At 38.8% G+C, this 288,358-nt stretch overlaps 1 protein-coding gene across 3 annotated transcripts; it reads left to right on the forward strand.

Moving 5' to 3' along the window:
- Positions 1-78,386: 78,386 nt before the first annotated feature.
- Positions 78,387-238,520, forward strand: LOC111146796 (R-spondin 2). Of its 3 annotated transcripts, XM_022502480.1 has the most exons (6): positions 78,387-78,511; positions 78,893-79,173; positions 161,693-161,881; positions 189,078-189,221; positions 191,229-191,417; positions 237,827-238,520. In XM_022502480.1, exons 2-6 carry the CDS (start codon positions 79,080-79,082, stop codon positions 237,940-237,942), a joined length of 732 nt encoding a protein of 243 aa, XP_022358188.1. In that variant the 5' UTR covers positions 78,387-78,511; positions 78,893-79,079; the 3' UTR covers positions 237,943-238,520. The 3 variants fall into 3 exon arrangements, with proteins under 3 accessions (XP_022358188.1, XP_022358187.1, XP_022358189.1); XM_022502479.1 differs by lacking the exon at positions 78,387-78,511 and having other exon boundaries at positions 79,080-79,203; positions 237,827-237,942; XM_022502481.1 differs by lacking the exons at positions 78,387-78,511; positions 161,693-161,881 and having other exon boundaries at positions 79,080-79,173; positions 191,232-191,417; positions 237,827-237,942.
- The last annotated feature ends 49,838 nt before the right edge of the window (positions 238,521-288,358 follow it).

Genomic DNA, 288,358 nt, shown 5'->3' on the forward strand with positions numbered 1-288,358 from the left:
TAGGCTTTTTCAGTTACAGCACACTGCCCCTTCTTACATCATTATTGCCTTAAGTTGACAAAGGTTTAAGTGGTGTATGTTAAGTGGGTTGTAAAGGAGGATCTTGATCCATAAAACTATTCAAGTCTCTTGGCACCATTATCGTCAAATGAGAGTAAAAGATGTTCTATTTTTTTTCCACCAGTATAATCATTGGATACTAGTGATTCCACCAAAAAAAATCTATTTGGAACTGACAAAACTTCGATAAACATCTTTGATTTTTTTCTATTTATGGTTTACTCCGTCAGGGTTATCCATTATATGAATAATTAATGTTCACTTTTCTACCACTTTTTGCTTTTCACATATTGCTGCCCTTTGATCTTGAAAGATGATACCACTATAGATTACTAATGTATCAATGAGAAAAAAATACATAATGGCTACTTTTACACATTATCTATACTTGTTTGTTGTTAAAATGTATTCTTGAAATTTGCATGAAAACAAATTACCTCGTTCTGGAAATAATTATAACTTTAGATAACAGGTAAACTGTCCCAGTAAGATATTGAGCACAAATGACATAGTGATTCATTTTCTTTTTTGTGTTCTCTTGTTTCCATTCAAATAGACCGTTGTATGTGTCAGTAACATTTACAGGCACTGGGAACACATTGAAGAGCAAGAGCTCATGAGGCTTACATTAAGTAAATAGTTTATTGTGTATTTTTTTTAAAGTTTCTATGCATTCCCAAGCATATATGTTTATGCTTTTTAAAATATGAAATACATAAAAGAAAAACCAATGCTCATTTACCCAGTACTCCTCCTTACTACTCAAGAAATAGAATGGTCCTAGAAACTTTGACAAGCTTGTGGGCCCTTTGTTGATAGTATTGAGAAGCGACCACTACCATGACCTTTATGTTAATAATTCCTTTGCTCTTCTGTATGGTTTTGTGGACACACATATATGCTTAACATGTTTTTGACGTGTTTAATTGAAATTATGCTTAGTAATCTATTGCTTGCTTTTCCCAACACAGATTCATCCACATTGGTATATTGGCATTGGTGTGTTCAGCTATAGTTGATTCTTTTTCACTGCCTTGTGGTATTCTGTTGTCTGAATATGCCATATTTAATTCAGCCAAATATTGGCAAACACATGTGTTTCCATGTTCTCCTTTATCTAGAGTTTTTGGAACCGGTCTGACAATTGTGTTATGAATTGGTGAGTTAAATCAATTTGCTTTTATTATGATTTCTAACCTATATGAATTTATTTCTACCATCTCATTGCAAGCTTTCTGTTTATCCCACTTTGGCTTTTTTTTTTTTTTTAACCCCACCCCCTATTTCTTGACTTTCTTACGGTTTGATTTTACTCTCTTCTAGCTAGGCAACTAAATGTTCTCTTTCTATTTAATGATCATCCTAGAAATTTTAACATGTGTTTTTTAGCTTAATGTCCTAAAATTAATATCTCTGCCCCTATCTAACAATATAAGGAAAATTTTTACTGCAGTGATCTTCCCCCCCCAGTTGTGTCCATTCTGTTTTTATTGTAACATCTTAAGTTAGACATTGTACAATAATGCCTTTTTTCTTATTCATTCCTTTTGTAATGCAACGTTCCTCAGGTTCCTTTTAGGTTGCTTTTGCGATCTTTTTATTAGCGTTCTGAAGTTTCACTATGATGTATCTAAATGTGAATTTTATTTACACTGGTTAGGATTCATTTGTCTTCTGATTCTGAAAACAGCTTTTGTCTTACATTAGTTCTGGAAAGTTACCTCTTTAGATAATTCTCCCTGGTTCTTGTTTGTTTTTGAGTTGCCCCCAAAAACCTCCCTCTCTTTCATACTTTATATCTCTGCCACCTGTGCTGCATTACATTTTTGCATAATTTCTTCAGTTCTTTCTTCCAGTTTGTTAATGATCTCATAAACTGTATCTGATTTGCTCTTAAGCCTCCATGGAATTTATTTCAATGATTTCATCTTTGGTAGTTTCTTATTATTATTATTATTATTATTTTTTTTACTATTTTCCAATGCCAACTTATATTCTGTGAATTTATTATATATTCTGTGTTTTGAATCCATCTACTTCTGTGCACCATTCTTACCCAGGCTATCCATCCCTTAATGAATATAATATTTTCTAAATTACTCTCCCTATAACTATTCCTGACCCCCTGTTCCCACCTGTTTTCATGAATATTCAGTTGATGTCTGAGACAGACACACAAACATAATACTATACGGTAAGAGCTATTTTATGTGAAAACACTTAGACTTATGAAAGATACTTTTTAATAGTTAAGGTCAATTGAAGACTTGCAAAAATCATCATTAGCTACAATTTATGAAATGTTTCAAAACATCTTTCTCTTGATCTTGGCCCTTTCTTAGTACTGGTGGAAATGAAAAGAGAGACAGATACACCAATGACCTCAGATGTTTTCCTTCCTCTCTACTTCCCAGTGGTCAGGAAAATAGCTGGACAACATACAAAACTGTTGACTTTCAAATTCGCAATATTGTGAACTCAGGTTTTCCAGCCTACTGTTGATCCTCACATATGACCCCTGTTTTCTTTTCCAGCTGGTAGATGTGTGGACAAAGGATACAGGTATCCTCAAATACCCTCAAGTATCCCGAAGAAGTCACTTGGAAGCTAAGTACCACCACTAACAGGAGCAATTGAAAACCCAAATCAGATTCACCTCCACAGTAAAAAGGTCAGAAGTAAAATAGTGAACTGTAAAGACCATCAATAAGAAAAGTAATCAAGGCCAAGGTCAAACTATCTGCTAGGGTGAAATGTTTAAAATTTTCAATGAGGCTTTAATTAGATTCTTACAAAATAGCCTGCTTTAAACTGTTGTTTGTGTTTTCCGTGCATAATTTACTCTGGTGTCTTTTAAGTTCCCTTAGAGATCAAGCCATCATCTGGAAAAGTGTTAACTTTCTGGAGAGGTAGCACAAACACTGTTATGCTTTGTTAATTTTCCATCTCCTGTATTTAATAAACTGTTTGACTCTTAGAATCTGCAAGAAATAACATTAATCTGCATCTCCTATTTTGGTTCTGAAACTCTAGTTTTTGTGCTGGCTTCCATTTAGTCTGATAGGATTGGGAGAACAATGCCAGATTGATTCATTTGTTTTTAAATGTTGTGAGGACAATTGAGGGGTAAGGAGAAGTTGCTCTTTTGAACTGGGAAACAGCATGGGCACTTAGGCACAACTCCAGGTGTGTGTGTACAGTTGTGTCTGATTGCTTAAAGGTATATATCTAAAATTCCATGTTGATCAGTGCTAGAACCCAGCTGTTGGAGGATCAGAGACAAGCTTATTCAGAGCAGCACGGAGAAAAAATTGGATCACAGAAAGACAGTCCTATTTAATCAGGTCTTGAAACCTAGCAGCTCTCCTAGGAGAATAGAATACTATTGAATTACATTTATTTGTGGCCATTTTTTCTTGCCTTCTCTATTGCTCTTTAAGCACAGTAGCCATGAAATATGTTCATCTTTGTACTCCCCAAACAGTAGGCATGATAATAGATACTGTAGATATTTACTCCTTCACCACCCATTCATTCATCTTGGTACACAAGTAATGCTTGGGAAGTACTAAAGCAGCAGCCTAGTAGATGGGGCATTGCTGTGAGTCTCTCTGGTTGGTTTCCTTACGGAGTATGCAACTTTTCACTTGATTTTAAAGACAAATGATTTGTATAGAGAGGAAGCACACAATTAGCTTTGTATCTTTGTTCAGTTAGCTAATCAGGCCAGAGCTGTTGGTCCATTTGTCCATAAGCCAGTTCGTGTTTCTCCATTCTTAGCCACAGATTGCACCTTGAACCTTTGCCAGCTGTTTCCTAAGTGCATGCCATTGGATGTGAGGGAGACCTGAAAAGAGTGCAGATATATCAGCTTAAAATCATCACAGCTTTTAAAAACAAAACAAACAAAGCATAAAGCATGAATCCCATAATGGTAGATCAGAGGTTTTATCTTGGTATAGTCAAAGGTCAGTACATTGCTGCCATATGTGCTACTATCAGAGTAAACACTACGTGATAGGGACAAAACTTAAGCTGTGACAAACAAGTATTAGAACTTTTTATATCAATTTTATTAAAAAAAATAAATTTCTACTGACAGGTTAGTATAACTAGTCCTAGAAAATATCGGGTAGAATGTGGTCTCATTGATTCAGAAATCGTCCAGAACTCTACACAACCATTATGCCTTGTGTTTTAATAGATGATGTGATTAGAAAACATTCTTGGTTATCTAGTAAGAACTCCCTTGCCATGGGACTTGGGGCCTGTTCTTTGAAGATTTGTAGGACTCAAATGAAATTTCACCAACAATCAATAAAAATGCCTCTTTTTTGCTTCATATTTTCACTTTTACTTACCAATCATGCACATTATTTCAAGTGAGTTTCAAAAGGACATTGTAAGTTGAACATTATTCTTCAGGTTTACCATTTGATCATCTGGTAAACTTTTCTTATCTGACATGAGTGACTGAAGGAGCTCTGGAAAGAATAATTGACTCTAAAGCAAAAACGAAAAAAGTATAATCCCATGGTGACAAAATTATCACACTTATAAGATGCTGCATTCTCTTATCAGAAAACAGAGTGAACATTTAGGTGAATCATCACTCAACAAATTTAGAAAAAATTATTGAAATAGGTTGCTCTCTTCTAGAGCATTCAAAGGAAAAAAAGACGGGGGGAAGAACTCCCTTTGGCATCTCTGGATATTTGAATAGACAAGAACTGTAGCTTTTTTTTCTTTTTTTTAAGCTAAATTATCCTAAGAACACTCTGCCCCAACATAAGAATGCCAGTGGAATAAGAGATGGTAACACAAGATGCACCAGGAGACTCGAGGTTTTGTGTGTTTGAAACTTATATTCTACTATAATGACTAAATTGTAGAGAAGCAAAGCTAATGTGTGTGTGTGTGTTTAAATTTGCCCAGTGTTTTTTTGGTTCTGTCTTCTAGGAGCAGACAAACTTCTTTTGTTTTTTATTTGTTTGCTTGTTTGTTTTTAAAAGGTCACTCCAATTTTATAAAACAGTATAAGACAAGGAAAATTAAAAAGTTATACTACATTAGAACAATAGATTTGCTCAGAATAGAAATGCCAAAAGCTCATAAAGGTATACAGTGGTTTGCAGTGTTTTCTTTCACATAATTTATTCAGTTGAGTAGGACTTCTTTTTATATTTCAACTTTTAGTTTCACTATAAACAAAAGTGAAGTAAATACAATGATTGTTATCAACTGAATGCAAAATGAAATCTCAGTATTTGAAAGGACATAGATCTTATAAACTTGCTTTTGATTTTAATTCAGGAATAATTATGTTGGATTTTTATGTATGACTGGACAAAAAAACATGTGGTTGTGTGTTTTGGCATATGTTCTTCCAGCTTTTTCAGTGATAGTCATGATAACCAACAAAGGAAATTTAGATTGGAAGTCCTTTTTCTGTACCAGATTCTAATCATCACCATAAGAATAATTCTAACACCTATTGGTTACTTTTGCTTGAAGAACTTATGTCGATATATGCGTCGATGACTTTAAGTGGTAGAGAATAGAGACGTGGAATTCAGAGAAATAAACTTTTGAAATAGATACCTACACAATATTCTAGCCCCAATGCTGTTACCAGAAAAAGACTTGGGTAAGTCATAATGAAATAAGTTGAAATAAAATGTTTTTATAACAGATATTTTTTCCATCATTCATGTTTATAGCTTTCCCCTGAGAGCAGAATTAAATTTATAAACCATAGCTTTAACATATACCATTACCATAAAAGAAAAGAATGTGCATGTGCACACGCTCACACATGTAGAAAAGTCTAGATTTTAGTATCAAATAGAGATGTGAATGTTATGCAATCAACAAAACACTGTTGTGCAATAATTAAAGAATTTTTAAACTGAAGATTAAATTGGAATGTTGTTATAAACATAAGGGAAATGGCCAACATTTTTCTTTGTATCAAAAGAAAACTCATTTCTAAAAATAAGCACCCTCTTTGTGATGACCCTTTAAAATAGTTTTAAGTGATTCCATTCACAGATGAGCTTTTGGGTCTGTAGCACTTTGCTGTAAGTGGTTTGCTCTTTGATCCTGTAGCCTTTAATCAGGTGTGTGTCTAGAAGAAAAAAGCACTGGCATAGGAATATCACCAGCCAGATTCTCCACATCTCTCTGACAGTGAACATGGCATGACTAAAACATGCTGCTGGGTCCTGAAAGGTCTCCTTTGGTGTAAGGACTTAAGAAGATAGTGGTTAAAGCCATTCCCCATTGCTAAACTTTATTTTATCAAATTGAGGCAAACATGGACCTTTCTAAAGTTACCAAACTTAAAAAACCAACTTGATGGGGAAAAAAAGGAAAGTGTTTTTTTAATCTTTCATGTTTCATTTTACTTTCCCAGAAATCAGATTTAAGTAAAAGGAATGTTAGCTAGTCTTTTAAATGTTGTTATTGACTTTTAGTGTTTGATTCCTTTATTATGTGAAATTGATTTAGTATAATTGAAATATTCCAATTTTCTTTGCTTAGAGTATCTTGAATATTGCCTCAGAATGCAAAAACCAAAGATTTACTGTCTACTCCTTTTATTCACCTACCATCTCCACTCAAATCCATACTTCTTATCACTACTGATTCTGTCATTTAGACAACAGACCTTCGTAATTTCTTCCCTGTCCTTTGCTGCCCTATCCTAAACACTTACCCCCTTAATAATAACTTAGTGGCTAAGAACTAGGTTTGACTCCTTTGCCAGTTAATAAATTTATATGGCCTCAGGCAAGTTACTTAACTTCTCTAAAGATTGTTTCTCGTACCTATTTTGTAGGTTTATGGGATTAAGTGAAATAATTCCTGTGAAACTATTAACCCACTGAATGCATGTTAGCTACCACTCACTCTTCTCTTGGCCCTTCCTTTCCTTACCCTTCCTTGCCTCCTCTCGACATCCTCCTTTCTTCTGCTCCCCTTCCTCCCTCTGCCTGCCTTTCTTTTCTTTGAGTGAGTGCTTAGCACAGGGTTAGTTCTCAACAAAATGATAGTCTTCATTATTGTTGTCTTCATGAATCAAGCCCTCATCATTTCTCCCCTGGGAAACAATTTAGTTAACTAGTCCTCATGCCCTATTTATCTATGTCCTTCACAGTAAAGTTCTATATCCTTGATTCAAATTTGTGAAAGTATAATTTTTAATGAAATCATGCATTCAGGATTGGCAAGTGAAATACTGCAAAAACCACTCTTAATAACTATTAATCTTTTGCTTTCTGATTGTATTTTCTCTTCATTATAGATGCTTCCTATAGTCTCTGTCTTCATATAGACTTGTTTTGAAGGTTTTAAAATTTCTTTGAGAACATATATAAACTGTTTTACTTAAAGACTTTACTGTGTGCCAGGCACTGTGACTTAAGTGCTTTCATACATTATCCTATGGAATTCTCAGTAACTTATGAGATGTTTACTATTATTACTATCTATTTTACGGAGAAGGACTCAAACAGTTATGCTCAAGTCATACAGCTATCAATAGTAGAGAAGGATTTGAACCCAGATGGCCTGATTCCAAAGCCTGTACCCCTAAACACTAGTCTATACTGCCCCCTGCTTCTAGGAGTAATTAAATAATTTAGTAAAGTATGTCCTTAACTTGGAATTTTCTGAGTACTTGAGTTAAAATGAACAGTGTCTGGAAACTCAACTTTTAAGAGGGAAAATAAATTATTTTCTAATAAACAGTAATAAAATAAATAATCTGAAAATAAATCTTACCTTTGACATTTTGTCTTTTTTTTGTGGCTAGTCAGTAAGGTTTTCCCATTTGTTAATTGTCTGAAAAAAGGAAATGTGTCTGAAGGATGACATCTGAGTTGAAGAGACAAAATCATGACCTTGAAAAATAGTTGAAGAATCTGGAGATATTTAGCCTTGAGAAGACCCAGGGGGAATGAAAACTTTTCAAATATTTGAAGGGCTTGCATATGAAGGAAGGATTAGATATACTCTGTGTGGCCCAAGAGGATAGAATTAGAACCATTTGTTGGACTCAATGAGATGAGTGCTTTCTAACAATTAGAACTGTCGCGCCATGGAAAATCATGTTCTGAAAAATAATGGCAAGACTTTTACCAATCACGGTTTTAACTGTTTGTACCCAGCTTCTAACTCAGAGACCTCACACCTTCAGGGAAAGGAAAGGTAGCTCATTTTTTTGGAACAACTGGTATGTGAGACCTTTAATTGTGCTCACTTGACCTCTGAGTTGATGTGAAAAGGATGATTTTTATAAAAAGTCAGATTATAAACTTAATAGATAAAAAAATGGGATTCCATAAAACCGGGCAGCTGCTTCTAATCCCACCAGAGACAATAATTTGATGTATCAGTAACATCTAATTTTATGATTATAAAAGATTTAAATGTAGCAAGGCATAAAAGAGAAAAATATAAGTATAAAGAGAAAAATATAAAAAAAGTAAAAGACAAAAGTTAAAAAATTCTACAATTTTCTACATAATCACCATAAATTTCTACATAATCACTCCTTATATTTTGATGTATTTTTCTTCTGGCCCTTTATTTTAACATCTAGCTTAATTTATAATTTATAACAAAACTTCTACTTTACAATGTTTTATAGATCATTCTTCTCACATTGCATTGTATATGGATATTATATTTTTAATATTTCAAGTACATAGGTTTTTTTTTTTAAGATTTTTAAAATTTATTTATATGACAGAGAGAGAGAGATCACAAATAGGCTGAACAGCAGGCAGAGATAGAGGGGGAAGCAGGCTCCCCGCTGAGCAGAGAGCCCGATTCCGATTCCGATTTCGGGCTCTATCCCAGGACTCTGGGATCATGACCTGAGCCAAAGGCAGAGGCTTTAACCCACCGAGCCACCCAGGCGCCCCTCAAGTACGTAGTTTTTTGTTTTGTTTTTAAGATTTTATTTATTTATTTTAAGACAGAGATCACAAGTAGGCAGAGAGGCAGGCAAGGGGGGGGGGGGCGAGCAGGCTCCCTGCTGAGCAAAGAGCCTGATGCAGGGCTCGATCCCAGGATCCTGGGATCATGACCTGAGCCGAAGGCAGAGGCTTTAACCTACTGAGCCACCCAGGTGCCCCTCAAGTACATAGTTTTTAATGAAGATTTATGACTCCATCTTATGAATGTACCATGATATATTTGACCAATTTCCTATTATTTCCTAATAATTTTGTATGCAGTGGTTTGTTAGCAGTATGAACGAAGATGTTCACACTGAAGTGAACATCTTTATGTATTATTTATTATTTATTCAAATGCTAGCTGTGTTCTCTTTGCAACTGCTCTCTTTGCAACTGATCCTGAAGCTTGAGGTCCAGAAGGCAAGCAGGTGGGAAGACAAGATGGGGATACCATGGGAAGAGCAAGGACTAGGTGCGGCCACAATCATGAGTTGAGCCCCTTGGGCACTGAGTATTACCAGTGCCTGTTCAAATTGCCTCTGCCCTTGGTGTTGTGGTATAGATGTCTGCCTGCAGTCCCGGGGCCAAACACATATCTTTCCCAGAAGGAGTCAGAGCAGCTGAAGGAGGATTACAGGGTAAGGCGGAATGCTGCCTGCCCAGCCACTCCATCACACCGAGAGATAAAACAGGGTCAGTGACAACCTGTTTACCCTACAAAATGGCTGCTGCTTCACTTCTACTCCAAGTCTCCCCCCAAAAATCTCTCTTTTCCACTCCTGTGAGAAATAGAAAGGAAAGTTGACACATTATGAAACTACCACACGCCAATATTCTTTCCAGTTTAAGTTAACTTGGGAAGAAATGATATCTTTTCAAAATTAGTCTGTCCATTCAGGATCATGGTATGTTTCTACATTTAAAAAATCTGATTTTAGGGGCGCCTGGGTGGCTCAGTGGGTTAAAGCCTCTGCCTTCGGCTCAGGTCATGATCCCAGGTCCTGGAATCGAGCCCCGCATCGGGCTCTCTGCTCAGCAGAGAGTCTGCTTCCTCCTATCTCTCTCTGCCCTGCCTACTTGTGATCTCTGTCTGTCAAATAAATAAATAAAATCTTAAAAAATAAATAAATAAAAATTAAAAAATCTGATTTTACATAAAGAAAGTGTTACAAATTGTCATGAGAACCCTACATAATTCCTATTAGAATTATTTTAAGTTTCTTGTTCCTAGCGCAAATGGAATCATGCTTGTCAATTATTTTTTAGCTGATTGAAAAGAAAGCTACTTTAGCATATTTATTTCCTTCTCTGCTGCTTTGCTGAAAACCTACTAATTTTAGAACTTTGTAAAGTTGATTTTCGCTAGTTTTCTAAGCATGTAATTGTATTATCTACAAACAATAGCATTGACTTCTGCTAACTCAATTTTTGTTCTCTGATTTTTTCCGGAATCCCTGATTGATGCAATGTTAACCAGTAGTAATGATGTGGGTATCATTTCAGTCTCTTAATTTACTGTATCTATTTTTTGAACAGCTACTTTTAGTTTTGCTAGTTTGTTCATTTTCAAAATCAGGAAGCTGTGTGGAATGCCATTTGACATCTACTGACATGTGGTAGAATACATTAATAAATTTCTTGAAAGTGAATTATCTGCAGTCCTGGAATAAATTCTGCATTGTCCCGGGGAAAGGTTTACTTTTTAAAGTGCTGATGAAATGTATTGCTATGAATTTACTCTTTTAAAAATCTTCATTTCTAAGGAAATTGGTCCAGTTTTTTATTTGGTCTCAGTCTCAGAGTTATGCTAATTTCATAATATTAATTCAATAGCTTTACTTACAAATTCTGTTACAAAATCTGTGACAAATTTACTTACAAATTTCTCAGTTGGTATAGTCTGAGAAATATCTGGTTTTAAAAACTAGGAAAGAGGGGCACCTGGGTGGCTCAGTGGGTTAAGCCTCTGCCTTCAGCTCAGGTCATGATCTCAGGGTCATCAGGCTCTCTTCTTGCAGCGAGACTGCTTCCTCCTCTCTCTCTCTCTCTGCTCGCCTCTCTGCCTACCTGTGATCTCTCTCTGTCAAATAAATAAAATCTTTAAAAAAAAAAACAAAAAAAAAACTAGGAAAGACCTTACCAGAAAAACTGGTGCCAAGCATTTTTGTGGTCATTTTTTTAAATTAAATTTTATTTGAGGTAAATGATACATATGGTAAAGTACACAAACCTAAAGCGTATAGCCCAATGAAATTTTATGCATTTACAAACACATGCATACACATCTCTGCATTCACTACCCAAATCAAGATATAAATAGTTCCAATATCCCAAAGCTAATCACTATTTTGACTTGAAAATAATTTTTATTTCCTTTTTTTTTTCTCTTGGGAATGGTCTCAGTGAACATTTAGCCTTCTTTGGCCACTGTTTTAGTTTGCTGTGACTGCCATAACAAAACACCAAAGATGGTTTAAGCAACAGAAATTTATTTTCTCACTGCTCTGGAGGCTGGAGTCAAGATATGGGCAGTCTTAGTTTCTTTGGAGGCTTCTCTCTTGGGCTTGCAATGACTGTCTTCACATGGTCTCTCTTCCATGGGTACACAACCCTGGTGGCTCCTTGTGTGTCAAAAATCTCTTCTTCTTATAAGGAGACCAAGTCACGTTGGATTAGGGTCTGCCCTAAGGGCTTTTTTTCAACTTGGTCACTTCTTTATTTCTTTATTTTTTTATTTTTATTTAAATTCAGTTAGCCAAGGTATAGTACATCATTGCTTTTTGATATAATGTTCAGTGATTCATCAGTTGAGTATAACACTCAGTGCACATGATCACCTCTACATTCTGAAGTACTAGAAGTTAAGACTTCAACATATGAATTCTTTGGGGAGCACAGTTGAATCCCTAGAAGTCTCCTGACAATTTCTAACACCTTTCTTGTATTTGGGGGAATTTAGCACTTCTGGAGTTCACACCTTTAAATGCTAGAATCCAGAAACTCACTTGCAAACATGCACCAGAAACTCTACATACTCCTACGGTTGTGCCCTACAGTTTTGGAAGATAACATTCACATAAACTATGATGTGAATTATTCCTTGCAGAGTTTTGCTTGGTTCAACGACCAGCATATGACTTAGGTTCATTATTTCCCATCACTTTGAAACTACCGTCACAAGGAGGCAGCTGTTGCAGAAATCCATTCCAGTGCTCATGGGAACAGAACTGTGCAACTCCCAGAGACAGAATATTGTGACAATGTCCACTGCCCAGTATGACCAGCTATAGTCTCTACCCTGCTGTGGCTGCTAAAGTAGCAGCTCCACAGGGACCATCTAGCAGAATAACATGGGCATCATGTCTGTCTGCATAGTCTCCAAGTTGGGATAGTTGCTCATCTAAGAAATTCAGTGACCACATAATATAACTAACAAATTAATTTTTTGCTTGAGTTCTTTGGAGTGAATTCTTTTTTTTCCATCTAAGAGCGCTCGTGGATATTTTGACTTATTCAGAGTTTTTGCTTTTTAGAGAGAAAATGAAAGTTAAGGAAAGGAAAGTTAAGGAAGGAAGGAGGGAGAGTAGGAAGAAAAGAAAAAGAAGGAAGGATTTTTGTGTATGTGTTTGTAAAATATAGCACATATCTAAACAAGAAAAAAGTATAAAAAGATTGCAAGTGTGAAGATTTACAAGAATAATAAAACAGATTTCTATGTACTCATCACCCAGGCCAAGAAATAGACCAGATATTTCCCATGTTCCTGCTATCTGTACTTCTCCTTGTTCAGACATTTATGTTGACCCCATCCCCTTGCATTTCTTTTATGTTTTTACACCAACACGTGCACCACTAAAGAAGACACTGTTAGGTTGTTCCCTTCAGTGAAATTCATATGAATGAATCATTCCATATGCATTTTTCTATGGCTGCTTTCCTTTTTCTTGACACTATTTTTGAGATTATGTCCACATCGGTACATACAGCTTTGCCTCATTTCAGTCTCTACAGTGATCCCTTTTGTAAATATCCCACAACTTACTTGATCTCACCACTGATAGATATTTAAATTATTTTCAGGTTTTTATTATTACTACAATGTCACTATAAATATTTTTATACATGTCTTCTTGTGCTCCTTATAGGGCCTCTGGGGGGCATGTAGGCTTTGTGTATGTTCTTTTTTAGTAAGTAATACCAAAATTTCCCCTAACTGATTTTATTTATTTTTAATTCTACCAGCATTGGATGAGAGTTCCTTTTGTTCTGGATTCTCATTAGCACTTGGTATTATCAGACATTTAAATTTCTGCCAGTCTAGTATCAATACTATCTCACTGTGATTTTAGTTTGCATTTCTCCAATTTACCAATTAGATTGACATCTTCTGTTGTATGTGTATTTTCATTTCTGCTTCTGTGAAATTCATTTTTCCCCTCCATTTTCCTATTAGGTTCTTTTAAAAATTGAAGTACAATGTTCTTTATATATTATTGATATATCATTCTTTGTTGGTTATATATTTTGCAGATATCTACCTTTCACTTTCCGTATGGAGTCTTTTGATACACACAAGTTCTTAATTTTAGCCTTCCTATTAATTAATCTGTTCCTCTGATTTGTGCTTTCTGTGTTTTGTTCAAGAAATCCTTTTGTGTTATGAGATCATAAAAATATTCTTCTATACTGTTTTCTAAAAAATTTATAGTATTGCTTTTCACATGTGGCTGTGAAATCCATCTGGAATGGGTTTTGTGTATGTTGTGAGGAATGGATGTTCTGCAGCAACACCCCTATCATAGAGCAAATGACCACAGAAAGATATTTCTTTCTAAGGTCTTTATTCCCTTATCACTCTAGTATTGATTTCTAACTTACCGACATTATAGTCAGAGAAAAAGTTCCGTGAATATATAATCCTTTCAAGTTGGTTGAGAATTGTTTTATGGATGTGGTCACTCTCGGTAAATGCTTCATGTGTACCTGATGAAAAAGTGCCTTCTGCAGTTGTTGGGTGAATTTTCTAGACTAACATAAGATGAATCTTATTACTTGTGTCATTCAAATTGTCTATATCCTTAATTTTTTTTCTACTAACTCTTCCACTTACTGAAATAGTTATGTTAAAATCTTCCACTGTTATGGCAGATTTTCCTCTCTCTCCTTGAAGTCTGTTAATTGTTGCTTTGTATGTTTTGAGGCCATAATATTCGGTACATAGAAGTCTAGAACTGCTAACTTTCCGTTAATGAGCATGTAGTGAACCTCTTTATTATAATAATGTTTTAAAATTACAAAATCTATTGTGTCTGTTGTTAATACAATAATATAATGACCACAATTTTCTTTTGTTCATTATTTCCTAGTATTTTTTCCAACTTTTTCCTTTTAAACTTTTCGTAGTCATGTTTTAGATGTAGATTTTTCTTTTCTTAAATGTATTCTGATGATCTTTGTCTTTTATGGGTGTATTTAGTCCATCTAAATTTATTTTAATTACTATATGTAAATATAATTACCATAAATGTGTATATAAGTATGTATGATATATAAGTATATGTTTTATATATAAATATCTGTTCACATAAATATGTATGTTTTAAATTGCTGCACATACATATTTTGATATTTTTTCTAACATTTATTTTGTTTCCTTATTCTATTTTCCTGTTTCTTTCTCTCTTGTCCTTTCTCCCAAGTGATATTTTTCTGTTATTTTCCATTTGTCTTACTAGTAGATGCCATATCTATCAAATAATAAAAGAGGTATTATTCCAAGGATTTTCATAGAAATTGTAACATGAATGTTGCCTTATCAAGATCTAAGTTTAATAAAAAATCTTTACACCCCTCCTGAATAATACACAAACCTTAGCACAGTTGATTCCAATCACCTGCTTCCCATTTATGTCCTATTATTGTCATGCATTTTAATTCTAACTTATTCCTGCTTTTATTTCAATCCAGGAAGACATTAGTTTTGTCATTTTATACCATCAAGATTTGATTGAATTCGTCCATATAACCCTCTCCTTTTTGTACTTTAAACATTCCACCTCAGTTCCCATCCCATGTGACTAAAGGACATATTTTGGAATTTACTTAGTAATATTTTTTTCTAGTGAACTATAATTAACATACAGTGTTATATTAGTTTTGGGTGTACAATAAAATGATTTAACAATTCTATACATTTTTCATTCTCCATTATGGTAAGTGTACACTTAATCCCCTTCATCTGTTTTGCCCAGCCTCCTGCCCATTTCCCCTCTCACAACCACCAGTTCTCTGTATTTAAGAGTCTGTTTTTTGGGTTTGTCTCTTTTTTTTCTTTGTTCATATGTTTTGTTTCTTGAATTCTAAATATAAGTGAAATCATATGGTATTTGTCTTTCTCTGACTTATTTCACTTAGCCTAATATTCTCTAAGTCTATCCATGTTGTTGCAAATGACAAGATTTTATTCTTTTTTATGACTGAATAATATTCCATCACACACACACACACACACACACACACACACACCCATATACTTATATACACATTACATTATATATATATATATATATATATATATATACATATATATATAAAACATCTTCTTTATCCATTCATCTGTGGATGAACATAGGTTGCTTCTATATCTTGGCTCTTGTAAGCAATGATGCAATAAACATAGGGGTGCATATATCTTTTTGAATTAGTGTTTTTGTATTCTTTGAGCACATACCTAGTAGTGGAATTACTGGATCATATGGTAATTCTTATTATTTTTAATTTTAATTTTTAATCTTAAAATTTTTAATATTTTGAGGAACTTCCCTACTGTTTTTCCACAATGGTTGTATAAATTTGCATTCCCATCAATAGTACATGAGGGTTCCATTTTCTTTACATCCCCACCAACACTTGTTCTGCTTTGTGTTTTTAATTTCAGTTATTCTGGTATGTGTAAGGTGATAGCTCAGTGTGGTTTTGTTTTGTATTTCACTGATGATGAGTGATGTTCAACATCTTTTCATGTGTCTGTTGGCCATCTGTATGTCTTCTTTGGAAAATTGTCTATTCAGGTCCTCTGCCCATTGTTAAATTGGATTGTTTGATTTTTTGGTGTTGAGTTGTATGAGTTATTTATATATTTTGGATATTAATCCCTTATTGTATATATCATTTGCAAATATGTTCTGTCACTCAGTAGGTTGTCTTGTCGATAGTTTCCTTCACTGCACCAAAAGCTGTTTTATTTTAGTGTCATCCCAATAGCTTATTTTTACTTTTCTTTCCTTTGCCTAAAGAGACATAGATTGAAAACTATTATTATGGCTAATGTCAAAGAATTACTGCCTATGTTTTCTTCTAGGAGTTTTATGGTTTCAGCTCTCACATATAGGGCTTTAATCCAATTTGAGTTTATTTTTGTGTATGGTGTAAAAAAGTGGTCCAGTTTCATTCTTTTGTATGTAACTGTCCAGTTTTCCCAAAACCATTGTTAAAGAGACTATCTTTTCCCCATTATGCATTCTTGCCTCCTTTGTCATAGATTACTTGATCATATAAACGTGGGTTTATTTCTGGGCTCTCTATTTTATGTGCTTATTTTTGTGCCAGTTAGTAATATTTTATTGGTGGCAAACTCACTGTTTTTTTTCTTCTCTGAAGACATTTTTTATTTTACCTCCATTTTTAATGACTTTTTGGTTATAGTCTTTCTGGGTGTAGATTCTGATAGTTCCCTTCTCTTAGCAAAATTGAACACATCATTTCATAGACTTCTGGGACCCATTGTTGCTATGAAAAAGTCTACTATCAGTTTAAGTTTTGATCTTTTGAAGATCATTTTTCTTTTTCTCTTAGGCTTTCCTGGAGATGTCTTTATCTTTGATGTTCTGTAGTGTTATTATGCTGTCTAGAAGTGATTTTTTTCTTTTAAACCTACTTAAAATTCATTGAACTATTTGAGCCAATAGAATATAATAGAAGATGACATTCATCAGTATTGAAAAAATTCTCTGCCAATATCTCTGTTTTTCTCTATACATAATGTGATTTTCCCCCTAAATGTTCCTATGTTTCTGTCACACACCTATCAAAATAGTGCATTAATAACCCAATACTGTGTAATAAACCCATTACTTTATGGCTTAAAATAACAAAATCATTTATCTCTCATAGCCTCTGTAGGTCTCATTCGGAATGAGCTTAGTTACTTAGTTCTTATTCTAGGTCATTCATGAGATTAAAGTTTTATGTTGTCTGAGAGTGTAGTTATCTGAGAGCTTGCAGGGTGTTGGAGGATACATTTCCAAGGTGGCAAATTGTACTGGCTGTAGGCTAGGGACCTTCATTCTTCTCTACATGGATTACTCCACGGGCTGTTTGAGTATCCTCATGGCATGGCAGCCACATTTTTTCAGAATTGTTCTTCTTATGAAGGTATGAGGGTGGGGCACATGACTTCCAAGCTTTTTTGCATGTCAGAGCAGAGATTGGAAGTGCTGGCTGCCTTTTAAACTACTGTTTAAAATTTTTATTCTGTCTATTCTGTTTTGGATTTTAAGATCTCTTCTTTTCTTTTATCATCTGTAGTAGCATACAATAATTGTTTCCTAAGTATAGTGACTTTTCTTACCTTTCTCTTTTCCTTCTGACCAAGTTGTTTATAAGTATTTTCTTCTTTCTAAAGTTTTCTTTTACTCTTTGTCTTTCTTTTTGAAGGCTAATTTCTATTCTGGGTTTTTTAAATTTTATTTTGATTGCCATATAAAGGACAAATGAAACTTTAAGAATGGATGAAATTGCCTTGCAACAGAATGAGAACAGAGTCTAGCCTTGGGAAAGTCCAAAATTTAATAGGTGTTTATTTTTATAGCTTCTTGAATTAAAATGTTCATTTATCTCTATTCATTTTTTTTAATAGGCTTATGAAATTGCCCCTTTGGACAACTTTGACTATATCCCACAGGCTGTGATCCAAATAGGAGAAATACTGTTAATTTTGAAGTTGAAGTGTTTTTGTTTAAATTTCCATTATTTTTTGAATTGATTGCTTTGCAATTTAAAAATTAGCCTTTTATAATTTATTTTTGTAGAACTTATTTATATTTTCTTTTTGGCTTAGCAGAGGTCAGTATATTAATTTTACCTAGGTGCCTTTCAAATTATATGAAGTGTTTGTAGAGTGCAAACACTTAATCATTAATTATTTTAATCATTACTTTAATCATTAATTATTCAAATCTCTTTGTTCTTATTTGTTTTTTCTATCTGATATGTCAGAATTTATAGTAGCATGTTGAAATTTCTATGTAAAGTATATTTCCAAGTATTTCACATATACTCTAATGACTATATTTTAGAACTGGGTTATTTGATACACAGATTTTTATACAGTTGTTATGGGTTTTTATAATATATTATTGTACACATATATTTGTATTTTTTATTCCACTTAATGCTTTGGTCCTTGAATTGTCCTTTGTATGAAATTAATGTTTGACGCCTGTTTTATTTGTGTTTATGTAATACATTCTAAGGTGTCTTTTACTTTTAAACCAGTCTGTTATTTTTTAGTTGCTCCTCTTATCTGAAGTATTTGCCTTTTATTTTAACCTGATCTGACAGTTTTTATATTTAAATTGAGATAGTTTTAATGCTAGTTCTGTGTATATTTTTATGTAGTTGAATGTATACTAGATACATAATTTTTATTATACACTTCTGATTTTGCAATGTAACAAAACAGTTTTCGTTGTCAAAAATCTTTTCATAATTATTAATGTTGGTTCCATATTTCTACTGTTGGGTATTATGTTCCTTTTGTCGCAATTGTTTCAAGTAATGTTTTGATGAACTTCTCTATATTTTGATTTAGGGTAGATTCTCAGAAGTGGAATTAATGAGCCAAAGTACACAGACAGTAATAATAAGTCTTTTGATATATAATTCCCCTTTTTATTAAATTTATTCTCCAATCAGTGTCTGAGACTGAATTTAAACAAATATATGAGAGCTTATATATCCCAAAGTACCATCCTCCTTGGGGTGAACATTCTGCACAGATAATTGCTTATATAACATGCTACAAATACTGAAACTCCTCTTTATGAGTTGCTGTTAAAGCTTAAAGCATGACTTTTTAGAGGTTTTCATGTGGTAATCCTAACTTTTGAGCACAGATTTGATTTTTAGAACTAGGGTCTTTCAAATTCATGTCTCAAGACTTAGAAAGAAAAATAAACTGAATAATACTGTCTTTAATGAAAGTTTTAGTATACATCTACCTAGATAAGGTAGGACTTTAACGTCTATCTGTCTGATCTCCAAACCCATGTACTTAACCACCAGACTTAAAGTCAGCAGACAAAAGTTATTCTGGGTGCCATGCTAGGTGCCAAGAATAGAGTAAGGACCAAAACAGACATCTTTTGGTTCTTATGCCATGGAGTGTAACTTATGCTTGACTTTCTTTCAGTTATAATCCTTTAAACATATTAGTAATAGTACTTAAAAAAAAACTCTATCTTGTTATTTGATAGTGCTTATATAGACCAACTTATTATGTGTCATTTCATTAAAAGTAGAAGACATTAATTGTTTTTATTTTTAAATTGCTTTGCATTTTGTGTTGGTAAGTTAGTGCTTACTCTAATGAACATTTAATTTTATATTGATAGCTTTGACTCAAAGTCATTTTAGATAGGCTGACATTATAATTTATTATCTGAGCTGGAATATATGATTGCCCTAACTTTACATGGTGTATTAGAGAAGTAGTTTTATAGGGCAGCATGTAGATACTTTGAGAATATTTGAAATGGGATAAGAGGATAGAAAAATTAATCTGATTTTAGAGGACTTCAAGGGAAATTTCTATTTGTGAAAACTATTTTTATTAAAATAAAAAGTGAAAAATTAATAACTATTTCTTAAAATCTCCTTTATTCCACCATCTGTATTTTAGTAAGCTAGATTTTGATAATTACAGCCATCGCTTAAAATGCAGATTAATCTATATGAATCCATTACTGTGGCAGGATTGCTTTAAACATTATGGAAACAGCAGTAATTGGTCCTAGACTTATAGAAATAACTTAGCCATAAATTTTAGGGCCTCCAGAAAGAAGATGAGCATTGCACATTTTCAACTCCTTTATCTTGGCATCTGACTCTTTTTTTTTTTTTAAAGATTTTATTTATTTATTTGTCAGAGAAAGAACACAAGCAGGCAGAGTGGCAGGCAGAGGCAGAGAGAGAAGCAGGCTCCCTGCTGGACAAGGAGCCCAATGCGGGACTCGATCCCAGGACCCTGGGATTATGCCCTGAGCCGAAGGCAGCAGCTTAACCAACTGAGCCACCCAGACGTCCCTTGGCATCTGAATTTTAATAGCTTAGGTGTTTGAATCATTTCCTAAACCCTGTTTTGTTTTTCTTAAGTCAACATGAGTATATAAATCAATCATAAATTTTAAAGGACATCTGGAAAGCATATGTTATCTCCTAAAATAATTTTATTTTAAATTCAGGATCACATGAACCATAGTAACTTCTTTTGATTAAGAAAAATTGATAATTAAAATATATAATATATAAATATGATATGTCAATAACTATTTGAAACATAAAGTGAGATTTATAAAGGTTTGTTTGGGGAATATGAAAACATACGATTTACTGGTTTCAAGTGGCTATTGTGTTTTCCAGGTAAAGTTTGTTCTGATAATTAAATGGTTTTTTAAAAAATTAAATTATCAAAGTGAAATGATGTGTGAGATGATGAGATAGGTTAGAACTAGGAAAATCATAAGAGCTCTATTCAAATATAAATCTTACTTTGAGCTTGCGAAGTCTTACTAATAGTGAGTATGTTGTATGTCATAGATTGGGGTTTCTTATCGACCCATCTGTAATCATTAAGATCAGAGTCTTTGAGAATTCTTGAGAAATGCATCCAGTTTGAACACATCATTCTAATTGACTAATCTTTAGCAAAACTGACCAAGAAAAGAAAGAGAGAAAACTCAAATTACTAGTATCGAGAATGAAAGGTGGGGTATCTCTACAGACCCTAAAGAAATTAAGAGGAAAAGAATACTATGAATATCTCTCTGGTTATAAATTCTATAACAGATTAAACTGACAAATTCCTCAAAAGATACTAATTACCAAAACTCACTCAGAAAGCAATAGATAACCTAAATTGCCCTGTATCTATTAAAGAAACTAAAATTATATGTTAAATTGCCTTCCAACAAAGAAAACTGTTTCCATTAGCAAATTCTACAAAACATTTAAGAAGGAAGTCATATGACAACTTCACAAAGTGTTTTAGAAGATGGACAAGGAGAAAAACACTTCCTAACTCTTTTTATGAGGTCAGCATTATTCAGATACCAAAAGTGGACAAAGGCATATAAGAAAAAAACACAATAGACCAATATATCTCATGAACGCAATTATAAAAATCCTCAATAGCATGTTATTAGATTAAATGCAGCAACATATAAAATGATTATGTATCATGACCAAGTGAGATTATCCCAGTAATATAAGGCCAGTTCAATATCCCATAACCAATCAATATAGTTCATGATATTAACAGATCAAAGAAAAAACACACAATCATCTTAGCAGATGCAAAAAAAGCACTTGAAAAAATTCAACAATCATTTATGATAAAAATTCACAGCAAACTAGGATTGGAAGAAAATTTCCTTAACTTGATAAAAAAGTATATACAAAAAACTACAGCTAACATCATAATAGTTAAAGACATAATAGTAAAAAACAAATGCTTAGCAGCAAGTAAGGATGTCTCCTCTCATCAATCCTGTTTAACACTGCTCTGGAAGTCCTTGCCAGTGCAGTAAGATAAGAAAAATAGGTCAAATGCACACAGACTAGAAAGGAAGAAACAAATTGTTTTTATTTAAATGAATTTATCAAGGTTGCAGATACAAGTTTGATGCACAAAAATCAATTTTACTTTTATATAATAACAATGAGCCATTGGAAATTGAAGTTTTAAAAAACTGTAGATTTTACAAAAAACCCACAAAAACTACATGCTGTAGAATGACACTAAAAACAATGAAATATTTAGTTACAGACCTAGCAAAATATATGCAGGACCTGTATGCAGAATGCTACAAATTATTGGTGAAAGAAGTCAAAGAAGACCTGAATAAATGGAGATATATATATACTGTGTTTATAGATTGAAACATTCAATATTATCAAGGTGTTAATTTTTTCTAAGCTGATTTATAGCAATTTCCAGTTTAAATCCCAACAGGATATTTTGTATATATTGGCAAGTCAATTCTAAGATATATATAAAAAGGCAGAGGAGTTAGAAGAGCCGGATGCTTTTGGATGAAAAAAGAAAAGAGAGAGTAGAAGCACTGGGTGTGGTACAGAAACAATGAGTCTTGGAACACTGAAAAAATTAAAGTAAATTAAAACAAACAAACAAACAAAAAAAACAAAGTTGAAGAACTGAGACTGATTCCAAGGTTAACTTTAAAGCTACCATGATCAAGACAGTGCAGTATTCATGAAAGGACAGGTACACAGATTAATGCAACAAAATAGAGAGTCTAGAAATAGGCCCCTACATATACAGTAGAGTGATTTTTTACAAAGGTATGAAGACAACTCAATGGAGAAAGGACATTCTTTTCAAAAAATAATGCTGTAACAATTAAACATCAACACATAAAAATAATGTACCTTGACTTATACCTCAAACCTTACACCAATTTTACCTTAAAATGTATCATAGCCATAAATGTAAATGGTAACACTATAAAAATTTTGGAAGAAAACATAGAGAAATCTTTGTGACCTTGAGATAGGGCAAGAATTCTTAGATACAAATTAAAATCACAATCCATAAAAGAAAAATATTGACAAATTGGACTTCATAAAAACATTTTACTCTGCAAATGACACTGTTAAGAAAATGAAAACAGTAGCCATAGAGTTGGAGAAAATCTCACATCTGAAAAAGACCTTGCACTCAAACTATATAATGAAAACTCAAAAATAAGAAAACAATCCAATTAAGAAATAGACCAAGGATTTGAACAGACAGTTCATTAGAAAGGTTTACAGATGGGAAATATGCACATGAAAATATGCTCAATACCACTGATTATTAGGGACATACAAGTTACAGTTACCACATGATACCATTACTTATTGATTAGAATGACTAAAATCAAAGACTGACCATTCCATGTGTATAGGATTGTGTGGAACACCTGGAACTCTTGTAGTTTGCTGGTGAGAAGGCAAACTGGTACTTTGGAAAACAGTTTGGCAGTTATTACAAAGTTTAACACACACATTACAACCCTGAAACCCCACTCACAGACATTGAACTAAGTGAAATATAAAAAATTTATGTTACAAGATTAAAAAAATAAACTCAGAATAAAAAAATTTTAAATAAATAAATAAATCTTTTAAAAACAAACAAAAATTTATGTTACATAAAAACCTGTGCAAGAATGTTATAGCAGCTTGGAGAGCCTGGGTGGCTCAGTGGGTTAAAGCCTCTGCTTTCAGCTCAGGTCATGATCCCAGGGTCCCCTCTCTGCCTGCCTCTCTGCCTACCTGTGATATCTGTCTGTCAAATAAATAAATAAAATCTTAAAAAAAAAAAAAGAATGTTATAGCAGCTTTATTCCCAGTACCGAATCCTGCAAATAATCCAAATGTCCCTCAACTGGGGAATGGATAAACTATGGTACACCCATACAATGAAATGATACTTATCAATACGAAAGAATATATTATTGGTACATGCAACAACATAGTTTAATCTCAAATGCATTATGCTAACCGAAAGAAGCCAGATTCAAAGGCTATGTACCATTTGATTCCATTTAAGTGATATTCTGAAAAAGTAAAACTATAGGTAAAACTGTCAGTGGTTTTCCCCTACTAAGGTTAGGGGAAAGCTTGACTCCAGAGGTAACCCACAGGACTTGGAGGGGGAGGGGAGTTGTGGGGATAGGTATCACTATCTAACAGCGATAGAACTGTTTTGTATTTTGTTTAGGGGGATGATTACCCAACTCTGCATTTGTCAAAACTTATAGGACTGTGCACTGAAAGGAGTGAATTTTACTGCTTGTAAATTAAAGTAAGAAGAAAAAAATGCATTTTTTTAAAAGATTTTATTTATTTATTCGACAGACAGAGATCACAAGTAGGCAGAGAGGCAGGCAGAGAGAGAGAGAGGAGGAAGCAGGCTCCCCGCTGAGCAGAGAGCCCAATGCGGGGCTTGATCCCAGGACCCTGGGATCATGACCCGAGCCGAAGGCAGAGGCTTTAACCCACTGAGCCACTCAGGCGCCCTGAAAAAAATGCATTTTTTAACTTGGACCATTCCCTGGTCATTTCTGTGCGTACTAACTTTTTTAGCTTCTCTCTGGCTGATTCAGAAAGGGAGTTTCTCAAAGTCCCATCTCCCCTTTCAGTTTACAAATTGCTTTGTAGTTAAATAAGCAAAAGGAAAACTATATGCCACTTTGGGGGCCAAGATTTAGCTGCATATAGTAAGTCTTAATAAAAATACAAAGTTTGAACTGTTAATTAATCTATGTTATAAACTATAAAAATAATATAGATTTATTAAAATTTGACCTACCCTCCAACCCAGTGATTGCACTACTAGGTATTTACCCCAAAGATACAGATGTAGTGAAAAGAAGGGGCACATGCACCCCAATATTCATAGCAGCAATGTCCCCAATAGCCAAACGTGGAAGGAACTGAGATGCCCTTCAACAGATGAATGGATAAAGAAGATGTGGTCTGTATATACGATGGAATATTACTCAGCCACCAGAAAGGATGAATACTCACCATTTGCATCCACATGGACAGAACTAGAGGGGATTATGCTCAGTGAAATAAGCCAAGCAGAGAAAGACAATTATCATATGGTTTCACTCATATGAGGAACATATGAGGAACATAAGGAATAGTGTGGAGGACCACAGGGGAAGGAGGGAAAACTGAATGGGAAGAAATCAGAGAAGGAGACAAAACCATGTGAGACTCTGGACTCCAGGGAAACAAACTGAATGTTACAATAGAGAGGGGGTAGAGGAATGGGATAACCAGGTGATGGGTACTAAGGAGGGCACCTCTTGCGATGAGCGCTGGATATTATATGCAACTAATGAATCATTGAGCACCACAACAAAAACTTATGTGCTATATGCTGGCTAACTGAACATAATAAAAAAAGATTTATTATTATAATTGTATTTTCTGTACAATACTTTTAAAAGCAGTCTGTCGTGTATAGCTTTCACAAATCAGAGCCATCAATGTAGCAGAGAAGAGAGAGGGATCCAACTGGTGACGTCCATTCTCAGGAAACAAGCAAGAAGTGAATCATCCAGGAGGTTATAATGGGACAAGAGAATGTCTTGATATTCTTCAGAGTCTTACTGAGCAGGACAGATGGTCACACTCACTTTTTCTTTCTGGACTACATCCAATCACTTATGGTGAGATAGAGAGCAGAAGAGAATGTATAAAAAATATCTATGGAGTGTCCAATACTGTGACCCCAACCAGTGATGACCTCTCTTCCCTGCACACCAATGCAAGTTGAATGTTGAATTTTATGTTTTATTTCCATCACTCCCTATGGTGAGAGGCAGTAAAAAAAAATGAAAAAGAAAAAGAAATTAGGATTTAAGATGGAAAAGAATCAATGTCAAAGGCTGAGGAAAAAAATCTACAGAGAGACAGCAGGGTGTTAGGGTATATCCTAAATGTGCAGGTAAGATGTATTTAGGTTCAAATCCCAGCGAGCCACTTACGAGATATTTAGGCAAATCAGTTAACATTTATGAGCTTCAGTTTCTTTGCTTTTAAATTGGAAATATAGTACTTATCACAATAAATTATTATGAGAATTAATGAGATCATGTGGGAGCTCAATTTAGTGTTTTGCACAGTGAAGATACTAAGTAATAGCTATTACTATTTGTTGTTATTATCACGATTATACTTTTGTAAATCAGCATGGGATCACTAAACTGACTATCTTAAAGTTTCTATTATTCCTTCTATTCTAATACCCATTAGTGTATGACTTTGGGCATATTACATGATTTTTCTGGTCTTAGTTTTCTCATCTAAGAATGAGGATTAGCATAGTAGTAGCTATTTCATAGAATTGTTGTGAGGATTAAATAATTTAATACTTCCAAAACTCTTAGAACAGTGCCTTACACATAGTAGGTACACAATAAATGTTAGCTGCTACTATTATTACTACTTTATGCTGTTGTTATTATTTTTTTGTTATTTATTATATTATATTATTATTGTTATTTACCAACAGTGTTGGTAAAAGAAAATATAAGTTCTACTGAATATTAAATTGCATAGTCATGAGTCTAAATTCCTAACACTAAATACCCAAAATATTTGATTAATTAGTGAAGGTGTCCATTAGTAATTCAGTAACTAAATATGTCTGGCCTCAACATCTATGATCTGTCTGAATGTACAGTGAACTGGTGAGGAAGAATTAGAAAGAACAATATTCATATTTTGAGAGATTTAAATACATGGAGAGAAGACATGTCTCCTAGGCTGGGACAATGACATAGAGGCAGAAGTGGAGCAAGGTATACCCTTGGTAAATCAAATTTCCACCAGCAGTAGAATAGATAAAAGAAACTACAACATAGTAAAGTAATACAATGAATTAAAACACAGCAGAAATTTAACTCATTATACCTCCCTATCAATGTTTATGAATCTCACAAACAGAATATGGCATGAAATATGCCATAAATAAAAGCCACTGTTACTTGATTTATTTAAAATTTGAACACAGGCAAATCTAAATTTCCTTGTTAAGGGATAACATATGTAAGTGATGAAACTATTAATAATGGTTATCACAAAAGTTAGGACAGTGGTTATATACAGGGAAGAGAAAGGAAGGTCCCCTGAGATATTAATGTTCTATCATTTGTTAATGGGTGTGTGTGTGTGTGTGTGTGTGTGTGAGAGAGAGAGAGAGAGAGAGAGAGAGAGAATGAGGGAGCTTGGTATGTGCTTTATACAATAGATTTTTTTTGAAGTACATGCATTCTTTACATACCCTTTTTATGGATGACATATTCCAGAATAAAAAGTGAAAGTAAGAGTGAATAGAGTCAGGAAGTCAGCCAGCCCAACCAGAGGATATTGTAAGTTGTGGAATAGCAGGAATTAAAACAAATTAACTGATACTCAATCCACTTCTTTTTGAGTGCTAACCGGTATCCAGTTGGTTGCTTTTTCCCATCTGTAAGCTTAAAAATCTCACCTTCCTCAATATATCGAAACAAGTCATGGAAGTCATCAAGCAGAGTCAAGGGGTCACACCAGAGGGTATTGAAACCTCCAAGAGGAATGTTACCTCTGACACCTAGCTAGCCGGACGGGGGTATCAGGCACAAGGCAAAAGTTAGGCGTTGATAGCAAGGGGTTGTCTACCGAAATTCAGGGCTTCCTCTGCACAATTGAGGCCCTTATTCCAGTTGACAAATGACACCCCACCAAGAAAGATGATGGAATTAATTCTGTTATCAAGGGTATGACTAAAGTAGAGTCTGGTAAGTCCTCAGTAGGAAAATGGAAGAGATCAAGTGAGGATAAACCAAAGGAATGTACTTCTACTAGGAAGATCAGAAAGAGATATAGGCTAATATATGTGCAAGTTTAGACACTTGGAGTTTATCTCCCATGTCCGAAATCTGCCCCAGACATTCCATTACTCATTGCTCTTTTTCTTTTAATCCCTCTGTCAAGGAAATAAGATGCAAGCTGAGTGGGTGGGAACTAAAATCAATAAGTTTAACACGGTTTTGGAATGTCTCTAGACTTTAGCCAGCAAGGAAAAAGTCATTCCGAGACCCTTATTATCTTCTAATGGTAAGCCAGCTAAGACCTGGATATTTGAAAGTATTTCTGTGCTATTTGGGTTCAATGGAAATCTCTCTCTCTCTCTCTCTCTCTCTCAAATTATTCTAGAACAAGTTAGGTGTCCAAGGCTTAAATAAGAGGAGTACTAGGATACTGCAGCAGATAAATCTTACTTTGCTATAATAATTATTTTATTGTTATATGTAAAGTGCTAGACACTTCACATCGTTTCTCAACAACCTTGAAAAAATGGTATTTTTTCTAGATAAGATAACCGAGGCTCTGTGAGGTTAAATAATTTGACCAGGAATATAGACTGAAGCTAAGATACCAACTCAGTTCTAACTGAACATAAAGCAAAAGTGATAGGTGATTAAATTAGTTACTTAAGAAGGAAAGGACTTTAACAGGAATGTTATCAAAGCTGTTCAGAGAGGCAGGAGGGTAGTTTCTACCTGGACTGGTATATCTAGGACTGGTATATCTATATATAAGTCTTTTTAAACTAATGCAAGATCGGGAGGTGAGGCTGTTTACTAGTGAGTATAAGAGGGTGGCAGCTTCGTAAGGGAAAGGGAAAGACAGCGCCATTGTAACCAATGAGAAGGGTGACTGTGGGTCCCCAGATCAGAGACTCAGCATAGTTGAGCATACCCTCACATCAGTGAGGGTACTATTTTTGCCTCTACAATTGTCATTGAAATTTGGGCAATACTTCACCACCTGCAACATATCATAAGGTACCGAAGTTGAAAAAATGCGAAAGGATACCTAGACCCCGAATAGCCTGGTATATGGAAGGAGTGAAGATACCAGCGTCAAGCTGTATGTTTAATGTTTACATATCTTCATTTCTTTCTTCCTCTTAAGATAAAAATAAATATACATGAAAGAGCTAACGTTGTCCTTCTATACCTCGTTGGATTATCTCGGTGCCCTAACCACACATTCAAGATACCTGGAGTCCCTACGCCAGGAGATGCTTCCCAGAAGATGGCAGAGTGATTCTGAGTCTAGGGTCAGGGACATAAGCTGAATGAAACACGGGATAAGGCTGGAAAAAAGAGAGTTCCAGCTGGAGACCTCCACTTTGGCTCAAGGTCAGCCAGCTTAAACACATCAAGAAAGGAATTTAGTTAGATACGGTTTAGGGGTAGATAGTAGTTAGGAGAAGGAGATGCCATGTGGGTTCTGAACTACAGCTTGCCTCCAAAAATGCCCTCTAACTTTGAAATATAAAGAGATCTTTATTCTGTTTGACAGTGGCTTATGATGGACATCGTAAACTCAAATGCCTGAAGTGACCTCAATAAATGAAGTGAGCTTGATACACATGGACACTCAGTGTTTCTGTTTTCTCATCGTGATAAGAAATATGTTCCTACTGTAAGTAACGGCATTCAGGAAGGGATGGGACCTGTACCACTCAGTCTCCATGCAGGGCAGCAGCCGGGAGTGAGGAGGAGCCTGTGAACTGGAAAAGTCATCCAAAGCGGGCAGTGGCTTTTCGTGTCCAGCTGATCACTGTCATGTGGGATTTAGGTCCGCTGTTGCTAAATTTTTTATTTTTCAAAAGAGGTTAGAAATCAGGCATTTAAGTAAAAATCTCCTGAGATATATATATATATATATATGTTCTGAGTTTTTTGAGAACAGTATTATGGTCCCAGAATGCCTTCAGCCTAAGTCTGTGCTGCAGGTAACTGGTTTGCAATCCTAGTCCCATTCCAATGCTGGAGATCCGGGCTTGCAAATGGGTTTCCCTTCAGCCTCCAGGGACCTGACTAGCTGTGGCTTCCCTGGGGGAGCCTTCCCTGGCAGTCACGCTTTGTCTAGTCCTCTGGATAGCCCCATTCTTCCTCTCCACACCCTTTCTGTGTAATTACATGTCTGATGCTTTTCTTTCCTGCTAGTCTGTAAGTTCATGGAAGAGGGGACCATTTCTGTGTGGATCACCAGGCTGTCTGAAATCTGACTGGCTGATGGGGAGTTGTGTGAAGAAGGATGACTGGAGAGTGCTTCTGGGAGCGCCTGGTGGGCGCAGGGACAACTGTTTAGCTGGGAGAGAGATAGTAAGCAACTTTTTATAGTCATATTTAGTATATAATAAATAATTAGTCATTACTTTAACATAAAGATATGAAAATATGTGTTGATTTGAAATTATGTTTAATTCTGTGTTATTTACTTTTCTTTTATCTAAATGCTATTATTTAAACCAAAGCAACAGAACTAGTTAATGTAATTAACAACTAATGATAGGGCGAGTTGAAAAACGATTAGGTGTGAGGAAAATTTAAGAGTATTTTGATAATATTTCTTTGCCTGATACTATGATTTAATGATTATCTTATTAGATATTAAACAATTTCAGGCTATATTAGTGTGTATTTATAAGATCCATACTAATTAAACAGATGTTACCTATACCTAATAAAAAATAACAATGAGATGTTTCTTTCTGTCTCATGATCCAGTAGGGTATTTTTACTCTTTCTAGTTTCCTTTTCCAGTAATACTTCTCTGAACTGCCTGCAAGCTTTTCTTTAGGGCATTCTTTTTTAACTCTTTCATGTAGCAGCAAAAGTAAAAATAGTCAAATGTAAAATTCACTTTGACTTGCAGCTCTGTTCTTACTAAACCCACATGACATTGATTCCTGAGGTCAGTCCAACATGATGATCTAAATATTTTCAACAAAAGAATCTGAGCATTGAATACTTGGGATTTTACTCACTAGTAACACCAGGTTTTTAGACTTGTAAGAATTAGTTTCTAGCTCTCCCAAAACGTCCATTCAGTTTGAATCTACAGACATGTTTTGATAGACCAGCTGCTTATTAATCAGATAACCAGTTAGAAGTTAATCATTTGGCTGTCCATATCTAAATTGTCTATCATTTTAAAACATTCAGTCATGTCACCATAACTGAAACCTCTATTTCTCAAGGAAAATTATTTTAAAATTATAGACATAGTTTGAACTTGGGAAATAAATTTGGATTCCAAATAAGGTACAATTTTAATGAAGAAATGAGAAAGTCCTGTTTAACTTGGCTGCCATCTTCTGAGTTCTAAAGCAGTCTTATTAAAAAAAAAAAAAAAAAGAGTCCTTTTTTTTCATTGTATGAATTTCATCACAATCTACATGTAACATTGAACAATTCCTGTACCCACTTCAGTTTTTCCTAGGTTCCTTACAGCCTCTTCAAAGATTATCCAACAGTTTTGAAGGAACGGAATATACGTTTCTGATTGACTGTAGTCTTTTTTTCCATTTTCACCCTCAAAGCATTTACAAATTAGAGGACATTCTGTTAAAATGTATGTATTTATTTCTGAGAGAGAGTGTGCATGAGTGGGGGAGGGGCAGAGAAAGAGGGAGGAAGCAGATTCCTCCCTGAGTGGAACAGAGGCTGGGCTCAAACCGAGGACCCTGAGATCATGACCTGAGCCTAAACCAAGAGTCAGATGCTTAACTGACTAAGACACTCTGGTGTCCCTGGGGGACATTCTCCTTGTGCCACGCTTTGAAAATATGATTTTATGGTAAGCTAATATTTTAACATCTTATCTATGGCTGGCAATAGTGATACCTAACTTGTAGGCACATGTCTAAGGAGACAATCTTCTTCCATTTCTATAAAGTCAATAATCTCATTAAGTGCTTTCATACATTTATGTATTTTACACATTTTGTATTTTGAAAAGTGACCAATGTTTTCATTATGAAAGTCTCAATATTTCAGGTAAGCAGAACTTACTCTTTTTTTTATTAAGTCGTGTTATATGCAAGGTGTGTAGAACATTTAGCAGGTAAGATTTTCTCATGTTCTTTGATAAGTTTATAGGCTGAGTAGAATTTTTCAAAATTTACATTTGTGCAGTATATCTGCTGACTATGCAGAAGATGAGCAAAATCTAGTTCTATTTGAATAAGATATTAACAGTCTTTTGTATTTTCCTTCATTTCATTAAAATCATAGGAATCAAGAACATGGTTTGAAACTCCATTGTTTAAATCAAAATACCTAAGGGTCAGGGAGAAAATTTTTTGCTTCTTGCCATGATTCAATCTATCTTGTACTATCTTGTACTATAGAAAGTATGATCCTTGGTAAGATCTGACAGAATCTGATTGCTGGTTGCCAGAGAGGGGAGGGGTTGGGTAAAATGGGTGAAGGATAGAAAGTCAACAAACCTCCAGTTATAAAGGTCATGGGGATGTAATGTACAGCATGGTGACTATAATTAATAATACCGTATTGCATATTTGACAGATGCTGAGAGTAAATCTCAAGAGTCCTCATAACAAGAATAAAAAATTTTGTAGATATGTTTAATATGGTAACTAGACACATTGTGGTGATCCTTTCTCAGTCTGATTCAATGGCCACTATTTTCAATTACGCATTAGTATATTTGGGGGAGATGAAAAAACTATTGTTGGATTTAGAAATTGCTTCATAGCTAACTTGTGAGAGCTTCCACATGTGGTTTCACCTTCCCTTCTCCACGATGCCCCATCCCAAATTCTTTTTTGCCTCTCACACCAATATTATGCCAACAGTACTCTCTGTTTTGGTTTGGCCGTGTGTTTAGTATTAAATAAAGTGTTTCCAGCAGTACGAAGGACCAAACTGTGAGCTGTATCTAGTACTGGGAGGCTGAATCAACATTTCATCTTCAACTGCTTAATGGGGTCCATTCTCATTTTTAGAAAACTGTTCCATTTTCCTACATGCTGCATGAATAGGAAGCTGTACTACATGGGAGGCCCCAACAGCAAATTGCAGTTGAGTCCTGGGTTCACTTAGTACAGCACAATGGAAATAAATAAAAGCCACCTCCCTTCTGTTGGTCCATTTCTCCTTTTGGATGAGCAAATGGGAATCATCTTTAGGGCATTATGTTATTCACTGAGGGGCTGTGACCTTAATCCATAAAGCCCTATAGAGTTTATGCTTTGATTTTCTTAAAGCCTGCCTCCCCCTATACCGTGTCCGAGACAATCAAAATTACCCCCGCAGTGTGCTTGCTAAAGCTCACAATTTCAGTGGGCCCAAGACTGAGCCATCTGGTAAATAGGACTTGGCACAGAGATTCCCCTTAGGTGATCTGACAACACCACACAGTTTGCCTGGAAACCTCCCATCTTGCCATCAAGCGAGCCAGTTTTTAGAACTCTCCTTGGATTATTGGTGAATAGAGTAACAAAAATATAATTGTTGATCCACTGCAATTAGGTTTCCATGAAGAAGTTACATGGTATTTAGAGGTTTCTTGCTATTAGAATGAGATGAATAAAGTTTGAATTCAACTTGAGGTATAAGGGAATGAACAAAGATTTTTGGAGAACGTACCATGTACTAAGAAATAGAAGTTTTCTCATTTGACCCTCACAACTCTATGATGTTGACACCATTATTCTTATTCTACAGATGAAGAAACTAGCTTAGTGGTAGTAAGTAACCTTTTCAAAGGCTCATGGATAGTAAAGGGTAGACTTGGGATTCAAATTCAAGAGCACAGGCTCCATATTCCAGGTGTTTATACCCTATTACCCAAATAATAATCTCTTTCTGAACTTCCTACTTCTCATCCCACTTTAATTCATTTCTTCTGTATCCTCTTTACTTTTCCTATATTGTCCACCATGTTCTTGCTTGCCAAGAACATGCTTGCCAAGGACATGCTTGCCATGTTCTCCCTCATTTCTCCTTTTGATAATCTCCTTCAATTCTTCCTTTAATTATTGTGGTTTTCATTCCCTTTCTCACCTCCAACAGCATAAGTCCCTGTCCTCTTTCCTAGAGCCATGTATTAGTGTCCTAACTGGTCTCATATTTATTCTCTTTCCCTCGTAAGTCTGTGCTCCACACATGATTGTGTAAAGGAAATAATTTCCCTCCTCTGTAAAGGAAATCATTAAACTATTCCATTCAGTTGCTCAAAATCCTGTGATGGGCTCACCTCACAGCTGACAGTCAAATCCCCTCTTGATGGCTAACAGGGTGTCATGTGATTTGGCCTCCACTTTCCTCTCTCACCATGTCTCCTGTTGCTGCTCCCCAGACTCATCTCATTGGAGCGCCACTGGACTTCTTCAGGCTCTTGTATGCCAAGTTCATCCCTGCTGTTGCACTTGCCACTCCTTTTTCTTTCCTCTGGTCTTTTCTTTGTTCACTTTCTGACTTCATTCATCAAATATTCCCTGAGGAGAGAGGTCGTCCTTGACTCTATCTCTGTAATGCCCTACCCTAGAATTTATCATTCACTACCTAGACTTATGTTAGTTTTGTTGTTGTTGCTGTTGTTTATTTATTTATTTATTTATTTGATAGAGACAGAGGTCACAAGTAGGCAGAGAGGCAGGCAGATAGAGGGGAGGAAGCAGGTTCCCTGCTGAACAGAGATCCTGATGCAAGGCTCAGTCCCAGGATCCTGAGATCATGACCTGAGCTGAAGGCAGAGGCTTTAACCCACTGGGCCACCCAGGCGCCTCTTATGTTAGTTTTGAACACAAATTTATTCTCTCTCTCTCTCTTTCTCTCTCTTTTTTTATCTTTTCCCTGCCATTAAAATATAGCCTCCATGGTAACAGGGATCTTTCTGTCTTATCTATCACGGTTTTCCAGAGCCTACAGTGCCTGGTGTAGTAGACACTCAGGAAATATTTGTTGAGTGACTAAAGATATACTTTCACAAATGTCTCAGTAACATTCAAGGTGATCTCAACAAATTGATTTTCTGGTCTCTGAATTATTTCTTCACTGCTCTTATTTGTTGGATTTTTTAGCTAAAGCCCTATTCTAGCAACTGATCGCATACTGCCTTATGATGTATTTTGTATTCCTTAAATAACTTTTATACAACATTGCTATAGTTTGTAGGTTTCAGTTTTTATCTTGTGGATAAGCACCAAGGTAGCTTAAGCACAATCTATATTACTCTTAGAATTTCTCATAGCAACACTGTCCCTTAATACCACGTAGTAGGAAATCGTGGATGCTTTGTCATTTGATGATTGAATTAATGAGATATTATTAAATACCTACTAGGTACTAGACAATATTCTTGGTGCTTTGGCAATATTATTTCTTTTATCCTTATGACAACAATCTGGAGTGGGAATTCTTACTCTCATTTTACAGACAAAAGAACTATGGTTCAGACAGTAGAGGTGACTTGGTTTATTAAGGTTGTACACCTAAGAAGAGGTGAAGTAGGTCTTAAACATAGATACAGACTTTAAAACAAATGCTCTTTCCACTAGAGACCATAGTTTCATAGTAAATCTCTGTTAACATATAGATTCAATCAGAAAGTACGATGACTCTCAGATCATACTGAGCTGACTCATTTACTAAGGGGGAAGAGGAATGAGCAGAGTGGAGTGTGCTGCTTTTGATCATTATCTTTATACTCTGTGCTTGCAGGATTATGGAAAGAAGGACTGAAAAAGCCAAACGGATCTACTCAAGAGAAAGACATTTAAAAATGCAAAACAACCAGGTGCAAAGGTCAGTACAATTGTGACCTTATTCTTATTATTTGTGTCCCATATTACTTGAGACACAAACCACACGACATTGCTTTCCTTTTTCCTTCTCATGGCCATTATCCTCAGTCAGGCCTGAAGTCCAGAAAAGAGAAGCTCTAATTAGAATTGGGAAACTAAATATGGAGCCTAAGGGAAAGACAAGCAATGGCTAGCTGGCCACATTCCAGTTCCCACAGTTGTCCAAACCAGACAACACACCTGACATCTTTGCAAGCATGACGTCATACAAGGTGCCTGGCAGAACCAACGATACAGAACTCCTAAGGAGTAGGTAAGATGGGGACCCGCATACTGTAGGTATTTGGGGACTTGGTGAAGCTTGACTTTTCATGAGATCTTTACATTGCTAAACTTTCTAATTTAAGCTGAATTTTCTTAATGCTATTATAAATCACTGGCTCTCCAAGGTTTAATATGCTTAAGAATGAACAAAGTGTCCTGTGTGAAAAAGCAGATTCTAAGGTCCTCCCTGACAGAGATTCCACCTTGGGTGGGACTTGGGAGCCAGAGATTAAGACACGTACTCCGGATGATTATGATAATTATGATAACACATTATCCATGGAGATATATAAGTCCAAGACATCTTTCCCCGCCTGGTATTTTACCTTGGAAATGTGTATTATATTTCTGAACAATATATTCTTTTTCACATGAGCATGGAAGATAATTGAATATGTTATTGTGTTAATATTAGAAACACAACTCCAAGATGATCGTTGGCCAAGAGATTTCTCTTGTAATGATTTATTCAAGTCCTTTTTTTTTTCTTCTATGGCTTTTAATGCACAGTCTTTTAAATTAAACATCAGCCAAGCGTTAGCTTGCAATCTATATTACTAAGTACAAAAACCTGGCCCAGCATTCTGGCAAGAAGGAATGCGCTGTGAACAGTGAGGCCTGACAACCAAAATGGTGTGAAGTGCTCAGATCGCCTTGGGGGAACTCCTGGCACTAACGCCGATCCTCATTTCTCAGAAAGTTCCTCTAGTGTCCCACGGTGGGGAAACCCTTAGCAGACACGCTCTGAGAGGATTTTGACTGCTGCAATACACACATGCTATATCTTCTGGGGATTTTCGTATTGCTTTCGTTACACTAAATTCTCTAAGTAATTGCAGAGAAACTACATGAGACTATAGAAAATGATGTATGTCACAGACCTCACTCTGTTTAGCCCATAAGGTATGAATTGAAGCAGACATGTATGTTATTAATACGATCGACGATGAAAAGCACCACACAAAGGGTATGAACAAAGCGCTCAGACATTGTGAAGAACAGAGAAGATGACAGTTGAGCTAGGCCAGAGACTATAAGCAGCCTTTCACCAGACAGAGAAAAGAACAAAAGCCTTTCTATAGAGAAGAACTGCCTTAGGATAAAACAAAATAATGACAAATAACATTTATGGAGAACTTATTCGTGAGATACTGTTATAAGCACTAATGTTTTACTTAATTCTCGAAAAACTTTACGTGATGGATGCTGTTACTGTTCTCCACATGGAGATGAGGAGACGCAGCTGTGGGCTGATGTGCTGAGTATCCCGGGGTAGCAGGCACATGGCAGGCAGTGGCAAAGCGCGTGCTGTGACCTGAGCCAGCAGAGAAGGCATCACAGGGAGGCTGGGCCGGGTGATAAAGGACCTTCATTAGATGGTGAGGGAGTGCTGTATGTGAGGGCTTTGTTCCTGTTTCAGTTAGTGTTTCCTATCACACAAGTAATGTCTACACACACTTTTAAGATCTGCAAATGGCATACAGTGAAAAGAAAATCTGGGACCATAGATCCTCAGTTCCGCAACCCCTCTGCCAGGAAATAACCATGATCACCAACTTCTCGGTTATCTTCGTACAAAATATTCTAGTATATGTGCTGCTGAAGCGAGCATCGTAGAAATATTCTATGTCTGAGTATCTTCTTTCTTCTTCCTTTGTTGAACACACAGGGACGTAACGATACAAACTTGCGTCTTGAGATTGTCCCCTATCAGCACATTTGGCACATTCAGGTCTGTCTCATTCTTTTCTACAGCACCATGTTTTCCAATTATGTGGTTGAACCATGGTTTATTTAACCAATCCACTAATGATAGACATTCAGTGTTGTTGCCAGTCAGTACCCAGTGCTGATCTGAAGATGCTCATCTTTGGAAACGTGCAAATATTACTTACAGGAGATACCCCTTGGGGCGGCATTTCTGTGCCCCGGGGAAGGAATGTCACTGGGGGAAGGGCACAAGGAGCAAGTGGGCCTTCCAGAGCCATCAGTCTGGTGGCTTAACCGCCCCGCCCCCCCCACGTCCCTGGGCTTTCTGGTTCCCGCCACCTTCTCTTGAGCAGGTAGCAGGCACCTGTGAGCAGAAGGTGTCTGTGCCAACTTGGTCTTTGAGGGTAAAGCTCTATGCTTTTAGTATTCTTAAATGAGTAATGACAGAGGATTGAAGGAGCCAATGAGCAGCAGGGAGAAGACCCTTTTCAAAATTATTCCAAACATGACCGTCGAGTTACCTTAGTGCTCACGTGTGCTCTCCGTCCTACCGGCGGATGGTGGATGGCAATGTCTCCCTGGGTATCTTCTATTGCCCTCTTTTCTTTTTCCTTTTTTTATACCAATAAAAGCGAACTTCATACTCTCCTTTGCATTTGAGGGTAACTACCGTACCCTCATTAAGCCCTGTGACTTCTTTCATTGCTCGTCTAGTCCTAATCTTAATTACCTCTGCTTTAAAAAGCTTAACCTACTTAAAGGAGAAATAACAAACTAATCCTAGTTTGACAACACATGTACGTTGCATCTGGCATGAGGAGCAGCAGGGTTTCCGGGCATCTCTCACCACGTGGCCTGAGAGTAGAAAACGCAGGGAGGCGAAAGCTCACCGTATCTGTCCTCTTTTCTCCCTTTCTGGTGCACGGAGCCCCTTTTGGGTCTGCGTGCACTCGCTCCCAGCCTGAGTTCCAGACAGCTCCCCGGCCATGTGCCCCAGGGCCGGCAGTCTTATGTAACCCAGAAACGAAGCAGAACTGCTCCTGGTCTGGTTGCAAGTCAATTAGAATTTGAGAAACAGAAAACTGGAAGCCAAAGAGGACTGGCTGCCAGTCACACAGCGTGCTCTTCTGCCAGGGCACGCCTGCTCCCGATGATGATATGCACGCCAGTGTTTATTCTGTTCTGGAAAAAAATAATACCCCAAGTGTGCAGCTCACACCACTCTGGCTCCAAGGGGGGCCCCCCTGCGCCTCACGCGCCTGCGCAGAGCTCAGCAGACAGGTTTTGTCGACAGCCCTGCAAGACAGGAGTTCTGTTCTGTGTGTGTGTGTGTGTGTGTGTGTGTGTTGGGGGAGGGGTGTGACTTCCCCAGCTTGGCAGTCTTTGAGGCAAATGGTACTTGCAATATGCTCTGGGCCTCTTAATGTTTCCATTTTAATTACTATTGTTCTGTTTTCCTCTTGGAAGAAGCAAGAATAAGGAAAATTATGACTGGGGTCTTTCAGGTGGTAAGGCATCTTTGTTTTTCTGACTTTATTCAACACATTTCTTTTTCTTCCTGGGGACCTAGAAATTCGGAGCAGGTGAAGGAGCGGGGAAGTGAAAGAGGTAAGAAGGGGAGAAGACAGAAGATAAGGTAGGTTCTTAATTCACTTCCTGCTTACCTGCCTAGAAAACTTCCTATGGCAGAGCTTCCCAAGTCGGGTGGATTTCATGTGTGCCAAAAACGTTGATCTTTTCATCTCTTAGGTGGCGGGGCAGAGTCAGAGCGGACTTCAGCTGCATGTAGCCCAAATCACTTCCAAATATAATTCTTTTCTATATAGACCCAGATGTGAAATTTTTGAAGGCAGTAAGAGATACTGTCATATACTGTTTTCCACCCAAATTCTTTGATGGAAACAATTTTATGTTTGGCCTCATCAAACCTCTAGTTTTCTAGGTTGTGTGGATATGTGTGTGTATACACATATATACACATACATGTGTGTGTATATATATCTACATCTTTATATCTATAGAGAGAATTAGAGTTAATCAAGCATAGTGGCTAATAGTATATGCTTTGGGGTCTAGCAGATTTGGTTGGCAACTCATCTTCACCACTTTCTCACTGTGTGACCTTGAACAGATTAGTAAACCCCTCTGAACCTTAGTTTCTTGGGAGATAACTATCTACCTTTCACATCCATGACCTTGAGCAAATCACTTAAACTTTTCCCTCTACAGTGTCTCCATCTGTAAAATGGGATGATAATAATAGTTCCTACTTCATAATATTGCTGTAAGGATTTATAATTTAACTGATATCTTAGTATATCAGTTTATATATATATATATATATATATATATATATATATATATATATATATAAATGACTTAGAACTTTGCCTAGCACCTAGTAAACTATGAAACTGAGTTCTGCTCATCGTTCATCATCATCCTCATGTAAAGTGTTTAGCACGGGGACTTGGATACCTGATAGCTGTCATCACCATCATCATGACTATAGGTAGCTTTGGGAAGACGAATGGTTTCTTTTCTCACTACAGAACTGAAATGTGTGGAGCTCTGACCACGTGAGAGCAGCTGCTGAGAACGTAGGGGTAAGACCCTTGCTTGGGCAAGTCGAAAGGACCAAGTACAAGTCGTCCTCACAGTCCAGAGGATGAGCTCCAACGTGGCGTTCTTCCCTAGTCAGAAGTCTCTCCTCTTTACTCCTTTCTTCCTGGTCTCCATTCCATCCTTGTCTTTGTTAAAGCACTTATCCACTAATCCTGCCAAAAAAAAGGGGGGGGGATATTTGTGTTCTTTGGAGCCCTTACATGCCTGTTGCCAAGTCAGAGTCTGCTGCTAAGGAAGCATTGCTTGGGGGCTTGCTGGCTTTACCTGAGCGTTCCCACTCAGCTGTTCTCCACATTGGGGGTGAAAGGAGCAGTGTTCATGGGAGGGCATGTGAGCAGTCAGCAAGAGCCCAGGGGGGCTAGAGGGTTATTAGAAACAGAAGAATACTGACAAATTGAGCTTTCAGATGGGAAGTTAAAGAAGCAATCAAGACTGAGTACAGGTGGGCACCGACAGGCCTAGCAATCTTGAGGCAGAAATACTGTGTGGGAGTGTGGATAGGCACCTTGACTCTCTGTGAACCTCATGTTGCTCTCACCTGTCACCCCCTTACAGGGGTCAGTCTACACCATCTCTAGGAATCACAGCAGAGAGCTACCCCTAGGTGAGAAATAGGCAGGAATGGCTTCCTGGGTTTATGCACCTTTCTCCCTGCGCGTGCTTAATAAGCAGGTAGCTGGAAGAAGGAGGCCCCAAGTCAGAACTTGAATATTCCATCTGGAGTTCCTTCCAAAGGTTCCCAGGACAGCAGCCCTGCTCAGGAGCTGGGATGGCTACGTGGGCTTCAGATACCCCTTGAGCTGAAGTCTTGCCTCTTCTCTGCAACCAAATGACTGTGCTCAAGTCACTAATTTCTCTAACCCCCCGGACCCCGTTCTGAGAAATGGAGTTAAAGGCAGTTGCGTACTGTACCTTGTACCTGAGTGAGTTAATGTCTAGAAAGAAGTCACCACGGTGCTGCAGCACAGGTGCTTAATGAATGGGGGCAGGCGCCACTGTCACTGTTATCATTAACATCAGTGTCACGTGGACACCGTCCTTCCGTGGGTCTCCCCACTGCCGCCTCTGCGACAAAATCTTTTTCCTTTCTTCACTCACATCCGCTGGCAGCTTTCTGCCGACCTTTCCTAACTCCGTACTCTGAACACTGCAATGGATTTTTTGCATTTGATCTGGGTCTTACTTGTATATACCCATTTCTTCTTTGTGGTAGTTCCTGGACCCTGGACTCTCCTTGAGCCACTCTGATCAGGAGTGAGGTTAGGAGGGAACTCCCAGTCTCAGATCTCGTCTCCTTCCCTCATTCTTCCACGGTTTTTTCCTGCCACATCCAATATGACTGAGGAATCTTATAAACGACAGGTGCGCTCATGGGGCACTTGCTCGGGGGAGGAGAAGGGAAACAATCCCCCGCCACAGCATGATCTCTGGGAGGGAAGGTGGAAAGGAGGCTGGGTTACACAACAGGGAAAAATGCCGTGAAATCTTGCTGTCAGTAGGTTCTCAATGGCAGTTATTTTGGTTTCTGGTTTTGAAACTGCTCTGCAAAGTCAGCTACTGACAGTTTAGTTTGCTGTTTGTTGATGCAGGAGGATCCTTAGCCCAACCAAGGTTCCCCCAAATCTTCTCCGCAGGACTGTTCCAAAGAAAAATAAAGAGAAAAAATGCCATTGGTATCTGCTACCTCAGAAGCTTTGGTAGCTTCTCCAGTGATCATTTTGGAAAGGGCTCTGGCCCAGAATTACCTAAGAAGACCCAAATGAAGCACGTAAAAATAATCCTTGGTGGGCCAGGGTGAGAGAAGTCATTAGATGCTCCAGATGGAAATGCAGGCTCAGAGGAACGGAGCTTTGGGATGGACAGTACCCTCTTGATGGCTGTCCACAGGTCAGAATGAGGAAGATGTGGTTCATCCTCTTAATTAGCATGGGAAGCAGGCTTCGGGCTGGAGAGTGACTGAAACCTCAGGATTTTAAGCCTTCTAAACTTAGCAGATGTCTGTGGTAGAACGTTTGGTTTACTCTGAAAAGAAATAAAGAGGAAGAGTTTTAACTCAGGGTGAGGACTGAGTTTTGGAAGGCTGACTGAAGGAATACCGGCTTGCTCTGAGTCCGTATGTTTTAGACACCTCCCTCATTTGGCTCCGGAACCCAGTTTCGAGTGATGCCGCAAGTTTGTTGAAATGGTGACAGTATAATTATGTTTGTCTTCTTGGCCCTTCCTAAGCGATTCTCCTCCTCCCATCTCCTATGTCTAATGAGTTCTTGTCCCTCAGTTCAATTTTTGTAATTATCTAGCTCATGAAAGTCTATAAAGTTCAGTGTGTCCTGGGCATATCTAGTTAAAAAACCACAGCTACTTTCATATTTACTGTGTTGCAGAGTGGCGCTGAGGTCTGACTAGAGGGGGCAAAATGATACAATGCAAACAGATAAAGGGATTCTGTCCTCCCAAAGACAATTTCCTATTTAACATAAGCATATTAACCTTGACAACCAAACTAAGGATGCTCTGTCTTTTTCCTGTTGCTTCCCTAACAAGGGACTCATTCATTCAGTCATTCAACAAATGTTTATTGAGCATCACTATATGCCGGGGATATAGTAGTGAACAAAACCAACTTTATGCTCTTATGGAGTAATATTCTACTAGCAGGCCATAGACCAATAACCAATGACTATATTATATAACGCCAGTGGAGATAAGCGCTATGAGGTGGGGGAAAGTGGGCTATTTAGCAGAAGCCTAGTTTGGAAAGCAAACTACTTGAGTAGACAGAAAGTAGAACATTATCCTATTATTCCAGGCATCCCTTATTCTGTACAGTCTTCTACTCAAATGCCTGAGGCATTCTTAAATGATGTTAGTGGGCATTCAGCAGAAAACACAAAGGTGTTTACCTTTGTGCAGACATGGAGACAGCGGTGCACTTCATAAAGAAGGAGCCATGAATGTGTCAGGTTTGACTGCCCCGGGCAGACCAGCCCTTTCCTCAGAGTGGGGCTGGGCACAGAGAGGTAGAAGATACCAATGGCATTTTTTTCTCTTGTAGTGCTGAGCTTGATACATCCAATTCAGTTCTTCTTTTTTTTTTTTTCTTTTTTTGGCTTTAAATCTATATATTTTCTTATTGTGGTAAGGAATACATGACTTATATTTGCTTTGTTACCCTTTTAACAATTTCTAAGTGGGCAGAACAGTATTGTTAACTCAATGCCCATTGTTATACAGCAAAGCTCTAGAACTTTTTCAAAGTCTTGCCTGACTGAAACTCTATACCCATCGAAGAGCAACTTCCCACTTCCCCCTCCCCCAACCCCTCTACTTTCTCATTCTGTGAGTTTAATTATGTGGATACATCAGATGAGTGGAATCATACAGGATGTGTCCTTTTGTGACTGGCTTATTTTACTCAGTATAACATCCTCAGGTTTCATCCATACTATAGGAAATGACAGAATTTCCCTTATTTTTAAAGCTGAATAGTATTCTATCGTGTGTCTATACCACATTTTCCTTATCCATTCAGCCATCAATAGACATCCACTCCAGATGGATGCAGTCTGGTTACAGAAGGGCTGGTAACCCTCTTGTCACTGAAGAGTGTCTCCTTCCCCTTTCAGGTGTTAAGGGTGTGACACGATAGGGGGACAGACAAGGCAAGGACTACATTCACCAGTGTAGCAATTGCTGCAGTGTAGCTCAATTTGCTCTGGGGACACAGAACAAGAAGCCTTGCCCTCCGTGAAGTTGGGCACGATTTTTTTAGAGGCAGAGGGGTTGACTCCTGATGGATCCATGGGAGGACCAAATGAGCAAAAAGGTATTTAAAGCACATTCCAGGTAAAATAAAAGCCGTGTTTTCCCACATCTGTTTCGCACATTCCTACATTAAACATCTGCTGTTCAAGGGCTTTGGATGCGCTAGACCCGATTGTCAGTATCTTATGTCTTGTCTTACTGATTTCTAACAAAGCACTGAAGGGCAAGTACAATGATCCTCGTCTACAGATAAGGAAACTGAGGCCCAGAGAGGTGACGTGCGGTGCTCCAGAACACACAGCCAAGGTCCGAGGCCAGGTCGTTGGCTCCAGAGGGGCGCTCCTGACACTCTCTGAGGATAAAGAGTTGGTGAGCGGCGGGGCAGGCAAGCTCTGCGTCCCGGAAACCCCCCAGGGTGCAATCATCCAGGCAAAGGTGTGGCTTCGCTGGTCCAACTTGGCCCAGGGACTGATAAACCCGACTGGAGGACACAGCAGAAAAGGAAAGGTTAAGAAAAAGGGCACAGTAGCAAGATCTTTCTTTAAAGAGAAGAAAGGCCGGCCTCCTCCTCCCCCAGCCTGGCCGTGCGGCTCTGCGGTCCGGCCGGTGTTCAGTTGCCCTGCCGCTGCTGCTCGCCCGGTCTAAGGTTGCAGCGCCAGACTCCGTTCACCTGACACTATTGAGAAGCCGAGGAGTGAAACAGTGGCTTATCACGAGGCACCGGAGGTCTCTGTTTCTGGCTGGGCTCTACCAGGCACTTGGCATTCAGAAAGCGCTTGTAGAGGGACTGCCAAAATGCCAGATTTTTTTTTTTTTTTTAAGGCCAAGGTAGGGTCAGATTTTCTCTCCATCCACCCCTCTCTCCCTCCCCCAAGGTAGTAATCGCATCACAGGGAAACCCGAGCGCGCTTGTTTTTTGCCGCCAGCTCCTATTTGCCTGGAAAATACATTTGCTGGCAAGGACCCCGGGAGGAGCTGCATCCTGATTTATCGCTCTTTCCCTGAGAAGTTTTTGCTTCTGAGAATTCTATTGTGTTAGAACTGGGATGGTATTTAAGTCTTGCTCTAAAGGGACTGGGTCTTGGTAATGGGATTAATAAAGGGTATATTCTGGCCCTGCCAAGCACTGTGATGTGGCAGTTCATTAAAGAGAACAGAGAAGGGGGGGGATCATTGTTAAATTGCTTTGCTGGTGCACCTTTAACTACTACCCTGATCACGGTGATGGGCCAACTTTAAGGTTCCAGGCTGTCTCACGGGTCCTCCCTGGAGCTCTGGAGCACACCTCTATCTCCTAACTCCCCCAACACACACAGTGGCAAGATGCCCTTGACAAAGAGAAAGAAGAGGAATAGGTGTGTTTTATCTTCAGCGGCAAACATCCTTAGTGCTCTGCGGATGTGTGTTATATGGGCAAGCTGGGATTTGGGAGAGTTGGTGATGGTGGAGATGGGAGCAAAGGGCTGAGAGAGAGAGAGAGAACAAAGCTGGTGTCATCCCCTCCTTTGTTTTCTCCACCCCCCAAATCCTTTACAGTCCTGGTTTGCAAATGCAGATAGGATAATAGCACGCTCGTCCAGAGATGAATGATTCTTCACTGTCCAACAATTTGGAACAAAGAGAGGCCCAAAGGGGCTGCACTGCCTGGCCCGGGCAAGAGACACAGGAACCCAGCTGAAGCCCGGAATCCGGCGGACTCTCGGTTTTGTTACCTATTATCATAGTGTAGAATGTAAAGTATGCCGAAGCACGGAGGGAAAAACAACTCGGGAAAGCAAACATGTGAGGGGCAGCAGGGACCCACGTACGTAGCTATTAGCACGGGTCCTATGAGGCATTATCTAAGGGGCTGCAGTGGGTGGGGGCACTGACCTCAGCAGGCCCAGCGATCTTATCCACCATCATGGCTGTTTCCAGTATGTACTGGTTTCTTGCACCGACCCATGACGGGAATAACTGGCTTTTGCCACACTCTTGGAACTGTTGCCATTTCCGCGTGTTCCTGTTCTTCTTGTGTCTTCTACCCACAGAGGTCCTGCTCTCCCACATGTCTCTATTTTGGCTTAGGTAAATTCAAATTGGAAGGGCAGATTACGAGGGGGGTGGTTCGGGGATTGGCTGGTAGTGAGACTGTTGCGGGAGGGTCATCCTGGCTTTGGCGCCACGACATGTATGAAACACGTGGCAAGGGCCTTCAGCGCTGTGAGAAAACACAAAAGACCTATGAGAATCCGTATTTGAGGTCTAGTCCTGAAATCTAATTTTGAGGGTTGAGCCAGTGAGCCATTTGGCAGTGGACAAGCATGGCATTTTGTGCCTCTTCACGTGATTGAACTATTTGTTCATGTAATTGACCTTGAAGGTAGAGAATGTCCTGACCCAAAGGGTCGAAAGGGTGTGTTGATGTTCCCCCAGCCAGGAGACCACCACTTCCAGTGCATCCAGGCGTTGGAGGATTTCCTGATTCATTGTGGTCTGAGGGATCACTTCAGAGGTTGCATTTTGTAGGTAACTGTTCATGTGATGGGCTGTTGAACAGAATGGGAGAAAGCGACTATAGCTCTAGCAGCGGCAGTGGCCAGGGCAGGATGGGTATAATGGATGCTCAGAGAAGTGCGACAGATAATCTGCTCTTAGTGCGGGCCAGAGCGAAATAATGTGTTCTAAGGCAGAATCTCCTCCCCAAGTCCTGGCTACGTTGACCGGGATCCCTGCCTCAGCCCTCAGAGCACAAGAATATGAGTGATGTTTAGTTGGGTTGTACCGAAAGATGGGAACAAACAGGAATGTTAGGCTTAGGGTAACTTTTTTCCCGATTTGATTTTACCCCCAACCCCAGCAGATATGATGAATATTTGATATTTTACTGTCCTTATCTGACCCGTTCCTGTGAAGATGTGGTTTGTATACTATTGTGGTTGAAAAGGAATGCAGCTATTACAGGCTGTCGTGTGCATGACAGCGCAGAAAGGTAACTCTTCAGTAAGGAAGAACCAATCATGAGTGTCTATGCCATCCACTGTTATACCCAAGTTTGCCGGAGAATTTTCCACAGTCCAGAAGGGGGCAAGATGGGGGAATCCAGGTACTCCCTGTGCAGATGGCATCATTAGTGGAAATGGAAGGTTCAGTGTCCCACCCAGGAAAGGAGGTCAAAGATGGGGGTGGGGTGGGGATTCAAGATAATATGTCCAATAGGTGTGATTTCACGTGGAGATCGGGAGGAAGCCAGAGTCCCCATGACATAAACACAGGTATCTTGGACAGTTTGGAGTTAATGGTTAAAATTTGATTCGTTAACTAGGGTTTAGGGTTTTTTTTGGGGGGGGTGGTCTATATTGAGTATGCCAATTTACCTTTCTCTATTTGTAATTTTTTGGTCCCCTTCTGATCTCTATTTTCACTGAGCCTAGCTTTCCCAGGTCAGATTGAAGATCTCACAATTTAGCTGTTGCCCATCTTATTTTATGTTGATTGATTCTACCTTTGGTTATAAATGAGTTAAAGATCACTAGTGTGTTGGGGCACCTGGGTGGCTCAGTGGGTTAAGCCTCTGCCTTCGGCTTGGGCCCTGATCTCAGGGTCCTGGGATCGAGCCCCACATCGGGCTCTCAGCTCAGCAGGGAGCCTGCTTCCTCTTCTCTCTCTCTCTGCCTGCCTCTTTGCCTACTTGTGATCTCTGTCAAATAAATAAGTAAAATCTTTAAAAAATTTTAAAAAATAATAATAATAAAAAGATCACTAGTGTGTACTTATGTTCTAGCTAATTCTTTTTTTTTCTTTTTAAAAGATTTCATTTATTTATTTGACAGAGAGAGAGAATGCACACAAGCAGGGAAAGCAGCAGAGAGAGAGGAGAGAGAGAGAAGATGACCACCTCGCTGAGCAGAGAGTCTGATGCAGGGCTGGGAGCCAAGACCCCTGGATCATGACCTAAGTTGAAGGTAGAAGGCAGATGCCCAAACGACAGAGCCACTCAGGTGCCCTGTTCTGGCTAATTCTTGACATAGTGCAGGATGGCTCTAATTAGGCTGGAATTAGTCTCCCGCCTGGTTAACACGGTTCTTCTGATCACTTGCATATTCTCTTCTCTCTGTTGGCAGAACGGAGTGTCAGCATATCCTGCCTGTTTCATCTCCAACTTTATTGCCTCCCATGACACTTTAGACATCATAAGTTCCACCCAAATGGACTTCCCACTGAATTTTGTTTTAATTTCTTTATTCTTTCCCAATTTGAGGGGGTTTGCTTATGTTAAATTTTACCAGCCTCTTTAGGTGTCTATGAAGATGTTTTGGAATCTTCCAATCAGGGGTAAATATTTTAATATCTTTAAAGGTACAGATGTTATGTTGCATTATGTACTATGACATATTATGTACAGTGTGATATGTATACATGCTATAAAGACAAATTTGTCTTATTTTCCACATTTATCTTAAAATTCCTTGAAGGCAGGGTTTGTGTCATATTTATAGTTAAGGTTATTTGGGATCACTTAAAAAGCCAAATTGAATTGCTCTCTGAACCCCTATCACATAGGCTGGAGGAATGATCAGTCTCATTCCTATTGCTTCCCCTCCTATCACTGTTATTAAAGGTGTTACCATTAGGATGTCTTTATTCCACCTGGAATGGTCCTTCTACTTTTCTGAGTCTATGCCACATCTATACCACAGTTGGGTGGGGTGTGGGGACCTTAGGCACTGGGGGTTCCCAGGCCCAAGTTTCTTGGTAATTCATACAGCCAAAACTCTGAGGTCTTTGTCAACTCCCAAGTGTACTCCCCTGGGATGGGCCTAGGCCCCCTTACTTAAAATAAGCTCTTCAGTAATTTTTTCCAAAAGGCAACAACAACAACAAAACTATCTTTTCAGATGGCTTCTGAGTTCTTAGCAAAATTCTCTGTATCAAGGAATCCTATGAGCCTGGTTACCTCCTGGGAATGGTAAGGGAAGAGAAAAAATAAAAAGGATAAAAATGAATTCATATTTTTTGGGAAAAACCCTTCCACAAGCAAAAGGCTAAAAGACTACTGATGAGATATGAACCTTTATAAAAATGAAGGACATGCCTGAATCAGGATTGTAGTCAGTTGTTCAACTGACTACAGGAGCTCGACTCAGGAGACCAGACCACTCTAAGCAATGGGAAACAGGAGGAAGTAAGTACTAGCAGTTGAGCTGCTGGGGATTTGGCAATTAGCAATAGCTAGACATGTCAACAAGAAGAGAAGCGTCGGGAAGGCTTAGCAGAAGGTGGGGGCCCCTGGTACTCAGGGTTAGGACACTGGCCGTCAGGAGAACTGATGGGACCCAAGGAAGACCTCAGTTCTGGAGGGAGGAACATTGGGTCAAGCATCACAATGGAGTGTTCAACAAGAAGAAGCATGATAAGGACCTACTCATTAGAAAGGGATCCAAGGTTAACTGTGTCCCGAAGCAAGGCTGAATTCATGCTGGTTTGCTGAGTCACTGAGCTACTTGATGATGATTCCAGAATCCTCTAATAGTGGGAAGGAAGATCAGTTCCCAAGCTGGGGGTGGGGCTGAACTCCAGCCTACTGTGGAGATCTGCATTGCCAGAGGGATGGAAGAGAAGAGTGAGCCAGGCAAGCTATTAATCCAGAGTTTCGTGGCACAGTGTTTGAAAAGGACACTGGCATAAAAATTAGTTTTCACACACTTCTGTACACATGGATACTGTCAACACTTAACTTTGAACATGTTGACCAAAATAAAAATGGCCTGCTTTATTTTTGTTTTGTTTTGTTTTGTTTTTCAAATACTAACCATGGCCTGAAATTTCCCAGTCTGGTTATTTATTTATTTTTAATTTTTTTTTTAAATTCATTTGAGAGAGAGAGCTAGAGCATGATCAGGGAGAAGAGGAGAAGCAGGCTCCCGGCTGAGCAGGGAGAGGGATATGGGACTCCATCCCAGAACCCTGGAATCATGACCTGAGCTAAAGGCAGTTGCTTAACCGACTGAGCCACCCAGGTGCCCCTGGCCTGCTTTTTTATAAAAAAATCACCATTTATATTTCCTGCTCAAAAACTTGATTGCTACAGTCCAAGGCAGAGAATGTCTCATACGTTGAAAAATATTAGTGACAGTCTTGTTCCGGTAATGACTGTTAGTGAAGTCTTAAGAATGAATAGCTTTTTCTGGGAGGGTTAGCGAGCTCACTGTGGGCAATTGCCGGTTTGTGAGCCATTAGTCAGGAAGCACTTGTGTTAGGGTAACTCTAAGACCTTCCGCTGGACAACAACCATAATTGTTGCAGTGAAAGCACTTGGATGTTATTCAGTGACTTCATAAGCAAGTAGATCCAATCTCTTTCCACTTTAATCTGTACCACATTCTGCGACCACAGAAAGTTTTCTTAAACTATTAGTTAAATCATTCTTCCTCTTGCTTTAAAACTTCCAGTAGATCCTTAATATGATTCACGTTAAGTCGAAAACCTTCCTGTCAAAGATCTCCACGACTTGAATTCCTTCCACCAACCAATTCAGCCTTCTCTCATTGCTCCCAGCATAGTCTTTGCCTTAATCTGTTCACGGAATATGTCAGGCTAATCATTCAAATCTGTCTTCCACTTCTGTTCATATTATTCAAGACACTGGAGTAAACTTTTTCGGTCTTCGTATGGATACTCAGCTCCTGCTATTTTTATAGATCAAGCTCTTTTTTCATTTTCTCCATGAGATCCTTTCCAAGAATTTTTTCCCTCTTTCTACTCTCAATATTACAGAAACCAGTAGTCATCTACCAACATCTGTTCTTCCTATCTTTTTCTTTTATAGAATCCCAATCAAAATAAAATTTTTTCTCAGCAGCTTTTTTGGAGCAAGAAGTGATAATATTCTTGCCAGTCAGAAAAGAAAGAATTTCTAGAATTTTGTGATACAGATACATCATCTTTTCATCATAGGTGCTTCTTTCCTCATTTTCCCCGTTTTATTGAGATAAAATGGATATATAATTGATACATCACATCTTGCAAGTAGGTGTACAATGTGATAATTACATATATGTATTGCAAAATGATTACCACATAAGGTTACTTAACACATCCATCACCTCACATAATTATCATTGTGTGTGTGTGTGTGTGTGTGTGTGTAGTGAGAACAATTACGATCCACTTTTTTAACAACTTTCAGGTATACAATAATAGTCAAACTATAAACAGCACGCTATACATTAAATCCCCAGTGCTTATTCATTTTAGAACTGAAAGTATGTTTCTTTGACAAACATTTCCCCATCTCCCCACCTCAACCCCACTCTCGGACCACCAACAATCAATTCTCTGTTCCTGTGTGTTTGGCTTTTTTAGATTCCATATGTAAGTGTTATCATACAGTATATTTCTTTCTCTGTCTGCTTTATTTCACTTAACATGACATCATCAAGCTTCATCCATGTTGTTGCAAATGACAGAATTTACTTCTTTCTCACGGCTGAATAGTACTTCCTTGTTTATATACATGCACATCACATTTTCTCTATTCATCCTGTTGATGGACAGACACTTAGGTTGTTTCCATGTCTCAGGTGTTGTGACTAATGTGGCAATGTGCATATCTCTTCAAGATGGTAATTTCATTTTCTTCAATATACCCAGGAATGGAACTGCTGAATCATATGGTAGTTCTATTTTTAATTTGAGGAACCCTCATATTGTTTTCATAATGATTCTACCAATTTACATTTCTATCAGTAATGCACCAGTGTTCCCATACTCCAGATCCTTATCAGCACTTATCTCTTTTCATAATAGCCATTTAGACAGGGTTAAGGTGATACCTCAATGTGGTTTTGATTTGCATTTCTCTGATGATGAGTGGTGTTGAGCATCTTTTCATGTATCTGTTGGCCATCTGTGGGCTTTCTTTGGAAAAATGTCTATTCAAGTTCTTTGCCCAATTTTTAATCAGATTATTATAATTATTTTGCTATTGAGTTGTATGGATAATCTTGGTTCCCTTATAAAATATTAGTTGTATATGCATAGGTTTATTTCTGGGCTCTCCATTCTGTTTCATTGATCTATGTGTCAGTCCTTATAACTTTATAGTATAGTTTGAAATCAGAAAGTGTGATACCTCCAGCTCTGTTCTTCTTTCTCAAGATTGCTTTGGCTATGTAGGGCTTTCTGTGGTTCCAAACAAATGTAATGTAATTTAATTTTTTTTTTAAAGAGAGATCACAAGTAGGCAGAGAGGAAGGCAGAGAGAGAGGGGGAAGCAGGCTCCCTGCTGAGCAGAGAGCCCGATGCAGGGCTCAACCCCAGGGCGCTGAGACCATGACCAGGGCCTCAGGCAGAGGTTTACCCACTGAGCCATCCAGGTGCCCCTCAAACAAATTTTAGAATTGTTTTATGTATTTCTGTGAAAAACGTCATTGGGGGCACCTGGGTGGCTTAGTGGGTTAAAGCCTCTGCCCTCCGCTCAGGTCATGATCCCAGGGTGCCGGAATCGAACACTGCATTGGGCTCTCTTCTCTGCAGGGGGCCTGCTTCCTCCTCTCTCTCTCTGCCTGCCTCTCTGCCTACTTGTGATCTCTGTCTGTCAAATAAATAATAAAATCTTTAAAAAAAATTAAAAAAAAAAGAAAAACATCATTGGATTTCCATAAAGATTGCATTAAATCTATAGATGGTTTTGGATAGAATGAATATTTTAACAATATTAGTTCTTTTGATTCATAAGCATGGGAAATCTTTCCATTGATAAGTATCTTCTATTTCTTTCATCAAGATTTTACAATTTTCAGTGTACTGTCTTTCACCTCCTTGGTTAAATTTATTCCTAACCATTTTATTGTTTTTGGTGCTGTTGTAAATGGGATTGTTTTCCTTAATTCTTTTTCAGATAGTTCAGTGTTACTGTAGAGAAATGCAACTGATTTTGTATATTGACTTTATATCTATCCTGCAAATGAATTCACTTATTAGTTCTAAAAGTTTTTCCAGCTTTATTGAAGTATAATTGACAAATTATAAGATATTTAAAGTGTGCATCATGATGACTTGATACATGTATACATAGGATGTATAAATACATGTACAGTGTGAAAGGATTCCTCCAGTCAAACCCTTCTTTCTCTTCCTTTCTTCCCTTCATCCCCTCCCATCCCTTCCACCCCTTCTTCTTATCCCTTCCCTTCCCTTCCCTTCCCTTCCCCTTCCTTCCTGCCTGCCTTCTTTTCTTCCTTCTTTTTTTTTTTTTTAAGATTTTATTTATTTATTTGACAGAGATCACAAATAGGCAGAGAGGCAGGCAGAGACAGAGGGGTGGGAAGCAGGCTCTCCGCTGAGCAGAGAGCCTGATGTGGGGCTCGATCCCAGGACCCTGGGACCACAACCCGAGCCAAGGCAGAGGCTTTAACCCACTGAGCCACCGAGGTGCCCCTCTTTTCTTTCTTCTTAATGAGAACATTTAAGTTCTAATCTCTTAGAAATTCTCTTAGAAAATTTCTGTTGTACAATACAGTGTTAGAGCTCTAGTCACCAGATTGTATCTTAGATCCTCAGACCTTATTCATATTACACCTTGTAGCCTTTTACTGACACCTCCCTATATCTTCCTTATCCCCAGTTCCCTGGCCACGGCAACAGGTTTTTATAGCAGAGTCTTTTTTTTTTTTTTTAATGGTAGAATCTTTAGAATTTTCTCATAAAATTATGTTAGCTGCAGACAGAAAATTTTGCTTCTTTATTTCTGATTTGGATGCCTTTTATTTATTTTTATTGCCTAATTGCTCTGGCTAGGGCTTCCAGTTCTATGTTGAAAAGTAGTAATGAGAAAGGGCATCCGTGTCTCATTCTTGGTCTTAAAAAAAAAAAAAGTTTGCAACCTTTTACCATCAAGTATGATGTTGGCTGTGGTTTGTTAGATACGGCTTTTATTAAATTCCTTCAGTATTTAGTTTGTTGAGAATTTTATTGTGAAAGGATGTTGAATTTTGTCAAGTACTTTTTTCTGCATTTTTATATAATCCTATGAGTTTTATCTCTTTCCTCTTTCTAGAACTTGGACTAGAAGTTGCAGATGAGACAATCATCTTGTGTTTATAAAATGATCAAAGGGATGAAAGCTAAATCCAGAGCTTAAAGGAAGAAGTAGATTGTGATATTGACAACATCATGGGGCTACTGCATCAGCCCTGCACTTCCTAGATATAACCATATATTTCTGCTCTTATAGAAGAAAAACAATCCCCTCTCTAGGTAATTAAGCTAGTGATTGATGTGTGCAGATTAATAGAACCCCTACCTAAAGCCCTCATGTACTTAAAGTCAACATGCCATAAATCAGTTATTTATTCTTTCGTTTTTCATCTTTGCTATTCTTTTTTCTCCAATTAGTTATCTCCTTATAGATGGGTATGATCTTACATGTCTTTATCAATATTATCACCAAAATTCTTTTTTTTTTCTTGAAGATTTATTTGTTTATTTTAGAGAGGGAGACAAAGAGAGAAAGAGAGAGAGAAAGAGAAAGGGGTGGGGGAGAGGGAGAGAATCCTTAGGCAGACTCCCTGTCAAGCAGGGAGCCCAACAGGGGCCTCGATCCCAGGATGCTGAGATCATGACCTGAGCCAAAATCAAGAGTCAGCCACTTAACTGATTAAGCTAGTAGGTGCCCCCCCCTTTTTTTTTTTTTTTTACTATTCTTAGACACTGTTAGAAGTATCTAGTAAATAAGGGCAACTAATGTGCAAACGTTGATTGCATCAATCTGCTAATAACTATATAATAATGGAAACTACGCATCCAGCATAATAGAGACTGTAGAAGCTGGAGGAGTTTGTGTTTTGAAGTAGTTTTATTGTGATACTAGAAATCAGGTATTTGCTTATAGGTTTTTAATGTATTTGTTTTTAAAATGATCAAGATATTTTCAGTTACATTTCAGTATCTTTTTATTTTGCTAATAAAATACTTGTGCTTTCAGCACCCAGTGTTAAAATAGATATAATAACTAGGTAGTGATAGATAGAGTCAGGCAAACTTATAGGACCTATTTGAACTATCTCAGTGTAGTACTTATTAATGGGATGAATGATAAAATACCATGAAGGATACTCTTGTAACGCATTCCCAATGCAACTTAGAAGAAATTTCTTTTTTTAATGGTGGAAGAAGCCCAGAAGTCTGTTGAGGAAGTCAAAAATGAAAACACCTGGGTGTTGGATGAATTATTTACATAAAGTTAAATTCACTAAGAATGATGAAAATAAGGGATAGGAAGAGAGCCAACCAGGTACTTAAGTTACTAATGAATGAAAAAGCTTGGTCAAGAGGTAAATGACAACAAAAAGAGGAGTCAGTAAGAGATATTATTAGATTATTATGCATTGGTACCAATTATTGCTATTAAAAATATTATTTTATTACAGTTTTGATTATCACCCAAGTTATTTAGAAAAGTAATTTTAAATTTCTAAACCAGTGGTTTTCTTTTATTTGGTCTTTATTTTTCATTTTGAATTTCCACATATTTTTGGAACTATAACATGGCCTACTAAGTTCCATTTTGTGGAAAGTATTGATTTCTTTGTGGCCTAATATATGGTCAGTTTTTGTCAGGGTTTCCACAGCTATTTTGGAAAGAATGTACATTTTTGTTTTGGGGATTTGGAGTTTGATATGTAGCTCTTGAGTTTATCTTATTAATTATATTATTCAGGTGATGAGGAAATCAAATCCATAGTTTAACTCTTTTTGTGTTAAGCCAGAATAATCTGTGCATGCTGTTATATAGTTTGTTGTGTTAAAGAGAATTGGAAATGTTAGAGAATTTGAGAAATTAACCCTGTGATTCCAACTTTAAAAGATTGATACTAGATCTGTTATTTTAAGCTGAAAGTTGTTAAGAAATTTTGCCTGAATTCTAGAAGACAATTATTATTTATTTGTTCATTTATTACATCTTGGGTAAATACTGTATATTTATTACTTGCATACTTTGGAGTTTTGTTTTGTTTTGTTTTGTTTTGTTTTGAAAAGATACATTTCATTTTCTTGGCTAACTTGACTATTGAAATAATCTTTTAGGGCACCCAGGTGACTTAAAAGAATTTGAGGGCCATGTGGATGGCTTAGTCGGTTAAGCATCCAACTCTTGATTTTGGCTCAGGTCATGATTGAGCCCCATAGTGGGCTCTGCACTGGACCTGGAGCCTGCTTAAGATTCCGTCTTTCCCTCTCTCTGCCCCTCCCCGTTCATGTGTATGCTCTCTATCTCTCTCTAAAAAAAGTAAGTAAATAAAAGAATTTGAGGAAAACTAAAAATAGTTGTGTAAATGCTAGGAAGGATTTGTCTAGAAATACTATGTACCTGCCTGATCAAGCACTTAAAGGAAAAGAAAATGCACCATTTGAAATGTAGTTTACAATGCTTAGAGAACTGAATTAAGTCCATAAACTAAATGATTTAAGTAGAATTTGGTTTATTCTACATTATTTGACCAAACATTAATTAAAGATTCTCCTGAAAATTATCATTCTTATTTTACATGAAATGTACTAGATTTTTATTTATTTATTTATTTTAAAAGATTTTATTTATTTATTTGACAGACAGATCACAAGTAGGCAGAGAGGCAGGCAGAGAGAGAGAGAGGAGGAAGCAGGCTCCCTGCTGAGCAGAGAGCCTGAAGCTGGGCTTGATCCCAGGACCCTGTGATCATGACCTGAGCCGAAGGCAGAGGCTTTAACCCACTGAGCCGCCCAGGCGCTCCTGTACTAGATTTTTAGATAAAAGAATCATTCAGGTAGATTTAAAACCTTCAGGACAATTTTGGTTTTAAATTGGAAAATTTATTATATTGAATATCTAAATCTCCTGTAATTCTTTTTTTTTTTTTAAGATTTTATTTATTTAGAGAGAGAACACACTCCTAGAAGAGAGGCAGAGGGAGGGAGAGAAGCAGATTCACTGCTGAGCAGGGAACCCTATGAGGGACTGTATCCCAAGACCCTGGGATTATGACCTGAGCTGAAGGCAGATGCTCAACTGACTGAGCCACCCAGGTACCCCAAATCCCCTGTAGTTCCAAATAGTATGTTCTGGGTACAAAAGCCCTCTTTGAGCATCAAAAAACTGCAATTAATGGAAATTGATGTTTTAATTAAAATTCCCAAATGTGGAAGGTCCGTTACGTATGGCTTTGTAAGCAAGGGAACAGAAGAAATCTCAAAGGTTTTAGGGGAAAATGGTAGCATGAATACAAGTGTCATAGAATCCTCCATCCTCAACTGAAATGACCAAAGGAATAAAAGAATAAAGAAGATAGTCATAAAATTTGAATTTGTAAAAAATATTTTTTTATTTATTTGAGAGCAAGAGGAAGAGCATGAGTTGGGGGAGGGGCAGAGGGAGAAGCAGACTCCCTGCTGAGCAAGGAGCCTGCTAGGAGCCTGACCTGGGGCTAGATCCCAGGACCCTGAGATCAGGACCTGAGTTGAAGGCAGACACTTAACTGACTTAGCCACCCAGGGGCCTTAGATACACATAAAATTTTAAAGAAGACTGTATCTAACAAACTTTCATCAATTTTTTCTACAGCCATTGCAGATGGGACCAAATTAAAAGAAGATATTAAAGGGTTACAACTGTCCCTTTAAAGAAAGTAGAATGGTTTCACAAAGTAAATGGTGATACCCTGGAAAAAATGCTATCAGCATTCTCTAATTTTGAGGGTGTAGGCTGGGAGCAAAGGATGAAGGCCCTATAATGGGTCAGGGGATTATTTCATTTAGGTCTCTTTCACCATCACAGATCCACAAAGTTTGGAAGCAGGATGTCCAACACCAAGCGTAGGCACGCTAGGCAGGAAGAAGTGTGCTTCATAGTAGGGTCCTTCAGGGAGAATCCCAGACAAGAGTTCATCATGTGGCAAGATTATTCCAAATAATGCAAATCGGTGGGGATATGCTCCAGGGGAAAGAGTAAAGGAAATCTTGAATAGAAGGGTCTTTAGATCTAGTTAAAAAGCTTGAGTTGGATACTGACTCAGAGTCATAGGGAAAGCGCCAGGCTCTACTCTTGTCTTGACTTGGTTTTTTTTTTTTTTTTTTTCCTGCTGAGACTTTCACACTGAAAATTAAGGCTTAGTGATTTCTCCCCTACTTCTTTCTGTGGTTGCATCCTATCTCATTGGCGTTCTAGACTATGGACTCATGGGAAATGGGTGGGAGGGAATCCCGTCCATAGCCAACCCTCCAGTTGTCTGTAGAATCTGTGTTGGTGCAGTGCAGAACTGAGGACCTGAGAAGGTAGTATAGGCCTGGTCTCTTTGCATTCACGATCTGTCAGAGTAATGGAGCTTCCTGGGTATCAGGCATCCAGCAGAGATGTAACTGCGTCAGTACATGCACTACTTCAGTGGATGTAACCTGTGGACAGGGAGTAGGTGGGCATCCGGGCCAAGGAGGTGTATGGAGAGGCTGACCTGTACAGGGGTGTTGATGGTTGATGTTTGTAATAATCGATGACTGTTGTCTGTGTTCATTGTAAAATGGGTATGTGTTGGATTCGTGCATCTTCAGTCTTAGTGATGCCAGTGTACTCCTGCAATGAGTTACAAGAGAATTCCCATGACAAGCTCATGATTATAGTTATTACCAAGCCCTGCTTATTTTCAGGGAAAACAATTCACAGGCATTTACCCTGTGTCTTTACTGGGACCATGCAGCCTGGTTCAGAGACATTGGCCTGATAGAGCTGTCCTTGAAGTTGTTGTTTGTTCTCTGGCATTTTTACTTCTTTGGTCTAAAGATCAGGTGGCAACGAAGGGATGTAAACATGTAAAATCGTAACTGAGTGAGCAAGGATCTGCTCCGTGTCTGCTTTAAGGTAGCAGTATGGTTTAGTGGGAAGGAGCAAGGGCCCAAGGTCTTGACCACTGACTAGGGTGTGATTTTGCATAGGCTCCTTGATTTCTCCAAGTCTCTTTTCTCATCTGGAAATGTGGTAACACTATAAATTGTGAGAATTCAATTACTAAGTTAGACAGCATAAATCCTCTAATGTAGTACCTGAAACATAAAAGGTACTCAGCGAACACCAGCTATTTCTTAACTATAGCTTATAATTTATTCCAGATGATAGTAAAAACTCTTGACTTGTTGATTTTCAACTATGTAGAGACCCCAAAAGTCAGCTGTAAAGTACAGAGAAAGAATAATTCCAAGACGTCTGAAAACCCTTCTATTTTAATGCCATTCCTCAGTAATAGTATATTTGAATACCTGTCTACATTTTAGGGTTTAAGGTGGGACATCTCAATGGGCAATGAAACACGCATTGCCTTTCTAGAGAGAGATTGACTTTCATTGCATTATTTTCTAGTAGCTAGAAGTTATGCTAGGCATTTTGCTATGTTCTACCCACAGATGAGCAGTGAATACCAGGTAAGAGGAATGAGGGATAAAGGATAAGGGAAACATCAGGATGAGAAAAGAGAGAGCAACAAGAAACACTATTTCTGTTTTCAGTTGTGTTTGCTTGTTCACATGTGCCACGTGTCTGAGAAGTTGGCCTGGATAACTGACTTCCTGACATGCATGATCCTGTAGAGTCCTGGAGTTTAGTGAGCATGGGGTGGTCAGTAGACACACCCAGCTCCTTCAGCTGCACAGTAATTAGCATGTGTGACATGAAGAGTGGGTGGGTTGGAGGAGGTAGTCATGGGAGGTTGGAGGAAGATTGCATGGCACTGTGGTTTTGAGAACTGATTTTGAAAACAACCCAATGACAGTTTGTCTCTGCATTCAACAAACTCCTATACCCACGTTAACTCAGTTTATATGTCGGACTCCCTGGGTAGTTCATAAGTTCCTGGAAGGCAGATACTGTATCCTCTTTCTCTTCATATGTCCATCCCTTAGCAGAGGAACTCCATAAATGTGTGATGGATGAATGGGTAAATAAATGATTAGTCACAAAGTCAAGTAGCCTGAGGTTACTGAGCTGAATGTGTCCTGCAATCCTGAAGAGTTGAGACTGTAACTTCAGCAAAATACTTTAAGAGGTCAACTCTGTCCATTGACATGGGGGAAGAAATGCCACTCACGATCACAACGTAGAGACCCACAGTCTTAATTTAGTAAACAATGTGCTTATGCGTGTGTGTATTTAAAAAGTTAAGCTAGTTAGCTACCTGTGGAAATTGGGAAATTTGCATAGTTCTCTTGATTGAGTCTTGGCTGGTACACCATTGTTCTTGAAAAAAGAAGATTTGGCCTTCGAAGATCAAATGGTCATGTGAAAAGATATGTCCAAGAACTCGGTAGTAGTGACTGCCCTCTCTGGATGGGACATACATAATCTGTAACAGTTCCCACCTACTCACGTTACTCATTTATGTTCCCTACTTGATCCTGAAGAGCGGCTTGAGTTTGTTACCTCTGCACCAGATGATGACCTGAGTACAAAGGGGCACACAAGGAAGAAGCAGATACCTTCTCTTCTTCCAAAAATACTATGAGAAGTCTGATTGGACCTGATGGGGAGCTGTTGTGCTTGGAGTTAGAAAGAACGCACACCTACAGAGCAGCATCACTGGGGGGCAAAGCTGATACAAGGGTTTGTGCAATGGAGGGGGGGGGACACAGTGGAAGATCCCAAACTCCAGTTCATCAGCTGCAGAATGATCCTTTGTGGTCAACAAAGGTGACTCTTCCAGCAGTGAGGGGCTTACAGTGAAAGAACTTGCTTCTGAAGGAGGGAGAGCAGAATGATGAGGTAGGCTGAGATTGTCCTCAGTCCAAACTACCTCATACAGCTCTCGAGTTCTTAGAAGTCAGCCAATTCAATTTACTTACATTTGGCTTCCACTTTCAAAAATGCATACATTGGATGACACAATCTGTTATATTAGATTTACTAATATTTTACAATGATGCAGCAAAGAGCAGGCCAAGTATCTTAGACACATGAGATTTATGGCCAGTGATTAATCTTGTAAAAATAATGAATTGCCACCGAAAAGGGGGGAAGAACAGATTCTTTCCCAAACAGGAAAGGAAATCTAACCCACTCATTTGATGGATGAGTATTTTAAATAAAAAAACAACAAACAAATAGAAAACATTTGGGAACCTAAAAATATCTCTTCCTAAACACCCAACAGTCCACAACTTCCAAAACCAACTTGGTAGGTGCAGTTGGCAAGCTGAATTGGACCTCTCACCTTAAGAATATTAGCAAATTACAGTAGGTCTGCTCCAGAAGAAATTCGATATTCTCATGTTAGGGCTTTCCAGCAGGAATACAGCTTCTAGACTTGGCAGGATCTAACTGACACTCGCAAACAGGTCCAGTTTGAAAGATGAGGACTCAGATGCAGGGAACAGCATATTTTTCCTCTTATTTTTATGTGTATCTAGCCTTTTGGAAAAAAAATAGCAAAATGTTTCTGAAACTCAAAATCCAGTGACTTATAAAAGCCATCCCTTTATCTTTTCTCCAGTTTTTACTTTTTCTGTGATTTGAAAGGGGAAAATGAAATTTATTCTTTTTTTTGATGTAGAGGAAAAGCAATTTTGAATTTTTGAGGAAAGGGGCTCTATTGCAGGTTGGCTAAACCTATATGTGCTCATGTATATTCTGTATTTTGGTAGTGTGCCTGCTCATTATCATCAGCCTTTTAAATGAAAAACCCATCTTTTCTGAGGTGGTATTACCCTATAGTACATTTTTTTTAAAGATTTATATAAAAATTCAGGAGAGTCTTGCTTCACTGGTTTTTCATGAAAGAAAACATTTCCTTTGCAGATTGGAATTAAAAAATGCAACTATTGGAGTTGTTTTCCTTTTCCTTCCTCTCAAACCAAGAAACATATTTTTCTTTCTGCACTGAGACTATTACTGAACTATCAGATGACCAGTTGGGTCCTGAAACCAAGATATTTATAGTCTGTAAATATTTTTATGGTGGTAGTGGTGAAGAAAAGGGTGGTCTTCCCTATATACACAGGCTGCCTTATAATTTTTTTAAACATTTAAAAGTAAAGTCCATTTTTCCTGTATGAGAACAAAGCAATCTAAGTCTCTGCTGGGAGAATTTACAGTGATTTTCTTTTATTACATTCTCAGGCATTGTGGGTCTGTGATTATACAGATTATGGACCAATTTTGATAGCTGTCTTTCATGTACTGCATAGGTATTGAGAAATTAAAAAGGTTTATAAGCATAGACAAAATTGTATTTCAAACATGGCATTTTTTTTCTGAACGAGTTTTATCTCAGAGTATATAGTAGTGGAAACAAAGTAACTCAGGAATTTATTATAAAAAATGTTGCTGTTTGTACATTAGAGGCAATTTACTGGTGTATAAGTCAGCTCTGCTTTGGTAACAAATGATTCCTCCATCTTGGTAACTTAGGATAACAAAAGTGTCTGAGGATCTGCCGTGGCTTTGCAGCCTGTGATCCTCTTACTCCAGGATTCTGGATAAAGGAGCAGATTTTATTTGAAACATGTCATTTTCATGCCTACAGGAAAAGAGAAAGAGATACTCACCATGACTCTTAAAGCTTCTGCTTGGATGTCGCATGAGTCATACATGCTGTCGACTAAAGCAAATCACGTGGCTAAGAGTGACATCAGTGGGGCAGGGAAGTGTACTTCTTCCACAAATCACTGCAGTTTCCTTGGCAATGGGTAAGATGAATAATTACTCTAAAGGAAAGAGGAAACAAATAATTGAAAATCATAATACAGTCTACCAGGATGATCACGAAGTTCTGTAAATCTAATACCAGTGGGTCTGGGATGCCTCCAGAATCCATTCCTACTTCCATGATTCAAATCAGGACTCTTCCAGCCCTGAAGATACATCTGGATTTCTTTCTTTCTGTTGTTTGCTGTGCACTCAGGATAGTAAAAAAAATTTAATGTATTATTTGCATAAGCAGAGAAAATTTAGAAGGGTCAAAGTTCTAAAAGATAAGCATTATAATACAGCTCACAACTGGAGACTCATACAAATATTGCTCAATACTCCTAATTTCTTCTACCTTCTCTTATTCTTGTTCTCTTTTCCTTTGTCTTTCTTCTTCTTCTTCTTCTTCTTCCCTTCCTGAAATACATACATTTTATTTATTATATCTCTCACTTCTTAATTTCACTTCTCTCCTATTCCCTCTTCTCTTTTAATTTCATTAACTCATTCCATCAGTTAATTAATATTACTTCCTAAATACACTTAGGACACCAAGATAAAAACAGACATGGTCCCTACCTCAATTTATGAAATAAGAAAATTCTGTCCAAGGTACTTTATAACTCTGAAATCCTATGGCTATTTGTTTCCCAGGGTATACAGATTTGCAGGAGAGATAAAGATATGCAAAGTCAGCTACAATATAAGGTAAAATGTTCTAAGTGCCAGAGAAGGATAATTATTGTGTTATGGAAATTCAGTAGGAGAAGATTATTTTTAGGATGGGTTGGCCATAGATCAGTCTTATTACCTGAAATTTTTTTAAATTGTGTTACCATAAAATACATCATTAGCTTTTGATGTAGTGTTCCAAGATTCATTGTTTACATATGACACCCAGTGCTCCACGCAATACGTGCCCTCCGTAATACCCGCCACTAGGCTCTTTTTTTTTTTTAAGATTTTATTTATTTATTAGATACAGAGAGAGAGATCACAAGTAGGCAGAGAGGCAAGCAGAGAAAGGGGGAAGCAGGCTTCCCACTGAGCAGAGAGCCCGAAGTGGGGCTCAATCCCAGGACCCTGAGACCATGACCTGAGCTGAAGGCAGAGGCTTAACCCACTGAGCCACCCAGGTGCCTCAGGCTCATTTTTAAATCTTTTCCTCTTTAAAAAATTTCTGTTCCCCTTCATTAACTGATTCTTTTTTTCCTCTTTGAGATATTTTATTCTTGGTGACTTGACCAGGGCTCTGAATCTAGTTCTTATATACCAGGACTCTTGTTTGCAAGTAACAGAAGCCCAGCTCAAACTGGGTTGAGCTGGGAAAGGCAAAGTATTGCCCCATAAAATGTAGAAGTGTCAGGCCTCTAGGCATAGAATCTAGGTGTTCATTGATTTTTTTAAAGATTTTATTTATTTATTTGATATATAGAGAGAGATCACAAGTAGGCAGAGAGGCAGGCAGGGTGGGGTGAAGCAGGCTCCCTGCTGAGCAGAGAGCCTGATGTGGGGCTCTGATCCCAAGACCCTGAGATCATGACCTGAGCTGAAGGTAGAGGCTTAACCCACTGAGCCACCCCAAAGACACTAACCCACTAAGATGCCCTATTAAAGGATGTCATCTGGGGGTGCCCTGGGTGGCTTTGTTGGTTAAGTGGCTAACTCTTGATTTCAACTTGGGTTGTGATCTCAGGGTTGTGCGATGGAGGCCGGTGTAGGCCTCTGTGCTTAAGAGTCTCTCCCTAAACTTTCCCCTCTTCCCCACCAACCCAGCTCTTGGGCATTCTCTCTAAAGAAAAAAAAAAAGAAAAAGAAAAAGAAAAAAAAAGAAATGTCCTCTAGAATCTGTTTCTTTTCCTTGGCTTTTCTTTTCTTGCTGTTGGCTTTGTTCACAGGCGATCTCTCTCCTCCTCGTGGCTCCGAGATAGCCTCACAGACTCACAGCCTACCAGTTTCTCAACCTCAGAAGTTCCAGCAAAAGTTCTTTCACCGGTCTGCCTTGGAAAACAGTAGGGAAATGGAATGTTTCAAATGGTTGGGTAGGGGCATCATGTTACCTACCACTGAAGGTGGGCCCTCCTTGTAAATGGACAGAGCCTGTGTGTTACTAAAGAAAATTTACTTGCTCTTTGAGTGGAAAAGAGAATGGAAAATAGCCTTGCAAAAAAACAGTGATCTGCTACATAGTAGAGGTTTAACAATGCATTTGGTAAAATGATGGTGTAGTTATGGATTTTATTCATTATATAGGCATGTATGGGGGCAAAGAGAATCTGTTCTTTTCTCCCCAAAACTTTACTGTCCTTACCCTTTTCTTCCTACTTACTCACTGTCAGTCCTATACCCTACAGATACTATCAAGCTTGTTTTTTTCCTTTAACACATTAAAGCATAGCTATTTTATCATTTGTCTGATAACCATATTTGGAGTCTTTGTGGTCTCTCTATGTTTCTTGTTTCTTGTCCACAGTGACTCTTTTGGTTGTATGTGTCTGCTTCTCTTTTATTCTGTGCTGGTTATTTGAAAAATCATTTGTAAGAATAATGTGAATTTAGGATGAGGGCACTTTATTCCCAGGCAAGTTTAGAAGTTGCTTCTGCCAGCACCTGTGGGGACTATCAGCCCATGATCACCTTAATTCAAATTCAGTGCTTGAGTCTGTAGACCACCCAGTTGTGATAGAAATCTGGATGCAAGATGTGATGAGGGCTGGTTTACTGCTGAACAACCCTGACTCTGAGTGTATAGCTGGGGTACCAGGTTATTGTGAGGAGGGTCTCCTATTTAATTCCTCAGTTAATATCTACCTTCAATTTGAATTTCTATTTCTCTTTCCACAAGAAACCTGCCCTTTCCGGAGGAAATGGAAATTCACATTTTTATGTTGGGTAAATAGCCTTGGGATGAAAAGTGGTTTTTGTGCTCACTCAACATCCTGGGTTCTTTGGCCCGTTACTCCTTACTATCTTATTAGCTCTTTGTGGCTGTTGGAAAGATATTTATTATATTCAGCATTTTTTTCGTTGTTTTCTGCAGAAGGGTTGGTTCAAATAACGTAGCCTGCCGTTTGCTGGGAACTGGAAGTCTTCTCTCCGAAAACCCTGGTCTGTGCTTCATCATTCCTGATTCTTTCTGTTGTGTTCTCTCCCAGTTTTCTGTCCTATTCTTTCATTGTACTTGGCTTGTGGATAGACTGTGGTTACCAAACCTACATTTTTTGATATGATGTCATGGATCAACTTCTCATGATCTTGGATGAACATCTTTATTTCTCTGTCTTGCAGTTGATGGTATAAGGTGCTTCAGATTCCTCTCAGATACTGTCGTCTTGGTCTATTTGGACTCTGGTGTACTTTTGGGACATCTATCTTTCCAATTTTTAAATTATTTCTACCATCTGAAAGCATGATAAGAATTACAGTGATATAGGTGAGGGGTATAAAATACTCAGATAATGTTACCTGTTTAGAACTGTATTACATACATATTTACTTTACTTCCTCTCCTCCTTCGGGAACATTTACTACCCTGTTTTTAATCTTGTAATCTCCTTCCACTTGATTCCCCCCCAGCCCCGAATTTTTTCCTTGGTTTGTTCATTGGTTCTCTTCCTCTACATAGCCTAAATTTCAGTTTTCCCCCAAGGTTTTTCTCTTTGCATTTTTGCCTCCTTACCCTGGCAGACTCTTCTATTCCTTTAGTTTCAGTCATATTCTATGTTGTACCCAATAATCAAATTTCATGTCTAGCTCTGGCCTTTGTAAGGTGTTCCAGTTCCTTGTCATCACAGATCACCTGCTGGCTCTACCAAGATGTTGTCTAAGTTCTAAAAGTCTCCATTTCTAAGATTGTGTTCTTTCTCCTCCAGATTCTTTTTTGGGGTTATATTTTTTGGTAATATAGTTAACATTCACCCAGGTTTCCTAAATAGAAACTCCAGCATCATCCTTGCCTTCGACCTCTCCCTGTTCCCACATTTAACTGATCAATTCTTCTTTGCCATTTCCACCCACACTGAACTGGGCTGGTTTCATACATAGGTATGTATGTATATATGGATGATACTCGCTGTTTGTAGATTCTGTATTTGCAAATTTGCCTGCTCACTAACGTTTATTTGTAACCTCTAAATCAATATTCATGGCACTTTCACATTCATGGGTCATCTATGTGCATGTTTCCAGCTGAGGTTGAACAAGGTGATACTCTGCCTTCTTGTTGCAGCTCTCCTACTGTGAATAAGTATCTCTTTGCAATCTATTTAGTACCAAATTTTTTATATCTTGGGAATTTTCTATTGGTTATTTCACCAAGCATATAGTTGAAATGTTGTGTAGTGTTCCCCAGTGCAAGAAGGTGATGCCTTAGGAAGAAAATACATGTGTCAATTAAACCTCTTTCAAGTGTGAGTTATAGTGCTATTGCTGTGAATTTGATGTTAATGAATTAACAGTATATATTAAATTAAGTGTCTTTAAACAGAAACATAAAACAGTGTTGTGTATTGGTTGGTTGATAAAACATGAACAGAGGCTTACAAGAACTGAATACTGTATTTTTCCTAGGAACAATGATTTAGTGTTCATGGCAACTTTATAAAACAAAACAAACCATGAAAATCAGTTGTGTGTGTATAAATATATCATATGTAATATACTCATATGCCATATATGATGAAATATATATATAATAACTGTCTTCTGAACTGGTTTTCCTCCAGTGCATTTTCACTGTTGCTGAAATAATTATCTTCCTAAGGTAGAATTGAGTATGTTACATCTCCTACCTAAAAAAAAAAAAAAAATCCCCAATTCATACTACTAAAATTCCTTTTTGTTACCTACACCAACAGTCTGTCTGCAGTTCACCTTGTCCTCTCTTCATACCCTACTCCAGTAGCATGCTGGTTTACTAGACAACTATTTCCCTTATGTCTCTATTTTCTATCACTTTTGACTCAAACGCCCTTTCTTGCTTCCCTGATAAAATCCTATTCAGCCTTCAAAACCAAGATCATATATGAATCATCTCTATAAAGCCTTTCTTGATACTCACATGACAGTGTAATAGCAGTAATTGCTTTTATATTTATTTCCAGTTACATTTACCACTGTTGCAGAGCAAGTTACAAACAAGGAAAGGGGAAAGGCTAGAACAAACCGTGTGGTGTTGGATTGGAATGGGGTCTTCATAAAGAACTCACTCATGGTTTTAACTCTGATGCTGAGAAAAACTAGAAGCTAGGATACTACTTGCATTGCATACTGGCACCCAGAACTTAGCTTGAAGATATAATTCTCCACTAAATAGAACCAGGGCTTTTTGGAGAAAAGGTTCATTGCAGGGCTGGAACAGGGAAAACACAAGATAAGTCTGAAAGTTATGGCTGTGCCTGAAATCTAAAAAATACTTAAAGAATGTTGGAACATGTAAAAAGGACACAGAACCACACTTAAGATTCTCCCACAGGCCAAATCTGGGACAAATTGAGAATCAAAATAAATATAGTAATACAGTATAACAAAATAAGAATCCATGGGTCCATACTAATATTAATTGATCAGGGAGAAGAGAAGGCTTTCTCATAATAGACAAACAACTAATAAATGTAGAAGAAATAATGTATCTATAAAGTCACCATTTAGGAGTTGTCAGAGTAATTGTTGATTTGGGCAAGAACTATTAAGGGATGACAAAAATAGTGAGTGAACATTTGATGAGGGAGAAAATAGCTCTATGGTTCCAAAGCATTTTTCATAAATTAACTGTTAATGTCAAAAGGAGAAATAGTGACTTTACCTATGTAAGATCCTGACAGACAATATCTTAGCCAAGTAATGGGTAATGGGAGAGATCAGTATCCTGTTCTCTTGATATCATGGCCTACTGAGGCCACAGCATTAATTTCATAGTCTTCCTCCTAAAAAGGGCATAAGCTGAATCTAATTATGAGGAAATATCAGACAAATCCAAACTAAGGGACGTTAAAAAAATTGACTGTTCTTCAAAATATCTAGACCGTGGATGATGACAAGAAAGAAGTTTCAGGTTAGAGGACGATGAGGCATGACAGCTAAATGTAGTATGTGATCGTGGATTCCTTCTTTACCTGGGGAACAAGTAGCTGTAAAAGGCATGTTAGCTAAGAACATTTACATATGTATATGGGCTGTGAGTGAGATAATGATATTATGTCAATGCTAGCTTTCCTAATTTTGATAATGTTGAGGTTATGTAAGTGGATGTTATAGCTCTCAGGAGTATACACTGGAGTATTTAGGAATAACAGACCATATTTAAAACTTACTAAGTATTGGTCTTAAAAAATATATATATATATATAACTGTAGAGATAAAGTGAATGATAAATGCAGTGTAATTTAAATAATTGGTGATATTTGGGGAAAGGTGTTTGGGTTTTTTTTTGGAAATTGCATCAAAATTAAAAAGCACAAAAATCAAGTAAACACTCTGGTAAGCAAGGACAATCTCTTGTTTGTTTACTTACTTTTTATTGTTTATCCCTTCCCAGTAATATCTATATAACATATTTGATATAATAAAAGCATCATAAGTGTAGTGATCTTGTTTTCCTTTCTCACTACTGTATCTTCAGCATCCTTTATAGTGTGAGTATATAGGACTTCAATGATTATTTGTTGAGTGAATAAAAGAATATTTGGAAACAAATAACAGTAGAACACTTCTATATCTTAATTTTGCACTCTTCAGAAAACTTACTAAATCTAAGGTAAAATATTTTCTCTAAAAAAGGGAAAAATTCTCAAAGTAGGAGGACTGCTGCCTAACCCCCAAACTTCCATCTTGGCAGAATATGAGGGAACTTTTCTCTGGGAAACCTAGTGAGAATAACTAAATAAATTATATTTTTATTTCTTTCACAGAATGCTGTAGTTAATTTATTTATGGCCCATTTTTCCTGTATAGTAAATCTCAAGTTGACAAGCATCACCCAAATGATGTGGGGGTTTTTTAAACTCTCATTTTAAAATATAAGCAAATAGTCAAGAACGGTCAACTATCAAGAAAATCCTTAAAGATGAAAAAGACCAAAATAAACACAGAGAAAAGCAGCTGGAATAAATAAGAGTAGGTACCATAAAGAAAATTTAAAAGAAAAAAAAGAGAGTTCTTATAATTTATAAAAATGAGAAGGGTGATGGAAAATTCTTTATTATGACTTGAAGGGTAAAGTTGAGGCCATATTACAAAATGTAGAGAAAAAAGACAGAGAGATGAAAAATAGGAGAAGAAATACAGGAAAATTAAAAGACCTCTCAGACGTTCAATATTTGAACAACAGGTATTCAAAAAAAGAAAAAAGAGGGGAGCAAACGTGTGGGGGGAGAGAGATCATCCAACAAAATAACCAAAGATCAATTACAGAACTGAAGGACATGAATTTGCAGGTTTAAAGGGCCATTAAACTTCCAGCAAGAATAATGAAAAAAGATCACAATGAAGTACTGACAGTGGTATTTTAGACTTCCAAGCTTCTGGGAGGGGAGTACAGACAGGAACATAAAAAAGAATCAGTGATTAGAATGGCTTTGACCTTGTCAAAGTGATATCGGAGGGTAAAAGACAGCAGGGTAATGTCTTCAAACTACTAAAGAAAGATAATCTCAATCTATAATTTTATATTCACCCAAGTAACCAGTTGTGAGGGTAGACTAGGGACATTTTTAGATCACAAAGTCTCAAAAAAATGTCCTCCTATACAAATCTTTTCTTTCTTTTTTTTTTAAAGATTTTATTTATTTCTTTATCAGAGAGAGAGAGAGAGCAGAAGCAGGGGGATCTGCATGCAGAGGGAGAAGCAGGGTCCCTGTTGAGCAAGGAGCCCAATGCAGGAGTTGATCCCAGGATCTTAGGGTGACCTAATGCAGCTGAATGCAGATCCCAGGATCTTAGGGTGACCTGAGCTGAAGGCAGATGCTTAACCAACTGAGCCACCCAGGAGTCCCTATAAATTTTCAAGAAACTCTTGGAGAATGTTCCTCACCACAGTGAAGGACTGACTAGGAAAGAGGAAGATGTGGGACACAGGAAACAAAATCCACCAGAAGTAAGAGGGAAAGGAATTCCTAGGAAGATAGTGAGAGGACATCCCAGAATGACAACTGCGTATCTGGCCCAAAGGGTAACCAGTTCAGATGAAACATGCCAGAGCCCTCAAGAGGAACTTCAAGAAGATGAAATTGGTGGTCTACTTGGTATGAATAAACATATTCAGAGGTGATTAAGAACACCAGAAGAATGTTTGCACAGAATTTCTGGGAAGTCACAGAAAACTCTACAGAAGAGAAAACAAGGTACTGATAATTCCAGAGAAAACAAGAAGTTACAGAGGAAAGTAACTGTAGTAAAATTTACTACACGACACAGCTCTGAATAACACCAGTCATAATAATGTGACTACTCGACTGATCTAACCATAGGTGAAAGGTGGGGGTGGGGGATGGTGTATAGGGAAGAAACCAGAGAAAAGGGGAATACATTCTCATTTTTTTTTGTGGAAAATTAATAGATAATGTTGGCCATGGTTCAGTCAAGAGAACAGATTAACTGGGTGTTACAGATGGTGTTATTACAGAAGTTAGATCTCACACAATTGTGAGAGAAACTGAGGAAATAAAGATCTGGAAGGGGAATTGGAGGATCAGGGGAGTCACTAATGTGTCTGACAAGCCAAGCATGCCCAACCACCACAGTATTATGGCAAAGGAGTATTTGAGGAGAGGTCTCTGGAAATCTGTTGTCTTAGAGCCTAATTGTGTAGTCATGGTCCTGGGGTCTTTGGGTCAGCAGGGCCACCAGCAGGAAGAAGAGTAGATGGCTATAGGTAGAAAAGTGAGCTTTACGCTGGTACCCACTGTGTACCTCAGCTTCTGTCCATTATCACATCTTACAACAAAAAGACCTTCTGAAAGTCTTGACCACTGTTTTACTTCTGTCCCCTAAATCTTACAAGATTCCTCTTTTCGCCATCTCTAACTCAAAATCATTACATGACAGGGGATTTGGGAAATACTGTTCCCAACTGAACCCCAGAGACAGAGCAACCCACAAGCACCCATCCTCTTTGTAATCTGGCATCCAATACACACTTCTGTTGACCAATTTAACGTCCAGAGAAAGACAGAAGCAAATACATATTTCCACAGAAGGTGGCACACCTATCCACACAGAAACATACTGACCTTCCCAAAAGAGGATACACAAAGTCTCATATGTTCCTTGATTCATCTTGGGGTGATATTCATTCTTTTAGCTAAGTCACACTCACTATTTCATATTTTGTGGTTTAATACTGTGATAGAAGGTTGACACAACTTACACATATTAGATAGCAGAGGAATAAGAGATGACAAAATGTTGATGTTTGATATTCATATCCAATCAAGGAAGAAATGCTTCTTATCTATTTCTGCAACTAGTTATGTGATTGTAGCTGGCATTTATACCTTCATTTTTCGCTAGGATTGAAATAAATAGGCTGCCCAAGAAAGTGTTATTTGATTTGTGTAACGCAGAATCTTTAGGTCTGGCTTACAGAAATGGAACTTGAGTCACCTAATGCAGAGGTACAGCCCCTTCACCAATCCCAGACTTGAGCCAGCTCACAGCCCCAGAGCTCCATGAATGTAGAGGAGGTCAGGACTCTGGAGCAAGTATCCTCACTGTGAGTCTTTCTCTTTTCCTTCCTCAACAGGACCTGGGGCCATTTACTCAGATGACTGTGTTTTAGGGAAGTGGAAATAACCCAATTTGGGGGGACTGACATTAAATGATTAACACCTAAAATGTCAAGAGATAATGATACATGATATGTTAACTAGTTGAATTTAAACAAAATAAAATTTAAAGTAAAATATCAAGAGAAGGGGTTTATGAAGACTGGTAATGAATGGCATTTTGGCTTGGGTGTGTCTCCCAATGGGCCTAGTGCATGCCCAAATTCACACATGGATATTTCCTGTTCTGGAATAAATAGTTAAAGCAGACATACTCAACAACTAGAAGCATCCACATGTTGGTTCTCTGACCTGTGTATCTATTTTTGTATTATCATGTATATAATGTATGTATTACTATTTTTAAATTTTCTATATTGTTTCAAAGTTTAAGTGGCTTATTAAGGGGGGGGTCTGGTTGGCTCAGTTGGTTGGTTAAGCATCTGCCTTCTGCTCAGGTCATGATTGTGGGGTCCTGGGATGGAGCCCCACGTAGTTGTAGTTGGGCCCCCTGCTCAGTGGGAAGCCTGTTTCTCCCTCTCCCTCTGCCTACTGCTTCCCTTGCTTGTGCTCTCTCTGTCAAATAAGTAAATAAAGTCTTAAAGAAATAAAGTGGCTTATAAAAATGCATATAATACTATGAATTAAGTACATTAAATTGAGAAAAACACAGCAAAAGGAAAATAAGACTAGAAACATAAAATGGAGCAAGAAATGAGACTAGTACATAAAGTGCCTTCCTGTCTTATACACTGTCTGATGGTAAGCCACAAATTTGTTCTTGAACAGTAATGCATTTTGTTATAACTATAAGTTAAAGACAAACCAATTGTCTAGGAGAGGCATATCTGTTTTGGATACTTGTTCTGAAAAGAGTTCTGGGAAAGGTCTTTCCTGCTCTCAGAGATTACCTGTTCTATTGTTTATCCCAATTAGTATGGCTAATTGAGTGTCAAATAAAACATTCCCTTCATATTTATGAAACTGAGTCTAATTCTTAAAATAGCTAGGAATAATTTTGTGTCTCTAGTCATTAACCAAGTGTAGTAACACTTCATTCCAGCAACCACATTTGCACAGAAAAGAATGGAATCGACACATACTACTTTAGTTCAAAAGAGTTCAGAGCACACAAGATTAAATAAAGGAAATAATTGTAAAATGTCAGGTCAAATCTTGAGTTTTCTCTTATGAGCTGGTCTGACTTGGACTTCCTTTGAAGAGAGCCTCCTGGATCTCTTCCATGAGGATGGAGAACAAAATGAGAAAGAAGCCTTATCACATCAGTCTACAGAAGAGTTCTCAAGTGGGAGAACACAGTATTATTAACGTTTGGAGAAGTCAAATATTTACACATTTTTCAAATGTTAAATAAGTGATTATGGTGTGGCTTTTAAAAACAACAAATTAGCTTAGATAAGGACTGGTCAGTGACCTTGCTGAAGATCTTTCATATTAATTAATTTAATTATTTCATACACAGTATAATACATGAACACAGGCTATCACATACAATTAGCAAAATAAATACTCAGCTTATATTTAATAGAAAAAAATACTATCCATATCGATGCAATGGCAAAAACACCATAATTTGTTTTGAGGTAATGGATAAATTCTAGACTGGAAGGGCAGGAACAACATCAACAAATATCAACAGTGAGTAACAAAATAGTGGGAAACTTTAAATCTGAGAATATGAACATCTCATAGCATAAAAGATAAGAGAACTCTAAAGCCATTAGCTAATGAAAATGAGAGTTGGGGCCAAAGTCTACCAAATCTGTGAATATCAATAGTTAAGAAAGGTTCAGAAAAATTTAAATCCATTATAGTGTAGTCATATCATGCAGTCATAAAATCGCTAATATCTTATGGTTTTTAACATCAAAAAATGTATTAGAAAATTCCCAAATGAAAATTTAAGAAAAATGGCATGGGTAAGAGCTTTTACAAGTATGACACAAACAAGTCTATACAAGACAACAGTGACAAATTTAACTAGATAAAAATATTTTAAAATTTGCAGCACAGTAATTATACACATTAAAAACAAAGAAAAATCATGAAGTTAACAAATTATTTGCAAAAAAATCAAAATACTATGTGTGTGTGTGTGTGTGTGTGTGCACCTATGTACATATATACATATTCTGTATGTTTATATATATATATATATATATATATTCTATAAAACAATATAAAACAATAGTAAATGACCAACAACATAGAGGTAAATAATAAAAGGTAAATAATACCTTTGGAGAGTTCATGGAAAAGGAAATAGCTTGAGCATATTAAAAGCACATAATTTTATTTAAAAGAAATAAAAAAACTGAAACTGTTGAGGTATCACTGTTTGCCTAGGAGTATCAAGAATGAGAACATGTTGGCCAGTATTTAAGGAGATGGGCACTCTTTTATGCTGTGGTTTGACGAACTTATGTGGGAGGCAAGTTTTAAGAATGCACACACATGCATATCCAACTGTTTGATCCAACTTTGCTACTTTTAGGAATCTATGACACAAAAGTAAAATGAGCCATGAAAAGGTTAACTGAAGCATTGCTTATAACAGGAAAAGATGAAGACAACCTAAATGTTTTTGGTAGGGAGCTGCCTGAAAACAACCATGCAGTGAAATGATATATGATTGTGTAAAAAGAACAGCAAAGTTTTTTATGAGCTGATACCAAATGAACTTTAAGATGCATGAAAACAAAATCAAGATGCAGATTAGATTCCACTAGTTGCATAAAAGTGGGGAGAATACACACACACACACACACACACACAAACACACACACACACATATTCACACACACATTTTCTTCATAAGCACAACATATTTCCGGAAGTATATTCAAAACCTGGAAGGTTATACCCAAATAACTGGTTGTCTCAGAGGCGAATTGACTGGCTGGGGAAGAGCCTTTTCCCTGTATCTTCTTTGTTAAGGATTGAATTTTAGCTGTATCATTAAGTTACAAGTCAGGAAAGTAAAGTACACAAGTTGCCTTCCATCTATAACATCATTCCTCAACTGCCCTCACTTGACCTTCTCTATAGCCAATGAGTGGTATGAAGTCAATCTCACCAGTATGTTTCTCTGTAAACAGACACCAGGCACATCTCTATTTATAAAGCTACTTTAATGAAACCACCATCTAAACTCAGTTTGAAGAAAAAAAGCCCACTGAGTCTCCAAGATAGAGAAACTGTGAGCTGTGAGGTTCAACAACAACACATTCAGAGTTTAGAAATGAAAGGAAGCAGAAATATGGGATTAAAGTTAATGATAGTTTAGGATCTGCTTGGGTTGTATTTCTTAGTAGCAAGAACATTCCTGGGTTCTTGAAATCAGGAAAAATATTCAGTGACTGGCCAAAAAAAAAAAAAAAAAAAAAAAAAAGTCTGCATTATCAACAAAGTAGCCCGTAAGAGATTAAGAGTGAGTCTCTCAGTACCCCAAGAACTAAGTGTGACAGATTTTTGAGGTTCAGTGGTATCCTCTAAAAAGCAGAGACAGACCAGGAGCAAGCACAAGGACAAAGGAATTAAGACTCTTCTTTCTCTCAGAGCCCATTCTCATCTTAAGAGCACCAACCAATCTTCAACAGAAGTTGCACTGTTAAAATTCTTCTTCTTCTTTTTTTTAACAGGAAATTAATCTAGGAGTTCACTAAACTGAAAAGGCTCTCTGGCTTAAAAAAAATTCCAGCTGTGCAACCTAAATGATTGAAATTATGGAAAGTAATCTTTGAAGACAGAAGGTTGAAAGTGGTCTGTAATTTAACTATGATTGACATCTTTCTACACTGAAACTCTATCAATGAGTTTGTCCTCACACTAGTTAGACCCCACTGAAACAGAAACTTCTTGATAGAAATAGAAAACTGATTGCGAACCAGAGCATGGCAAGGCTAGAAGAGATCTTGTTCCAATTTTCTAAGAATACTGCCAAGGAAACCGAGATTCGGAAAATTACCAAAAGTGATCAAGGGGGTTAATGGTAGAGCTAGATCTACTTGATCTTGTGCTCGTTTTGCCCTTATATATTTTAAAATAAGTAAATAAATATTCCAAAAGACACTGATAACCACTGATCTTGAAGGGGTCTCAGCGCTGTATAGAAAGGCTGAGGGCTTATTTAGAGAAGTCTTTATGCTACCATGGACTTGACTTCTTTAGAAGTGCAATAAATTTGGTGTGTGCGTTATGTGAGTGATGTATTTATATATATATTTAAGATGATGGATATCTACTGGAATATCCAGCCATCATGCTAAATGCTAGGCCACTCCCTAAGCTGAATATTTCCAGTTGCTTCCAATTCCGTGATAAAAATCAAAGACTCTGAAAACTGAGAAACAGATCCACTGTTCCTGCAGTGTGTTTTGTCAACTCTATTTGTGCCCTGTGGGCCAGTCTCAGGGGCTGAATTTTCTTATCTACGAAATGGGACCAGTGACCTCAACTCAGATTTATCTTGGATGTTCTCAAGCATGCATAAAGGAAATAACACTGAAGTTCTTAGCACATAAATATTGTTATGTAATAGTGATGTCTGTAAAAATAGTTATGGATAGACAATAATGGAACAGTTCATAAACACTATTCTAATAGTCATATTGTTTCAACACGATTGTGTCAAGTTTCTAAATTTCTGAACATCTGAAACTGAAGACATAGAAAAGGAAATTTAAGCCATATGATATGGTAGCATATGGTCATATCTACAAACATTCATACTGTCATGGTTGGCAGTAAAAAAAAAAAAAATCTTTTGCCTAAGGAGTAAATACATTCATTCCTACAGCAGTGAGGGCAGGACAGAAGATTTCAACAGAAAGAAATTAGGTACCATCAAAAAAAAAAAAAATCAGGTAGCATCAAGTGTATGTCGTGTAACCCTTCGTTAAACAGTAGTCCCCAAACCCAGGCACCCAGAAGTTTAGGTCAGGGGTCTTTGAGGGAGGAGGGAGAGGGAAGGATTATGACTGAGAAATACTTCAGTGGAAAGTGAAATTTTCTTTAAAGAAGCAAGGTCCCAATTTCTTGAATCCTGCAAGCAAGGGACCACAAGTTTTTGCAATTTTTTTTTTTTTTTTCCAGAGAAGAAACAAAGTCAAGAAACAACCCTTGTGAGGACATGCAAAAGCTATTGGAAAACCTCGCTCACTCCCTACACGGAGGGCGCATTTTAATTTCAGCCTTGATAACATCTTCTGTATAACAAAGCCGAGACGTAAATTAACAAGTGGCTGGGGTGTATCTTTCGGGATGTAGCTCAAGTTCAAACTCAGTCCGCCAGAAGCCGCAGTGCCGGCAGGGAGCTCAGGAAGGGTGGGCTAGGACGGGTCTGGCAGATCCTCCTGGCCCGGAGGTCAGGGCAAGGGTTGGAACCCACCCGGGGAGCGCCCGAAATAGACGCCTTGCGGGTGAAGTCGGCGGGAATCCCCCTGCCAGTGCGGTCCAGGGCCACCCCCACCCCCAGCTTCCTTTTGGTTTAGCCGTGCACTCCAGGAAAGCCCGGAGGGAATTTGCCTGGGGTTGGGCTCGCTGGAAGCTGTCAGCGCTCTTTAGGACCTCAGGGAAACCGGAGAGTTTCTGGCTTTAGGACCCAGGAACTCCGAGGCAGCCTGACATTGATGCCTTGGACCACAGCACCACCTACTTATAGAAGCATCCCGAGCCTCGCCTCCGCCGGGCTGCATCTCTGTCGGAAAGTGCGCTCGCCACATCCCTGCGGCCTCGCGGGAGCGTTCTGTCTGCCATAGCTTGGAAAGGGAGAAATCCTAGCTGTGAAGTGGCTGTGGAGTAGAGCCCGGGAAACCGCACAGTTGGACAGGGACCTAGAGAGTGAGAGCCGGTGGTGCCGGTCGCCCGAGGACCGCACTCACCGGCGGGGACGCAGCATCCCCGAGGCTGCAGACGCGCCTTCCCGCCGCGCTCCTGCTTAGGCACCGCCGGCCCAGAGGACCGTGAGAGCACTGCGGACCCGCGGTGGCCGCCGGAATCCCGGACCTGCCGGGCGCTCCCGGCACCTCTCGGCAAACTTTTCCCCGGCCCACGTGCTAGCGAGGCGCCTCGCTTCCCCTGCCCGGGATGGAGCGCCGCGCCTAGGCTCGCCGCACGGTCCGAGACGTAAGTGCGACGGTAGGCGACCCACGTCCGGCCACCGCGGCCACGGCGCTGGGTAACCCCGCCGTGGGACCTGAGGGCGGAGGGGCGCTCCTTGAACTCTGCGCCCTTGGTGCCTTTGGAGCCCTTTCCTTTCCCTGGACTGGCCGCCCCACGCCCTTTCCCCCGGGTCCGAGCCTGTAGTTCGGCTGGGGTTGCTAATTCACTGATAGTAAATCACCTTTCTCTCCAAGTCGCCCGCAGCTGTGGGCTCGGGGTTAAACTGCCCCGCGGCTCGTGCCAAGCGGTGGGTTCACGCCCCGCTCCCTCCTCTTAAACTGGGACGCGCGAAGAGGCTGTCTCCCCGGGGCTCTCTCCACTCTGTTTTTCCTCCTCGTCTCTCAGGTTCAAGGTTTGAGAGATGCTGGCCGCTCCGAACTGACCAGTGCGGGAGCTCCCCCCCCCCCCGCCCCGGGCTAGTGGCCACTCGCCCTCGGCGTCTCTCCTGGCAGCGCGGTGGGCGCCGGCTCCTCGCAGGAGCTATCCGGTTCCCCGACTTTGAGAGGCGCCTCTCCCCCGCCCGACCGCCCAGATGCAGTTTCGCCTCTTCTCCTTTGCCCTCATCATCCTGAATTGTATGGATTACAGCCACTGCCAAGGCAATCGATGGAGACGCAGTAAACGAGGTGAGTCCTGCTCTGCCCGAGGGGCTTGGGGTCGGAGTGGGGGCGGGTCGCGGCGCTAGTGCCCGGGCGCCCTGGGGCTCCGCTGGGCCTGCAGTGCCCTCCACCCCGCTCGCGCGCGCCACCGCTCTGCACTTTCTGGGCCCCTGAGCTCGGCCGAACGCTCTTTTCTGTCTTCGGAAGGCGCTGCGAGCCGGAGCGAGACGTGCTGGAGAGCCGGGTGAGCCCGGCGGGCGCTCGGGGCTCAGTGGTGTGGTTTGTGCCCGGTTCGCTGCCCCGCTTCTACTCCTGAACTCCTCTCTTTCGCTCTTCCTGCTTATCGGGCATACACTGTTTCTTGTTCTTCTCTTTGTCCTTCTCTCTTTTTAGTCCTCTTAACCGTCTCCCCGGCAGCTCATCTCTGTCTACCTTCCCCATCCATGTGCGCCCCAGATAGCTTTGAACACGGCCTAGATGTGTCTATGTGTGTGTGTGTGTGTGAGAGAGAGAGAGAGAGAGAGAGAGAGAGAGAGAGAGCGCGAGAGAGCGAGCAAGCTGAGAAGGGGTACTAAGTCAAGGCGGGGGACCTACATTTACAGGGAAAGGACAAAACTGATTTCTTTTTCTGGACCCCAAGACTATGTGGGATGATTTATTGAACTTTTTGCATTGAGAAGCAACTTGTACCCGGGTTTTCTGGGGGAGTGCTGGCGTGCGGAGTGATGTTTTGGGGACAGGCCTGACTTTGCGCTCTCTATATACGTTCCTTAAAACTAGCTGGTTCTGTTCTCAATGAAATTCCCTTGCGGTTTTTAACCGCTCCCTCAATCTCCATCACTTGTGTGCGCTCCGGGGAAGACAAGTGGAAGTCTCCAGAAAGATACCAGAGAGCTAGCTTTCAGGCAGATTTACTGTGCGCCTATTTCTGAGTCCTGCTGGGGCTGCAGCTAATCCAGCTGCATTTAGGGAAAGGGCCGCTACACACAATGAAGTCTTCTAGGGGGATTTGAACACAACCCCAACACACACACACACACACACACACAACCAGTCCTTGCATTACTGGGAGCATGGAAGGTGCCCAGCAGCCCCTTAGAACTGTCTTCGTCTAGCAATTTGGACTTCTGCACCGGTAGAATTTGTCTGGAAGTTAACAGAACTTGTCCCCCCGCCCCCATATAAATGTCGCGCTCGATCTGTGATAGGGTATGTTTAGAACACATTTTATGGAATCTCCGGTCCTGCACCCAGATTTTGGAGAACGCTCTTCTCGCCCTAACTTTTCACCGCCTTTTAGGACGTCCTTAAGCTGTTGCCACTACCCGGAGGGTTGGAGGTCGGCGGGCCGGAGGGCCGAGCTCCGATGACTAGTGGTGTGCGACTTCCGTAACCTCTGCTCTCCAATTGACGCTACGGATCTGTTTTGTTTTTGTTTTTGTTTTAAAGAAAACAGTCCGTCCTGTCTCTTTTTCTCATTCCTGGCATTCGGAAAATTCTTATTTTCAGAAATCATTTCGCAGAAAAACGCTGCAGAGAAATTTCTTTCCAGAGGCCACGAAAGTTTAATGCTAATGGTCGTCCTGAAAAGGTCCCTTTCCATCATCTCCTCCACTCCTCCTCCCCGCTGGCTCCTTTCTCCGCCTGGTATTTTCTTTTGAGGTATTACTCGCAGATCTGGCAAATTTTGGTTACACCGTAGTCGAAAGTGTTTGGAAAGGCTTTATCACCTCTTACCAGCACAAGGTGCTGTCTACTTGGTTGGGGAAAAACGGAGATGCTTAAAGTTCGTGCAAATAGAGAAATTCCCAAGACGCCTTGTCAGCTGGTTCTTTATTATGACTGACCAATTCCGTGAGGTCTTTCTGATCCCCACTGCCCGTCCCATTGTGGCGGATCGAGGAGGAATCCAGCTAACCTAGTGTGGCCGGAGAACTTCACACCGCGGAGCTGTGTCGTAGAGGACATGACAGCACCCCTGCGGCCAGAAGCGGCACTGCAGGCCCTTCCCGGCAGTGCCATCTCCAGAGTTGGCCCTGGGCCTTCTTAGGTATCTGACCCAAAACCTATTCATTTCAAAGCTGCTTTGGCAAAATCTCCTAGCAATTACCCTTCACAGCCCCAAGTGCTGACACTTAGAAACCCAGTCCTAAAGTGTGCAGTAGTCACTTTTGCCAAGCCAACGTTTTGATGTAATAAAATTCAACTACTTTCGCTCTATGTAAATTGGTAAAGAAATTGTGTAAAGAAAAAATTTTTATCAAAAGTTTGCATCCCCCCACCCGCCTTTAACGGACGTCCCTTCCCAAATTCCACGTTTTGGCTAAAATAACTATGGTTTTTAAAAGTGACCACACTATCTGTGCCAACAAAGGGTGTACTGTGTTTTTAATTAAAAGTGGAACTCCTTGAAGGCCTGGCTAGACAGCAGAGGGTGATAGTAGCTTTTCTGCTTTGCAAGGAAGCTTAAGGCTTGCATTGTGAGAGTATTGAAATGAATAGAGATCTAACTCAGGTTGTGTGAATTGCCCCTCTTCACAAACTTAAGCTGGTTTTAATTGATCTCATGTCCACTGATTGGTATGCGCAACAATTGGTGTGGAATCAAACAATTGACTTTCCCAAAGGAGATTGATTTAAATTAGTTCCTTGGTGAATGCTTGACCACTAGCCAAATCATGTCAGCAGTGACCGTTGACATACTAGAGCCTATTGTGGTACCAACATTTCCCCCTTTCCCTTTGTTTTGGATAGTGGCAGTTAAATATTACTTTCTAGGGAGAAAAGTGATTAGGACCTTAAAAAAAGAGTGTTGTGGCTTCGAAGATCAGTTATTTCCTTGGCTTTGTGCTACTGTGTAGGCAGCAGTGATACCAGGATTGGTTAGGCTGATGCCTGTGAGCTGATTTTTTTTTTCTTCTATATTCCATCTGTAAATAATCAAACCTTCACTGTGGAACATTCTCAGAACTCCTTTGGCATTATGTTTAGTCTGCTCTATGATCTCAGATGCTCTATAATATCATTTTCTTAATGAAATAAAATTCTTGGCAGAGATTAGATCATTTAGTCAGTTAAAATCAATTGCATCCAGTTTGGAATAGAGAGCAAATATATCATTTAACTGTATGTTCTATATCAAAATAGAGCCAGAGGATTGAGAGAGCAGAACGTCAACCTTCCCTAATTTGGGGCAAATCTGGTATGGGGAAGACCAACCTAAACAACAACACGTACATTCTTTCTTCCCCTTCTTTAGAAAACAAAATCCTGAAATAAAAATGTATTTGAGGGGCGCCTGGTGGTTCAGTGGGTTAAGCCTCTGCCTTCGGCTCAGGTCATGATCTCAGGGTCCTGGGATCAAGCCTGGCTTCAGGCTCTCTGCTCAGCGGGGAGCCTGCTTCCTCCTCTCTCTCTCTCTCTCTGCCTGCCTCTCTGCCTATTTGTGATCTCTGTCAAATAAATAAAATCTTTAAAAAATGTATTTGGTAATAATGCTACCAAACCCTTTTAATTAATTTTTAATGAGGCACAAACACGGTAGAGAATGAAAATTGTGTAGAGAGGAGGCACATGCCAGCCTTTGGAAAAGCTGCTTGAAAACTCACATCTTGGCTACGTGGTACAGCCGTAACTCCGTGGCTCCTTCATCCTATCCTATCATTCAAAAGTATGGTCATGGGATGCCTGGGTGGTTCAGTTGGTTAAGCGTCTGTCTTCGGCTTAGGTCATGGTCCCAGGGTCCTGGAATCGAGTCCCACATTGGGCTCCCTGCTCAGCAGGGAGTCTGCTTCTCCCTCTCCCTCTGCTCCTCACCCTGATTGTTCTCTCTCAAATAAATAAAATCTTAAAAGAAAAAAGAAAAAAGCGCATGGTCATTATTAGCTACTGTTAACTCCCACTGCCTGTACTAGTCTTGGAACTACGTAGGATTTATCTGTGTGGTACACCGGGTAGATTTGCTTCATTTATTTGAATAGTTGTAAGCCACATTTCAGGTTGAATTACTGAAAGGTGGATAGACAAATCATAACTTTATTATGGTTTTTGGGATTTCTTGAGCTTGGTATGCAGTGACTTAATTTTCTATTTTCCTCCTGTTTATGTGCCTAGTCACATTTTAACCAGGGATCTCTGAAAACTTCTTGATAAAACTCCTTAAGATGCAGTAAGTCTCCCAGATACATAATTGGTGTTTCTGGTTTTGGATGGTAGGGGGCATAGTATGACAAATGTTTCCTGCCTAGCCTTTTCCATAGTAAAGTCTCAGCTTCTCCGTCTATAACCTCTCATTTTCTTTAAGATTAGATTTGGCTTCTTCCATGAAACTGAAGTGTTTATCACAAACAGTGTGGTTTGTTTCTGGTAACTGAGGTTGGTGAGAAACCCAAACGTCTTCTCTTAAATGCTATAGGGTTAAATTAAAATTTAATGCAGAGATGTGGAGGTATTTGGCTTTTTGAGTACTGTTAATGATAGCCTATTTCTCATTGGTATTCTTTCAAAAATGCAGATGATACGTCACATGGAACATATTTACCTACACTTAAATGAGAACGTTTTAAAATACATCTTGTGTATTACATTTTTTAAGTTCCAGAGCATTTCTGAAAATCTCCTCTGATGTTTAACTTTGCATGTAAATACACTCTTTTCTTCTCTTCTGTTAATAGGCTGTTTTGTCCTTCTAGCATAATTCTGAGTTTTTCTGCTTAGTATCTTACCAGCGCACAAAGGTTAAAAAACTGCTGTGTCTCAACCAACCTTTTATTAAGCTACTGAAATTTGGAAGTGATTCAGAATAGGTGATGTTCTCCCAGGCCTCCTTTTAATTCTGGTTTTATCTGCTTATAAATCCAGCTTGGAAAGAATCCAATATTTGCAGAAATCACAAGTTGGAAATGACACTTCTAATTCCTTAATGCAAAACCTTCTCTTGATTTACTAAGAGACTAACTGGTCAGTGTAGGGATTATCCAGGATACTTTTTACTTCTTTCCTTCTAACTGCCTGCCTTTTAAACCTTCTGCCCTACCCCCCACCTCTTGGGGGTAAGCACTTCTACCCCTCCTAAGTGCAGAAATTAAATGACAGATCATTTGATATAATGCTTGATAACCACTCTGCTAAAAGGGGGTGATAAGCCCTGGGATGAAAATAGTTTTAAACTTCCTATTTTTCTGCCCCAAATGTCATCATTTTTTGCATTATCTGCGGCAGTCAAGGATTGATCAAAGGTACAGTGTTGCATGTCCATATTTATACATTTTCATAATTTTAGCTGGAATAAATATGGCAGGTGCTAAAGATGAGAATTTATGGAATAAACATGGAAGGTGTTAATTAATGCTGAAGAGAACACACAATGCATATAATTAGATCTATGCTCAGGAAGGGATATATAGGTGCATGTGTATTCGTGGGTGTTGAGAGAAAGGGGTGAGGGATGGTATGACTATGCAAATCAGATCTTTGAAACTAAAAAGGATCTTCACTCCCCTTTCCCAGTCACTCTCTTGTCCTCTTTCCCAGACTGGTTGGTGGGACCAGGAAGGGGAGAGGGAATGAGTGAGGGAAGTGTGCTTTTATTTTTCCCAAGGCCTGCCCCCTACCTGTTCTGCTCTTCTCTAGGACCTCTCCATGCCAGTCCCCTGCTTTTAGAGCATACTGCTTTCCCCCAATCCTAAAATTCTTAATTTCCTTCTTTCTCACATTGCTTTCCAATCTCTTCTGTTTTTCTTCACTTGCACCCTTCCTATCGATTAACAATCCTGTTCCATTCACCCTTTAATCAGCTACAATCTGCCTTCTGCAGCCACCACTTTACTAAAGATTTTCTTAACGGTCCTCCTTATATTTACCTCCTTGGGAGGCCACCAGTGTCGAGACAGCCCTCTGGGACTCCTTCCTCTGGAGAGATCTCTCCTTTCCAAAGAAAGTCTTCCTCTGGCTAGTGACGTCATACTCTAGTTTTGCCCCCCATATTCTGCCCATTTTTATTTGGTCCCCTCATTCAGAGATATAGACTGCTGTTATTTTCCGTTATTTTTTTTCCTTCAGGGGATTTTATCCATCCCTGTATCTTCAACTGTTACTTCCATGTAAAGTCCTTCAACTCCAGCTTCAAATTAATTTTTTTTTTCTCTTTAACTTCAGATTCTCTTCCCCTCTTGACTTCTTAACTACTGCTGTATGGATAGATACTCTCTTCCCTGCACACACAAACTTGACAACTCCTTCTGTGCCCTCTCCCCAGTGTGTTCTCTGCATGTGTTTCTTATTCCATTCATGAGGTTTGTATGAGTCAAGGCTAAACATCTCTCTGTAGCTTCATCTTCCCCATTGCCTCTTTCATTGGTTCATTTGGCCTTAGTCTATCTCAGAAAGGTTTAGCTCCACCCCATCCTTTCCATTCCTAAAGGTACTTCCTTGCTCAGACCCTATGGGCTCCTCATCTCCCAGCACCATCTTCTTCACTCCTACCTTTATGATGCCACCATGTTGAAGGTTTCTCAACCTCAGATCTGATCACATGACTTGTGTTGCTAAGCCCCAACCCTCCAGGTCTCCACATTGACTGCAGAATTCATGCCAGCCTCTTTCACACAGCATTCACGGCTGTCCCCACCACCTATGGCAGCTCATTTCCAACTTTCCACCATGCTGGAAGCGCTACATGCTGAAGTTTACCTGGTTACTTCATGTCCAGGCACATCCCATTTTTTGAGGTTTTTAAGTTGTTGAGCATCTGAATGCCCAGCTGAAGTCCCTGCCTTTGGAAAACACCCCCCCCCCAAACTGGAATTTTCTGCCGTTTTTTTGAAGGCAGAGTCAGTTTTCCCCTCACAGCTATCTCAGCTTTCTGTGCGATTCTTCAGACACGCTCTTATTTTTCCCTTTATTCCAGCTATTTGCCAAATGTCTTCTCCTTCCCCTACTTCACACTCCTCTCATCTTTGTATCCCCAAAGCAGGCCTAACAGGGTGCTTCTCCATGAATGGTGGCTGAACAAAAGTCATTGACTATGAGATTTTGTTCACCCTGAAAATAATTCTGCTCAGTTCTTTGTACAAAGTTTGAATGCATTCTTAGATAATAGGTATAATCTCACTATTTGTTATTATTTAAAGAAAAAAAAACTATTGAGATATAAAAGCCTCTCCCACCCAGCTCTCACTTGAAGTCTCTTCTGACAATCTCCAGAATTTCTAGAGCACCCGAGTGCCCATCTGTGTATCTGTATGCCAGTTTATTATTGGAATGATAGAGCCCTCCACGTGGCAGGGGAGTTTGGGGCAGGGAAGGGGAAATTCTGGGGTGGGGGAATCTATATTTTAAAAGCGTTTCTTCTACAGAAAAGATCCACTGATTTTTTTTTTTTTTTTCACTCCAAACTCTTTCTCCAGAGGAATAACCATTTAGGGGAAAAGGAAAGTGGTATTTCTCTTCCTAAAAGGTAGTGATATTAATAATATACATAGTGCAGGAAACGTGTTTAACCTGCATTGCTGTTTTTGTGACTTGAGTATATCATAACTATGCAGACCAATCAGTGAGAGATGTGGGGCTGGGGGTGGGGTCGTGGTGCACGAGACAGTAAGCTCTTCTGTAGGGGTCAGTAGCCAACCTAGTTGTTTTTGTACCGTACCTTCCAGGACGGCATTGACCTTTCACTATTTGGATGAGGTGCAACGAGTTTGACAGAATTGGAAAGTGAAATTTGATTTTAAAAACTAATAGTTAAGTGTAAAGTAGCTAGAACTAGAACGCAGTTCTGAGTTCCCTGGCTTTTCCTGAACACAAGACATGTCCCCCATAAATGTTCATTTAAAAAAAAAAATCACTTTTGAACCCATTTCGGAGTGTTTTTGTTTTTGCTTTGTTTTTGTTTTTTAAAGATTTTTATTTACTTATTTGACAGAGATCATGATGTAGGCAGAGAGGCAGGCAGAGAGAGAAAGAAGAGAGCCTGATGTGGGGCTTGATCCCAGGACCCTGGGATCATGACCTGAGCCGAAGGCAGAGGCTTAACCCACTGAGCCACCCAGGCATCCCCATTGAGGAGTTTTTTGAAATGCAGACTTTTATTGAGCCTCAGAACTTCTACAACTTCCAAATCATGCTAATAAAATAATATTAAGTATCTGAAGGCTGAGTAGGGGGGTAGCTGAAGTATAGGACCACAAGGGGGATCTGGTTACAAAATTCTTTTTGCATACTCGTATTGCTCATTTTTTGATCATTCTTTGTTTTTTTTTTTAAAGATAATTATTTTTGTAAGAATTTTAGGAATCTCTTATTTCTTGTATTCCTGAATTGGAATTTTGTATTGCCAGAATAGGTGTGTCTGTAGGTGTGTGCCCATGTCCATCTGTCAACGTGTGTGTGTGTGTGTGTGTGTATTTTTTTGTGTGTACTCACATACTATACCATCTTAATAAGAATAACCAATCAAGGTTTGAGAAAAGCTATTAAATATTCCTTTACTCTGAAAATGTAGAGAAACTAATTATAGGTAGCTTTCCTTTTTACCTGGTTGCTTGGGGAAAACCCTTACAATTTATGTAAAAGCTTTCAGTTCTCCTCACTTGAAGGCTCTTGGGGGCACTTACAGAGTTTAGCTTTCTTAGCACATTTCTTTTGAGCAGGGGTTTCCTAACTTAGGGTCCAGATATGGAGCCAGGGTTTTTGTGAGCCCCCTGAAACTAGAAGCTAAAGCCCTTCTTTTTAGTGCATAGAGAGAGGATCTTAAGCTTTCTCTGAAGTCTCAAAATGGCTTTGGTTCATCAGTTTCCTTCAGTAGGTTAAGCAGCATTGGTTAAGGTAATAGGAGGTAGACCTTCTTAATTGGCCTGATGGCCAAAGGACTGCTTCAAATTGATATACACATTGGTTTTCTAAAATTTTATTTTCCAGGTGTCCGTTTCCAGCCATTTGCCCTGTATTACACAGTATGAGGGAAGAGATCAGAAGCACAATCTCAAGACTTCTCTCAGTAAATAATTACTTGGCTAATGAACCCTTGCTCGAGGACAATGGGTGCTTAATTCTCTCCACTCCTCTAAAAAGTCTGTAGAAGTACAAAATACACAGAATAATGGGTTTTTGTTAAAATCCTTTTCTCATATGGTCTAATTTTATCTTATTAATAATAGAATATAAAATTTTTAGAAATTGCTGTTGCCGTGTCCCCACTGATGACCTACGCTGGCGTTGACAGGACTCCCTTGGATCGTGCCGCTGGCTCACATTGATCAGATCCGGGCTGAACACTCCTCAGTTCAGGTCAAGGGGTCTTCTGCTAGGTGTTTGCTGCTGGGTCAGCACATCTTATACTTTTTCTACCAGGATGGCCTTCGCGTCTCACCTATTGCTGGATGCAACTTGCTAACCAGCCCTTTGGCGATTAAAACTCAGACACCGATAGAGGGCACACTTTGCATTCTTTTCCTTGTGCTTTGTTCTCATGATCTGTAGGATGTGTGCTTACTTTGCTTTGTCCTCTTGGTTCAGGTGAGAAAACTACTGCGCTTTCTCCAGTAAGAGTGGTGCTGCGATCATCTTTAAATCCACACAGGAGGAGAAAAAAGGAACAAATAAAGAGCTTTTGGCCTTACTGGGGAATTTCTGTTTTGGGCCCCTAATCTTTTTGACAAAGCCTCACGGAAAGGCAAACTTAACCAACCTCACCGTTTTAAGATCTGAGAGATAAAGTCTGTGTCCACTTATCAGTGGATTCCAGCTTCTACCTTCACTTTGGAAAATATGTTTTATGAAAAAAAGAATGTTTTCCATGAGGTGAACTCCTGAAAATTCAAACAACTGGTAAAATTTGGAGTTGTCCAGAACAACTGCAAATTGATGCTTGCCAATTGTTTGCCAAATTCTTTAATCATTATGGAGAATATCCTTTTCTTTTAATGAATCTCTCACCTTTTTGTCTGAGAATAATGAAACTTGTCTGATCTTATTTTGAAAATCCAGTTTTTTCTTAAAAGGTTCTCTTTCCTCCTCATGTAATGAGGTCTGATAGAGGATTTTAAAAAATTCTCTGGCTCCTCATTGTTCACTTTTGATCTGCTGTGTTCTAATGCCTCCCTGTAGATAAAATCTGGCTTTAAATGGTGAGGCATTTGCTAGATTATTATGACCTTGCATATTTATCACGCTTTCTCCCCCTCCCTCCCCCCGCCCCCGCCCCAGACCAGTTTTCAGTTGAGTTGAATCTTAGTAGAGTTACTATCCCTGGGACCAGGAGGTGGATCCTGTACCCATTGTGCCTCCCCTACCATAGCCTTTTGGAGTAATTATATTTTGTTTGGTTTCTTTTGTTCTTTTCTACCACCATCCCTGGTCCTTGGAGACGGCACTGAATGAAAAACACTTGGCAGCCCAGTGGGTTGAGAAGAATTACACCAGGGCTCCAAGTTTACCATCAGGAAATACAAATTAAGGCAGTTCTGGTCTTTGACTTGTCAAGCCCTCTGGGTAGTCCTTGAAGGTAGAAGAACACTTTGTTAAAATGTAAATTTTTGATACTTGAGTCTTGATGTTCTAGAGGTTTTTTTGTTTTGTTTTTTGGTATTTTTTTTGGTTTTGGAAGTGTGTGTGTGTGTGTGTGTGTGTGTGTGTGTGTGTTTAAAGATCAGGTTTATAGGGAAGTTTTGAGGAACTCTTGTGTGTTCTTGGCTCTTCTAAATAGATAAAAGGAAGTGGCAGAGAACACCTGTAGGTTGGGTGAGCAGAATGAGCAAACTAGCTTAAAATTTCCTGTTTAAGGATCTGGAGTCTTATTAACGTTTTCCGAGAAATTAGGGCTGTCCTATCCATAGCATTCCTTTACTGGTGAAAGATACCTTGTGGTCACTGTCCTTCCATCAGGTTAATATAATAGAGAAACTTTGTTAAAGTTAGGAGACAAAGTAATTTAAAAACTCAAATATTGTTTGATAATGGACGGCTGTGGTTCCCAGGAGCATGATTAGTGGCTTGAGGTTGGTTGGTTGTGGAGTTTGGGAAGCCATTTACCACAACTTCTGGTCCATAAATTATGCAGTGGCTGATATGTGACTCTTGACTGAATCCTGTCAATTATGAGTGATGTTTTTTATTCTGCCTTTAAATAATACTATTCTATAAAATGACCTAGGGCTTGGAAATTCTCCCTTGAAAATCATCCAAAATTATGAATTTGATGCAGTGTAGTTATTCCCTTATGTAGATATAAAATAGTCCTTTGCAACTGCTGCGGGTGATGAACATGATTTGGATTTGGAAATGTCTCAGTGCTAACTGTTGTAAAGTCTTTTGCAAGCTTCAAGTAGTCCTTTTAATTGAATATTGAGACCAAGTTTTGAAGAGATGGGAGAGCCTGGACTTACGGAAAGAAAGAACAGGAACAGGTCATTCCTGTTCGAGACTTGTGGCCTGGCATGTGGAAAAAAGATATGATAAATCAGATTAACTTTTGGAATTAGGGGCAAAATGAAGGAGGCTCATAGGAAAATTCCAGGTGTATATAGGAAACTAATAATAGAAGAGACCCTTGCTTGATAATCGCTAGAAATGGCCTTTTTCCAACAACAAGGTCTTTTCTTTTTTCTTGTTTTCTTTCCTTTTTTATTCTTTCTTACAAAGGGTGTTTCTTAAGAGTGTTGTAAAACCAGGGACTGTACTGACTGTAGAGGGACCTCTAAAGACCATTCACGCCACGATGAGCACATCTGTAATGCATCTGGCATCTACTAGATACTAAAATAGAAATTCTTGTTGACAACTGTTGACTCAAATTACAAGACTGGTTGTAGGCAGAATACTAAACAAAATTACCTCATTAGATTTTTGCATCATATGCCTCTGAGTCATTTTAAATGTTTGTAATAAATAATACTATAGATACTGAAGTTTAATCTGAATTCCTAACAAAGAAAAGAAGACCTATTTCTCAATTCTTACATGAGCATGTCATATAAGTCAATTTCTAGAATGCTTCATTATAAGAAAGCCAGATTTGGGGCGCTTGGGTAGCTCAGTGGGTGAAAGCCTCTGCCTTTGGCTCAGGTCATGTCATGATCCCAGGGTCCTGGGATCAAGCCCTGCATCGGGCTTTCTGCTTACCGGGGAGCCTGCTTCCCTTCCTCTCTCTGCATGCCTCTCTGCCTACTTGTGATCTCTGTCAAATAAATAAAATCTTAAAAAAAAAAAGGATAGATTTCAATGGCAGCTGTAGCCAGCATGGGTTATACTATACAAATAGTTTATACTTTTTTGAATAGGTTTACTAGACTGGAAGATAAATAAAAGCATGATGAAAATTTGTTAATAATAGCTTACACTTAGGAAAACACAATAGGCTTTAAAAATCCTATTGGGAAAGGTAGAGAAATGCAAGTATATCCTCAAATGTTACTTACGGAATTATATTTGACAGAGTGGGGAGTAATGGATTGTCTACTTTGAGGAACATCTCTGGTCTCCCATCCAAGTACTAACCAGGCCAGACCCTGCTTAGCTTCCGAGTTCAGATGAGATTGGGCGCATTCAGGGTGGTATGGCCGTAGAGGAGGAACATCTCTGGTATAGTAAAGTACTCTTCATCAGCTTTGGAACAATATTTTTTTTTCTTTCTTTTTGTTTTAAGATTTTTATTTATTTGTCAGAGCGAGAGAGAGCACGTATAAGCAAGCAGAGTAGCGGGCAGAGGCAGAGAGAGAAGCAGGCTCCCTACTGGACAAGGAGCCTCATGTGGAACTTGATTCCAGGCCCCTGGGATCATGACCTGAGCCAAAGGCAGTTCGCTTAAGGTACTGAGCCACCCAGGCATCCCTGGAACAATATTTTCTTAATGATTAGGTTGAAGATGGTTGGTTTTACCAGCCACACTTTTGATGATATGAAGTTGTACAGGACATTTAAATGTTGGTTGATGGTTTATAAAAAGATGCTGATGGCTGGGCATAACAAAATGAATTTATAAATGAAATTTTAACAGAAAATAAATGTAAGAGCTTTTCTGTTAAGATCAAAAAAACCACAATGGAGGACTAGGATGTTGGAGACAAGGGGTTATCATTGATTTTTGACTCCTCCTGAGGTTATGATGGAATAGAGTTGCAAAAAGCAATGTGCTACATTAAGAGGAATATTTACCTAGGTTGAAGAGTGAGGCAGCTGGAGGTTCCCAGCCCACACCAGTGTTCTAGATGTCATGACTTTTAAGAGTGCATTGGCAGCACACACTAGAATACTCTATTGGTTTCCTGGGGCTGCTCTAAGTACCACAAACTAGGTGGCTGCAAAGACCAGACTTTAATTTCCACACGTTTCTGGAGGTTAGAAGCCCAGCATTAAGGGGTCAGCAGCTCCATGTACCATCTGAGACTGCAGAGGGGTGAAATCCTTTCTGGCCTCTTGCATCTTCTGGAAGCCCCAGACATTGTTTAGCTGGTGGCTAACTCCAGTCTCTGTTCCATCTTCACATGGCTGTCTCCCCTCTGCTCTTACAAGAATACCAGTTGCATTGGATTCCGGCCCACTCAGATGACCTCATGTTAACTTGATTAGAGTTGCAATGGCCTTATTTCCAAATATGTCTACACTCATAGGTATTGGCGATTAAGACTTCATCTCTTCTGGTGGGGGGACACATTTCAGTCCATAGCAAGCCCTAACCTGTGCCAGACATGTAGGTTCTTAATGTGCTCATTTTCATAACAACCCTGTGGAATAAGTACTATTAATTATACCTTAATAGTATGCATGGCAACAGAAGTGTAATGATTGTGTGCGGCCATCCCGCCTCTCCTAGACCATGTCTTGTACATACAGGAGGACAGTAGTGACATCCCTGGCCTTGGGCACAAAGGGATCCTGGAGGGTGAAGCTGCTTTAGACATGGTTTATAGGGTTTGGACTAGGAAAGTTCAAATTCTTTCCCACCTCTGAAGTTCTATGAAATTGTATGAATCCAAAGAATCACTTCAGTGTGTTGCTTTTTCAAATAACCATGACTCATATTGGCTTCTTATTGTTAGGCTGAAGTTGAAGAATCTATTTTACTGATTTCCTATTGAAGTTGACTGAACTCCAAGAGCCGGGAGTGCCCGTGACAGAACATTACTACAATCTCCATATTGTCTATGGTATATTGCTTTTGGTGTTAGAGGTGTTTTAAATTAGTTCTCTTTGATTTTGATTGGCATCCAGTATTGTTTTATTCATATTCCTTTGCTGTATATAAAGGGCTAGTAGAACATTATTTTTAATATTCTTGCATTTTGTTTTATTTTAAGATTTTGAGAGCATGTGTGTGCATGAGAGCGAGAGGGCACAGAAGCAGAGCGTGAGGCAGATTCCCCGCCAAGTAGAGACCCTGACACGGGTCTCGATCCTATGACCCAGGGATCATGACCTGAGCCGAAGGCAGATGTTTAACAGACTGAGCCACCCAGTCGCCCCAAAGCGTTTCTTACAGGAAAAGCAGGCAATATGCCAAACTCTTCCCCTTGAATTGCTGGAGTTCAGAGAGAGGAGTGGGTGTGTGTTCGGCCAGTGGGTTAACATCGCTGCAAGCCAATAAAAGGCTTTGATTTGTGTCAGGCCATTGCCTGTCAGATGGAAGAGGCAAAATAGTTTCTGCCTACTGAAACATTAGTGGTCAAATGACATCAAAACAATCCTTTTGGCTTCTGCTAACAGGAATGAAATGCAAGCCTTCTGCAAACCTGAATTCTATTAGACATCTTCTGATAATGTTTTCTGTTAACAGATTTCAGAGACACTCCTGAGTGAACATACAGTAGCTTCAGCCTGGTGTAATCTGAGGCTCATTGGGTAGAAAAACAGTACTTTGTGTTACTTAAACACTCTCTGGAAGGCTTAGAAAGGGAGGAAGGAAAATATTTGAGGAGATCAGCTGGATGTTGTATTCTACAAGTAACGTCACCTGAGAAGGATTAAAGTTTCCCCAAAGCTTGACCTGAATGGCTGCTAGCCACTTTGAATGCACTCTCCAAGGCCGTCAATAAATAGTGTGTTTTTGGCTGTGTAGTCTTGAATTTGCAGGCATTATCAAGAAAGGGTCTAGAGTCTTCCGTGGGTAAGTGGCAGTAAAGTTTAAAAAAAAAATAACATTCCTACTTAGGAGCTACAGCTGGCTCTAATTATGGAATCTTTCCTATATCCATTTAAAAACTCAGCTTATTGCTACCAGTCAAGTTACCATTGGTGTCCCTTGTATACTACCCAGAAAAGGATACCTGTAATATGTACACTTAACAGTTTAGTGAAGTTGAAAATTTAATTCACACATGTCTGTGAGAAAGATTATATTAAAGAGTCTGCTAGGGGAGGTACCTGGGTGGCTCAGTGGGTTAAAGCCTCTGCCTTGGGCTCAGGTCATGATTTCAATGTCCTGGGATGGAGCCCCATATCAGGCTCTCTGCTCAGTGGGGAGCCTGCTTCCCCCTCTCTCTCTCTCTCTGCCTGACTCTCTACCTACTTGTGATCTCTTTCTGTCAAATAAATAAATAAATAAAATCTTAAAAAAAAAAAAAAGCCTGCTAGAAATCTTGAACATAAACACCTTTAATACGTGGCTCCCAAGAACAAGCCTGTTGCTGGAGAAAGAGAACACTGTAGATCCCCGCCTCTCTTCCAAGTCAAGTGCCTTTAGGGTGCTTTGAAGAGCAAGGACAGTATCGTGAGCCTACACTGCAAGCCAGGCTAACAGAACTGGAATGCACCTGCTGCTTTTACTAATGAAACATTAAGAATGATTTTTTTTTTTTTTTTTTACCCCTTCAACCTGTATGTTTTCGAGAGAACAAATGAGCCATATCTGCTCATTAGGGCTAGTAGTTCCTGTCCTTCAGACCCCATTTTTCTTTCAGTTGGTTTTGAAAGTTACTTTGGTAATAAACCCCACCTTGTTGGAACACTCAAGTGTTTTGTCCTGGAAGCAAATGGTAAAGACTTGACAGTGTAACAATCACTAACTGGGGAGGGTTTCTCTTTTATGGAGTATAATCGATACAAAATGTCCTATTAGTTTCAGGTGTCCATCATAGTGAGTAGCTATTTTTATACATCATGAAGTGATCCCCACAATAAATGCAGAATTTTTTTATGACTATAAATCCAGTGTCTGTTCATTGTTGGAAATTTGGAAAAATAGAGCAATGAAAAAACAAAATGGCCAATAATCCTTCTATTCAGTGATTAACATTTTGTTCTTTTTATCCTTCTAGAAGTTTCCTTCCCGTCTACATAAATACAACATTTAAAATCTATATCATAAGCACCTACTTATTCCTTACTATTTCAATGACCTTCTTTATAACATCTGTATTGTCAGTTGTCCACCATGAAACTTAAAACTCCATTTCTTTTGGTCAGTAAGTACTGAAAACTTTTAATGTTGAAGTGTTAACGTTGATATGAACATCCTTTACATCTTTTTCCCTTAGGAATCACATACAGAACTGGATACAATAATATACTATAATCATTACATTTATTGAGCACTTTCTTTGTGCCAAGCATAGTTCTTTTTTCTGCATGTTATTTAGTTCTTAAATGATCGTGTAAGGTAGGCTCTATTTTTTTCTAGCCCCTTTACAGAGGAAGACTCTGAGGCCTAGAGGGTAAATAACATGCACAAGGTCACAGAACTAGTAAATGTCAGAGCTAGAATTCCAGTCTAGGCATTTGGATTCCACCATGCTCTTCACCATGAGGATGGAAAGCTAAGTCTTTTTTTTTTTTTTTTTTTAAGATTTTTCTTATTTTTTTGACAGAGGTCAAAAGTAGGCAGAGAGGGAGGGCCTGGTTTCTGCTCTCCCTCCCCCCACCGCCCCCCCCCCCCCAGACCACTGGGTAGAGAGCCCGATGTGGGGCTCGATCCCAGGACCCTGGGATCATGAACTGAGCCGAACAGATGCTTTAATCCACTGAGCCACCCAGGTGCCTCGAAAGCTGTCTTTTGATGCTACTGCCAGTTCTCCAGAATATTGTACAGATGCTAACTTTTTTAGGTGGGAGATGGGATGCTTACTGCCTTGAACTTTAGATTTTGTTTTCATATATATATATATATATATGTGTGTGTGTGTGTGTGTGTGTGTGTGCGCGCGCGCATATACATATATATATACACACATGTATATATGTGTGTGTATGTAATTACACATGTGTACATAAATCAGGTCAGGATCTCAGGGTTGTGGGATCGAACCCCACATCTGGCTCTGTGATCAGCAGGGAGTGTGGCTGAGAGGCTCTCCCCTCTCTTCTGTGCCCCTCCCCGTGCTCGTATGTGTGTGCTTGTTCGCTTACTCTTTCAACTACATCTTTACAACTCCTTTGTTGGATTATTTTTAAGAAGAGAAAGAAGCCTCTCCTTTCCCCCCAAGAAGCTCACAGTTGAAATAGAATATTCTTTTCTTGGCTCCACAAAACATTAATATCCACTTGGTTGCTTAAACCTTTATTTCTCCTTTCCGTGCAATACCTTGGATTTCTCTATGCCCCTTCTGTATATTTCGAATCCCTCTTCCGAGTCTGTTGGCATTTTCTTGACCATTTTATCCCTGTCTCCCTCCCAAAACATGTCGGTAGGCTTCCAGCTGCTTTTCTTGTGGTCCCTTCTCCACTGGGAGCTCAGAGGGATTGCTTATACGACAGAAGTCAGAACTTTTTTTTTTTTTTAAAGATTTATTTATTTATTTATTTGACAGACAGAGATCACAAGTATGCAGAGAGGCAGGCAGAGAGAGATGGAGAAGCAGGTTCCCTGCTGAGCAGAGAGCCCGATGCGGGACTCGATCCCAGGACCCTGAGATCATGACCCGAGCTGAAGGCAGAGGCCTTAACCCACTGAGCCATCCAGGTGCCCCAGAAGTCAGAACTTTTGATTCTGCCTTTTGTTGATACCTGAAAGAACATCCAAACTCCTGCTCAGATCTGAAGGCTCCATGTGACCTGGTTTCTGCTTATATCTCCAACTCTCCTTTTGACATCTCAGGCCTTTTGGTCTCTTTCTGTTTCTCAAACCCTCTAACCAATTTTCCTGCCTCAGGACCTTTGCATTTGTTGCTTACTCTGTTTAGAAAGATCTTTCTCCTTCCTTTTCATAACAAGCTCCTTTTCTAGTCCCTGTATCTAAAGCAGCACATTGCCCTCTTTGTTTTCTGCAGTTAAACTGTCCCACTGGGGCCAGGAAAGGGTGAGGCAAGGCGGAGGTGGTCTGTGAGGAGCACAGATCCAAGGTGTGCTCGCCTAAGCCCGAGCAGGAGTGACTCTTTGCATTTTGCACTGCAGGACCCTCACTCATTTCCCCTAGTCCCAGCCCCCTCTATTCTATCACATCCTAGAATTTGTTCTTCTAGCAGAGAACAAAATCCATTTCAAAACCCATTTCTTTTCCCTCTTGAGCTTGTAGCTAGAGTACATTTCCCTTATACCTGGGTGTGACTCTGGGCCTGGGGTTTGTGGTGGGAAGTGTGCAGAAGTGACATATTTACTTCTAAACCCAGTCCCAGTTAGCCTCCTGTGGGAAAGTCTCTATTCTTAAGTCAGCCAGCTCTGTGCAGAGGCTCCCGCCCCACTTCTCTGCCCACCCCCCAACCCCTGCCCCAGGGGATGGCAGGACCACCAGGTAAACAAATGGCCTGCGGAAATCTCCCAGCTTCCCATCCATACCAGACTCTGAGCAAGAAACAGACTTCTTTTGTGTAAAACCTTGGAGACTTGGCCATTTGCATCAGCGGGGGTGAATCTGGAGGATATTATGCTAAGTGAAATAAGCCAGACAGAGAGAGACAAATACTGCCTAGCATCACTTATATGTGGCATCTAAAAGAAAAGTCGAATTCCGAGAATAGGGTAGAAAAGTGGTTGCCAGGGTGCTGAGGTGTAGGGTAACTAGGGAGAGTTTGGTAAAAGGTCATAAAGTTTCAGTTAAGAGTAAGAGCTAAGGATCTAATGTGGAACATGGGACTACAGTTGATAGCAAACTTCTGTTTATAAAAATAGTGTTAAGAGAGTAGAATGTGGGACGCCTGGGTGGCTCAGTTGGTTAAGCAGCTGCCTTCGGCTCAGGTCATGATCCCAGTGTCCTGGGATCGAGTCCTGCATCGGGCTCCTTGCTCATCGGGGAGCCTGCTTCTCCCTCTGCCTCTGCCTGCCGTTCTGTCTGCCTGTGCTTGCTCTCTCTCCCTCTCTCTCTCTCTCTCTGACAAATAAATAAATAAATAAATAAATAAATAAATAAATAAATAAATAAAAGAGAGTAGAATGTGTTCTCAGCCAAGCAAGAGTAGATAGGCGATGGGTGTGTTAATGAACGTGGTGGGGAGGGTCTTTTCACAATGTAGATGTCTCTCCAGTCGTGTACACTTCAGTAATATTACATATTTATCTGCCCATTACACCTCAGTAAAGCTGGGGGGAAAGCTTGCACGGCCCTCTCCAATTCTGTCCAATCTAAAGCTCCATGTGGCTTTCAGAACAGAAGGTCCAAAGCCGTGGGAGCTTTTCCACACATCGTCAGTGCTCAGTACAATGCTTAGTCTGTGGCAGTTAGGAAAGATTATTTTGAACAAATTAATATTATTGAACAAATTAGTAATATTTTGAACAAATTATTTTGATTATTATTTTGAACAAATAAATGCAGGCTATCAATAGTGGTCTGCCTAAAAATCTAAGAATGGCCAAAGAATAATGCAGATAAGAAATGTCTTCTGGGTTCAGAGGGGAAGAAGTGAATGATTATCTAGAAAAAGAGTTTATGAAAATGGGGACATTAACGCTTAAACATGAGGGCCACGTGGGGGGCTCTGTCGACTGAGCATCCCACTCCTGATTTTTGGCTCAGGTCATGATCTCAGGGTCTTGAGATTGAACCCCTTGATGGGCTCTATGCTCAGCAGGGAGTCTGCTTGAGGATTCTCTCCTTCTGCTCCTCCCCCTGCTCACAGGTTCTCTTCTCTCTCTCTCCCTTCTTTCTCATCCTTGCTCTCACTCTATCACTCTTCCTCTTGCTCTTTTGCTTTCTCTTTTTCTCTTGCTCTTCTTTCCTGCCTTTTTTTCTCTTTTTTTTTCTTTCTTTCTCTCTCCATCTCTTTCTCTCTCTCTCTTTTTTTAAGATTTTATTTATTTATTTGATAGAGACCACAAGTAGGCAGAGAGGCAGGCAGAGAGAGAGGGGGAAGCAGGCTCCCCACTGAGCAGAGAGCCCGATGCAGGGCTCGATCCCAGGACCCTGGGATCATGACCTGAGCCGAAGGCAGAGGCTTTAACCCACTGAGCCACCCAGGCACCCCTTTCTTTCTCTCTCTTTTCTCTCTCCCTCTCTCAAATAAATCTGGGGCACCTGGGTAGCTCAGTTGGTTAAATGTCTGACTCTTGACTTCAGCTCAGGTCATGATCTCATGAGTTGTGGGATAGTGTGTAGGGCTCTGCACTCAACAGGGAATCCCCTTGAAGATTCTCTCCTTCTACCCCTCCTGAGCTGTGCCCTGTGCTCTCTAAAATCTTTAAAATTTAAAAAAAAAAAAAAAAAAAAAAAAAAAAACCTGGACTACTTATAAAGTGGTCCTTACATTTCTTTTCTTTCTTTTTTTTTTTTTTTTAGACTTTATTTATTTATTTGAGAGAGACAGAGACCACAAGTAGGCAGAGAGGCAGGCAGACAAAGAGGGGTAAGAGGCTCCTGGCTGAGCAGAGAGCCCAATGCCAGGCTCGATCCCAGGACCCTGAGATTATGACCTGAGCTGAAGGCAGAGGCCTAACCCCCTGAGTCACCAGGTGCCCCGGTCCTTACATTTCTTACAAATGTTTTGAAAGCCTATACCAAAGGTAAAGCGCAGCATTTTACACTAAAATTTTATTTATTAACAGGGTGATAGGCTATATCCAATCATTTTTTTAGTTACATGATTATAACAAGAAAATACTGAAAATTTTCTTACTAATTATGCCCAATGTATTTGAACTTTTAAGAATTTATTAGTTGATGCAGAGAAGTAATGTCTGCTTTAATTACTGGTAAAGTAAAATTCCTTCACATTCACGTTTGATAGATTATTTTGCTTTCCTAGTGAAGGAAACATTAGTTTGAGGTTAGGACCTAGTGCATTCTTTCTAGAAATGTCTATAGGCCCTGAGGGGAGAGCATGGTCTGGAATTGTACTGTTGATGATGGGAAGGATTTTTGGTTAAGATGGTTAGGGATTTTTAACCCTTTGATGAGCAGGTTAATGTCTTTAATTTTTTTGGAAGTCTGGAGATTCTGGGTATGGAGGAGGATGGTAAGAGGAGAGTGCGGATTGCTGCTAGGGAAGGCCTCACTAGGCTGTGGTGAGGGTAGAGGAGTGAGCGGCTGCTAGCCTCAGTGCCCTCCCGCCTACAAGAACACGAGAACAGGAGGGACTGGAGCAGCGGCTGGTCCAGGTTCTATGATCTATCGGAGGATCCACATAGACAGGCTCAGTACCCAGTTGAGATGTAGAAAGTATAAAATCTGCATTCTCGATTCCTGCTGAGATTCTAAGTCACTGGTAAGTGACCTGACGTGTGTGCTCGTGACTGGTGAGTGTGTGTGCTCTGGCCAGAGGGGCCATGGCAGCTCTCTGCCCCGTCCCCACTGCCCCCCACCAACCCTGACAAGTAACCTTCACTGGCTCTGTGGCAAACTGTGTGAGTGTGTGCATGTGTGTGTGAGAGAGAAAGAGACACGGTGGGAGACATGTACTCACACCACACACACACACACACACACACCACACATGGAGAGAGACATGCACACCGCACATGAGAGATACTCTCACATACACACTCAGAGAGGCATTCAGGTACATGCGGACAGAGAGGCACAGACACAAACACATACAGAGGCATTCGCAGAGACAGAGCAGCACTCACCACACCCTCAGAGGGAGATACACTCAGACACACAGAGACACATATCCAGACACACACATACAGAAGCACTCAGACACAGACACACAGAGATACACAGCCAAACTCAGACTCACACACATATACAAATACACAAACACACATGGAAAGAGAGACACTCACCCAGAGAGAGAGAGACATACATACACACACACACGCAGACACGTACACACTCACCTGGGGAGAGAGAATCTCACATGCGTGTGTACACACACAGACTCTCACATACACACACAGACACAGATACACATGGGTAGAAAGACTCACACATACATTCACACACACACGTGGAGAAAGAGACTCATATGTTCTATCTCACACATATACACAGATTCACAGAGAGACTCACATAGAGAGAGAGAGAGACTCACAGAGAGACACTTGGAGAAGAGAGAGAGACTCATGCACACAGACTCACATGCACAGAGAGACACTCTCACACAGACATTCTCAGAGAGACCCTCACACAGAGGACACTCTCATGCACAGAGAAACTCACATAGAGACTTGTACACAGACTCACACGCAGAGACTCACAGACACTCAGACACTCAGAGATACACACACACACAGACTCACAGAGAGACTCACACAGAGACAGACTCAGAGACTCATGTACACACAGATACACACAGACTCACAGAGGCTCTCTCACACACACAGAGGCTCTTACACAAACATACACACACACACTCAGGCTCTCACACACACAGAGGTGCTCTCTCACTCTCTCCTTCACACACACACACACACACACACACACAGAGGCTCTCACACAGAAACAGTCACTCAGAGATCCCCCCCACAGAGACCCCCTCCACATACACACACAGAGACACAGAGAGAGAGACAGACTCAGACTCAAACTCAAAGAGCGAGAGACTCAGAGATAGACTCACAGAGAGAAACCGAGACACACACAGAAAGAGAAACAGACTCTCTCTGTCTCTGTCTCTCTCTCTCTCTCTCACACACACACACACACACACACACACACTCACACGGAGTGAGAGAATCACAGAGGGACAGAGACACAGAGATAAACATACACAGAAACACACACACAGAGACTCGCACACAGGGAGAGACTCATGGACTCACTCACTCACGGACTCACTCACTCACGGACTCACTCACGGACTCACAGGCACAGATACTCTCAAGTGCACACATAGACTCACAGAAACACAGAGTCTCACTCATACACAGGCTCACACAGACACAGAGGCTCAGAGGCTTACACATGCTTACACACATAGGCTTACACATACACAGACTCTCACACAAAGAGAGACCCATCACCCTTACATACACACACAGACTCACACAGTGACTCACAGAGAGAGACTCACATACAGAGACTCAGAGAGAGAGAGAATCACACACACACCCAGAGACTCAAACAGAAAGAGACACACAGACACACACGCACAGAGAGAGGGAGGGGGGAGAGAGACAGACTCACAGACACAGACAAGCACACATACAGACTCAGAGACTCACACACAGAGACACATACAAACACATACAGACAGACCCACACACAGAGACTCACACAGGGACACAGAGACAGAGACTTAGACACACAGAGACTCAGACACAGAGGCTCAGAAAAATGCTCCTACACAGAGACACACAGAGGCTCACACAGACTCAGAGACTTACACAGGCTTACACACATACACAGATACACATAGAGACCTACCCCCACACATAGACTTACAGACTCACACACACAGAGACTCACACAGAGACAGAGAGACACACGCAGACTCACAAAGAGAGAGACTCACATAGACACACAGATTCACATATGGAGAGAGAGACACACACACAGACTCAGAGAGCGACTCACAGAGACACACACACACCTGGAATCATACAGAGACTCTCACACACAGACACACACACACATGCACAGTGAGAGAGACTGATAGAGACTGACAGGGAGAGAGAGAGACTCACACACACAGAAACTGAAACACACAGAGAGACTCACACATAGAGACACAGAGAGAAACTCACACAGGGAGACTCAGACACACACACAGACTCACTCTCTTAACTCTCTCTCTCTCTCTCTCTCTCTCACACACACACACACACACACACACACACGTAGACTCTTTCATATACAGAGAGAGACACTTGGGCTCAGATATACACACGGACTCACACACAGACTCACACACAGACTCACACACAGACTCACACACACACAGAGACTCACAGACACATACAGACACACAGACACAGGTGGACGCAGACTCTCACACACACATGCACACACACATAGAGACACTCACACACACACACACAGATGGACAAAGCGAGAGAGAGAGAGAGAGAGAGACGGACCCATAGAGAGGGGGAGAGAGCGAGAGATGGACCCCAAGAGAGACCAAGAGTGAGCGAGAGAGAGAGATGGATCTGGAAAGAGAGACTGAGAGCGAGAGAGAGTTGGATTGAGAGAGAGAGAGAGAGAGAGAGATGGACTGAGATGGACTGAGAGGGAGAGAGAGATGGACAGAGAGGGAGGGAGATGGATACATGGGGGGAGACACAAACAGATGGGGGGTGAGGGGGGAGAGACAGATGAGGGAGGGGAGAGAGATGGAGTGAGAGAGTGAGGGATAGGGACAGGCAGGGATGGAGATGGACAGGGACAGACAGGGACAGAGGGAGATGGGCAGGGAGAGGGACAGAGGGGGGCAGGCAGGGACACAAGGATGGGCTAGGACAGGGATGGATGGGATGGAGAGGGACAAACAGAGTGAGGGACAGGGACAGAGAGGGACAGACAAGAACGGAGACAGGGGAATAGGCAGGGACAGAGGAGGATGGACAGGGATGGGGGAGGGGCAGGGAGATGGATAGGGAGAGGGATGGGGGGGGACAGGCAGGGAGAGGGGCAGAGAAAGGGACAGGGGGACAGACAAGGACAGGGACACAAGGATGGACAGGACTGGGATGGACTGGGATGGACAGGGATAGACAGAGTGAGGGACAGGGACAGACACAGGGAGAGGGACAGAGTGACAGAAATAGGGAGAGAAAGCCTATTTAAAATAAAGGGTTGGACTAGGGGCGCCTGGGTGGCTCAGTGGGTTAAGCCTCTGCCTTCCACTCAGGTCATGATCTCAGGGTCCTGGGATTGAGTCCCTCATTGGGCTCTCTGCTCAGCAGAGAGCCTGCTTCCTCCTGTCTCTCTGCCTACTTGTGAACTCTGTCTGTCAAATAAATAAAATCTTAAAAATAAATAAATAAATAAAGGGTTGGACTAAATGGCCCCAAGAATCCTTTCAATGGTAAATTCATATTTCTATTCACTTGGTCCAAACCTTTTTGCCAAAAATTCTACAGCCTCTTAATTACTCCGGAACACTGGTTAGCTCATTTCCCATCTCTGTGACTCTGTTCCACTCTGGCGTAGTGGCGGCCTTGGTGCTCACCGGCTAGGTTCTGTCATGAGACTCAGAGGCTGCGCGGCAACGCCCCCGCCCCCCTCCCCCGCCCGCCCGCCCGCCCGCCTGCCCGCCTGTACTGACCCCCACAGGCTGCGCCAGGCACCGAGGGAGCCCAGTGGCCGTTAGCCGCTGCTAATTAGATTTTCCACTGGCTTGCTCTGGATGTCTTCTTGCTCAGAGCTGCAACCACAAGCAAGCCTCTAAGAAATTGTCCATTCACGATTTTGGAAGAGTCCCTGAAATAGTGTCTTTTAAAAATGCATTCTAATTCCAGCGAGCCCTTAAGGTACTTCTGAACTACCTAGGAATTCGAGAAAACATGCGATTTTATTGATCTGGCATCATTGAGTGTGGTGCTGACGAGTACAGCTCTGGTAGAAGTTTGCTCAAAATTGTAGGTAAGTTTGAATTTCTCAAACAAAGGAGCTTTTTCCTTCAAACTAGCTGCTTGTGGGGAAGAACGGAAAATGTGTGTGCTTAGAGAAACCAGCATGCTGCTTGCAAAGGTGCAAAATGCACCTTATAGTAAAAAAGTAATGAGTTCGTGGAAACATGTTGATCTAGAACTCTGAGTCAGCATATGATCAGTTTCCTAGCTCTCTATGTTACCCAGTTTTACATAAATAGGTTTATTTCCCTGTGAAAAGGAGTTACATTAGAAATATTCCACCTGCTGAAAATCTAAAAGTTTCCTTTATAAATTACAGCATTTTTACTTTTTAAAAATTATACATCAAAAACTAATGATGTTGTATGGTGACAAAATAACGTAATAAAAATTTTTTAAAATTAAAAATAAATAAAAATTACACAAACTGCTACTTTAACATGTACATGGCTTAGTTTAGTAGAAGTTTCCAAACTTAAATTTACTTAACCCTGCTTGTACAATCTGTATGTGTTTAATGTATATGATTTGATGAATTCAGGGATATGTCTACCCCTGTGAAACCATCACCTTTGTCACGGCCACAGATCTATTCATCACCTGCACAATTTTTCTCCTGCCTTTCTTTGTTATTTATTTTGTGGTACAAAAAGTGGGCCTAAGATCTATCCTCTTAGCAAATTTTGAGTGAATTAAATTACATCTTAATTTTAATGCAGTGTTGTTAGCTATGGGCATTATGCTGCTAACAGTAGATTTCCAGAACTTTTGTGCACGTGACTTGAGTACTTAGGTGAGAATCTAGTAGAAACTGCTGACTTCTGAGGCAGGAGTCCTGGGTTCGAGATCCTTCTGGATGGGCTCCACCTCTCACTGTGACTACAGTCCTTGAAGCTTTCTAGGCCTCGTGTCAAAAGAATGAATTTGACTGTGATTTTTACTCCTCCTTCTGTCTGTCTCTGAAGAGCAAAGTCCCCATGTGATTTCATCACTTCCTAGGAGGAAATTCACCATTACTTTGTCCTGTCCTCTCAACATACTGGCCCTGATGCGCCTGGGCCCTTCTGTCCTACCCTCCAAACAGTCATGCATTTTCTCTGTGCGTAACTATTTTTACTGATGAGGCTTTTAGGCAATAGGTAGTATATGAAATACTTCTTTTTTAATCATTGGGCATTTCTTAGTACCCACATTTTTTTGTATACAGAAGCAGCAGCCCGTTTAAAAGAAAACAAATTTCTCTGTGCCTTTTTTTTTTTTTTCCTTGCTGCCGGAGCCCCCAACCCCAAACTTCAACTGTACTAAATTTAGAGTGTTGATTTCTACCCCCACAAACTGCCTCTGTGACAGTTCTCAAGTCCGCGATTGCCAGTGACACCCTGTCTAGATGATAGTCATAGACATCCTCTTTTAAGATTCAGGGGAACTTTCAAAATACTAGCTCCCAGTGTTTATTCTCTCGACGTTTCCGTGAGTCGTTCTCTGCCAAGTGTGTTATTGGTGGGATCGGGGTACAGTGAGGGGAGCAGCTTTGGCCATTGCTGAAAGCCCTGCAGCATTCTCTAGCTCTTACACACATCCTTACATGTGGTTTTGATTTTATGGTGTAAGAGGGTTCCTCACTTCTCGATTCATTTGCGGCATGTTGCTGGAGCCATCACTGTAATTCATCTCCTGGGGAGAAATCGGAAAGTTCATGCTGGCAAAGGAGAGCCCAGGAGAAAGCAAAGGAGAAACGTTTTCTTTCCCCCAAGCGATTCTGCCATTCTTGTAGGCTTCCATCCTTGTAGGTGTGGGTAACTTTTCTTCCTGTTCTCCTGAAGCATATCGCGCTGCCTTTTTTTTTTTTTTTTCTTCTTTTCCCCCAATGCAGAGGTTGTGAGCTAGGAACAGAAGATCCAGCCCAATCAGGCATCAGGTCCTGTTCACCATTTCCCAGGTAGCAGCCACTGTTTTCCCGGAGACCGGAGACCGTTTCTTGTATTCATGCTTGCACTCTGTTTCTTGGTTCATTCCAAATGGGATTTGATTAATACCACCTTGCCTTCTTTTGTTATTTAAAAATTTTTCCCCCCTTCTAATTTTGCTGAACTGGAAATAATCAGAAACATAAATATCCTAAAATAAACAGTCACATACTCACAGCTGAGAATAAAAATTTCACATTTTATGATATTTACTTCATCGGTCTGCATGTTCATGCTCTCGTTACTCATTTTTTAACAGTTAAACGATAGCTACTTAGTAGGATCCTGTGATAGGAGTGACAAATTATTCAAAATGATGAATCTTATTCTTCTGTTTAAAATGAAGCTCTGTAAAATTCAACTCTTTTTAAAATTAAGCAGTATTATAATGAAGTGATCTATATCTCAAGTTCAGAATCTTACGAAAGTTAACATTTTAGCACTTGAATATATGTGAGCAAAAAGCAGTTTGTTTTCACTTGGAAGGCTCTTCCTGGCTGTGGAAATTCTATTTGAAAATGCACTAGGTAGAAAACAAATATATCCTGGAAACACAAGTGGTTTGGACAGTGCTAATGATTTCTCAATGTTGACTGAGCATAGTGGAAAAAGTAGGTGGCCTAGTGTTTTTGTTGTTACTTGTTTTCCTGAGATTATAGAATTAGGTACAAGATAGAAAACTTCTTTCAAGTTTTGTAATTCCCAGCTTGGGCTAAAAAGAAAGAAAGAAATTAAAAAAAAAAAAAAAGGAATGGAAAGAGTTGCTTGTGTTTCCTCTAAATGTCAGGGATTTAAAGGTACAGTAAAGTTTAAGCTATCCCTAACTCTGAAAAATGAGTCCTTTTGGAAAGTCAAGATTCCAGGTAGGTGAAAATGATTGTTTGAAATGTTGGAACTTAGAAAAATATTTTCCCTGACTCTAGTAGATTTTCTAAAATTTCAGTTTCTTTGTGACTTTGATATTCCTAATTTTAACTATCAAGTTCTCATGTAGCCTCGAGGGAGATGTAAAGTTGGATATTGAAAGGGGAGATCCACTTCCCATCCCAGCCCTAGAGTTTGCTTCCTAGAAGCCCCTCAGGATTTTTTTTTTTTTTTTAAGATTTTATTTATTTATTTGACAGATAGAGATCACAAGTAGGCAGAGAGGCAGGCAGAGAGAAAGAGAGAGAGAGAGAGAGAGAGAGAGAGAGAGAGGAGGAAGCAGGCTCCCTGCGGAGCAATGAGCCTGATGTGGGGCTTGATCCCAGAACCCCAGGATCATGACCCCAGCTGAAGGTAGAGGCTTTAACCCACTGAACCATCCAGGCATCCCTCAGGACTTCTCTTATAAGTTGCCTTGAGGCACATAGAGAGAGGCAGACTGGTGAAGGGGTAGCCTCTCAGGTCTAAGCTGTATGTCCTTGGCAAGTCACTCAGCCTTTCCTGGCCTCCGTTTTCCTGTTAGGTGGATGTGAACAGTTCCTGCCTCCTTACGGTAGTTGTAGGGGTTAGAGTGTGATCCCTCAAGAATGTTTAACATAGTACTTAGCAAATAATAAGAACAAAAAAATTCTAGCTGTCCTCCTTCTGCAGAATTATTTAGCAAATACACATAAGCATGTCCCTTATATGTAGATAGTTTCTCTTTTTAATAAAGGCAAATCTTGATGGGGTCAATCCCTTAACTTGTCCCATGACTTTAGGTGAGGATTATAAATAGAGTGGACCACAGGCTTCCCCTTAAATTACATCAGCTTTACCAAGTTATTCTCTGCGAAGCAGCACATTGCCCAGCAGCCTTTCCGGAATTTTCCTTGAGGTGTTTTGAGGGGCATGTATGGTGAAGTGTGCAAATTCTCGTTTTAAGAAGATAGAACTTCTGCAACAACACATGAGATCACAGGTTGCCCTGTTTTCCCCTTAATATACTTGGCACGGCCTCTGTCAAAAGCAGGATTAAAGATTGCTATTTAAATATTTTTATTAATATTGAAAGCTTTGAATAGGGTTTTTTGGCATGTGATTAACCTCCACAATCGTTAATAATATTTTGTATCCTGGATAAGGCACACAGGTTATATTAAATGATATTGAAGGGCAGGAAGGTGATAAAAATATTTCTTTTTTGGGGGGGGGAAGATTTTATTTATTTTATTTGACAGAGGGAGAGATCATAAGTAGGCAGAGGTGGAGGGAGCAGGCTCCCCACCGAGCAGAGAGCCCAATGCGGGGCTCCATCCCAGGACCCTGAGATCATGACCTGAGCTGAAGGCAGAAGTTTTAACCCACTGAGCCACCCAGGCGCCCCGATAAAAATATTTCTAAGTGTTAGTCCTGCTCCCACAAGGTGACCATTGTCCAAGGAACAGCTTCCTGCTTCCTGTGTCCCAAACATGCATGTTTCTCTCTAGGTGCTGACTCCTGCCCTTTTCCTCTTCTTTTCTCTTTACCTGCTTTGACTTTTTTTTCTCTCTAGACACTTGGAATCAATAGTATCCTTGCAAATGACCCGGATTTTTTTTTTTTTTTTTTTAATTAAGACTGCGGACTCGGTAAAAATGTAGTGCTTTGTCTGCACACCCAAATGGTTTATTTCTAGAAAGCCTGTATATAATATAGATTGCCCTTGACAATTACATTGGAAGAGGGAATTTGTAGGGTGAATGTTTAAATTTTTGCCTGCTCCATGTGTAATTTGGCAGAACTGCATCAATGCACTGGGTCAGACTTGAATTATGGATTTGAAGTCTGAACCATTTCAGAATATGGGTGTGCCCGTGTGGTTAGTAGTGTAGTATTTCACAACAATGCTTTTGTCTCCTAGGTGCCAATTTTAACCCAAAGGAAAAGTTGACATGGCTGGATAGGAGAGAAGATTGTTCCTTCCTTAGACTAATGGTCTAAAAAATGACCCATGACCATTTTCATTGCCAGTCTGAGTTCTCTTTGTTTTTCCTCTATATATTGTATCCTGTTCACATCTTAATGGTTTTGTCTCCCACTGAATGGACAATTTTCTTCCTTTCTAATCTTCTGAACAGTCTGAAGAAGTACTTGTTAAGTGTTTCATGGTATATAGCATGAGAAAAATCTGTAATTGTTCTGGATTTGGACATTTCACAAGGCAATCAAACCCCAGATATTATAATCCAAGATAAATGATAACACATTATCTTTGTATTTGTGAAATCATATTATTCTGTTCTGCAAATGTACAAACGTTTTCTTTTGCATAAGGCCCCAGGTCGAAATTATGGCTGCTCATTAACAAATGGCTTCCATACTCCGTGAGACGTGTGTGGGCGAGTCTCCCCCAGATTGGCTGCCGCTGCTATGGCCACTGTCCGGAATAGGGGTCATTCACCCTTTAACTCTCCCTGTCTTGGCTTTTTCCCTCTTCAGGGTAAGAGGTGTTTCACCTTTTATTGAGTGTTTACTGTTGTGAACCTGAGATACAGGGGTCCTCTAGGTCGATGAATAAAGATGGCAAGGTAGGAAGGAGGTTTAAAATGGAACTGTTTTATATTACACAGTTTTATCTCCTGGGGGGCCGACTCTATGGCAATCTGAATGGAGTAAGCAGTTAGCAAATTGTTCACATATTTTCCCCCTGCAACTCACTTAGGTAGATGTAGGGAAAAAAATCTTTTACCATTTAAGATGTATATATCAGTGCGACATACACAGACAAGATGGCTATCTTTTTAATGTCTAGAAAAGGTAACTATACTTCCGCTAAGCTTGTGTGGCAGCTGTGTGTAGAACAGACATGTCTCCCCCCCACTTCATGCCTCACCCCCTAAAGTGTTAATATTTATAAGTTTCAGTATTTGCAAATAGTGAATGAACTTACTTCTTTATAAGCTTGAATGTATCATTCTATATATATAATAAAAGAAAAAAAAGGAATGAATATTCTGAGAGCATTCAGATTTTGAATCCAGGGATCTAATACATGGGCTTTGTAATCAAGAGAGAAACTTGGGTTTAATTTCTGTTTAAAAAAAAAAAATTGTGTAGGGTTTTTTGTGTGTGTGTAAAACGGGGCTTTTATATGTTCTCAAGTTGCTATTGATAATGATTCAAATGTGCTTTTATCCGTATAACATCCCTTAAGTTTTTGGTCATGACAATAATGTTTCCTACAAGTGGTTCTTTGGTTTACTTTTCTCTGGCGCTGACTCACCACGCAGAGACCCCTCTCCTCACCCCTGCATGGACAGCCCTGACCACACCCCAGCTCTCATGTTCCTCTGCTTAGTGCCTGGTTGTCACAATGAGAGCGTTCAGCCAAGTTGTCATGGTTAGCTCTTTAATTTTCTTTCATATTAAACGTGGGTTGAGAGAATGTTGGCAGGTTTCAGGGTGAGAGGTGCTAAGTCTATTCGTTGGTTGTTGTTTTTTTCCCCCCTCAAGATACTACTTTCCCCCCAAAGTACATTGGTAAAAATTCTAAGCAAACTAAAATAACCATTTCCCTGTAGTCCTTTAGCAGAAAGAACAATGCAATGTTTTAGATAGAGTTTTGAAACCATTTATTTTGTTCCTCATTAGGAACAAAATATGATGCCTTATTTGCCAGCATTAGAGAAACAAGACAGTGAAACAAGATCGTGGGGTTGTCCAAGCAAGAAACGCCACAGCGGGGCTCTGTCTACCAGCCAGCCCAGCCCCTGCCTCTCGGAGGCTTCGACGGGATCTTAGAGTGACAGAGCATTACTGTTCCGTGTAAATAGTGCAAGGATTTTAATCAAAACGAACCTCCCTCTGCAGAGTGAGTACAGATTCTTAAGGTTTGAAGGTCCCATTGATCAGACACTTGCTGCGGAGTAGTCACTCCTGTCCAACCGCCCTCCCCCCACTCCCCCATTTCCTCACCCCCATCTCCCCACCCCCTGCTTCCCTGCGCTGCCCCCGCTCTCCACAGCCTCTGTCTGAGCCGCCTCCGTGCCTCCTCGCGCCGCGGCATGCTAGCTACCGTTTATTTTTCCTGTATTTTTTGTGTACTTAGTGTGTCCCAGCCCCTGCTTGACCAGTACCCAGTCGTTCACTGCTCCTGGCATCAGCCACTTGCTATGCATTTGGAAGCTCCTAGGCAGTGCTTTAAGGGAGTAAAGGGATGAAGTCAGTCCTTAGAGCTCGCGTGTGATGGGACCAGGATCTCGAACTGGGCCTGACTCCAAGCAAAGCCCTGATGCTCCAGCTGCCCGGTTTTGTTCTGTTTCCCAGGCTGCCGATCCTTCCCTCATCTGTTACCCATCACTGTTGCCCGGGATGCAGACTAATCCTCCTTAAGAACAGGGCTCCTTACTGCCCCAGGTTTCCCACTTTGTCACTTCCATTCCCTAGGTGTCAGGAGAAAGCACGGTCAGTGGCAAAGTCACTCCTATTTCTGTACAATGACTTTTTCCATCTGTTCGCCATCCATTAACCACACATTTAAGGAACACCAGTACTGAGCCAGCAGGAAATCTGGGTTGCAGGCCATAATGCCTCTTTTCTGGAATCCTCTCCTCGTGAAGTCCTTCCTCCCTTCATTTCTCCAGATTTCCTTGGAAAAGGAAAGATTCCTTCTCCTTTCTCTGTGCTCTGTCTTCGCCATTATTTCCCACCACCATTATTGGCCCATCTCCTCCTTTGTGGTCTATGGTCACTACTTCTGCCTTCTGCATGTTGGCACCATGCATGGACCTTCAGGGCATCCCTTCACCATCCTCTGTGAGCCTCTTCTCATGGGTCACAGCATTCCTCTGGACTCAGCACCCATCGGTACCATGTTGGTGACCTTTGAGAACTTGGCTTTGGTCTCCTTATCTCTTCAGTTATTGAAATGACTCTGAACACTCTTCTCATTTTCCGTTCTCAAATTTGCATCTTCTTCTCTTGAATGTAATTTATATGGCTCAACCCTTCTTTACAATTCCTTAATTGACTTCCTTCGTTGAGCTCTTTGTAACCACGGGTCCCTACTTTTTTCTTTTTTTCCTGTCAGCATATCGTATTGGTAGACATTATGTTAGTCCATTTGGGCTCCTGTAACAGAATCTCATAGGTGGCTTATAAGCAATAGAAACTTACTTCTCACAGTTCTAGAGGCTGGAAATCTGAGATCGGTGTGCCAGCGTGGTCCTTTTCAGTGAGGATCTCCTTCCTTATGGCAGCCAGCCATTTCCGCCATGTCCTTGTAGCTTTACATGGTAGAGAGAGGGCTAGCCAGGTCAGTGGTCCCTTCTTAGAAGGGCTCCAATCCTATTCACAAGGGTTTCACTCTCATGACTTAATTACCTCCCAAAGGCCCCACCTCCAAATATTATCATATTGGGATTAGAGCATCAACATGAATTTTGGAGGGGGGTGACAAATTTGCTCCCTAAAAATCACCTTCCAGGCTGTGCTCTTTATTATCTTTTTTAAAAATTTAAATTCTATTAACATATACTGTATAATTAGTTTCAGATGTAGAGGTCAGTGATTGATCATTGTATGTAATACCCAGTGCTCATTACATCACATGCCCTCTTTAATGTCCATCACCTAATTACCCCATCCCCCCCACCCACATCCCCTCCAGCAACCTTCAGTTTGTTTCCTATGATTAAGAGTCTCATGGTTTGTCTCCCTCCCTGATGTTGTCTTATTTTATTTTTTTCTTCTCTTTCCCTATGATCCTGTTTTGTTTCTTAAATTCCACATATGAGTGAGATCATATAATTCTTTCTCTGATGGACTTATTTTGCTTAACATAATCCCCTCTAGTTCCATCCATGTCATTGCAAATGGCAAGACTTTATTTTTCAATGACTTAGTAATATTCCATTTTATATATATATATATATATATATACACATATACACACACACACGCACACCATATCTTCTTTATCCTTTCATCTGTCGATAGACATCTGGACTCTTTCCATAGTTTGCCTGTTGTGGACATTGCTGCTATAAACACTGGGGTACAGGTGCCCAGGTCTTTATTATCTTATTGCTTTCCCCTTTGACCTTTTGGTGATGCAAATCTCAAACTGCTAAGGGGTGTTGCCCACAAGTGGGATTTACTACTTTTTGGAGATCTTTCCATCATTGGTTTTGGACTCTACTGCGTCCTCCTCCCATACCTTCCATATGGTTCTCTCCTGTCTTGGTCTTTATTCCATACTCTCATCCCTCAGATGACAAGCTTGCCACATTTACTTTACCAAGAGGAACAAAGCTGTACACTTAGTGCTCACTAATCTTTTTTCATTTTAACTACACATATACTTTCCTGTTGCCATATGCTGTTCAACTTAAAAACTTCTTGGTTTAGTTACCCATTCTTTTCAATTCACTTTTTCCTACTAGTTCACATGAAATGAAGCCTGTTGTTCTTACTTGTACTTTTGGTCTCCTCTCCTAGCTTTTTTCAGATGTGATCTGTTCTGTTTTATCTTCTGCTTCTTATTCCCTGGCACTGCCCCCTTTGACTTTGAGAAGATTTTAAATATCTTCAATATTACATAGAAAATAAAACATCCTTTGACCTTGCAACCCTTAAAATACAATTTTTGTTCTTGCCATTCCTTTCATTGTCCAACTTTTTGGGAAAAAAAAAAAATCCCATCCCCACAAAGTTCTTTTTTCCATGCATTCATTCTTTAATGTCTTCTAAAATGTGGCAAAGAGAAGAAACCTGATTTCAGTTCATGTTTTGGGGCTTTCCAATATTGTTTGATAACTTTAACATCTCTCCAACAAGCCCTGTATTTTCATTTGTATGCTGGAGAGCTCCATTCTCTTGGCCAACTTGTCTTAAAAGTGAATACTCTGTACGATCTCCCCCAGCAAGAGCTAAACAGGTGGGACCCACAACTCCACACTGTTATCTTGCTCAATGCTGATTTTAATGATAACTCAATTCTCTTCCCCATGTTGAAAATTCTGACTACATCTTAAAATACTGTCTCTCTTTCAGATCCTGTATACTCTGTATTATCAACACTTGATAGTTTTTGGTTCACAATCAAATCCACCCTTTGTCGAATTTCTCCTCGCCAGTGCGCTGGCCCAGATCAATATTTTAGTTGTAATTATTGCACTGTTAAGTGATCTTTCTCGATTTATTACCCCCCTCTTTCCATTAGTTTTACACTTCAAACCAGATTAGTCTTCCTATGGTTACTCTTTGGTGCTGTCATAATGTTGCTCAGATTTTAGAAACTAATGCCTGGAGACTAGTTTTCTTAGTATGATATTTCATGCACTGTTTGATATGGACTCAACCTGCCTTTACAGCCGTCTGAGACCATCAAGTGTTTACTCTATGCTCCAACTGAACTTCAGGGTTTATGGTTCCAAAGCATTTGCTTTTGTAAGGTTTTTTCTTTATTTTGTTTTTTGTTTCCTCCCTTCTAAAATGCCTTTACTACTTACGTTCCTTTCTTTTGAAACCTAGCCCACTGGACCCAATTCAGATGCCTTCAGTGATCATACAAGTTGAGAAGTTAATGGATTAAAGCAGGAAATTTTAATTTGTATATTTTCTAATACTTACCCTGCCTGTTAGTGTAGGTGTTTTAATGCCTGTTCATACAGCCCTTCTAATTGAATTCTTTTTAAGGATGCCAGTCATGACTTCTGTTTTTCTATTTTTCAGAAGCTTCCAGCAATAGGCACTCAGTATTACTTTCTTGATTAATCCCTTATTTCTGCTATTTCATATCTGACCAACAGTGAGAAAAGGTAGATATGTTTGGCAGCTCAGTATGGCCTGGGACCCTCTTGGCTTTGAAGGCAGGAGCTGGGCCAGCCCAGTGGAGGCTAGATGGGTGAATTCAGTGCCTCTTCACCATCCAGGTCTTTGTTCTCCTCTTGAAAGGAACTATATGCTAAACCATCTTTCAAACATTTCCCCCCCTCTCAAGCACAGGGAAAACACCTATGAAGCATTATTTTATCCTAAGCACTAAAGCCAGACTGCTTGGGTTTGAATCCTGGCTTTGTCACTTAAGAGCTGAATAACGTTGGACAAGGTACCTAACCCCTCTGTGCTTCAATTTTACCCTCAGTATAACTGGAATAACAGTACCTCATAAGGTTTCATAAACATTAAGTGAGTGAATACCTGAAAAGCATATGAAACATATGCTTTGTTTATGGCATAGAGTGCCGTCTCAAATGCAAAGTTATTACTACTAAGCAATGAGGAATTGCTGCAAGAAGAGATATTAGAATTTACGATTTTTACTTTACTTGCCAGATTGTTAAAATGCTATGGTGTTAATACATGAAGTTAAGATCTAGAAGCTGTTGGAAAAAAAAAATCGAGAAACTCTTAAAATAGGAGACCTAGTGAGAGAGAAAATGAAGGAAAATGTCCCAGAAAGTTACAGAAGCTAGTCTCAAGCTTCTTTCGTTGTCATCTACACCAGTGGGCTCATCAACTGAATGAAGCCGCTCAAGGATAGAGATGGTCGGGGCGCCTGGGTGGCTCAGTGGGTTAAAGCTTCTGCCTTCTGCTCAGGTCATGATCCCGGGGTCCTGGGATTGAGCCCCATGTCTGGCTCTCTGCTCAGCGGGGAGCCTGCTTCCCTTCCTCTCTCTCTCTGCCTGCCTCTCTGCCAACTGTGATCTTTGTCAAATAAATAAATAAAATCTTTAAAAAAAAAAGAATAGAGATGGTTATTGTGATACCCAGTAGACACAGAACACAGAATTTTATCACATACTAGGTACCGGTAATTGAAAACAAAGAACACATGGTCTTGTTTGGGGGATGCTCAGATTGGTAGAATAAACTGGTAAATACAGACCAACATAAAAACCCTGTTGACCAGGTCCAGAGGCTGTGACCTGGGCCTTGCTGCCAAGGGCAGAGGAGGTATCCTAGCAGCTCCATCTGGAAATAGAGCTGGACTTTTACAGAGAAGACAGAACATCTTTTTTGCTGTGGATTTGAGCACATTTTAGTTATAAGAGGTGGATTTGTTTTGTTCGTGGCACAATCTGTGAGGACAGCAAAGCTCCAGTGGTGGTTTACTTGGTATGAAGGGACTGCTAATTGTACCAAGTTGTGTTGTGTTTTGTTTGCTTTTTTTTTTTTAATAAAAAATTTGGATTTTAATACAAATTCTTAAAGGTGCTTTTTAATGCTTGGAGGACAGTTTGTACAGATTCACAGGATACCTTTGTCTTCCAAATATATTTAACAATATCAAGAAAAATGGTCACACTAGTGAGCACATGGATAGACTTTGTGGTTCTGAAATCTGAAAATGGTGAGAATTTTCTGGGGAGCATTTAATGACATGGGAGCCTGGGCTCCAGTCTAGAGAAACTGAAACAGATTGTCTGAAGGGGGAGCTCGGATTCTGTGTCTAGGAATCCCAGGTGTGGAAGAACTGTGGAGAAACCAGTGCTTGCTGGAACTTTGGGCTGTTGATGGGGAAATGACTAACTGTCTGTGGTACCAATTAATACCCAAAGTGAGATGAAACAGCAAGAAAACACAAAGTGAGTTGAAACTCAATGGGAAGTATCCCCAAATCTTTGACTTGTACTTATCTGGTCCCTTACTTATCTGAAGAAGCAGCTATGAGAAGCAGTAATTTGAAGCTAACCTAACCATGTAACTCAGAAAAGCTCTCCAGATTAAAGTTCCCTTTCCACTGCTGGATACTCATTTGGTCTTTGTCTCCATTGTTTGTTTGGAGAAGGATCCAGTGTTCTTGTCCCTAACTCCGCTGCCCCCCCCCCCAACCCCCACTGAGTAATGGGCAAGACATGTGTGGTAGGATTGGTTGCCTGGTGGGAATCTTCAGTGGGTTTCAATTATTTAATGTAAAATGGGTAGTGTTCGTGGGGGAGTGGAGGAAGCAAAACAGCCTTTGGGGGAAAAGTTTATAATTTCAGTCAAAACATGAAGAAAATAAAACTTAGCTTCTGACTAGGAGTCTACTTTGTCCTGTCAAGGTTATCTCAAGAAAAAATGTACATATTTTCTAGACCTTATATTTAGGATGCTTTCTGGACTGATTTTCACATAGCTTTGGTCATAGTGTGGTTGCAGCAAATCTTTCTGTACTTCGATGCTGCTGTGGCCCCAATACCATCTCAGCTAGGTTACTGCAACCATTATTAGAGCTCTATGTAAAGAACATGTAGACGTTAAGAACTATTTTAGGGGCATGTGGGTGGCTCAGTCAGTTAAGTGTCTGTCTTCAGGTCATGGTCCCAGGGTCCTGGGACTGAGCCAGTTTGGGCTCTCTGCACAGTGGGGAGCATGCCTACTGCTCCCCCTGCTTGTGCTCTCTCTGTCAAATAAATTCTTTAAAACTTTTTTATTATGAAGAATTTCAAATAGAAGATCTCTCCATATCCATCACTCAGACTCAACATTTATTATGCTCCCTCTATCCTTTATCTTTCGTTCCTGCTGAAGATTTTTTTAGAGAGTGTGCCCCAGGGGGAGGGAGGGACAGAAGCTTAAGCAGGATCCAAACCCAGTGTGGAGCCCCCTGCTAGGCTCGATCTCATGACTCTGAGATCATGACCTGAGCCAAAATCAAGTGTTGCACACTTAAGTGACCACCCAGGTGCCCCCATGCTGACATATTTTAAAGCAAATCACAGATGTTCTATTTTTACCAAGTTACTTCCTTATCTATAAAATATGGTTTAGAATCACAATGCCATCAGCACATTTAACAAAATTAACAGTAATTCTTCAGCATCCTTTAATATCTATCATAACCAAATTTCTCAGATTGTCTCTAAAAACGGCTTTTAATCGTTTATTTGAATAGGGATCCTACTTTGGGAAAAGGGCATTTTTAAGGGTGGTACCAAAGATACGTTTAAGGAAACACTTTATTCCAGATATAATTAGAACAAGTGGGGAAAAAATGCAGAACCTCATGGGATTTCTTAAATATTTTGTGGAAGGAACTAACACTTTCTCTCAGTTTTCTGTCCTTGAGGAGCACCATGATCTAGCCCCTGAGAATGAACAATGTGATGCATGTTGTAAACAACGGAAACCGCAGTTTCTGGTTTAATGAGAGATTACTTTTCATATCGCATTCCATGCCCGTGCAGACACAGTGATTTCATGTGCTAAAGTTAGTCCTACAATTACCATTTTGATTGCTCTTAGAAAAATGTACACAAAGAATACAGTGACTCAGCGCAGGGTGTTGCCAGTGGGTTGTAGTTTTTAGCTTTCCGATTATAATGGAACTGCATAAAGAAAGTACAACTTGGTGTTGCCTCTCTCTGCTCCCCGTGCCTTTCCACCTACCAGCATCAAGTACACCCGCCTGTCTTTTCATCTGTTTTTTTTTTCCCCATTTAAAAAATGGCAGCTTTTTGTTACCTTACTTTTTTAAAAATTATTTTTAAAGATTAACAAGGGTCTAGAAAGCCTGGAATATAGTGAATTGCAAAACTCCATACAAGGCCTTGTTCTTAGTAAGTAAGCTTTCTGTTCCTTTGTGACTACAAAGATTCCTAAAGTTATATTTAAGGAAAATAATGCAGAAGAGGCCAGAGAAATCTAATTTTGAACATAAATTGAGATTCCTGGCACCTCAGTCTGGGGTAACTAAGTGCTTGTATTGCAAACACGTGAATGGACGCTCAGAGTTGAGTAAGACCTGGCCCCTGCGGTGGAGGCACGCAGCCATCCTCTGAGGGAGAGGGAAGTGTGGCCTGGGGAAGGTGAGTGGTTTGGAGGGGAGGAGGCTGGAGTCAGGGAAGCCACCTAGAAGTTTTCGCAGTAATCTTGGCACAGTTAATTAACAGCTGGACTAGGGTCCTCGTATTGGGAGACCAGAAGAGATGCTTGAGCAATTTAGAAGTATCCTCCCAACTAGGTGACTTACTGGATCTGGGGAATGAAAACATAGTGACCAAGAACTTGTGCTGCAGTATACAATTGAAGATACTGTGTTTTTGAAAAGAAACAGGAAAATTCATTGGGTGTGTGTGTGTGTGTGTGTGTGTGTGTGTGTGTGTGTTTTAATTTTAGTATCTTCACTTTGGAATCCTAGGCAGCCAAGGGAAAATACTCACTGAATATCTAGGATATGTGGCCAGGATACAGGGTAGAAAGGGGAACTATTGATTTGGAAGATAAAGTAATTTATTCATCTATATATAAAATACAACAACCCTAATATGCTAGAAACTACATTAAGGTGTCAGTGATTAAATTTGAGAGTGTCTGCCCTCAAGGCGTTAGTTCATGATTTAGTAGGAATGAAGATAAATGAGTAGATTTTCAGTTCACATTTGGTCCATTCCTCTACATATGTTATTACATGTTTATGATTATGTACAATTTGGCCTATATTTGGTAGAACCAATAGACTTTCCCCCCTCCGTACCTTTCTCTCCTTTCCTATTCTCATTTTCCTTTTTTTTTTTTTTTTTTTTTTTTAAGGATCTTAATTTTGGAATTAGGACAAGGGTTTGCTAGGTGTTTTACTTGAAGTTTCTTAAAGAGGCAGGGTTGGAGTGAGAACATATATTTGCCTTGTATGCGTGTGGCCTGGTTCCTGGAAGAGCACTATATCCAGTACAAGCTGTGGGTTGGTATAAGAGGTGACCACCTCCCCACTGTTCCCTCTCCTTCACTAGTCCTGCCAATCTAAGCCACCATTGTAGTTGCTGATCCACTGTTATGAGCAAAGTGTGAGAATACCAATCCTATTTTATTCTCTCTCCTTACTCTTCTTTTCTACTTGAGCCAGAGATGAGGGAAGCTACTCACTGTCTACAAAAGATTGCACATAATCTTGTCAGCTTAATGGATCTCCTAGTTCAAGGTCACTCCTGATTCAAGGTTCCTTTTCCATTTATAGGATAGAAGAAGAAGTGGAGAGGGAGAGAGCAAAGATGGAAACAAAGTCTACTTATTACCCCAAGCTTCAATTTTTAGCATTCCCACTGTCAGTACAGATTGTTTTTACATTTTCATTCATGGCTGATCTTGAATTTTGAAGATAGAAGGTTATGATCTTTCCTTCTCTGATTTATATGTCATTTCTTATTCTCACCAGGTGATACTTAATACTTGTATTCATCTTGTTCTGAAAGAGTTTTTGCAGAACCAGAATGGGTTTGGCCTCTTCTTTTAAAATGTATTGATAATCTACTCTGTAGTTTCCAAAGTGTTTTTAATAATAAGTAATAAACATAATTTTTTTAAGTTGGTAGCATAATAAGGTCATTTAGTTACACCACAAGAAAGGAAAGCTTATAATGGACTCCTTATGTTTATTCTTAGAACTTCCTGAGTCAAGTTTTCTGCACCATATAATGATGATCCATTAGTGATACAAGATCTTTGGGTTATTTTAAGTACCCTCTTTATAGCCATCATTTGAAGAGAGATTAAGCTGGTGGTAGATTCAAGCCTATAACCCCATGACTTATAAATAGACTGTTTCAAGTTATGCTTGTCCCAGTTTGAAAATGTAACTTGGATGCATATTCTGTGACATAAAAGAATAATTTAACAATGAAACTGAACTCAGTCCATAGGAGAGTAATTTTTCTCTGGTAGCATGAAAAAGCCATCTTGATCCTTAAAGAATATTGCTATGTTCATAGCAGAATGCTTACCAGTTCTTCAGGAATGACCTAAGATGATTTCAGTGAACGTTAGATACATTTGAAATATATCCCATTATTATATCTTCAGAAGGAAAACTGGATAGCTGCCAGAAATGTAAAAAAGAGAACCATTTCCTAACAAGGGATGTCTTTCCTTGTTACATTCCTAAGAACAGAACTGATCTTCCTCAGAATTCTTTCTGACTTGCCTCCACTGGTTGGTTTTGGAGCTTCTCCTCTGGTTTTCCATAGGATCTGGTACACGCTTATAGCATTTACCAAAATGTATTGGTTTTAATTTTGTGTGTATCCTTTGTAAATGGATCATATTTAAAACAGCAGAGGAATGATAAAAGGATTGTGGGTTCCACTCTGTCAATTTCTCCAGTTATTTCTGGGCATGTTACCACATGCAGTTACCCTCACATGGCTGTCCTCCCTTACTTAGCCACTAGTCAATATCTGCAGCTCATGAAGTCATTTGGGGGCACCTCATCATGGCCACTGCTCATGGCAATGCAAGCACCAGGTGAGACCAAAGTCTACCACTTCTGAAACTTCTCAAGTTACTAACCATCAGGGTATCAGAGCTAGGCTGCTTCCACGCAGAGGTAAAGGCACCCTTCCAAAGTCTACTCCGCTCTACTTGTATGAGCCAGTTCTGCTAGGGGTGTCTCCACCGTATCCTCCACCAACTCACCCAGCTCTGCTCCCTCACCTTTTGAACTTCAGGAACTGAAATCCAGTTCAAGGGGCTGGACAACATCACAATCTTCCTTGTTTCATCTTTTTATCTGTCCTAGAATCCTCCCTTGCAGAACCCTTCCTCCATCCCACCTACCAAGTAAAACAGAGTTGGAGCTGAGTAAAGGAGAGAAGGGTCTTCTTTTGAAGGGTTTGAACTTCAGCTGGGAGAGTTCAGATAACCCTGTTAAATGCATGTTTGTGTTTCTCACTGAACTCTAAACTCTACAAGGACAGTGACTGTCTCTATTTTGGATCCCTGGCACTTAACATAATGTTAAAGGAGTCATTAAGTGGAGGAAATTATTGCAGTGTCTTGATGAGACATAATAGTTTTTACAACTCCTTTCAAGCTGGAATAGCTCCCATAACTACCCTCTGTTTCTTACCCAATTGAAGAGTATTAAATATGTAAATATACTTACTCATGTTGCTTAAGTTCTACTTCAAGTTTTCTTTTAGTGGGAAAAAATGTTGAGTGTTAACCTTTATTTCTCTGGAGTCATCATCATTCTAGGGAAGACTGATGAATGTTGTCTTGTAGATATTTTGCATTGTAAGAGTTTTGTGGTAGGTAATGCTTCCTTTAAATTTATAGCAAATTAAAAATGATGATTTTTGTGGGATTTTTTTTCCACTCCAGGTGTGGAATATTTGAGTGTAGGGTAGTTGAGGTGTTAATTTTATATGTCCACAGAAATTTTCTTCTTAAAAATACTACTTTAAATATTACTATGGATTTAAATTGATAATAGCCAGAAATATGCTAGGCACTAGCAATAAATAGCATCTGATCTGTAACCCTCACAAGAATCCTTAGAAGAGACATTGGCAAATTTTGTCCATAAAGGGCCAGAGAGTTTTGGGCTTTGTGGATCCCAGGTCTCTGTAGCAACTCTACATCTGGGGGAAAAAACAAGACTCAGGTGTTAGGAGACTTACCCAAGATGATCCTGATTGTAAACACCAGCTGTAGGATTTGAACAGACTCCATTCTGTTATGATTGAACAAAATATCAATAGACTCTATTCTGTTATGATTGAAAAGAATATCAATAGTAAAATATTTGTATTTACTCACTGGATTAGGAAGCACCACATAGTGTGCTATGGGACAATACGGGTCAGTTATAGGGCCCTACAGTATAGATGGGGGTGGTAGTCAATAAATAGCATTCCTTTTATCTACCCAGGTTGTGAATGGTGACAAGAAGTCAGGATTTTTAGATGACAAATCATTTTTGTTACTGGAAAAGCTGATACTAGAGAACATGGTTTTGATCTAGAGTAAAAATGAGCTTCCTAATTTCATTCCTTGGATTCAGACTGCCTAGCCAGCCAGGCATAGACTGTGTGTGTGACCACAGGACTCTTGCTTCTGTAACACTTCAGGAATGGGAGCAGGAAACAAATCCAGACAGGAAAAGAGGGAGGAGGGTGCTGGTCTGCAATGAGGAGTTCCTTGTCCCTAAATCCTCATATAGAGAACTCCCTTCCCCTTTCCTGCAGAAGACTTAGTGAGCGGGAGGAGAATGTGCGTAGTATCATGTGAATAGATAACTCTCTGTGAAGAAGGAAATATCAGGAGTGGGGAGTAAGTATCTGTCCTCTTTCTGCCCAACAGAGAACAATTGGCATGAAAGAAAGAATAATTGAGTTGCTTTGGAATTTCCAGTGAAGAGAAATTACTTCCAGGATTGGAGAAAAGGAAATGTTCGAGCAGGTGACATTTGGACAAGTCCTTGCATAATTTTCACTTGGATATATGGACATAAAGGGGGCAGCATGAGCCAAAGAATAGGAGCATCAGAAGCACGTGCATTTGGAAGGTCAAGCAGTCAGTTAGTAGGTTACAGAGCTAGGGTTACAAAATGTCCCAGTATGCCTGAAACCATCATTAGGTTCAGTGCTGAAATTCTTGCATCCTGTGAAATCCCTCAGTCCTGGACAATCTGGATGGTTGGTTTCTTGAGTGTCAGGTGAGGAACTTGAAACAAAGTTTCAAGTTGTTTGATGGTAGACTATACAGAATGGGTCCATGTATGGCAGGTCACCAGACTTTTGCCATATATAATTATATGAGTCTATATGGAAATAGAGGGTTAAGAGGCTGTTGTAGACATTGGGAACCATTGAAGTACTTTTGAAGGATATGAGGGTTATAGTGAAACTTAGAGTATATAAATATGTAGAAAGGAGCTTGTATACTATTGAACATAAAACCAGATAAGAATATATTAGGGAGTGAATAAAAAAATCCAGGAGAAGGGCGCCTGGGTGGCTCAGTGGGTTAAGCCTCTGCCTTTGGCTCAGGTCATGATCTCAGGGTCCTGGGATCGAGCCCCGCGTCGGGCTCTCTGCTCACTGGGGAGCCTGCTTCCTCCTCTCTCTCTGCCTTGCCTCTCTGCCTACTTGTGACCTCTGTCTGTCAAATAAATAAATAAAGTCTTAAAAAAAAAATCCAGGAGGGTTTTGTTTTTGAGAAGGATAAAATCCAAAGAAATAGGATCCCTCCTTGTTTCTATTCGGCCCTGAGGACAGCTAGTTGGAATTCACTCCCCCAAAACTACGCCCATCCTGATCCATCTCTTCTAATGAGTAGTGGTCTATGTGTTGTATGGAGGTGTTAGTGATGCTATAGTGATAGTCACGTTATAATATATAAATGTATCAAATTATATACCTTAAACTTATACAATGCTTTATACCAATTATATCTCAATTTAAAAAATCCAGTGGATAGCAGCGATATAACAAATAACAAATAACAAATAAATAACTGAACTCATGGATTTTTTTTTTAAATGTAAGCTCTCTACTCTTTTTCCCCAGATAAAAATGCCTTTGTAGTGGAAGTATACTCAAAGTTTTTTGAAATTATTATTCAAGAATGGTTTTCATTACCTTGATGGTATTGAATGTTCTACCTGCATGTGGGAATCCATGCAAATTGACAAGATTGGTAATTCATTTGGCAAAGCCCATTGGGTAAAGTTTGTATGGTGGTTTTTTGTTGGCACTGAATAAACTGGATAAGCCAGATATAGATGTTATTTGTTTAACAGATAGTTTTTCGATGAAAAACATTGTCTAGATGTTTAAGTAGATGTTTTCTCTACTGAGAAATCTAAGAGGAAAATGTAGCATATTTGAGCATGTTGGTCTCTCAAGAAATCAGACTTACAAGAAATATCAGAGGTTTTCATGATTTACTTCAAAGCTCTAGAAAATATAGAAGTGACCAAAACATTTGGTTCTTTAGAAAAAATACTAGCTTCACAAAACTACTTTATTAATTGTTATAGTTTTTATAGGTAATTTTAATGTTAACTTTGCAATGGATTGGGTATTGCTTCTGCTTTAAGTTTTTATATTGTTTAACTTTTTATTTTAAAATAATTTCAGACTTACAGAAGAGTTGCAAAATAGTACAAAGAATTACATGCCTTTTACCTAGATTCCTCAAATGGTGTTATCTTACCAAATTTCACACTTGCTATATTATGATACCTATTTTTCTTGAAATTTTGTGAGTAAATTGGTGTCAGGCTTCTTAAAAATTCAACATGTACTTCCTAAGAACAAAACCTAACTTATAACTACATTCATTGAAACAAGAAAACTAACACTGATATAATACTGTTATGTTATGTAATCTATATGATTTACTCAAATGTTCTCATTAATGTGTTATGTAGTAAGAAGGAAAAATAATCTGTTTCAGATCTAATCGGTGATCATACACTGCTTTAGTTTTCATGATTCTTTATTGTCCTTTAATCTGGACCAAGTTTGCTGTCTTTGTCTTTCATGATCTTAACTTTTTTTTTTTTTAAAGTCTGGTTAGTCTGCGTATAATGTTCGCAATTTGAATTTGTCTAGTTCCTTGTATTAGATTGAAGTTTTGCGTTTTTCCTAGGAATAGGACAGAAATGTGTTTTTCTTTTGTCTTTTTTTTTTTTTCCCAGTGTATCCTATCAGGAAGCACATGATATGTTCTAGTTCTGGTGATATTACTTTCAATTATTTCTTTTTGAGATTAGTAAGTATCTTGTGGGGAAAACTTAGATACGCATTGATTTTTATGGTATATTCATTCAGTAGCTTTATCTACTGCCTGAAATGATTATCACTATGGTGATTTTCAAGAGGGAAAACTCCCAATTCCTCACTTATTCTATATTCATTAGTTGGAATTCTGCAAAGAAGTTTCTCTTTTTCATTTACTCATTTATAGCCATACAGATTCATGGTTTAGTGTTCTACGGATTATGATCTCTTACTGTTATTTATTCTGTTCAAATTGTCCCGGATTGAGCAACTGGGAGCTCTTCTGGTGTTTTTGACATGTTCCTATCATTTTTTGAAGACTTCTCTGCTTTCTGGCATAAGATGTCTCAGGCTGATTTTTTTACTTTCTCTGACCCAGTCTTGGAATTAATAATTTCACCAAGGAGACGTGGCTCCTTTTAATTGAGAATGGTGTTTAGAAAACAAAATCTGGATGCTAGATATGCTTATTGCTATTAGGATGTCATCGCTTCTAGAGTTTCTCAGCAAAGCTAGGAAATAGATGTGTGTGTGTTTGTGTGTGTGTATACATGTGTGTATATTATATACATGTGTGTATATATTAAAAATAATGTCTTCTAACCCAACACTACAGGGGTCATTCTAGTGTTCCCTCTTTCCATATTTTTAAGTCTCTTTTCTAACTACAAGAAACCTGTCATCCACAATATACTTACCCTATTTGTTCAGTTCTAAAATAGAACACTTTTAGAGAAGTTGAACCATACAACTGTGCAAAACACACATACTAAGAATAAGTATTTGTTTAGAGTTCTCTTTGTCATTACCTTAAGGATACATAGTAAAAATTTTGTGTCCACAATTTACTTGGGTTAGTTCCCCTCCCACTTCAAGGTGGTTCTTTTATTCATTTGAAATTTAGTTAGATTAATTTGTTTCTGTTTTTGGCTTTTGGAGGGGATGGTGGTGGGAGGGGGTGGTTTCCTCTTCTTTATCCTTGTTGTTTTCAACTTAATTTTTGAGTATGAAAAGAAGTGTATGTGCTTGCACACCCTGTCCTTTCTATACTGTTTATGTTCCACTAACTTTTCCATTCCATTTCACCTGTAGACTGCAGGTAACCAGTCTCACTAGTTTCTGGTTTATTCATCTTCTGTATTTTGTTGCACAAATGAGCAGACGTGTATGTTCTTATTTCTCCTTTTTTACCAAGATGTAAAACTGTTACACTTGTTTGGGAACTTGGGGATGAAGTGGAAGTGTTTCTCCTCCCCAAAGGCAAGGGTGGGAACTTCAAGAAAATCACTTCCAAATACATTAGATCTTCTTTTTGCACTTTGCTTTTTTTTTTTTTTTTTAACCTAGCAGTATATACTGGAAATCTATCAGATTAGAGATCTTCCTCATTATTGTTTATGGCTGCATTGTAGCTTGTTGTGTGGTTATATTATAATTTATTGACTTGCACTCCTGCATATTGACATTAAGGTTGCTTCCAGTATTTTGCAGGGAAAAACAGTGCTGCAAAGAATAACTCTGCGCATGTCTTCAGATTAGTATGAATTTTATTTCATCGAAGTGACTTAATCCAGGTTTTCTCCAAAGTTGGAGAAAATTCTGGAGTGGGAATTTTCTTCAAAGTGGGAGAGAATTCCCTAGTTAAGTATGTGTCGACTTGTTTTCTTCCTTCAAAAGCATCCTAAGTGTATAAAATTATTAAGTTCTCTTACTCTTAAACACAGAAACCAACCATATTGGGGCTATACACCATGAAATTTCAGTAATTTAATTCATGTTTAATGTGTGGTCAAAGAGCCCTATGCTTCCTGGCTTTTTATTATCTTGGGTAATCTGAGTAGCTTCTAACGAGAGGTTCTAAAAGAATTTGGGTAACCGGTTTTATAGCTGTAATTGAGACACAGGTCTGCATAACTCCTTCCATCCACCACTTCCTCCTCCCTGTAGAGTATACAGGCCCTCAAGACCACTTGCAGGGCCATGTGCTTTTCCAGACTCATAGTTCTTTTAATACCCGTAGTCTCCTAAACAATGTATTTTCTAAACACTTGGTTATTAACACCTACTGTCTGTGACTTTAACACAATGTCCTGTTCAGATGGAAGCACACATATTGTGGATTTACAAATAACGAGGTTTATAGGGCTGTTCTGCAACACCTTTAATGTTCCCACTCTTCTGTTCAGCTGTCACCACCTGAGAGGAAGCCAATCTTAATTTTATTTGTACATCCTTTCTCTTAAGTGTTTGCATTCTGCTGGTTTCTTAACTTTTAATCTAAAATCAAAGCATATCATTTTGGTTCAGATGTCATGTGTTGTGCTTTATCTGATCCTCATGCACTTGAACTCAGGTTTCCTTGACAAAGACTCTGTTGTTTCTGGGTTGATTGAGTTTAACCAGAAGCTGGTGTTTTCTAAGCTTCGTTTTTAGAATGGGCTCTGGGGGCAATGTGGCATGCTCCTCAGGGATGTTTATGTACTATGATGTTTTTCTCTATTCTGAATTTGCTGCATTTGATTAAAGGGATATAATTTTATTCTTTAGCACTGACCACGAAGAGAAGCTCTTCTCACTGTTTCTGAAGGATAAATTAATAAATGATAATATGAGTACCAAGACTCTGAAAACTTGATGATTGAGTCATTTCATTATAAGGGATCAGTCTACCTCTCTCACTTCCTTTCTCCATCTTTCTCTACTTTCATTCTCATTTTAGTTACACTCGTTATATTCAAATATATCTTCATGAAAGAAAAAGAAAAGCCTGTCCCCTTTCATTACTCTTTTCCAGGCACAGCCACTCTTATTTTATATCAATTTCTGATTCTTTATGTGTGTTTACACCTTCATACAAATGGTCATACTTGTTTGGGAGCTTGGGAATGAAGGGGAAGTGTTTCTCCTCCTCAAACGCAGGGGTGGGAACTTCAAGAAAATCACTTCCAAATTTTGTTGCTAAGACAGAAAGGGGAGACGGCCTTTCCTGCCATCGTGGGAAATTTGCTTAGGTAGTGCACTGCTCTCTCTGCTATCTAAAGAGAGAGGAGAAGGAGATGGAGCCCACCTCTAGAAGGCACTGAAGACAGAGCCTCTGTGTTTGATTATAGGGTGGATGAGGTTAAGGATTATGGTCTCCACAGGACTCTTGCAGCTTGGTGGCAAGGGGGCTGGCTGATGGTTGTACGGGGGATGCAGTGTGAAACCCATGTTAGCTGGAAGACGTGGTGTGATCTCTATAAGGAGCACTGAAGCCTAGGGAAGTTGATATGGGTGTTAGCCCTTGCACAACAATGTTCCTTTTGATGATAGTGATGAAGTCATCACTTTTCTTCCTGAGACCATTAGGACCAACCAAAGAAGAGGGATAGAACTGTGTCTTTTAAGTGGAAGATGTAGCCCTTTTTCCTTTGTAGCACACTAGGGAGTTAATGGATCCAACCCCAAGCTGTTGGGGAATTTTCCTGCTTGGGTGTGGGGAGGGGAGAAAAGTCTTTATATTCAGTTCAAGTTGATGTTTTAAAGAGGAATGCAAGAACTATAATAAATTTTGACGTTCATTTGTAGAATCTGTAAAGTATTCCTTAAGAGCTGATACCTAGCTAGAGAGTAGAGAGTCAGGAGTGGAAGGGGCAGGTTTGGGGAGCGATGGGAGTTTATCTACATATCCAGGTGAGTCAAGCTGTCTCAGTAAATTGGTTAATGATTTGTTTGGCAAAGGGATACAATGGATTTGCCTTCCAAACCCATGATCTATAAAACATTGTCATAAATTTGCTCAAAAAGATATAGACCAAACTTTACAGAATTTTTCTTCCCTTTAATACTTAATGTTACATTAAATTTGACATATCATAAATACACCTCTTGTTAAATTAGACTGTTTGTTTGGGAAATTAGGAACCTTATTTTCTAACAAGCCAAGTAAAAGGTATGTGGGCTACAGCTTGTTAGTTGAGAGGCACTGATTGTAGCAATATAGTCCTACCTAATAGCAAACATCTATACTAGATGTGAAGCACTGAGGTGGGCTGTGGGCACGTCAGAATGTAGAGGAGATGATACTTGCATTTGAGGAGGTTACTGGGGCAGATGCCAAAAGCTGGTTAATTTCATAATGTGACAAATACAGTAAAAGACAGTCCAGGGACATCTGGGTGACTCAGTCAGTTAAGAGTCTGTCTTTGGCTCAGGTCATGCTTCCAGGATCCTGGGACCAAATCGTGAATCTGGCTCCTTGCTCAGCAGGAAGCCTTCTTCTCCCTCTGCCTGCCCCTCCCATTGCTTGCCTACTTGCTCTCTCTCTTTTTCAAATAGATAAAATCTTAAAAGACAATCCAGCAAGTCTTGGGGGCATATTATAGTAGCCCTTAAACCTTTCAAAGTGATTAAGAGTATCAGAAACAGCTTCCTGGAGATTTCACGTTCCTTTTTAAGTCAGGGAATGATGATACGTAACAGACACAGTTTCCTATGTCCTATATAGTACAGACAGAATTCATAACTGTTTGTTGAATGAATAAATGAATGAGTGAAATAAAGTCTGAGATGAACCTTGAATTATGAATATAGAGTAACTAGAAAATAAGGTCAAATGGAGGTTGAAGGTATTCTAGGGATTAATGGTGAAGCGTGGAAGCAGAAACTCATGAGTTTAGGGTTAGTGTTTTGTGTGGGGATGAAATACCAATCAGTTGAGTTGAGATTGGGCTTGGTTTTGGAGTAGTGGAGACTAGAGTGGATTTTTAAAACAAGGGGAGTAATAATATTTTCATTGAATTTTTATATCCCTCTGGAAGTATAGTGGAGGAAGGATCAGGTGGAGGGGGACAGTTGGAAGCATGAACATGTATAGGCTTGTGGAAAGCCCAAATTCTGCAGTGAGAAAGAAGGTCATAGAAATGCAGAAGGGGGACTGAAGGGGACATAAGAGAGTGACAATTGTAGATATTGGTAACTTACTGTGATGAGGGATGGAAGTCCAGGATGGTAGGAGGAAGAAGTAAGTCCAGGAGGTAAGACATTAATCTCAGAGATATAAGCAGGAATCTCTTGGATAGGACTTCTGGAAAAGCTATTGGTTTCTTGCAAAAGATGAGAGACCCAGCTGGCATATACCCTTGTATATGGCCAACAGTGCCACACAGTGAATGCCTCCTAACTACCAGAGAGTCTGAGAAATCAGTTTTTTAGCCAAGCATATGGCCTCCTTGAAGAAGAATGGGATCCTCAAAGAAGGGTAGGCAACTAGTAAAGTCTGACACATGGTAGTAGGGTAAGTTACCTATTAGTCTTTCTACCACTAGTGTTAAAGAGCACCAAAATCTATTCTTTTTAAGAACATTTTGAGGAGCACCTGGGCGGATCAGTCAGCTAAGCATCTGCTTTTGGCTCAGGTCATGATCCTAGGGTCCTGGGATTCAGCCCTGCATCAAGATCCCTGCTCAGAGGGGAGCCTGCTTCTTCCTCTCCCTCTACTGCTCCCCTTGCTTGTGCATGCATAGCATGCTGTCTCTCTCTCAAATAAATAAAATCTTAAAAAATTTTTTTGAGAAGAACATTACATACCAATAGGGAATTAACCATGTTGTTTGCAAGAAAAATATGATTGTTCTATCCTAAACATGCACTCAATCAGCATGTACTTCAGTACTTCTAAGTACTTCAGTACTTCTAAGATGGATGCTGTCCCCATTACCGAGAATAACAAAAAATAAATAAATAAAAGGAGGTGATTGTGGTCTTTCTCACCTAGCTTGATTTGAATGAAAAATATAAGAAGTAGAAACCCTCAAAGGGAAGTTGAAAAGCAGCATGTAAACACATGACTCTAATGTGACTCAGACTAAAAGACTAAGGGAAGCCCACAAAAAGGAAGGGCTACCCTGGAGTGTGGGTCAGCTCTGCAGAAGATCCAATAAAGATGTAAGCTGGAAAGAATTGAGTTTTATTAGTAACAAGAATCAGTGTCAGGTAGTTCATTACAGCACTGTGAGTTGAATCATTTTGGTAAGCTTGAAAATATTAGTGACAGTGAGTTTCTCAGTCCAGAAATAACATAATTAATCTTCTATCAAGTTGATAGAAGTTGATACAGCTCTTGGATTTATATTTAAAATGATCTGTATTGCATTGCCTATGTGTAAATATACTACCCTAATCAGTTTTCAGAACCACTTTATTTATTTATTTATTTATTTATTTATTTAAATTTATTTATTTGACAGAGAGAGAGAGATCAAAAGTAGGCAGAGAGACAGGCAGAGAGGGGAGGGGGGAGTAGGCTTCCCTCCGAGCAGAGAGCCTGATGTGGGGCTCGATCCCAGGACCCTGGGATCATGACCTGAGCCGAAGGCAGAGGCTTAACCCACTGAGCCACCCAGATGCCCCTTTACAACCATTTTAAACACACATGTGCAATTCTTGGGCTGGCATAAAGTCTGTTTTCTTAAGTATGAATTGTTAAATATAAAAGCCAAATTCCCTAAATGATCATGTAGGCATGATATTCAAGGTACTGACACTGATACTCTGTGTCTTTGACACAGTAGCCTGACACAGGGTACTGGCACTGTAGATTCTTCATGTTTTACAGAACAAAAAATCTTCATGTTTGGTAATACATGAACTTATTGTTAATGCTTTATCTGGATTTTCTATCCTGTCCCTACCTCCTTTTCCATTCTTTTTTAAGACTTTGAGACATCTTGGCAAAGAGGAACAAAGAGATTTAATTCTTATTGAACCTGAAACTTTTCAGGCCTGGATAATGTCCGTATTTTTGCTAAGTCTGGAAAGTTGTAATGTGTCAGCCAACATTGGAACAGCTTGAGAAACTGTCGAAATCATACATGTATTGTTTTGTCTCTTATGTAGGAAAGTACTTCTGTGTGGCCTGGTTTTGCTTGATGTGGTCCTGGTTAATCTGGTTGGCTGCTTGAGGTCTCTTGTGTTGACCTAAGAGAAGTTTGGGAAGTATTGGTTAATATGCCACAGTGTGAGAAGGATTTATAACAAATGCCATGTATCATTAATACAGGCATTCTTTCCATGTAAACCCAATATTTTTTATAAGAATGCATCATGAAAACTGAGATTGATTCCCTCATTTCCCCCTCGAGGAAAATACAAGAACTCCCTAACCACGTGGTAAGGGAGTTCTTGTATTTTATGGTTCATCATAAAATAAGGTGAGCTGTGGTCTGCCTTGAGACTGATTTTCTGCTAATATATAAGCAAAGTCCCCTTTCAGTAGGAAAATATAAATATGAATTCAGAGTATGACTTTATCCACAATTAAGTAAATAAAACCATTATGGCAAATGATGTATTGTTTTTCTCTACATCAAATATGTTTTGTTCAATTGTTGAATGAAGCAAGATACTCTCAAATGAGTCTTCAAATTCTAAAGGTTTTTTGTTACTTTTCTAATTGGTAGCAATTAGAAAAAATCTGGAATTTGCATATAGTGGTATTAACTGCTGACAACCCTTGGAAAATTAACATTTGGCTGTGTATTTCTCTGCCTTTAACTTTGTAAATGCTGTGCAACAGGATCTTAAGTTTTAAATTTCTTCTAATTCATCCCATAAAAGAAAATTTCCTAAGTGTAGGTAAATCACTACAAATCCAAGAATAAGCAGATTTTTGTTTTAAATATTTTTAAATCAAAGTTATACACACCTATGGTTTAGAGTCAAAGAATTCTACCAGGCTTGTTTTGAAAAACTGTCCTTTTGAAAAACAAGGACACTCCTGCCACTTCTTTCCCAAGTGGCTTTAATCTCTTTCACTTCTTTTAATTGAAGTATGGTTGACACATAATGTTACATTAGTTTTAGGTGTAGAAGATAGTGATTCAACAATACAATACCTTAGGTTATGCTCACCATAAGTATAGCTACCAGGGGTCACTATACACCTCTGTTACAATACCATTGGCTATACTCCCTATGTTGTACCTTTTATCCCTGTGATTTACTGTATTCTAAACTTTGAACTCTTTAGAATCTTGGGGGTGTTTATGTTCATAATTCTCCATAACATGCTTTTATTACTCCTCCTCTACTTTCTAGTTTGGAGCATTATGTATTCAGTTTTCACTATGGGTGATAAGAATTTAGTCCACTTATGCTACTTTTCTTGCTCACTGCACACAGTCATACCCTGCTAACTGCCATCTTCCCAGCATAGTTAGAGTATAATTTTGGAAGGATGGATACCTCATGTTTATACTCTTAAAACTGTGCAAACACAGCTGAACTATATAGTGCTTATACATCTGTTGCATTTTCTATGCTGTATTACTTGTTTTCTCTAGAGATGGTTTTTTTTTTCTCTATATAGGCATCCCTCATTTAACTATAAACTTTCTTCAGTTTGCCTAAATCTCTTACTAGTACCTGAGAAGATACTATTTTATTAATTATATCCTTTTGAAGGAACTTCTTGGGAGAGTTTGATCTTCTCCAATCTGGACTGATTGCCTTATAGCCTCCTTCTTGGGGCTCATCCTGCCATTTCCCTTCACCATCCTCTTAGGTATTCCTTTGTCTCTTACTTGGGTTTGATGTCCTGTGTCCTGGATTCCATCTTTTATTTTTTTTCCTTCTATAATTTCCTGTTTTTGTGGAACATATCCTTTGTACTCTTTCTGAGTACAGCCATCTTATCCCTCCCAGATTTCAAACCTGAGGATGAACCTTCCCTCTAACTCTCTTAATTTCCTCTCTGGTTTTTGGGCACCCAAGTGGGTGGTGGAAGTTAGAAGAATGTGCTTCTCCAGAAGAGTACCTTCCCTTTTTGGCAGCTGCACTTCAAAAGTTATCATGGATGCTGATAGTTGGTTTGTGGTTGTCAAAGAGAACTAGAATGGGACAATAGTTATAGTTGTAAAAGCACATTGTATTCAGGAATCCCTGGAATTGAAAAGAGACTTTGGTATAGAACTGACTTCATACAACAAGGAGAAGTGGGTTTTCACAGTTGAGGATTAGGGTAGGAGAGAGGGGTAAGTGGAGACAAATTTAGTAAAAGAGAGATAAGGGTAGGGCAATATTCTTGATAACTTAAAGGATTCTTGCTGAAAGCAGCCCAAGGGGATCAGATATTAAGGGTAGAGGTTGGAGGAATGTGATCAGGTATCAAGGATTGATGAGAATTCTCTCTAAGCTGACTTAGCAGGATTCTTGCCAACACAGGTCAAAGGTCAAGGCCTACTCAAAAAGAGGGCTCAAAGGTGCCTGACTAAAGTTTGATCAAGGGAAAACCTTGGTTGTGGTTGAAGTTTTTGAGACTTTACCATATGGGTTCAGATAGTGGAGAGTAAAAAAAATTCTCAAGGTTAGTCCTTGCAACACACCAAGTAGTGTCACTTGGTTTTTTGTGTGTGACAGAATATTCGCTTTTCAGCCTCTGGGGTAAGGTCAAGTGTAGAAGTTTAGAATGTGAAACAAAGAATAGTACTAAGGACATCTAAATAACCTGCTGGGAAGAATACTTTTTTTCCTAAAGAATTTAATTAAATATGTATGTATTTCAGAAGAGGGTGATACAAGTTTATATCAAGAAACTATAATTAAAGAGTGTCTTTAGGCTGCTTCTATTGTGGTTCACAAACTAATTTAGGGGTAATGTGGGGCATTTTTCGACAAAGGAGATCTGTAGCAAGCTGGACATCCTAAAGATTTTAATCAGTTTAATTTTAAAGTAGTTTACTGTTTTGTAAGAGTATACAGGTTCTACTTTTGGCTGTTAATACTGATCTCTACCAGCTAGTAGAAGGCCAAGCCAATGGGGAGAAATTTAGGGCAAGCTCTCAAACTTACCTGAGTAAACAGACCTAGAAACAGGCAGATGAATTCATGTTCACAGTGGAGGACAAATATAAGGAAGAAGGCAAAACAAATTTAAAAAAGGTGAATTATAAGTGTGGGAAATGAAGTTTCTAGCTTATATTGAAGTTACTAGTGTTGATGAAGGTTTACAGGTTCTCCAAGAATTTTGACTGAGGTTTTAAATCATCAGGAAATGAATTTTGGAATCAAGCAGAGAGCATTCTCTTATCTTTAAACAAATTAATAGCATACCCACTCCTTGTTATAGACTGATAATCCCCCCGAAAGATCCTGATATTGGAGGAGATGCAAAAAAGATTCTGAAAAGGTCAAGATAGGTGGTGCCTGTCCATGGGGAGAAAAGAAAAACAATTGGAATCTATAGACATGAGTGCTTGAAAGAGATATGGCCATGTTTTTTGATGTTGTGGATATGATAGTATTGATAATAGGAACAATGCCTTGTTCCAAGATTGGGTGAGCAGTGGGAATAGAAACTATCACCTTACCCAACTAGTCATAAACTTATGGAACTGATTACTTTAAGAGGAAGTAGGGGTGGAAAATATAAATAACCTCAAAAATGATTTAACTAAATTTGTGGATTACAGATTCATCATAGGTTATTACAAGGAACTGGGATGTTTTGGGTATACTCCTAACCTTTGAGGTTGACATCAAAGAGCAGCCATTCTCCCCACAGCATGTTCCCTGGTGCCATCATCAGAATCCTGGACAGGAAGGATTGTGAGTCTGATCCAATGTGGCAAGACCCATTAGACGCTGATTGGTGCCAGATATGTGTGGGTTGTAAATTTAGGGTAAATTCCAATAGGAGGGTTATAAATTTCAATGAATGAAAACTTGAAAACCTTAACTTTTATATTTCCTAATCTTTGTTAATTCTCCCTTCTTTAATGTACTCCTAAAGCACATTTTTCAGCTCTTTGGAAGATCTTTTTATTATGTAGACTGTACTTGACTATGATTACCCTTTATGAACTAGTAGTTTCCGACACTGTAGGTTGAATAGGGTCAACTAATAATCCTAGGAAATAAATATTCTGGCCTTGGGATTTCTCTTGTACACCAACCCATTTTCAATTTGCAGTTTAAGATTGAGAGAATAAAATCGATTCTGCTTCAGTTACGACTTTTGGTTTTTCGATAGAAGGATATATAAAATGGGACACCTGGGTGGCTCCGCCAGTTAAACGTCTGCCTTCAGCTCAGGTCAGGGTCTTGGGGTCCCGTGATCAAGCTCCCTGTTGAGGGGGGTGGTCCCTGCTCAGGGGGAGTCTGCTTCTCCCTCTACCACTCTCCTTGCTTGTGCACATGCACATGCTCTCTCTCTCTGCCAAATAAATCTTTAAAAAATATAAAATTCCACTTTGAATAAATTTTAATCTATTTATAGGGATGCACAAAAATAATTTTAGTCTTTTCAGGTACAGAGATTTATTTTCCACATTACTTTGTGGGGGGCACATAGGGAAGTTATATTCAGAACCTTGATCTGAATGCCTTAAAGCAAATGTGTAGGAATCAACAAGGGACCTCGTTTTAATGTGGATTTGGATTCACCTAGGTGTGGAGTGAGGTCTGAGATTCTGCCACCTGGTGATAAAGCTGCTGCACATTTTGCAAACAAGCTTGAAGTATTCCTTGCTAATGTAGCACTGAAGCTCTCAAAACCAATCTTGGTTTCAGCTTTCCCTTGAAATATGTTTTTGGGAAGTTTAAGGGATAATTAAAACAAATAATTTGTGTGGATAGGAACCAAATACTCTATTTGGATGTTGAATTAATCCAGAAATACTTACTTTTTCACCTATTCCGATTTCTTCCATCTCTCTTCCTTTTCCATCTTAAATATTTCCATTCTGCTTTGAAAATGGTGACTACATGACACAAACATTTCTTGATTCCATTAAATTTAAACACACACATGCCCACACTTTCAGTTCTGTGTACTTTGCCTAATTATTGGAAATAAACTCAATGAAGGGATTTAAGGCTTACAAATGTTCTACTTGGAGGAAATTGTAATTAAGGTTATTAAGGCCTTTGGGTTCCTGTGTGTATTTTAAGCAAATTAGGATTTTATGTTTCTTTTAAAGAGACAGTAACTCCTCCCTGCCCAATTAGTTCCTCAGCATGGAGGAGCATGCGCATTCAGTGCAAGTGGTTGAAATGGTACATGTCCTTTGTTCATTTTTTTTTTTTTTGGTGTTCCAAAATTCATTGTTTATGCACCACACCCAGTGCTCCATGCAATATGTGCCCTCCTTATCCTTTGTTCTTTAATGTAAATCGCTGATCTAAGTAAGGGATTTGGTTTTTCTCAATTCACATGTGAAACTCTGGATAAATTAAAGTAAAAACTAAAATGGTGAGAAGGGGTCCATTGTAATTTGGTATCAGAATTATTTTGAAAACCAAGTTCTTTAAATTCTTTAAAAACCTTTTAAGGCAGAATAATTGCCATTAACCTTTTATTTCCAAAATAGCATCGTTTCCCCTGAAAAAGCAGTGCTGAAGTGTATAAAGAAGATGGACTTATTTTACCTATTCTTATTGACCATGTTAACATTTTAACATTTTTGTGTCTATTTTTCTTTTTTTCCCCTTTTTTAAAAAAATTAACATATAATATATTATTTGCCCCAGGGATACAGGTCTGTGAATCATCAGGCTTACACATTTCACTGCACTCACCATAGCACATACCCTCCCCAATGTCCATAACCCAACCACCCTATCCCTACCCATCCCACCCTCCGGGAACCCTCTGTTTGTGTGATTAAGAGTCTCTTATGGTTTGTCTCCCTCTGGATCCCATCTTGTTTCATTTTTTCCCTCCCTACCCCACAACACCTCCACCTTACCTCTCAAATTCCTCATATCAGAGAGATCATGTGATAATTGTCTTTCTCTGATTGACTTATTTCGCTCAGCATAATACCCTCTAGTTCTATCCGTGTCATCGCAAATGGCAAGATTTCATGTTTTTTGATGGCTGTATAGTATTCCATCGTGTGTGTGTGTGTGTGTGTGTGTGTGTGTGTGTGTGTGTAAACCACAGCTTCTTTATCCATTCATCTGTTGATGGACATCTAGGTTCTTTCCATAGTTTGGCTATTGTGGACATTGCTGCTATAAACATTCAGGTGAACACACCTTTTTGGATCACTACATTGTATCTTTAGGGTAAATACATAGTAGTGTGATTGCTGGGTCATAGGGTAGCTCTATTTTCAACTTTTTGAGGCACCTCCATACTGCTTTCCAGAGTGGCTGTAGCAGCTTGCAGTCCCACCAACAATGTGGGAGGGTTCCCCTTTCTCTGCATCCTCACCAACATCAGTCGTTTCCTGACTTGTTAATTTTAGCCATTCTGACTGGTATGAGGTGGTAACTCGTTGTGGTTTTGATTTGTATTTCCATGATGGCGAGTGATGCTGAGTACTTTTTCATGTGTCTATTGGCCATTTGGATGTCTTCTTTGCAAAAATGTCTGTTCATGTCTTCTGCCCATTTCTTGATTGGATTATTTGTTCTTTGGGTATTGAGTTTGATAAGTTCTTTATAGATTTTGGATACTGGCCCTTTATCTGATACGTCATTTGCAATATCTTCTCCCATTCTGTCAGTTGTCTTTTGGTTTTGTTAACTGTTTCCTTTGCTGTGCAAAAGCTTTTGATCTTGATGAGGTTCCAATAGTTCATTTTTGCCCTTGTTTCCCTTGCTTTTGGTGATGTTCTAGGAAGAAGTTGCTGCAGCTGAGGTTGAAGAGGTTGCTGCCTGTGTTCTCCTCAAGGATTTTAATGGATTCCTGTCTCACATTGAGGTCTTTCATCCATTTGGAGTCTATTTTTATGTGTGGTGCAAGGAAATGGTCCAGTTTCATTCTTCTGCATCTGGCTGTCTGATTTTCCCCAATACCATTTGTTAAAGAGACTGCCTTTTTTCCATTGGACATTCTTTCCTGCTTTGTCGAAGATTAGTTGGCTGTAGAGTTCAGGGTCCATTTCTGGGCTCTCTATTCTGTTCCATTAATCTCTGTGTCTGTGTTTTGTGCTAGTACCACACTGTCTCTTTCTCTCTCTTTTTTTCCCTTTGCTCATTTTTTTGTCTCTTAAATTTCACATATGAGTGAAATCATAGGGTATTTGTTTTTCTCTGATGTATTTCTCTTAGCATTGTATTCTCTAGCTCCATCTATGTCATGACAAATGTCAAAATTCATGGCACATGTCAAAATTTCATTCTTTTTTGTGGCTGAATAATAATCCATTATAGATCTACACACACACACACACACACACACACACACACACCCCTTATTTATCCATTCATCAATTGAGGGACACTTGGGTTGCTTCTGTAACTTGACTATTGTAAATATTGCACCTATGAACATAGAGGTGCATGTATCTCTTGGATAGCGTTTTATATTTGGGTAAATATCCAGTAGTTTGATTGCTGAATGATAGGGTAGTTCAGTTTTCAACTTTCTGAGGACTTTCTATACTGTTTTCCACAGTGGCTGCCCCAGCTTACATTCCCGCCAACAGTGCAGAAGTTTTCCCATTTCTCCACCTCACCAACACCTGTTGTTTCTTGTGTTGTTGAGTATAGCAGTTCTGACGGGTGTGAGGGGATATCTCATTGTAGTTCTGATTTGTATCTCCCTGATGATGAGTGATGTTGAGCATCTTTTAATGCATCTGTTGGTCATCTGTCTTTGAAGAAATGTTTTTCATGTCTTCCTATTTTTAAATTGGTTATTTTGGGTGTTGAGTAGTTTTATAAATGTTAAGTTTTTATTTAAATTCTGATTAATATACAGTGTAATATTCAGGTGTATAATGTAGTCATTCCACACTTCCCATAAAGCATCTCTGCTCCTCACAAGTACACTCCTTAATCTCCATCACCTATTTAACCCATCCCACCACTCACCTCCCCTCTGGCAACTATCAGTTTCTTCTCTGTAATTAAGAGTTTGTTTCCTGGTTTTTCTCTCTTTTTTTCCTCCTATGATCATTTGTTTTGTTTGTTAAATTGCACCAAAAAAATAGTAAGATCCAAATAAACCTAAGCAAAGAGCTGAAAGGCCTGTATTCTGAAAACTGTAAAACATAGATGAAAAAAGTTGAAGATGACACAAAGAAATGGAAAGACATTCCATGCTCATGGATTGGAAGAACAAATATTGTTAAAATGTCACATTACTACCCAAGGAAATCTACTCATTTAATGCAGTCCTTATCAAAATACCAACAGCATTTTTCACAGAACTAGAAAGAAGAATCCTAAAATTTGTGTGGAATCACAGAAGACCCCAAATAGCCAAAGCAATCTTGAAAAAGAAAAGCAAAGTTGGAGGCATCAAAATTCCAGACTTCAAGCTTTATTGCAAAACTATAGTCATCAAAACAGTATGGTACCAGCATAAAAATAGACACATAGAACAGAAAATCCAGAAATAAACCCACAACTATATGGCCAGTTAATCTTTGACAAAGCAGGAAAGAATCAAAGAATCTGCAATGGGAAAAATACCGTCTTTTCAACAAATTGTGTTGAGAAAACTGGACAGCAACATGCAAAAGAAAGAAACTTGATTGCTCTTACACCATACACAAAAATAAATTCAAAATAGACTAAATACCTAAATGTGAGACCTGAAACCATAAAAATCCTAGAAGAGAATACAGATAGTAACTTATTTGATATCAGTGAAAGCAACATTTTTCTAGATATGTCCTCTCAGGCAAGGGGGGGGAAAGGCAAAATGAAACTATTAAGATTATATCAAAATAAAGCTTCTGCATAGTGAAGGAAATTACACACACACACACACACACACACACACACACACACACACACACATATATACATGTAATGGAATATTACTCAGCCATAAAAAAAGAATGGAATCTAGCCATTTGCAATGACATGGTTGGAGCTAGAGAGTATTATGTTAAGCTAAGTCAGTCAGTCAGAGAAAGACAAATACCACCTGTCAGAATGGCTAAACTCAACACAAGAAACAACAGGTGTTGGTGAGAAAGTGGAGAAAGGGTGATGTATAGTATTGTTGAATCACTATCTTGCACTTCTGAAACAAATATAACACTGTATGTTAACTATACTGGAATTTAAAGTTAAATTAAAAAAACCTACTTTCTTTGTACACACAGAAAAAATCTTAGAAAAAGACACAAAATTTGTAAATAGGATTGTTTTAATTTCTCTTTCTGCTGCTTCATTATTGGTGTATAGAATTGCAACAGATTTCTGTATGTTGATTTTGTATCCTGTGACTTCACTGACTTTATCAGTTTTAGCAATATTTTGGGTGGTCTTTTGGGTTTGGTTTGGTTTGGTTTTCTTTTTTTTTTTTTTTTAAGATTTTATTTATTTGACAGATAGAGATCACAAATAGGCAGAGAAGCAGGCAGAGGGGTAGAGGGAAGCAGGCCTCTTGCTGAGCAGAGAGCCCAATGCAGGGCTTGATCCCAGGACTCTGGGATCATAGACCTGAGCTGAAGGCAGAGGCTTAACTCACTGAGCCACCCAGGCGCCCCTTGGGTTTTCTATATATATTATCATGTCATCTGCAAATAGTGAAAGTTAGACTTCTTCCTGGTCAATTTGGGTGCTTTTTATTTCTTTCTGTTTGGTGAGGCTGGAACTTTAAATAGTATGTTAAATAACAATGGTGAGAGTGAATATCCTTGTCTTATTCCTGACCTTGGGAGAAAAGCTCTTGGTTTTTCCCCATTGAGTCTGATGTTAGCTGTGGGTTTTTCATATATGGCCTTTGCTATGTTTCCTCTAACCCTACTTTGTTGAGTGTTTTTATCATGAGTGGATGCTGTGCTTTGTCAAATGCTTTTTCTGCATCTATTGAAATGATCATATTGTTCTTATCCTTTCTTTTATTAATGTGGTGTATCACACTGACTGGCTTGCAAATATAGAACCATCCTTGCAACCTGGGAATAAATCCCACTTCATCATGGTGAATGATTTTTTTTCAGGTATTGTTGGATTTAATCTGCTAATATTTTGTTGAGGATTTTTGCATCTACATTCATCAGAGATACTGGTCTTTAGTTCTCCTTTTTTGTAGTCTTTATTTGGTTTTGTTTTCAGGGTAATGCTGATCTCATACGATGAATTTGGAAGTTTCTGTCCTAGGTTTTGGAATAGTTCGAATAGAATAGGTATTAACTCCTTTAAATGTTTGGTAGAATTCACCTGTGGTGCCATCTGGGCCTGGACTTTTCTTTTTTGGGAGTTTATTTGATGGTAATTGGTCTGTTCATATTTTCTGTTTCTTCCTCTCAATTTTGGTAGGTTGAATGCATCTAGGAATTTACTTATCTGTTCTGGGTTGTCCAATTTGTTGGTATACAGTTCTTAATATTCTCTTATAATTGTTTGTAGTTCTGTGGTGGTCCTTATTTCTCCTTTCTCATTTGTAATTTTGAGTCCTTTCTCTCTCTCTTTTTTGAAAAATCTGGCTAGAGGTTTATCAATTTTGTTTTTGTTTTGTTTTGTTTTAACTAGTTCCTTGTTTCAATGACATATTCTATTTTTCTAGTTTCTATATCAGTTCTGCTCTAATCTTTATTTCCTTCCTTCTGCAGGTTTTACATTTTGTTTGTTCTTTTTCTAGCTCTTTTGGGAGTAAGGTTAGGTTGTTTGAGATTTTTCTTGCTTCTTGAAGTAGGCTTGTATTGCTATAAAGTTCCCTCTTAGAACAGTTGTTGCTGCATCCCAGAGGTTTTGAATAATTGTTTTTTTATTTTTATTTGTTTCCATGTATTTTCTGATTTTATTTCCTGGTTGACCCATTTGTTGTTTAGTAACATGTTATTTAACCTCCACGTATTTGTGGTCTTTCCAGAATTTTTTCCTGTGGTTGACTTGTAGTTTCATGATGTTGTGTTCAGAAAAGATGCACGGTATGACTTAGATCTTTTTGAATTTGTCAAGGCATGTTTTGTGGCCTAATATGTGATCTATTCTGGAGCATGTTCATGTGCACTTTAAAATAATGTGTATTCTGCTGTCTTAGGATGGAATGTTCTGAATATATCTGTTGAATCCATCTGGTTCTGTGTGTGAAAGCTATTGTTTCCTTGTTTTTCTGTTTTGATGATCTTTTGGTATAAGTGGGGTGTTCAAGTCCACTGCTATTATTGTATTACCAATTAGTTACTTTATGTTATTACCTGTTGTATGTATTTGGGTGCTCTCATATTGGGTCCATAAATATTTGTAATTTTTATAGCTTGTTGGATTGTCCCCATTATTATTTTATAGCGTCCTTCTTTGTTTCTTGTTATAGTCTCTTGTTTTAAAGTCTACTTTGTTGGGGTGCCTGGGTGGCTCCTTTGGTTAAGCATCAGATTCCCGATTTCAGTTTGGGTCATGATCAAGCCCAGTGTGGTGCCTGCTTAAAATTAAAATTTTCTCTCTCCCTCGCCTTCTGCCCCTGCCCCCCTCCAAAAAAAAAAAATCTACTTAGTCTGCTACTAAGTGTTGCTACCCTGGCTTTCTTTACACTTCCATTTGCCTAATAGATGTTTCTCCATCCCCTCACTTTCAATCTACAAGTGTCTTTAGTTCTCAACAGTGTTTCTTGTAGGCAACATATAGATGGGTCTTGGCTTTTTAATCCGTTCTGTCATCCTTTCTCTTTTGAATGGAGCATTTAGTTCATCTACATTAAAAGTAGTTATTAGGGGCGCCTGGGTGGCTCAGTGGGTTAAAGCCTCTGCCTTTGGCTCGGGTCATGATCCCCGGCATTGGGCTCTCTGCTCCGCAGAGGGCTTGCTTCCCCCTCTCTCTCTGCCTGCCTCCCTGCCTACTTGTGATCTCTCTCTCTCTGTCAAATGAATAAATAAAATCTTTTTAAAAATCTTTAAAATCTTTTAAAAAAAGTAGTTATTAATAGGTATATGTGTATTGCCATTTTGTTACTTGTTTTGTGGGTTTTTTTTTCGTAGCTTTTCTCTTATCCTTAAGCTTAAGTTTGAACCCATTTTTTACTCCTCTCCCCTCCACATTTTAGGTATATGGTGTCATACTTTACATCCTTTAATTTTGTGAGTCTCTTGACTGAGTTTTAGAGATATACTTATTTTTACTGGCTTTTGTGCTTCCTTCTTTTCTTTCTCTTATTGTCTTTCCCTTTCCATTCTAAGAGTCCCCTTTAACTTTTCATGTAGGGTTGGTTTAGAGGTCATGAACTCCTATAGCTTTTGTTTGTCTGAGGAACTCCTTATCTCTCCTTCTATTCTGAATGATAGCTTTACTGGATAGAGTATTCTTGGCTGCACCTATTTCCCATTCAGCACTTTGTATGTATCATGCTACTCCCTTCTGGCTTGGAAAGTTTCTGCTGAAAAATTATGTGATAGCGTTATGGGGTTTCCCACATATGTAACTGTTATTTGGCTGCTATTAATATTTCTTCTTTATCACTCTATTTTGCCATTTTAATTTTATCTTGCTGTGTATCTGCTTTGGTTGATTTTTCTGGAGATTCTCTGTGCTTCCTGCATTTGGATATGTGTTTCCTTCTTCCAAATTAGGGAAGTTTTCAACTATTATTTCTTCAAATAAATTTTCTGCCCCCTTTTCTCTCTCTCCTTCTTGGACTCCTGTAATGTGAATGTTATTATGTTTGATGGAATCACTGAGATCCTTTAAGTCTCTTTTTGTTTTGTCTAATTCTTTTTTCTCTTTCTTGTTCAGCTTGATTACTCTCCATTACTCTGTTTTCTAGGTCAATTTGTTCCTACTCTTCTTCAGCCTGCTGTTTATTCCATCAAGTGTGTTTCTCATTTTAGTTATTGAACACTTTATCTGTGCTGTGTTATTCCTTATCTGTTAAGAGTCTCACTGATGTCCTCCATCCTTTTCTCCAGCGCAGTGAGTATCTTTATGATCATCACTTTAATATCCTTATCAGGTATGTTATTTATATCTGTTTCACTTAGATCTTTGGCTGTGGCCTTGTCCTGTTCTTTCATTTGGTACAAATTCTTCTATCTTATTTTGTCTGAGTCTCTATGCCTTTTTCTCTGTGTTAGGAAAGTCAGCTGCATCTCTTATTGTTGAGAATAATGAACTTACAAAGAAGAGGTCCTGTTCCCAGAGCCCAGCACTTCAGGGAGCATCTCCAGTGTGTGCTGCATGCACTCTGCTGTTTTGTCCTGGCCACTTTATTCCTCAGGCCATATGTCTGTAGCAGCTTTCTTTGTCTGTTGTGGGCAGTGTTTGGTCCCTGGCCTGAATGTGGCAAGTTTTAACTAGGTGTGCTCTGGTCTGCTTATGAAATAAAAGCATACTTCCCCCTTTGGAATTAAGTAAACTCCTGGGCAAAATTTTTCCCAATAAACTTTCACATAATGGTGTTAGGATGGTAAAGATCCTTGCCTGAATTAAATTATTATATTAATGATGGCAAAATGGTAAATCTAATTATGTGACACAGTCATTTAAATGCAAGATTGTAAGATATTGTATGAGACAACTGGGCTAGACTCTAAAAGATCTCAATGTCTAGAAAGATGAAGACTAGTGGATGAAGTATTCCTAATTGAAAGGACTAAGGAAAGAAACCAAGTTCATGGTCTTTGGTTTCTTTCTTTCTTTTCCTTTCAAGACTTTATTTGAGAGAGCACAAAAGTGAGAGAGATCACAGAGGGAGAAGGAGAAGCAGACTGTCTGCTATGGGGGCTCGATTCCAGGACCCTGAGAACATGACCTGAGCCAAAGTCTCAGCCTTTGACTGAGCCACCTCTTTGATTAGTTTCTGGATAGAGGGGGGGAAAACAGAACAGTTTTGGAATAGCTGAGGAAATATGAATATAGACAGCATACTAGTAATATTACTTTACCCATGTTAAATTTCTGAGGTCCTACAATGGACCTATTGTATTATTGTGATTACATAAGAGAATGTTCTTATTCTCAGAAGGTGTATGCTAAATTTCATGTAAAGTATTGTTATGCTTGCAACTTACTTTCAAATAATTTATCAAAAATATGTATGTGTGCATTTCCATACTTTTTCCTCTATCCAGAGATCTTTGTATGCATAGAGGTAATGATATAATTAGGAAAGAAAGGGAAAATAATGTTTTTTTTTTAATAATGAGGTTAGTTTTGATAGGACTTACTTTTAGTGACTTATAAATACCAGCATTGATGTTTATAATAATTGTTTTAAATTGTAAGTGTTCACAACCTTTTTGTCCTAAAGACTACTCTAGAATTTGAAGATTTTGAAGTTCAGTTTTCTAATTTACTGAAAATCTAACATTTATCCGTCTCTCTTCTTTAAATTCCTATTTCAGGGGGTACCTGGGTAGCTCAGTTGGTTGAATTTTGGCTCAGGTCATGCTCTGGGTCATGAGATTGAGCCCTGTGTTGGTCTCTGCCCTGGGCATGAAGCCTGCTTATGATTCTCTCTCTTCCTCTTACTCTGTCCCTCTCCCTGCCTGCATGCTTTCTGTCTCTCTGTTTAAAAAACAAAAAAGTAAAAAAACAATATTCAGGAACCAATTTCTCAATACTTTTTTTTAAAGATTTTATTTATTTATTTGACACAGAGAGAGATCACAAGTAGGGCAGAGAGGCTGGCAGAGAGAGAGGGGGAAGCAGGCTCCCTGCTGAGCAGAGAGCCCGATGTGGGGTTTGATCCCAGGACCCTGAGATCATGACCTGAGCCGAAGGCAGAGACTTAACCCACTGAGCCATGCAGGCATCCCCACTTTCTCAACACTTAAGAATATAATAATTCATTAACCTCTTCCTGCCTGTCTTATATTTCAATATTTAAGCAATACCAGATTTTCCTTCACTTTGAAGGGCTTTAACTATTACAAAAATGAAAGAAAATAAAAATTTGTCTCTCTTTCATGTAATATTACCCATATCTTAATAGTTAGGTTAACTTGTCCTTTTTATTAATTTTGCTTTAAAAAATTTTCACAAACCCAACTTTTGCTGCCTTTACATTTCTTTTTTATTTTTTCCTTAATGTATGCATGTATCCTTTTGTACATGTTGCTTAAAATGTTTGAAATTACCAGAGAGCTTGCTATAAAACCATATTGAATTTATAGAACTTTAGTAATTTTTCCCCCCCTTTGGAGTTATATAAGTAGATTTTTATTTATTTATTTATTTTAGTAGGCTCCATGCCCACTGTGGAGCCCAATGTGGGGCTCAAACTCACGACCATAAGATCAAGACCTGAGCTGAAATTGAGTCAGATGCTTAACCAACTAAGCCACCCAGATGCCACAGTAGATTTCTCTTTTTGAAAAATACCTTCCTAACACCTATTCTAATTTAGAAAAATTGGCTGCAAATCTAAACTTGTTTCCTTTCAAACTTAAAAAACAAAAACAAACAAACAAACAAAAAACAAAAACAACCTTCTTAAAGTCTTCAATTATATTTCTAGAGTCACAGTTTCTGTATTCTGCTGTTATAAACTCCATGGTAACATCATACTTCCTGTGTTCTCCACACAATTTTCCTTGAGTCCAAGTTAAGTCCTGAGTGGCTCCTTTTGTTATTTTTGCTATTGGCTGAAAGATAAATTGTGAATAAAATAAGCCAAGATTTATCAAACCTATTAAACAGTTTTTTCCTTGCATTCCCCAACCCTGTGCATACATCTGGCACATACTCGACTTCCTCTTTTTGGGATCTCCTCCTCCGGTGTGCAAACTTCTGCTTTCTCTTTAACACCCAGCTCCTATTATCACCTGTTTTATAGCTCTTCCAGAATAAATTAATCTTCCCCTCTACCCACAAATACTTGGTGTCATGCAAATAAAATTCAATTTAAAAACCACAGCACCTTCTTGAAGAGCTCATATTGAACAGATCTAGAATAGGATGAGCATTAAATACAGTTAACAAATGATAGTCCACTGAGTAAAATCCATGATTCCCTACTGATACAAACATGCAGGCATACAACTGCAGGAGAAGGGCAAGCTCCTCCTGACAATTGAATACACCCTAATCGGTGGAGAAGGAATGACAGAATTAGAAAATCACCTTTGAGAGCCATCAGAATGGAGTTGATTTAGGCAAGAATAAAACACTGGGGGGCACCTGGATGGCTCAGTGGGTTGGGCCTCTGCCTTCGGCTCGGGTTGTGATCTTGGGGTCCTGGGATTGAGCCCTGCATCAGGCTCTCTGCTTGGTAGGGAGGCTGCTTCTCTTCCCCTGCCCCCTCTCCCGCCGCACCTGCCTCTCTACCTGTGATCTTTGTCAAATAAATAAATTTTTTTTTTAAAAATTGATACCATAACTAGTATGTCGATTTGTGATGAAAAAACAGGATATTTATCCAAGTTATTGTATTTTTTCCAAAAATTAATATAGAGGGGAAAATAGTAACTTTGCAGTGTAGAAAGCTGGGAGACACCATCTTAAGGCATCAAAGTTAATGTTGTGAGTAGTACAACCAAATTCATCAGGTACCACTTGGCATGCACAAGAAAGGACATAACACCACTTCATACATTATCCCAAGACTGTGTGGCCAATCATGAGGGAGTATCAGACAAACCCAAATAAACATTCTATAATAACTAACCTATTATTTTCCAAACGCAAGCTCATGAAAGAGGAACTGTTCCAGATTAAAGGAGGCTAAAGAGATGAAAACCTAATGTGTTGCATAAACTTGGATGGGATTCTATTCTAGGGGAAAAATAGATACAAAGGACATTATGGAATAATTGAGTATAGACTATGGATTAGAAAATAGTATTGTATTGATATGGCTGATACAAGACAATGTCTTTGCTTTTGGAAATACATACTGAATGCTGAGAAAATGTAGAGATAAAAGAGTATAATATCTGCTACTTGTACTCAAATGGTTCAGAAAATGTATATGCATATCTGTGTGTGTGTGTGTGTGTGTATAGATATATAGATATATGTATAGCCCCAGACATGAATACACACATACACACACACACACACACACACACACACACACACACACACACGTATATATATATATATGGATATATGTTTGTTATTTATTCATGTCTGGGGCTATACGTATATCTCTGTCTGTAAACACATACACATATAGTTTTGCCACCTTGAGAGTGACCAAATATTCTTTACAGTTTTCCATTAATAGACAATTTGCTTTTGGCTTTCAAGGCCTGGAGTTTTGGAGAACTGTGGTCAGAGAGCAGTGGCACATGCTCTCCAGATCCATCTAGAACAGAAGTTTCTTTTCTGTGTCAGAATGTTAGTCCATATCTCTCCACTTCAGCACATCTTTAAAGTCTAGTTTTGATCATTTGAGTGGCATCCCCAGCCTTTCTAATTACACAGGTATGCCTGCTTTGTTACTTCAAAGGCCCCCTGGCTAGGAGGGCATCTGTCTTCAAAGTCATTGAGGGGAGTGGCCCATTTGCAGGAAATTGTATGGTTTGGGTGGGTTGGTTTTTTTTTTTTTTTTTTTTTTTCCTTTGAACTTGTCAAGTAGAGATCCCTATTGAAAAAGTGCTGGCCTTTTTCTGTATGCCCAAACAAATACTTTCCATTTGTAATTCTGAAGATCCTCTAACCTCTGCCAGAAGAAACCTGTAAATCAGTTTCCCCGTTATCCTTTTCATTGTATCAACAGTGTTCCTCTGAAATGTTTCTGTAGATGACATCTTAATTTTGTTGGTTTATGAGATTTAATATGTTCTCAGATATGTTAGGAAAGAGTCCTATGTTAGGAAAGTATAGTGCTCTTAGTGACTAATCATCAAAAGAAACTTTGGTTATTTTGCTGGAGCTAAAAACAGAGCAAAGGCACAGTGAGCAATTACAAGGGTATAGCCTAATTTGAAAGAACTCTGTTTCAATCATGCTATCATGCATTTTTTTCTCCTAGGTGCTGTACATGTATCTCTTAATGGGGGAAAAAAAAAGCATGGCTTTTGAGAGAGCTGGATTCAGATTTGTCACTAACAAACTCTATGACCTTGGAAAGGTTTCTTAAACTCTCTGATCTGTTTATTCGCTTTGATAAACAGAAATTATGAGTAATAAGCATGACTTTCAAAAAGTATGAAAGCATGTAGCCTACAATTTATCATATACCGTGTTCTCTTTTCCCCCCCATTTTGACTTTCCTCTTTTTCATTGCTTGCTTCTTGTTCTGAATAGACAGAACTTTCTTAGAATGAAAGACTGGTGAACCAGATAGATTTCAAACTGGGTCTAAGGTAAGGATTGCTGTGAGGCATGTTGACAAAGTATTTTAAAATAGAGTGTTTATAAATCTTAAATGCAGACAATTTAACAATTCAGGACCATATCTTGTGTAGGTCTGGAGATTAAGTAGTGAATCATTCAGATTTTTGTTCATGAATGTGATTTTACCAAGAGTGACCTACATTGAATATAATAAAGCTTTCACTGTTTTTTTTTTTTTTTTTTGCATCACAGTGAAATCTTGAATAATTATTGCATAATGTTTGTCAACCCTAAGGGTTTGCTAGTGTGTTTTTCATTAACGCAACTTAAAAAAATTTTATTATCTTTGTTTGAAGAAACCTTTCTCCAGGACAGTGTAGCTAATAGAGTGTTCATTCTCAAATTTAAAACACAGTGGTATGACCCATGGAAGTTTCCACATCTAAAACACATGGAGTCTTTAATCTGGTTAGTTATGACACAGATTCTTCTTGAGGGCTGTGTTTATGACACCAAATGAGCCATCCAGTTTGCTTTCCAATTATTGCTTTAAATTAAAAGTGGAATAAGCAGAAGTTACCAAACTAGTTTCTATTCTAGGATGCAGAATAGTATATGAGGGATTACTCATATACGATGAGAATGGGAACATATATTGAATAGACTTCATCCTACCTCTCCTCCCCTTTTTAAAAACAATTTATGTATAGCCAGAGTGGGGGAGATTTTTCTACAGGCAATTAGGTCAGATACTATGGCACTTACAGTACTTATGAAGTATGCAAAACTATTTTGAAATAGTGTTAGTATAAGATATACTTAAGTACTTTATGGAATAAAATTCTGGCTCTGTTTGTGAGCAGTTTGTTTTTCTCTATTTAAATGATTGGATTATCTTCTTATGTAAACATGGAACCCTGTAAGAGTGGTGGTTTCACAATCTTCATAAATATATATAGTTAGATCTCTTTTTGGAGTTACCATTAGCACCAACAGTCTGTCAGCATTTCCATGGAGTTGCTTAAGTATGTCGTGAAAGCCCAAGCCAACACTTGGCACGAGTAATCTGTGCTACACAGCAGTTTCTAGCTTATAGGATCGCACACATTCTAACTTCAAGCTTGCTTTTCTTTTAGCCTGAGAATCATTTTATACAGTATGGTTTTGTTTTTTTTTTTTCCTCTCACAGATTCAAGCAGGTGGCTTATTTTATACAACATATGACTCTTCCCTTGTTTCAAAAACATCATGTATCTTTGAAAAAATGAGCAATCTCAAACCATCTTCTATTTTTCTCTGATTTCATCAACTCGTTATGTTCTTGGCGTTAGCAGTAGTGGAAGCTGAAGAGCTTGTGATTCTGGTGGGTGGTATCTGTCCACTGTTGTAGCTGAGTTTTGTGATGAGTATCTTCTGGGCCTTAATTGTACACCCCCCCCCCCATTATCTGTCAGAATTAACATCTAGTATAGGGATATACATTATGATTTTTGTGTCAGAGTTTTAGGGGGTGAAAAGGAATAGTTCTTTTTTTTTTTTTTTTAAATGATTTTATTTATTCATTTGAGAGAGAGAGAGCACACAAGCAGGGGAAGAGGAAGAGGGAAAGGGAGAAGCAGGCTCCCCAGTGAGCCAGCTGGGAGCTCCATGTTGGGCTTAATCCCAGGACCCGGAGATCATGAACTGAGCTGAAGGTGACGCCCAACCATCTGAGCCACCCAGGTTCCCTGAAAAGGAATAATTCTTATAGGCTTGGCTTCAATTATGGGAAATATTTCATTTGGGGAATTGCATATGCTAAACCGAGGGCTTATGATTTTTTTTTTTATCCAGATCTATATATACATAGCTGCCCCCCCCCCATATGTATGGCTTGTCTTTTTCCTTAGGGTATTCATGACCATTTTGGAAACATGTTTTTGGAGAATTTTTAAATTCTATTTAATTCTTTTGGAATTTTTCTGTTCTACCTGAGTAGCTCACTCCTCCGCTTTGGGCAGACTGTTTTAACTGCTAGTGATGTCTGTGGCTTGTGAAGTTCCAGATAGGTTTGTTGTGCTCTCAAACACACACATGTAAGTCTCCACATGTATTTTGCAACTGTGTCTTGGTTCATCGTCTTTCCTTGACCCACATTTACTGACTGTTCTGGGCTTCCCTGTGACTTCTTAGTTGTCCCACTTAAAGCATGCATGACACACGCCTCATAGGGGCTTTCTCCTTCCCTGCTCCATTGGGGTGGGGGGAGGGAAATTCTTGCCCAGTGAACCACACTATGGCCACAGTTAACTGTGGTAGTAAATGTACTTCTGAGGTCCCAATTTATGAGGATTGTGTCTCCAGTGGCACTGGCGAGTAATGAGATTATAACTGTGGTCATTTTCTTCATTTTTTTTCCAAGTTATTAGCACTTTATGTGTTAATATAAATCTGTGACTCCATTTAGCTCTCTCCCTCCATATTTTAAAGTCTCCTGGTAGCCTTGAGTTTTGGTACAGTGAGATACGTACTTTTGTAAGAGAAACAAGATCATCTCACTAAAGACCTTTAATCCTAACATCATTAAAATACTCGTCTCTAAAGATGATTTCCATATTTGGGTGTGGCCTTATAACTTTTTAGAAATATTATTTTCCCAAGAATTACTGATAGAGATAAAATCCTAGTGAGTCTTTCATTCTTAATTATCCTATTTTAGGTGGGTAAAATGGAATTATTAATTATCAAATAATTATCAAACTTTTAGGTAGCCAGTTAATATGGATTTCCCAAAGCTAGTAGTTCAGGAAGTTCATTTTTTAAGCCTTTTACTTAAAAATGTTGTTATCTATTGAAGTCATAAGAGACACAGATATTCTGATAAATATGGTTTAATTCTAGAAATTATAGAATTTTGGGATTTTGGGTAGAAGTTTGCCTTTTATTCTCAAATTCTTTTCTAGAATAAATTCATGTTAAGTGGACATTTTAGAAATTTATCTCTGTCTAAGCTTTATTCACATTGTTAATTTTAACATCTGTTTTCTTTCTAAGGCATGAGAACTATAATCATCTAGGGTTTAAAGTTACTTGTCTTTACATCAAAGATCAGATTACATGTTCCATGATGTTATTTTCTATGAATATTCACAACTTACCATAAAACTAAGTACCCTGAGATAGTCCTTTTTCATCTTGGTGAAATCTTCTGTAACTCCTAAATTTATGACCTTGAGTGCTTAGTTGGGTTTGAGCTTGGTATAGTACCCATGATTAAAGGATTTTTCTCCTAATGCTGCCAAGCCTCCAGTGGGAGGATCTATGCCCAGCTAGATGTGTATACAATACAACAGGCAGGTTTCTCGTTATTGGTGCCGTAAGTTTGATCAATGAAGTTGATAGTAATTGTTTATCTTTAGAAATCTTTTGAACTCTTAACCAGCAAATACGGAGTGAGACTAGGGAGCCAACAGTCCATTGTTTAGTCCCATTATTTTAAAATTCAAAATTTGTACCTTTCGTCAGGAATGGATGCCTTCACCAAGAAGGAATTTAGATTTCTTCTTGCTTGGCAAGGGCTAAATCCCAAAACAGGGGAACACTTTTTAAAAGTGTTAGGAGAATATTAGAAACAGATGGGCATTCAACACCTACATAAAAGGCACTATGGGATAAAATGTGAATAACTGGATTTAATTTAACAAAAGATCAAACTTAAAATACCAGGATTCATAAAAAACCTTGCAATTTAAGAGGAACACAAATAATTAGAATTAAGAAATAATATTTATGCTGTTTGTAATCTATATACTTGTTAGTAATATAGGTATTCTTACTTGAGTTCTGCCTGATAATTTTTCTTGTTCTCTATATCCACTTGTTCCTTTCTGTGTCAAGGAGGTATGTGTAGATTTGTGTTGATACTACTGCCAACACCTTTTTGAAGATTTTTAATGTTTTATGTGATATATTTAATCTTTAGAGTTTTGGGTGGGTCTAGATTTAGAGAAAGTGTTTTGGTTGGAATGATGAGGCTCTGGATCTCAGCAGGCTTTAGAGTTGGAAAAGTTGAAGCTTACAGAGAGAGCAAATAAACATGGTCATCAAAGCTGGGAATTAAGATCTGTTTATTCACCTGCACACTTGAATTAAATCTCATAGCAATAGGCAGAGCCATTTAACTTATTAAAATCCTAACCAAATAAATTACTATAGTCATGTTTAAAAGTCCATTTTTGCCTGGCTTTAGATACTGAGCTTGGTATAGTCATCATATAATGGATGAAGAAGTTCATGTTGAATCAAGTTATTGATTTACAACTTAGCACTAGCATAGTTGACACTGGACAGTGGTTAATTAAAAGTCTACTTGAGATTTGGGACATGAAGCTTCACATTGCAAAAAAATTACATGTGCTCTTGTCCTTCAGTGTTGACAAGAATTATTAATGGCTCGAGAAGTTTGGGGGATGGGAAGAGCTCTTAGTTTGGATGTGGCTCACATCATTTTTGCTTTAAGAGAATTCCTCATTTGTAGGGTTATAAAGATATCTGATGTGGACTAAGATAAGTATTCCCTGATTCATTTCCATTAAGCCAGTCAAGGTTCATGTAAATAAGCCCTAGCTTTTAATGATTTTAAGAAAACCTTTAAAAAAAATGTGGAGCATAATTTGTTGACTCTGAAATCTTCCTGGTCAAGATGAAAGTTAGCTTCTGATACATCAAAACAAAACAAAAAGTCTTTAACTTATGTTGATCCTCGTAGTTCTGTAATTCTCTTTTCTCCATACCTGTGACCACAGGGTGTGATTTATGGTGATAAAGAACTCTTGGTTTAACTTTGGAACTAAAATATAGTGTCAGCTTTTGCTTATGATGACAGCCTTTTTAAACCATTCTGCTATGTATGTAACTCTTCCAGATTCTGTCTTTACTGATGAAGCTAATTTGGGATTTGGATAACCTCAATAGAATTCTTCAAATCTATAGTTAAATTGAAGAGCAGAAGGCAGCCAGCCGACCCCTCATGGACCTGCTGCAGAGTGCTGCCCTGTGGGGCTCCCACCGATGCAGCCCCAACCAACAACCTCTGCCCTCACCTTTGCCCCTGGTTGCTCCTCTTTAAGACTCGCTCTTTCATGAGAGACCTCAGTTGCTTCCCAAGTATTATACCAGAGGGGCTTTGTGCTTAAGGTGGGTTACGCTCTTAGACAACCCTGAAAATATTAAAACGAGTTTTCCCTAGCCACTGCTCCTCCATGCCAAAGCCATTTTGTCCATCATACAGCTTCCAAGGACTCCAGCTCTTTTCCTCTCACCCAAGTCTTTGCATCCTACCCACCCTCTTTCCAATTTTTACCCCTTTTTTACACAGAGAAGTTGAGCTGTACCCCAGTTTTTGAAACTTACCTATTCCTTACACCCTGCTCAGGGAACCAAAAATAATGTCAGCTAGAACCTCTTTAGAAGGCAGCTGGGGCAATTATAAATAGTATAGGCTTATTTTCATCGATAATGAAAATGCTTTATAAATCAATGTTATCGTGTCAGAATAAACTGTAACCGAAGTCCTACAATGAGCATAATCTCCGTAAAATCAACCCAACACCAGAGTGTGGAGTGAAAAAGAGAGAGGTGGGTAAGGGATTGGGGGCATCATAACCGCCTTAGTGAGAAGAAATAAGGGCCTGAGTTATGAGAGGATTTAGTGGAAACCAGAAAAGTGAGAGTTAGAACTAACAGTATAGGAGGAGACATTATCATGGAAGCCAGAGGAGGAATAAAACATTCTGAAATGACCCCGGGTACAGGAGTTGTGAGGACCAGAAACCAAGAATGAGGGTTTGAATTAAGGATTAGAAAACTGGTTGTGGTCTTCAGAAAAAGTAGTGTTGAAGATAATGGAATGGGTGGTTGGAGTAAATAGAGGCAGAAGATAGAACTGACACTAAAGCTCACCACTTGACAGAAATTGGGCAAGTTATGATACATGCAAAGTATGGCCAGTTGTGAAAAATACCAATTATGTTATGTATATATGTATGTATACGTGTTTAGAAAGTGGTCTCCCAAAATTTTATTAGGAATCCTATCTGAGGAAGTATTTTTTCATCTGTATTGATTCTTTTTTTCCTTCACAGTTTCAGATTTTAGAAAATATGGTAGTAAATAAGGAACTGTTTTGGGAAGCATCAATAGGTTTGCAAGCAGGAGAATGTCCATGAAATGGATTCAGCAGGCAGGTAAAAACCATTGAACTTTTGATAGAACAGAGTCCTGGGATAGCCAGGAAGAAGTGGATCTTTTTTTTTTTTTAATATTTTTAAAATATATTTTTATTTATTTATTTGACAGACAGAGATCACAAGGAGGCAGAAAGGCAAGCAGAGAGAGAGAGGAGGAGGAGGAAGCAAGCTCCCTGCTGAGCACAGAGCCCAATGCAGGGCTTGAACTCAGGACCCTGGGATCATGTCCTGAGCTGAAAGCAGAGGCTTTAACCCACTGAACCACCCAGGTGCCACCAAGAGGTGGATCTTAAAGACCAGATCAAAGAGCAGTCTTGGCTCTAATTCCTGGGTCGGAGTGCCTTGGCGATTCTTTGTTTTAACTTTTGAAAAGGAGCCAAACTCCTGTTTTGGGATCTCCCTACAAGAAAAGGTGTAAGATCCAAGTGGGGTTTGTGGGTGGGAGCCCAGGAGAAGCAGGGAGAGCATCTTGTGGGACTAAAACCTATATAGATGTGCTACAGTAGCTGTAAATATATCGGTGGTTGAATCATTGTAAGGAAAGTTGTGGTATACAGTGTTCTTTGTTGTGTAGCTGCTAGTCTGAATACTTAGGGCTTGATACTGATTTTATATGCAGAAAAATTCTATGGAGGGCAAATAGGATGTGGCCTCAAAGCTAAGTGTTTCAATAAATTGCTGAGTTTTCTATTCTCTAATTTCTTTCTTCTGTGGGTTAGCTTAATTAAGTCCATGTGACTTAATATATGTCTTGTTATCAGTATACCAAGCAAGGTCATAAATATAACTAAAAGTTAAATGAGTTTTCATACTTTAGAAATTATATTGGTGGGACGCCTGGGTGGCTCAGTTGGTTAAGCAGCTGCCTTCGGCTCAGATCATGATCCCAGCATCCTGGGATCAAGTCCCACATCGGGCTCCTTGCTCCTCAGGGAACCTGCTTCTCCCTCTGCCTCTACCTGCCATTCTGTCTGCCTGTGCTCGCTTGTTCTCCCTCTCTCTCTCTGACAAATAAATAAATAAAATCTTAAAAAAAAAAAAAAAAGAAAAAAGAAATTATATTGGGATGTCAGATTGTATCATTAATTTTATGCCAGGGCTGGAAACAGTATTTTCTTGAAATTACTCTTTTTATCATTAGATGTAGTAAACTCCATAAGGCTCATGTATCCATTTTCAGAACCTGTTTCAACATTTACTTAGTATTATCCCACCTTGTACTTCCAATGGATATTTCTGTTATTTCAAATGAAACACAAGCCATAAGAGTAAAGCATATCATATGGTGAGCATCCAATATAATTTGTGGAATCTTCGAAAGATATGTAATTACAAGTAACAATTACATTATCCTGAAGTTAGAGTATGGCCTTCCTACCCATTTTTTTTTAATTCAGATACAATTTGCTTGTAAATTATGCAGATTACTTATTTAAGAAACACATGGCTTGATAAGTTTTGTGAATATATATATGTTGTATATATATGTTATATATCCAATATCTAGTCAAGGTTAGAGCATTTCTGTCACCTTCTAGAATGGGTTAACTGGGGTCTGCACACCCTACACCTGTTTCCATTCATGTCCACTTGGAGCCTCAGAGTATGACCTTGTTTGAAAATAGGGCTTTGCAAATGAAATTAAGGTAAGGATGGATAGGAGATCATACTGGATTAAGGTGAGCCCTAATTGCAAAGACTGTGTCTTTATGAGAGGCAGAAAGGACACACAGAGATACATAGAGAAGATGGAGTCAGATGGGAGATACATTCCCACAAGTTAAGGAATACTTGAGGCCAGAGAGAAGGTTTCTTCCCTACGGCTATCAAAGGACACATGGCTCTGCAGACACCTTGATTTCAGACTTCAGTCCACAGAACTTAGAAAATGAAATCCTGGTGTGTAAGCCACCACATTGTGGTAATTTGTTAAGGCAACAAATACACCTGCCAAAAATTCCTGCGTACCCCTTTCCAGTCAGTCCCAAACCCTCAGAGGCATTTAATGTTCTAATTTTGGTCACCACAGATAAGCTTCACACGTCCTTGACATCAATTAAATAGAATTATACAAAGTGTGTGTGTGTGTGTGTGTGTGTGGTTTCCTTTGTTCAATATAATGTCTGTAAGTTTCATTCCTTTTCAGGTATGTGCCAGTAGTTTAATTCTTTTATCATTAAAATACACCATAATTTATCCATTCTCCTAGTCAAAGACATTTGGATGTTTACCTCCTACTCCTATTTTATACATTTACTACATCTGTGGTTGTCACGGGTTTAGAAGTGATACATTACTGTTTCTGTGGTTGCTACCAAGAATTTTAACAAGTACATGTAACTTAAGGAAGTTTCATCTATATTGGTCTTCCTCACTCAAAATGTAGAAACTTTGAATTCTTTGCCTTTGTTTTCCCTCCTTGAGTCTTCCATGTTACTGCTCTTAAATATAAAATATGTATTATTTTTAAATTTTGGAAATTGATTCTTCTTAAAAACTGATAACTTTTCATAGGCATACCAACATATTTCTCATATTTGATCACTGTTGCTTATTACATTCTACTTCTTTGAGTTCCATTTTATTTTCCCTGATATATGCAGTTTATTCTTTTGGTGAATGATTAATAATTTCCTTGCCTTTATTTTGGCTGGAAATATCTTTATTTTGCCCTCTTTCTTTAGCTATCATTTAGTTACTTGTAGAATTATAGTTTGATAATTTTCCCTTAACAGGTTGCAGGTAATATTCCACCATCTGACAGACATTATTTCTGATGAGATGTCTGCTAGAGATAAAAATTCCTTTCTAGGTGATCTGTTTCTCTCTGTACTCACAGTACAAATATGCTGTGTTCAGATGCAGACTTGTTTTTACTGATCTACTCAGATCTCTGAAGTTTTCATCTAAAGAATTCATCTCTTTCTGATTAGATCTCTATTATATCTCTTCTGATATGATCTCTTTGGATATTATGTCTTATGTCTTACTCATGCTATTTTTTTTTTTACTCTGTAGCACTTAATAATCATGTATTAAAACTTTTTCATTTTTTTTTTACATGCTTCTTTTCCACATTTTCATCTTTATTGTGTTTGGTGTTACAGTTATTTAAACCTGTTTTCTAGTTAAATACCTTTCTTCTATTCAATTGTTCATAGATTTTTTTTTTCAGTTTTGGAATTTTCATTTCTTTCTAATTGCACAGTCATTAGGTGATACTGCCCTTCTTCCCTTGTGATTTCTAGTCCTTTATCTCTTTTAAGTATTCTGAAGATAATCACTTTTAAGACTCTTTCAGATTGTTCTATTATTTCTGACTCTTTAGGTGTGAGATCTGTCTCTCTAAGGCTGGTGATTCTTCCTCATGAAGGTTTGCTTTTCCCTGTGATTGGTTCATTTTGATGTGAAGGTGGCTTTCCATGTAAGTTCCACGTCTCAGGATTGTAGAACATTTCTTTAGGGTAGTTTCATATTATTTTCTTTGTGGGTTTTCATGGATTGATGTTTTTATGTTAGAATCTTGATTTAATGATTTGATTCTATACTGATACTTTGAACTTGGATCTCATACTTGGATGTATTGCAAATTTGGGTTTCTTGTGTCTCATGGATTATAATTTCTCTCTACCTGCTCATCTACCCTATGCTCCTAATCTGTGGTTGAAATCTTCATCCCTGGTAAATTGGGGTGGAGGCTTCTAGTACTCATTTCATGTGCAAACAGCCCTCACAACTCCAGTCTCCATGAAGAGACCCAAGGGTCTGGTGTTCATATGCATATTTCTTGGTCTGGATTTAAGACCCTGCCATGCCGTCTGCCTTGATCTAGTCTAACATCTCAGTGAGCCATTCGGTTTCAGCTCGAACTCTGACTTTCCTCTTTGTTTCTAAGTTTGGTTGTGTATTAACTTTATTGGGGGGTGGAGTGGGGGAATATTTAGCATTTCTATGTGATGTGAGTAGGACAAGAGACTCTTGTTTTCTCACCATGTTATATTGACCTGACATCTTGATCGTACTCCTATTTGAACATGTGTTTTGTGTTTTTCTCTTACAGCTAGTTATGTATCAAATCCCATTTGCAAGGGTTGTTTGTCTTGTTCAAAGGACAATGGGTGCAGCCGATGTCAACAGAAGTTGTTCTTCTTTCTTCGGAGAGAAGGCATGCGCCAGTATGGAGAGTGCCTGCATTCCTGTCCATCCGGGTACTATGGACACCGAGCCCCAGATATGAACAGATGTGCAAGTGAGCAGTTGATTTATGTCTATTATTTACTGTTTATGCAACTTAGGGGAACTAAGTTTCAAATTTTGAGTGGAAAAGAAGTTGTTTTTTTTTTATATATGCTACAGAAATAGTCTAAGCTTAAACTTCAATGGGGTAGGATAAGAACATTTTCATCTTTTGTCTAGAATTATATTGCACCACACTTTTAGGGGCACCTGGGTGGCTCAGTGGGTTAAGCCTCTGCCTTTGGCTTGGGTCATGATCTCAGGGTCTTGGGATGGAGCCCCGCATCGGGCTCTCTGCTCAGCAGGGATCCTTGCTTCCCCCCTCTCTCTGCCTGCCTCTCTGCCTACCTGTGATCTCTCTTTGTCAAATAAATAAATAAAATCTTTAAAAAAAAAAGTATATTGCACACACACTTTTAAAAACATTATTTAAGTGTTTTTCACATAACAAGCATCTCAAACACAGCTTGTTAGCAGAACTTTGTAAAGCATACGTAGCACCCCCCCCCAAAAAAAGATCCCCAAGGAATTTAAATATCCTTATATTGGGAACATTCTCGCTACTTCACTACAGAGTCTGTGGCCTCTGTTGCCTTATTTTTTTTTTTTTTAAATCTGAGTTTGTAATCTCTTGTTTAGTTTAATCTAGAATTTCATACATTCAGGGTTCTGTAAAGCACCATTACTAATAAAAGATGTAACTAAAATATTTAGTTTACCTTAGAGTATTTGGAATTCTAAGTTTAACAACTACAAAAAAGTTATTAAGGAAGAGCATTCTGTTCATAGGCATGCAGGGATGATTTTTATCTTTTAATCTAAAAAATCATTTCTAGAATTATTCTCAACTTGTAGGTTAACAGTCGTAATTGGAGTTTTAAAAAAAGTGAGATGCCATAGAAACATCCCTTTCTTTAAGGAGCTTAAATGTTAGGGCTTAGAGGGGATAAGGAAAAAAAAAATTGACATGGAGTGAAATGACTAATGGGTAAGAAGTTTAACCTTAATTCAGTACACTAGGCTATGTCAGCAGGCAAGCAGTGTGTTATGGGAGTAAGTTAATCATCTCCCATTACTACTGTGTACATGGTAATGAAATCACCCAAAGTCTTTAGATAAGAGGAGATTTTGAATGGAATCATCCAAAGACAATATTATTTTGGAAGGAGGTAGAATTAACAGATTCTAGAAAGAAGGAACCACACATATCTAAAAATACTGTGCTTGGGAGCAAGAAGTCTCATCTAGGCACTAATGGTATTTTGACAAGACAATTTAATCTACATTGTTGAACACTTAGGGTCCTCAGTCCTTGCCTATGAAATGTCCTTTGCACCCGCAAGTCACTGAGATAAGTAAAAATGTCTTCAAACATTTTCGAACACCTCCTAGAGGAGAAATACTATCCTTGGATGAGAACCATTGAGTCATGTGTGCTTAGTAAGAGGGGTGGTTGGAACTGAGAACTGAGAAAGGTCTTGACTGCTCGGCCAAGGAGTCTGGATAAGACCTACAGGTTTTGAGCAGGGGAGGACTGCAGAGGTTGCTTTGTTCCGGATGATTGTAGCAGCAGTGGGGGAGGTGAATTGGAGAAGGATAGGAAAGGAAAGAGAGGAAGGCTCCTATAATAACTGCAGGTTAGAAATCGTGTTCTGATAAAAGGTTTGTGGGTAATGAATTCCAGAGCTTTAAATAATAGTATCGGTGGGTCTTAGTAACTAGTTTCAGAGAGTGAAAAGAGAGCATCAGCTTTGATCCTAAGGTTTCAAGGTGAATAGTAGTTTTGCCATCAGCAGAGATAGAAATAGATAGGCTCAGAGGAAATTCAGATCTACTTGTCCTCATGGAATTGCTTGGATTAATAATTACAGAGACAGAACTCCCAACATGTATCAACAGGCTGGCTAATTTTTGCAAATACGTACCTTATCCTTAAGTTGTGTGATTTGGGAGCTATCTAGGAAAGTGTCTCCCATAATTTTTTAACTTTCTTTTTTTTTTTTTAATTAAAAAAATTTTTTTTTAAACTTTCATGGAAGGCTAGGTCTACCTTGAAATGGATTTCTATTTAGATTGCTTTAGACCACCTGGTTGAGGGGGGTGTGTTAAGGGATCTGAGTCCGTGACTCTTTGGTGCATTTTTTATTCCACACTATCTGTGCACAAGAAAGAGGAGGTTAGAGTGTAGATGGCTCCAGGCAGTTATTCCAAGTTCTAAGCCTAGCATTATACATCCTGTGTATGGATGGTAGGCTGGCTATATCATGCATTGCTCAACCCTAGGATGTTGATGAATCAAAGGGTTGGCTATTAATAACTATTCAGGGACATTGGTGTAAAACTGGGACTGTCCCAGGCAAACTGGTATGGGTAGTTGCCTCCACATTACTGCGTAGTGTCTTTGGAGATCTGTTCAGGCAAGGGTTCACAGACCCATCTTTGGCTAAGTTTACCCATTTTCTTAGAAAGGAGAGCAGTGACTGTAAATCAGCCTTGAAAAGTGACTTTACAAGTGAGAATGAATGGGTTTGCTCTGGTTATACTTACTGTAAGTGAACACAATCAATGTTGGCAGTTTACTGACCTAGAGGAAATCATGACTTCTCCGGTACAAGCAGGAAGGGCTTATTAACAAGACTCCTGTGAATCAAAGTGAAAGTGGAAAATTATTTAATTCTCAGTATGACTTTGGATGGCTGTGGTTCTTTCATACAAATGATTTGCTTCCCCCCATCCCCCTGTACTTTGTATATATTCCATTGTTTGTACTCTATTCAGAGGCAAGGAGGCAGAATTAAATTGGAAAAGCTCTCACAGACTTGGAAATTGAAATCCTACTCACTTTCTTAAGAGATTCTTGTTCTATTGTAGAGAAGAAAATTATACCTCAAGCAACAGTAGCTTGACAAAAATTCCTAGAAATGAAACTTGCTCATCTGTTTTCTAATCGTTGGAGTAATATTTCAGTTGCAAAACAACATCTTTCTTCTGAAGGAAGACTTGCTCTAGGAAGTGGCTAGGTTTGGCTTCTTGGTGCACATAGTGTGGAGCTTAAAAATCAGACAGGCTTGTGAAAACCAATTCACTAGCCATTTGAAGCATATTATGAAAAATACATACATGAATGGACAGTAAGAGCCTCCATAGTCTCTGATTCTGTTAGGTGATATTTCTCTCATATTTTTTCCTCATTTATTGACAAACTCATTTACATCATTTACATGAAAAACCTTTATTCCTTTGTTATAAATATTCCATGTAGAAAACTTGGCACATAGACCTTAAAAGCCAAAGGCAAAAATAAAAAAACACTCAAAGATTACAAAGGTTAACATTTTGGCTTCTATTCCCAACCATTTGTTTCTATATGTATTTATGTCTTTCTCCCCTTACAAATGTATCATTGTTCTGTTTTGTGACTTGCTTTAACTTACTGGATTATGAACATTTTGTTAATGTCATTAAATATGGCTGCACATATCCTACTGAATGGATATATCCTAATATATTTAATTACTCATTACAATTTTTCTTTAGTTTTCCACTAATATAAGCAATCATATGAAGAATATCCTCATACAGTCCCTCTCACATACACACATGTAGTTTTATACAGTTGTCTGATTTATTTGCATAATAAGCAAGCTTTAAACACATTACATTTTCCAGCTTTTCTGAGATAGGTTGACATGTAACCATAATACATATTTGTAAACTTTGGATATATATGTTGTTAAGTGGCCTTCTAGAAAGTTGTAACAGGTCACATCTTAACTAGTAGACCTTTTCCCTTGCATCTTACTAACAATGGGTGCTATTGACAAAAAAGTACAAAAATGCATTTTCTGTTTAATATGCTTTTCTTTTATGGGTTCATTTATTTTTCACACGAATATTTGCATGGTACAGTATTTACCAGAATTGCTGGCTTTCCCCCCCTCTATTCAAAAAACTGTCTCATTCTTATTGATTAAAAAAAAAAAACTTTAAATGAAAAATCACAAGAACTCCATGTTCAAGATGATAAATGGAGAGTTCAGTGAATTTTCTCAAAGTGGACACACACTGGCAATCACTAATACAGGTCAAGAGGACTGTTAGCCCCCTAGGAACACTTGTGTTCTCCCTTTCCAGTTACTCCCCTCTCTCCTCCTCCAACAAAACTACCATCTTGACTTGTAACCAAAACAAATATAAAAGAATATTCCTGGGGCACCTGGGTGGCTCAGTGGGTTAAGCCTCTGCCTTCAGCACAGGTCATGATCTCAGGGTCCTGAGATCGAGCCCCACATCAGGCTCTCTACTCAGTGGGGAGCCTGCTTCCCCTTCTCTCTCTCTGCCTGCCTCTCTGCCTACTCGTGATCTCTTTCTGTCCAATAAATAAATCTTAAAAAAAAAAAAAGAGTATTCATGATGACATTGCCCATATCAACTATAAATTGGAAATAACCCAAATGTCCAAATAATAGAACATTGGAAAAAGCATCATGAATTAAAAAGTGGAAATGAACTACCACAACATATAGCAACATAGATAAATCTCACAATGTAATGTTGAATGAAGGAAGCCATAAAAATATATATACTTTTACATACATTGTGAAAAGAATTAAAACTACTCTGTGGTACTAGAAGTCAGGATTGTAGCTCTTACATGCATTTAATGAACACCTACTATGTACTGGCTTTTGTACTTGATACCTGGAGATACAATAATGAGGAGTCATAGTTAGTTTCTGCCCTTGGGTTGTTTGTGGTATAGAGGAGTGATTCTCTGCCAGGCCTGATTTCTCCCTTGGGGGACATTGGGTAAAGTTTGCAGACGTTTTTGGTTATTAAAGCTTGAAGGCTGCTACCAGTATCTAGTTGATAGAGGCTATAAATACTACTAAACATTGTACAGTGCACAGAACAGCCCCCTGCAACCAAGAACTATCTGGCCCAAAATGTCGGTAGTCTTGAGGTTGAGAAGTCCTGCTCGAGTGAAGCAGACAGATAATTAACTCAGTGTAGTGTGTGATAAAGGGCACTATAATTCATTTCTATCCTGTGCCAGATCCTCTGTGAGAGATACATTTTCTCAGTTTTCAAAGAAGAGTGCAAAGTGGGTTGTGGGATTTTTATTTTATGAAGTTACCTAAGCTGGGTGATATTTAGAAGCCCATGGGTGTTTTTAGAATTTTTAGAATTTTTAGAATTATTAGGATTAAGCATTATAGGTAGGAAAAGAAAAGCCCCACGTGAAGGCGTGGAGACACAGAAACAGTCATCCGTCGTTAAGTCAAAAGCCGGGTGTTAGTCCTGTTGCACTCCTTAACCAGAAATGGCGCAGGTCCCAGTGGCGGCCACCAGGGCACAACAGACCTTACGTGCTAAGTTGAGGTGGTTCAACTTGCAGAAGCCACAAGTAGTCCAGGAAGGATGTCAAGAAAGGGAATGATAAAGTCAGGAACTACTTTCCTTTTGGTAGCACTAAAGAAGAGTTTAAGAGAAGTCAGCAGTGAAGGTGGCAAGAGGGATCAAGGTTAAAAAAAAAAAAATGAGGGGTGCCTGGGTGGCTCTGCCGTCAGCTCAGGTCATGATCCCAGAGTCCCAGAATGCAGCTCCACATCAGGCTGCCTGCTCAGCGAGGAGTCTGCTTCTCCTTCTCCCACTCCCCCTGCTCATGCTCTCTCTCTCACTCTCAAATAAATAAATAAAAATCTTTTTAAAAAAATGAAATGAGAAGAGCTTTTCCCTCATCAGACCTTCCCTGGCTGATTTGTCTAAAATGTTAACTTTCCTTATCCCACTATTTCTTTCTTTCCTTCTTTATTCCTTCTTCCTTTCCTCCTTCTCTCACTCCCTCCTTCCCTCCCTTCTTTCCTTAGCACTATGGGTAACTAATATACTGTATATTTTTCTTCTCTGTTTTATTCTTCTCTCCCACTAGAATGTAAGCTCCAAGAGGAAAGGGATTTGGGGCTGTCATCTTTAGGCTGATACTATGCAGAATAGTGTGACACTCAGTGGGGCTCAACACATATTTGTTGAATGAATGAATGGATGAATGAAGATAGTCATAGTGGAAGCAGGGAGATGGAGAGAGCGAGTGAGGAAGAATCAATAGGACTTGGTAATTTGATGTTGGATAAAGATGAAAGGAGAAATTGAGATTACTCCTACAATTTTGGCTTGGGAGCTGTGCTGTGAAATTTATCCAGGTGCAGAATACAGGAGGAGTGGCATATGTGGTGGTGAGAAAGGCTATTATGGTGGAGAATGGTTGATTTGGGGACATGTTGAGCTCAAGGTGGTATGAGATGTCCTAGGGAAGGTACCCAATGAGCAATTAGATGTAAGTGTTCAAAGATCTCAAGGGAGGTCTAATCTCAATCCTTGGCAAGAAGAAGAGGATATTAACTGAGAGGGTTGGGGAGTGCTGAGGAGTAAAGTCTGAAGAATGTTGACATTTAAGAGCAGGCAAAGAACAGCCTATGGCAGAGTCATCAGGAAAATAGAAAATCAGAGACTGATATCCCAGAAGAAAGAAGCAGGAAGGCTTGAGAACTAGCAAGGGGTCAATGTCAGAGTTGGACTGTTTAAACAATAAAACTGTTGACCTGAATGGGAGTAATTCATTGTTTCTGTTGGAGCACTATCCTGATAGCTGTGGTTGGAGGGAGCATGTGGAGTCTTAGGCAAGCAGACACTATGATTGTAGATAGTCGTCGTCTTTTCCTTCATTGATGCACTGGTTGAAAGTTTCTAATGCTAGCAAGAAGGCTCTTGGATTAGGAGATCAGCGTGTGTGTGTGTGTGTGTGTGTGTGTGTGTGTGTGTGTGTAGTTGTAGTGTTTGTGTGTGTGTGAGAGAGTGAGAGAGAGAGATGGAAGAAGACTGGATTGGAAAAGAGCTAGATGAGGTGGAGCAAGAGAGGGGCAGTTGAGGAAACAAGGTCACTGAAGAGAAGAACATAAAATCCAAAACCTAAGTGGGAAAACTAGCCTTGAACAGAATGCCTGTTGAATCAGCAACCTGTGAAGTATCATCTGGCTCCCATCAAGTCAAGGCTTCATTTATTCATTTACCAGGAGGAGGGTCAGAAAGAAGCTGAAGTGACCGAAAAAGAACCAGCTCATTTTTTATAAGAAAATAATATATACTTTTGTTGTCAGTGTATTTTCAAAAACCATTTGTAAACAAAACATTACAGAAATGAGCTCAGAATCCAGAGAATTTGCTACTTTTGTTTTTAGTTTTTTCTGCCGTATTTTATGATTCTGCTTCATTTAGGCAGTTTGTAAAAATGTGTTCTAGGCTAAGAGAATGTTGACATGTTTTTGAAATGACATAGGCTTAAAAACTAGTAATTTTGAACATATGAGAAAACTCGTAGTTAAATATAACTATCCCTTAATGTGTGAACTCCAAGACCAGTGTTTAGGTGTTTTTAAAGAATTACTACATGTTAAATTCAAGTGCTGTTAGAAACACCTGCCATTTCTGAATCATGAAGTTTAATGATGCATTTGGGAAAAGGTCTCAGTATTTAAAATTAACAAATGTTTAAAATATTTTTAATCAAATCTAAACAACTGTGAACTAAGAGAAGGAGGTGTATAATTACTCTGAGAACTATAAAGTCTGTATGATATGTGTTTAAAGATCTATACAGATGCAGACCGCCAACAAATATGTTGTTATGATATCTGTATTGGTGGGATTGTATGAGAAATAAGAATGTCTTTACTTAGAAGATGCTTATGGATGCACTGAAGACCCAATTGCATTGCAGGTGAAACTTATGAGAATCAGACCATGGATATGTTGGCTAATTGAATTTAAATAAAAAATATAGCAATAGGCATTCTAAAAAAAAATAAAATCAGACAATAGTGTTTTAAAATTACTATTACCCAAAGTACTGCTAAAGCACAAGAGACAATTAGGGTAGGTGTATTACAGATTCATAAAAGGGGTCAGAGAAGGGACATGCTAGCAGTTAGGTGAGAACAGTAATTGAAAGATTATGGAAATTGTGTAACTTAGCTTTATTTTCTCCTGTCTTCACCCCACCTGGATGGCTAGATAGCAAAAGGTTAGGGGGCATTTGGTGTTTAACACCTGTGAAAACACTGAGGGGTACCTCTTATGCCCCAAGTCTCTGATATGGTAGATCTGAGATGCTGCCCAAGAACTTACCATTTTCAACAAGTGCCCAGGTGATGCTGAGGGGATGGGTCAGAAACTCCACTTTGAGAATTGCTACAGTGTAATAATTATGTTTCTCCACCTGTTGCTGATTACCGAATAGGACACTTTGTATTTAGTAAAAGTCAAGTTTTAGTACCACCTAAGCATATGAGGATATTTTGAGGAAGTATGTGTCCTTCCCGCATCCCTCATTAATCATCAGTGTGATCAGTAATCCTGTATCTGTGTGCCCTGCTGACCTGATCACAATAGGATAGAAAACACTGGAGGCTTCCAGTAATCCTGAATCCCCCCCACCCCCAGCTCCCATCTTTGCTTTCTTTACTTTCTCGTGACTTGCTCTTCTTTGAGATTGCCATTACTTTGTGTATCCTGGCGCATTTCATATTCTAATTTACAATTGTGTCTGGTATCTTAGAGTCTAATTCTCTTTTGTTTTGACTTTGTTGATAAAGATTCTGACTGAAATATGGCTTCCACGTGAACTGAAGCTTTGTAAACCATGATCTGGGGCCATGTTTTGACAGGAAGAGCAGGGGGGTGTTTATGGGCAGGAGACAAGGGATCATGGTGACTACACAGACTGAGAAGATCCTTCAGCTTTCTCTGTCCACAGCTGGCTCCTGGGCTAGACACCAGTCAGGTGTCCTGACATACTCTGACGTTGAGTGAAGCTCATATTCTCTGAGTTACCAGTGTCCTTATCTGTAAAAAGTAAGGGAGGCTGTGAGGTCATTGCTCTAATATTCTATGATTCTACAACTGTCTCCAAAAATGACCAGCTTTTTGCTGGTCCAGACCAGCTCCTCTCCTCAAATTCCTGGTGGGAATGGCTCTTCTAATGCTCTCTCTACAACACTGTGATGTAGGTAGTCAAATTTATCACTGAAGAAACAAGCTCAGAGAGCGTCAGAAACCTACCCAAGGACACATAAGCAGACCTAAGAATGAGATCTAGGATTTTCTCTGATGCTAACACCTGTGTTTCTTTTTGTGTTTTTTTTTTTGTTTGTTTGTTTGTTTTAACCCATTTTTATTGAACTATAATTGACATATAGCACTATGGATGTTTAAGTGTATAGCATAATTATACTTACGTATTTTATGAGACAGTTACCACAGTACATTTTGTTATATCCATCATCTCATTTAAATACAAAGAATAAAAGAAATGAGATGTGAGATCTTTGGTATTTACTCTCTTAACACCTTTCAAATACACCTTTCAAATACACTGATGATAGTTCATCTTGTTGGAACTTACATCCCTAGTACTCACTTATCCTACAACTGGAGGTTTGTACGTTTTGACCACCTTCTGTCAATTCCCCCCTCACCCTACCTTCAGCCTCGGGATCACAAACCTGATCTTTTTTTTTTTTTTTTCCTGAGTTTTTTTCTTTCTTATTCTTCTTCTCTCTCTCTCTCTTTTTTTAGATGCCACATGTAAGTGAGATTATGCAATATTTGCCTTTCTCTGTCTGATTTATTTCACTTAGTTATGTTTCTTTAACCATACCATGCTGCTTCTTGTGGAAAATAAATTAACCAAACATATTATTAAACTACAGAATTTCTTTTTCGAATGGGGTGGGGGGTAGGTCCTCACTTTAATTTGACACTTTTTGAGAGGGCATTCTCTTAAGCTGGTTTCTTTCCCAAAGAGGGACATGGCCCTTGTTGTCTCAGGTATCTGTATGCTGGGAGGACATGGGGAGTTTGGAGGAAACTTTACCCTGGCCAGTGTACAGGTGCCCCTGGTGATGAGACTAGGGAATTAGAAGGATAGAAGGAAGTAGAAGGAAAGTAGGAGGATAGTAGAAAATTCTTCTGCTCAAAAGGATCTTGGGCTCTCAAATCAAGGGTTTGAGAAGGATCTTGGGCTCTCAAATCAAGCTGATCCTGGAAGTGAAGGGAAGCCACCAAGGATTTTAAAGCAGGTAAATGACATGACTAACTTGAGCCTTTGAAAGATGACAGTGGTCCTCCTGTGGCTGGAGCAGAGCCATCTTAGTTCTGATCATTGTGACCTGTAGCCCCAGTGTGATTAAGCCATCAAGGGTTTAAGAAGTAAGCCACATCAGAGATGCCACCAACAACTGTGGTAAAGGTTATTCCCCTCATCCCAGGGATGTTTGGCATGCTGGTCCATGGCAGCCACGCCAAAGCCTCTGTTGCCAACCACTCTGTGTTAATGATAGTACATAACCCTCTGGAGAAAACTAATGGGCCACACTTTCTATTTATTCTGGAAGCTAAATTCTATCAAATAGATATCCTGAGAGCTGGAATAACTATTTTCTTCTCTGTGGCAAACATGGTTTTATAATTTTCAATATTTGTAAAGGAAGATTTTTTATTTTTAATCAGGATCCTAATGGTTGAAAAGTAAGAAGTCTACTCTGCTATTTATTAATGAAGTCTTAGTTCTCAAGCTTACATTTAATTTTCTTGTGGGCTTCGTAATTTTTTTGAATGAGTCTCTTATTTCTGTCTAGACCCAAGTTTGACAGTATCCTTGTTTTAATGGCAGATGCTATCTTGTGCTGTTTTCCTTTGTGCAAATAAGTCTTCTATTTTGCACTTTCTGTTTAAAGTGCATTTGCGTCCATCCTTTCATTTGCTCCTGCTAATCTTAGGACTGAAGCAGTATTATCCCCATTTACAGAGCAGGTAACAAGTTCTGAGAAGTCCACTGATAAGCCTGAGCATTTGCTGCCAATACATAGCATGGCTGAAAATACCTACTTTTGTCATTAGGCTGGGTAAGCAGACCTAACAAAGCCATCTTCACAAACAAACAAAAAGAGTTGGCAGGTATATCAGACCATGGTGCTAGGCATAAATGTTATGCAGGTTTTAGCCAAAAGGCATTGTTTGGTAAATTTATTCTCTCTTCTTTCTCTCTAACCAACCCTTCACTGATAAGTCAATGCCACATGTAATCAAGAAACTAAAAGCTTATTAAAACAGCAAAGAATTGGTTGAGGAGTCAAGATGGCGGAGAAGTAGCAGGCTGAGACTACTTCAGGTAGCAGGAGATCAGCTAGATAGCTTATCTAAAGATTGCAAACACCTACAAATCCAACGGGAGATTGAAGAGAAGAAGAACAGCAACTCTAGAAACAGAAAATCAACCACTTTCTGAAAGGTAGGACTGGCGGAGAAGTGAATCCAAAGCGACGGGAAGATAGACTGCGGGGGGGAGGGGCCGGCTCCCGGCAAGCGGCGGAGCAACGGAGCACAAAATCGGGACTTTTAGAAGTCTGTTCCGCTGAGGGACATCGCTCCAGAGGCTTAACCGGGGTGAAGCCCACGCAGGGTCAGCGTGGCCTCAGGTCCCGCAGGGTCACAGAAGGATCGGGGGCGTCTGAGTGTCGCAGAGCTTACAGGTATTAGAACAGGGAAGCCGGCTACAGAGACAGGAGTAAGCTCACAGCTCGGGGTTACCTTGAACCGGTCGCAGGCTCGGTCAGCTCGGAGCGTGGCCGGAGGCAGGGTGACGGGAGTAAATCGGCGCTGTTCTCTGAGGGCGCACTGAGGAGTGGGGCCCCGGGCTCTCGGCTCCTCTGGGCCGGAGACCGGGAGGCCGCCATCTTCATTCCCGCCCTCCGGAACTCTACGGAAAGTGCTCAGGGAACAAAAGCTCCCGAAAGCAAACCCGAGCGGATTACTCAGCCCGGCCCCTGGTAAGGGCGGTGCAACTCCGCCCGGGGCAAAGACACTTGAGAATCACTACAACAGGCCCCTCCCCGAGAAGATCAACAAGAAGCCCAGCCAGGACCAAGTTCACCTACCAAGGAGTGCAGTTTCAATACCAAGGAGAGCAGCGGAATTCCAAAGGAGGAGAAAGCAAAGCACAGAACTCATGGCTTTCTCCCCATGATTCTTTAGCCTTGCAGTTAATTTAATTTTTTTTCTTTTTCAATTTATTTTTCTTCTTCTGCTAAATTTTTTTAACTTTTACCCTTTCCTTTTTTAACGTTTTTTAACTAGTTTATCTAATATATATATATTTTTTAACTTGTTATATTTTTTCTTTATTGGTTTTTTTTTTTTTTTTTCTTTCTTTTTTTTTTTTCTTCTTTCTGAACCTCTTTTTATCCCCTTTCTCCCCCCTCACGATTTGGGATCTCTTCTGATTTGGCTAAAGCATATTTTCCTGGGGTTGTTGCCACCCTTTTAGTATTTCACTTGCTCCTTCATATACTCTTATCTGGACAAAATGACAAGGCGGAAAAATTCACCACAAAAAAAAAGAACAAGAGGCAGTACCAAAGGCTAGGGACCTAATCAATACAGACATTGGTAATATGTCAGATCTAGAGTTCAGAATGACGATACTCAAGGTTCTAGCCGGGCTTGAAAAAGGCATGGAAGATATTAGAGAAACCCTCTCCGGAGAGATAAAAGCCCTTTCTGGAGAAATAAAAGAACTAAAATCTAACCAAGTTGAAATCAAAAAAGCTATTAATGAGGTGCAATCAAAAATGGAGGCTCTCACTGCTAGGATAAATGAGGCAGAAGAAAGAATTAGCGATATAGAAGACCAAATGACAGAGAATAAAGAAGCTGAGCAAAAGAGGGACAAACAGCTACTGGACCATGAGGGGAGAATTCGAGAGATAAGTGACACCATAAGATGAAACAACATTAGAATAATTGGGATTCCAGAAGAAGAGGAAACAGAGAGGGGAGCAGAAGGTATATTGGAGAGAATTATTGGAGAGAATTTCCCCAATATGGCAAAGGGAACAAGCATCAAAATCCAGGAGGTTCAGAGAACCCCCCCTCAAAATCAATAAGAATAGGTCCACACCCCGTCACCTAATAGTAAAATTTACAAGTCTTAGTGACAAAGAGAAGATCCTGAAAGCAGCCCGGGAAAAGAAGTCTGTAACATACAATGGTAAAAATATTAGATTGGCAGCAGACTTATCCACAGAGACCTGGCAGGCCAGAAAGAGCTGGCATGATATATTCAGAGTACTAAATGAGAAAAACATGCAGCCAAGAATACTATATCCAGCTAGGCTATCATTGAAAATAGAAGGAGAGATTAAAAGCTTCCAGGACAAACAAAAACTGAAAGAATTTGCAAATACCAAACCAGCTCTACAGGAAATATTGAAAGGGTTCCTCTAAGCAAAGAGAGACCCTAAGAGTAGTAGATCAGAAAGAAACAGAGACAATATACAATAACAGTCACCTTACAGGCAAAACAATGGCACGAAATTCATATCTCTCAATACTTACCCTGAATGTTAATGGGCTAAATGCCCCAATCAAAAGACACAGGGTATCAGAATGGATAAAAAAACAAAACCCATCTATATGTTGCCTACAAGAAACTCATCTTAAACCTGAAGACACCTCCAGATTTAAAGTGAGGGGGTGGAAAAGAATTTACCGTGCTAATGGACATCAGAAAAAAGCAGGAGTGGCAATCCTTATATCAGATCAATTAGATTTTAAGCCAAAGACTATAATAAGAGATGAGAAAGGACACTATATCATACTCAAAGGAACTGTCCAACAAGAAGATCTAACAATTTTAAATATCTATGCCCCTAACATGGGAGCAGCCAACTATATAAACCAATTAATAACAAAATCAAAGAAACACAGCGACAATAATACAATAATCGTAGGGGACTTTAACACTCCCCTCACTGAAATGGACAGATCATCCAAGCAAAAGATCAACAAGGAAATAAAGGCCTTAAATGACACACTGGACCAGATGGACATCACAGATATATTCAGAACATTTCATCCCAAAGCAACAGAATACACATTCTTCTCTAGTGCACATGGAATATTCTCCAGAATAGATCATATTCTCGGTCCTAAATCAGGTCTCAACCGTTATCAAAAGATTGGGATCATTCCCTGCATATTTTCAGACCACAATGCTCTGAAGCTAGAACTCAATCACAAGAGGAAATTTGGAAAGAACCCAAATACATGGAGACTAAACAGCATCCTTCTAAAGAATGAATGGGTCAACCAGGCGATTAAAGAAGAGTTGAAGAAATTCATGGAAACAAATGATAATGAAAACACAACGGTTCAAAATCTGTGGGACACAACAAAGGCAGTCCTGAGAGGAAAATATATAGCGGTACAAGCCTTTCTCAAGAAACAAGAAAGGTCTCAGGTACACAACCTAACCCTACACCTAAAAGAGCTAGAGAAAGAACAAGAAAGAAACCCTAAACCCAGCAGGAGAAGAGAAATCATAAAGATCAGAGCAGAACTCAATGAAATAGAAACCAAAAAAACAATAGAACAAATCAACGAAACTAGGAGCTGGTTCTTTGAAAGAATTAATAAGATCGATAAACCCCTGGCCAGACTTATCAAAAAGAAAAGAGGAAGGACCCAAATAAATAAAATCATGAATGAAAGAGGAGAGATCACAACTAACACCAAAGAAATACAGACAATTATAAGAACATACTATGAGCAACTCTACACCAACAAATTTGACAATCTGGAAGAAATGGATGCATTCCTAGAGACATATAAACTACCACAACTGAACCAGGAAGAAATAGAAAGCCTGAACAGACCCATAACCAGTAAGGAGATTGAAACAGTCATCAAAAGTCTCCAAACAAACAAAAGCCCAGGGCCAGATGGCTTCCCGGGGGAATTCTACCAAACATTTAAAGAAGAACTAATTTCTATTCTCCTGAAACTGTTCCAAAAAATAGAAATGGAAGGAAAACTTCCAAACTCATTTTATGAGGCCACCATCACCTTGATCCCAAAACCAGACAAGGATCCCATCAAAAAAGAGAACTACAGACCAATATCCTTGATGAACACAGATGCAAAAATTCTCGCCAAAATACTAGCCAATAGGATTCAACAGTACATTAAAAGCATTATTCACCACAACCAAGTGGGATTTATTCCAGGGCTGCAAGGTTGGTTCAACATCCGCAAATCAATCAATGTGATACAACACATTAATAAAAGAAAGAACAAGAACCATATGATACTCTCCATAGATGCTGAAAAAGCATTTGACAAAGTACAGCATCCCTTCCTGATCAAAACTCTTCAAAGTGTAGGGATAGAGGGCACATACCTCAATATTATCAAAGCCATCTATGAAAAACCCACCGCAAATATCATTCTCAATGGAGAAAAACTGAAAGCTTTTCCGCTAAGGTCAGGAACACGGCAGGGATGTCCGTTATCACCACTGCTATTCAACATAGTACTAGAAGTCCTAGCCTCAGCAATCAGACAACAAAAGGAAATTAAAGGCATCCAAATTGGCAAAGAAGAAGTCAAACTATCACTCTTCGCAGATGATATGATACTATATGTGGAAAACCCAAAAGACTCCACTCCAAAACTGCTAGAACTTGTACAGGAATTCAGTAAAGTGTCAGGATATAAAATCAATGCACAGAAATCAGTTGCATTTCTCTACACCAACAACAAGACAGAAGAAAGAGAAATTAAGGAGTCAATCCCATTTACAATTGCACCCAAAACTATAAGATACCTAGGAATAAACCTAACCAAAGAGACTAAGAATCTATACACAGAAAACTATAAAGTACTCAAGAAAGAAATTGAGGAAGACACAAAGAAATGGAAAAATGTTCCATGCTCCTGGATTGGAAGAATAAATATTGTGAAAATATCTATGCTACCTAAAGCAATCTACACATTTAATGCAATTCCTATCAAAATACCATCCATTTTTTTCAAAGAAATGGAACAAATAATCCTAAAATTTATATGGAACCAGAAAAGACCTCGAATAGCCAAAGCAATATTGAAAAAGAAAGCCAAAGTTGGTGGCATCACAATTCCGGACTTCAAGCTCTATTACAAAGCTGTCATCATCAAGACAGCATGGTACTGGCACAAAAACAGACACATAGATCAATGGAACAGAATAGAGAGCTCAGAAATAGACCCTCAACTCTATGGTCAACTAATCTTCGACAAAGCAGGAAAGAATATCCAATGGAAAAAAGACAGCCTCTTCAACAAATGGTGTTGGGAAAATTGGACAGCCACATGCAGAAAAATGAAATTGGATCATTTCCTTACACCACACACGAAAATAGACTCAAAATGGATGAAGGATCTCAATGTGAGAAAGGAATCCATCAAAATCCTTGAGGAGAACACAGGCAGCAACCTCTTCGACCTCAGCCGCAGCAACATCTTCCTAGGAACATCGCCAAAGGCAAGGGAAGCAAGGGCAAAAATGAACTATTGGGATTTTATCAAGATCAAAAGCTTTTGCACAGCAAAGGAAACAGTCAACAAAACCAAAAGACAACTGACAGAATGGGAGAAGATATTTGCAAATGACATATCGGATAAAGGGCTAGTGTCCAAAATCTGTAAAGAACTTAGCAAACTCAACACCCAAAGAACAAATAATCCAATCAAGAAATGGGCAGAGGACATGAACAGACATTTCTGCAAAGAAGACATCCAGATGGCCAACAGACACATGAAAAAGTGCTCCACATCACTCGGCATCAGGGAAATACAAATCAAAACCACAATGAGATACCACCTCACACCAGTCAGAATGGCTAAAATTAACAAGTCAGGAAATGACAGATGCTGGCGAGGATGCGGAGAAAGGGGAACCCTCCTACACTGTTGGTGGGAATGCAAGCTGGTGCAACCACTGTGGAAAACAGCATGGAGGTTCCTCAAAATGTTGAAAATAGAACTACCCTATGACCCAGCAATTGCACTGCTGGGTATTTACCCTAAAGATACAAACATAGTGATCCGAAGGGGCACGTGCACCCGAATGTTTATAGCAGCAATGTCTACAATAGCCAAACTATGGAAAGAACCTAGATGTCCATCAACAGACGAATGGATAAAGAAGAGGTGGTATATATACACAATGGAATACTATGCAGCCATCAAAAGAAATGAAATCTTGCCATTTGCGACGATGTGAATGGAACTAGAGGGTATCATGCTTAGTGAAGTAAGTCAATCGGAGAAAGACAACTATCATATGATCTCCCTGATATGAGGGAGAGGAGATGCAAAATGGTGGTTTAAGGGGGTAGGAGAAGAGTAAATGAAACAAGATGGGATTGGGAGGGAGACAAACCATAAGTGACTCTTAATCTCACAAAACAAACTGAGGGTTAATGGGTGGAGGGGGGTTGGGGGGGTGGGATTATGGACATTGGGGAGGGTATGTGCTATGGTGAGTGCTGTGAACTGTGTAAACCTGGTGATTCACAGACCTGTACCCCTGGGGATAAAAATATATGTTTATAAAAAATAAAATTAAAAAAAAAAACAGCAAAGAATTTTGACCTATTGACAACTCAAAAGGAGTCCTCTTTCTTGATTTATCAGTATGGTATGAGAAACATGGAACTAAAATATTCCCACATTGAGATAACTCATGTCCACATCCTCTTACTCCTTTGGTATTTGTCATCTGTGCACTGTCAGATGATGTAAATAAAACATCACTATGCCCCCCTAAGCTTAAAAGCTACCATTTGGGATTTTAAAAATGAAATCTTTTTCTTTTTTCCTTTCTCTTGCAATACGTCCCATGGCTTTGAATCATTTCCATAGCCTAGGGGTTAGCAAACCATGACCAATGGGCAAAATCCAGTGCCACCTTTTTTGTGGGGCTCTTGTAAGAATAGCTATTAGGCATTTAAGTGGTTGGGGAAAATATCAAAAGAGGAGTGATATTTTGTAGTACACAAAAGTGATACTTCAAATTTCAGTGCTCTTAAATAAAGTTTTATTGGAAAGCAGCCACACTGAATCATCTACATACTGTAGATGTAGGTCTGTTTTTGCTCTACCACAGAGTTGAATAGTTTAGTCAGAGATGGCATGGCCCACAAGACCTAAAATACTCACTACCTGGCCCTTTAGAGGAAAAGTTTGCCAGGTGGGAGTGTGAAGGGATTAAGAGATTGTTCTTGTCTTCCTTGCATGAGGGTTGAGTGCCAAGCAAGACCTGTATTAGTTTCCATATACTCTCCTGTTTCGTTGGGTGGAGAGAGGTGCATTTTCCAGTATTTGGAGAAATTCAACGAAGTCCCATGTCTGAAGTTTATTAAGCTGCTCTGGTTCTACCTTCATATGAAAGGTTGACAAGCTTCCAAAAAAAGGGAAAAGCACAAAGAGTAACCAAGATGAGCAATCTGCTGCTTGGTAGGAAAATAAAATTTGATAGGAGACATTAATTGGCTTTATGATTTTTTTTTAAACTGTTATCACATTCCTTCCCTATTTTATTTTGAGGTAATTGCCCTCCCCTCTGATCTGCTTTAAGTGGGTAAAAAAGTCCCTTTAAACACCTAGTTTTGTATTCAAGGCAAATGTGTCTATGTTTTAATTTCAGTTATCTTGAGAATGGTTTCAAATATGCATTACTTGAATATACGAAAAATGGAGCCAACATTTTTATAGTTCCTCATTGTTTGACCACATGATTTTATACACAAACCTCAGTGTTTCTTCATATTTTTGTGTGTGTGTGTGGGTGGGCAAGATATAGTTGTGGCTTTTTTTTTTTCCCTTGGCAAGATACAATTCTTAAACATTCGGTTATTACAGTGCATCTACTAACATATTTCACAAATTTGAGTTTGGGGTATTTTTAAAAAATGAACTGTTGCAACACTGTAAAATGAGTTGGGAGAAAAGAGGTATTTTTGATAGTATATGTATCTTCCAAAATTGAAATAAAGGACACTTTGACATATAAGATAGAACTCTTATAGCCACTTGAAAAACAATATGCAAATTTCTGGCTGGATTCCATTCATCCTACCTAATTGCAACTTGATTAAAATTACAACCAAGGTGAGAATTTTACTGCCCTTGTGGTCATTACCCTAATGGCTATGATAGACCATCCTAGTGCACTTCAAAAATTGAACATTTTCATTGTACTTAAAAAGGGGCACTGCACTTTTCAAGCAATATCCGGTGAATATTTTGTGATACCCAGTATAACAATATTTTGGGTGGATTTATTTAGCTTTAGGGAGCAATACAGTTTTTATGTGGTACTTTTCACCTGTTCTTTTTGTTCTCATCTTAAATTTGGTACTCCAAACAATCATCTGATATGGTTAGGTCTAGTATTTTCTCCCTCCTTTCTGTTGCTGAAGGGAGTAGGGCACAGAGAGGATGTAATTTCCCCTACTAAGATCAAAATTACATTTGGAGCTCTGTTTTGCTAAGTCCTGGTTCCTAATATTTGAAGCAGATGACTTTCTATGTAGGTAACCAATGAATAATTATATTCCATTTCTTTAGGTACATGACCTAAACAAGGCTAAAGCCATTATATTGACTACAGGTATTGGTATTTGGGTAATATCTTTCATTTGAATAGTGCACATACATAAAAATTTATTAAAATGATTATATATACATATATACCTACATATCCACTACCATGGAGTATTGTATCTTGTTTGTGCTTCCTTTCATCCACCATCTTGGACTGTCCTAGTTGGTAAATGTCTACACTCATGATAGCTCACATTCTTTGATCACTAATTACACAGTAGAAACTATATTGAAATCCTTGCTTTTGTCAACCCTTCTGAATTCTCTCAACAACTCTGAGATAGGAACTAATGTTATCTCTTCTTAGAGATGATGATACTGAGGCAGAGAGTTTTGCTGACTTGCCCACAGTCATATAATAGTAAATGAGCCAAGATTCTGACTCCAGATCTGCTAACTACTGTGCTATTTGAAAGGCCACTATATTCTCAACATAGTTCTTATTTTCTGCCTTTGGCTCCTATTCTGCACTTGACATAGTTGAATTTCACTCTCTGCTAATTCTCCTAACTAATAAGGACAATCTTGACTTAACCCCATTCCAGGAGGTTTTACAAAGATTTCTACCCTGGGTCTTCTTTTAACTTAGTAGTGCTGGTTTTCTATGTCATCCAAAAATTGTTCAGTTGTAAGTATGAAACACTGAGTCCTGAAACCTCTGAATATGTCCTTCATTATTAGTATTTTTTGGTTGAAACATAATGAAGCTTCTAAAGAGCTATGTGTAACTTAGACCATACTACAAAAAATATAATTTTAAATTTTAGGTCATAGTTTTCAACAGTCCCTAGTCTAATGGGATTGTTGCAATAGTATATATTGGAAATGCATGATTTTGGTAACATAAAGCTTAAAAACTTTAGTTAGGGATACATAAGCCATTGCAAGTTTTGAGAAGGAATGTTAAACAGCAGTATTTGAAGTTGTTAGAGAAGCCTAAAAATATTTAAACAATTAAAAACTTCCATATTAAGTTACACAGTTTAGTAGTTCCCATGTGAAAAATTGCTAACACTCTAATTTTGAATGTCTTTTGGAATAACCTGTCCCATGAATATCTGTTAAAGCTTTAGCATACACTGAGCGGAGACGCTCTAGGGTTTTCCAGGGGCTGGCTTAATGCTCTTTGATACTTACAACTCCAGTCCAGAGACCAAATACTCCTAGTGGGTGTCAGTGTCTGTTACATTCTGAATGGAATCCTGAATGGAGATACCCACTAAAGGGCAGATGGACAGTAAGCAGTCAGATTTTCATGGTGTGCTAAGGTTGCTTATACCCACCCAACAGCCCTGATTATGAAGAATAAATAGAAAAGGATGTATCTGTATGTGTCTGAGATCCTCTCTACCTCACTGATTGTTTCCCTTTCTCCAGTATTTAATCACAATATAGATTACATTATCACAATTGAGCTTAACAAAGGCTGGTTTTTCTCTACTTTTAATTTAAGGTTTAATTCTTTTGTTTCTATTATTGGCCCTTCTGAGCTATTCAGTTAACAGATGGTTCTTGTCTCCTAGATTTTGGCGGGAAGATAAAACTCTCTTTGGTGTGCCAAATCCTGGAGAGAGCAGAGGCACCAAAGGAGAAGTGGGTAACAGGATCTTTGGCTTCTCTTTGTTTTTCATCTCTTCCACACAGTTTGTCAGTTGTATTGATGGGTTGTAACTCCCTTTCCCATGACATTTACCACTTAGTGTTGAGCCTCTTGGTGGTTTTTCTTACCCCACTCTCTTCCTTCTTTCAGGAAACTTAATTTCCTGAAAGGATGCACTCCCCCGCTTACTCTGTATATACCAAAGAGTAATCACATTACTATCTCATTGCCTCCCTGTGTACTTTTGCTTCTAGTAGACCAAGATCCTGAGGTGTGGGAACCTTGCTTTTTCATCTGTGCCTCTTAGCTCCCCAGCATGATGCTTGGCCTCCTGGCACTTCTATCTGTTGAAATCAGGGAACAAACCAGGTACCATCTTAGTCATGTTTCTCTCCTGCTCAAGAATCTATGAAGAGGGGCGCCTGGGTGGCTCAGTGGGTTAAAGCCTCTGCCTTTCACTCAGGTCATGATGCCAGGGTCCTGGGATGGAGCCCTGCATCGGGCTCTCTGCTCAGTGGAGAGCCTGCTTCCTCCTCTCTCTCTGCCTGCCTCTCTGCCTACTTGTGATCTCTGTCTGTCAAATAAATAAATAAACTCTTTAAAAAAATCTATGAAGAGGAGCACCTGGGTGACTGAGGTCATGATCCCAGGTTCTTGGGATTGAGCCCCGAGTAGGGCTCTCTGCTCAGCGGGAAGCCTGCTTCCCCGCACCCCCACCCCCGGCCTACCTCTCTGCCTACTTTTGATCTCTCTCTGTCAAATAAATAAATAAAATCTTAAAAAAAAAATAATCTATAAAGACCTCTCACTGCTAGTCAGACCAGCCCTAAGCTTGAACCAATCTTCATTTTTATTAATTATTACTTAAATACTTGAAATCATACAAATTTATAATTTAACTTCCTTGTTTGAAATGAAGTAAAATAAGAAGTGGAATTCCCTATCTACAGCAGTCTACACCCAAGTAGCCATTCCCGATTCTAATCTCCCACTCACAGAAGCCCCTTTTCGTTGGGTCCATCATGTGCCCTGTGAGTTTTCTTTGTTGCGGAATTCTGAATGGAGTCACGCTGGCCAAAGCCCGACTCTTCCCACTGTCTCTCTCAAACCTGCTCAGCTGATGTTCCAACTTCTGTGACATATATTCCCAGCCATGCTTCGGTACTTACGTTCTCAATGATGATTGTTTTCAGGTGTTGCATTATTTGTTCTTCCAGTAAGATTTGCAGTCCCTTCCAGCAACCATGGCTTTTCTTTCTGTATTAAAGATATTTACAGGGTATGTGCAAGCGATCTCCTACTAGGCATCCAGGTGAATTTTTAAATATAAAGGAATTGAGTTTTTAAATGGCAACCATGTTAGTTCACATGGTAAGCATGAAAATTCCACCAAGTGTCCGGCACTATGTTAGAAATAAAGAATTTACAGACTGAAAGAAAAAAAAAACTGTAATGGCAGAACAGAAATGGGTCTGTTTTTTCTGTCTCTAATGTACACAGCACATGCCTTTAATATCTACTACACTGTGTTGCAATGCTGTGTGAGTGCCTCGTGGCCCCCTCCCTGTAGCTTTTGCTCCTCTAGCCCAGGGAGTGGGTATTATAATTTTAGGTTTTCAGGGTATGGTACAATACCTGGCACGTGCTCCATTTTTGGAGAATGTTTAGAAAGAACTGTTGAACTGAACGAACATTCAGTATAATTTGAAGAATGCTGTAATGGAACCTGTATGGATACCATGGAAAGACAGGAGAAGGATACCTACCCTATTTTGTTTCTTGGCCACAGTAAGTTCCCTTTGCCAAATGACAGCCCCATCAGATTGCATTTGGACACAGTTTCACTTGGACAGTAATTTTACTTAAACCGACATTGGCAGTGCTTGCTTGGATTACATTTTTAAGGAGGTGCTGTAATTTAGAAGCATGTAAGTTGGCTGAACCAGGGTCTTATTTCTGAATAAGGCCTTAAAGTAAAGATTTTTTACAGAGACCCATATTTAGCAAACTTTGGTATTCTTGTTTTCTGAAGCCATATAGAGTTTTCTGAAGTTCATCAGTCTACTGAATCATCCTGTTGGTGTTTGAAAACTCACTTATTGGTAAGATTAGCAGAAAGATTTTCCCAGACTGTTAATAGAATGTCTAATTCTGGAAAGCAGGCATGATGTACCATTCAGGTAAATAAGAGTATATCTGTATCTTCTGCACCTGTTTTGAATTTTTATTTATAATGAGAATGTTTCACTTTTCTATAAAGGAATTAATCAAGTTGATGTGAATCTCACTTATTTAAGGATAACAAGTTGAAGAAGTTTCTGGGAGCATGGGTACGGCTAGAGGGGAAAGCCCAGAACTGTGAGGCCATACAGAATGGTTTTCTCCAAAACAGAAGAGTTAGTTCTAGAAGTAGCTGAACAGGGCAGGGGGTTGTGCATGGGGCTGGAGCTGATGAGGAATGGCTTCTAGGAAGCCTGTCAAGGGACAGATTGTCAGGGTAGGTGGCTTATGCTGTTGTTTTAAAAAGCTTTCAGTTCAAAGGTGTTGGTGATTAGATGAGTTGTGTCCGTTTAGGCTGCTGAGTGTGTGGGCCGTCTGCACTGGTTTTGTTTGTGATCGAGTCGCTGAGACCACGAAGGTCAGCGGATGATGTTAGAACTTGGTGCCAATCAAAGCTTTTGTTTAAATGCTTTGTTGAACAAGTAATATTTAGGGATTTTCCCCCTAATGACTTGAATGAAGGAAAAGCACCCTGGAACATATAGAAACAAAGAATACTGGACCAGAGATGGTCAAACAGTTGTGTGTTTCGAAGGCTAAGATAGGTTCAGCATTATAAGGGGTATAATGTGATGCACATAATTTTTCAGAATTTCTAATTCTGAAGAAATTGGGGATAGAATACTATTCCTTGATTCATTCTTACCAGTTGGAATCAAAAGATTTTATTTCAGAACATTCATACAGCATTATTTTCTGTAAATTTAAGCAGGTCACAGCATTCATGGAAATAACTTCTGTTTTACTTTTTTTTTTTTTAAAGATTTTATTTATTTATTTAGCAGACAGAGATCACAAGTAGACAGAGAGGCAGGCAGAGAGAGAGAGATAGAGGAGGAAGCAGGCTCCCTGCTAAGCAGAGAGCCCGATGTGGGGCTCGATCCCAGGACCCTGGGATCATGACCTGAGCTGAAGGCAGAGGCTTTAACCCACTGAACCACCCAGGCGCCCCCTGTTTTACTTTTAATACATAAATGTATTACAATTACAAAAGATTCATATGATTCTGAAATAGGTAATTTTTAACCTATTTCAAAATTCCACCACCTTTCCCAAATTAATTTCTCGAAGCTCCTACACGCACACACACACACCCATGTGCGCACGCACACCCAAGCACATTTTTCTTGTACCACACTCTCTATATCTTGCAACTTGCCTTTTTCACTTAATGGTGGAACTTAGAGCTTATTCTCAGTCATTGCTCATAATTCACCTCATGCTTTTTCATGGCTGAAGTAGTCTACAATTTAAATGTGTCAGATATTTATTCTACTTAAATTTGAGGACAAATAATCAAGCTTTCTTTAAGCAGGATTTATGCCTGAAGAAGTCCTAAGAGACTTTACAGAGAATGATAGGCATTTCAGAAATTCCACATTCTATGAACTGGTATTAGGGGCATAGAATGAAATGAGGAAGGTGAGCTACAATTAACAGTTCAAAATTAGCAGAGGACCTTGTAACAGTATTTCCAAATGCTCATTGCTGCAACTTTTAGGCCAAAGAGCTTATTGGTGTAATCCGTGTTTTAAAGAAAACGCAGACTTTGTAGATAAGAGCTGATTTATGAAGTGTATAGTCCTCTTTTCTTAATGTAAATGCTTTGTTCTCTTCACCCCTCAGTTCTGTTTTATCTTCGGAATGTTTATCATTTCTTGGAAAATAATTCAGCTGATAGGAAAGGCTGCTTGCTTTTTAAAAAAGCAAGAAAACTAACAATTTGTGGACTGAAGTCCTGGGTTTTGACCATGGTTAAGAAGCTACTGGCCAGCTGTAGACCACTGTCTCATTAAAATATAAGCTACAGCATTTAAGATTACAAATGCACATTTTATGGGGTGATAAACTCTTCTTCTTTATCCACCATCCTCTGGAAAAGAGCAGTAGTGTAATTGGACTACAGACTTTCACCCACACATAGTTGGTTTTCCAACTGTAAATTTGGTAACATCTTACAGATTTGAGTTAGCTGCTTCACGGCGGTCATTTAATCCATGAAGACCTGTTAAACCCCAAATTGAGAGGTGAAGAGTTGCCATTTTCTATTTATAGGTCCAGAACCTTGTCATTATTTAAAATGCAATCTATTTCAACCAATTTTTTGTCTTTAAATTCTACTTTTTGACTTTATTTTCTTGGTTTTCAAATTATTCAGTGCTTTCCTCTTTGTTATATTTTCTATCCCATAATCTCTTTGCTTACAGGAACTGTCCATTTTAAAGTTTTTTCTGAATCTTTAAGGGACCAGATCCGGTAGTGGCATTCGGGGGCTTGTTAAGTGAGTAAACGTGATGCCATGGAGTTTTCATAGAGCTTTATGTATTGTTAATTGCCATCCATTAAGTCTGTTCTAAGTAATATGTACTATAATCTGTCAAAAATCTGAGCTTTTAATGAATCCTCCAAGCTGCTTTTCTTTCCTCTCCTTGAAGAGTCGGGTATATTTATTTTCACCTGTGCAAGCCAATTATCTCTGGTCCAGATGTCCCAGGCCTGCCAGGGAATCTGAACTAGGATACTTAGCCTATAAAGTAGTTCTTCTTTTTACGCTTTGTTGCAATGTGTGTGGGTTAGTGGGAAAACACGTGTTTCTAATCTATTGTTTCTGTGTGCAGAGCATCTATTATAAGCCAGTCGATTTGCATATGCTATTACAAATCTTTGCAACAGCCTCATAAAGTCAGTGATGTCCCTGTTTTATACAGAAGGAAATAGACAACCAGAGGCCTGTTGCTGTCCTGAGTCACAGAGCTTCTAAGAGCAGAGCTGGGATTCAAACCCAGACCTAGCAGACTTAAAACAAAAGTTCTTTTTCTTTTTCTTTTTTTTTTTTAAGATTTTATTTATTTATGACAGAAAGTGAGCGAAGGAACATAAGCAGGGGGAACTGGAGAGGGAGAAGCAGGCTACCTGCTGAGCAGGGAGCCAGATGTGGGGCTCCGATGTGGGGCTCGAGCCCAGCGTCCTGGGATCATGACCTGAGCCAAAGGCAGATGCTTAATGACTGAGCCACCCAGGTGCCCCCTAAAAAGCACTTCTTTTTCACAATCTGTAACTAGTAAAATTCTGTTAGTGCATTATAGAGAAAAGATTACAGAGTTAGAAGGCAATCAATTTGGGGGCCTCTCAGAACCAGCTCAGCCACTATTAGCTATGTGACTTCTCTTAATCTCAGGTTCCTTTTTTGCAAAATAGGATTACTACTGCCCACCTTGTAGGATTATTATAAAGACTAAAGGGAAATGTGAAGCCTTTGGCATGTTGTAGGTTTGCAAACTAGTGACCCACACTACCCTTCCAAGTTAAGATACCTTCTGCTAGAAGTAAATGCCAGCACTGACCAGCATTAAACAGAATTTTAATTTACTGTCCCAAAACAGAAGATACTGGTTAGCGTGTTCACGTTGTTTTTCACTGTAGGTCTTTTGAAGAGTAGAACAGATTTCAGTCCTAGCAGCAATGCAATTTGTAGTGGGCATGTTTTCTTTTTCTTTTCCATCCTTTGTTTTAATCTCATTTGGAGTTGCAGAATTTTCTGAAGGGTCTTATGCTGTCTAGGGCCCTAGGCTGGAATGCTGTCTTAGCCCATTGATGTGTTGAGCTGTTGGAAGAGGTAGGAGTGATTAAGAATGCGATGGCATTAGAAAACAAATGAGTTGAACACATATTTCTCTGACCACTAGAATTTCGATGGAGCTAACTGGTAAGTTTGTGAGTGTTATTTGCAAAACAGTCAATTTCACTTGACTGAAATTTTCTTTTTCTCTTTAAAATTGTTTTTTAGGATGCAGAATAGAAAACTGTGATTCTTGCTTTAGCAAAGACTTTTGTACCAAGTGCAAAGTTGGCTTTTATTTGCATAGAGGCCGCTGCTTTGATGAATGTCCAGATGGTTTTGCACCATTAGATGAATCCATGGAATGTGTGGGTGAGTAGTTTTCGTGTAACTTTTAGACTTTTAACACCTGATTCTTGAAAAATAATGCATGCTGGATATATTCAACTCAAAAACAAATTGGTTCTCTTGTTGTTAATTAGAACTGACTGTTACTTAAGGTCTTTGCTGACTTGCTGAATTTTTTAGGCATCAAGACATGGGTAGTCTCCTGCTAAATCTTACTATAAAATTTGCTAGTTGTGTGTTAGCTAGTTCAACTGTTGAAGTGCTGGTATGGTTTTATCATCTGTAACTCCTGTATTTCTTACCTTAAATTATTAATAACTGTTAGAGAAAAACATTTTGTGTAAAAGAAAAATAATTTTCAAGTAGCACCATGTAGTCATCTGTTCTGTCACTTTGGTTCTGTAGATTAATTATAGAGTTTCTTGTTTAGAAAAAAAAAATTTAAAAAAAAACTGGGAAGAAATGTTTTGTGCAAAATGGATTTTGTTGATGATTGCATGTTGCAAAAGTACATTAAAACAATGTTACTTTTACTAAATTTAGATATCTAGAATGCATAACTTAATATACACCTACACCCTGTTCATGAATAATTAGGAGTACACATTTTATAAGTTTTATACTTTCAGAGTGTTGGAAAAACACTGACATTTTTATACAGCTGATGAAAAGGTAAAGATCTATAGTGCCTACACTTTGGTGAATGCCTAATCGAGTGACTCTAATCTTCAGGTATAATGGCATTGTCCCCACACCCACTTGCACCCCCACTCGCAAATTTTATTTGACATATTATACATCTGATATGATCTATAACAGAATTATGTATTATAAGTGAGACTTTCCATCCCCTTAAAATGGAGACTTAAAAAAAAATAAGAACTTCTTTTCTGCAGAAATACTGTTGAAAGAGTCTGTAATTATATATTTGAAGGTTTGCAGAGAACACATTTAAATAACAGGTTTTTGAAGAAATGTGTACTTATGTTCCTGTTTATGTGTGGGTTCATACATTCGTACAGGTGACACACTATTAAAAAAGTCACTAGAACAGGATATTCAGAATGTTGGATTTGCTCTTGAGAGACAAGACTCACACCCGTTACACATGTTAAGTGGAAACTCTTACGAAATCCTTAAATATAAAAAATTACAAATAGAGTCCTATGCACTTCCCTAAATAAAAATCTTAAACAGCTTTGAAAAATCTCAGAGTAACCACGATGCCTGCTGAGATCTGAAATGTTAAAATACTGTGTGTGGACTCCAGGCCCGGGTCCTTAATCTGCTAGTTCGAAGGGGCATTTTAATGGTGAATTTGGTGAGGAGGTTTAACTTTACGTATTTTTATCCTTTTATCCGTCAATCCAGGGGTTTGGACAGTAGCTGACATTTCTAGTTTATGAATTTACAAAAGGGGATGCTGAAAGCTTTTACGTATAAACAAACATTTTTAAATATCTGACTGTTCCCAATTATATGAGATAGAGCACCAGTTTAGGAAGTAAGAAATACATACTGTGGTTTTTAGATACCTGTTAAAAGAATTCAGATAACCAGAAAATGCAAAATAAAATCCCTGTCCTTTTCAGAAACTACTGACTTCCCAAATAAAACTAACATACTTGCGAATTACTATGGGGGCATCCAGAATTAACATGTAATATTTTGTCTTCTGTCCTGGTTTGAAAAGAGGATCTTCTGTAGATTTTAGCTGTTGACTCTTTTAAAGAGTATGTATTTCTGTGTCTTTAGAATGAACTAATAGTTCTTCAAAAAATGAACTAAGATTCAAAGTAATAGTTTTTAAATTACTTATGTGGTAGTTGCTTCTTATAGCTGAAAGTAACCCTATGGTTCAAAAAATTGAAGCATCCAAAAGGGGAATACAGATCTTTGTGGGCCGTACAACTGAATTTATCTGAAGGGGGTTTGTGTAGAAACCAGCTATATAATTTGATGGTAGCGGAGCAAATGGATACCAAATCGTTATCTGTGTTTTTTGTTTTTTTGCTTTTTTTTCTCTATTAGAAGGATGTGAAGTTGGTCATTGGAGTGAATGGGGAACTTGTAGCAGAAATAATCGCACATGTGGATTTAAATGGGGTCTGGAAACCAGAACACGGCAAATTGTTAAAAAGCCAGCAAAGGATACGATACCGTGTCCAACCATTGCCGAATCCAGGAGGTGTAAGATGGCCCTGAGGCATTGTCCAGGAGGTGAGTTTAGAGAATTCCTGTCCTGCGTGGGCTGTGTGCTTTCTGAGTTCTCCTCCCCCCAGAGCAGCACAAAGGAAACTTGGTAATAACATCGGAGACGGGGGAAAATGTCCCACTATACTCACTTAGAAGACAAGTGCTTAAATTGTGAAGAATATAAAGTGAGTATTTCATTTCCACAATGCCTCAAAATGATTTAGAAGAGTGCGTGACAAATGAGCTTACTAAAGTGAGATTTCTAGGGGCGGGGAGGGGGAGAGAGAGAGAGTGTGTGTGTGTGTGTGTGTGTGTGTGTGTGTGTGTGTGTGTTGCTGATGGACCGTAAAAGCGGGAAAATCAGGCCTTTGCAGATGTCACTCTGAGGGAAGTGGCCAACTTTCAGCTGAGAAGAGTTTAGATTAGAAAGGTTTATGAAATCTGTAAAATCATCTGCATCGTTACTAGTTGAAGATGACAACTTAAAATAAACTTGCCCAAACACTGGGAAGAATAAATGTTGTCTTAATGTTACCATAATTAACCGGTTCCCTTTGTTTGGATAATAATTTGTAGAAAACAGCTACTGGTATGTGTGTGTTTATTCATGTCTTTGTAGTAATTGTGCTGATTTGCTGTAATTATTCTGTAATAACAGGATTCGGCCCATTTACAAATTAGGAGAAGCTTAGGTGCTGGAGGGAGCCCAGTTAGTACAGGGAAATGCAGTTTTTAGCATTGTTGCTTTGGTTCTGAGAACATAATCTCTTGTTCCCGTTTTCACACTAGCAAATGCTACATTGCCAGAGATGAAGTGGGGGTTCTTCTAGTGTGCAAAATAGAAAAGCAAAAAAGAAAGTGGTGTTTGGAAAATCGCCCTTGAAAATAATCAAAACATTTGTTTTGCCTTCATTCTCGCTGTTGGTGCATTGCTTTCCAGCTCTGGGGCTGTAGCCCAGAAAGAGAATATATATCTGCTCAAATGGGTTTTATATCCCTAGTATGCTTCCACCTAGGGATGTCTATGGCCCATGGAGGACAAAACTTTGAAGACTCGAAGACTCTGGTCGGCTTTTGAGAACTATTAGATCCAGATTCAGAAGCTACTATTAGGAAGGCAGCTTTTCCTCTTGAATTAGTTTTGCTTTTCTTTGCTGGGTCTTTGAAACAAAGTTTTTTTGGGTTTGCTTTTCACTAACAAGGATGGTTTTGTTCAGTTAAACTGAGTATTTTTCAGTCAAAATAAAAGAAAATATTTTCTTACAAAACTAATAAGCCACTTCTTGGATAGCTGAGAGCATTTAACCTGCAACCTTGTGCCTAAAAACAAACCTGATGTATTCAGGTATTGGAAAGAAAGACTTTCTTTGTTGTATATTGTTTATGTAACTACCCCCCACCATTCCTCTTCCAGCAATGTGGTCCCCCAATTGTGGTTTACGTTAATAACAAAAATTAACCTGAAAATGCTCCTATAATGAACATGCTTATGTGTAACAAGAACCAGCATGTTCCCCTCCTCTCCAAAATTATTTTGACCTAGCCCCAGTCTTGCTTGAAAATTTTGTAGATAACAGCAACATTGTTAACCTATGATGTTTATTGAATTTGTGTGTGTGTGTGTGTATTTTTTTTTTTTTTGCTTCTAGCAACAGTATACTGTCTTCACAGAATATAACCTGACACAATCAGCAGTTGAAATTATGCCAAAACAAATGTTTGTGTGTCATCTGCTAATAATGTTTTTGAAAAGTGAACCAGTAATGAACTCTGATTTAGTTCATATTTAGGTTGTACCAAATATTAGGCGAGAGAGAGCAGCTATCACTCTAATCCCTGTTTCGACATTCTCAGTTGAATAAATTGAATTTTTATATGACCTTTAAGTTTAGTAAGTTCAGAAAGTTGAATCAGAACTTGTTCTATGTTTTGTAAAAGGAAAACTAAAATAGAATTGTTGATAGAAATGGAAAGTTACTCTCCAATTAAAAAATAAAAAGCTTCTATTTACAAATGTAGGAAATGAGAAGTAAAAAAAAATTTTGCAATTTGAGCACCAGTTGATAAAATTGGCATAACTTTCAGCAGAGTATCCCACCTTGCCTCAGGTGAGAGAGGGAAAATTTCCTTTCTTCCATAGGTCATGGTGATTAATGGAAGAATGGAGAAGAAAACCACTTTATCCCATTTTACATCTTGACTTGATTTCAGTGATCTGCTTTGACAAACCATGCAAAAATGTAGTCGTAATCAGGTTGGGAATACAGGCATTTTTCAGATCTTTTCAACACATGTATGGATTTCTCTCCTGTTGGAGCCAATCTTAACCTGATTGCACACAAATGCAGCCTTAACCTCCTTCACACTAAAGCGCTGGCACATTAAAGTCAGCTGCTTTTGATTACTGGAAGGCATGAGTTAGAGGTCAGTGAAATGGAATAGTCACTAAGTGTATAAGATATTACACTGAAATCTATTAAAAATGAGACAACAAATGGCTACAAGGTAAAAACCAGTATAATCTTTTAGCTTATTTTTTTTCTTAAGTATTGCTTGCTTATCTGCTTTTCCAAAAAAGAGTATACCTGGCAATACCTTAAGTCATGGACTGATTTATACTTGAAGTCACTCTGTTCCTTCCCAGCCTTTTCTTCTGGATTTTCCTTTTCCTTTTATTTCTGATGATATACTTGTAGAGTTTTTTGGGCTTTTCTGACACTCATTCTGGTGTGGAGATCACGAGGTCTGGGTCTCTGCACCCTGTCAACTCATTAATTCTATGACCCTTGGGAAGTCACTTAACCTCTCTTGGCCTCTATTTCCTCATTCGTAAATTGAGGGTATGGGGGGGGTGAATTTCTAAGATCCAGTCAACTCTAAAATCCAATGGTTCTACGACAAATTGCCGAAAGATACTGGCAAGTTCTGTGGTTGTCACAGAAGCCCAAGAGTGTTGTTCATGACAGAAGAACTGAATGCTTTACCAGTAGCTATACCGTGCATTTGCCAAGCCTTTGCTTCTGGTAGCTTTTCACCCCTATCCTGCCTCTACTTAGGTAGTCAGCCCTTGTAGACTAATCAAGACTCCTTAAATCTGCCTGTGACCTGTGGTTTAAAGAAATTCATTCTGGAGGGACTAAATTTTCTGTTCCTATATAACCTGGAGCTTCAAATGGGAGGGATTTCTAGTTTGGACCATGTCGTACATTAGATAATCTATTAATAGAAAAATATAAACATGCCATTATATTTAAATGACAAATGGAGAACAAAAGCATTGGAGGTGAGACATGGAGTTTGTTCCCATGCAGGGGGAATAGTCATTTGGGTAACTGTAATCTTCAGGATTGGCCAATGTAACCTCAGCCTAGAATATTTTGTCCCAGGTGTATGGCATTCTTTGTCATATTTTAAGATCCCATGACAACTAATTTTAATTTATCAGATACTATGGAGCACTGCTATGTAGCAATCACTGGTCTAGGCACAAGAGTACTCAGAGTCTTTACAGAACATTTTCTGCTGGGAATCATGGCAATAAAGAAGTGGGTGGGTGAATTCACAGTTTCATGTAGAGATGGAGACTGGTGACAGACATGAAGCAGAATAATCAAGTAAACGATTGAGATAGAAGTGTATTATTTTATATAGGGTATTTAGGGAAATCGAGGGAGTCACATTTGATCAGAGATCTGAATGAAGGAGACCTTCTGCAGAGCTAAAGAAAGGATTCGTTTTTTAAGCTATTGACCCAATGGTTGGTTGTGATTCTCCCAAGTTACATTAGGGAGGAGGAAGGATCTGCAGTCTGGGGAGGTTCTGACTGGTCCAAGGCGATACATAGCAAGTTTCTAGTGGTAGGGCCAAGAGCAGAACCTGCTGCCTAGGAAACCCAAGTGTTCCTTGTTCCTATAAAATAAAAGAGAAAGCTAGAGTTGTCCATTAAAGAAGCCAACTTTAAACTGTTTCTCCCTGAAACTAGACACATCATCTTAGTTTTTCTCTACAAATACTCTTAAAAAACATGGCGCCTGTCATTACTACCCCCCTCTTAATATCTTCCAGCTTGAAAGAAGAAAACATACGCCGAAGGTCATTTCATAAACACCAAAGTATTGAACCCCTGGCTTGGCTTTGATTCAGCTGTTCCTACAAAGACCTTCTTTAACTTTAGTGTTATTGGTCATTTTGTTGTTGCGGGGGTGGGGGGTGGGAAGTGTGACTTCCAGATTATTCTTTCCATCATTATTGTTTTGGAATCACCCTCTGGGCTAGCACCTGAGACTACCTTGTGTTGAGTCATACTCAGCACTCACCTCTGCCCCCTCACTTCCCGGCCTGCACAGCCCCCCTCTGGGGGATCTGAGTCCCACCCTCACATTTTGAGCTCTGTGCCCAGCATGGCTTTTCTTTCTGACCCAGTCAAGCAGTCAGGCTGATAGTGTAATTTAGGTGATGCTTTGACATACACTCAGATAGCTTTGTCTCTCTTGCTTGTGGTTATGCCCACTCACCGTGCCATGGTTATTAGTAATACTATGATGCAATTCTTTAAGCCCTCGTCAGATTTTCTCAGAACTGTGCTGAAATTTAAACATGAAATGTGCTACTATAAACTATTTCAATTTGAAAATAACTCCTTTCTCTTATGAGGCATTACTTGACCCTCGTCTACCTTTCTTTTTTAAAGCGGCTTTTAATGTGATAGGAAACAAAAGAAGATATTATTTAGCAACTTAGAAACTTAATCTCTGCAAACATCTTTTTAAGAGGCAATATTAAAAGACCCCTCTAATCTTTGTTTTCTGTATATAAACTGACCACAATATGGGGACTAGGTATTAGATAAAAGAACTAAAGATGGTTGTGGATTGTGATGGATTGAACTGAGAGCAGGAAATAAAGCACATTTGCAGGAGGATAGGGTCAAGAAAATATGTTTTAGACATGTGTTCTTTATTTCTCTACATTTTGTTTACATTTGAGTTGCAATATATGTGGTCTGTTTTATACATGCCAACCTTAAGAGTAGTTTGGAAGGCAACGGATAAGAGAAAAACCTCTTTTGAGACTTTCAGAGCTGTCAAGAATGTGGGCACTGGGATTATTCTACGAAGAAGAGAGAATCTAAAGAGGGAATTCTTGTTGCCTCTCTGTTATGTTAAATACCTTATTTGTGTTACTCATGTTAAGCAAATCGTACTATATTTTCCAGGTACTCTGGATACATGGCAGCTGATAGTAACGTTTATGGAGATCATAAACTGGGACAGTCATGCAGAAACAGCCCCATTTTAAATGTAGATGTATACCTATATAAAATTGACATTTAACAAAGATCCACCTTACTCTAAAAGTTTCTCTTAGTAGCTACAGTGTCCAAAATTCCTGTTTCAGTGGTCTGAACCATGAGCCTTTAAGCAGTGTCTTGGGAAGTGCTCCCACCCTCTTTGCCCCCTTCCCTATCCTTTTATAATTTTTTTAATTTGTTTCCTTGAAGGTGGATGGGGTATCACCATGGGGACCTGTTGGTACTGGTGGTGGTGGTTTTGTGTTTGTTGCTTTTTAGCAGTGATTTCCTTCAGATTTACTCATTCTCACATTTCAGAGGGTAATTGTCTTAAGGCGGGGGGAGAACAGAGAAGTGGGCTTTAAAGCAGTGTGCACCAGAGAAGATGAGAATTTACGAGGGCAAAATTAATTACAGTCTTGGACATAGACCTAAAAATCTAAGGGTGCGCAAAGTACTAATGACTTGGAGTGAGGGAAGGACTAGAAGACTCGCTCCCTGCCAGTTTCATTTTGAGCCCTTCTCAGCGCCAGCCTTGCTTGCCAGAGGGGCCGGGGAGGGCCCAGGGAGCAGGCGAGAGAAAGAAGCCACACCTTTGTGCAGCTCTCTTCAGTTTCCCATCTGGGAGCTCTACTACTCTCATTTAATAAGGTCTGGAGCAACATGTCCTCATCTCTTTTATGGGTACTTGTAATAAGGATTTCTCAACTGCACATGCCACCAAAGCCCTGATGTTCTACGCGTAACAAGGCAAGGACAGGAAAATTCCAAAGGGGCCTTTCTCTTACGAATTTTACACAGCAGTAAGCTACTCTGATCTTAATGTAAAAATATATAAAGCAATTTTTACAACACTAAAATAAAAACAACGTTAATAGGACACACATGTTGTCAGTAGTTAAGTTTTCCCCCACTCCCCTTCCAGGGGACTTTTTTTTTTTTTTTTTCCGTTATGAGATAAGAAAGCCTGAAGTATAAATCCCCTAATGGTTTCTTAGAACAACTTACTTTCCTCATCAGACACCTCTCTAGAATCTTTAAATAATGTTGATAAGGAGGGCGCAGGCGGTTTACTCATGGAGATTTCCTGTAAATACTTAGCCAGCTACTAGACTGACCTAGAGCTGTAGTTGTAGATATCGTTCAGGATCAGGAGGCACAAAGAAATCTTTTAATGGAAATAATGACAGAGTTTTACTAAAATCTCAGCATGACGCATGTTGTCATCATACAGAAGTGGTTAAGATGATAAAATTACTCTGTGCAATGCAGTGGGGCAAAAAGGTTCAGGTGGCAAAAGTTATTACCATTAATTTAAACTAAAAATGTAAAGGCAGTAGGTTTTGCTTTACAACTGACCTGTTTATATAGTACTTGGACTTCCAGTTTCTGTGTGTTAGTATTATTTTCTTCTATTTGAGGATGTCGGAAACTAGGAGTAAGATATTTGAACTTGTATAGTCAGGAGACATTTAATGATTGATGTTATGCCCTCATGTCTATTAGTCAAAGGATTTAATAACAATGTAAACAGATATTTAATAACATGTTATCTTAACAAAATTTAAGCATCAGAACTAGGAAAAACTTCTAAGAGGAGCTCAGGACTGATAAAGGCAAGAGACCATATGAATATATGTTGGTTCACACAATCGAGCCAAACTTTTGACCTTGGGTTTGCTACCCAAGGCAAAGGGGAAAATAGATATGGCTCTTTCTATCTTAGTTTCAAATAAATGACTAATTATAAAATACAATATAATTTAATAATATCTCCAGGGGGAAAATCTGTATACATATATATGCATATGCACATAACATATATACATAAATGTATTAATATATACATCTACATATGACATATATGTGGATATGAACATGTACATATATCTGTACACACAAATATAAGTACTCCTTCCAATTTCCAACACATGAAAGTGTGTGCATCCATGTAGGAGGGGTGGGACTTGCATCATAGAATTAAAGAAACTAACGATTCTCACAGGAAACATTACTGTTCCGTAGAGAGACAAACACTAAAGTTTTCTCAAATGAGAAATCACACCCAGAATAATGAGCGGTACGGTGGACAGTGTCTTTACCAATATCCTCATCCCCAGCATATGTTTTCAGAAGAGAAAAGGCAGCTTGGGAGTGTTTGTTCTTCAATGGAAGCTGAAGACATAATTGCAAAAGTCGACTCTCTCCTGGCCTGGGCAATATGGAATCAGGATTTGTTGACTTACCAGTTGTATTTGAGTACAGTTGTCCTGTAGGTTCTTTTAGTAAACATTGAATACATTTAGAACTTCATGGAATTGAGAGAATCCAGAAAATGTGTATTTGTATTGAGGGTCAGTTAGCCTTTGAACTTGACAATAACTGTGGTGTCTTCTCTGTATAGTAAGATGTACTCAGTAAGATCAGGAGTTGCAGGGGCGCCTGGGTGGCTCAGTTGGTTAGGTGTCTGACTTGGTTTCGGCGAGGGTCGTCATCTTGGGTTCCTAAGATCAAACCCCAGTTCAGGCTCCTCACTCAGTGGGGAGTCTGCTTGAGATTCTCGCTTGTGTGTGCTTGCTTGCTGACTTGCTCTCCCTCTCGCTCTATATCAAAATCAATCTTAAAAAATCAGGAATTGCATATTTAGATGAGTTATTTATTTCCTGTGATTATCTCAAGGCTTGTATCAATATTTTTAATAAACTTTTGGGGTTTTGTTTCTTCAAGGCTAGCCTTCAGTTATTTTCATCTGTGAAAACTATTTGATTTGCGAGAAGCTCATAGGTTCTGAATGAATGCTTACTGAGTGTAATTAACTTTATTAAAAAGTGTTGCCAGGTGCTTTCTGATTTCTCTTCTGAGTCAACTTCCCCAGTATAATTCAGGTACTAAGTTTGGGGTTGAGTTTCTAATTAACCCATGAATTTTCCATTGCCATGTCTGTAAGTTCATCAGATCAGTTACTGAAGCATCTGTTAACTCCTATGTTCTAAAGAAATGGGCAGACTGAGTGATATAAACAAGAATTTATCGTCTCCTTAAGGAAGAAGAAAATGTGTATTATGAAATAACAAAGGAATCAAAATTGAATTTGTAAATGTAAGTATGGTTATAGGCTCTGATATTATAGAAATTATCATTTTTAGCTGTTGCAGCTATGAAATGCTTCCTGAAGAACAAAATTTACATTATATTAAGAGGGGATGGGAAACACATTTTTATTTTTTTAATTTTTATTTATTTTTTTAAAGATTTTATTTATTTGACAGACAGAGATCACAAGTAGGCAAAGAGGCAGGCAGAGAGAGAGGAGGAAGCATGCTCCCTGCTGAGCAGAAAGCCTGATGCAAGGCTCGATCCCAGGACCCTGGGATTATGACCTGAGCCGAAGGCAGAGGCTTTAACCCACTGAGACACCCAGGCGCCCCCAGAAACACATTTTTTAAAAATGGGAGGAAACAATTTTAAAAAAATATATTTTTTTTGTTTATTTGAGAGAGAGCACAGAGGGAGAGGGAAAAACAGACTCCATGCTGAGCAGGGAGCCTGAAGTGGGCTCGATTCCAGGACCTTGAGGTCATGACCTGAGCTGAAGGTAGATGCTTAATCTACTGAGCCACTGAGGTGTCCCAAGGGAGGAGATCATTTTAGACTGAGAGAACATTATGGGGAAAGACATAGATGCCAGTGTGCCTTCTGTGTCCCAGAGAGGGTAACCAGAGGAGCCTGACTGTAGCTGAGTTTGTCAGCAGCAGTTACAACAGTTCACAGAAAAAATATCAGATGCGTACTGATTGTGAAGTGCTTTCATCTTACCTGGTCCACCAACAAGAGCCATAGGGCACTTGAGCATAGAGATACTTTATCAGAATTCTGGTTGAAATGGAAGTGGCTGAGGTTGTGTTGATGGTGGAAAGAAGTAGTCTTCACATCCCAAACTTGGGGCAGGACACTCAGAAGAGTCTGAATTTGGGAGAATTATCAGAGAATGCTTATAGGTTCTGATGTTTTTGCATTTTTCTGTCCTGCTTGCTTTTCTAAAGAGTACAGGATTTTGTCTTGACTTGCAGTCCACTGTGACTCTTATATCTTTTTCCGCCAAATTTCTAAGCCAAGCTATTCCCCAGTTTGTATTAATGCAGTCTATTTTTGTAGAATCTAGGCACATTTTGCATTCACCGTAACATACTTACTTTCTGCTACTTTCATTTGCCATTTACCAAGACCCTTGGAGGTATTATTCACTATTTTCTAGCTTATGATGTTAACCTCCTCATGGATTTCCCTTACAAGCCAGCTTGAAGTGCTCTGAAAATTTAAAGTATACCCATTAAATATTATTCAAATCAAAGACAAAAATGTTCCTACGAGGCCCAACTTCAATTGTATAATCTAAGGTGGTTTTATCTAGCATGTTGTTTACTAGCTGCTGCATGGAATATTGAGAAGGATTCTGAGTTAAATTCTGGGGTCAGGGAAAACTGTATAGTTATCAGTTTATGGCATTTGCAGCGTAGAAAACAATATATCATATATTTTCTCTAATAATAATCCTTTGATGATTCCTGCTCTTGGCTTTCTCCTTTCTTCCTTCCAACCCCCAACACATACTTGGATGTCTTTGAGAAAAATTAATCTAGCTTCTGTTTTATACCTGTTGTGATGTGGAAGATTGTATATTGGTTTGGGGGGGGACAGCATACAAAAATAGAGGAAAGAGCTTTAAATTTGATACATCCTGATTTTCATCACTTACTAGTTGAATGACAGGGATTAATTTCCCAAAGCTTAGTCTTCTATGAAATGGGGATAATGTGTCGCAGGATCTTTGCAAGGAGTAAATCAGCACATACACAAATGGGTTTTATTCTACATTTTGCTGTAGTTCTGTTAATTCTTTATTTTCCAGTCTTCCCATAGCTGGATTACTCTTGCCTCTTTACTGTCCTTTGGTTTCTACCCATCTCATGACTTCAACTGTGAAATCATCTTCCCTTTGTGCCCAACCCATCAGTTTGGCTACTGATGGGCATCTTTCTCTAGATGTCTTGCCAGCGTGTCCAACCAGGCGTAGCTAAAGTGTTCTTTGCTGTCTTTCCAAAACCTAGTTTCTCCTGCAATGACTAGCCCTTCTTTTTTTTTTTTTTTTTTTTTTTTTTTTAAAGATTTTTTTTATTTATTTATTTGACAGAGAGATCACAAGCAGGCAGAGAGGCAGGCAGAGAGAGAGGAGGAAGCAGGCTCCCCTAGACAGCAGAGAGCCCGATGCGGGGCTCGATCCCAGGACTCTGAGATCATGACCTGAGCCGAAGGCAGCGGCTTAACCCACTGAGCCACCCAGGCGCCCCATGACTAGCCCTTCTAAAGGAATCTCTCGCCTCCCAGGAACCTGGGCCCTCAGCCCCATGTTTGTGCCTCCTCTTTACATTCAGACAGCTTAGTACCCAGATCTTTCTTCAACCACCTGAAAGTATGCAAACTTGAGAAATTTACTTACTCTCTCTAGGCTTTAGCATCTATATTATGGGGATAATAGCAGATGCCTGCCTCCTAGGATTGTCAGGAGGATTAAATAATATTTAAAGCAGTCAAGGCTCAGAAAATGTGGATTGTTATTTATTTTTGTTAATAACCACCCATCCGGCTCTGTTTCTCCATTGTCCATTCATCTTTATTTCTGTGGTCTCCACTCGAAGCCTTTCTATTTATGTAGAAGATTGCAATAGCCTTTCATGGGCAGAGAGAGTATAGGTTAATTTATGTTCCAGCCAACAGCTGTGACAGCACATTCTAAGCGGAACTGGTCTTCATTTATAGTCCAGTCTAGGTGGTGAGATGGAAACATTAAATTCTATAAATGGCTGGAACAGCCAATGAGTATCCTGATGAGCACAGGACCTAGTACAAAGCAAGCCCCCAGTGTTGAAAAGGATGAAGTTGGCAGGATGATTTAAGTTCCTGTTGACTGAGGAGGTGTGACTTCACAATATAGACCTGGAATCATGGGAGGATTTGAATAATTAAAAAGGAGTCAAGGGTGACAGGGGAAGATAAGATGAGGAAAAGGATAACAAGATGTGAAGTGTATAGGCTTTCATTTATATAAACACGGAGAATCTGTTGAAACATACAACACATGTATTAGGAAGCAAAGGAGAAGAATTGGGGGGAAAAGTGTAGAAATGAGAAGGAATGAGCTCAGCAGATACTTCAGAATCAGGAAGAATAGGTTGCCAAATTAAGCTTCTTGGATTGACCGGTGCCAGAAGAATCTGAGACTGAAAAATTATCACAGGCAAGAGGAAATCTCTGCCCACTTGTGGTGATTCATTTAGAAACAGCAAGTTGGGTAAGCACGTATTCAAAAAGAAATGAAAGCTTGTGTATCACATATGATACATAGTTGATAACTAGGCACCCGAGAGATAAGAAAGGAATGAGCCCAAATTTAGGAACATGGGTACAGATGTTTAACAAATTCAGTGATGTGTGTTGCCTTACTATACCTAAAGACATTTTTGCTTTGGAAATGCAATTTCTGAAACCCATTTTGAGTGTGATTTAATCTTGAGCAAGCTTCTAGAAGGGATGGAAGGGCTAGATCTAGATTCAAAAGTAGTCACACTCGGATCCTTGCAGAAGAAGTGGTGAGGGTTGACCCTTAACAATGCAGGGGTTAGGGGCGCTGACCCCAACCAGTCAGAACTCCATGTTTAACTTCAACTCCCTAAAAATGTAACTACCAGTCAGAACTCCATGTTTAACTTCGACTCCCTAAAAATGTAACTACCAGTAGCCTACTGGTGACTGGAGGCCTTACTGGTAGCATAGTTGATTAATACATATTTTGTATGTTAAATGTACTATATACTGTATTTTTACAGCAAAGTAAGCTCCAGAAAATAAAATGTTAAGAAAATTGTTAAGAATGAGAAAACACACTTACAGGGCTATACTGTACTTATTTTTAAATGTCCTCATGTAAGTGGACTAGTGCAGTTCCAGATCTGTGTTGTTCAAGTGTCAGCCATGTGTGGTGGTTTCTCACAGCTTGTACGGAGGCTCCGCAGGTCAGGGATCTGGCCTCTCAGCCCTGGTAGAATGAGAGTCGCTTTACTTTATTCTCTGTTGCATTTTGGGGGTTCAGCACGGGTTTTCTTTGAAATAGAGCACATCTTCCTGTGAAATAAAACTTGAAGACACGCTCCTTCATATCCCTTCCTTTATGCGTTTGAAGCCAAGGTGCAGAGATGCCCAGAGAATTACCCAGGCTCATGGTAAATGGCAAAGTCAAAGCTCAGTTCTTGCTTAGACGTCAAACTTAGAGCTCTTTCTCCCACACAGCCTCACTGTCTCTCAGCCCATCATAATCTCTGGGAATTCCTCAGAGGTAATATGGCTAAGATTATTCATATTACCATGTACATGTCCTCCGTGGTGACTGGCCTCACTTTTTTCAATATTTTCTCTCGGAATGGTAGTATAATAGTTAGCATGGACTGAACTCAACAACGTACCTACTGTTTTCAGGGAACTGTGCAAGGCCAGGGATTGTCCGATAAAACCAAAAAGCCTCTCTTCAATTACTTTATAATTTTTCATTTGGATTTACAAACTGTATACAGTAAAACAGGTACAGGGTGTGTAAGCACGTGGTACGCTCCAAGCACAACTTTATTGCATCTTCAGCTGCCTGTTTAACATTTTGTTCAATAGATACTCTCTTCTAGGAGAAAATTCTGGCACGTCTCACATCTTTTCTGCTCAATTTTGGTGATAAAGTTCTATGGTCACTTTAAAAAAAAAAAAGATTTTATTTATTTATTTGACAGAGATCACAAGTAGGCAGAGAGAGAGGGGGAAGCAGGCTCCCCGCTGAGTAGAGAGCCCGATGCGGGGCTCCATCCCAGGACCCCGGAATCATGACCTGAGCTGAAGGCAGAGGCTTAACCCACTGAGCCACCCAGGAGCCCCTTATGGTCAGTTCTAGTCATTGATATAGTCTTACTTAAGTTATTAGAATGTCTAGTCTGAGATAATAACCACAATTAGAAACTTGAAGTAGTAATAATTAGACTACAAATAGAAAATGTATAACAGACTTTGGCTGACATGAAGTCTCTTTTCCAAAATACCTTTGGATAGAAGAATCTATTTTCTAAACAAACGCCTTCTTTCCTGAAAATTCTAAATTAAATGATCCTCTGATGAAATGACATAGTAAAAAAACAACTAAATGCTAATCCTGGGTAGAGGTATATTAAGTCAACTTCCGCCCCTTTCTGTCTCTCTTTCTCTCTCCTTTCATTTCATGTCCGAACCTTGAGAAGGAAACCACATGCCTCTGTCTTGCGTGTATGCAAAGATTTCTTGTAGTATTCCTGTATCTTAATGTTGAGAGCGGCATTGCTAGCTTGAGTAATTTAACGTAATTTCTACCTCAAATGTCAAGTGTCTGTTGCATTTCAGATCTTCCTCTATTTCAGTATAATCGTCAACTCTGCGCTCACAGATTGACCTAATACAGTCATCAAATATGCTTCGAATTAAGAGTGATTTGGCTAGCTCCTGTAGCACTGTTTGAAGCAGCGCCCTCGATGGCTGTTACCAGTTTGCTTCTCCTTTATCAGAAACATAAGACTTGGATATCCCGAGAACCACTACGTGAAACTTTCCACCAGGTGGATGACATGTGAGCATATCTAGTTGCAGAGCTGTAACATTGCTAGTAGCCTAATTTGAACCATTCCTTTTATAATAGCTTACATTTATTAAGAACTTGCTTAAAGGAGTTCAAACAAGGGTGGTGACCTCTTAAGCACCCATATTTTAAAACTATTTTTAAAAAAGCAGACAGCCCTCCAATTGCCTATCTTTCATGTAACTTTTAGTACTTAGTAACAAATGATTCCACAATCAGTATTATGCAATGAATGCATAATTAAAGAGGATTGAAAATGTAAAATATGTGGTCATTTGTTCTCTTTATATACATTTGCGTGTGAGGGGGTGTGTGTGTGTATGTGTGTGTGTTGGGGGAAGGGGAATGAGAATTAGCAGTTTCAGCACTGCATTTAGGGAAATGTTCAATGTAGCGCTCGGCATTTTGTTTGACAGTTGTCACATTGTTTTCATTGTCTCTCCACTTTTGTTTATTTCCCTGCTTCTTAAGCAGCCTGATGAAATCTCATCAGCTAACTGAGATTGAATTTTGATGAGTGCCAAGTTGCTTTGATGAAATCTAGTGTAATTATATTAAACCCGACTTTATTTGGCTTTAATGCTGGCATTTTCCATATTGAGAAAATCAGTGCATTTGTCCGCTACTGGAGATAGAAGCCCAGTGAGAAACAAAGATAGCTCAAATCCAAAAAGCAACTACAATTTAAGTTCATTTTATACCTTTGTTTAAAAACTAGCTTGTCCATGCATTCAAACTTTTTATGTTTCAACATCTGTTCCTTTTAACAACAACAGAATCAGAATTAGCTATAAGCCCAAACTACCCTAGTTCCGTGAACTAGAAAATCTTTGGTTCTTGGTGACCAGAAAAAAAAAAAAAAAAAAACTTTTGTGTCCTATTATCTCAATTTTTCTTGGGTGGTTGGGGAGGAAGAAGGTAGGGCAAAAAAGATTTCAGTAATTTAGGTACAAAATAGTGTTTATCAACAAAGGAAAAAATTGAGTTTTTAAATTGCACTTCCTAGTGTTATCTCAGGCTACAAATTTAATACTGTACAGGAGTCAAAGAATTTTAGAATCCAAAGACTCTGAAATTTAGATCTCAATTTTTGACACTTAAGATGTAGAGGAAACTAAACTGGCTGATGTTTTACATAATTAAGTAATAATATTGTATCTCATAGGAGATCATTATGATGCCAGAATTTTAAGAAATTTGGGCAGTAGGTCAGGGTATTGCAATAGGGTTTTCAGAATGTTCCCGTAGGCTAAAATAAGACCTTGAACTGCTCAGCCAGTACATTTCCCCCTCCTAACAGGAGGCCAGCAACCTTCTGTCACCAGCGCTTCTGAAACCGGATCGGAATTCAAGAGACATCCCACTGTTATTCAGTAACCATGAAGAGCCCAACCACTCTGGATGAGTCTTGGGGAAACTGGGTTGTTCTGGGGACACTTAGAGATTATTCTCTATTTTTTGCTCTGAGTTGTTCCCTAAAGTTGCTATAGAATTCTGCCCTCTAAAGCCTGGGGCAAAACATCCCTATCCGAAAATTCTTACAGATGGTGACAGTTTAATTGAAGTCAGATAATTGGTGGCAGGTCATCGAAGGCAGTTCTGTGGCCCTGGGATAAAGTTATGTATGTTACAGTTCTTAAAAATCCCGTGTTTTGTGCCTTTAGATAACCGAATTCAAATGTCTTTTCCTTTTTGTGTTTTTCCTTGGTCAGTTTTCAGTGGACGTCATTTACCAGATTCATTAATCACTAACTCTAAAGCATTTACTTCTTTAATACATTGTTTATAGTGTGTTCAGTTAACGATTGCTTTAGAATTACAGCATTACTGAGTTCTACAAACTGTGAAACCAAGCAGGTTTCTGTGTGTGAGCAGAATGGGGGCAAAAAAATGCCAACTCCTCACTGGTTGGGTTTATTTGTGTCCTGACGCCCATATCCACTGGAAATGAACAATGTCGGAATAGTATCTATGATGATGTAAATATAAGTGTATCTTGTATTTTCACTAATCCATGAAATATCTGGCAGGGGCTATGTTAATGGATTTTATAGATGAAGCCCAAAACACAAAATATAGATGGTCTGCATTTATTATTTGTAGTGTGGAAACTACCTTTATGTAAATGACTTCAGAATCTACTTGTTATAGTGATGTGTGTGTGTGCTCACCATTAGGGTATTGGAGCTGTTAGAATATGTCATTGTTATAATCCAGACCAAAGATCTGGCAAGACTTTTTGTACACCCAAGTTCTAGACTTTTATGCAGATTGATTTAGAGTGAGGCTACCACAGAAGGTCATTTCTAGATAAAGTACGTAGGAGAGTAGCTTCCAGCAGCTCTGTTCTCAGCTTCCTTTTTAGATTCTGACCGTGACCTCTGTCACAACCCCAGATGAATTGCAGATTCCAGGGTCTGGTTATAATTGCTGTCTTCTTGGTCTAAGGAATCCCTGACCCACAGTCCTGAAAGGGACTCCTAAAATTCACATTTTCTGCATGGCTTTTCATTATAATAGGTATTTTACAAACCATGATGCCATGATGATGAAATGACTCAAGATTTGAAAAAGTTCAAAAGCCACTGAAATTAAAGCCAGAATTAAATGCCAAAGGCAGGGAACACAGACGCCATAAAAAAAGCGTTGATGCCAGTTGCTCAAGACGTTAATCAAGATGTATATTAAGGCTTAAAAAACAACTTTCTCAGAAAGGAGTTTTAATTTGTTTCATCAATGGCTGACACAGTTCAGTGCATTTGATTCTGTCTCATTTCATCTCTTTGTCAAAACTTTTCAAATTGCTTTTTCTATACAATGAATTTTTTTTTTTTTTAATTGTGCTGGTTTCTTCAGCTTTCGGAGTCCTGTAATTTTTTAATTTTTTTTTTTAACTTTTGAGTGTGGCTGACACATGGTGTTCTAGTAGTTTTAGGTATACAACATAGTGGTGGACAACTCTGTGCATTATGCTTTGCTTCTCACAGGCGTAGCGACCAGCTGTCACCAAACGATGCTGGTAGATGCTGTTACAATAGCATTGACTATATTCCTTATGCCGTGCCCTTTATTCCTGTGACTTACTCATTTGGTAACTGGGAGCCTGTATTTTTTTAAATAAAAATTGCACCTCCTTAAGGTGTATAGGCTCCTTTTAATTTGGTATCCTGCTCTCCATTGCTCACTAGACCCTACTTCAGAAAGGGGTTGTGGAGGCCAATCCTGAATGGCTTTGGGCCAAGATGCTGTGAGCCAAAGCCTCCAATGTGCAGACACTGAGAGTTAAAGCTTTTCTAAGAGAAACAGACCATCTGACTTTTTAATTAGAAAACCGCTCAAATCCACACCTCAGTGTCATCTCCTGAGGCTCCTAAACCAGAATCTAGGGTATCTTTATTAATGTTTTTCTTTTTTTAAAAACATGCAATAAAGTGTCGAACCATAGCCAGGGGAGAGATGAAAGGGTAAGGGGGTGTGTCTCAAGGGATTGATAACAGGATTAGAACTTTGTAGAAATCATTTGCATTTCTGGCTAGCATCAGTTACAAAACACATGTACTTAACTTAGATGGAGCTATGAAACCTGGTGTGTTCTATTTCAGGTTCCTTTTAGGCAAAATCCAATACTTTATCTGCTAAGCAGAAATGACCATCTCTGTTAAAATTTAAGAACCAGCCCCAAATGCAGGAAGGAGTAGACTAGCCTGGGATGAAGTCCATGCAAGACAAGGCCCTCTCTAGTCCCTTCAGTGGCAAAAAGGCAGGCCTTCTGTCAGTTGTTTGTAGATGACATTGAAGATGATGTTACAAAGTGAAATTAAAAGGTTCTCAGGTGACTACAAACTAAAACACTGAGGAAGCTGTGTTCTCTGCTGACTTATAGGATGCCAGTTTGGATCTGTTGGCAGGAGAGCTCTCAAAGTTGGCTCTGGTTCGATGAGAGTAAGCAATTACCATTTTTTAGGACAGATACGATTTAGGGGAAAGCACATAAAATCAGCATTTTGTTTATAAAACAGCCACAGAAAAATCAAGGATTGATTTTACTAACAACCTGGTAGCAAGCATTGCACACTGAGATTCTAGATGGTTTTGATTTTTTTTTTTTTTTTGGCTATGTTAATAGAATGTGGACAAAATACTTGGCCATTAACTTCATTGGCATCTTTTGCTGCATGTTTGTGTAGGACTGGGCAGTTCCTTCACGGGGATCAGTAACACAAAGATTACAATAAGTTTCGAAAGGCTCCCTTTAACGTTTCAGGCAATGCTCTTGCAAACGTTCTCCCTTTTGAGTGACTGAACAGCAAAACAGAGGCAAAGGTACAGCGACAGCCTCACCATGATTGTTAATTTAATTAGAATTGCTCTTCTGTATAACTCTCCCATAATGAATTTCTTAATCATTGTGGCATTTGGTCTAGTAACTTCTTCAGCCCCATCCCCCTCCCCACAGTTTGTGATGGATCAGCTGTACAACCAGGCCATCAAATGTATTCAATTTTGGAAGCAAACACTTCATGGTTGTTTAAAAATCCAGAGTATTCACGTGGGGAAAGTGTGGGAGGTTTCAAGTTTCTGAAACATTCTGCAGAAAATGAAGTGATAACAATTCCTGCCGGTGGCCATATGACTCAATCATAACTGGAAGAAAAAAAAAATGTTTGTTTAGGCTTGGCCAGAGTTAATAATAAGCCAGAATTACAATCTTATTTTTGCTTGCAAACATGTTTCTTTTCTCCGTGACCCCTTTCCTTATCTCCTGTAGACACACTGGGCTTTCCTGAGACCTGCCTTCACTCTTGGAGTGATGTTCAAATATGTATTTTGTGCTGGTTCAAGGCTTTGTCCCCCCATCCCCTGATCATTAAGAACATAATATCGGCATAATCTCAACTCTGTGGCCACAGTCCAGTGTCAGCCTGCATGGTGGCAAAATGTGGGCAGTGTCTGAGGTGTAGGCAGAGGTAGATGCTGGAAGTCGCTCATTTCAATTCTACGACTTACTGCCTCAGTTCATCAAAATTCTTTACCCCCAAGGATTGTAGGCTCCATTTGGCACCAGCATGTGCTCATATGAGCCTTTGTGGTGTTTAAATTCCTTTGCAGCTTGGCTGGCCAGATCTTTATTTTATTTTGGTCTGTAGACACATCTGTCACCTGTCTTTTCAGAGGTTATGTGCCTCTGGGGAAGGACTCCTTTTTCCTGAACCCATGCTTTGTGCTTAGCTTCCAAATACTTTTCACATTTCTATAGCCACAATCAGATGAGCCACCCAATTTTTAATCCATTGGGTTGAGGGGCTTGGGAGTTATGGACTGTTTTATTGTATTTATTTATTTTTACTAAGTGGGTGGGATATTGTAGCTTTAATAAATGACCTTTTGTGCTGATAGTGTTGTGGGCAGAGAGACTGTGTATTTTGAAAAGAAAACCTTTCATTTCAATATGTTAGGTAATTCTGCAGGAATTTATAAATGAAAAGTTTAAGATAATATATTTTAAGGAAGCATTTGCCTAGGAAAAATGGGGGATAGTTGTAAACTGTCATAAGAATGAACTTATTTGAACATTTATGGGTTAAACTAATTTCTTAGTTTCTAAGCTCTGAATTCATAAAGGCTTTACTATAAACCAAAGCAAAAAATTTGAATTAGTAAACATCCCAAGAAATGTAGCCAAACCAAAATTTTTAATCTGTGACAATAAAACTCCTGAGCCTGTTAAATGTTTTTTCTCTTCTAACTTGAAATTTAAACGATAAATGACACTAAATTTAATGTTATAAGAATGTGTTTGGTATATCACTATAGTGCAGTTTCATTTCAAGTATCCTGGATTCTAAGTGGGCACAAGAAATACCGGTCTTCACATACCTCAGTCATATTCCCTCTGTATACATGCGTATGACCATAATATATGTTTTCTTAACTGACCTGATGACTATACGGAGGAGGCGTGCTCCATGTGATATGGATCAAATCCATTTGGTGAAATAACGAGTTGCTAAAAGGCTTGGTGAGAATAACGTTGCAGAAAGGTTACAGTGTAGAATTGCCAAGTTTAGGTATCTAGGGGTAAATATTTTGGTGTCTCGCATGTGGATTGCCTTTAGTTCCTGGATGACTTGGCATCTCCTGTTGATGTCAACCTGTTCCAACCTGGATGCCACCACAGCCTGGGACACAATAGCTGGCCACCTGTTCCGTCTGTTTCCATTTTTCTCAGCCCTCAAATGATGGCAGGCAGAATAGCAAGAGTAAAGAGAGCCAGCGCTTCCCAGTTGGACAGTCCTGAGATGATCTTTGCAAGGCTGCTACTCATTAAGTATTGGCTCTTATACACGTCTCTGATACAGTTCTTCCTTTCTGTGAAGTGAGGCAAATGACAGACTCGACCTTGCAGGCGTGTGGGGCTTGGAGTGTGAGGGTGCCAACAGCTTCAGCTGACCCTGGGAGGCTTGCTAGGACACTGGAGCTCTTCAGGTTCACAAGGTGGTAGAATTGTTCCAGATTCCTAGCTCTTTCTGTTAAACAGATAATCCTAGGTTCTTTATTCATGAGGTGCAAAGGGCACCCATTCTGATTCAGTAGAGCGTTACTCTCTGGAGCTGGTATATCAGTCCCATGCCTTTCTGTCTTCTGATTCTTGCCACTTGCTTGTGTTACTGCTTGCACTTGCTTGGGCATTTGTCTCTAAGTGCCATTTCTGGAGACCTGGTCATGGTTTCCCACAAATCTTGATAATCCTCCCAGGGGTAGGACTTTTCACGAATTCAGGACCCAATAGGAAGCCATGAGATTGTAAAACTTAAAAGGTGAATGTTTAGAGTACATCCACTTTGAGCTTATCTGACAATGGGTATCTTTTGTATTATTAATGTATATTTTTTTCTGAAATAAGCATTAAAAAATGATTAGCTTAAAGATTTACCATAGTATATAATTTTTGTATATCTGAACATTTTTAGGCATAGTCAAGTCTGAGTATTGTATAAAATATGTATTAAATTATATACATGTAATCTTTCATATATATATATTACACATGTATGTATATGTTATGTAAATATATATATATTATGTGTATAACCATTTTATAGAAATGAGAAGATGCCTTGCATGTAATAAGCCTATGGCCTTTTTTTTTTTTAACCATGCCTAAATTATAAAGTTGAGCACTTAAGGTTTTTCTGCATTTGAGGAGTTGTTTCTTTTTCTCAGTAAGTCTCCTGAGCAAAAAAGGATCACGTTGGAAAAAATCAATAGCACTCCTAGTCGTAAGTATCAGCCAGCTAAAAAATGTGGTAAATGTATTAAACAGGAAAATAAACTGGAAATCATCAAGATTTTAAGAGTCGTTGTTTCCTGGTGGTGGAATTAAGGTTTCTGACAGGAAGGACTATCACACTGACTGTTTAGTCTTCAGTGTTTAATAGTTCCTTCCATGGAACTAGGTAGTTGGTATCTGAATGAATGTGGATGTATGAAAATATGCTTCTTTTGTAAATTTTTAAATTTTGTGTGGTATAATAAGGAAAAAATTCTGAAGTTATTTTGTAAGAAAATATTTTTGTGATTATCATTATAATTATAATCTGTATTTTGGATTATTTTCTTAGGATAGGTTGAGTAGAATTACTGTATAAAAAACCATGAATTTTTTGGCCAAAAGTTACATTGCCAAATGGCTTTCCAAAGGATTTGTATGTGTCCTTCGGTATCAGCAAAGTGTCTCAGCCTTACCACACTTTTCCAGGACTATGTTTTATATTTTAAAGCATAATTTTATTACATTTTTAAAAATATTTCATCTGTTTTCCGTTATATTTACTTGTTTATTAATGAGGGGTTCCCTCTTCCATTTCTTTGCCAGTGTCCTTTCCTCTTTTCTGAAATGTCTTTGTAACCTTTGCTTATGATAGGCAAAGAGTATGTGAATTACTTTAAAAGCTTAGAAAAAAGGAATATAAAAATTATGTGGTAATTTTATTTTTTAAGATGAGGGTCCAAGAATTTCACAATGGCAGAGTTTTGAAACTATCACGGTTGGATACTTACAACTACATTATCAGGTCTAAGTATAAGGTCTTTAATTTTTAGATGGATTGAAATGAGTACAAAGTTGCACTAAAAATGCTGAATTTATAACCTGTTGCATTGTACAATGATAGTTTTAGCTTCTGTTCTAAACTGTCTGAGTCTTAAGTGGCGCCAGCTAAGACAAATAGAATTAAGGACAAGTTAGCTTTTTTTTTGAAAAAATGTTTTATGAAAACGAATTTAAAATATCCCTTTGAGGTAAAACTTGGCATATGTGTTCCTCCAGAAAGCTGTTCATGGGATTCAACATTTTTTTAAAGAGTTGTTAATGTGGTAGTACTTAAATTTTTTACATAAATATGTATCTTTTACATGGGTGATAAATTTGAGAACAGCATTTTTATGAGCATGGAAGTAAATGAAAGAGAATGAATAAGTTAAATACCTGTATATTTCGTATAAGTATATATGCAATTTCTTTGGCCAGTGCTTTTCAAAATTTGATTATTTTATGTGAGCCTATATTTACTTTTATAGCAGGCCCAACATGTGTATGGAGTAGGTTGTAATACAGGAAAAACTATGCTGTTTGATTTTTCATATTGATAGTGACAAGATTCATATAAACTCTGCATCAGCTCAGAACTGCGTGTACCTCTAAGTGAAGACGCCATTAGGCCGTGTTCACGAGGCAGTTGCTTCATGACTGTTTGTCTTTCTCTGACTGAATGACATACAAGGCTTTGGAAGAGAGGCTGCAACTCAGCCCCTCATCTCCAACCTGCTTCCCTCTCGGGTTGAAGAAATCACAGACCGTGGGGACAGGTGTCATCATCATCGTAGCTAATTCCCCAGCCTAGCTTCAGGATCCCATTACCTCTCTCTCATTTGGCACAGCTGGTATCCCTAACCTTGACTGTTCTTCCCAGAAGAGAATGTCTCCTTGTGGCTTACAGCTGAGGTGACTGCCTCACCTTTCTTCCTGCCTGTTTATCTTCAGACCCTGTACCTACTTTACTCGTATTTTCTCATGGCAAGAACACATCTCTTTCTCTCAAGGTGACACCAGTATTCCTGACTTGTACCACGTTTCCAGGAGGACTTTATTGATCTCTTATTACTTTTTCTTTATTATGTTTTCCTCCCTATCTACGCCCTCTCAGCTGCCTTTAGGATCCAGCCCCAGACCGACCTTCCTACTTCCAGCTGGTTTTCCCACATGTCCTCCAAATTAAGGACACCAGAAATGACCCCTAATTCTCTTCTCAAACAGGCTTTCCCACCTGCTGTGCCCTATTTCAGAGGCTGGCATCACGTCCCTGCTCATTTTAGCCACAACCTACAAATCATTGCAAAGTCTTTTATTCTTACTTGCCTGGCCATTTGGTCGCTGATCCCACTTGATTCTACGTTCACAACTGGTTGCCTGCTGCTTCTGCTTACCTGGTGCTGCTCTTCTCTTTGCCCACCTTGACTCATGTAGTGGTCTCTTGCCTGGTCTTTTTTTTTTTTTTTTTTTCCTCTTTCTCTCTCTCTCTCTCTTTTTTTTTTTTTAGACCAACTCTAGAAGTGTGTATCTCTTTAGTATGTAAGACTAGAATTTTTTTAAAGATTTATTTATTCACCAGAGAAAGAAAGAGAGAGAAAGGAGGGAGGGGCAGAGGTAGAGAATATCAAGCAGACTCCACACTGAGCACAAAACCTTGACATGGGACTCCATCTCATGACCCTGCGATCATGACCTGACTCGAAATCAAGAGTCAGACTGAGTCACCCAGGCACCCCAAAACTAGAATCTATTACCTCACTTTGGTATTATTATTACTTTGAAATAAATGTGCAACTTTATGAAGTATTATTTAAATTTTTAGGTTAACCATTTAGTGATACAGTCCTTTTTTAAGCACATGTTGCATTCATTCTGAGTGCGGTTACTTTAAATTTTCAGCTAATTGCTTATTTCATATTCGTTGTTAGTCCCTAGTTTTGTGTAATTGGACTTCTGCAAATTTTATTGTATTTTACTTTTCTATTTTTAGTACAATATTTCTGCGACTGGATACAAATGATCCAATTAATTTTGTAAGTGCCAAGCATCCACACATAAAGTAATATGGAGTGATAACATTCATGCGCTTTGACAGCATTTAAAGGGAAAATAAAGGAGGCTTGTGTCACAAGTGTACTACAGATCTCAGATTACCAAGGGCATTACCAGACTTTGGGTGTCTTGGAACCATAAGTACTGTAAAGCTATGACTTGGAGGATATGTGAAGAATAAAGACCTACTTTATATCAACTTTTCTTTTTTACTATAAAGGAAATAACACTAATTTGAAGAGCGTTAGTTTATACAAAGTAACTCTTGTTCATTGTTGGTTTCAATTTTTTAGTGCAAGATTAATAAGAATTATTGAGTGGTTTAAACCTTAAATTTGTGTCTTGTAATTAGCTTAATTTCATGTCACAGGTTTTTATGGGAGCCATCTAAACTTTTTTATTCACTGGGAAAGTGCTATTATGTTTCCAGCCTGAGTAGAGGAATGCTGGATTTTATGTATGTCCTGAAACAAAATAGCACAGTTTGGTTAAAAGAGCTGCCTAAATGATGAGAAACAAATTGGATTATAAAATCCTACTTGGTAGTTTAGCATGTCAATTAGTTCAGTTAGGATTTGAACCATATTATACCTTCATGAGATGAAAAACAACACACGGCGGTCAAGCCAAGTGTCTGGTACTCGGGCCAGTCTCTAGCCCTGGCTCTGAAGTTGATCCAGGGAATCGTGCATGTCCCCTTCTGACAATAATCCAGGTTCTCCAAGTGTGGGATCAAAATTGTTACATTTAATAGGGCTTGACTGAGTACCCATGGTGAGCTAGATGACTTACTTAGAGATGAATCAACATCCTTGGAAATCATTACAACTGGCAAGTCTAATTTCAGTGCCCTGCTGCTTTGTTATTCAGTGTTCTGGGTCAGAATGCATCTGCCTATCCTGGAAAGTCCTGGTGGTAGCCCGGTGTAATGCAGGAAATTGGCTGCGTCAGATACCTGAGCAGACTTACAAAGTTCAGCAGCAGAAAGTTCAGAGTTGTGGGATCTCTGCAACTCCAAAACTGTGGGGCAGTGGGAAAGGTCTACAGCAAGAGGGCCTGAGGTCTGGCCAAGAGAACCGCCTCTTGTATCTTATTCTTCTTTCAAACTTGGTTTCCTGTACTCCGCTCCTACTTCTAACTCTTGAAGCTCTTACATCACCAGGCACTACAACATACTGGTTTAAGAGTAAAAGCCTTGGAATTCACATTCTGGCTCCTTGACCTAGGAGCTTGGCGACCTTTGCAGTTCCTCACCTTCATGACCCTTAGTTCCCCCATTTGTAAAATGATAGTACCTACCTTCAGTGTTGTCATGAACACTGAATGGGTCAACCCATTCAAAATGCACAGTCCTGAGTACATGTTAACTGATAGTGACGTTGATAACATTAGTCCACTTAAAGAATATAGGGGAGGAAATCCTAATGGTACTAGAGAAGTGGTTCCCAAGCCAGAGAGAATAGCCAAATCACCAGAATACTCAAAATAGGAAAGAAGATACATGGATTCTTTCTATGAATATTATTGTAGCTGAATTGGGCCTTGTAATCCCCACTGGCAACATTTTTCCTCTCCAGCAGATATTTTGCCCAATAGCTTCTTTCAAAAGAGTTAATAGTCTAGACAGAATTGCTTTGCCTTTCTCTTCATAGTGGGAAACCTGTTTGGGTAGGCGGAAAAAAAAAAATATAGAAGAAGCAAAGCAGCTATGGAAAAGATGAAACTCACAGTTTTCTACAACTTAGCCTAGATCATGGTGAGGTGACCGAAAGTGGGGGTTTTAAGTGTCCTTCAGAGATTTGGGGATCTTAAATGAATGTTTTCTACCTTACCAAAGCTAAACCCAATTATCTGCATAATCTCTTCAAGCTTATAGTTATTGAAAACTTTGTCTTCTCTCTCCCTATTCTTAGCCGAGAGCAGCTTGCGCAGTATTTGCTCACTTGGGTCCATTCTGCAAACTTGTCTATTTCAAGCCTGTGAGCCAGCCAAGCCACAGGATTTGGCTGGTTTTCAGCTGCTGAACAGGGGGCATGTAACTTGCCACGGGTCCCCAACTGAGAGAACTGTGGGTGTAATTTCTTTTCTGGTAAACATCCATCCTGAAGTGAATTTAACTCCTCCACACATTTGTTTTCCTTCGGGTGTTTTCCTTTTGTTGCGTTATCCTCACTTCATTGGACAGGAGTCATACTGTAGTGTTACTTATCCTCTCCAAACAACAAAAAATTACTTTCACGAAGCTGTTTAAATAAGAGGATGTAAAGCCAGTCCCATCCAAAGCAGCAGTTACCATTCATCAGTGGCAGGAGGAGCAATTTCAAGTTGCTCTTGAAGTCAGAAAAGGAGCAGTGTGTGGCGGCCGGAGCTCGGATGGCACAGCCAGGATCCAGGCTTAGGACAGTGTCGGGGTGTGTGCTCACACCTCCTCTGTGGTCTGGCTCTCCGGTAGATTGTTTCATGTGGCTGGTTTCAGGAAGGCTAAGAAGATCTGTTCCTTCTCTCTCAGTGTCATTGATAGTCTTCTGTTACCACCGGTGAGATGACAACATCCTTTCTACCAATGCCGCCAAAATACATTCAGTGTTACTGTGTGCTATAAACTGGGCTAGAACTTCACTTCATTCTCTGGTTTAATTATAACACAATTTTTTTTTTAATGTGGTAGGAACCCTTTTTCACATATTACAGATGAGAAACTGAGGCTTAGGGAAGAGACCAGCTGGGAGGCTTTGGATTCAAAGTGGCAGAGGCTTAGTCAGTCCGGGGCTGTCAGTCCCCAAAGAGCATGTTCTTAACCTCTGTGCTATATTGCTTTCATGAACTAAGATGATTGTTGGACAGTATCCATGGTAGGAACTCACCACTTTTAAATGTTCCATACATAAAAATGTGGAATGGCATTTCTCCCGGTTCCATTACTTTTATATAATGTAAGTACCTCTAGTAAAGGGAATCAAAAGGTTAGGCTAGAGAGCTTTATATAATTTGGCAAGACTAAATTTTTAGTTTCTTGTTTAAAATAAATATGACATTTCAAAAGAAGAATAGGCAGTATGTGTTTATATAAAACCAATTATTTATGCAAACTTTGTCAGCTAAGCAGTACATCTGTGAACTATATACTTTTAAAAAGGGTAGTAAAGGATGATCTAATAAGGTAAAAAGATCGTAAAGATTATATGGAACCTGGTGGCCAATGATTTTTTTTTTTCTCTTTGAGAAACTGTACTTAACCACAGAAGAGGGTTTGGGGTTCAAATAATTAAGAGCTCCTTGGTACTTAAAGTTGTTAAAAATACTTAAGTATTCTCTTGGGACTCTAAAATACTTTGCCCAGGGTAAATGGATGTAGACAGATTTTAAGGCAGATAGATGAAGTAGATGAGCCCTCAGAGTCCTGTCCAGCACTGAGATATTTTTTTGGTCTGCATTTAAATGATTATGTAGGAGATTTGTAGAATTTGACACTTAGCATTGGTGTAAATAAAACAGAATTGGACTTGAGAGCTGTTCTCAGTCACGTAAACCTAGGTTTTCATATTTGAACGTACTTAGGATTAATGTTCAATGGCCTCTGAATGGTGTCTAGATGGACTTGTCCCTAAAATACTTAGGGGATGGAAGGGGTAACACTGTCACTTGTTACCAGAGTCCAGGAGGAAGTCCCAAGATATAAAAACCAAAGGGACTGAATTGAAAAACCTAAGTCGGGTGTTATTTATGTGATGTTACCAATGATCATGTCTCTTTGAGAGCTAGAAACGACTTCACTCCCAACCAGCTGGCCCCAGGGTCAGAAATGAAAGTTCTCTGCCAATGAGAGAACTGGACAGGTGTTCTTTCGTTGCATGGCCTCTGTTCCGTAACAACAGAATGATAATTATATATAATAGTCAATGCTTACAATGTGCAGATACTGTATTTAACATATTAACTCATTTAATGACTGCGGTTATTTTATAGGTTAGATACTGTTGTTATTCCTGATTTCCAGATGAGGAAGCAGAGGCACAGAGATGACCCATATTAGCTCTGTGATTTGAGCAAGTTCAGTCATGAAGCCAGAATTTGATCCAGACTGTCTGGCTTTGGGGCTGGTGCTCCTAATGATGAGGGTAAACCATCCATGAAGCCAGACTCCTCTTTCTTACATCTTTCTCCCTAAAACCTCTCTCTTACACATTTATTTTCTGGGAGTTGATGAACATTTGTAGGAAAATGTAAGAAGTAGGCGGCACATTGTGTCCCAGAAAGTGTGGTTCCTTTACATGCTTTAAACCAGGGGGATGATGGAAAGAACCCTGATGGGAATGACTATTAAAGATTATAAGTGAACCTATTTCCCTCCGGCATGATAGAAATCCAGACAGTAAGTAAGAGAAGGTTCCATGCTAGTTGAGCATGTCTCAACAGAGAAGAGTTTTCTAAACATGGTAGGTTGGGGAATGGGCAAATCAAATGCTATTCATAAGTTGGGAGGAAAATGGAATTTAATCAAAACCCAGAGGCACAGAGACAGGGTCCTAAGGCAGCCCTCACAATTTAACTCCTTGTTCTGAGTAGACTTTCCCTTTTTTGAGGGGGAAAAAAAGGAATTTGTGGAATAATTATTTTAGAAGAAAGGAAAATTATTCAAACACTGAAAAATTCTAATTCCTGATATTTCTGCATAAGAACAGAACAGAACAGAAGAACAAACTTCTAGGAAAGAAGTTTGTCCTCGGTAGGATGCAGGCAAGACCTCTTCATAAATTAGGTTAGAAAGCAGTAGGGCATGGGCTTGAGATCAAGGGACAATGAGATCCCATGAAAAATGAGGTCAGGTGTGATGAGGGACTGATGGTAAGCTAAGCCTAGAGCAGCCCATTATAGTGTTCACTGGGGAACGCCCAGTCCAGCATTGATCATTTGGAAAATAGAATAATGATACCAAGGAAAATCTTGAGAAACTAGTAACATTTTAGAAGACAAAGATAAGTTGATGAAAATGATGGTGGAAAAGTTGATAGAAATTAACAATAAAACGTTTCAGTTGAAAAATGAAGAGCCGGGTTTATAGAGCCAGAGATGATCATCTCAGCTTGGCAAAAACATTTGAATAAAAGGGATAACAAGAAAATTCCACAAATATCTATAGGAAAGTACTGTACCACCAAAGGACAAAAATAAAAAGCAAGCTGACTTAACAGTTTTGGTGTCAAAAGAGGGGGGGAGAGTGAATTAGCATCTACCTTTTGAAAAATGAAGGTTGTAACTAGATAATCTTGTAACCCAGCCAAGTTATATTTACTGATGCACCAGGCTACCTGAATTGCCACTGTTGCACGATTTGCTATAATTACATGCAAAAAATTTGACTCCAGATTTTTGAAAAAAAACCCTATCATAATGGGTCCACAGGGTGTGAGTCTGGACAAGAAAGATGTGCAGAACATTGTCACCTCCGTGGTTTTCCTAATAGGAAAATGCCTATTCTGGTTATCTATTTTGCATAACAAACATTCCAAACTTTGTAGCTTAAATTTAGTAAGTTAGTAGCTTAAAATAACGACTTCTCATGAAAGAAATTTTATTATTTCTCATGATCTGAGGGTTGACAGGTTAGAGGCTTTCACTACAGTTAGACGCTCTCACTTAGGGGCATTCATTCTGCTGTGTCCTTTGACTGCTGAGGAAGAAATCCTTCTGGAGGCTTCTTACTCTCCTGTGTGGCTTCTGGGCTGGCATGGCTGGCCAAGTCAGTGCTGGCTGAGCCTCACTCTCTGCTCCTTCCTCCATGTGTTTTGCTCGGGTTTCCTCACAGGTGGGTGAACCCAGAATAAAGCTGCAGGGATTCTTAGGAAAGAAGTCCCCAGAACATCACCTCTGTCATGCAAGTTGTCAGGGCCAGCCCAGATTCAAAGGGAGCAGAGGAACAGACTCACCCCTGGAGAAAGGAGTGGCATATGCATACAAGGAAGGAGGAACAGAGTGCCATGGGGTCCCACTACAGAGTGTCACCGTTCACTTTATTTCTGAAGTGTGGAAGCTTTCTGATACCGCAGAGTTCCATTGCTTGGTTAGCACAAACACACCTAACAAAGAGTTTGTTCAGTTTTACTAAATAGGTAATTTGGCTATTTAAATAAATTTTATTCAGAAATCCTTGGCTGGATTGTTATTAGATGTTTACTAAGGATTTTCGTGTTATTCTGGGAAATTAGTTGGGATAGTTTCATAAACTGGAGATAAAATACCTTTTCCATTTCAAAATGGAAGACAGGCTCTACTATCCAAAAATTTGTTCTTCAGTAAGTTTTCAGGAATGGATTAGATCCAGATACTGAGGGTTCCTATAGTGAAAGGACAGGGAGATACTCAAATATGCAACAGTTACAAAGCGTGATGCCAATGTACTCATTTCTTAAAAAGAAAACTTTGTAAGATATCCTAAGAAACCAAGTAGTTGATTAGCTTTCATGATGATGGAAATTTTTTTTTAAAACATATACATGAGGGGCGCCTCCGTGGCTCAGTGGGTTAAAGCCTCTGCCTTCAGCTAGGTCATGATCCCAGGGTCCTGGGATCGAGCCCCACATCGGGCTCTCTGTGAAACAGGGAGTCTGCTTCCCTTCCTCTCTCTCTGCCTGCCTTTCTGCCTATTTGTGATCTCTTTCTGTCGAATAAATAAATAAAATCTTAAAAAAAAATACACATGAGTGCCACACACGTAGGTATGTCTTGGTTAACAATGGTTAATTCTAGGTCTTTTTAAAAAAATTAACATATAATGTATTGTTTGTTTCAGGGGTACAGGTCTCTGAATCATCAGTCTTACACAATTCACAGCACTCACCATAGCGCATACCCTCCCCAGAGTCCATCACCCAGCCACCCCAACCCTCCCACACCCTTCCACTCCAGCAATACTCAGTTTGTTTCCTGAGATTATCTAGGAGTTGTGGGTTTTTTTTTTTAACATTTTATAGTGATTTTGTATTTTTTAAATATCACAGCTGCCAAGAAGTACATATAATTTATATGTACAGTTTAAAGAACAAGGATAGAAGAAAAATTCCTGGACCCACCATCCAGTTTATAAAATAGACCATTATTGATGGCATCATCAAGATGGCAGAGAAGGAGACTCCAGTCTTAAGTTCTCCATAAGGATCTGTAAATAAAAACAGCTCTGGGAGAGCTCTGGAGCCCACTTAAGAAACTTCAGCAACCCCATGCAACAAAAAACTTGAAAGTAAATGACCAAAAGGGGAAGGAAGTATTTCATTTTGCGCTTAGCATTCCATGTCCCATGACTGCATTGCTCAGAGCCAAGAGAGAAGACCCAGCTAAGAAGAGTTCTCCTCTCAGCTTCCCCAGCCTTTCAGAGCACTGCGTGAAGGAGCCACTTTCATCACCCCACCCAGAGACGAGCAAAGCTGAGATTATAAAGATGGTTAGGAACAAGGCCCAAAAGCAGGGGCTACCATGGTCAGCCACACAGGGGGAGGAAACAGACTTCCCAGGGACCCACTCTGCAGAGACACTAGAAGCTTTCACCACTGAAGAAACCAAGGGTCACCAAGACCCCCCCACAAATTTTGCCAGTATTTGCCCCACAGGTATTGGTGTTTGCTGATACCAGCTGCCTGAGTCCCTACCCACTCCCTGCTTCCACCCTTGCCCAAAGCCCAGGACCCACACAGAAAGGGACTCCAAGCCTCTGAAGTTATGTGAGTACAAGACAGCAGCTTAGAATATCCCCAGGGGACCCTCACTGCTGTGTGCTCTTAGGGCTGGCCCCTCCACGCCACCTGTGTGCTTCAATGCTGCTGGGCTGATGCCCATCTTCAGCCTCTGTTGCCATGTGTACACCCATGGCCAAGGCCCGCCCAGCTGTTTGTGGCCCCCGATCTGGCCCTGTCTCCTGTCATTGGTCTGCACCACTGGGTTCATTTGCAGCTAGCACCTCTAGCTGCATCCCTGCTCGCCTCCAGCCTGACCCTGTCACTGCCTCCACTGCCATGTGCACACCTCTGGAGGGACCATTCAGCCTCAGGAGGGTTGCACATCGCTAGGCCCTTGCATCAGCCTGTGGACCCAGATCTAGTCCTGGCTCCTATCACTGGCCCATACCACTAGCTCACCTGCAGCTTGCTCCCCCAGCTGTGTACCCCACCTCTCCCCCCAGATTGACTCTTCACACTGGCCTCTACTGCTGTGCACCAGAACCAGCAGTCACAGCAGCAAACACTGACAGCTGGGGCTCCCAAAGCTTCCAGGGCATCTGCAGTTGGCCTTAGCCTTTGCTGCTTGGCCTGGCTCCCACTACTGTGTATGTGTTTGCAACTGGCCTCTGCCACTAACCAGACACCTGCTGCTGGTTCCCAGCAGCCGAACGCATACATGCCACCAGCTCTGGCCACCACTGCCCCCTGCGTTGGTCCCTAGCCTCTGAACCTGAACCTGAACCTAGTCTCTGAACCGGGGGACCTTAGGACCCCCAGCAGCTTCTGCAGACCCCTGCAGCAGTCACCAAGGACATATGGTTGTTGAGTTGAGAGGGTGCCCACTCTGACCACTCCTGTGCTTTCTGTATGTGTGATGAGTGCCTGAAGTCTCTTAGCAAATTTCCAGCATTCGGTGCAATATTAACTATAGTCATCAGACTGTCTGTTACCTTAACTTTAAGGCTTAGAACAAAATGGCATATGATCCAAATGTTGCTGTGTTGTTTTTGTAAGAGCTCCATTTGCAGACTTCCCCTAGAGGATTATGTTTTCGGAAACTCTTTATGATTAGTCTCTGGTATTTCCACAGTGCAAATCCTTAGAATTGGATCTATGACAAAGTTATCGTTGTATCATCTTCTAAGTTCTAACAAGTAGTGTCATGGTAAGGCTTTGAAAATCCTATCCTATCGTGAATAAAATGCTTACCTGTCATTTGGATGACCTTAGAGATTGATATCTAAATGAGATACTTGCGAAATGGTCTCCTAGACCAATGTGTATTTGAGTTGAATGGAAGCCATAAAAATGATTTCTCCCTCCCCCCCTGCCATACAAGACTTTTGGTTCTTTCCATTTTTTGTTTGTTTGTACTTATAGGAACTGGGAAAGAGATCTTAAGTCATGCTCTGTCCTTAATTAATAGGAATTATTTTCCTGTATTCTATGGCATAAAAACTGGACCCTTAGAAGAATTTGCTGTTCAGTGCAAAATATTTTTTTATCAGAGTCAGAAAAAGAATGCTGATTAGTTATGACTCCAAGCCATAAACTTTTACCGTAGAAATGCTGCTACTTTTTTTGAGTTTGCAATTTGTAATTCCCCAGAATTTTTAATCTCATACTTAATTTGGTTATAATCTTAAAAATCTTAAAAATGTAATTTTATGTTCTGAGGTATACACATACATATTTAAGGGTAAATAAACAGTCTTCTCAACCAGTATATCTAGGTGTAGTTTATGGAGGGATATGTTTTAGATACATTTGTGCTTATGAATATACACACACGCGTGCGCGCCTCAGACAAACTGTGCACAGTCATTTTTAGGACAGACTATTTCATTGCTGTTGAAACTGCCAGTGACCTAGAATTTAAGATTAAATTGAAGGTTCATTAAAATATGGCTGCAGTTGTCTTTCAAGAAAGACTTGATTTATGCTACAATGAATTTAGCTTTTAATAAAACATTTAAGTGATGAGCCCTGGGCATTATTTTGGTGGGGTTTAGAGTTTTTCTATAGAAAGACTTAGAAAATGCTTATTGAAAGCAGTTTAAATACTTTTTAAAAATTTTTAAATTTTTTTATTAACATATAATAATGTACTATTAGCCCCAGGGTACAGGTCTGTGAATCGCCATTAAAATACTTTTTAATGAAGTGATAAGTATATCAAAATATAAGTATTAACCCCTAACATTTATCACTCGTACATTTTTTTCACTTTTATATTAGGGTCATATACTGAATTGGAAGCAATTTCCAGAAATTTCTTATTCCTTCTTTATCTTCTGAGGTCTTTATGAACTGCTATCAGCAAACTGGTTACCTAATCTTTGAAAATGGTAAAGCAGAAAAGCTTTTTTACATCTGTTTTGGGTAACTCAGTCTCTGACTTTCCTAATAAAGGAGTTATTACAATGATGTTATAGCTTTGTAGCTGTGGTTTCATCGAATTTTGATAAGCAACACAGTGAAAGGTAGAATGCAGTTCCGTTTTTTAAAACATTTTTTATGTGCTCTGTGAGCCTTGGCATCTTTTTTGTCCTCGTCTTTTCTCAAAGTCTCCTTCCTTTTTTTTTTTTTTTCTTAACATTTCCATTGTATTCCTCTCATCTGGTGATGCTGGCTTAAATTACTGAAAGCCAGGTAGGATGTGGTATCTGAGTATAGTAAATGTGCAGTGCTCTGCCCACACTACTCCAGTTTCAGTGTCCCTGACTTTCAATCATTAACAGGCATCTTTTTTAAAAGATTATTTTTATTTTTATTCAGAGAAAGAAAGAAGAAAGAGCAGGGGGAGGGCAGAGGGAGAGGGAACCATCTCCAGCAGACTCCATGTTGAGTGTGGAGCCCAAGGTGGAGCTCGATCCCAGGACCCAGTGATCATGACCTGAACTGAAATCAAGAGTCTGATGCCTAACTGAGCTACCCAGGTGCCCCTCAACCTTTAATGGTCATTTTAAACTCAGCTGTACTGATGGGTTTAGCTCATGTTTCAGCAGGGGTTCTGAGCCTGCTGCCCAGCTAAGATGATGAATAAGTTGTCCTTTTCAACATAATTACTCACTGATATTCTTTATATGGTTTTTATGGTGGGGCTCCAGGTGATATCCTTACTACAAGTATAGAAGTTTGGAATGTAGATCTCTGCTTGGATCTCTGATTCAGTGATTATTCATTTAAAAATGTTTTGCGGTACAGTCAGTTAAAGAGCATTGGATTCTGGGTTTCGGCTCTGGCAGTGATCTCAGGGTCATGAGATCGAGCCCGGTTCCAAGTCTACTTAAGACTGTCCCCCACTCTCTCCCATTCTCTCTCCCTCTGTGCCCCACTCAGATAAATAAATAAATCTTTAAAATTTTTTCCACTAGGTCTTACATTTTTCATGTTAATTGTAATTTGTAAACTTTTGGTTTCTCATATTTTCCTTTGACACCTCAGTTAAATAAAACTGATTTGAATATAGTGATAGAACGCAATGCTTCAGGAAATACTGCAGATGGTTATTGGGTCGATATGTGTGTGGACACGAGCAGTAGCTTCCTTTGATTTTAGTTTGTATTATATACGTCACAGTCAATATACATTTCCTGAAGAGTAAAACACCATTTTTTTAAATTAAACATTAGGATGTTTATAAAAATAATTACCCATGTTCTGCTCTCTTAATATCTGGCAATCAGAGACAAAGATATGAGGATTCTAGATAACTCAGCAAGGTCTTAGACTTCGTGAAACCTTAGAAATGTGATGTGTCTAATAATCATTAGGTGTGTTGAACATGTTATTTAGAGTTCCTTGTCCAGTATTTTCCCTCTAATTGAACTCCATGGCTGCTCCTTGGGTGGTTGACAAGGGTTCTACAGTGACTATACCATTTGTTTAGTCTTTGCTTGTAGACAGAGACTATTCATTTTGGCAAATACTGGTTTACTTTTAGTATCCTGCAAAAATAACAGAGAAAAAAAAATGACCTTTTTCGTCCTGGTCTTGTATCAAAACAATGATGGGCCCAGCCTTCATTTTATGACTTTAATGGTCAAGCCATTTCCCTGTTAGTGACCTGTTCATAGGGTGTGTGGGAGTCTCTGATTAGAGGGAAGAGTGTTGGAACACTGAACTTCTCCTTCACGGGACATCACATTTATACCACAGAAGTGATGAGAGAGAGAATGGCATGATGGGTAGGACGGTAGGCTTAGGGACCAAACTACCTGAGTCCAAGTCAGAACTCTGCCATATACTGACTCTCTCATCTTGGGTTACCTTACCTCTATGATCTTTAGTTTTCTTTTCTGCAAAGTAGGACTGAACATAGTATCTATTTCAAAGGAGCATTTTTAGTATAAAATGAATTATACGTAAAACACTTAGTGCCTGGCACAGAGCCTACATCATATCATGATGATGATTTAATAGTTTGGAAGAAGCTCAGAGTACCTTTCTGAAAAGAAAAAAAAAAAAAAGACTTGGAATATGCCTCCTCCCTGTTATGCAGCTAATATTTTTATACCTCTGGTATTAAATATTTGACACAATACTTGCATCACCTGCTCTGAAGAGTACTTTTCTCTTCCCAATTTTTGAAATGCCACCTCTATATCCTAGTTTGGAAGAAACCCCTACTTGACAAAAGTAACATTTTTTTCAATCACAATTTTTTTCTTTTTTTGTCCAACTCTTTAGAATTTCTGTCAACTTAACTAGTTGGTCTTTCAGAATAGAATCTTGTTAACTGAGTGAATTGAGCCATTCAGTAGAATAAAGCAAGTTTCTGGAATATAACCACAGAAGAAATGGGTCTGCAAGAATGTCAGTGATGTACGCCTTCGCTCGAGCTTAAATAATAAGGGAGCCTTTTCTTGGGTCTGGGTACCTACCTTCCTCTTGACATGGGGGCAGCTTGATGTGGAAGGAAGTGGCCATTTATTTTTGAAATGCTCTCACGTCCTCTTCCAAAGTTGGTCCTCTCTCCTGCCCACATGCTTTTCTGCAGAGTTTGATGCTCTAGACTGCATATAATCTTAATTTCGTGCTCAGTCACCTCAGCTGCCTAGCAACAATTCTGGGTTTTCCATCCTGAATGTTTCACTCAGGAGTCTGGGTATGACTAGGGAAGCTATATTTAAAAAAACAAAAACAAACAAACAAAAAAAACCCTCCCTGGAGGATTCTATGTCTGGCCCAGGAACTGGCTTTTGGAACCACAGGTCTAAACTTCCAAGTCCCAGCTGAAAGAGAAACATCCTGTGTTTTCTTCCCTCGGGCTTTGCCATGGGCACACTGTTGATACTGAGCTGGGAATGCTAAATGTGTTGCTTGACCTCAGGAAACTGAGGCTTTGAATGCCTTAGCTCCAGGGAATAATTAATATGAGAAATATACGTTATAGGGCAGGCCCATTGGGAAACTTAATGTGGCCCAAGGGAACACTGGGGACTGGTTGGGAAGGTTGATACCTTTTCTTCAGCCTGGTATTTACTTATTAATTTGTTTGTTCAGCAGATATTTAAATGATTATGAGATCAAAGACCTTTTGCTGGGCACAAGGGATCCAAAGAGTATAGTGGAAAGAGAACAGGTTTTAGAACCTGCCAGATATTGGTTTGAATCATTGCCGAGCTATGTGATTTTGAGCTATTAACTTCTCTAAACTTATTTCCTTGTTGGTAAAATGGAAATAATGCCTACCTTGCAGGCTGTCAGGAGGATTAGAAATAATACATGTGAGGCACCTTCTGGTGCTATAATTAGCATTCATGTGTCAGGTATAGTATCTGGAAATGGATATACATTTTTTTTTTTTTGCCCCTCAGAGATGGTAACTTTGATATTAGCTGTTTAGAAATGAGTAAACCAAGCCTGAGAAAAGTAACTCATCCAAGATCACTAGCTTCTGAGAGGAAGAGTTCTGCTTTGAATCTAGGGCCGTCTGACACCCAAAGTGATGTTCCTCACCATGTCTCCCATGACTTGGTCTAGTGTCACATGGCCCCTTCCTTCACCCGCTTTCCAGATCTAGCTGGGGAGTGATCCGTCCTGTGGGCTGGCCAGGCTTCCATGACTCTGTGGCGAGGCATGTTGAATCCCTGTCTGGGGAATGTGCAATTAAGCCAAGAGATGGAGGTGGTTCTGAGAGAGAGGTAAGCTGAGAGAAAGGTCATGGGGTTTACTAGGGGGACAGGGGTCCCTTAGCAGATCGCGTGTAAGCTGGAGTTGAGGACCGAAGCCATGTGGATGGAATCCAGGAAAAGCAAGAGAGTTTGCTCTATGATGGATGATAAAGTCCAGGTGGGTTTGGCTCGTCACCATGTTCAGTGTTTAGATGGAGCCCATTTATCTGCTCCAATTCCTCTTTCAGTTAAGCTTGAAATGAATATCTGCAACTTGATTTTTAGAAAGACCCAGAGTTAAACCAGGCATGAAAGTATAGTTATTTGCATAGTAGCCATGATTTGCAAAAAAAAAAAAAATTGCAACAGAAGGTAACACATGTTTTGATGAGGGAGGTCTGAAGTGCTGAGGGGCAGAGGAAGGGAGGCACTTACGACCCCCCACGGAATGTGCATCTCTCTAAGTTATCCCATGCTGGCTGTCTTCATGTGAGGCTTGTGACTTAGGTGAGTGGGTTGGACTGATAGCTGGTTCTCGGATTTACCTAATATATAGAAATCACTAATTCATTTCACTTGTAAGTATGTCTTTAAGTCCCACAGAAATCGTGTGGAATCCATATTAAATAAATGCTTGCCATATCATGCTAGTCCTAGATATAATAGCTTGAACTTCTTTTTTATTTAATGGTTATTGATTGAAGACCAAGAAGAGGGTATTAAGTCCTCTTACTCTAATGGAATTATCTTAAAAGGTTTCTTCTGGTATAGTATGAAGTCAGCGATGAAGGAACTTGAAATTCTTCTCTGGTTTTCCCGGTGGTCCTAATCAAATGAAATCAATTGTATCATTTTTTTCTGCACAAAGGGATGTTTTGTCACTGAAGAGTGCCAAATGAGCTTCATCGTTTTCTGCAAATTTTGAGTAAGTTTAGGGTAGGTAGCTATGAAATATTCCAGCAGAATGGTTTGAGTACTGAAATTTTTCACAATATTCAGCTAACTAAGAAGGTATGTGAAGCTCTTACAATGCATGGTACATATTAGGAATGCCCACCAAATCAACTCCCTACCTAGGAAACATCTAGATGGCACCTTGTTAAAAAGGGTTGAATCAATGCTGTGTACATTTATGGAAAGTCTTAGGTTACAGATGATATTGATGCAATTCATAAAAGTTTTCAGTTATGACAAGGCTCAGAGAAAGATTAGTTGTCTTCTAATGCTTTTCTGCCTCTCTTGAAAAATAACTAAACTATGTCCTGATCCAGTTGACACTTAAAGCTTTAAATGTGAGAAAGAGAGACCTCGGAACCTGCTTGCCCGTCCAGCTCCGCTGCTAGGAAGCTGTAGGAACGTGGGTGGGATGCTCTAGGTTTTTTGTGCCTCACTCCACATCTTCACCATTTTGGGGAGTTGGACTAAAAACAGGGGTAGTAAATACCTACCATACTCTTTGTCTCTGCACCCTCCCCAGCACAACCACCTGATTCTGGGTCTGTGGGCTCTCCCCCGACCCAGAAGCTAATGAAGATCATTTTTAGTTTGACAGCCCTCTTCTTACCAATAAGAGATCCAAGAAGAGGATTTTGTTCTCGGCCAGTAGTTTATATTCACTTCCCCATAAAATGGCAACCTGGATGTGTGAAGAATGCTCTTTCCCTAAATCACTATTTGAAAAGCAAGATACATCTGACTTTTGTTCTCTCATTCACTCCCTAGATCCTGACATCTTTAACAGCAGAGCAATTGTTACTTTTCATTGTGCTGCATTTGGACTTTGCTATCTGTTCTGTAGTCCACTGTACAGCTTACCTTCGGCTTTTAAGGAAAAAGAAATAAGGCCTCTAACTGGGGTTAAAAGACAGTATTAAAGAAGTGAGAGCTCCAGAGCTCCCCTGCTCCCTTTTTACACCAGAGATATGTAGAGTAAAAGTGAATTATTGCCCCCTTGTGGTCGAGTTATATGTTCAGTTTCTCACACAAGTGAAGTTGTGGAGTATAATGTGACTCTGCTACCATGAAACTGCCCTACAGTGAAGTCAGTTATTATGAAAAGAACTGTAGGTAGGTGGATTTAAAACCGCCTCTCCTTGTTGGTTTTTTCTCACCTATCTTAAACCCCACAGAATCTTGGCTCTCAACTGATTTTTCTTTTTCTTTTTCTTTTTTTTTTGAGATACCAGATATCTAAGAACTTAAATCAAATGGCATGATCCAAGTTATGTGGAAGAAACCCAAATCTCGTTCATATTACTTTTCTGTAGTCCTTGCCACTTCAAATGAGTTTGTAGGGTGTTGGGAATGTCTTATTATCCCTTTAGAAGTCTGTATCCGAAGATTTTTTCTTCAGAGCTATAAAATGGGGAAATTTTGAATTACTGTGTCCAGGAATCCTTATTTGTAAAAGTTCAAGTGAGCTTTAGGATTAGCTTTTCTTTCAATTTCATAATACTGAACATGAAACAAGATTTTAAAACCAAATGGAGCTTCCTTTCAAAAAAAATAGACATCATGCCTAATAAAATGCTTCATAGAGGAAGAGTGGAGAGGTCTTACACACACACACACACACACACACAAAGCCATTTCATACTATTCTTTTTACAGTAAAAACGTGGCAGACTTTTACAATTAGAATAGTTATGCACAGTCATAATTGGCTTATTGAATTAGTTCTTTACAAATCATAAGTTTACATGGGAATTCTGAGTGATTTTCACATTTGCATATTTAGAGAAGTCCCATTTTGTCAACTATTTTTTATTTTGGATGTTGTCACTCCCCACTAATAACTTGCAAGTAGTTCTGCTTATTAGGCTACCTCCAGGTTATGTGTAAATTTTTGAAGCACATGTTCTTTTATAAAGATGAAATGACTGGGGGCCCCTTGGAAGACTTTCCCATTATGACTTGAAGTTCAAGATGGCCTGGTAAAATCTCCTCAGTATATGATTGTTATTTTTCAACACTTCAAAAATTTGTTGGGTTGTCTCTAGACTATTTTGTTCTCAAAGACCAATCAAAATTTGATCACAGTCGGGAAACAGTCGTAGAAGGATTTGCCAGTCCTTTCTAAAGACCTCTCTCTCTCTGCAATATTTTTTTTTCTCTCTGCAATATTTTTAGTGGAAAAGATGTTATTTCTTAAAAGCCAGATAAATGTCATTAAAAACACCAATTAAAGAACTTTGTACTATAAATAAGGAGATAGAGTGGATTTATTTGCTTAAGGTACTCAGACTCTTTCCATTGAGGCTCAGCTGATGTAAAATAACCATTAATATATTATTCGGAACTATTACAGACAAGGGAAGAGTTTTCTCTTAGACTAGGTAGAATATACTGTGGTAGATGCTGGTCACGCTCATCATATTTGCCTACTTGGATGCCTTTCTCGATGAAAGCAGTTTTGTGAACTAACATCCGTTCTTAATGCCAGAAGTGTTCAGGCAGTTCAGTAGTTCTTAAGCTTTTATATCTTACATCCAATTATGATCAACCATTCCACCCAAAAACCTGCTTACCACCAGAAGAGGAATGTTTTGTACCACAGTCTTTTCCTTATACCTATTTATGATAAATTTTAGGGACATGTAATTTCTCTTGGGAACAAATATAATTCCTGGGCCTTAAGATACAAATACTTCATAATTGAAAGGACACTTACTGTTTTAGTAATCATAAAAAGAGGTCATGAAAAATTGTGTAGGAGGACATTTTGGTAATTTATAATTTTTTCAGAGTTCTACAGTAAACATCTCTGTGCATAAATCTCTGTCCACGTTTAGATTATTTTCCTAGGATGGGTTCCTAGATCGGAGTTGAAAGTTATGAATATTTTAATGCTTTTGTACACATTGCCAGATGGCTTTTAGAAGGACTGTATCAATTTTATATTCTCATAATGCATCCTGATGCCTGTCTCACCACATTCTCACTTTTTTACTTTTAAGAATCTTGGCAATGGCAACTCATTTTATTTGGCACTTTTAATTGTGAGATTTGATTGTTTCATATATTTACTAGTTGTTTTTATTTCCCTTATGAATTATATTTAAGTCTTTTGTCTATTTTTATATGAGCTTTTAAAATATTTAGGAGCCAACTGGCATTTTTCCAGAGAATCATCAATCACTCTTAAATAAATAAATCTCTGTTTCTACTCATTCTTGGGCAGACTCAGGTTGCCCATATGAGAAAGAAATAGCTCAATTGCTATTCATTGTCTACAGCTCAGTCCTTGTGAAGGTGTGGAAGCAACTTTCTCCCCTCTACCTCTAGTGTGTCCTCTGAAGTATGACAAAGTTCCCCAGCCTGGTGGTTGTCAGACTTTTGTCCCTCGGTTTCAGCTGCTTTGAAGAATGGCTCAATTTCTGAGGTGATCTCCAAATCTCCCTGGCGAATTTCATAAATACAGGGAAGCCCAGGTTTCAAGTTAACATCACAAATTTATCATTGAAATTTGATAGAAATTAGTCCTGGTTTCCGATGATCACCTTTGTCATCACAGTTGTGGTTCTAACAGTGGAAATTACATTTGTCATAATTGTGGCTTACTTTCCCGTCTGTGTGTGTGTGTGTGTGTGTGTGTGTGTGTGTGTGTGTGTAGAGAGACTTTTTTTTTCATAGTCACAGCTACTGAATTTTTTCTCAATTTTCTTTCATCTCATTTACCATTAGAAAGTCTTCCTCAAAACATTTAGTAATCTCAACGGAAATCCTACACAACATTTGTGCCTTACTAATGGATATACTGGAACCATTGTTCCAATTATGAAAAAAACTCTTACCTAAACCTAGTGAGAGGAAAAACCTTTTGAAGACTTTCCTAGACTTTGGGGCTTAGGAAAGAATGAAATTCATGCCTCCTGGCAGTAGAATTCCTATTTTCACAGCTTCATGTAATTTGTGATATCATGGTTGAAAAGAATCTATTTTATTTCTGATTCTAATAGCAGTAATCTACAGCTGGAGGTTAGGAGTATTTCCATAAGGGGCTGTTCACCTTTCTCTGTAGAGGAGTTGATAGGTTATCCTGTTGGACCATTTCCACATGTGTGCAAATCAATATAATTATGTTGGTTAGAGTGTGGTTTTGATGGTATCTTTCTAACTTTGTTCATTTGGATGATCTTGTCTTGCTTGTGATATTTTGTACAACTTTCTGGTGAAAGAGGATCATAGTGTCTTCATTCCATAAATGTAAAAACTGAGAGTCACAAGTATGATGTATTATGAAACGTCTTCATTATAAGACCATGCTTACTTACTGGCTCCCTTTCCTTCTGCCTTTCTCTGTTAAGCCCCATTGCTTTCCTTCACAGCTTTAATACCCGAGCTGGTCTTCTTGCATCTTTAGAACGGGGCTGAAGAGACTCACTGAGCAGTGATTTGTCAAGGCCACTGTATTCTTAAAGTACTCAGGACAAAGATACGCAAATGTGTCATTAGAGTTGGACGTAGCTAGAGGCTTAAACCTTTTCTGCTGATCTTGGGCAGTATATTTTCCAGGTTGCTGCTCATGAACTAAAAAGAAAGTTAATTCCATGACTTGAATTTCTCTTTGGGTGACTGGCATCATACTTGCCTTTAAATGCTTTGTACAGGGTGAATGTACATAATTGAAAGTCTAGAAGGCATTCTCCAAATCTAATCTAGCCACAGGTGTAAAGAAATGGAAACATAAATAGCACACTTGTATATCCAATATAACTTATTTTCAAATATATAGATCAAAACAGGGATATGTATTTTCTGTTAGCTTTAATCTTACCGATTTCTTATGTTTGGAAATCTTAGCGGAGTTTAGAAGAAAATATGTATAAGACCTTTTTTATACCTTAGTTAGATTATATTTTAATATTTTTTGCTTCTTTGAGTTGGGCTTTAAGTCAGAATAGCCCACAATGGACCACAAAATATTTTCAGGTAATTTAGGCCTATCTGTGGTTAAATCTTGGCTAACCATCTTAATTCTTCAGTATTTTCAGTATATACTACATGAGAAATGGGGCTGACCAGAAACAAAATGAAGCAATGAATTGATAGCACAGAGATGTCATTAAACAAGAGACTTCTGAGGGAAATTTTTAGGGTTGTAATTTGGTCTCCCAAACATCTTTAGTTGAAATCAGTACCATATAACTTATTGCCAGTGGAGTAATTGTACAACTTGAAAACTTATATAAGTTTCCAGAAGCACTGCTGAAATTTTGGCCACACTATGGACTATTTTATGCAAATATTGAATAACTTTCCTATCACGCAATATTATATCAGCCAGCAAACCCAAAGACCATTTGATACTGACAATTATATCAGAATAACATATTAGGTAAGTGGCATGAAATTGACCCTCTCTTAAAATAAGAATTTCCAGTCATTTAGCATAGATATTCTGTTAGGGAATGTACTGCACCTTTTTCATTTGAAAAATTGAAGTGGTGAATGGGAAAAGATTTCTTGAACAAATACCCAGTATATTTTTATCTTAACACATTTAAACATCTAGCAATATTATTTTTCCATTTACTCAATTTCAGTTCGCTTTTAAAAGAAACTTCAGGTTTTAAACAAATTAAACATGAGCTCATTTTTTCAATGTAGTCAGCAATGATTTTAACTAAGGTTTTTGTTGTTTGTTTAAAGAAAATCTAAAACTAAGGAAATCTTCAAAAACTTTATAATTGAAACTTTTTAAATATGCAATTTTACGTTGTTTCATCTCTCTGCCCTCGTTACGTGTGTCTCATCACTAGATATAATGTTACTCAAATAGTTTTAACTTTACAACTTCTTTGATTAATGATGGTTTGAACTAAGGTTTCATTGGGTAGGATTAACTATGTTTAAAGATGGCAAGATGCCGTTATAACATTAATGCCAGAATTTAATAAGAACCAGAAATTAACTTTGGGGAACTTTATAATTTAATGTGAGAGCACGATCATATTCTGATTATTTTACTGCCGTGTCCTATTAAAAATAAATTATTCTTTATCTTGTGATAAAGTTTTACTCAGCAAACATTTGTTGACTGTCAGCTATGTGCCAACCACATGACTCTTTTCCATCCTCAAATAAAATGAAAAATCCCTCCCTTGTTTAGAAATCTCCCAGGCTCCTATAATCTAGTATGACTCTGCTTTCCTAGGGCAGAGTCTGTTTCTTTCACATTCCCTACACAGCTGCCCCTCCCCCCATTCTCTCGAATGAAAAGCTGTCCAGATACATCCCTGTAATCAATGGTCTTGGAAGGTGGGAAAGCATGCGTTAGAACAGAATGTCCAATTTGTGGTACTGATTGCTACAGTGTCAAAGAGCTACACCTCACATAAAAGTTTTGTAGGACTGCACAAGTAACATGGAAGTAGGGTGGGTAGGAGACGAGATTTGAGTCTGGTAAGGAAAGAATCTTTCTGTTTTGAAGGTGTATGTTGATGACTTAATTTCTGCAAACTTCAGTGACCTTTGAGTTCCCTTCTGTTCTAAAAATCCCACAGTTCTTCTGTGTTTAGAGTCCAAAGAGGGCAATGGACTTAAAGCAAATGCCTGTTACTCTTCTCTCAAGATCTTACGTGGATTTACTTGCAAAGAGATGTTGAAACATTGTAAAAACCGCGAACCATAACCGGGAGGTGCAAAAAGTTAAATAGAGCAGAGGCAAAGGGGAGACTATATTCAACAACTCTGATGGAGACAAGCCTCAACTATTTAGCTTGTGATCTGGACTTCCTGGTGGCAAAGGCAAAGAGGAGAAATAGGATTACTAGGTGGCTGTGTGATCTTCTGGTAGGAAGACACCTCTCCCCAGTTCTTCAGGAACAAACCAGCATTTTTCTTGCTTACAATAACTGGTCTAGGGAATTTGGGTAAGAAGCCCTAAGCCACATAATGAACGATGTCCTCATGAATTTTTATAGAAAATGAAGAGTTCCACCTATGTCATTTCATACACTGGTCTTTGGAGAACAGGGAGGGAATAATGTTAAAAGCAAGACTTTTCTTTCGCCTGGGGAAGAGGAGGGCCAGGGAGATGGAAACTTCTGGTATATTTACTGTAGATAGCTGCTTATTTTCTTTTGACCCACCGACATGTGGAGCCGTAGAAAGATGTAAAGATGTCTAGTAAAGGGTAGCATTGTTAAAAGTCGGAGGGGATAAATGGAATTTTTGTGGCAGGATGATATTTGCAAGACTGATCAGGCCACTGGGAGGTTTTTAAATATGCCAGTTCCCTATAACAGGAAGATCAGTCTCTGTTTTAGACAGCATATCCAATTTAGTAAATTATTATTATTCCGTCAAAATTAATGTGAACAATTTTCTCTTTGAGGCTGCTTTTTCCGTAGGTGATGTTTTCCAGATGGGCTTTGTGTAAAACTCTTAATGTTTTGTGTTTTCTTTCCTAGAGAAAGCGCCGTTTCTGACATGTCTTCATTTCTTTCTCTTTCCCCTGGTATAGGAAAGAGAACCCCAAAGGCAAAGGAGAAGAAGAACAAGAAAAAGAAGAGGAAGCTGATAGAAAGAGCCCAGGAGCAACACAGTGTCTTCCTAGCTACAGACAGGGCTAACCAGTAAAATAAAAGACACGTAGGGTAGATTTTGGGGGAGGGGGTCGTTTTTGCAAAAGTGCACAAAACTCCTCTCCACTCGTGGACCCTGGCATGCAGCTTTTGCGCTGCTTTGACCAGTATCTGTTCCCAGTAATGTTGTGAACGGAGGAGCCACGAGCGTGGTCTCTGTTATTTATGCTTTGATTTGCATCTGGAGACTGTGAAGGCAGGAGCTCCCGACCTGAATCACCGGAAGCAGGAGTTAGGCGTCCAGCGCGTGCCTCAGCTCCACGTGCACTGAGAGATCGTGGCACCACGAAGGGGCAAGACCTGTGAGGCCACGGGCCACCCCTGGAGCCCAGACTTGTGCATATTTATGGGAAAGAAGACCCTCAGCTGGCAAAGAGCTATTTCACTGGTGACCTTGATTTCTCACGTTGTGCGTTCGCAAGTATAACTGTGTGCGGAGATCTGCTTAGAGCTGGGGTGGGGGGCGTGGGGGGTGTTCCAGGAGTTCCTGCTCAGCTTCACAGCAGCTCCAACTTGTACATAACTCTGTGGGGCTACATAGGAACCTCTTCCTTACTGTATATTTATGCTTTCTGAAGTGTAACAAGTTATACCTGATTAATATTATGTCGGATTGTTTCTAGTGGTTCCTAACCATTGTCTGGTAAATGGCTATTCTAGATTTGAGAATTGACCAATGTTTTGTTGCCCCTTGACTTTTTTTTTTTTTTCCCGGGCTTATTTCTCACTGTAAGAATAGGATAAGCTAGTTTGTACATAGGCTCAAATGACCACTGTCAAAGAATTTTAATATCTGTAGACCTTCCCCACTCTATGTTGTCTCCTGCAGATAAAGCAGCAGGTGACAGGCAGAAGCTAAAATTCTTTACGCCTAAGATGTGATGTCTTTATGAAACACAACTGAGGAATGACATGCAGTCCCTTCTAGTACTCCTCATGCTATTCTACTGGCTAGCTAGAGAATTTTTCGAACTTTTGTTTCAAGCTTCAGTATATATATACATATGCATTTATATTTATTAAAGCCATCCCTGACTTACCAAGACAGGCTACCTACCAATACTCTTGGGTCACTATAGAAATTACCATCATGAGACCATGATGCAGAATTTGAGGAGAAAAACAGGATGAGTCCCTGTAACTCCTGGTAGAACCTTAACAGGAACCTTAACAGGTCTCCTTGGAGCCGGAATCCATATGCTTTCTAAAACAGAAGAAAACTATGGAGAACCCCCCCCCCACACACACACACACCCACCCCAGGGAATTTCAGAGCAGTTGTTTCAAAAACATCATTGTGTAGTTGTGGGAATCCATTCTTAGAGGGTTTTGAATTGGCTTCTTCTAAAAGCATCATTATCTTCCTGGCTAATCCAGAAGAAAATTAGAACAAAGGGAAATGGTTACAGATGTTTAAGGAAAAAAAGCAAGGTAAAGCCTTTATTTTTAATCACCTTGCATTGGCAAAACTACCTCTCCAGTATTTTTGTTTAAACTTTTGAGTCAAAAGCACCCTACCAGTACGTATAAATGTCATATACATTGTTATGAGAATATTGTTGCCATGAAATAATAAGCCATATATGAATGTTGTATACAACTTTAGGGTTTGCATTTAATCCTAAAGTGTTCACTTCCTTTCACGTCTATTTACACTATATTCCTATTTACTAAGTGGGGAGGGGGCTTCTTTATATAGTGCTTCATCGTTAATGAGTCAATACCTGTTCTGTTTCTAAGATGTTCTTTTCGTGCATTAAAAAACTTCAAAATTATTCGTTGTGGAAGTTTTCTTTAGAGGTACATTTAGGGGAAAAATAATATTTTAACAACTCTACCCCTAATTCTTTAAAAAAGGCAGAAAATTTTAGTAAATATATCTAGGAATGAGCTAGGTATAAATTACACTAGAGTGGAGTGGTTAGGAGGCTTTTTAAAAAAAATTTTTTTAAGACTGTCTTGAGAGAGGGCATGTACAAGCCAGGGCAGGGGCAGAGGAAGAGAGAGAAAATCTCAAGCGGGCTCCATGATGAGCACCGAGTCTAATGGAGGGTTCGATCTCATGACCCTGAGATCGTGACCTGAACAAAAATCAAGAGCCCAACACTTGTATGAGCCACCCAGGGGACCCAGGAGTAAAGACTTGAGAGCCACACTGCCTGCGTTCCAGAGTAGCCTGGGACAAATTCTCTTCTAGGGCTCTCTTCCTCCTCTGTGAAATGGAGGTAACACTACTGTCTACTTGTAGGGCTGTTTTAAGGATTAAATTAGGTAAAATGTGTAAAGTATGGTCAGCACAGGGTATATATTAAATTGCTATGTAAATGACCTGTTATTAATTGCCTCTCTTCTTGGCATTTAAATTATTTAGAAGACCTTCCTTTCTTGTTAACAAAACAATGTATTTATGGAAGCATCAGTTCCCTTCAATCTATTGCTGGATGCCTGGACATTATTTGCCCCAATTTTTTTTTTCTTGTGGGAATTGATTTACAGCTGCTTGATTTCTAAGCCTCCCAGTTATAAGCAAATACACAACAGAGACACACACATACTGCAGTATAACTTATAGCTTCAGGATAATACAAAAAAAATCGGGTGTATATAAATAAAGAATATATGAAACTGGTTTCCCCCAATATTTTCAGGGAGCTTAGCATCTGTAGAAGTAAGTGATGGGGTCACAACTTTGTCAAGAAGTGTGGGTTGGGGAAATGGGTGCAGGTGGTCAAAAGGTACAAACTTAGTTATACAATAAATATATCATGGAGAAGGCAAGGTACAGAATAGGGACTATAGTTAATAGTATTCTCCTAGCAATTTTCAAATATATAATACAAAATATCATCACAAAAGTTTGACAGATTAGCACTTAGGAAAAGCCAATTTTATGAATGTTTCTGTTTTTTAAGATGCTACTAGCAATCACTGTGTACACTAAATTTTCATCTTTTGCTAGAAACATTGGGAGAAAAGCTAGAATTTAGCCTCAAGTGTGTGATTCCTCCTCTCGCCTTTTTGTTTTAAGGAGAGCTATGAATAAGAAAAAGATGCATACCTCTGTTCATGTTAGAAGTTTGTGCATAGTAGATATTACTTGATAGTATCATTAGAAAAGGTAGAATCAGTAACCCTATAAATATATATCTTGACCAATCACATTATCCTCTCCCTTCTTTTAAAAGGAATAACCATTCCACTCAAGCATCTGCCCTCATCCCTCTTACTTTTGTGGAGTCTTCAGTATCCACTTATGTCATTGCTTAAGCTCTTCCTCTCCTCTGACTTAGGTACTATTTCTCTCAAGGTCTTCATTGTCCACTCTCCTGAAAAAGGAATTTGTGGTCATTGATGGCTTTGACTTTTTTCCCTTATCTTTTTCTTCGCCACCATTGCATTGTCCTTGTTCTCACAAAGGGAGCGATGACATTCACCTTGCTAATATGAGAACATTTGCCTTACATGCCTTGATCCTTTTTTTGTGTGCCCTCTCTGCTATTTCCACCAAGTTTGATTTTATTGTGCTCTTTCCTTCAGAAATTTCATTTCTCATTTCTCATCTTCTATGACACTCCTAACCTGGTTTTTCTACTTCTGTTCTTCTTTTGGTCTTTTCAAGTTCTTCCTTGGCCTAAATTCAAAATACTGTTATGTCATAAGTGAGCCCACTATTTAATCTTTCAGATTTAATCTCTTCATCTCCTCAACTTGGGAAATATGACCTATGGCTTCAGATACGAACTATATGCTATTGATTTCCCAACCCAGCTCTCTGTCTCCAAGCCTTTGGTAATGATTTCCAAGCCTCCTGGAGCGCTTGACTAGGAAGTCACACACTTAAGCTCAATGTATTTAAAACTGAATTTATTATCATATCAGTTGGGTTCCAGTCAAAGAAATAAACCAGTTGAGGTATTTCAAATGGGGAGTTTAACACTGAGAACCGGTTACACGGGTAACAAAGGAGACAAGAAGCTGAAGTGAGGATGACAAGATCACTCAGATTAACAAAAGCAGGAAGCCACTCCCTTAGGGCAAGAGGATAACAGGAAGAGGTTGAGTTTCTGGAATCCAGAAGCCACCCAGCTAGAGCTAGAATTATAGTTGAGGCTAGAGCTATGACCAAAGAGAAAGCCAGAACCAAAGACAGAAAGCTTATCTGGTGGGAACTAAAACCTTGGAAAAGATCGGGTCACCCTGAGAAATGTTGCCTGGCTTCTCCCTGCCTTCCAACCTCTACTCTTCTGCCCACACCTGCCATTGCCCAAACCTGATTGGAAACCAGGGAGCCTCAGTAATGTAGTTCCCTCTGTAGGGAAGAACACAGACCTAGGAGCAAACAAGCAAATAATCAATGTAGTCACTGACATCTTCCCACAGAATAACTCCTTTTCCTGCCTTCCCCATTTAATAGTTAATAAAATCTTTACTCACATAGTTGGTTACATGAACACTCTTGTAATCATCATTTACTCCTATTGTTCCCTCCATCTAATCAGTTCCTAGATTCTAATGAGTCTACCTCAAAAGTGTCTCCTGAATTTCTCCCCACCTCTTTACTTTCTTGGTGTTGTGGTTGTGCTAAGTTTCTCTTTGTCTCTCTTCTAGACTGCTTCATTATCCTAAATATTCTTGCCCAAAGCTTCACTCCAATGATTATTAATATTTCTACTATTTTTTTCCTGTTAACATATTGATAGTCCTATCTATTATTTAAATAACTTCCTGTTTCTTACCGAATAAGATCCTGTAATTTTTTACATGGAACACAGTACCCTTTTAACTTTCTCTTTACCCATATAGCTTGTGAGGATCAAGAAAAGGCTAAATGGGGGCACCTGGGTGGCTCAATGGATTAAAGCCTCTGCCTTCGGCTCAGGTCATGATCCCAGGGTCCTGGAATCGAGCCCTGCATTGGCTCTCTGCTCAGCAGGAAGCCTGCTTCCCCCCTCTCTCTGCCTGCCTCTCTGCCTACTTGTGATCTCTGTCTGTCAGATAAATAATTAAAATAAAAAAAAAACAAGAAAAGACTAAATGCACTGGGATTATCACTGTCAAATCTTCAAGGATTCCTTTCAGATATACTTGGATGTGCTTCCCATAATGATTAATATCCTTGAATCATGAAGGCAGAAATGTAAGGGTAACTATGACTTTGAAAGCAAGTGATAAACATAAAATCTGAGAGGTCAAGCAGTTTGAAAAATGTGCCAAAAATTTAGACAATTTCCCATGTTAATCTATGATGAATCATTTACAACAAACTGCCATGTGCCACCCCCGCCTGCATTAGAAGACGCTGATAACCACTGCTGAGATAAACACAAGTCTCAGAATCCTTCCCAACCAAGGTGCTCCAAGGAAACACTACCAAGAGATTGAAGTTGACAGGGGAGTTACAGCCTTCTGGATTCCCAGGTCAACTTCATGCCCAAGGGGGTGAATTCTGTCTTCTCCCAGAAACACTCTGGAGTGTATCATGAACTACTTTTCAAACCTTGCCCCCTAGGGGTATGCTTTAAGACAGAAAAGTGAAGTTTTAAGTCTGGGATTGTAACCTTTCTTAGCCGACTGACACCTCAGGTTTTCTCACCTCAGTCTCTGTGGCAGCATACTACCCAGGTGCACATTCAACTTTTTATTTGATTCTCTGCTACTGGCTTCCTTCTTTCCTCTTGCTAATTTAGTTCTAAGACTCAAGAACGAATCTAGTTCCAAGATCTGTTTTTGAGAAGAAGGGTTAGCAAACTTTTTCCATGAAGAGCCCAAGAGTAAACACTCTAGGCTTTACAGGACATGTGGTCTTGGTCACAGCAACTCAGCCATGCCACTGTGGTACAAAAGCCACCATACACAGGATGTAAACAAGTGGGTATGACTGTATTGTAATAAAAATTTATTTGCAGACACTTAAATAGGAATCTCATACACTTTTCATGTGTTTCACCATAGTATTCTTTTGATTTTTTTTTTTCAACCTTTTCATAAAATGTGGTTTACCAGCCACACAAAAACAGGTGGCAGCCTGGATATAGTGGGTAACCTGCTAGTTGGTGGACTGTCCTGGCAAACTCAGAGGCTGCCTCCAAGCCTACTTCAGCTCTGCATCCTCTGCCTCTGCAGGAGTCCAGTAACTGTACAGAAAGCATAGACCATTTTTCAAATGACCTTTTGTGTGGCTAAGTCTCAAAGTTCCATTTCCACTCTTGATCTCTAACTCCAATTCTAGCTTTCTCTATTTGCCATAGGATATTCTATGTACTTCAGGCCCAAACCTAAAGTAAAAGAGTAAAAACTCAAAAAACAAAAATTTTTCCAAGTTTTCCCCTACCTAATTTTTTTTACCAGTATAAGTAGTACCACTCTCTTCTCACATATCCAAACCCCTGCGTTCTGATTAGACAACCTTATACTTTCTCTTTATTCTCTGTCTCTCCAATATCAAGACCTTTTTGTCCTTTATCTGTGGTGTGCGTCAGTGATGTACTCTTCCTGTGTCCTAATGTGTGAATTAATGCAGTGGACTCATTTTAAATGTAACCAAAAAAACACCTCTTTTTAAAAATGGTTATTTGTTTATACTTACTGGTGTCTTTATTGTACTTCCGAGATCCATAATTCCTCAACTATGCTCCCTGTTATCTTGGTATTTTTTCTTTCCATTAGAGTTTGGTTTCCATTTCCTGCCTTAGCCTATGAAAAGTGAGTATGCAACGAATGCCTACTCTTTACAAAGAGTAAAACTGCAGGCAATGATTGCAGTGCCTCTGTTCTTGGCTGGTTCACTTTGAATGAAAGATGATTTTCAGACTAACATCGCATGTCCTCTCAATCTCCTCCACTTTAGAGACAACAGAACGGGTTATGTGATAATGGCAGGAGTGTCAGGAAAGGCCTCTCTGGGAACCTTGGCATGAAGCCTAGATGCTAGGTGTATGAAGATCTGGGAAAGAAGTATCTCAGACCCTGACAACAGCCAGTGCAAAGACCCTAATGTGCAAACAGAGCCAGTGCGGTCAAAGTACAGACAAAGGAGAAGAGTTGCTAAAGTGTAGTCATTGGACTAACATGAGATATTAGGAGTATTCAAAAGCTAGGTCATGAAGGGTCATGAAAGCTATGGCAAAAGCTTTATTCTAAGTGCTTAGGAAATCATTGGAGGATTTAAGCAAGGGAATGATAGGATTTGAGTCCTCTAACCTAGTCACTTGAGCTCCTGTGTGGAAAGTGGGTTTTCAGATTAAAAGCAGAAAGACAAATTATCAGGTTATTTTAATAATCAGATGAGAATTAATGTGACCTAGGCTGGGAGGTGCAGTAAAGAAAGAGAGAAGTGGTTGGAGCTTAGGGAAAAGTTCATCTCTAGAGATGCAATTGTGGTGTATATCATTGTATAAATGGCACTGAGCACCAAGCTTATGGGCTGATGCCAAGAGGGAATGTCCAAGGAGGAGAGAAGAACTTTAAAATCACCCAACTCTTGGACATGAACCAGTAAAGAGACTTGGAAAAGTGTCCAGTAAGAAGAACTAGAAGCAGGTAGTTGCTAACAGTGACTAAGAGCTGGCATTTAAAGTTTACATTGTTTCCTTCCCCCTCATTTTAGAATAAAAATTTCAAGAAAAGCAAAGGACAATTAGGAAAAAATTGTAATAATTGAGGAGTTTGATCTTCTCAAATTATTTTCCTCACTGTACACTCAAAGAGTGAAACTAACCAATACTTTATAATCTCCTTGAAAATGTTTTCAGTGTAGAAAGAACTTAAAATAAGTCAATGCTCAAAAAACTTTGGAAACTACTCTTTACACAAATGTGATAATGATACTTAATTTCAGGTTACCATATCACCTACCAATTTCATCTACATTTATGATGAAATAATTATCTCAATGACCCAAGAAAGAATTTTCCTTTATTTCTTTCAAATTTAATAAACTATATCAAGTGAACAACAAAACAAGCATTTTGTGAATTATAGGTCCTTGGGTTTGTAATTTTCAACAATGAAGATTTTTTAAAACTTGTAATTATTGAGGTACTTTTGTAACAGCCCTCTGATGTAGGACCATGCATGTTTGAACAGAGTTAGGTATTACACACACATACACAATAGTAGTATTTAACTGGAAAGCAGAATAAATGTTAAAATACTTTTTTCAGTGTTTACTGTGTAAAATAGTATAAAGTTTTGAGGACTTTCATTACATTTTTAAATTTGATAAGTACATTTCTAACCTTATTTCCCATCACACACACTTCTCCCAAATTTGTTCTTTCCTACATATACTATCTGGAAAATATAAATGGCAGAAACACTGATACCCATAACCAGTTCCCTCTTTTCTGATCAATAAGGAGCATCCCATTTCTCAATCGTCTCGCAGTTGGGTGAGGCCTCATCATTGATTTTAACCAGTGGAATTTTGGCTGGAAGTTATATGTGTCACTTCCAGCATTTAAAAGGGCATTTATGAGCACGTGTCTGTTCTGCATTTCTTTTCTCTTGGGGCTGGGACTATAAAGGTAGGGCCACAAGATGAAAACAACCTAGACCTCTGAATCAATTCATGGAAAACAATTTTCTTGGGTAATTGTTAAATCTAACTCGGACTTTGGGTGAATAAGAAATAAACCCTTATTGTATTAAGCTCTTGAAATTTGGGGTTATTCGTGACCTTAGCATGGACTGGCATTACTCTGTAATGCAGTTTTTCAACTTACTTTTTCTTGGGATCAAGAAACTATCTTACTTATTAGTTGAAACCTTGTCAGTACATATAGAAAAGGGAAAAAAAAGTCAAAAGAATGTTTGAGCTAAAAAATCAACTTGCTTAGATTTAGAACACTGATATGTACTTCTAATGAAGTGTCTCATTTTGATGGCAGAGACTGACATCCTGATGATGGTAGTACAATAATTTGTTCTCAAATTTCCAAAGATTCATATAATATCATTAGATAATCAAGGTAGCACCTAATCCCTATAGGTTTTCTTCACACACCTACTCTATGCAACAAGAATACGCAATCTATAAAATCTATTAGTGGGCAGTCAACCAGATGGTTAAATAGGAGGATCCTGCACTCTCCTCCTTCCATAGATACACTGAATGTACAGCTAGAGAGTAATGACCTCAGAAAGAGATCTAGAAACTACATGAGTGACTCCTACACATTGGAAAAATGAGAAAATACCCACATTGGAATGGGTAAGAAAGACCAAGACATACATTCACCATAAATCCCACTCCCTGCATAGCACCATATCATCAAGAGGGAATTCCAAACTTCAGCTTCTCCATGAAGAGGGGAGGGTTTCAACCAATACAAATTTTAAGACTTCTGTTGAGGAACAGGACCTCTAAACACTTAGCTCTTGTGTTCACAAGACCCTAGCAAGCAAAGAAACAACTGTTAACTGGTGTGAATACCCACTGTGGCTATGTCCCTATGGTTCAGTGCAGAGGGAGCAGGCAAAATTGCTTATCTCCCTGAAAGACATCCACTGTTTATGTTAAAAGCTGCTTACTGAGGGTTAAGCTTCTAATTTAGCACATGTTTAGAAGCTACCGGTAATCCTACCTGGAGACCACAGGAACCAGTGGGCACCTCCCTTGCCACCTTCCTGTAGCCAGCTACAAGTCAACAGTATCCCTCTGGAAGGAGCCTGTATACATGTCTGCACCCCAGGTTTTGTGCTGCCACTTGAAGGACAGGTTCCTGGATTGCCTGAGTTTGCTAACCAATGGAAATTCCATTCATAAATCCCACAGGACTGTGGCAAACAAGAAAGGAGTTCTTAACTACCTGAGCCACTCAGGCACCCCAAAAAAGAGTTCTTTTTTTTTTAAGATTTTATTTATCTATCTGACAGAGAGACAGAGATCACAAGAAGGCAGAGAGGCAGACAGAGAGAGAGAGAGGGAGAAGCAGGCTCCCTGCTGAGCAGAGAGCCTGATATGGGGCTCGATCCCAGGACCCTGAGATCATGACCTGAGCCGAAGGCAGAGGCTTAACCCACTGAGCCACCCAGGTGCCCCCCAAAAAAGAGTTCTTAAATGACTATTCTCCCAGGGCTCTGTGCAAAGGAAATGGCAAAAATGCCCATCTCACAGTCTTTCCCAGAAAAGGGTTTATCTACATACTTTAAAAGCTTATGCCTGATGGACAGGCTTCTAATTTAGCATGCATTTAGGAGCTGGCAATCCTTCAGGGAGACCAGAGAAGCTCATGGACACCGCCTCCACCTTCTTCCTCCATCCCACTCCAAGTTACCAGTATCTCTGTATGTATGTCTGTGACCACAGCTTTCATGGCTGCTGCATGAAGGATGAGCCTCCCAGGTCTCTGGGCATTGACAGCTAATGGACCTTGTATTTGTGACCCCTACAGAAATGTAGCAAAGAAGCAGTTCTTAATGGGTGCAGAAACACTGCCTTCTCCCATCATGGCTATAATTACCAGCACAGAGAGAGGAGGCAAAATGACCATCCCTCAATTTTTTCCTGGAGACAACATACTTTCCCAGCTGTTCCCTAAGGATCCAGCTTCCAGTTAGCCTCCATTTAGATGATGAATGTGAGCCTCCCCTTTGGGACACTGATGGGCCTTAGCATACATCTTAGCTTCTGAGGGAGACTAAGAACAAAGAAGCCAACTTTGACAATCACAAATGATCGAGAGACAACCAAAATTTGGGGCTAAGATATTTGATGAAGTTTATGTCCGACACAAGACCATTCTGTCAAAACTGGGAGAAGTGGCTATTTTATCTAATGTACAGAAGACAACACAAAGAGTCAAGGAAAATGAAGAAACAGGACTATGTTCCAAATAAGAGAGCAAGATAAATCACCAGAAACAAATTTTAATAAAACGGAGATAAGTGATTTACCTGATAGTTTAAAATAATAGTATAAATATGCTCACTGAGGAGTGCAATTAATGAACAAAGTGAGAAATTTCCACAACAAGAAAATATAAAAACATACCAAATAAATCAAAGAACCAAAAAATACAATGATTGAACTGAAAAGTTCAATAGAGGGGCTTAATAGAAGATTAGATCAAACAGAAGAAATGATAGGTAAGCTCAAAGACAGGGCAATAGAATTTATCTAATGAGAGGAGCAAAAAGAAAAAAAGAATGAAAGAGTGAAGATAGCTTGAGGGACTTATAGGATACAACCAAGTATGCAAAATATGCATTATAAGGTTCCTAGAAGGGCGCCTGGGTGGCTCAGTGGGTTAAAGCCTCTCTCTTCAGCTCGGGTCATGATCCCAGAGTCCTGGGATCGGGTCCTGCATCGGGCTCTCTGCTCGGCAGGGAGCCTGCTTCTCCATCTCTCTCTGCCTGTCTCTCTGCCTACTTGTGATCTCTCTCTGTCAAATAAATAAATAAATAAAATCTTAAAAAAAAGAAAAGTTTCCTAGAAGGAGAAGAGAGAGAGGAAGGGCAAAACACTTATTCAGAGAAATAATGGCTAAAAACTTCCATAACCTGGAGGAAAATAACAGACATCTAGATCCAGGAAGCCCAGAAAGAACAAAATAAGATGAATTTAAAGAGACCCATACTAAGAAACATTATAATTAAACAGTCAAAAGTTATAGATAAGGAGAGAATCTTAAAACCATTAAGATACAAGCAACATGTTATGTACAAGGGAACCACCATAAGTCTATGAGAAGATTTTCAGCGTAAACTTTGTAGGCCAGGAGGGAGTGGGATGGTATATTTAAAGTACTGAAGGAAAAACAAAAGCTGAAACAAAATCCTGCCAACCAAAAATACTCTACCCAGCAAAGTTGTCCTTCAGCATTGAAGAAGAGAGTTTTCCAGAAAAACAGAAACGGCAGGAGTTCATCACTACTAGTCTGACCTTATAAGAAATTTTAAAGGACTTCTTCAAGCTGAAATAAAAGAATGCTAATTAGTAACAGGAAAACATATGAAAGTATAAAACTCACTGGCAAAGATAAATATATAGTTAAATTCAAAACACTATCAAGTAACATGGGTATGTAAATGACATAACTACTTTAAAATTGAAAGAAAAGTATTAAAAATAACCATAACTACAATAATTTGTTACTAGATTCACAGTATAAAAAGACATAAATTGTGACATTAAAAACATAAGATGTTGGGGGGAATATCAAAATATAAAGTTTCTGTATGAAGTTATCAGCTTAAAACAGACTGTTATAAGACATTTTATGTAAGCCTTAGTAATGACAAAGCAAAAATTTACAGTAGATATACAAAAAATAGAGAATGGTATCAAAACATAACACTACAGAAAACCACCAAATCACAGAGGAAGAGAGAAAGAAACAAATGAAGGAATTATAAAACAGAAAACAATGAACAAATGGCAGTAGGAAGTTCATACCTATCAACAATGCTTTAAATGTGAATGGACTAAATTTTACAATCAAAAGACATAAAAGGACCAAATGGATAAGAGTTTGTTGTTATTGTTATTGTTGTTGTTGTTTATAAAGACCCACTATATTCTGCCTACAAGAGATTCAGTGTATCTTTAAGGACACACGTAGACTGAAAGTGAAGGGATGGAAAAACATATTCCATGTAAATGGAAACCAGAAGAAAGCAGGAGTAGCTGTTGTTTATAGAACAAAATAGACTGTAATAGGAGACAAAGAAGGTCATGATATAATGATAAAAGGGTCAATCCAATAATATACCTATTACATACAGAAACACCTAAATATATAAAGCAAATTTTAATAGATCTGAAAGGAGAAATAAAAAGCAATACAATAATAGTAGAGGATTTTAAAACCCCACTTTCAACAATGGATAGATTGTCCAGATAGAAAATCAATATGGAATCACTGGACTTAAACTACATGTTAGACTATTTACAGAAAATTCTATCCAACAGCAACAGAAAACACATTCTTTCCAAGTATACATGGAGCATTCTGTAGAAAGATCATATGTTAGGCCACAAAATAATTCATTATAAATTTAAGAAGACTGAAAATCACGTCAAGCATATTTCCCCACCACAAAGGTTTGAAACTGGAAATCAATTACAAGAAGAAAGCTGGCAAGTTCACAAATATGCAGAAATTAAACAATATGCTCCTGAACAACCAATGGATCAATGAAGAAATCAAAAGATTTCTTGAAACATATGAAAATGAAATACAAAGGACCATAAGAAACTACTATTAACAACTGCATGCCAACCACTTCAATAACCTCGAAGAAACAGCTAAATTCCTAGGAATATACAATCTACCAGATCTGAATCATGTAGAAAAATAAAATTTAAATAGACCAATTACTAGTAAGCAGATTGAATTGGCAATCAAAAACCTCCCAACAAACAAAAATCTAAAGCCAGATGACCTCACTGGTAAATTCTTTTTTTTTTTTTCTTTTTAAAAGATTATATTTATTTATTTATTTGACAGAGAGAGATAGTAAGAGAGAGGGAACACAAGCAAGGGAAGTGGGAGGAGGAGAAGCAGGCTCCCCACTGAGCAGGGAGCCTGATGTGGTACTCCATCTTAGCACCCTGGGATCATGACCTGAGCTGAAGACAGGTACTTAACAAATGAGCCACCCAGGTGCCCCCACTGGTGAATACTATCAAACATTTAAAGAATACCAATACTTTCAAACTCTACAGATAATAGAAGAGGATGAAGAATTTTCAAACTCATTTTATGAGAACAACATTACCATGCTACCAAAATCAGACAAGCATGCTGCAAGAAAAGGGAACTAGAAGCCAATATTCCTGATGACTGCAGATGCAAAAATTCTCAGCAAAATATTAGCAAACTGAATTTAACAGTATATTAAAAAGATCATGCACCATGACCAAGTAGAATTTATTTTAAAGATGCAAGATTGTTCAATATTTGGAAATCAATGTGATACACCCCATTAACAAAATGAAGATTACAAATCATATAATCATCTCCATAAATTAAAAAAGGCTTTTGACAAAATACAACATCCTTTCATGATAAAAACCCTCAGCAAAGTTGGTAGAGGAAATGTACTCAACTTAATAAAGGCCATATATGGCAAACCCACAGCTAACATCATATTCGACAGTGAAATGCTAGAAGTTTTTCCTTTAAGACCAAGAATAAGACAAAGATGCTTACTCTCCTAACTTCTATTCAACACAGTATTAGCTGTCCTAACCAGAACATTTAGGCAAGAAAAAAATAAAAAATAAAAGACATCCAAATCAGACAAAAAGTAAAATTATCTCTATTTGTGGATGACATGTTATATATATAGAAAATCTGAAATACCCCACCAAAAAAAACCTGTTTTACCTAATAAACAAATTTAATAAAATGGCAGGATATAAAATCAATATGCAAAAATTGTGTTTCTATACACTAACAATGAAAAATAAGTAATAGAAATGAAGAAGATGGGGTACATCTGGGTGACTTAGTCAGTTAAATATCTGACTCTTGATTTTGACTCAGGTCATGATCTCAGGGTGGTGAGATAGAGCCCCCCTGGTCAACCTTCACTCTGGGTGTGAAGCCTGCTTAAGATTCTCTCTCTCCCTCTCTCCCTTTCCCTGCTTTCCATCTCTCTCTTTCGAAAGAGAGAGAGAGAGAGAGAGAGATAGAAATGAAGAAAACAATCCCATTAATAATAGCATCAAAAAAGAATAAAATATTTAGGTATATAAGGATGTGATTGATTTGTACACTGAAAATTGTAGGACACTGATAAAAGAAACTGAAGAAGACCCAAATAAATGGAAAGATCTCCCATGTTCATGAAACAGAAAAATTAATAATGTTAAAATGTCCATACTACTAAAGTGATCTGCAGATGCAATGCAATCTCTATAAAATTCCAACGGCATTTTTCATAGAAATAGAACAAACAATCCTAAAATGTGTATGGTATCACAAAAGATGTCAAATAGCCAAAGAAATCTTGAGAAAAAAGAACAATACTGGGGGCGTACTTACTGATTTCAAACTTTATTACAAAACTATAGTAATTAAAACAGTATTATATTGGCATGAAAACAGACATGTAGACCAATGGAACAGGATAGAGAGCCCAGAAATAAACCCGTGCATAAAGACCTCAAAGCTCTTTAACCTTCACAATGGTTAATTAATTTACAACAAAGGAGCCAATAATATACGATGGGAAATTGTCTTTTCAATAAATGGTGCTGGGAAACTGGATTGCCATATGAAAAGAAATAAAACTGATTCCCCTTATACCATACATGAAAAAAAAAAAACCTGAAAATGGATTAGAGACTTAAATATAATATCTGTAACTGTTAAACTCCTAGAAAAAATATATGAGGAAGAAAAAAGAAAATATATGGGGTAAGCTCCTTGAAATTGGTCTTAGCAGTAATTGGATTTTACACCAAAAGCAAAAGCAACCGAAACAAACAAACAAACAAAAAACCAAATAAGAGTACTTCAAGCTAAAAACTTCTTCTCCGTAACGGAAAATATCAACAGCATGAAAAAGCAATCTATGGGACAGGAAAATATTTGCAAAACTCATACCCAATAAGAAATTTATATCCAAAATATATATTTGAAACACATACAACTCAACAACAGAAGTAGGATAATTAAAAAATGAATAAAGGATGTAAATAGACATTTTTTCCAAAGATGGCCAACAGGTACATGAGAAAATGCTCAACATAACTAATCATAAGGAAAATGCAGATGAAAACCACAAGGAGATATCACCTCACATCTGCTAGGATGGCTATCATCAAAACTTGCTAACAAACAAGAGATAAATTCTGGTGAAGATATGGAAAGAAGGGAACCTCCCTGTACTGTTGATGAGAGTAGAAACTGGTTCAACCACTATGGAAAACTCTAGGGAGGTTTGCCCCCAAATTAAAAATAGAACAATCACATGATACAGCCATCTCACTTCTGGGTATACATTTGAATGAAATAAAATCACTACCGAAAGAGAGGTCTTCAGCTCCATGTTCACTGCAGCATTATTTACAATAGCCATAACATGGAAACAACGTAAGTGTCCACTGAAGGATGAATAAAGAAAATGTTTATTATACATACAATGGAATAATTTTCAGTCATAAAGAAGAAAGAAATCCTGCCATTTGTGACTACATGAATGGAACTTAAGTACATTATTGTAAGTGAAGTAAGTCAGAAAGAAAGACAAATATTTACTATCTTACTTACATGTGGAACCTAAAAAAACTGAACTCTAAGAAACAGAGAATGGGTTGGTGGTTGCTTTACCAGGTTTCCCTTGGCCATCATCTCCTTCGTGGAGCTTTACCTCCCTGACTTATCATCGATACTCTCCTCTGAATTTCTACTGTAAATGCAATTAATATCACTTTTAAATAAAATGCTATAACTTTTTCCAATAAGTGAATTATTCTTATTTCACCAACTGGTTGTAAATCCCTTGAGATAAGAATCTGTGTCTGTATACCATCTTTGTATTCAAAATTCCATTTATAGGAGCTATTCAGTAAAGGATTCTATTAATGATCCAAAATTTTCTTTCTGAGTTTTTGATTATTAAAAATTGAATCAGCCCAGAATCCCAAGAATAAAGTGTTTATGAGAGTCAGGAGTGAGAATTTTTATGTTATTTGTATAATTTTTAGTTACATTAAATTTCTCTTATGGATATAATTGTTAAAGTACTTCCTATCATATATCTAAGATAATTGTGTGTCTATGATTTTGTTCAATGTTTAAAGGGGAATCAGGGCAATTTATCTGTTTTAATTAACTCATAATGTATCAGATTAGTTCTCAATTCCATGTAATTTGCAAAGTGACTCTGGGTCAGTTAAACTTTTAATTAAAAACATCTGTTTTAAGTGTGACAAATTTATTTTGTGGTAAGTGACTTGGGATGAATAGCTATGGGTTTCTTTTACAACAAAGAGCAAAAGTGGACTCAACCATTTTCAATCATGAGCTATGCTCAGAAATTATATTGAAACAGTCTGAACTCTCTTATAGATGTATCATTAAAAAATAAAAAGGATAGGACTCTGTATGTATTTCTGTCCCTGTTTATGTCTTTCTGTGTATCTCTTTGCCTTTTTCCCCTCTTCTCTCTGATCCTACTCCTGACAGCCATGTTCTGTTGGTCTGTGTCTGTCTGTGAAAACACAAATCATTTTCCCATGGATATGTAGGCAAAAGACTCCTGAAAGTTCTTGGTGTTCTCTAGCTTGTTCTGAAATTACATTATTAAGAGCTTACTGAGCAAAACTCAACATTGATCAAATGGAAAAAAGGAAGCACCACTAAGTTACAGCTCCAAGCAAAACCACTTTATGAGTGTGTGGCGGGACTGCACGTTAATGACACCAGTGTCCAGGTGGCCAAATTTATGTCCACCCTCTTGATCTGATAATACAGAGCAGGGGATGAATTGGTAATGAACCAGGCTAAAAACAGATGGTGACTCCATGTGTGTTTGCTGCTGAAAACCTACAAAGGGGAAACATTAAATATGTGTCTTTAAATTTAAATTAGTGCATTTCAAAAACACGGACTGTTGAGCTTTTGAAAACAGGCTGGCTGAATGTGTTTCATCTTATAGTTTTGAACTCTGATGCGTTTTGTGGAAAAGCAACAGGCAAAATGGATGGTATGTTAGTTACCCTTTCTTTAGCTCTTCCCTATCAGTGGTGCTCCACTGTAATTAGGGGCTTGTGTGCAGTTCTTTGTCATTAAATTTACTACACCCTAATTAGGAAATTTAGAAAATTCAAAAGACCACCATCTAAAAATTGGCACCAATTATTAAATATATTTTCTCAGATTATATGATTTCTGTCTTATGCTGATTGAGTGTAGTACTAACATGATTTGTTTTAAAACATTTTCTTGATGTACTAAACAGCATTTTATAGAAATGTATCAAAACATATAACATTCCCCTGACTGTATATATACTTGGGCTGTATTGAGATATTCGGGTCGGAATCTGTCCTGAAATGATTATTTCTTTGATTTATATTCTGAGACAAGCAAAACTGGTTTTTAAACGCCAATCCAAACACATCCCAGAATAATTTGGGGAAAAGCTACCACAAACTCACCCTATGATTCTGTGAGGGCCTTGGATGATTTAATATAAAACTACATAAAAATGAATACAGTTGAAGGTTGGGTAAAGTTTATAGCAAGTCCAGAATTTGGTGTGGTCTCCCTAGACAGTGAAGTCACAGGAAATGGGAGCCCAGATAAAAGAGGGATAGGAGTGGTTTACTCCCCACCTCACATCCCACATCTGCTCTGCATAAATCTCGGGGCTGTTATTACCTGAGCAATTTCTTCTGTGTTCTTCCAGGTAAAACTCAAACTGTCCAAGTTCAAGGTGGATTTGATTTATATCTTGGACATGCCTGAATTTACCCAAAGTGGCAGAATTTCTTAGTGGTGCCGATTTTATACTACTGGATGAACTTACTTCTGAAATACAATCTCTCCCTTCCTTTTGGTTTGGTGGTGGTGGTGGTGATGATGATTTTGGGGGGGGGGGCTAATTATACTTTTTAAAGTTTTTATACAAAGATATTAAAATCTTTATCAAGTATCCTTACCGAGGAAATAAGTTGAGTGGAGTATTTTCACAAGCCTAGGAGACCAGGGGACGGTGAGATGCTAATGGAGCCTTCCCAGAGGGTCCTGATTCCTCTCTCTCTCTCTCTTCCAGCTTCCCACCCTCCCTTCCTGCCCTTCAGGCTCTCTCTTTCTTTTTTACTGCTCCCACCTCTGTTTTCCCTTCATCTGTCTCAATTTGAGAAATACAATTTAGGGAAATTTATGGTCCATGGTTTTTCTTGGAAATTATATGTTATTCAAAGTAAAACAAACTCAAAAAGAACAATAAGAATCTTTGCCTCTTGTCACTGTTTCAAATGTGCAAAATTACCAAAATTAAGGTTCTAAACTGTCTGAAAGTCTGAGTGGCTGGAAGTACAGGTTCCTGAAGTCTATACTAGGAATAGGAGGACCTGATGGTTTGATTCTTCATGATGGTCCTTCTGCTTGGTGTTCCAAAAAACCATTGGTTACTCCCATTACTAGGTTGAACAATTCAAGCTTGTAATGGTATCATAAATTCCCTGAAGACAGAGATCTTGGGTTTAAATCACTGTTTCCAGATCACTTAGCATATGTTTTTGCATATAACAAGTAATATTTCTACACTGATTCAGAATGTTTATATATACAATGTGTATAAATTTGAATATATGTTCTATAATATAAAGATTAAAATACATACAAAAATACATTTTTAAAAATTTGGTTCATATAAAAATTGTGAGGTATGACAAACAAGTAGTGATATTCCCATTTGACACACCAGGAAACTAAGACTGCGTGAGTGAATTTATTTAAGTCCCTTGGTTTTTTTATACCAGGCCATCAGCTAGTATTTGTTTAGTAATAATTGAATATGAAATTGGCAGCTGAATGGTCTATGAAAATGTCTGACAAAAGTGTTTCTTCCTGGACTAAATGTCTATCATAACTAAACTGAAGGCATGTCTCTATCCTCTCATTCAAAATTTTGACCCCAAAACTTGGTTCTATATAATTTCCATAAGTTCATAAAAAACACTTATAGTGGCGTCTGGGTGGCTCAGTGGGTTAAGCCTCTGCCTTTGGCTCAGGTCATGATCTCAGGGTCCTGGGATCGAGCCCCACATCGGGCTCTCAGCTCGGCAGGGAGCCTGCTTCCCCTCTCTCTCTGCTTGCCTCTCTGCCTACTTGTGGTCTCTCTCTTGCTTTGTCAAATAAATAAATAAAATCTTTTAAAAAAAAGCACTTATAAAGCATATTTCACATGAAATATTGAACATCAAATGTCAAGTAATATTACCTGCCTTAAGATTAAAAGACCCAACTTTGCACACTCCTTTTTCATTCCCAAAACAGATGTGGTGTCTTACTATATGCCAGTGTCTGTGCATTAGGAGGGAGCGCACATGAAGAATATATGCTTCATGCCCTCAAGAAGCATGGATTTTAGTAATGGAAACATTACCTGTGAAGAGATACTCGGGCACACTAATACAAAGTGCTAAAACGGGGCTAGGAACAAAATATTCTGCTAAAACACAGAAAGGTTCTGCCACCATTTAGAGAGAGACCAGTTTCTGTCAATTCAATAGTTGCAGTCATACACATTTACTTTGGGATTTGTCACTCTGAAGTCCTCCCCCAAATCCGGGAAAATTTGCTGTTTTCCTGTACCCTTAAGGTGGTGTGGCATGATTTGCAAGGTTGGACAGCTGGTGTTTGTCCACGATGCTGATTTCCAAGTAATGGTTTTTGAAAAACTGGTATAAAGAAGCACTTCCCATGCTCAACATCTTTGCTTTTAAGGATTAATTAGGGTTTCCAGCTCTTGGAAAATTCAAATACAACCTAAGGGTTTTTAAATTCTAGTTATAATCTTTGAAATACATGTACGTAATTTTAGGTTAGTATTTTTAACAAAGATGGAGGTAAACTCAAACATTGAAAACTGATATTTTAAAATGTTTAAAAATCATTTTTTTAAATTTTAAAGGTATTTATTTATTTGAGAGAGAGAGAGGGCATGAGCAGAGGGAGGGACAGAGGGAAAAGAAGACTCCTCACTGAGTGGAGAGCCCGACTCAGGGAGGGGGCCCCATTTGAGGACCCCAGGATCATGATCTGAGCCAAAGGCAGATGCTTAACTGACTGAACCATGCAGGTGCCTCTAAAATCATTTTAAGAGAGAAATGTAAAAAAAAAAAAAATCTAGAATCCCTTCTCCCAAAATAACATAACTTTTAGTATTTTGGTATGTTTATTTCTACTTCTTAATGCATTTATACATGAAAAATTAAATTAGAATTGTACTTATTTTTAAGTATGATTTCATAATTATTATGTATTTCATTTTTATTGTAAATAGTTACCCTATATTATTAAATAATACAGGTATTTTCTAGGTAATTATAAAATAATTTATTTATTAGACATTTATTCCAATGTTTTGCTGTTACAGATATAGTGTGCTTCAGGAGAAAATCTTAGAATAGAAATGCTGGGTCAATAGGTGTGCATACTTCTGGATTTTTTAACTATGATTTCAAGTTACCGTATAGAAAGTTTATCATAATTTCTATTCCTACCAATAGTGCATGAAGGTATCCCAAAGAAGCAGATTTTTAGATCTAATTAAAAGGAAAAAATTAATGAAGACAAGCATTATTTATAAGTAGAACAAAGATAATGATGGTAGCTAATGGCCGCTGCTTGCTAGATGAACCCATTATTCAGTAAGAAATTTTCCTAACTTAACGATACGGGATTTTAAAAATTTAATCATACAACCTTTCTATTCTCAGATGTTAATTTTATTATTACACTTAACTCTAAGCTCCTTCTTGAGAACAACTGTGTCTTTCATTCTTAATTTTTCATGCCTTAGTACCCAAAGCATTCCAGGGACATTACTGATACACTTAAAATACACTGACTGAATCATGTAGACACAAATTCCAGCTAAAAAAACCAAGTTTCTGCTCAAAGCTTGAGGCAAAGTAAGAATGTATTATCAGGTTGTATTACGAGTAGTCAAAACTTTTTGCTTTCCATGAGGCTAACTTAATCAGTTCCTACCACATGCACTGAATTGATCGAGAAGTATAATCCCTTCCCTCAAATAGTTCATCTCCAGTAGAGAGGACAGACATATAAGCAGGGTCAGCTATATATGTGAACCCAGTACAAAATGCAAATGCAGAGCCTCTTCTTCAAAAATTAAGAATTTTAAGAGAGCCACAGTGCAGCATTAAACCAGGATGGGGCCCTGCCAAGTGTGGGCACCGCATGGCGGCACAGGTCATACACCCACAAAGTCGGCCCTGGATGTCAGCATGATTGGATGGTACAGGATGATAAGGGTCTAAATGGAAGTGTGTAGTAAGGTATAATAGGACGACAATGGAAGAGGTCCTCTCATTCTGAATAGCTCTAGAAGCCTCACCAGTTAGCATATAGTAATCAAGATAAATCAGATTGCTTTAGCAAAATATTGCAGCCAATGCAATCAACCCTGCAGAAAAAGAAATAGATTTATTTGAGCCTACTGCATCTATTAATTGGATATTAGATAGCATATATTATTTAAATACTGAATCCAACATTTGGAGGAGAGATGAGAATCATTTTCGCATATGAAGCACAGTAAGGCCAACATATGAGATGAATACCAAATATGTTTGCGATTTTGTTCATTAATCTATGGGAGCCAAGGAAACTCACATTTTACCCTTTTTTTCCTATCCCAGTCAAGACAATATAATTCTAAGAAAGCAAATGAAAAATATTCCAGGATAGGACATCAATCGTTTTTTACAATAAGAGTGAACAGACCAACAGACCTTTTGGCTTTTCTTATTTGGATTAACTTCAATGTCTAAAAGTTGCTAAGTAACACTTTTAATAATAAGAGATTTCAAGGCCAGGGAATTAATGATCCATGACCCTATTTAAGAGAAATATTAGTGCATCGTAAGGCGAGATGGCTGAATACAGTAATGGGAACTTCGGGTAATACACTTAACCACTTTCATGTGCTACTTTTTCATTGCTGCTCTCAGTCAATTTGGCATGACACTATTTTTTTTATTAGACCATTTACCAAGATTATTTCATCATTATCTCAAGTCAGCTAATAATTACATGGGAAAATAATGATATGGAGAGAATAACCATTGTATAATCATTACCATTTTGAAACAAAGTTATTTCTAGATCTGATAAATGTAAATGTGTAGAACATACTAAGAGCAATTTAACTTTTCAATATACATCTCACGGACTCATTTCAGCAAAACCAAACCAACACACAGAGACATGCACACATACACATACACGATCCTCTCAAAAACCTCTCCCTGTGCTGGAAACACTTATCCGGTCTGCCTCGGACTTCAACAACTTGGTCCTCCCTGTGAAATTTAAGCCAAAGTCTAAACCACCACACAGAGAAGACTCAACCTGGGCAGAGAACAATCGCCCAAGGTCTCCTGAAGCCAAACTTGGCTAAAATTCTGTCAGCTCCGAGTGAAAGGAAACTTCAAAGGGAGTAAACAGCTTCTGTGGATTCATGGCCATGGAGTTTTAAAGTTGAATAAAATCCCCCCAAATTGGCCTAGACTCATTCTGCTGAAAGCACAAAGGTTTCAGGGGAACACATCACCTTTTAAAATAATAATTTCTCTATAAAAGACATTGTATTTTTTGTTTGGGAAACTTCTTCAAGTAGCCATTTACCTTCTAGTACCCACAGTTAGACCCCTAGAGCTCACACTAGATTACATCCCATGGCCTCCGAGAATGGGGAGCTTGGGACAGTTGGGAATGTTTTAGGGAGCTCTGGAAACAAATCCTAGAGGCATTCATTTTGGCTAACATATGAAAGCCTGGGATCCTAGGGCTAAGGTTTTTTGCCTTTTTTTCTTTTTTCGCCTTTAGAAAGGAAAATTGCTCACAAATTGCCTCAATCTAAGGCTCTGTCGTTTTATGATAAACCCAGAAGGTTGCTACAAAGGAGTGACATTTTCTCCTTACCAGTATTCAGGGGAAAATGATTGAAGATGACAACACTGCATGTTTAGAAATGTTCACCTGTTTGGATTTCTAGTCAGAGCTTTCTCAGGTGATAACCTGGTATCCCTTTCCAGAGATTTATATATACGAGACACATAACTTCATCGTAAAGAAATATCACGTGAAGTATGGTGTGAAATAACCTTGACATTTCCCGATAACCAGTGATTCTATTTTTAGGTGGGTAATTATACAGTTTGAACTTGAGAATACCTAACTAAACTCTCATTCCCATCAATTTCAGTTAATTCTACAGTAATTCTTCATTACAAGACAAGCAATATCCAAGATCTGTAACATATCAGCTAGAACTATGGATAAACTTTTCCCCAGTATAAACCTCAGGTTCCTCATCTATGAAAGGTTTAAAAACCTGTTAGGTGTGTTGAGAGATCCAATGACCTAATATGTAAAGTATTTTCCATATAGCAGACAATAAATACAAGTCATAGGCATACTATTCATTATAATGTCAGAGAACCTTGAAACAACATCCAGCATGATTTCACAGGCTTCATGAAAAAACTTTGGTTACCAGATGTTGACTCTCTCATCTCTGTACAACTTGGTGTTCATCACCCTGTATGAGGATAGACATGTTCATACATAAGTCATTGGTTCCTGGGACTGCTATATTGAAGGATAGTCCTGGCCTGAGCTTTCTGATGATATGAGACCTTCCATCCTCAATTTTCTCTGTGACTTCCAAGCACCAGTGATCAGTCTCTCTCTTTTATCTTCATTCTATCTCTCTGCTAAAGGGTAATGAAAGCTTCTTGACTGGTTATGGTCTCTCTCGTCCTTTAAAAATTGCCACAAGACTCTAAATTTTACTCTACTTACTATATTCCTTCTTCTCAGTGCACAGACAGAACTAAGGAAACAATAATCCCTATGCATGTTCATAGTTCAGATCTGAAAAAGTTAATTACAAAGAGGAAAATTGGGTGGTTGGGGACAAGGATGGTAAGGAGGATCTTACTCTTTTTTTTTTTTTTTAATATTCCAAAAGGTTCAAGGGCATTCTAGAAAAACTTCAACAAATTGAAAGTGGGAGAAGATGAAAGTGTGAATTATTCTGCTGTGAATGTACTTTGAGAAAATGGGCAAAAAACACTCATACCAAAAGCAGCCCAGATGATCACTAAGCATATGAAAGGATGCTCAACTCCAGTAGCAAAAAGGAAAACATAAATTGAAACCATATTGAAGCACCAATTCACACCCTTTCATTTGAAAACAGTTTTTATATATGGCTATGCCAGGAATTAGTGAGAATGTAGGAAAGCATGAATTCTTACTACTGCTGGTGGGATTTTATGATAGAAGCTATGTACATTTCATGAGCCAACAATTTCATTTCCATGTACACCCCTTAGAAATTCCCATTCAATTGCATGGGGCACCTTGCATAGCTATGAACAGTGTTGAAGCAGCATTGTTAAGTCTACCAACCAGAGTAAAAATAAATAAATCATGAAATGGTCATATGATAAAAGAGTATGAGCAGAGAATTGACTGAACTAGCTCTATACAGATCCATGAGGATGCATCTTACAAAGACATTTGCAAGAAAGTCTGGTTTTCAGAATACCTAGACTATGATGTTATCTATATAAACCTTAAACACACACAAAACACCTCTGTATACATGCATAGCATGTATGAATACATATGTGTAAAATGCAAAGAAATGCATAAGATTAATAGCAAATTCAGGATAGAAGTTACTTCCTTTGGAGAAGGTACTACTGGGCGGTAAGGGGGTCTGGCACACAGGATGTATCATCTTGAATTAAATTTTACTTCTGAAGCTAAGTTTGTTGTGTTATTCCTTAAACCCTTCTGTATATGAAATATTTTATAATATTTTTTAAAGTTTTGAAATATAAAATCAGACTTGGTTTTTTGGGTGAATAAAACATAGGAGAAAGGAACTAACATTAGTTAGATGTCTAATCTGTTAGACACTTTATAATTTTTATATCCATTAATCCTTTTTGTCATCTTTGCCATTTCAGGTGAACAGCTGGAGAAAGTTCAAGTGCTGGGAAGATATTTGAGGCTCTAACAGAGATTTCACCAAGTCTAGCTGACGCCAAAGAACTAGATACAGGACGTTGTAGGAAGAGGGGGAGAAGGTCAAGCTCATGGAAAGATCACCAAGGACACCACATAATTGTTGAGCCTGACAAGTTGCCATCCTCCCTATCTTTTATCTTGTAAGTCAATACCTGACAATTTCATTTCTCCTTTATGTGCATGGAATTATCCTGAGCAGACAATAAGTTACTCAAGTTCAAGTTTTATATCTGATTCACGGTCACAGTCACATGCTGCTGTTAGTGCTCAGAGCATAGTGGGTGCTTAGTACATGCTGGATGGATGAGTGAATGATAAGTTACAACACAGATGTGTCAATATGATCATATAGATGATATCATCCTTCATCGTGATGAACTTTGATTCTGACATGTAAAAATCGGTACAGGCAAGAACAGGTAAATAAAAAACAGAGTAGACTCTGTTAGACTCAGCTGCAAAATGAAAGGGAGCTACATGTTCTATTATGGGGGCAAGGTAATTCCCTTCAAAGTGGTAATTAAGGGAGATGATTCTAATTTGAAACTGGTTTCCTAATTGATGTTTGGCTTTTAGAAATCTCACAGGCCTTTAAATTATATGTATTTTGTTTAACTCTATAGCTTACCTCCACTGCCAACAAACCCCAAAAATGCTTTCTTAAGATCGAGAACATGAGTCACATAAAGGGTCAAAGAATTACCAGTTACTATCCAGGATATCCATTTGCTATCTAAAGTCTCAAAAATTAGAAAATATGAAATAATGAAAATTTAGGAATTAAAAGCATTAATATTATAAAAAGCTTTTTAAGCTCAAATGTCACCAGTCAGATCTTTGCTGACCATCCAAGCTAAAATAGCATCCCTTCTCTCCATCATTCCTGTCAACTTCCTCTGCATCACTATTTCTGGCAATGACATAGAACCTATTTGTATGTTAAGCATGTTGCTCCCTCTATCCCTTAAGATGTAGTCTCCAAGAGGGCAGGAACTTCACTTGCATTATTCACACATATATCCCTGGCACCTGAAAGACTGTCTAAAAGGTAATAACTCCTAAATAAAGATAGGTTAAATGAATAAATGATTGAGTCCATCTTGCATTTGCAGCAATAATCTTCAGAGATTTTCACTTAATAAAGGCAGGTCTTCTTCTATGACTATATCTGACCACATGATAGGGATCTTCAATATTGTGAAAAGCAGGGTTTTCTTCTTTCTTTCTTCTTTTTTTTTTTTACAGATTTATCAAGATTAATTAATAAATAACTGCATACTTTTAAAAGTGTACAACACATCCAAAAGTTTCCTTGTGCCCCTTTGTAATCTCCCTTTGCACCCCTCTGTATCCTCAGACAATTAATAACCCCTTCTTGTCATTGTAGATTAAATTTTCTAGAATCTTATACAAATGGTATAGTACAATGTGCACTTTTTTTATCCCTGGCTTCTTTCATTCAGTATAATTCTTTTGAGATTTATATATATTGTTATATGTATCATTAGTTCATCCCTTTTATTGCTGAGTATTTCATTTTATGAATACACCATAATTCATTAATTCATTAAATAGTTCATGGGTATTTGGGTCATTTCCAGTTTTTGGCTATTACAAAGAACTGTCGTGAACATTCATAGGCAAGTCTTTATAAAGACACATGGCTTCTTTTCCCCTGAGTAGATTTCTATGAGTGAAATGACTAGGTGATACCATAGATGTATGTTTAAGATTTAAAAATCTGATAGCCTGGGGCACCTGGGTGGCGCAGTTGGTTAAGAGGCTGCCTGGGCGCCTGGGTGGCTCAGTGGGTTAAGCCTCTGCCTTCGGCTCAGGTCATGATCTCAGGGTCCTGGGATCGAGTCCTGCATCGGGCTCTCTGCTCGGCAGAGAGCCTGCTTCCCCCCATCTCTCTGTCTGCCTCTCTGCCTACTTGTGATCTCTCTCTCTGTGTCAAATTTAAAAAAAAAAAAAAAAAGGGGGTGCCTTCAGCTCAGTCATGATTCCAGTGTGCTGGGATCCAGCCCCACATCATGCTCCTTTCTCAGTAGGAAGCTTGCTTTTCTTTCTGCCTGCTGCTCTCTCTGATTGGGCTTGCTCTCCCTACCCCCACTGTGTCAAATAAATAAAATCGTAAAAAAAATAAAAATCTGACAACCTATTTTCCAAAGTCATTGTACTACTCATTCCCACAAAAATGGATGAGAATTCCAGTTGATTCACATATTCATCAACACTTGGTCAGTCTTTTTCACTTTTTATATTCTAGTAAGTGTATAGTAGTATATCATTGTGTTCCTGCTTGTATGCTGCTAGCATATTTATGTGTGCTTATTTGCTATCATCTCTTCTCTGGTAAAGCATCTGTTCAAATATTTTGTCCATTTTTTAAAAACTGGATTTTTATTATTTTCTCATTACTGAGTTTTAAGAGTTTTTTATATATTCCAGCTAGAGTTGCTTAATGAGCAAGGTCATTTGTCCCTATTTTCTCCCAGTCTGTGGTTTGTATTCTTGTTTTATTAACAATGTCTTCAAAAAGCAAAATGATAATAATAATAAATAATAATAATAATTATAAGGGTTTCTCTACTGAACAGATTTATAAAAAGCCACACTCTGCTAGGATCTAAGAATTCAGATGCTTACTTTAAAACAGAGTTCCTGCCTAAAGGGTGCTTACAATTTAGTATAATGAAGTGCAACTACAGATCAATGCAGGGAGATGGGATTACTCCGAGCCACATGTCAATCTATATAAATCCTAGAGGTGGCTATTGTGCATCCAGGAAAGACTGTGGCCCATCCTTTGCAGAACAAGCTCCTAAAAAGAGTTTCCTAGGTGCAGTGATATTGTAAGTTGGTCTAGTTTGACCTGTCATGTGTAAAAACAAGAAACATTGAAATAAGACACTCATCTAGAATTTTTCAAATTTCAAATGACTTGAGTATTTTAGTAATGTACTTTCATTCTTCTATTCTATAAAAAACCTACTGAATATTTTGTGTTGCCTGAGGTTGAGAGAAATGAATGATTTTTATTTATATATAGAGAAATATGGTCCAAATCCATTTATATTTTGATAAATGCTAGAGTTAATAAGCAATAAAATCTTAAAAAGAGTACATGTGCTTATTTATTTTGAGGAATGGCAAGAAAGACAGAGATTTGATAGTGTGTCCTACTCCTTAGCCTAAGGAATAGAGAGTCATGAACTTGGAAGGGTAGGTGGAACATTTTTTTTTAATTTAATTTTTTTTTAATTTTCAGCATAACAGTATTCCTTGTTTTTGCACCACACCTAGTGCTCCATGAAATCCGTGCCCTCTCTAATACACAACACCTGGTTCCCCCAACCTCCCACCCCCTACCTCTTCAAAACCCTCAGATTGTTTTTCAGAGTCCATAGTCTCTCATGGTTCACCTCCCCTTCCAATTTCCCCCAACTCCCTTCTCCTCTCTAACTCCCCTTGTCCTCCATGCTATTTTTTATGCTCCACAAATAAGTGAAACCATATGATAATTGACTCTCTGTGCTTGACTTATTTCACTCAGCATAATCTCTTCCAGTCCCGTCCATGTTGCTACAAAAGTTGGGTATTCGTCCTTTCTGATGGAGGCATAATACTCCATAGTGTATATGGACCACATCTTCATTATCCATTTGTCCGTGGAAGGGCATCTTGGTTCTTTCCACAGTTTGGCGACCGTGGCCATTGTTGCTATAAACATTGGGGTACAGATGGCCCTTCTTTTCACTACATCTGTATCTTTGGGGTAAATACCCAGTAGTGCAATTGCAGGGTCATAGGGAAGCTCTATTTTTAATTTCTTGAGGAATCTCCACACTGTTCTCCAAAGTGGCTGCACCAACTTGCATTCCCACCAACAGTGTAAGAGGGTTCCCCTTTCTCCACATCCCCTCCAACACATGTTGTTTCCTGTCTTGCTAATTTTGGCCATTCTAACTGGTGTAAGGTGATATCTCAATGTGGTTTTAATTTGAATCTCCCTGATAGCTAGTGAGGATGAACATTTTTTCATGTGTCTGATAGCTATTTGTATGTCTTCATTGGAGAAGGTCTGTTCATATCTTCTGCCCATTTTTTGATATGATTATCTGTTTTGTGTGTGTTGAGTTTGAGGAGTTCTTTATAGATCCTGGATATCAACCTTTTGTCTGTACAGACAAACAGTGGAACATTTTTTTAAAAGTGGTGAAAGAACATTAGAAATACTGAGCCAACATGATTGATTACCAATTCTAAGGCCTAGGGATGTAGTACCTCAATGGTCACTATAAGATTTTGTGCCAAAATTACTGAAAAAATAAAATGATGCTATTGATAGAAATGTATATTTCAGAAAGAGGACTGAGTTTTGAGCTAAGGATAAGTTTGATTAAATACTTTAATTTTGGACAGACAGAAAAACATCCAAATGGAAATGCCCAGTAGAAGAACCAAGTATGACTGGTGCTTAAGGATTTCTTAGGACTAGAGAAAACCAATTATGAGTCATCAGCAAAAAGATAAACCTGAGAGTAGATACATTTTTAAATGAATGTGGAAATAAAAAGAGTGCTGGGTAGAAAATGAGTACTGGGCAGGAAAAGGGCCTAGAATTATCATTCCATAGAAGCATTGAGCTAAAAGTAACTGAATATTTTTGATCTCTTCTGTGATGGGAAAAAATAAAACTTTTTATAATATTTGATGTGGTCAGTAGGTATTTGGTTGACAAATGGAATATTTATAGGTTTTTAAAATAGCCTACTCTGTTGCCCAACAATTTAAACAACTGGAAAAAGCCTTTCTTGTATTGAGCCCCATATGACCAAACTATTATCTTTGACTTTGGTTACAGTTCCTGGCACAGAGTAGGCATTCAAGCAATGTTTGTTAGATGACCAGATGGTTCTCCTTTTGTTCTCAGCCAATTCAGTAAGTCTACTCTCTTCCATGTGTAAGCCAGATGGCTGAAAATTTACATGAATTTTTAGCTGTATAAACCAAAGTAACTCAAATTATTGTGATTGTCTATTGTGCATCTCTACTTGTCTTTTTATTTTTAAGGTAAATATTCTGAATTTACAAAGAAAATTCTCTTAAGGGGCGCCTGGATGGCTCAGTGGGTTAATACCTCTGCCTTCAGCTCAGGTCATGATCTCAGGGTCCCTGCATCGGGTTCTCTGCTCAGTGGGGAGCCTGCTTCCTCCTCTCTCTCTGCCTGCCTCTCTGCCTACTTGGATCTCTGTCTGTCAAATAAATAAATAAAATCTTAAAAAAAAAAAAAAAGAAAATTCTCTTAAGATATCCAGACAGTTTAAAGAAGATAAAGGAAGAAATATGTCACATGGCTTCCTTCTCAATAAAAGTAGATGGTGTTATTTGTCTTGAGTGGAGATATTTGAAGAGACAAAGTTTTGTACAGTGGCTTTGGAAGAGGGTATTTAAGATGTATAAGAAGATTGTGGAATACCAAATAAATTGTATAGATCACGAATTTTCAACGGGCCATGTTAAGTCCTATATCTTATTGAAAAATAGCTATCATTATGGAAATTGTGGAGAAAAAAGACATGAGAATACTGCATAATGCAGAAGACAAAGTAGAGACCATGTAAAATGTGACACTAATATGTTAGACCATTGAAAACTCTCTCTTCTCAGATTTTTTCCATATCAGAATCCTACTTGTTCTTTTATTCCATCAGTCCACCATGAGTTGTGTTAGCCTTGTATGGATCACTGGACCAGGTGAAGCCAGGAACTGCATCTCTGGTGAGGAATTATGCCTTAGGGTACACCCAAGTTTAGGTTTCTATAAGCAGGAAGAGGTTTGATTTATGGAATCCTTAACCCTTATTTAGGAATGGCCACAGATAAACTACCTCTCTTTCTTGGGTAGTTTCTGCTACTCAGAGTTGACAGATGGTGGACAAAAGATGATGACTATTGTTTGAGTTTCCCTTCCACTAATTGCTACTATAACATAATGATTAAGAGCATGGATTTGGGAGTCAAAGAGATCTGTGTTTAAATTCTGGTTTTGTTGCTTACTAGTTTGTGTAAGCAGTACTATGTTACTTAACATCTCTGGTTGCCATTTTTCATCTAAAGTGGGAATACAATATGTAGGTTGGTACAAGTTTTTAAATGGTTGTTTTAAGGGTTAAATGAGGAGATACCTAAAGTGCCTTGCTTAATGGCTATAACAATTTAAAAAATATATATTATTGGGTTCCTGCCCTTCCGGAATCCTTGACTTTCCTAGTACAAGGGAAATTTCTCCAATTTCATACTAAGGGATATTCTTGATCTTAAAACTTAGGGATCATATACACACAATTTGTAATAATAGACCCTTTAGGTATTACAGGAGAAGTCTTAGATTGGTTCCAGGGTGTCCTGAAATGTAGCAGAGGTTTAGGAGAGGGAAGTCAGTGAATAAACAATGATGTTTGCAAAAGGACTGATGATACTAAAGAAGAAGCTAAACTTACCCACCAGTTACAAGCAAAACTGCAGACTTCCCTATCTTCACAACTACCTGCCCTTGCAAAGTCTGACCTCCCAATAAACTTACTCCATAGAGGAGATCAGGTCAGTACAGACTATATATGGAGGAATGTACAGGTATGAAACTTTCTCAAAGAAAGGGCTCGGTGGAAACCAACACACACTTGTACGGTGCTCACTCATTCTTCAAGTCCTGAGAGAAGTGGACATGAAAAATTGGCAAGGAAATCATAGAGTTCTTCCTAACACTTCTCTAAGGGTTGCAATTCCTGTTTTATTATCCCAGAAAGGAACAGGGAGAATTTGAAAGGATATCTGCTCTTATATGTATCAAATGGGGATGACTCCAAAGGAGAAAGAGACCCTTTCCTTTTATTGGTTCTGTGCCTTGATCCTGCTTGGTAAGGATGCGGCCATGCTCATTCATTTAAGTATGGACTGTGGCTGCTTTCATACCACAACAGCTGACTTGAGTAATTGTGACAGAAAACATATGACCCACAAAACCAAAAAGTATATATTGTCTACCCCTTTATGGAAAAGCATGCAGACCCCTGATCTGGATCAATCCAGGAAGCCCAGGGGTACATTTCCTGTTTGTCAAGTAGTATAAGAAGCCTAAAATGGCAAAGGGAGAGTCTCAACTCAAATTCAATGCAACAGTTGCTATGTCCCATGGTGGAAGAATGTTTCTCTTGGGTGCTAAATCCTCCAACCAGAAAGTTCATAGTTATAGAGACAATAAAAAAAATGTTTTATAAGTGGGTAATAAAGTACTATAATGGAAGGTGCCACACCTACGTCCACTCCTGGTTTCCAGCCCCATGTATTCTAACATTGAGAGAAACAGCACTTCATCTCAGTCACAGGCTCAGAATATATGCCATAGCCCAACCTTGCAAGGTATTAATTGCCAACTGGTGCTGTAACTACATCTTTGATAAACCTTAGTTTATATGGGTAATGAGGTACATGGTAAGACTGGTGAGCTCCATGAGGATCAGCCCAACATCACGTGGCATTAGGGAAATACAAATCAAAACCACAATGAGATATCACCTCACACCAGTCAGAATGGCTTAAATTAACAAGTCAGGAAACAACAAATGTTTGAGAGGATGTGGAGAAAGGGGAATCCTCTTACACTGTTGGTGGGAATACAAGCTGGTATAGCCACTCTGGAAAACAGTATGGAGGTTCCTCAAGAAGGTAAAAATAGAGCTACCCAAGGACCCAGGAATTGCACTGCTGGGTATTTACCTCAAAGATATAAATGTAGTGATTCAAGGGATGACTGTACCCCATGTTTATAGCAGCAATTGTCCATAATAGCCAAACTGTGGAAAGAGCTGAGATGTCCATTTACAGAAGAATGGATAAAAAAGATATGGTGTACACACACACTCACGCACGTGTGTGCAAAATGGAATATTACTCAGTCATTAAAAAAGATGAAATCTTACCGTTACACTGACATGGATGGAACTGGAAGGTATTACGCTGAGTTAAATAAGTCAATCAGAGAAAGATAATTATCATATGGTTTCATTCACAAGTGGAATATAGGAAACAGCACAAAGGACCATGGGGGAATGGAGGGAAAACTGAATGGGAAGAAATTAAAGAGTGAGACAAACCATGAGAGACTAGTAACAGGAAACAAGCTGATGGTTACAGGAGGGAAAGTGGGTGGGGTGATGAGATAACTGGGTGATGGGCATTAAGGAGGACACATGATGTGATGAGCACTGGGTATTCTATGCAACTGATGAATGAACTCTATATCTGAAACTAATGATGTACTATTTGGTGGTTAATTGAATTAAAAAAACAAAGCCTCCTTGACACTAGTCTTCAAAAATTCTCCCTTCTGAGTCTCTGACCAAATAGCCAAATCATGCCTGAAGATCAGTATAGACCCATGCCCTAGGCCATCTGTCCTTCAACACAGTGGATTACCAATATACCAGCAGTTATTACTTTGTATGGTTCTGATATGCACGAATATCACTTGTCATGGTTTACTTAAGTAAATATCATGGTTTAGTCTTAACACCATTCAAATTTTAGTTACCATGGCATATTAACTATGAGAAATTGCCTAATGTATAAACTTCACTGCCAACTCTTCAATCCACAAATCACTATGTAAACAACAGATGCACATAATGATCAGTGACGAACTGTGTCACTTCTTCCAAAGACTACTAGTGACTGGTCACTGCTCATCTGTTATTTGGTTCATACACAGCAAAGTCTATCATTTTAATGCTTCTCTGTCTCCCAATGATAAACCCATTTGAATTTTACAAAAATGTAAAAGAGAGTTAACCCACAAAGATAGACATTTGACAGAGAAGTGAAAACTGTTAAGGCTGGAAGTGAAATTCAAATCAAATGTAAAACGAGTTATAGAAGAAACAGCTGACCTTAGGAATGTTGACATTTTTGTCATTTGAGAGACTCCAGATATGTAGCAAAGGCAAACTTACTGATATAAAGGAAGAAGGTGGTTGTGACAAGAAGTGAGGATATTCCAAGGAAGTGATGCTGACTCCCCCCAAAAGTACATAAGAAACATTAAAAGAACTCTCAGAGACACTTCATGATACTAACTGTGGTAAGTGCAAAGGGTAAAATGTTCAATGGGTATAAAAGAGTATAGCAATTCACTAAGGCATAGAAAAGAAAGCTCTCTCCATTTTTTAATTTACACAAAAATGAGATAATCACTTTTTAAATTACTTTTGATGAGCTTTTCCTTTTTAAAGAAATAAAATAATTTTCAATGTTTCTAATGTTTTAAATTACAGCGTGTTACATAAATATTAGTTTTACTATTTTTCATTTCCCTATACATTTGTAATTGATAGTGAGGAAGTTTTTAATGTTTGACAAAAAAATTAAAGGTCACAGAACAACACAAAACAAAAACAACAAGAGCTTTTCCCACTGAATATTAAGATTGTTTTTCAAAGTTATATCTCACATGGCCATTTTTAGTCTCACACTACTGTACAAAGTGAGGCATATTAAGAAGATTCTGTTTATTAGGATGGCCATTCCCATGTCTCATCCAATGATATTTCTGGTCATTTCAAGCTGATGCCAGCATATGAAGCAGGACAATTTTCAAAATAAGCTCAATTTCTTTCTTTCTTGGTCATCCATCTTGCAGAATTCCCCATGAAGCCATAATAGACAGCAGTGCCACAGAAGTAATTTCAGTGAAAATGCAAGCTAACTGTTCAAGCAGTTTATAATTTCAAAGCCCTGCCCAGTTACATTTCCACTTGAAGTTGGAGTGGTGTGGGCATGACCAACTTCATCTGATGATTTAAGTTAATGCCCAGTCCTCCGTGGATAGCTTAGGTTGCATATACTTCTTGTTTTCCACAGTCACTCTGTCAGTGTCCAATGGCAAACTGAGAGCTGTTTTTCTCCAAAAGGGGAACAGTTGTAGAAGAGCATAATTTTTCTCTATAACTTCTACTGTGATTCTCTTATTGGGGCTTACCTGAAACTTCAAACAACAATCTGGTCTTCCAAAAATGCTTTAATTCAATTGGTTCCACTGAGTTCTCCTGATCTATATTTTGACAAACAGGAGAGCTTTCTCAGGTTCTATTCAAAACTGGTAGACCTTTGGGTCACTTAGTACATCGTTCAGAATACTAACCAAAATACGTTAAAAGTGGTCTCAAAAGTTAAAGAGGTCTAGCAAATGACATCACCAGCTTTGACATACAGTGAATACACGCTAGGTATAACAACTTATTTTTCTCTTTGGAAAGAAAAATTTCTGCATCTACCAGACTACTGGATCCCCAGAAACTTAACCAATGTGAAAAACCTCTGTATTTTGGGGGGTTTTACTTCCTACCTTCTGTCCTACAAAAACATTTATAATATTTGCCACTTCCTGTTTTCTAGAGCCCGTGAAAATGGTGTCAAAAATGTAGAGCATTGATGGGGTTTCCTGGAGGCTGCTAAGAGAACCAAGTTTCCTGAGAATTCAATTATGGATCAGGGTTAGAGAGGCTACCTAATTCTAGGCAAAATAGGAATAGTTACTGCTACTCTGATGAGTGAAAGCAAACGGCCTTTGGTGATTCCTGGTTTTGAGCTAGAGAGAAAGCATTTGTTTTGCTCTATCGTCAGGGGTGGTAGGGTTCTATGCCCATAGAATCATCTGAACCAGCGGTTGCAAATGGACTTGCTCACTTTAATTATATCTTTCTAATATTTATGCCTTTTATTTCTCTTTCTTGTCTTCCCGGGCTGGCTAAGACATCCACTATAATATTGAAGAAAAGTGGCAAGAGTGTACATCACTGATTTGTTCCTAATCTTAGAGGAAAAGTGCTCAGTCTTTTCCTTTAAGTCCAGTCTTAGGTAGCCATATTTTGTACATGTCCTTAGAAGGTTGAGGAAATACTCTTCTATTTCCAGTTTGCTAAATTTCTTTTTTTCTGAGTGGGTGTGGAATTCTGTCAAATATTTTATGCGTCCATTGAAATAATCATGTGTTCTCCCCCCCTTTTTTTCTGAGAAGATAGTAGATTACTTTGATTTTTTTTTTAAATGCAAAACCAACTTTAAGTACCTGGATTAAAACTCTTTTGGTCAAGATGTATTATTCTTTCACATATTGCTAAGTTTGATTTGTCAATATACTGCTAAATATTTTTAGATCTATGTTCATGAGGGAGACTAGTCTGTAATCCTCATTTCTTGTAATGGCCTTGCCTGAGAACACTCTGTAAATATTTGCTGAATAAATGAATCCAGTACAAAGATAAAACACAAAAATCCAGTTTACTACCACAGTTACACACTAAAATACATGCAATACACATGCACATTTGGGAGAAGACTGAGACCTCCCCACTTCCAGATATATCAACTTTAGCCCATTCCCCATACTGTATACAATGCAAACTTTCTAAAAGGTAAATTTTATTTTGCTAATTCTTTCTTAAAAACCTGTCATTGATCACTTGGCATTAAGGATATGCAAATCAAAACCACAATGACATACCAACTCACACCAGTCAGAATGGCTAAAATTAACAAGTCGGGAAATGACAGATGTTGGCGAGGATGAGAAGAAAGGGGAACCCTCCTACACTGATGGTGGGAATGCAAGCTGGTGCAGTCACTCTGAAAAACAATATGGAGGTGCCTCAAAACGTTGAAAATAGAGCTACCCTACAACCTAGCAATAGCACTACTGGGTATTTATCCTAAAGTACAAATGTAGTGATCTGAAGCAGCACATACACCCAAATATTTGTAGCAGCAAGGTCCACAATAGCCAAACTATGGGAAGAACCTAGATGTCCATCAACAAATGAATGGACAAAGCAGCTGTGGTATACATTTACAATGGAATACTATGCAGCAATCAAAACCCATGAAATCTTGCCATTGGCAACATTGTGGGTGGAACTAGAGAGTATTATGCTAAGCAAAATAAGTCAATTAGAGAAAGACAATTATCATATGATCTCCCTGATATGAGGAATTTGAGAGGCAGGACAGGGGTTCATGGCGGGTCATGGGAGGTAGGGAAGGAGAAAATGAAATAAGATGGGATCGGGAGGAAGACAAACCATAAGAGACTCTTAATCTCATGAAACAAACTGAAGATTGCTTGGGGGTGGTGGGGGGGTGCAGATAGGGTGGTTGGGTTATGGACATTGGGGAGGGTCGTGCTGTGGTGAGTGCTGTGAATCATGTAAGCCTGATAATTCACGGACCTGTACCCCTGGGGCAAATATTACATGTTAATAAAAAATTAAAAAAAAAAAAACACCTTGGAAATTAAAATAAAAAAACAAAAAGAAAAAAACCTATCATTGGTTCCTATTACCCTCAGAGCAGTTTAAGTGTGTTTTTGAAGTTCCCCACCTTTTATATCTCTAAAGTACCAGCAGACAGCACTAGTAATGAATAATGTACTTTGTTGACTCAGAGGACTTTTGCACTTAGTTCTAGTCTCTCTATTGGGAACCCTTTATCTCCCCTCTCCACTGCCAATGTACACACACACACACACACACACACACACACAGCTACACACTTGTTATTTTGCCTGGCTAATTCCTAAATATTCTTTTGGTCTCCTCGTAAATATAATTTTCATCCTTTCCATGAGGGAGCTCTCCCTAGGCCCCTAGACTGAATACAACACTTTGTTATGTGCCTATGGTGGGATGGGAATGGGGATAAGATGAAGTAGGTTTTGTCAGCAGATCTGGATTCAAATCTTAGTACTGATGCTTATTATCTGAAGACACTGTAGAAGTTACTTAACCTCTGTTTCTCATAAGCTTCAAAATGTACCTAAAACAGTTTGTTATGAAGAATAAATGAAAGAGGTATATACTACATAAGTGCACATCCTTGGATCAATGCCAAAAAGATAGTAAATTCTCAGAATGGAGTGTGTCCCAAAAATGGACACTACTATTTTTTGACATATTAATTTTACCATGACAAAACTTAGTGCCATGTGTTATAATTCTCCACGTATTTTGTTTTTTAATTAGATGGTAAGTTCTTTAATATTATATTCACTGTCACTTTAGTTTTCACCATAGTACTGGGAATGAAATTGTTCATAAAATGTAAACTATTGCTATTCTTAATATTATTATCATGAAAACTTACAGCTGGATTTTACTAAATCAGGTGTCTTAAGGGTTGAACAGAGAAGAATGATTCTCTTTAAAGGGTGAATGAAATCACACTGGAGAAAGAGGGGTGTAGCACATGGGACCCTCAAGGTGACAGGAAGTCAGGTAAAGTGACCATGTACTAGGGAACTGGTATTAAGAACTATGGCATTGAGTACCATGGCTTTAGAAGCCTGGTTGGAAGGTCCTAGAGACCAGATTTGCTATAGGAAAGTGTCCTTAGATGAGCCACAAGGGACTAGTTTCTTGGAAATGGCAGAATAGAATTCTTAGACTTGGAGACTTCTTTTACTGGAAGTTCCAGGGCTCTTAGACAGCCGTTGGAAGGGAAGAAAATGCAAAAAAAGGAGTTGGAGTTAGATTTCCTACAGGTAGTGTAGGGCTGAGCTGGATTGAATAGATACAGAAAAATAAATATCAGTATCAATAGTTTATCACAAACTCCCTGATATCATGCACTGTGGGATTGATAATTCACAGAGCATTCTGCAGTGGAGGCACAGGAGATAGTGATATAGATGAAAAGTTCAGATGTGAAGACAGACTGCTGAGGGGCGGACTTCATACCATAGACTGTTGGTGATCAGTTCTGTCAGCTAAGTTGCAGTGGACAAGAAGGAGCTGGGCAAGAACTTGGTGTTCTCCGTTGGCCAGCCCACCTAGGATTCCTAGCCCTTCTTCCTGCTTCCTCATCCGTGGTCCTATGGAGTGAGGGAGGTGGGGGAAGGTAGGAAGCTTTATGGTGGCCACTCTTATATTTTCTAAGTCATGGAGAAAATTCATACTGACTCAGGAGTATGCTACACTTTTCCAACTCCGTTTTTTTAATTTACTATTAATGGACTTTGAAGTCACTTTGAATGCCCTGAGTTTTACTGGAAAAATTTATAGAGTTCACAAATAAAGTTCTCTGAATTTCTATCAAATTACCCACATGGCTAGTTGTGGCTGCCAATGATTTACTCTTACTATTGTCCCTCTCCGGCACCCTTGCCTTGGCCCTGAAGCTACTGGCCCATTCATGAGGTTATGGCTTCACTAGGTTAAGCTGGCATGCACACTCGTATTGGCATTGATGTGAACAATGACACTGTAAATCACCACAAAGTCAAGAAGTACCAACATAAAACTATGCTAAAGCCATTCTGTTAAAGCAAGGAGGATAACTTTCCTTCATTTCTATGATACTTTTTGTTTAAGTTCCAGAGTAAACTTACGGTCCCAGTGACTCCTGGGACTTCCACATTTCCACACCCAACAACCCTTCGTTAAAAGCCTCTGGGGAAAAGCACAGAAAAATGGTATATAGGGGTCCTAGGGGATCTGGGGGGAGCACCAAAATGGTCTACTACAATCGTCATCATCATGCATCACCATGCGCTAGATCCCATGGTAATCTTTACATGTTTTTTTTTTTAAATTTTTTATCATCACAACTGCTCTCATTTTACGGATGAGGAAAATGAGGGTTGCATTGATTAAAAGGTTGCCCAAAGTCACTCAGTTAGAGCTTAGCGTATTCTGATAGTTCAGAGGTGATGGCTGCCGTCCTGAACAGAATGCAGTGTTGGAAATGCAGTGGATTTCCTCCACAATGCAGTGGAGGAAAATGCTGTGGATGATCCACGGGACTACATCAGACTTAGCTGGAAGGCTACCTGCACTGAACAATCCCTGTTAAGCCTGGAGAAAAACAAACCAAGGAAAAGTCTCCCATTTGCCCTCTGGGTAGTCCTCCATGTCTAGATCCTGCCTGTGGATGTCTGTGAGCAGGGCTGTGAGTATAATTAGCTTAGAGGGTCAGGGAGGCACTGAACTTAGTGAGAAACTAAGCAGCATTGATGATCAGCAGCTGCAGTTAACTAGATCACCCAGCACAGCCTCTTGTCATTAGAGAAGGCAGATCTTAGAACCGTAGTTTTTCTATCTTCAGGGACAGGCAGTTTAAATCACGAATTTTCAACAATATTTTGACAAAAGAGCTCACTTGATGAGGAAATTTTATTTAACAAGAAAGAAAATACTTGTGTCCAGAGGGTTTCATTCTGAAAACTGACAGGAAGGGATTTTATAGCAATTGTCAAACTTTGTAGCCTATCCAGGAACGCCATTTAGTCAGACGGGGCAGTTGGGACCTGAGACCCAGGGGCCATGATCGGATTAATCCCCTTTCCCTAAGAGCCAAGGAACCTTCCCCCTTCTCTCCGAGAAGCATGGAGTTGTGCCACAGAGGCCAGTAGACAACTGAGCAACTGTCTGGTATCCTAGTTGTAACAGGAGCCTTTAAGACGATGGCTTCTTGACCCTTGAAATTCTATTGACTTGGCATGATGGGCTATTATATTTGCCTCTTGGAGTTTGAGTAGGCTTGTCTGTAAGAATAGTGGAATGGCCCAGTGTGCACAAGAAGCATGCTTGAGGGACACTTTTTCTCTTGATTACCTCCCACATACTCCACCAGCCCCAATTATCCTCCCAGTGGGGTTGGGAGTTTTGATACCAGACTAATCCTGACGTAGTTTTGTCCTGTATATCATAGCTACGCTGGGTGTTGCAATTTGCCTCAGGGAGAAGACCCAGATCGTGCCAGATCAGCTACAGGGCTTCCCAAACTCACTGCAATTTTCCCAGGTGGAGCTCACCTGCATTTGTGGAAAGGTTCCACTATGTTGCCCTACTGCCCTCCATCAGAAAGCCAGGGTTCTCCACCTCGGCGACTGGCACGATGTTCCTGGAGCTGGAGTTGGAGCTGCTTCCTCTTGCATAAACCAGGATGTTACAAATCACCTGGTGTGCTGAAGGCTGTAGACTCGAGATTCTATAAGATCCGGCCTGGATGGGGATCACCTGGTGAGCTGTTCGATCCCAGACCAACAGGCCCAGGCTCAGAATTTCTAATTCAGCCATTCTGGAATGGGGGCCCAAGGATCTGCATTTCTCACACGTCCCAACAGAATGCTGATGTTGCTAGTTTAAGGACTGAACTTTGAGAACCCCTGAAGATACAAAAGTTTAGACACAAGCGGCAAGCTACCATGCGGCACGCTGAAAGTTGCACTCGGATAGCGCAGGTTGCAGGGAGGGAATGAATAATCGATTGCTGGCCAAGCGTCAGCCAGATCAGGTAAGGACAATGAGGATTCTGGCTCTACCTCTTGTTTTTCACATTCTCCAGGATGACGTCAATATGAAACATTCCCAAACTAGGAACACAGGCATCAGCCAAGACTTGTAGCTCAGGCATGAAATCCAAATCCAGTCAATTCTCCTAAATATCTCGCAAATCTACCAGCTTCCTTTACCCAGCCCCTGCTTCCTAGCTCATCCTCTCTCATCACCTTCCACAAGGATGGCCTCTTCCCCACTCTGCTGCCTCTTCTTAACAATCAGTTCTCCACGCAGCTATGGAAACCATGATCTTATATGAAACCTTGATCACCTGTTCATGTTATGTTCAAATGAATAAATAATTTGTTATAATCAAATTAAATTCAAGAACTGTGCTTCTCACACTCTCTGGTGCATTCCCATTCTCAGCAAACTATTTGTTTGTATTTTATTCTTGCCAACTAAATGTTAAGCATCTCATAAGCAGGGACAATGTCTTTCCCTCTTGGCATTCTTAGCACATAGGTAGCGATCATAATTGAACTGATAATAAAAATGGTGTACCAAGCACTTTAAACTCATTATTTTCCAACTTTAAACTACTGGCAAAATAGGCATCATTTACCCCACTTTTCAGAAGAGGAATTGGAGGCTTGGAGAGGTTAAGGACCTTACTCAGAATCACACAGCTACGAGGTTGAGACTTGAAGTCAGTTCTGTTAGCTTCAAGGTCTTAACATCCCAGATACGTCTGTCACATGGTGCCCAGAGGAGACAAAATCATTCTTTGTTGCGTGAATAGATCTACTGATAATCTATATTACCACACCGGGCAGGTAAGCCCCCTTTCTCCTGGATCTGTGCCTTAGCACAAGCCAGCCTTCGCCTGCAATGCCCTTCTCACTCAGTGTGTTTCCTCGTTTTTCAGGAATTAGTTCAAGCTCCCCTCTCCTAAAGCTATGCTATCTCTCCCCAGTGTTTCCATAGCATCTTAAATAAATGTTTTGAAACTTATCACAAATTTACTAGTCTGATACTCTTTTCCTCTATCCCGAGTCTTTGAGCTTTCTGGAAAAACTCATTTAAACCTGCAGTGCCTGGAATAGAATATGTGAATTACCTAGGGTATTTTTGGTTGCAAGGAACAAAACCTCAACTCAACATGGATTAAATAAAAAGGAAACTAATAGGGGCGCCTTGATGGCCGTGTGGGTTAAGCGTCCCACTCTTGATTTTGGCTCAAATCATGATCTCAGTGTTGTGAGGTCGAGCCCCGTGTCAGGCTCCACACCTAGGATGGATTAAGATTCTCCCTCTCTCTCACCCTCACCTCCCCTGTCTTCTAAAAAAAATGAGGTGGGAATTAAAAGGGTCACATAACTTAAAGTCCAACTCAAAACAACTGCAGGGATTTTTGTGAAAACTGAGTATTTTATACACATACACATCAAATATCTCATATTTATTGCATGCATGGTATAGAGTATGTGCTCAGTAAATAGAAGCTGTCATTATCTTGGATATTTTATTTTCTATTTATTTATTTTTTAGTGGGATATTTCATTTTTATCCATATCTGGATCACATATATAAGGATTATTTGCAAAAACTACAATTCTAGACTGGATTTTTTTTTTCTGTATTACCTAGGACAGTGTTTCTCAAAGAATGGGGATGGCAAACATCAAAATAATGGGAGGTACTTATTAAAATGCTGGTTTTTATGTCTCTTTTTAGACTTAATAAATTGGTGGGAAGGGGGCTTAGGAATCTTGGGAGTTCGATCAAACCTTATTAAAAGCTTTGCAAGTAATTCTTATTCCCATGTCTCTCCTCTCCTTTCCCATTCTATAATAGAATTTTAGATCTTTAGTGTATCTGGAAGAAATGTCTGAAATTTCCAGTCCACTCAACACTCTTTCTTCTACAGGTGAGGAAGCTGAGGCCCAGGGAAATATAGTGAATTGTGCAAGGTCAGCAAATTACTAGCAGAGCTGAGCTTTAAAGACGTTTTTCCTCTACCTTAATTTGGTTCATTCTTACCATTGCTCCTCCTCTGCTGCTATGTCAGAGCTCATTCTGGATTCAGCCAATCAGGAAGAACAAGGTTAGACTGCCTCATAGAAATACATAGCTTTTATTCCATGTTAGGAAGTGTTTTGAGCACATTTCAGTGAAATCCCATGTAATACTTGGAAAAATCTTCAGAGGCAGGTGCTATAATTATCTTCATTTTACAGATAAACAGAAGCACAGAAAAGTTAGGTAACTCAGTCTAGGTCGAACAGCGAGTGGGTGATGGTGGGATTTGAACCACAGAGTCTGACTCTGCGCTTCTCTCCTGCCGGTCCTGCCGCTTCTGGAAGAACACCTCAGCTTCCCCCAGCAGCTCATTCATTCTTACCCGTTCTCTGATAATAGAGTTTTTGCAGGGTTGAAAAGGCACATTCCGTTTCCTATGCTCTGGTATTCAAGGATGGCAACAGATGTGGTGTGACCTCAGTTCTAGCCAGGATAGGACCATCCTAAGAGACAATTGTTGAACTCCAGTTTTAATCATTACTGCCTCTATGTCTGTATTTTATAATCTCATAGACTTACTGCTTGAGGAAGAAAGAGTAAAGGATTTATAGCCACAGTCTGTTCCTGGAACCTGAGCTTTTTTTTTTTTTTTTTTTTTTTTTTTTTTTTTTTTTTTTTTTTTTTTTTTAAGATTTTATTTTTCAGTAATCTCTACATCAAACATGAGGATAGATCTCACAATCCCAAAATCAAGAGCCACATGCTCTACTGACTGAGCCAGCCGTGGGCCGCTTCTGAGCTCGTTCTTTCTCTTTTCTTTTCTTTTCTTTTCCTTTCCTTTCTTTCTTTCTTCTTTCTTCTTTCTTTCTTTTTTTTTTATTAGCTCCATGTTATTGATTAACTTGCTGATCCTCTCTGATTCTCAGTAGCCTCTGACATGTTCATCACATTTAATTGATTGAAATCCTCACTGTCCCTCTAAGTCCTTGCTCTTCGCAGTGTGTTTGGAAGGTCATAGCATGAACATTAAGGGGAGCTTGTTAAAAATGCAGACTCTCAGGGGCACCTGGGTGGCTCAGTGGGTTAAGCCTTTGCCTTCGGCTCAGATCATGATCCCAGGGTCCTGGGATCGAGCCCTGAATCAGTCTCTCTGCTCAGCAGTGAGCTTGCTTCCCTCTCTCTCTCTCTGCCTGCCTCTCTGCCTACTTGTGATCTATCTCTGTCAAATAAATAAATAAAATCTTAAAAAAAAAAAAGACCTAAAATTTTGAAAAAAAAAAATGCAGACTCTCAGACCCTACTCATGATCCACTTAGTTAGAATCTGCAGTTTCACCATATTTCCTGGGGATTCCTCTAGACACCTTTGGGAAGCACCTCTTTATTGTACATCTGCCATGCTTAAGACTTTCTTGGTTCAAATCTCGAATCTGCAGCCTGTCGTCTCTGACCATGGCCAGTTAGCCCTTCTTTGTCTCTGTTGTCTTACCTACAAATTGAGGGTGATTTTTTTTTTTTAAGATTTTATTTATTTATTTGTCAGAGAGAGAGAGAGAGGGAGAGAAAGCAAGCACAGGCAGACAGAATGGCAGGCAGAGGCAGAGGGAGAAGCAGGCTCCCTGATGAGCAAGGAGCCCGATGTGGGACTCGATCCCAGGACGCTGGGATCATGACCTGAGCCGAAGGCAGCCGCTTAACCAACTGAGCCACCCAGGCGTCCCTGATTTTTTTTTTTTTTTAAATACATTTATTTACCTTAGAGAGAGGGCCGCAGGGTCGGGGAGACAGAGGAGAGAGAGAACCCCAGACTTCCGGCTGAGCGTGGAGCAGGACTTGGGGCTGTATCCCAGGACCCTGAAAATGAGGATGATTTTGGTTGTAGAATTCTTTTTTTTTTTTTTAAGATTTTTTTATTTATTCATTTGACAGATAGAGATCACAAGCAGGTAGAGAGACAGGCAGAGAGAGAGGAGGAAGCAGGCTCCCCGCTGAGCAGAGAGCCTGACGTGGGGCTCGACGTGGGGCTCGATCCCAGGACCCCGGGATCATGACCCGAGCCGAAGGCAGAGGCTTTAACCCACTGAGCCACCCAGGCGCCCCTGGTTGTAGAATTCTTGTGAGCACTAAAGGAGACAGAGTGCAGAAGGTATCTGATACACAGTTACTAGTCAAAAAAATATTTTTCTCAATCCACCATCAGAGATTATAATTTGGCTTCTTCGGAATTTGGCACTTTGGTTTTGAAGTATTCATCTTCAGCTCTGTTCTCTGAAGGCCCAGTACTTTATCCTCACGGTGGACGGCTCAATGCCCTTCTAAGTTGTTCAATATATAATTATTGAATTTGATAGTTGTCAACTGATTCCCATTATTTCCTACAAGTTCAAAGTCTTCTCATGTCAGAAAACCAGACTAATTCTTTGTATTTTAATAAAGTTCCTACATTGTGAATAATCTTCAAAAGAGCACAACATATGGGCAAAGGCCCTAATTAAACACTTGTTGAAAGTAAATTAGTTAATTAGAGTTGACCGCTACTTCCCACAGAGGGTAATCAACACGAGGTCTGTGGAAAGCACCAACATCCTGTGGGGGCAGAAACAGGGCTTGTTTTCAGGCAAAAAATATGTCCTTTAATAAATGCTTTTATGTGCTTCATCCTGTCTATATTAGGGAAAAAAAGTCACCAAGTCTACAAACAAATAAAATGGTTACTTGTCAGTGAATTTCTGATTCTTTCACTTCTAACATTAAGGTAAGACTTACAAAAAGGTGCTACCATATTTTCCCCAAGAGCAAGTAATTTGGGGAGTAGAGACTCAGGGTTTTCTTTCATTATATGATTATAGGTTATCATTATATTGTTTATATTATTATAAAGAAGGGTCAATTCCTAGTTGGAGCCCCTCACCAGGAATAACTGGAGAAATCACTGTGATATGTCATCAGTCACTGGAATCTGCCTGACAATTAATGGAGTAGGCTAAATTTCTGGATATTTCTTCTTGGAGGGATGCTATAACAATTTTATTTGTATAAAAATAAAGGATATAAACCAGCAAGGAATAAAAAGAAATCCTGATCTAGCCAGTTCAAAAAAGAAAAGAAGGGAAAAGAAAAATCAAGGACCTACTTCAGATAAAATATAAGTTAACCTAAGTCATCATTCATTCACTCTTCACACGAGGCTCAGACCATTCCTGGGGTTTTCTGATTTATGTTTATTTTCATCTGGGTATGTAGTTTGGGTTTTGGCTAGCACCAGCAATGGAAATACCATGAGGAAAAAAAAAAAAAAAAGAAAGGTACTCTCAAAGCATTTTGGCCTTGACCAAACCTGTTGTTTCATGAAATTGAAGTTTTGACATTACATTTTTTGGAAAGTAACTGCCCAATAATGTTGGTTTCAGTCATAATAGAGCAATAAATAAACACTTTCTCTCTTCTACATGGCCTCATGGGAGATGGCTGGAACAAGAGCCCCAAAGTTGAGACTGGGGTTTTGGTTTTGTTTCAGTCACTGAATGAGTCTGCCTTGAATTTAAAGAGCCCCCTTTAAAGCTAGAAATACCTAGAAGGGTATTCTGTAGGGTAGCCCAATATTTCTCTCTCTTTTTTTTTTCTTTTAAAGATTTTAGTTACTTATTTGACAGATAGAGATCACAAGTAGGCAGAGAGGCAGGCAGAAAGAGAGGAGGAAACAGGCTCCCTGCTGAGCAGAGAGCCTAATGCAGTGCTGGATCCCAGGACTCTGGGAGCATGACCTGAGCCCAAGGCAGAGGCTTTAACCCACTGAGCCACCCAGGCGCCCCTCAATATTTCTCTTTACCATCCCATTGAAGAGCCCTCCTTTTTTTCTTGTCTCTTTCCTTCCTTCCCCTTTCTCTCCTTCTTTCCTTTCTCTTCTCTTTTTTCTTCTTCCTTTCTTCTTTTTTCTTTTTTTAAAAGGACTTTTCAGTGAGCTCAGAGGCACAACAAGAGCTTAGACTAGGGCTGGGTCTGTCGGAGAGTTGCATGTGTATGTGTGTATGTGCGTGATATTTCACACTTTGCATAAAATGTCGAATTCAGGTTGGTCTTATGATGATAGAGGACTCCATTCTGAATTGAAGAAACTGACCAGGTGAGCAAGGAATGAAGATGGGGACACTCTGTGGCAAAACAGAAGCATGGCAGTCCTCTTACCTGACAGTCTTTGGTGGGTTTTGAGAATGTTTACACATTTCCTGCTTGTCAGAACAGCTACACAAAGTTTGATTTGAGTCGTTGTTCACTGAACCCAGCCACAGAGACTCCCTGTTTGAAACCACAAATGCTATTTGTACTGGGAAAGCAGTCCCAGGGCTTATGAAACCCAGCTATTTTATTGGTGCCTTTTCAGTTCATGTTCTTCCATTAGAAACTGGCTCTTCAATTAGAGGTGGAAAATGCAAATGAAATGTGCCTCCTTTTTAATTTAATTAAATTACTTTATTTTTTTACTCTAATGTAGAGAAATTTCAGGATTTGGAGAAAGCTCATTATGTGTCTCATGTATTCTATCCACTTGGTTGTCCCTCTGAATATCTAACCTAGACAAATCACAGTCGATTTAGATAAGAACAAATACATTTATTTTAAATATTTTATTTATTTATTTGACAGAGAGAGAGAGAGATCACAAGTAGGCAGAGAGACAGGCAGAGAGGGGGTGAAGCAGAGAGCAGACAGCCCAATGAGGGGCTCGATCCCAGGACCCATGAGACCATGACCGAGCTGAAGGCAGAGGCTTAACCCACTGAACCACCCAGGCACCCCAAGAACAAATATATTTTTTAAAAGCTTTTTTTATTATTAGCATTACTATTTTAAAAAGCTTTTATTATTTTATGTGCATGAGTGGAGGGGAGAGGAGCTGCAGAAAGAAAAGGCGAAAGAGACTCCCCACTGAGCAGGGAGCCCGCTGACTTGATCCCGAGACTCTGGGATCATGACCTGAGCCAAAGGCAGACCTTTAACTGACTGAGCCACCCAGGTGCCCAGAACAAATACATTTTGATTTAAGGAAAAGATCTCTTCTTTTTATGAAGAATAGGAGAAAAAGTGAAATATCAAAGATTATTCCCTATTAGATTCAGGCTATTCAGTAGTTGTGTGCACTTTGCTGAGTTTAAATTTTATTATTTTCTAGGATGACCCAGCATGGAATATTTATTGTTTCAAGCTATTGTAGCTACCTAACCTATTTTTTTTTTTAAATTCTTTCAGTTATACCTTTCTTTTGGAGCTCCTCTTATAGACTGTTCTTGACAGATTTCTGATTGACTGAGTCAGGGCTTTGTTGAACTTTGGGAGGGATCCATTCGTGGGGAACCAGGGTGTACATGGCCTCTAGCAGTATCTCTGAGGTTCCAGAGGAATGTTAAGTGTTTGAACATGTAAGAGAGAGGTTTCCATTAGCGCTGATCTTCCTCCAGCTTACTGTTGACTGTTAGCTATGATTGTAATATAATAGTTTGCAAGAAACCCTGAATAATGGTAAGCACACTAGCTTTACAACTCTTAACCTAGAATATCCCCACCCCAGGGCAAACTAAGTGCTAAAGCTTAGAACTGTGTACCTGGCTTTTTGGTAGGTCAGAGTTCTGGCATATTGCACAAGTAGCTTCTATGGCAGTGTAAATCTTGGTTCCACATCAGAGAGATTTGATTTTTCTTCTTGCCTTAACATTTGCCAACATACTGCTGTGTGATCTGTGTTGGTTAATTGAGGGATTTCTCTTCAGCTTATGTACTTGTTATAGAATACCATTTCTATATAAAGTAGCTATTACAAACTGGAACAAATTTTATGAGAGTATTTCAAGAAATAGTTTCTGAAACTAGACGATAAACAACTTCACCAGAGTGTATGAAACTCCGGGGAAGAAACCTGGCTTTAGATATCTTGAAATACTCAGCACTTAGTGCTTGACACATAGAGGCATTCAGGAATTGTTTATTGACCTTGTTTTCTGTCAATTAGGCCAACAGCGCATTTTTCTATGTTACTTACTATAGTCAGGTATTATGACACTGTCGTGAACCAGTCATATCTATTATAGATATTTTCAAATTTCAGCATGTATGGAGCTGGCCTAACGAATTTTTTAAAGTGTGTATTCCTGGATCCATACCCTCACATTCCTGGATCTATACCCTTACCCTCAACAGGACGGCATGGGCATGTTCATCTCCACCTTTACAAGCACCAGAGGTATTTTGATGTGGGTGGTCAGTTGGAGAAATTCTACAGAGTACTCAGGAATATTTCTGAAAATGAA

This window comes from Enhydra lutris, unplaced genomic scaffold (genome assembly GCF_002288905.1).
Source record: "Enhydra lutris kenyoni isolate GAN:26980312 unplaced genomic scaffold, ASM228890v2 scaffoldscaffold14, whole genome shotgun sequence".
In the NCBI taxonomy this organism is placed as follows: Eukaryota; Metazoa; Chordata; class Mammalia; order Carnivora; family Mustelidae; genus Enhydra; species Enhydra lutris.

Bases quoted from the DNA above. Each gene is read 5' to 3' on its own strand.
- LOC111146796 (XM_022502479.1), top strand. From the start codon at position 79,080: ATGCAGTTTCGCCTCTTCTCCTTTGCCCTCATCATCCTGAATTGTATG. The intron at 161,882-189,077 runs GTGAGCAGTTGA...ATTGTTTTTTAG, and splicing joins AGATATGAACAGATGTGCAA to GATGCAGAATAGAAAACTGT. The intron at 191,418-237,826 runs GTGAGTTTAGAG...CCCCTGGTATAG, and splicing joins CCTGAGGCATTGTCCAGGAG to GAAAGAGAACCCCAAAGGCA.